The sequence below is a fragment of the Simochromis diagramma genome, unplaced genomic scaffold (assembly GCF_900408965.1).
Source record: "Simochromis diagramma unplaced genomic scaffold, fSimDia1.1 OVJJ01000333.1, whole genome shotgun sequence".
Classification (NCBI taxonomy): Eukaryota; Metazoa; Chordata; class Actinopteri; order Cichliformes; family Cichlidae; genus Simochromis; species Simochromis diagramma.
In genome coordinates this window covers 2,369,188-2,657,545 of record NW_024386765.1, presented here as the reverse complement: position 1 = coordinate 2,657,545, position 288,358 = coordinate 2,369,188, and the positions used below count along the sequence as shown (strand labels likewise).

At 40.3% G+C, this 288,358-nt stretch overlaps 5 protein-coding genes across 14 annotated transcripts; 1 reads left to right on the top strand and 4 right to left on the bottom strand.

Annotated features, from left to right (window-relative positions):
- Nucleotides 1–61,331: 61,331 nt before the first annotated feature.
- kiaa1549la (KIAA1549-like a) lies at nt 61,332–182,049 on the bottom strand. 6 transcript variants are annotated; one of them, XM_040035869.1, is made up of 25 exons: nt 181,796–182,049; nt 178,292–178,653; nt 137,385–138,104; nt 133,891–134,706; nt 133,155–133,270; nt 129,329–129,551; nt 126,142–126,275; nt 125,077–125,245; nt 117,040–117,099; nt 115,924–116,084; nt 114,058–114,229; nt 110,753–110,913; nt 108,975–109,010; nt 102,525–102,718; nt 94,151–94,296; nt 87,544–87,668; nt 86,634–86,854; nt 76,392–76,524; nt 71,938–72,179; nt 71,505–71,670; nt 69,500–69,597; nt 67,145–67,290; nt 66,912–67,066; nt 66,739–66,811; nt 61,332–64,363 (listed from the first exon to the last, which is right to left on the bottom strand). In XM_040035869.1, exons 2-24 carry the CDS (start codon nt 178,530–178,532, stop codon nt 66,782–66,784), a joined length of 4,665 nt encoding a protein of 1,554 aa, XP_039891803.1. In that variant the 5' UTR covers nt 178,533–178,653; nt 181,796–182,049; the 3' UTR covers nt 61,332–64,363; nt 66,739–66,781. The 6 variants fall into 6 exon arrangements, with proteins under 6 accessions (XP_039891803.1, XP_039891821.1, XP_039891787.1 ...); XM_040035887.1 differs by lacking the exon at nt 181,796–182,049 and having other exon boundaries at nt 66,912–67,051; nt 178,292–178,881; XM_040035853.1 differs by lacking the exon at nt 181,796–182,049 and having other exon boundaries at nt 178,292–178,880.
- Nucleotides 182,050–200,333: 18,284 nt separating this feature from the next.
- LOC120735949 (homeodomain-interacting protein kinase 3-like) lies at nt 200,334–228,231 on the bottom strand. Its single transcript, XM_040035785.1, has 18 exons — nt 227,862–228,231; nt 223,325–224,361; nt 222,931–223,122; nt 222,634–222,815; nt 213,064–213,187; nt 211,070–211,189; nt 210,419–210,505; nt 210,091–210,275; nt 209,778–209,940; nt 209,304–209,427; nt 209,069–209,163; nt 208,715–208,872; nt 208,258–208,419; nt 207,801–208,169; nt 207,472–207,633; nt 207,070–207,344; nt 205,733–205,881; nt 200,334–204,650 (listed from the first exon to the last, which is right to left on the bottom strand). The coding sequence occupies exons 2-18, from the start codon at nt 224,357–224,359 to the stop codon at nt 204,120–204,122; spliced, it is 4,113 nt and encodes a 1,370-aa protein (XP_039891719.1). The 5' UTR covers nt 224,360–224,361; nt 227,862–228,231; the 3' UTR covers nt 200,334–204,119.
- Nucleotides 228,232–230,615: 2,384 nt separating this feature from the next.
- tcp11l1 (t-complex 11, testis-specific-like 1) lies at nt 230,616–243,508 on the bottom strand. Its single transcript, XM_040035838.1, is given in 11 exon segments — nt 230,616–232,607; nt 232,710–232,882; nt 234,095–234,276; nt 234,381–234,550; nt 235,869–236,005; nt 236,279–236,499; nt 236,594–236,714; nt 236,792–236,814; nt 236,816–236,925; nt 242,686–242,835; nt 243,202–243,508. Coding segments are annotated over 10 exon segments (1,503 nt in total). The 5' UTR covers nt 242,828–242,835; nt 243,202–243,508; the 3' UTR covers nt 230,616–232,383.
- A 7,123-nt stretch (nt 243,509–250,631) lies between these two features.
- Nucleotides 250,632–256,916, bottom strand: LOC120735952 (DEP domain-containing protein 7-like). Of its 4 annotated transcripts, none has more exons than XM_040035797.1 (12): nt 256,788–256,916; nt 254,949–255,134; nt 254,707–254,848; nt 254,518–254,613; nt 254,081–254,262; nt 253,419–253,704; nt 253,176–253,327; nt 252,887–253,063; nt 252,611–252,753; nt 252,394–252,519; nt 251,702–251,777; nt 250,632–250,909 (listed from the first exon to the last, which is right to left on the bottom strand). In XM_040035797.1, the coding sequence occupies exons 1-12, from the start codon at nt 256,852–256,854 to the stop codon at nt 250,698–250,700; spliced, it is 1,845 nt and encodes a 614-aa protein (XP_039891731.1). In that variant the 5' UTR covers nt 256,855–256,916; the 3' UTR covers nt 250,632–250,697. The 4 variants fall into 4 exon arrangements, with proteins under 4 accessions (XP_039891731.1, XP_039891741.1, XP_039891748.1 ...); XM_040035807.1 differs by having other exon boundaries at nt 252,887–253,048; XM_040035814.1 differs by having other exon boundaries at nt 253,419–253,617; nt 256,788–256,915.
- A 539-nt stretch (nt 256,917–257,455) lies between these two features.
- Nucleotides 257,456–283,259, top strand: LOC120735944 (myosin-3-like). 2 transcript variants are annotated; one of them, XM_040035769.1, is made up of 21 exons: nt 257,456–257,543; nt 260,882–260,971; nt 261,123–261,263; nt 263,369–263,440; nt 263,522–263,593; nt 263,691–263,720; nt 263,905–263,979; nt 265,444–265,482; nt 266,742–266,877; nt 267,868–267,947; nt 268,172–268,294; nt 268,557–268,616; nt 268,815–268,919; nt 272,892–273,002; nt 273,178–273,318; nt 274,771–274,984; nt 275,088–276,724; nt 276,953–277,049; nt 277,214–277,353; nt 279,066–279,145; nt 279,669–283,259. In XM_040035769.1, exons 2-21 carry the CDS (start codon nt 260,927–260,929, stop codon nt 279,850–279,852), a joined length of 3,582 nt encoding a protein of 1,193 aa, XP_039891703.1. In that variant the 5' UTR covers nt 257,456–257,543; nt 260,882–260,926; the 3' UTR covers nt 279,853–283,259. The 2 variants fall into 2 exon arrangements, with proteins under 2 accessions (XP_039891703.1, XP_039891693.1); XM_040035759.1 differs by having other exon boundaries at nt 263,685–263,720.
- The last annotated feature ends 5,099 nt before the right edge of the window (nt 283,260–288,358 follow it).

Below are 288,358 nucleotides of genomic sequence, written 5' to 3'. Positions count from 1 at the left end.
ATAGCGCCAAATCACAACAAAAGTCGCCTCAAGGCGCTTCATAGATACAGAGAAAAACCCAACAATCATATGACCCCCTATGAGCAAGCACTTTGGCGACAGTGGGAAGGAAAAACTCCCTTTTAACAGGAAGAAACCTCCAGCAGAACCAGGCTCAGGGAGGGGCGGGGCCATCTGCTGCGACCGGTTGGGGTGAGAGAAGGAAGACAGGATAAAAGACATGCTGTGGAAGAGAGACAGAGGTTAATAACAGATATGATTCAATGCAGAGAGGTCTATTAACACATAGTGAGTGAGAAAGGTGACTGGAAAGGAAAAACTCAATGCATCATGGGAATCCCCCGGCAGCCTACGTCTATTGCAGCATAACTAAGGGAGGATTCAGGGTCACCTGGTCCAGCCCTAACTATATGCTTTAGCAAAAAGGAACGTTTGAAGCCTAATCTTAAAAGTAGAGATAGTGTCTGTCTCCCGAATCCAAACTGGAAGCTGGTTCCACAGAAGAGGGGCCTGAAAACTGAAGGCTCTGCCTCCCATTCTACTTTTAAATACTCTAGGAACAACAAGTAGGCCTGCAGAGCGAGCAAGTGCTCTAATAGGGTGATATGGTACTACAAGGTCATTAAGATAAGATGGGGCCTGATTATTTAAGACCTTGTATGTGAGGAGCAGGATTTTGAATTCAATTCTGGATTCAACAGGAAGCCAATGAAGGGAAGCCAAAACAGGAGAAATCTGCTCTCTCTTTCTAGTCCCTGTTAGCACTCTTGCTGCAGCATTTTGGATTAGTTGAAGGCTTTTCAGTGAGTTTTTTGGACATCCTGATAATAATGAATTACAGTAGTCCAGCCTGGAAGTAATAAAAGCATGAAGTAGTTTTTCAGCGTCACTCTGAGACAGGATATTTCTAATTTTAGAGATGTTGCGCAAATGGAAGAACGCAGTCTTACATATTTGTTTAATTTGTGCGTTGAAGGACATATCCTTCAAAGCGCTATATAAATACAGGCCATTTACCATATCCTGGTCAAAAATGACCAGGATATGATTCAGAGCATGCCCCAGTGTTGCAAGGCATAGATAGTAGAATGTGGAAGCCATACAAACTACAGAGTAACATCCTGAGATAATGCAATGAAATTTCAGCAAAATGGACAAGCCAGCATCCTTTCTTTCCTAACATAGTACCCAGTCCTTATTTAATGTCAAACATGAGGCCCAGGGGTCATAATTGTCCCGCTAAAGACTCCAGTCCAGCCCACTGGACCACTTGGAAAATGTCAAGGAAGGCATACATTTTAGACTTCTAACTGTATTTTAATAAGTTTTACAGTTTTTTTCTATAAATGAAGACCTTTTCTATTACCATTCATACGACAGAAAGTTGCTGTTTTTTACCATCTGCTTTTATTTTACAGTGAGTTCACAGTAAAAAAAAAAAAGTCTGTACGATGAGCCAATGGAATTTTTTTTTCGTCTAATTTTACAATTTAGTACAATTTATGCCCAAAGAGATGTGCTGACATACCTCGTTCTTTTTCTACAGCAAAGTTTCAGATTCTGATTTATTTTTGCCACTGCACTTCTTTTTCCTATATTTAAATATATTAGGGTTAAAATGCATAGTTAACCTTCTTTACAATGAAAGAAAAGGGAGTGTTACTCGCTCGGCCCACTTAAGATCAAAGTGGGATGGATTTTTTCCCCTGTTAAAATATGTGTTTTCAAAGTGCTATTTAGTTTATATTGGACTGTGTATTTTTACTTGTTTTTACTATCAACTGATGGTATTTAATATGCTACTACTGCCAGAAGGCAATGATATTGCACCTAAAGCTGTTTGCATCTTGTTCATATCACCTCTACCAGAGCCTACCAGATTTAGAAGGGAGTATTCAAAGATAGGATAGTGAAAATTGAAAATTTGAAAGCAACAATAAATCCTAAATGATGATAACAGTGCACTGACAACAGCAATGTTGTAGTAGTATATTATTCACCCACAGAAGTATTAGATGAGTAAAAGGGCAATATTTAATAGAGATTTATTTATTTTTTGGTCTTAATGGTGCTAAACACTGCATGATGTCACCAAGATATTGACGGGTGAGTTTGGCAATGTGTTAAGAGTTGAGTTCACAGCCTTTCAGTACTCGTGGCCATAACCTCTGTACAGCAACAAAATAAAATGTAAATGTAAAAATTCTACAGATGGTGCCAAATTGCTTGGTTGTGTATTGTAGTGTCACAGAGGATTGACAAGAAGAAAGTCAGTATTAACTCTGAGCCTTTCAAGCAAAGAATTTTCCTGTATCTGTGGGTCAACAAGCTTCACACTAATCAATCGACAGCCCTGCTCTGTGAAGACAATAAATCTGGTGGCAGCAGAGTTATCTGTGGTAGAAGTAACATCATCAAAGGAAGGAGCTGAAGCGATCAGAGGAGACAGATGGTGGGGAAGCCAAATGATAGAGATATAGAAAGTCGAGATGATGATCAAAACTTCCGAAGGTACCTGCTGGAATTGATAAGATCTTGCTAACAGAGACTCTTGCCAGATATAAATTACTGCAGGTGGAAATAATATTCTTTTAAGATGAATATAATTAGCATTATGGTCATCTAACTGCCACCTTTTGATATTATTTATTCCTGAAGAAGTTAATCATGCTAATTCTCAAATGTAAAATATCAAGTTGAATTTATACTCCAAAGGTTTATGTCAAATTGAGCGCTATATTGAATTTTCTAATGTGTTCTGTGGCATGTAAACAAAACAGTTTGACCTTTTTGTTACCTGCAGCCAGTTAATCAGGAAGATGAGGCTCACTGCTGTGTTCCATCCCTGCACTGACGACACGATATTTCCAAAATGTAGATGTGAAAGTAAACATTTTACTTTAAACACAACGGGAGTCTGTTACACAGGAAGAAGTTATTTGCATTTCACTGAGGAAGTGCAATCTGATTACATGGCTGATGCTGGTGATGCATGCCAATGCAAGGTGTTGGTGTAAATTATGGCTGATTGTTATGTGGAATAAATATGGACACAGGGCACATGTCAGTGCAACACATTCCTTGACAAACGCTTCACGTTTCAAATTGGAAACTTCAGCGATCCGTATTTTATTTGCTAGTAGATTGTCGTAAGTTAGCAATGTGCTGCTTTTCTAACTCAACAAGCTGCTATAGAAAAAGTTACCTTATTATTATCAAGATTTTTTAAAGTGACTTGATTTTTCATTTCATCATGCAGTCTTCTACCTTCACTAGTGCATTACAACACTGAAACGTGTCCTCGTGTTTCAGTCCAACGGTGGCTTATCTTTGCACCAGTGTAATCCTACATTCGTTTATTAAAATCAGATACAAAGGCTGCCTGAGAACGACCTTCATAACTCCCTAAATGAGATCTCTTAGCCATTTTCCAGAAAATGCTGAATAATTACATGAACAGTTAGGTCCATACAAATGTTTGTAATTTTGCCTCTGTATACTAAGACTGTAGATTTTAAGTCAAACAGTCAAGCTAAAATATATGTGCAGATCTTGAGCTTTAATTCAAGCAACAAAAGTTTCACATTAACTGTTAAGGAAGCACAGCCATGTTTATACAGACATAGGTTCCTATTTTCGGAGGCTCAAACGCATTGTGAACAGTAACATAATCTTAAATATCAGGACAGCACTTGGATGAAAACCCTCTGAAGTCAAAGACTGTCTGAATTCTTGAACACATGGACAGCACCATCTTTCCTCCCTTAAGATGTCTTCCAGCTTTCAGTTTTGAAAAGCATGCTCCATTGAGGTAAGATCGGCTGACTGAGCCAGTGAAGGACATCTCATTTCTTCGCCGTGAAAATCTCGGGTTACTTTTGCAGTATGATTTGATTTGATATACCTTTGCTGTGAGGGTGGGGTGGCTGTAGCTCAGGTAGCAAAGCAGATCAGCCCCTAACCAGAAGGTCGGTGGTTCGATCCCAGGCTGCTCCAGTCCAAATATCCTTGGGCAAGATACTAACCCCATGTTGCTCTCCGATGCATCCATCGGAGTGTGAATGTGTATGAATGTTAGATACTTAGTACTTAAGCTTAGAAGTGCTTGTATTGAATGGGTGTGATTGGGTGAATGAATTAGTTGTATAAAGCGCTTTGAGTGCTCAGACAGAGTAGAAAAGCGCTATATAAGAACCAGTCCATTTACCATGATGAATTTTGCATCATTTGGCTGAATCTGAGCAGAGAGAATAGTTCTGTACACTTCAGAATTCATCCTGCTATTTCTATCAGCAGTCACATGATCAATAAACATTAGTGACCTGGTTCCACTGGAAACCGTTCATACTTGTGCCATACCATTGTCTGAACCGTGGTTGACAGAAAATGTGGTATGCTTTAGATAATGAGCAGCTCCTTTCAAAGAATTCTTCCACTAAGACAAGCACTCCATCTGAACAACCCCCCCAGAAGCAACAAGGAGTAGGTTTGAGCTGCAGAGAAGATCTGATGGGAGAGCACACATCTACTGATTGAATGGTATGTACTCCCTCTTGCGTTGCATCAGTGCGAAACTGAGAATGGAGGCAGTTATCAAAGTAATCTGCTACAGGAGTAGATTGTATTGTGTATCTGAAGAACCTTAAGGAATCTGCTTTAGGAGTGACATTAGATTTTGTGGATAATGACTGGATAAGCAAACATGGCTGATAGTATGAAAACAAGTGAAGAGGAAGAGGAGGTCAGGCCTGGCATCTCAAACACAGGTGCTGAAGTAAAAAAAAGAGTGAGCGTGCATTCAACTTAAAAGCTGTCAGAAAAGAAAATATTAAACAATTTACTAACTTATGAAGCTAACTGTATGCAGTTTTGGAAGGTATTAATAAAATAATGGCAATATTAATTATGTTATGTTAATACATATTCATGGAGGACTTTTTAATGAAAAAAACTAATTAAAAACTCCGCCTCCTAATAGTGGCATAAAAATTAATCAAAGAGGTATTAAATGAATAAATAAATAAATTATCAAGTAACAACTTAGTATTAAAAGTGTTATATCTAAGTAATATTAACAAGGTAGTCATGTAAAAGAGCAGTAAGAGTACAGAAGAACAATGTTTGGTAACAGTACAATAACATTTTAACACTAAAATAGTAATATCAATGCAATTTTGGACATCTGTCTCCGGATTTATGCAAAAGTAAAACTTTAGCAGTTTTTGAGGATTTGTAATTCTTTCAGTTACTACCACATCCATCCATCCTTCATCCGCTCATTTGTGGCAGTTGGCCGCCCCTCCCTGAGTCTGGTTCTGCTGGACGTTTCTTCCTGTTAAAAGGGAGTTTTTCCTTCCACCTGTTGCCAAAACATTTGCTCAGAGAGGTCATATGATTGTTGGAGTTTCCGCTGTTTTCTTTGTATTATCGTAGGGTTCTTGCCTTACAATATGAAGTGCCTTGAGGCAACTGTTGTTATGATTTCACCCTATATAAATAAAATTGAATAAAACAGAAAATTGAGCCTCATGCTGATAAACTCCTATGGGCTAATTTTTTACGTCTGATCTAAAATAAAGTCTCCACAGATGAAAATGACTGGTTAGTTTTTTTGACTGGTTAGTTCTCAGATGGAACTATATGTATTGGAATCTGTTCTTTCCTTGATTCATGCAAAGATTCTTGCTGCTAGCTGCAACAGAAGCTCATAGAAGACTATTTTCAGTCATATGCTTATTAACTGACAAGGTGCGTGGTGATTTTGGCCACAGAGCTCAATTTAAACTTCATAGCACTTCTTTGTGAAATGACTACCGCTGATCCAGATGTTGCTTTGCATACTTAATGGGTTGACTTTTGTAATGCGGTTTCCTTCTGACAATTCTTTCATGTACGCCCTGGTTGTGAGCACCTACACCTTCCTGAATCTTTAGGGGTTACTTTGCCTTACTTGTAGGTGAGCACCAGACAGGCTTCCAGAGCTGTCCTTAAATACCATTTCTTAATAGCATTTCACTCGGTAGAAATTGCGAGCTGGAAGCACTTACACATCTTTTTATAGCCTTCCCCTGCCTTGTAAACATCAATTAGCTTCATTTTCAGATCTTTGGTCTGCTGCATAGAAGAGACCATAGCTGAGTATTACCACAGACTTTGAAAAGTCAGAGAGTTTAGCAGCTCTAAAGACGCCTCGCAAGTTAGTTGAAATGTAAAAAATGTAGAAAGTTTACATTTTTCAACTTCACTGCCTGGGTATCATTAATTAATTAATTAATGATTGCCCAATTTATATCCCTTTTGAAGGTTTATATTAGCAGTACTGATATTAAATATTGGCTTATATAGACCAATTAGAAATAATTCTTGAGTCATTGCATTGTGTTCACCAAAGGTTGGTTGTGCGCCTGCTCTGAGCACGGCTTCAGGGCTGCTTTTATGTCTTTCTCTGGTGAAAAGTATAATGAAAATACCAGCTGCCTCTAGCCTTACGTGGCATCTGTTTTAATCAGGGGCACATTAACAGCTGATTTAACACTAGCCGCCTGCAATCAAGGTGTTACAGTGGCAGTAATGTATGTTAGGGGAAAGTTTTCCAAAGAATTACCTCTTCATTAAAAAGATTTAAAACAGAAAGATTACTTTACTGAAACACCACACAGATGCAGACACAATATGTTCGTCAAGCCTCATAAGGGATAATTGTACCAGTGATTAATTGCATTCATTTAAATATAATTATTTTGTTTTTTAAGAGAGGTGACTAGAGAACATCAATTTATGTTTTTGCTGTGACAGGAAAAAAACAGAATAGAAGCTTTTGAGTCAGACTACAGCAAAAGATGGTGTTTGAAAAGAAAAAAAAAAGCTTTTTCAGACAATGCGAGAGTGATTATAGTGATTAAAGTTATCAGAGGCAGGAGTGGATACTTTCTCTACAATTACGAGAAAAAGCTGCCTCACTCTCCAAAGCCTGTGGCATGAATACAGATAAAAATAAATGCTGTGCGAATTCAATTTGTGTGCCAAAGTTTTGTGTTCAGACAGAAAAAAGGAATGTACATGGAGGTATTTGTGAACATAAAATTTGCTTTGTGTTTAACACTAATCCGAGACAGTGGGCTTCTTAAGCTCAGAAACCAATAGGCCAATTAAACTTTTTTTCTATATCAAAAGCCTTTCTCTAAGCCGAGGATCAATGGCATGAAAAATTCCCTTGCTTCAAAACAAGTCACATCCTAAATGTTAAACCAAATCCTTCTGGCTGCATTCATGCAGGAGGATTTGGTTAAACACAAACGCACACACACTCACTTTCTCTCTGTGGCTCCACACAAAAAAGGACTAAGCCTCAACAGATAATGAATATCAAGCTACTTGGATGCATTATGTCCCGGATTTGGAAGCAGGCTGTGACTAGTTGACAGAACATGTCTTGTTCCTAATCTATCAATCATTTGTCTCCTTCTGATTTCCCTGTGGAGCATATGCTGATTGATTTAAATCTCTTGCAACCCGCATCCAAAATGTCCTCTCCGAACAGCTTTAACTCACCTTCTCCTCTCCCCGTCTGCCTATGTTCCTTAAACATGCATGGAAATGCATTCAATCTATCTACAAATTACTCCCATGCTTCAATACGATGCCAGGTATAGAGCAGCTATTCCTAATGTCAAGCAATGATCTCAGCTGATGTACAATGCTTCCCTAAAAGCCTCATAAGCTCTAGAAACTAGAAATGAACTGATTCATATGTATGATGCTACCTTTTCTGTAGCATCTATTCTTCATCTTTCTAGCTAGAGAAATAAAAAAGATGTCATTATAAATGTGATTTCCATACAAGAGAGGAATGTCATCCTGTAGATGTAATATCAGGGTTATACGCCGTGTTCAGTTGCGTCCCGCAGATATTGGAATGCCAAGCTAGTTGTTTTAATGTCTAGATGTTGGGTGTCGAAGAATCCTCAGGTCTCACACGCCCTTCACGTAAGCACTTTCATTTTCCTGTTCCCATCTCTTGTCCACTTACACCTCCTCAGTCCAGTAGCCCATTTCAAGTCAATATGTCCTGGTGCTTCAACACCTGAGACAGATGTTGTTAATCCAGGCAACATCCAAGCTTTGGTAGCAGGAGACAACCTTCTTATTCTTGCTGAGAAGCAGCAGTTCACCAAAGCTCACCTCTGTATGAGTCTGGTTTTTATCTGGTAGTAAATCAAGGCAAAATTCAAATCACTTCCAGAAATAGCAAGGCTTTAAACTGTCATCAGTGACATGCCCTACACCATAAAAAACAGTAATATTCTGGCAGCTGGGGCGCCAAAATAATACCAGAAAATAACAGAAAATAACTTTCTCATAAAAATACGATTATTTTCAGTAATGACACAGTTTGTTGCCCTAATTTTACATGGGATTTTGCCTTTTTCAAGTGCTTTTAAACATTAAATTAGGAACAATTTAATGTGATTAAACAATGAAATTACCTATAAACAAGGTCAATGAATGCATGAATAAAAATACTTAAATGTACAGAAATATACAGTTAACAGTTGGTTTAAATAATAATGGATTGCATTCATATAGCGCTTTTTGAGACCCTCAAAGCGCTTTACAATTCCCCTCTGGCCATCACCAGTAGGCGGTAGGTGAAGTGTCTTGCCCAAGGACACAACGACCGAGACTGTCCGAGCCGGGGCTCGAACCGGCAACCTTCTGATTACAAGTTTATAAGAATCATTTTATATATTTTTCCATAGCATTACATTTGAATTTAACAGTTCAATCTTTCAAATAACGGATTATGATACATTTGTGAATGTATTTAAACAATCTAAATATGCATATGTACAGATAAATACATTTAAAAAACAAGAAAATTATGTTTTATTACATTTACAATGAGTTTACGTTAATTTACATTTGAAATGTAAAATCACAGTCTATTTATGTAAATTTAATGATATTCTAGAAGAACAGTACGGTGGGTTTAATTATAAGCAGTAACCTACCTGACTAAACCTCAGCTCACCTGTGAACTGGAGACTGCCGGCCTGACAGCAACTCTCTGCTCCACCCTGGAATCTGTGGATTTCCACCTGCAAGGCCTGCAACCCCTCCTAGCTCTTGCTTGCTCTTTCTCAACTAAGGCCACCCAAATAAACCAAGACTCAGTATCATGTTTTTATTCATCTTGAAGCCTTCTTTAATAATCTCTCTCGTCTGGCAGAACTGCCGCATGATCCCCTGACCTGAAGCTGCTCACTTGCTTCCCTCCTCGGTTGCCACATCACATTATCAGCACTTTCAATAAACCATTTAAATATGCCAAATGCTATCTGAATCCAGTCTTTCAGTCCCGTTTAGTTCGTACTTTGACAAACCCAGCTATTATTGGGTGAGACAGTGAAAAGTCACATTGGAGCCCTGGATGCAAATGCACCACAGTTTAGGTTGTTTGTGCTGAATGTTTTCCCTCCCACTCATCAGGATGTTACAGCAGATTTTAAATGAATTTATAGCAAATGTCGGAGAATATCAAAGCCAGGTAATAAGCATGCCTCTGAATTTCTCTTTGTTTGGTTTGTGGATTATAGCCAGACATGATGGTCCTCAACATGAAGGCTAAAGTATCACATGTCACAAAAACACAGGTGAGCACTAGCAACACAGGTACTGTACACCATACAGAATGCCGATTCCTGGACCTGCTGCCACACATGACTTCTTTGCTCTTCATTCCTATGCAACAGGAAATCTTGAGAGGATTTGATTTCACCTCCTACATTAACAGCTTGTTCTGCTGCCCCCAAATGGCAGAAATACATTCACACAGCTTTAAGATTTCAGGTTATTTCTCTGTGTGCTTACTGGTAGTAAAGGCCAGTGATTGACTAGTCCAGGTCCAAAGTGTTATATCTCTGTCTATATGAAAATGCAAAAAATAATGTAACGAGCTGGCAAGAACATTGCAAAGCAGAACTGCTGATGTAACCCTAATGATGTAGAAATGTTGGTCAGTCAGACGCCTAAACGACAGTCTAACATCAAAAAAGGAGATAAAGGTGCACAGCTTTCATGCTGCAAGACAAAATCTACTTTTGTGTCTGAGAAACTGAGTTTCTGAAAATCTTCAACTCGGAAAGACTTTTTGTCAAGATCAGTTTCCATTGACCTAAGATGCATAGAAAAAACTCCAGGTTTAAAATACCACACAAAATATGTATGTGTGTGTGTAACTGAGCAAACCAAACCCCCTCCATCCACTCATGTGGAGGGAAAACAATCTTTTTGGTAAAGCGTATATAAGCTCATTGTGGCCAATCGATACAAATTGTAGTGCAGACCGTTGACTTCGACTAGTTCTTACTTTAAGAACCTAATTAAATGGCCACGGTGCTGTGAGGAGTTTACAGGAAACAGTAAGCAAACTTTTACAGGACTGATTAGTTGCTCAGAATCCATTTTTGATATTAGTTTCCCAATTCAACTTTCTACGTATATCATTAGCAATCTGACTTAATGCTGGATGTATATCACACACACACACACACACACACACACACGTGCAGTGCACATGGAGAGGCATCAGCACATACAGACTGAATGCACTTACACATTCACACACTCAGGGGTCGATTTATAATCTCCAAGATGACTTGCGTACAGTCCAGTGCGCTGGTTATTGCCCTTCCATGTAATTTGATTTCAGGGAAATTAAAAACTGATTGCACTGGGGTTTGATCCAGCCTACCAATGCTGCAGCACGCACAAGAAGTAGCGCACACACGCAAATGTGCTAACAGTGAAATGGAATCAGTTCAGGAGAAGATATGAATATTTCTGTTCCCAACTCATCACTTGACAGTGTCATGCTTTATATTAAAAGCTGCCATGTCAAAAAGAAGCACTTTAAGAAATCAGTATGTGACTTGAAGGGCCAATGAGATACAAATTCTTACAAGCAGCAGTTGTGCAGCAGTTGAAACGGAGTGATCACAGAAGGTAAAAATTAAAATGTGAGAATTAGCTAATAGATGCTGATCCATTCCAGAATTAGAACATCTCACCTTCAAACACAAAGGGAAAATCAGTTGTTTACTGATGTTTGTTAACTAGACTGTCAGTTTTTCCCTTCTTCTTTCTCCAAAGCGGATGTGCTGCAGACTTCAAAAGCCTTATCGTTCCAAACAAGGTGTGTAAATGTTTGTGTGTTCTGTTCCTGCATAACTGTGCATGGGATTTCAAACTTTTACAAAATCCACCCAGCAAATTGTTCATCTTGTAAAAAGGTGTTTATTTCTTCTACGACTTACATTTCCACACATTTCACACTTGGCCGTTATGTGGAGAAGAATCATTTCCCAATAATTCTTGGGTCATCTATTTAAATGATGAATGCAGTGCTTTTAGATATTTAATTGGTAATATGTTTCTTACGATACTAGTTAAAGTTATTCATTGCGATCGAACTGTGCTATAAAGGAAACTTATTATTTATCTCCAGCATAAACTAAAGCAAATTTAAAGCTGATGATTCTGACTCCTTCTCTCTCTATTTCGCTGACAGAAAGATAAACATGTACTACACTGCGTATTTATTCAACAGACGACAACTTGTATTTATGATGTCATTATTTTCTTATTGTAGAATCGCACACACATATAGACTAGAGGTGAAATGTATTATTATTATCAATAAAAGATCATCTGCATTCTAACCGATGCCCACTGATGCACACAGTTTTAAAGAACTGACAGAATTATACTCTCTGTAAATACCAACAGCTCAATCTGGTGATCAGTTTGATATTTACGTGTCACAATAACTGCCTGCTTCAGTCACTGCACGCAATATAACCATCCACAGATACAAATTATGTATAAATATATGGTCTTATGCTTGAATATGAAATATCTTATGTGTTGTTATGACCTGCATACCCGACTGTTTTTATGCGTGCTGCTAACACACACTTTAATACCCACCATCACTGAATAAGGAAAAGCCAGTCTAAGATTTACTATTATCAAGCAGATTTGTGTGTATGTAATATTTCATACACATTAATTTGCCAATAAACAGCTCCGCAGTCTTATTTTGAAAGTTCAAGTTAACATTCACTATTTCTTTCTCTTTTCTTCCTCTATACATCTGGTGATCATATCCATGTTGCGGGTGGTTTAAAATTCATACCGTCTTGCACCATACCTAGTGACGGTAGTCCTCTAGAGGTCCACTCTAAACAGAACATGCTGCAAGTAGAGGACTGGTTCATGTGCCGCTACAAAGAACTCACCAAGATCTCATCACAAAGGACTTGAAAAGTACTTTGATTTGATTTTCCTTGGGTGACAACTACATATAAAATAGCAAAGGATATCAGTGTCTTGCTCTTCATGTTAGCTGTGAATAGATTCCATACACTCAGATAAAGTTCTTCTTCCTACACCGGCCTACGCTGCACAAAAGTCTATTTAATTGAATCTTCGTATTTCATTCTTTTCATATCCAAACTTTCGTTATTTCTGATTCAGCTTTTCTCTGACCTTTTTGGCAAGCTCTGTGCTGAAAGCTGAGTTGTGGTATCTGCCTGAATGCTATTCTTAGATAAAATCAGTCTGATGGCCCAAAGAAAAGAGCGATAGCAGTAAAATGTCAGCTGTCTCTGATCTTCTTTTGTTGTTGTTTACTTCCCTTACCAAATGTAATAATGGTGAACCTTATCTTTCTGTTGCAGCCCAAGGAACAGGTTTATCACATAATGAAGAGATCACATTAGTTAGATAAGAGAAATACATCTTTTGTATCTATAATATTGTGTATCCCTGCACAATAACAAGTACATGAGCAGGTTGTTGTTTGGACTGACTTTTGGACAAGACTCCTGAGTGCAGGTGAGCACCTTGCCTCATTATAGAGCCACTTTGGTTAAAAGATACAAACCATTTACACCACAGGGACCTGAGACCAAGGTACATCTGAAGATGGCCTGATGTATTGTATTGTATTTCATTGTATTTTAAGTGCCTATAACTAACCAAGTTATTTATAATGCCTAAACTCACTTATCCTCTGCGTATATAAGTCTTCTGTCTTTCTCTGCTTGGTGTCACGTTGTCCGGTGTAGCTGTGTCTCCCTATGCTCCTCAGTTCTCAATTTTGCCCCTAGTTCCCAGTTTCTAGTGATGGCCAAATTAAACTTTCTGAAGCTTGTATTGAAAAGGGCTCATTACTCGAAGCTTTTCAACACAGTCCTCTTTAGTGCCATCTTGTGGCGAAAAGCAGAAGCAGTGTGAAGAGCAGCTTGAATCTATAACTTGAAATGAACGGCTTCGTTACGTTTGCCCAATCTACCGAGCGGAGTTGACAGCTTCTGTTTAATATCATGTGACATTTCTGTGTGATATCGGGCTACCACTGTGGGGCTTTCTTTTTCTTGTTTGTACTGTTTGGGTATTTTGTTCAGCAATATAAAGCACCTTCCTTAGTTAATCCCTTTGTGTTCAAGTCCTGTGTTTGGGTCCAACCTCTGTGACACCTGTGACAGTCCTCTCTTGTCTGTTTTTTGGTTATTCCTTTTTTTATTTTGAAGATTGGCTTTCCTTGGGGTTTTGTTTCCTGTCTGTCTCCTTGTGTTTTTCTTGATTATTTTCACCTGCGTCTTGCTTTTTGTCACTGGATATAAATAGTCTTGTCTTTTTTTTCCCCTTTTGCTTTCTTCCCCTTATATACTCATGTATTTGTAAATACATGAGTTTGCACTGTAGGAAACACATGTGCATGCTTTTCTATTTGCCTCAACTCCTTCAACTCTTTAGAGAGAAAAAAGTGTGCTTCCACTTTCTACTAGTCTGCACTAAGATGGTGTGCAGCAGGCTGTCTGTTGGCTGCCCACTCAGTCAGACATTAAAAATGTTTCCTTGTATTTTTAGTGCTATTTTTTCTTAACAAATGCACAAAACCTTTCTTAACTTTTGATTGTCAATTTCATCCCCTCTTTGAAGATAAAAGTGATGCAGCTCTAAGCACTCAAATCTTATAAATTAAGCCTCATTGAGGACACACATTGTAACCATCACGATGGAAGGCAACATCATTAAATGCAAATAACAGGGCTAATTTGGGAAGATCCCCTTTCAATGCTCTTCTCCTGGTGTTCATTTGTGTGAATTTCCCCACTAATTTACACTGTAATTAAATCTATTTTCTCAGCATAGAAGGGTAAATCAAAACTAGTTTCCAAGGGTGCACCAAATCACACTCGTCAGTTTTTCCTATTTAGTTTTATTTCCACTAGTATGACGTCATATGAGGCTGAAATAGTTCTCCATCCATTTTAAAGGCTTCTTTAAATATCATGATAGCAGTTTTATTTTTTCTGAGAATATTATTTGGAAAGTTTATTACACCTGTTTATTGGATCATGTTGTGTTGGGCTGCAGCCGTGACCAGTTATCCTGAAAATAATATAACACAGGATCTACTTTACTGTCTTAGAAAACAAATAGCATCAACTAGTTTTGTTTATTATAAAACTATTTCTCATTTAATGTGACACTTAATGATATAAATTTAATGTGATATTGACGAGCCATCTATACACTAAAAAAGTTGAATGAATAAATCTTCATTACTGTAAATAGACAGTAGCACTGACATCATTAACACAAGATACACTACATTCACCAAGCTCTCATTACAAGCAGTGAGAAATAAATGTGAGAGCCTTAATTGGGTTTAATGCACAAACTCACGGTTAACGTAATCCCATAGAACTGCAATAAAAATACAACCGCATGAGCACAAAACATGTACATAAAACAAAGCTGATTGCCTTCCCATAAGAATAAATTGTTTCACTCTTTTGCAATTGAAAGCAATATTTAGACTATTTTGAAGTTACTGAATTACAGTTTTAAACCCCCCCCCCCAGTTCAGCATGACAATTTGTAACAAGCCCAACTTATCACATCCGCAGCTTGGAAATTACAATAGACCATCCAGCTGGATTTAATTGGTTTCACATTGCACAAACAGACACGAGCATAACAGACCTTTCTCACGGCAGATATTGACATGTCATGGCAGGGAAACGCACATCTGTAAGCACTCATGGTGAACGTGGCTCTGCTCCACTTAGGTGTGCCAGTAAGCTATGCCATCATGGACCCTGGTCCACAGCACCTGAATGGAATTCAGTCATAATTCACACGATTATTCATACTGATGTGTCTGAAAACTAAAATGAGTTAAGCAGGAAGTTGTGAAACTTACACATGCTCAGTTACATGCCCACAAACAATATGAATGTACTGTAGATAAAACCCACAGTGTAACTCAGCTGTTGCAACTTCTGGGACATAAGACCGAAATTATGAACACATGTGATCGTTCTGTGGGAAAGACAGTTTTGAGTCTTGAGGGGACAGATTCATGTTTGCACCCTCAAATACTGTATATAGGACAGCAATGCCTGTGGACACAGACAATTTAGAGCAGGGGTGGGCAATCTCAGTCCACGAGGGCCGGTGTCCCTGCAGGTTTTAAATGTGTCCTCGAACCAGCACAGCTGATTTAAATGGCTAAATTAGCTCCTCAACATGTCCTGGAGTTCTCCAGAGGCCTGGTAACAAACTAATCATGTGATTCAGGTGTGTTGACCCAAGGTGAGATCTAAAACCTGCAGGGACACCGGCCCTCGTGGACTGAGATTGCCCACCCCTGATTTAGAGGCTCAGTTTTTGCTAAACTGCAGTGTTGCCTTAAATCTTTGTGTGAACTGCAGAGGAGAGCATTGGATCTTAAACCCAGCCAGGCTATGCTCTATATATCGCCTTTTTACTGTCACGAGTGCTAAATCATTTAAGTTCAGCTGTGTTCAGATGTTTTCTCTGGGTTGCTTTGTTACTTTAGCTCCATGCAATTGAATGTTAGTAAGTGAACAAGTAAAGCATTGGTATAGGTTTACACTTTTTCTGCTGCCTCTTCTGCCCTGTTTTCCTCTCATCACATCAATAAAGTATCAGGGGAAATGATTTGTTACATAAAGTTGCTTACAAGAGGGAAAAACTTTCTGGATGCAATCTAAGAGGCAAAAAAATGCTTCCCAAGGCCTTTTGGGAAAACGGCAGAACATCTCCAAAAAGGTAGTCAGCTACAGTGTGAATCATTACGCATAAATATAACCCACTCGTGTGAAAGTTTGAGACTGTCATAGTGGTGCATTTCATGGCCTTTTGGGAGATGTTGGAACTTCTCCAAACGCAGTCAGGGTGCAGAATCGTGAGGTATAAAATATAACTTGTGAGCATATATATCCTGCAAATAGAAGGAAGATGGGGGCAGGCATTTAAGAGAGAATGGAGGGATACAGGAGCAAGGATTTGTGAGATGAGAATAAGCATTTCATACTACAGTCTCTGACTTACAGTGTAATCTCTAAGACTTCTTTCTGAATTTAGAATGTAACTTTCAGTCCCTAAAAATACTTACCCCTTTGTTCTACTGTATACCCTCTGGTGATTTTGGAGGTTTTACAGGAAAGAAGAGAAGTTTTCATAATTTTAAGGAGAGAGTAGCTCAGGGTATTTTAGAGGACAGAACAATGTTTCTCTCTTCTTACATTACAAAATGTTAGGTGTTGTGTTGTGCTGCTGTTTGTCATCTAAAATAATTTAAAATACATCAAAACACTACTTATATTCTCAGAGTATACTTGATATACAATTTCTTTAAAGAAAACTTAATTCATATTGAGTTGTTGTATTTTTAGGTACTGGAAATTAGACTCCAAATTTAGAAAAATTAGTCAAGTCAAGTCAAGTGCCTTTATTGTCATTCCAAACATGTGCAGTGGTAAAGTGAAATGAGACAGCGTTCCTCCGAGTCCATGGTGCTACATATGACATATAACAGACAATCAACACAGGACTACATAAAGTGCAATGTGCGAAAAAACCCAAAGCAGAGGCAGCGCGACAGAAGACAGAAGACAGAACGATATAGACACAAGACAGTGCAGACACAACAGTGCAATAGAAATGTGCAAAAAGTCACTTGGTGTATGAAGGTGTGCATATCTGTGTGTGTGTATGAGACAGATGCAGGTAAGTGTTTGATTACACAGTCTGTTTGGGGAAAATACACTTTTTGTTATCTCATGAAAGGAAAGTAGATCACTACAGGAACGAGCATCCATGACATGTGTGATTTGGAAGCTATCAAGCTCTGCGTGTTGGATTTATTTAGCGTTCTGCCCGGGCTGCCTTTCTCATAACAACAAGGCTGGTTTCTTCTCAGCAGTGGTCCACATGTCAGAGAGTAATGGTTCTTTAATTTCATTCCTTCAGTTTCAGCTCAAGTGTTTCAGCAGCTATTATTAATTTCAAATGCTGGCATCCTGACAGAGAATGCACTCTTTATAGAAAGTAGCACCTGTTCTGTTATTAATTACAACTCTGTGGATGTTTTTGACTATAGAGCAATTGGTTGTGTTGTTTTGTTTCACAATCTTTAGGGAATTTATCATCCTAATCTGGTTCATGGGAAATTATTTTCGCACAGAGTCTTGCTTCACTCAAAGAACATCATCACTTGCATCACATCACAGTGCTCACTGTAAGTACTGCTTGTGATTCAGTTCCACCTCTAAAGAGAAGTTTGACACAAAAATAGCCCAAAGGGGAAATTTAAAAAGGGTTTAAACTACATGAGATGCAGCCAGATGGACACACAAAGATGTTAAATGCACACAGCTGAGTAAAAATCCATGAAAATTGTTGTTAAACTGCAGGGATGCATAGAGCGATGAAGCAGCATTTGAAGTCATAAAAGCTCTCTTTAGTCTATTTTGACTAATATTGTACAGATTTAAACCCTGGGGTTTAAAGTGACTGTTTTCCTTTTTAACTTCATGTTTTATTTTGAAAATTAGATCCTCGTGTATTTTCTGTTTTTACACACCCGCCCCCCTCTTTTTTCCCAACCCATGTCAGTGTCAGATGAAGTTCAGCTGTTACCTAATACCCTTCTTCCTGGCATTTAGTTTGGCCCTCTTTCACATTTCCCACATTGCACATCCTCGATTTCTATCCTTTCAGTCCCTCCCACCAAATATGTGAGCAAAACATGTGAGAATGAGACTCAAGGAATCGGGGCACAGGTTTACGAAAATAAAATCCTGTCTGCATGTTCAATGCAAAGGCTTAAGTTAATTTGTTTTAATCTGTTTTAATTCAAGTTTTGAATCTTTTTTTAATTGGGCAAATGGTATAAAATGGCATTCATTAAGGAAGCCACTGTGGGGTTTTCAAATGAAATCAAAAATGATTCGTGCACAATCTGTAATGCTTCATTAACTTAATCTCATTTACAGTTTAGATTTCTCATCTTAACTTAAAGTCTTTGCTCCTATTTTTGGTGTAGCTTTTCAATATAGCAGCTCTCTGAAAGGCTGTTCTGATTTGCAAGCACCTTGACACTGTTGTGTCAATAAAATTAAATTGAACTGGGCAGCACAATAGTTCAATGAAAAGCATTCGGTGGGGTTAGGTTAACTGGTGATTCTAAATTGGTCACAAGTGTCTCTGTGTTGGTCGTGCGACACACTGGCAACCTGTCCAGGGTGTACCCCGCCTTACGACCCTTAATTGGAATAGTGGAAGAAGATGGATGTATTTAAGGAGTGATTCTTAGAAAAGTTTTTCTCTTTTTAAGTAGCCAGACTTATATAAAGCATCAATTTTTCCAGTCACATTATTGTAATTCTATTTCATAATTTACATTTTATTATTAAGTGGGTGGCATTGTGTGTCTAGAGAGACAATTTGTTCTTCTTTCAGCGAGAGGAGACGGCAGCATGGACAGAAAGAGATGATAAGCTCACAGTCTGAGAGCCGGAGGATTTAACCAGCTGACTATCTCAGAACATAAAAACAAATCAGTTTCTAATCAGTATGTCGGGGCAGCTCTACACCAAGTTTGAATATCTCATCTCAGATCTTAATCTTATCTCTGATAGGGAAAGAAATTGATTGTCTTTCTCATGCAGTGGGGGGTTGCCCTTTTTAAACTTTTGAACTGTAGTGATTCAGATAAGGCCCACTCGGTGGGAGAGTGTTATCATCTGCTGACATATTGGATGCTAGAAAAAGCAGACTGATCAAACATGCTCTGAATCAACATTGGCAGCTTGGGACAAACAGACTGATTAAAATGCCAGGGCACTGACACATAAAGGCACGCATATGATTCTACATAATCACTGAAGGTTTTTCTTTTTTTGTGGCTTCATCTGTGTCTCTGTACAACTGATTAAAACTTTGAAAGTCTAGAGGTGCCAGAGGTTCACATTTGGTTTTAAGTGATGGTTTTATTAATAATTTGCTGATTTACAACCCTGTTTTGATACTTATTGTAAGCCTTCTTGTCTCCATCTTTAGTGTCTTATGGTTATAAAGGGGTATTATTATGTGTTTTTAATGTGTATATTTTTTGTTGTGTTTTATGTGTTGTTATATCTCCTCCTTGTCATTGAACTCATTATTCTCGCCTTTATTAAACAAGTTCAGCTATATCTAACTCCCCACCTGTCTGCAATTCCCTATCAGCCTGTAGTGTGTGCATATAATATACATCCTCTTAAATCATCTTACTGTCAGTTCATGTTCATCTTTTGGTTTCCTCTATTATTTTCAGCCCTGCCTAGATGGCTCCTGTGATTTTTTTGTGACATGCTGTGGTGCACTTACAGAAGGGTGGCTCGGACAGTTGGAAAAAGCATCTGGTGTGATTGCTAACCATGCTCATTCACAGACCTCAAATTCTTTCGCCACAACAGTTGCCTCTAAAAATCACAAATGACTAATAAATCTACACGGTGCGAGGACAATGAGTCACCATGGATGTGAAAAAAAGAAAAATTGATCTAAATAAGGAATAAATTACACAGAATGATGAATTCGCCTGCAGAGCACTTTCGTGTACACAAACTGTCACATCTTAATGAGGTGGTTGAGATGAGTCTTTCAGTTTGGGGTAAATGAAAGGTGGAGAAAAAAAGATGTGGGATGAAATATTTTGAGCAAAAGAGAAAAAGTGAAACATGCTTCAGGGCTTGGGATGCAACTGTGGTGTGAGTGTGGGCTAACAAGGAAATGGGGAGAGGGAACAATCATGCCTCCCACATAGCAACATCGGTATGGCCCCGATCTGGCCCACAGAATGTGCTTACACATGGCCCACATACTGCAAAGAATGACGGCCCTTTGGTGGCCCAGATCTGGTTTGCCAGAGGCCAGTTGCAGACACACTGGTGGTCCTGTGCTGGCCCATGTGTGGATTACCTCTGGCAAACCTGATCTGGGCCACCAAAGGGCCATCATTCTTTGCAGTATGTGGGCCATGTGTAAGTTGTGTGCAGCCACGGGCCAGTTGCAGACACACTGCTGGCCCTGTGCTGGCCCAGATGTCAGCCTAATGTGTACCTTAATCAAGCCATGTAATAACAACATGTTAGTTAGAACATATTAACATATTAGTGCAAAAGTAACATGATGAAACTCTGATCAGAGAGTGAATGGACTGATTCTTATATAGCACTTTTCTACTCCTCCGGATTACTCAACACAACATGCCACATTTACACACCTTCTCTAGACTGAGTGTGTCCTAACTACATTTATGCTCTTGCAGACTGGAGGAACCAGGGATCGAACTACTAACCTTCCGATCAGTATGTGACCCGCTCTACCTCCTGAGCTACAGCCACTCAGTGGCAAAGATGAGTAAATTGTCACTAGGTTTTGGATATAGTGTACACTCACAAACCTGTCAAACCTGCATTTGGAACATTGGCTACTATAGCAGTATAGTATTGCAACATGGCATTTAGGTCTTCTAACTAAAATAGGAACATAAATAGTGCCATCATTGCCAAACCTGGCCCACATCTGGTTGATATACACCCTGCCATGACACCGGTCAGTCAGAAGTTCCAGCTTGATGCAAGATCCAGGCCAGACCTGTTTTCTATGAGCCTGAGCCACATAACCCAAACCACAATCGGGCCAGATGTGGCATGCCATCACATAGACAGTGCCATCTATGTCATGCCTGGCCCATATCTGGATGACATACGTCTTATCATGCCAGAAGTCAACCAGCAGTGCCGGCTTGATACCAGATCCGGGTCAGACCTGCTTGCTATGTGGACCTAGTGTGAAAGCAACCCAGTGTTTAAACATATTTTAAAAAGAGAACCATTAAGACAGCCTCTCTTGACACTTTGTGTCTCATGGTTTTAAGTGTAGTATGCACTTCTGCTAAAGTCTCACCTCAGGTATTAACTTTCTTTCACAGTGGTTATAATTGTAATTTTCTCCCTGACACCTTGAGATGAAAATGATTCATCTGAACTTTTATTTGCCTTTAAATCTTTGGGGATTTACTTGGTCAAAACCGTATGCCATGGAACCCTTATTTTGTGCAGAATATTATACGTATCCAAAATTCACTTACTTCTACCCGTCACAAAGGAAAAGCATTTTATTATGAAGATTTAACAATGTCTTTTATTCACTTATGCAAATGTAGTTAGAGCAAAAGTATTTTCAGGCACTCTTTGACTACATATAATTTTCGCATTCACTGCAAATTCCTGTCATCCTGTTATCCGATCTACAAACGGAGACAACTCAGTTAAATCATTTCTTGCTTTCGGCAAAACTCTTCTTTGAGTCGAAGCTGCAAAAAAAAAAAAAAAAAAAGAGAGAGAGAGAGAGAGAGAGAGCGCGACAGCAAATAGACTCCCAGTTCTGATGAAAGGCACACAGGCACTGCATTTATCAGCACGCAGCAGACAGGAGTTCTACATTGACATGTTCATACAGATATACACACATACATCTATTCCAACTCGGTCCACATTCAAAATGCATAAAACACACACACATATAGACACGCTGCCATGTTTCCATAATTCCAGAGGATGCCGAGGATGCCGAGGGTGCTGGCGCTTTACTCTAACCTGAAAAGGAGGATATTACTTTTACTCTTAGACTATACCAGCCCCTTAGTTTATTCAGTATCTGAACATATAGGTGTTTAGTCCGTTTTTGTCATGGTTTAGTGCCATCCATTAACTGAACCTATTGGCCGAATTTGAAGAATGAAAAAATGTTTCTGACTTCACGTCAAAAACTTATTGTGCTAAATAGTTATTGACCAAAGTTGAGCTAGGGCCTGGCTGTAAAGGCCTACACATGTGGATACATTTTGCAGATGTATCATGGTCTCCTTGTCCTCTCAGGTTCTGATCTTCCTTCTTTGTGTTCTCCTCTACTGGCTCTATCTCTCCTTTCTCTATCGTGCACATGTGGATGTGAGTATTACCTCTGCTTACCCTCCCAGAAGGAGACACGTCTACCCCAGTTTCCACCAACCCACCCAAATTTCATCAACTATCTACAGATATCCCATCCATTTCTATGATTGTTATTCTGGCAGTAGAGTAATTTAGGCTTCTTTGCTTGCTGCTTTTGTATATACCGATCCTCCGTTGTTGCAGATTCTGTCCTGGTGTGTCTGCCTGACACACTCACACTCTCAACGAAATATTCCCCTGTGGATTTGAAGAGACCTTACCTGCACCGGAGCCTGTGGAAGGGAATCATTCCCACCAAATACAGCAGTTTTAACTGAAATTCACCTGAGAAAGTACCCACAACCAACTTGGGAGAAAGGTGAACATTTACTTCCATCTGCCTGAAGATGTTAAATAATCTATTAGCACTTCTTTTTAACTTAAAGAGTCCTTAGGTGTTGTTATTTTGGGTTATTAACATAAAAGTTTAAATAAATAATGAAGTGGCAAGCTAATAAAACTTTTACATTCAATATAGTCCCAGCTGTGACAATTTTCAGTTTTATGGTTAGTTCTTTACAAAACCCAAACAGAAATAAAAACAGAAAACCACGTCAGTCCACTTTCATTTTTTATTTAAAAACAACATGGATGTAACACTTTACTAAGCATTTGGCTTAGTAAAGTGTAAAGTGTTAGTAAAGTGGCTAGCAGTAAAGCTTTTAAGCATTGTTTTCTGTAGATTAGATGGCAGAAAATTGATAATCCCACTGTTATTCTTTACATTAATACACTTTGTATAAAGGACATCATTTAAGTGATATGATGGATGCAGCTCCAAAATCCAATTTGGTTTTGATTCTGGGTTGGTTCATCCTGCCTCCTAGGCTTGCTAAATTTTATTTTGACCATTCCCATGTGTTTTTTCTTTTGTTTATTGTAATATTGCAGGGTAAGGAACCTCACATGTAAACTACCTTGAGACTACAGTTGTTGTGATTTGGATTAAATAAATAAACCTGTACTAAATTGGATTGGACTGAATTAGAATCAATTCAATTCAATTCAATTTTATTTATACAGCGCCAAATCACAACAACAGTCACCTCAATCCTCGATCCTACAATAATACATACAGAGAAAAACCCAACAATCATATGACCTTCTATGAGCAAGCACTTTGGGGAGAGTGGGAAGGGAAAACTCCCTTTTAACAGGAAGAAACCTCCGGCAGAACCAGGGTCAGGGAGGGGCGGGGCCATCTGCTGCGACCAGTTTGGGTGAGAGAAGGAAGACAGGATAAACGACATGCTGCGGAAAAGAGCCAGAAATTAATAACACATATGATTCAGTGCAGAGAGGTCTATTAACACGTAGTGAGTGAACAAGGTGACTGAAGAAGAAACACCCAGTGCATCATGGGAATCCTCCAGCAGCCTACACCTATTGCAGCATAACTAAGGAAGGATTTGGGGTCACCTGGTCCAGCCCTAACTATATGCTTTAGCAAAAAGGAAAGTTTGAAGCCTAATCTTAAAAGTAGAGATAGTGTCTGTCTCCCGAATCCAAACTGGAAGCTGGTTCCATAGAAAAGGGGCCTGAAAACTGAAGGCTCTGCCTCCCATGCTCTAATGGAAATAAGTACATAATGTGCACCATGTTATGTCCTATATGATTTTGCAACTATAAGAACTGAGCCTGTAAAGAGTTCTTCTTTTGGAGCCAGAGGATTTGCTCCCTACAGGCCATTAGAAAGGATGCAGGTTTAAGGCACTTGTTGCATATAAAACCTATTCATCTTTTATACACAGCCTGTGTGATGGGCAGAGACACATGGTGGACAACCAAATGGAAAAGGTTACCTAATCTTGGGTTGTTATGTGTATTGTTACTGTTGTGTTGTAAATGGACAAAACTGAATTTGACAGATTTACAGATCATATGAACACATTTATACTTATTTGTAGCATCTGCTGGACAAGAAGACTGTTTGGGCTTAATAGTGGTTACTTGTACTTCCAAAGAGTAACTCTGGGTTTTAAAAATACATTGACTTAGTATATACTAAAATTGCACTGCCACCTTAATCAGCGATATTTGCCATGGCTTGCTTTGTAGGAATCATCTGGATGTGCTATAATTTTGGCTGCCAGTTATTTCCACCCCTCCAGACGCCCCCAAGAAAATGTCTGTCTTGCTATTTTGCAAGAAAAGTGTCATTGTGATCCACAACTCAACCCCAAGCAAAACTCTAACTGACAAGACTAAATAAATTTGTATTGAACCAGCCCTGTGGGTAGTGAGGACTGGCTAAAAAGCTGCTTATTTCTTAGCTAATACAAAGCCCACACAGCAAAAAGTAATAGTCAAACTCACACACTGAGGTAAATGAGTAAACACATCAGCACCTGCCCCAGGGGTTAGAAGATTGGTCCCTTTGCAGTCTCCAAGTTTTCTCTTTTGCTTTTAAAGAAAATTATACAGATTGCAACTGTTCACATACACAAAACCTATTTTAGTCCAAAAGTCCCCAATACAAAGAAAGTCTCGTTTAAAAAATATAATTTTATTGGGTCAAACTGTATCTTTTAATTTTTCCTTTGCTTAATAGCACTAAATCTCTGAATTCCCAGAATAACAAACACTATAAATTATTCACAATTGCTCCACTGGGATGTGGTTATGACCGTTTTTCAAAATTCCACTGCCTGCAGCCATTAACGCCTGGCTCTCTATTATTATGTAAAGTATGAACACTTTGCCGCAGTCACTGAACAATTCAAATAATTATTGTGGTTATTATGGAGGCCTCAGCCACTTGCCAGGTCCCTTTTCATTTGAAACACTACTGAGTAAGTAGAGCCAGACAGAGACCAAGTGCTCATACCAGCCACCATTACTAATAGTGCTTAGTTCCTGTGTGAGCATGAGCCCACTGAGATAAGGCTGTGCTGACAAAAAGAATGGATGCTCTGAACACTCAAAGCTTCTTTGACAAGACTGAAACATAACTGATATCATAGCTGTTAAATTGCATTGATGAGAAAAAGCAATGGGGAAACCTTTTGACGTGATGCTGGCAAAAGACACTGATGTCACCCATTCATTTCAAGTCTGGTTATACTGGCCTAAGCTGAGCATTTTCACCAGCAAGCTCTCGGTATTTTGAGACGTTTTTCTCTCCCTGGGAAATGCACCAAGTGTACATTTAGCTCACAATTACATTTTGTGGAAAAATGTGCAGAAACAGCTTGTGTTTGATGATTTTTGTTGAACTGTAGCTAGCTACATGCTTAAGTTTCAGCAAGCAATCCTAGGTGACAGCAAATAAAACATTTCTCAATTGTAATATGCATTAACCTGATTGCCAGATTCAATTACACATTAACTGATGGTGGTAAAATGCCCTTCCAGGTCCTTCAGGTCAGCTAGTAAGACTGACTGTCTCTTCTTCCCTCTATTTACCTTATACTTGTCTCCTTGCTTCATGTCCCTGATTACCTGCGTTTCCCTGCTAGTTATTAGAATGCAGAGCTTGGGATTAGGTCTATGGAGCCATACGTCCTTGCCCACCCTCCACCATTTCACCTGGAGAAACCTAATGCTAGATTACCTTACAACTCACCAGCTGCTTCCTCAGATAGTTGCATACATCATTACCTCAATTTTTTGTGTGGGACATTGTCTGTATTTGAGTCCACCACCACCTAATCTCTGTTAAACGTCAGCTTTTTGGGGGGCTATTTGATTTTTAGAAAATGAATATTTTACTCATAAGTATCCATTGATTCGTGTGTGATTAAATCTTCCTCCAATTCATGCATTCTCAGAAACTTCGAATAAATCCACTAAAAATAAATCGATGTGGACTCTTGCTCATAAAAGCTCTCTGATAAACAGTTTGACATTCTCAAATTCTTTGAGAGAGTCAACTTTTAACTACGTTTCACTGATTCCAGCTAACAGCCTCTAACAGAGGCTACCAGTAGCAAAAATAGCAACCTGTACCAACAGAAAAGTTTGGGATTTTCTCAACAACTAACCTCAGTATTTGTCATCGGAAAGAAGTGAGCTTTACTGACTCATAAACTTGTATTGGACTCCTTTCACAAAGTTTTACAGCCTCTTCTCAGAGTAAATAGACACAAGCACCTGGTTTGACAGCTGAGGTAAACAGTATGTTGACAGCCTACACTCACTACAGATGAATGGCAGCCAGAGCTGTTTGTCCTACAGTGGCCACTGTAGCCAGGGTTATGAACTTGAATTGGGATGTGTAAGAACACAAAACTCAGTTGACTCCAATTTGCAGTCTAGTGGTGATATTTTATACACTTTACCTTTAAAATATGTTATTGGTGTTATTGTCATGATCCGGAGTTTGTGACTCCGTGTAGTTATTATTATTCTGGGTTTTGTTTTCATGTTCCTATGTGTTCCCCAGTCTGTGTGAAGTTTTTGCGTTGTGTCATTGCGTGTATGTGTTTCCTGTTTTATTTTGAAGGTCTGCGTCTTATGTGAGTGTTTTCAGTTTGCCTCCCTAGTCTCGTCACGTTAATCACTCCCAGCTGTGTCCCCCACCTGTGTGTGATCTCCCTGTGTTCTCTGAGTGTTTTTAAGTCTTGTCTTCTGTCTTAGTCGTTGCTGGTTCGTCTGTGTTGTTTCCCCTCGGTCTCCCTGCGTCTCTCCGTATGTATTTCCCCGGACCTCCTTGCATCTTCGTTTCTGGTTTGTTTTGTTAGTTTTACCCAGTTTAGGTTTTCCTGTTTCACCTTCACCCACGCCATTGCTGTTTGTATTTTCTTTTGTTAAATAAATACTCATCTGCACCAGAGCTGCCGCATTTTGGGTCCTATCTCCAATTCCACATGTCTGCCACCGCGGTCGTGACAGTTATGCTATTAGCCATTACATGATCTTTAGGCTTTGATGTTGTTCAAGTCTATATATAGTCATTTCATTTTGGAAATATATTATACTGGCGCTAATAGTTTCTAATGCACTTCGAAGGACAAAACTTGAATTTTTAGCCACGGTGCTAGCTGAGCAGGATGAAATGTTTCAGCGACTATTGGCGGGATTTAATGGCTTTATGAACATTTCACAAATCATCATTCTTTGAACAGAAATAGTGCCATTTTCAGGGGCATTATGGGTAAGGGGAAACTCATTGCCGTCGATAATCTGTTCTGAGACGTCCACAACAGAGAACATGTCTCTGCCCATCATTATCTGTATGCATATATGAAAAGGCAGAGGTAGGAAAGGCAGCAGCAAGAGCCTAGACTTGAGTTTTATTTAAGTCAGAAACTACACAATAGGTAGAACTGGAGTCGAGGTGGGCTGCAAAGCAGCTTGCAGATTTGTAGCAACTTTACGCAGCGTAAAGTAGCTAAACACTCTACCTGACATTTGCCAGTTGAATGTATAGAAGTGTATCGGATGAGCCATTAGGTGAGGTAAGCTTGGAACTAAATTCAGCTGATGTCCTTGGATGAACTGAGACTGAGTTTGTAACCCATCTGAACTAATGCTGTGCTTATCTGGCAAAATGGTTAACATGGAAAACAAACCCTCAAGTCCAGCCTAAAGAGTTGATAGTTGCCTTCCATCATATTTGACATACTTGACATACTGTTTGATGGTTACTCACAGTATGAGTAGTGCATTGTTGAGTATATTATTTTTTTCAGACATTTTTAAGTCCTTGAGCTTTATTAAAAACCACTTCCATCTTTATGCTTGTGTTATTTTCAAAGTTAAATAAAAGTGGGAGTTATAAAATCACTCATATGCAGAAAAGATAATGAAATATATCAAACTACTTGTCATAAAGTAAAATGGGCAAGTTCCTCAATATGTGCCAGCATGACTGTTTGTATTACCTTGCTGAATGAAGTAACGCTAATGCAAGTTATTACCTGCATCCCAGCACTGGAGACTATCTGCCGTCATCCATCATCGTCCCTGACAACCACAATTATAACCTGGACTATGCAGAGAGCAGGTTCTTACAGAAACATGACAGCAGGCTACTGATATAATTGCATCCTTGCTCATAGTCATGTCTAGCTCTGCTTTGTTAATGGTCTTCATTTCCCCTCTCTTCCACAATACTCCAGGTGGTATCTGATATGCACAGTCACTGCAGGTGGAGGCTGAAACTCATCACCAAGAGCCATGTTAACTCTGTCAATTATTTAGATTTGACTTTGGCAATACATGCTTTATAATACAAAGAACATTTTAGGACTGTTTCAACAACAAATTATGTATGATCATTTGGGAGAAGAATGGCTTGCTGCACTGTACAAAAACATGACACACATGCTCTTACAAATTACTAATGCTGTCAGGACCTAATTTGATTGTTTCCCCATTAAACTAAAAATTCTTTATAATAAAAAATTTTTTTTCTTTGTTTAATTTCATGCATGAGGTTGAAAAGTTGCAGATCAGAAAATGAAAAGCTACACTAAAGTATTCGGATGAAGTGGTTTCTTCTTCTACTTCATTTGATTTTTCTCCTTCTTTAATTCTTATACTTCTTATTATTATTCACCTTTTTCTGCTGCTGCCGTTACTGCTGCTTCTGAAAAAACAGAGCAGTTTCTTTCATACTGCCATACAGTGACTATTTCTACAGAGAGTCAAAAAAAGGAAAGTGAAGCTTGGTTTTACAGCTACTTTCCAGGAATCTTTTAAATTGAAGTGTGCTATTTAGCACTAATAACAGTAATAGTCATCCAAATCTAGTCCAATGAGGACCAAGATAATCAAAAGAAGATATTTCCACCTTCAGTAATTTAAACTGCTGCACCAAACTGACATTTATGTCAAGATGTCCAGTCTAGCTGGGTTGCAAAAAAATTTGCAGGTCTTCAGCACCTGTGGGCAGGCTAAAACATTAATTTAGCCTGCCCACATTACTTTGAACTTGGAAACTATTTAATTAATGCCAAATTATGTACAGTACTATGTAAAATTCGGATTCTCCAGAGTCCACACCCTCATTTCTTCATATTTGGCTACCAAAAAGCTTCACCAGAAGTGTATGGAGGCCGTAAGGAGAGCGCTAAAACAGTGAGTGTTTGTAAAATATGGTAGAGACTCTCTCATGGTTTGGGGTTAAATCCCCAACTAGTGCCATTGGGGATTTTTGAGAACTGATGAACTTGTGAAAACACAAAAGTACAGTCAGATTTTCATCTACCATGCAATAACATCATGTCAGTGATCCCAAACACACTTGTCAATGCAATATAAGCATACCTGGTTAGAGAAATACACACAGGAACATCATTAGTCATGGACTGGTCTTCCCAGAACCTGGAACTCAGCTTGTAATGGTCAAAAAAAGAAGTAAAGAATTGAAAAGTGTTTGTTTATTTTTAGCAATTCTCATATTTATTCACATTATGAGCAGTGATGGGAATAACGGCGTTACAAGTAACGGCGTTACTATCTAACTAATTACTATTCCTATCGTTACAGTTACTAACAAGAAAATGCGGTACGTTACTATTTTTCAACAAACAGGCGGTTGAAGCTGTGTTCAGCTTACCGCATCTTATATCAGTTGCACAGAAGTAGGTGTAAGTAATCTGGGCGCTACAGCTTTAAGCAGCTGCGCGCTCCCGCGGGCGGTAATCACGATCACTGTCTAGCACAACACCTGGAGCTAAGGGGGCAAAACAATTGCATGAGTCAAAGCTGTTATGATGATGTTTCACCCCAATTTAACATCGCCACTGTAGGAATTAGAATCAAACTTATAAGAAAGGAGACCCCTTGGACATCAATCAGCGTGATGAGAACTATTGAAAACAAAAGAAAGAATCTTTGGAAAAAAGCCAGCAGCCAGACACCAGGGAACGATAGAGACTATTTGGCTTCATTTTTGGGGAGCTGTCGCGTCATCCATTTTTTCTACAGTCATTGGTCAGAACAATGAGGCGACTGCTGTCTCCAGGTAGAAAAAGGAGTGATACACCTGCTGCTGTCAGACCTGCAGGTATCAGGCTGTGATGTTCTCCTTTATAGTGGACAGAAATTATTGTTTTGGAGTGGCACAAATAATTTCTGTTGCATCTTATTGAATGCAGAACAGCTGATTGTTATGTAAATAGTTTGAAATGGTTATTGGTAAAAGGTTAATGGATGCAAATAACTTTGTTGTTTGCAAAACTTGTGCATAGGATTTTAAAATTGACAATTTATATTTGCATTCAAAGTTATGGAATATGATTCATTAAACATGTTTGTGGTTGTTACAGTAAAAAATATAACTTTTTCTACTCTGATTTTATGTTTTTTGTCTGATTGTAAATCAATTGTGTTAATACAGTATGTCAAAATGAAAACATAACTGTAAATTCAGACACGTGAGGTTGTGCTGAAAAGGATGATACCAAACAAGGCAAAGTAAATCATTTTTAAAGGTAAAATGTGGAGGGAAAATCAAAAGTAGTTAAAAATGGTCAATTATACCCTGGACCCCAGAGGGTTAAACGTTTTTTTAAAAGTAACGCAATAGTTACTTTTCAAGTAATTAATTACTTTTAGAATATTGTAACTCAGTTACTAACTCAGTTACTTTTTTGAAGAAGTAACTACTAACTATAATTAATTACTTTTTCAAAGTAACTTGCCCAAAACTGATTATGAGACCAGGGATGCCAGTTTTATATATAATTTAAATACTGGGTCTATTTTAAATAAATCAATTACTGAACCCATATTTGCTTATAACCCAACCTCCCACCAGCCCTTCATTTAGCTGTTTGAAAAGCTATTTAGCCTAGCCCAAGCAGATTTTTAACATGGATAGTGGTGATCTTTAAAAATCCAATATATTGATCAATATTGAGCTGATGTGAAATCATTTATGACAGTAACTTATTATCACTGGCTCTCCTGTCTCCCTCCCCTCAGCCCCTAACTGTCACATCAGATGGTGCTCCTCCCTGAGCCTGGTTCTGCCAGAGGTCTTCCTGTTAAAAAGGAGTTTTTCCTTCCCACTGTTTCCAAGTGCTTGCTCATAGGGGGTCATTTAATTTTTGGGGTTCTCTCTGTATTATTGTAGGGTCTTTACCTTACAATACAGAAAGAGCTGTTGTTTTGATTTGCACTATATAAATACAATTATATTGAACTGAACGATGCACGTTTTAAAAAAAAAAAAATTATTGTAAGAAGTTGTGGATTACTGATTTACACCCTGCCTGACTCTGCACAGATTTGTCATGTACTGATGGAAATACGAAAATGGCACCCAAGAGCAGACTCAATACCCAAGTTGAATGTTTTGCAAGGTTTCTTTTTTTGTTTTTTTTGTTTTTTTTAACAAAATGTGACTTTAAACAAGAACATAGCTAGAAAGTGAAACTGGGGAACTAGAGCTGAGGAAGGTCGAGGGCGGAGAAATGCTTAAACACAGGGAGCACAGGGAGAGCCAAGAGGTGAGTGTGTATGGCCTTGGGGTGTGCTTACCTGCAGACTGGGGGGAGGTGTCCATAAAAGTGTCCAGTGGGGTGAGCAAGGTGAAGGAGGATATCTAGTCCCAGAGGAGTGACGACAGGCAGGAGGGCAGCTGGGTGAACAAGGTGACTATGGAAGTCCTTAGTCTGAGATCTGACTGTAGTAGCTGAAGCAGTTCAGACCAACACTGAAGCATGAACATGGCAGTAGGCAAATCTGGTAGGAACTGAGGACAGAGAGCAGCATTAGATACAGGACAGAAGGACCATGGAACTGACCACTAGGAAGTCAAGTTACCACCAGAGGTCTGGACACCTCTTGCACACCCTGGAAAATCCCCAGACACTCCCACGGAACAAGACAGGATTAGTCGGTGCCTTTGTGTTAGTTAGTGGACTAACTATGCAACATCAACACTTATGAAATGATTGAAGGGTTTTTATCAACAGATAAATGAAAATTACTCAGCCATATCAATAACAGATAAATAGCTAATATAAGCTGATAAGATCAGCTGGCCAATATATCAGCTGGGTTCTACTATTTACACAGAATTTACATTACTCACAATATCTAATCTGATTTAAAGTGTACCTCCCCAGTTCAAGCTATTCAGGATATTATCAGAATTCATGCTTGTCAAACATGCTGATAAGAATGGGAAGATCGTCTCCAAAGAAACTCAGCCATTCTGGATATACATTTCCATCTCCTGGAAGACTTTGGAAGCACATTTCATCAGCTGAACAGCCAACAATAGCACGCCTCCAATATTCTACTCATATCATGTGGGTGTTATGGGTTCACGCTAAAGCTTCACAGTGCATTTCATCTGGCTCTTTGTTGTGTTTTTGCAAGGAGTAATGGCCGAAAACCACATGCTCAAAATTTCAAAACCCTGAATATTTTTGAGATGCAGGAGACAGACTGTAGTACTTTTTATAGTTGCCACACAAGGGAAATGTTAAGTTACTCCATTGTTTGGAGCTTGGCAGGTTTGGGTGTCAGGTTGATGCCAACACACATTAAGGAATTTGAGTCACTGAACTGGACCTTTCTGACATATTTCGGTGCTGAATTATGCTCACCTGATAGAGTTAGTTACTGCAATTCTTCAAGTTAATTTTCATGTTTGCACTTCTGTATGTGGCAGTTGTCTAGATCTGTCCGGATACAATTTATGGATGATTATTGCAAAGCATGTCAGCTTTGGCACTCAACCCCTGCAAATATTGTCACTTTTTTTTTTGTCAAAGAATAAAAATGCCCAAAATTCCGAACTCAAAGAAGTTATGGCCATCTTTTATAAACAGTTTATGGTACAACCTTGCCTATTTTTCAAACCACAGTATGTCTGAGAGCTGCACTGCACTCTGAGTAACGAGGCTGCTGGTGGAAAAAATAGTTTTTCTTTCTTCTATGATGGATTTGAGTCCAGTGAGACATTAAACAAGCTGTTACTCTTTGAATCTGAGCAACTGACACCAAAACCTGGCATTTACATCAGTATCTGTCGCTTTTCCTCCACTGCCTTTCTGCTATTTAATGTTGTTAAAATGTTTAAGAACATTCTACCTTTAAAAATTGTCAACAACAGATAACCCCCCGAGCAAGAAAACACAACGCTCACATCAACACAGAGAAGCCTTTATTTCATCTTTATTTCATCTTTTGACATGAAGAGCTAAAGGCATCCTCTATGAAGTTGTTTACTGAGTCACTCACACAGACTCACACAGACACACACACCTAAAAAAGGACTCAAGCATGTGGAAAAACCCAAGGCATTACTTGTGATTTATTCATTTAATAACCACAATCATTTTTCTCTATTTGGGTGCATTAGCCCGAAGAGAAAAATTGTTACAAATGCAAGTAAACAAGAAATGGTGAACAGAGGGTAAAAAAAAGAGAAGGACATTGTAGAACTACATTTGTGGGTCTGACCTTCTACCAGTCGATGACATGACTGCCAGGATGGTAAAATCTGCAGTACACATAAATCATGGCAGGTGAGAAGATGTACTGGATTATGGAAATGAGGCATAAAAGGTTTGAGTGAACCGATGAGCATGATGTAGCTGAGTACATGTCACCTTTCCGTGTCCATTTCCTTTTTTCTGGAATTGAATGTGAGCAAAAGATGGATATTTTGTCTGGCTTCTGTTCATTTGTTTGTTCCTTTTTCCCTTCTAGCCACTTCTGTCCCAGCCTTATATTCAAGCTATCTTCAGTACTTCACTTATTCACAGCTGTTAGTAGAAAAAAAATGACTCCTCATTCTCTTGCCCAGAAGCAGCTCCATGCTCTGACTTGCATGCACTAGTGAAATACGTATCATTTCTGAAGTCTCCAGGTCATAACACTGTGAGACAGTAAGTGTAATGGTCCATGTGTCACTGATGCAGGGTTTTGAAGGAGATGTGTAAGGGTTTTCTAGTTTCGTATTTATTATGATAATTTTCTGTTTTGCTTTCAAATTCTTTATTTATTAGTCTTCTGGTGTTATTTTTATATTTCTGGGGCTTATGATGATCCTGTTTTCTGTTACTTTAGTTTATTTATCCCCTTTTGTGTTCCCATCCTTCATCTTCTGTCTCTGTGTCAAGTATGTGTATCCATATATCAGTTATTTCCTGTTTTATTTTGATAGCCTCTTGTCACGTGTGCTTTGCATGTGGCCCTACTTCCCTGTCTCATAATTATATTCAGCTGTCCTCACACTTGTTGCCTGTTCCCTCATTAACCTTTGCATTTATATATTTTCTCAATGATCCCTTGTCCTTTCTTATGTTCTCCATCATGACCGTGTCCTTCCTTCTGTGTTTACAGGGGAATTGCAGAACATTTGTTCCTGACGAGTCTGGCAATAAAGCAGCTTTTGAGATTAATTTTCTTCATTTCTGATTCCTACATCTGGGTCCCAACTCCTGTTTGCTACACAGCCCATGTTGACTATAATTTTCATGCTTTCCTGAAAATGTTTAAGTCCAAAAACTAGCAAGGGGATGAGGAATGAATCAAGAACTATATTAAATGAATTATTCAGAAGGTCACAGTTAACGGTTCATGTAATGAAAATTAGAAAATTAATCCAAAATTTGAGCTAGAGCTGCTAAATGTCCCTATGCATAGGAGTGGAAAGAGTCACAACGTGTCACGGTACTGGGTCTGCAACTCAGTGTTTTGTGTATTTTAGTTTTATTCTTTGATTATTACATGTTTTCAGTGTTTCCTGTTTTATTTTGAAAGAGTCTTGTGTCTTTATCATTGTGTTTAGGTTCACTTCACCTGTACCATAGTTCAGGTTCTTTTGTGTCAGCTGCTTCCTTATGTGTTTCCACTTCCACTGATTACCCCAAGTGTGTGTTTAGTCTGTGTTTCCGTTCACTCATTCTCAGGTCATCTGTTATTTCACTCTGTAATCGTCATAGTGTTCACAGTTTTTCAGTTTCATAGTTGTTCATTGCCTGTACTAAGTTTTAGTTGTCGTTTTCTGTTTTTCTCCTTATCATTCTTGTTGCCTTTATTCATCCCTAATAAACCTCGCTTTTGTTTTGCAAACCAGCTCCATCTCCTGCAGTGTCCGCCACGACACATCGTCAACGGTTTGGTTTGTACTGGTTTGGTTTTTGGTTTGGTCCAGTGTACTTTTTTTAAATATTTTGTATTTTATGCTATAAATTGATAATCCACCATTCACAGTTTTTAAAATATCAAGAACATGCCATTACTCTCAAGGACGTGTCATGTAGTCACACAAAACCTGAACGAATGAGGCACTTTGGTGTAAAGCGCATCATTCTGACAGGGTTAGGTTAAAGCTAGGTGAGACTTTTGCGCAGTAAACGTGGACATTTTAGAATGTGTTAAAACAGTTTACCTTAAATTCACTTTGACAGTGAATGATCAATTATTCACCCTCCAATCCTAACGAAAGAATGTTTCCTTGATGCTAAACTACACTGTGACTGCTGTCTTTAAGATGTTTTGTGCAAGTTCAGCACAGAAAGACTGAACTGACTGATATTTACAGGATATATTTATCAAAAGGAAATGGCTGTGATCTCTCAATTAGTGCAAACAAAAGACCTTTATTGCTATTTTCAGGCCATCAGTATAAGGTAAACAATAAGATCAAGCAGCACTATACTTTCCTGTCTTTAAAATAAACTTTTTTTTTCCAGTTTTCTTTCTTTCAGAGAATAGTGTACTCATAAATATTATATATACAATAATAATTATGTGTTTTATTAGATCTTGCAGCAAATTGATGCATTCTCATAAATTATAAGATTCTCAAATTCAACAACTCTCCACATGACTCTGCCTTTACAGATCTGCTTTGAGAAGGAACAGATCTGCCTCTGGCTCTACAGCTGAGAATGAACTGGCCACCTAGGCTTCACTGGGATTATGCTGTGGAATAAAGACAAATAGTAATTTTGAAATTATCATGTTTTTTAATTAATTAATTAAATAAATAAATAATTAAATAATTTTTTTTTAATTATTATTATTATTATTATTATTATTATTATAAACATAAGTTCATGGCAGATGAGATAATACAGTTGTTCTCTGTTGCATAGAATGAAAAGGTAAATGTTGCAGAAGTATTCTGTTTAGTTTTAAAAAAAAAATAGAGGTAAGGTATGGCAGAGACTTGTATCTAGTATCCAGGACACTAAATCTGTGCAGATAGTCCTGAACATCTTTGTATCTGCTGTCCAGGTTGTTAGTGATGACTTTCTTAGCATTTATGATGGTATAACTGTCCTCTTTATAGTTTCCATGTCATCTTTTGAAAATCATCACTGAAAATTAGGGGTATGTTTCTGTGCTCATGAGATCCATCAGTCTTCAGAGGATGGTTGGTTTTCTAAATGATATTCCCAAAAGGAACATAAATAGCAGCTGTAAATGAGACTAATGAGAACTGCAACAGTGAAGAAGTGAAGCATTGCAGACCATAAAACCAAATATCATGAAAGATAATAAAATGGTCCACTGAGCTTTGTAACTACAAGGAACACCTTTGAAATTACAACATATTAGGTAACCCACTGTCGATGTAAAATTTGTACAGCTGTCAGTCTAATCAACCAAACAAATCTAAGCACAGTTAATAATTTCAATTATTTTTTTATTTATTATTTAAGTGTGAAATGTAACATCAGTGTTAATAGATTATTCACTTAATAGAATATTTTAAAAAGTGAGTCAATTCAATCCAATTCAGTTTTATTTGTACAGCGCCAAATCACAACATCAGTCGCCACAAGGTGCTTTATATTGTAAGGTAGACCCTACAATAATACATAGAGAGAAAAACAATCATGTGACCCCCTATGAGCAAGTACTTTGGTAACAGTGGGAAGGAAAAACTCCCTTTTAACAGGAAGAAACCTCCAGCAGAACCAGACTTAGGGAGGAGCGGCCATCTGCCAAGACCGGTTGAGGAGAGAGAGGAAGACAGAATAAAGGACATGCTGTGGAAGAAAGCCAGAGATTAATAACAAGGATGATTCAATGCAGAGAGGTCTATTAACACATAGAGAGTGAGAAAGGTGACTGAAGAAGAAATACTCAATGCATCATGGGACATGGTCATCGCTCTGTTTATAAATGATGTGCACCTATAAGCAGAAGTTTGGAGCATGAGTATTCCCTTCATGAATACGTATATCAACACATGAGGTCATATATAATAAACTGTAGCACATCATGCTCACTTTCAACATATATGTGAAGTTTACATTTTCTCCTTGTGCCTGCATCAGTTCCCTCCAGTTATTCCAGCTTCCTCCCATAGTCCAGAATGTGCATGCCATGTGCGTGTTGAGTTATTTTGTGATAAAGTGAGGTATATAAAATACTTCCAGTGTTGAGAATAAAGTAAAACTATGATTAAATATAACATGTAGTATAAAGTACTTTGAGTACAGTGCAAATAGGAAAGTTCTATACAAATGTGAGTCTATTGTAAGCTGCAGAGCTCAGCCTATATATATATGAATATAATTGGACAGATGCTGAGTAAATGTGAAATGCATGCTGTAATTGTAAACTGTTGCTACTGTGTAACCAAACTGCCCAGGGTCTAAGGAGCTTGCAAATAAAAGCGTCTGGACTTCTTTAAGTTGCTTTCAGCTCCTTAGACTATGATGACCTGGATGACTGAGAACCTTCACAGACAAACTGCCCATGGCACACTAGGAGGCCCTGGACTAAGGCTTGCATGGCTGCCTAGCAAACAAGGCAGAAGGAACAGGAGATAATCTGCAGAGGTAGGTAGACTAGAAGAAGATATACTGCAGACTAAAACCTTAATACCATGTATGTGGTGACATTACACCTGCTAATGAGGGAATTCAATAAATATTGATTGAATTAAAAAAAGAGCTGATTTCTTTCCATTCTACCCACTGGATTTACAAATCATACATTTCAGTGTTAGCAGAAAATATGACAGCAAAAGGAGCCTATGTATATTAGTACTGGGATAATGTTGTTTTTGAAGAGACCACATGCTTAGCTGCAGAGAAAGAGTGTGCACATTACTCTTAGCACATGGTGTACCGCATCATATTTATAAAGAGATTCTTTTGAAAAGCAGAACACAAAACAATTCTTACACCCTTAAAAAATAAAAAAGCAGGTTTCTGCTGTGTTTTCTTTTTTTGTATCCTCTCATCTTCTACTTTTCTGTTCTGTTTTTCTCCTTTGTAAGTCGTGGCTGTGTTGTGATAGAAATGGAGCCTACCTCTCTAACCACTGCCACCCTTTCATTTTTCACTAGCTCTTTTATTCTATTAAGGGTCTACTATCCTGTGAACATTTTCATGCTTTTCTTAGAAATAATTACCTGTTCACAGCTTTTATTCAGTGCAGTCATCTTGTCACCTAATTTCTGTGTTTCTTTGCCCAACTTCCAGCTGACCTCCAGCAGCGGCAAGGTCCCTGCATACAAATGAAAGGCAGGGGCCTGTATTCCCACCCATTATAAACTTAAACAATAGTGAGGTAATGTTCTGTACCTGTTTTCTTAAAAAAAAAAAAGAAATGTCACTCAAGCTTTTAATTACATTTAAATGAGTGCAAAAACGAGATATTTAGAAAGTAGAGCAAGAAGTTTGCAAAGAAATTAATTAGAATAAGCAATTGATACATTAATTATGGAATGAACTGCAGGGTCATTCTGTAAGAAATAAGCAGATCAATAAGTTAATGCTAATGTTGACCCATTAGACTGGTACTTGTTATGGTCTTAGTTGTTGCTGCTGCTGTTGTTGTTATTCTTCTCAAACGCCTCTTACAGTTTCTCTTTGTTTTTGAATACTAATTCTTGGATTTTTATTTGAATTCTCAGTTACTGTTTCTGTAGATGTTCTCTTTCATGTGTCCCATGTTCGCCTGGGTAGTGCAAAGCCAGTCCTCAGGCAGTCATGGTCAGCTCGACTATCTGCAGTATCCCTTGTGATTTCATGCCATTAGTGTTCCCATTCTGTTCCCTCAGTCTCGTCTCTGTTTTTGTCTTTTGTCTCTGTCAGGTCTACATGTTGTGACTTCCTGTTTTACTTTGGTGGTCTTGAAAGCTCTTGTGCTTTGTCTAGTTCTACTTCCTCTCTCACCATCTGTAGTTAGTTTCAGCTGTGTTCCCACCTGTTGCCTCCTCATCCTGTAAGGATCAGTTGTCTTAGCCTCCATCAGCTCTGTGTTTTCTCTCACTTATAGCTGTGTTCCTCCCTGAGGTACAGTTTTGGTTTCCTTCTTTCTGTTCTGCTGTCATTTTGTGCTTTTGTAAAAGCTCGGCAATAAGGCTGCTTTTTAGTTTGTTTACCCCTCATTTCCAAATCCCGCATTTTTGGTCTGCCTGCTACGCAGTCATTTGACAGTTTGCTTTTTTCTTTTAAATTTTGTCATTGTTTTGGGACAGAGGGATTGTAAACCTAGAATATTTATAGAGACAAGTGTTCTATCTGCCGGGGTCACAGAACACAGTCAGAACATTGTGTACAAACAAGAACTCATATCAAGAACTGGCAGTTACATGGAAACAGATTAATATGATGCAGAGCCCTTTCTTCTGTAAGGTCAGCTTGATACAGGAAAGTAGCAGCGTCTCCAAAACTTTCATTACATTCCTTACTTTTGACGGTTCATTGATCACACAAGTATTTTGCAATTATGACATAAACATCAGACCCAACAGTCCAGACAGGTTAAAAGTAGGTTATCGTCGTGTTTTACAGAAAGCTTGATGTTGTTTTTGCATGCTTTCGGCACTCTTGGGCTACGTCCACACGTACACGGATATTTTTGAAAACGGAGATTTTGCATTTTTGTTTTAAAAAATAATCCCGTCCACACGTAAACGCAAAAATGAAGGAAAACACTGCTAGGAACATGCCAAAGCAACAGGTGGCGATATATTCCTAACCATGTAGAAATGTTGGCCAATCAGAAGTCTAGAAGCCTCGTGGGAAATAGTAAACAAAGATGGGGCATAGAAGCAGAACCGAGTCCTATGTGTGGAGGGACAGTAACTGTGTGTGTATGTGTAAGCATTTAAACACTGCAGAGAGTACAATTATTATTATTTTTTTTTAAATCTCCGTTTTCAGTGACCGAAAACGGCGTTTACGTGTGGACAAAAGGTGCAAACGCATAGAAAAATCTGCGTTTTCAAAAATACCCGGGTACGTGTGGACGTAGCCTTGGTGTGTAGCAATGACTACAAGAGACAGAGTCCATCTTACACTGAAACATCATTTTCCCAAAGGGCCGAATTAGAAAATGGGACTGCTGTCAAGAGACAAACCAGTAAACTGGATTTAGTTCTGCTCAGTATGAATTTTATCCTTTCATGAAACTGCTACTGGTAAAAGTAGATGTTAGAGTGACTGTAGGTAATCTTTTTCTTCTTTTGGCTGCTAACTTTGGGATTCACCACAACCACAACAATCTGCTTCCATTTCACCCCAATCCTCTCCATGTCCTCCTTCAGTATATCAATGAATCATCTCTCTGGTCTTTTTCCTCCTGCCTGACAGCTCCGTTTTCAGCTCCATCCTTCCTCTGCACATGCCCAAACCATTTCAGCCTTGCCTCTCTTTGTCTCCAAACCATTCAAACTGAGCTGTCCTCCTATTATATTAATTTCTAATCATGTTTACTTTCTCCAACCCATAAATCATACCAGGTCTCACTACCAACTTGCAAATCTTTACTTACAAAATTGAATTATAGCACTAAAAAAGTGAAATGGGTGGAGTAAAAATGCTAACATTTTATCACTATTTAATCAGCTTTCCCGAAAACTGTTGTGAACAAAACACTTCAAACATACAAAATACAAAAGTCTTATTACTATCTATTACTATTTTGCTTGTAGTTTAATTACTTCATCTGCAGTTTTTCAGTTCTTACTTCCTAGTTGAGTCAGAGAAATCGAGTCTATTTTGGTCTTGAGCAAGTGCGTTAAAGTAAGGTTCAGTGTTAAGGACAGCAGACAGCTGACTATCACTGAGACAGTATCTGTATCTGTATTTGTTAAACTGAAAATGTTTGTTCACATGTGAAGGTAGATCCAACGAGAAACTTCTGAGCATGTTTCCTTATGTGTACAAAGTTCTCCTCTTTCAGAGAATAAAGAAAATCTGGCAGTGATACTGACTCCGCCTGTAGTGAATCAGACTCCAGGTCAATGAGTTCAAGCAGAACATGACTGGATGCATTAACCACATTGCAAGTGGAGGGAGGTGAATCATGTGCATTTCACTCTTAGCTGTTTTGAAGTCTTCAGACTAATGATGCAGGGCTCCTGACATGGATCAGTACCAGCTGAGGCATTCAGCTGATTATTTGGCTTTTTTCACTGTTGGCCAGTGAGTACGAATGTTACTGAAATACTGAAATAAGCTTTCTCATCAAAACCTTCACTATGCTGTACATTTCAGATTTAAAGATGAACTATTACGTCATAGACTTTAAAGTTACCATCTGATGGATGAGAAAGTTTAAACATTTCTACAACTTTAGGAGATACTTTTTTTAGTTTAAACTTCATTGTTATTGTAACATACCTAGCAAATGGTGTTATGAAGAGTACCCTACACACAACATATTCATCAGTAACTATCAAACCTTGGGTTTCCATGACTACAGAAAGTTTTCACTTTACAGTAACAATCTTCCCAAACTTCTTTCTGGAGATATCATTGGCTGTGCTTGGTGATATGTGCCACATTAGGTATCTCTCTAGACTACACCCACATTGCACATTTTGACTGTTAGATTACAATGTTTCTGCTCTGTGTACAGTAGCTGATCTTTGGGACCGAGCTAACACGAGATGTAAATTGGTTGTAAATTGAGAAACGTGACAGGTTTCAGGATGAAGTGGGTGTAAATTAGAATGTAGATTCCTGAGACAGTCACACAGTTTCTGTGGTAATCAAGGATAACCTATTTGCAGTATGTGAAAGTGGCAAGTGCTGAATCCTGGAAATGGACCCCAAAATTGATCCTTTTTACCTTACCTGCCAGGGGCCCCCAAAATGGAAAAGTGTATGTAAAATATAAACATGGTGCTGCACTCATCCTTAGTGAACTCTGGATCCGTCCTTCCCATTCCTCACCTCACTGTACATGACTGACTTCTGACCAGATTAAGAGGGAGTTGGATAAAACTACACCAGGGAAAAGGCTTCTTCAAGTTTCCGAGGATCTGTAATAACCAGCTGTGTGTGATCATGAGGCACATTTATAACCCAAGTAAGAAACAGGAGAAGATACCGGTGTTACAGAATATCTGGTCTGCAAACTTCAGATTCAACTTGTTCCTACATTAGCCCACACCCAATTTGTTCCTGGGTCTGTCAATAGGCAGGGTCACTCAGATCTTGCTGGGCCATTCCTATTCTTGATCCTTAAGTCCAGGTAAGCCAACAGGACTGCTATGGCTCTCCTTCAGGAACCTTAGCCAGTGCTTCCTAATTCCGCCTTTCAAACTGTATTTTCCATTTACAACATTACATCCTCTAATTACTCTTGACTTGACATTTCACATTATCTACCTCTCTCTCACTGTGTGGTGCTGTCCAGCATTTTATTCTGCCTCCTGAAACAACCAAGACCCAATGCGATAATGTCACTGATATTGATGTGCTGTCACCAGGAAAGCTGCAGAGATGAGAGGAACAGAGAGGAAGAGGAAAAGACATAGAAGGAGGTGGTGAAGGAGGCATAAAGTAAATTACCAACAGCCACCCAGACTGAGAACCACATAAAGGAAAAAAAACAAACAAACAAACCCCAGAGGGGACAGAAAAGGAAAGGGAGGGACAGAGATAGAGTTCATGTGGTTTAGAAGGGAGCTGTGGCACTTGGATGTAATTCACTTTACTCTCTCCAGAGGAATCCATTTACCCCCTTCCTGCAATTATGGGGTCTTGTTTCCTCTGTTAATCCATCTGAATGTTTGTTTGAGTTTGTTTCTGGTGACTATTAGGGCACACTCGTATAGATGTACACACACCACAAAGCCACCCTCCTCTGTAATAAATCCCTCATTACTGGCAGTAGTTGTTTTTCTTTCTCTTCTCTGCTGTGTTCTGGCAGTTGCAGCTGTTTTCTCTTGCTCTGCATTATTAGCTTTGTGATGTGGAAACGCACTGTGGAGCCTCCTTCAATCCACAACTCTGGGACACAGAGAGAAAGAAAGGAATAGAGACTCTAATTAGACTCTAATTCTACAATCCTCCTACTATTGCCACTCATTATTTAAATAAAGTAATCCCGACTGCTGATGTGTTTTCCTGTTGTGTGTCACAGGATAGGATGAAGATAGCATTGAGGCTAAAAAAAAAAAAAAGCTAGGAAAGCTGCAATCACCAAGTACCTGCAGAGGGTCAGGCAAGTCCTGAGGAGTCAGCTGAACGGTAAGAACAAAATCCGGGCTATCAACACTTACACCCTGCCCGTGATCAGGTACTCTGCTGGGATAATAAACTGGCCAAAGGAGGAGATAGAAGCCACTGACATCAAGACAAGGAAGCTCCTTACCATGCATGGAGGGTTTTACTCCAAGTCCAGCACCTTGAGACTGTACACTATGCAGAAGGAAGGAGGCCGGGGACCAATGTTGTCTGTCCAGGATGAGACAACGAACATTCACTAATACATCAGGAAGCTGGCCACGACCGACAGTGAATACCTGAGGCAGCAGAAACCTGAGCAAGAGGAGGACCCTTGTTATCTAACAAGAGGAGGCAGGGCATACATGGAACGCCATAACCAAGTGGCCGGCATAGTATAGAGAAACATCCGTGCCAAGTATGGCCTGGAAGTCCCAAGGTCAAAATGGGAGATGCCCCCAAGGGTGGTTGAGAATTACCTAGCTAATATCCTGTGGGACTTCCAGATACAGACGGACAAACTTGTAATGGCTAACCAACCGGACATAGTAGGGGTGGACAAGCAGAGGAAAACAGCCGTAATGATAGACGTAGCGATACCGAATTGCCAGCAACATCAGGAAGAAGGAACACAAGAAGTTGGAGAAGTACCAAGGGCTCAGAGAATAGCTCGAGAAGATGTGGAGTGTGAAGGTAACAGTGGTCCCAGTGGTAATCAGAGCACTCCGATCAGTGACTCCCAAGCTAGGCGATCCAAGGAACAACATCCGAGATCTCTGTCCATAAGAGCGCAGTCCTAGTGGACCAGAAGCTGCCGCTGGCCTTCTACCTCTCCTCAGTGGAGAGCGTGCTCTCCTCCTGCCTTGGTGTTTGGTACGCAAAAGCTACAACTGAGAACAGAAAGGCTGCACAGAGGATAATTAAAACTGCAAATAATTGTCTGCCCTCTTCCACCCCTGGAGGCCATCGCCAGATCCTCCTGAATCAGAAATACCAGGGCCAGCATAGGTGACTCCTCACACCCCCACCCATCACCTGTTTGACTCAATGCCGTCTGGTTGGTGCCTCAGGTCAATCCGGTTCCACACCTGTAGACTCACAAACAGCTTCTTCCCCTGGGTCATTCCGACTGTTAATGAACACCCCACCCCTGCCCACCCACCTCACCATGTAACCCTCATCACTCAGCCAATCACACATGGACTTTAAACTCATACCAAGTCTTTTCTTTGCACTACTTTCAGGCACTTTGCAACTATTTTGCTGTCTAACGTGTGCTTTTCCCCTTTTTGTATATATTTTCCTGTTTGCTACTTACTCCTGCTGTCTACTATTTATACTTTATTCAGCACAGTTGATGTGGAGCACCTACAATTTTGTTGTAAATGTACAATGACAATGCCAAAGTGCTTGTTCATAGGAAGTCATATGATTGTTGGGGTTTTTTGTTTTCTTTGTTTTATTGTAGGGTCTTTACCTTTCAATATTAAGCCTCTTGAGGCAACTGTTGTTGTGATTTGGAACTATATAAATAAAACTGAATTGGTGTATTTGTCACTTAATTTTTAGCTTTAGCTATGATAGATCGCACCGCTGTCTTTCACTACACATGCAAATTAGCAGCGATTCTTCTGCTGTTCACTCCAAGCTAACTGCTGCTGTTCGCCTTCGATCAGCTGTAAGTTTACTAAATTGACTTTGTTTGATGTTGCACAGATGCTTCCTGCATTTCCTTCTGATAAGATAAACCAGGTGTTTCTTGTGATGTGTACTCAGTGCATTTCTTTCTTTCCACAATGCCAACACGTGCAGCACACATGGATTGTATCAGTGGATGTGCGTGTATGTGTGTGTTAGCTCTATGGTGACCTTCTGAGCATTTCCTCAAGACAATGCCTTCTGGAATATATTATATAACCTGGAAAATGATTAAGTGGGTAATGAACATCAATGCTTGCTTTTAAAATATATTCAATTGTTTCATAATTAGCCTTTTAATTGACCATATGGCAAATGTTATACACGGTTACAGCCACTGATCTACAGCTAATTCAACACTCTCTTTTACGTGTGTGTGTGTCAGTGTGTGTGCGTGTGAAGTCATGTCCAGTCAAGCAGGTAATGATTTGACACCAATTAACACGATCACACCTCCATCTTGTTGTCAGAACACCAGCTGTGGAAACAGATACAAAAATAGAGGAGAGGAAAATGAAGTGTAATGCTGATAGACTGATAAATGGAGAAAGGTGAAAGAGTAGAGGAGTGCCAAATGAAAAGATAATATGTGTGCGTTGTTAGAAGAGAGAGGTGGTGATGTGAGATGGAGTGGAGGGAACCCCTCAGGGAGATCATGGGAAAATTGGGCTGCTTTATATGGTGCTGTCACAGGAATGGAAAGACTGGCCGCAGCACATTGTCAGTCAGGGTGTGCTGTATGATGTCAGGGAAGTAAATCATCCTTCATTGCTTCTGTCCTGCTGTCCTTCATAGTTTCCACAGAATTCGGTGCTCTAAAGGGCTTAAAGTTCACAATTTTAGCTTAAGAGTGCCACCCCTCTCATGCCTTTTATAAAGTCCCGGCTTGCATTATGCCACTGTCTGCAGCCGCTAATCTGATTCTGGAGAATTTTACACCCACTCAGAATAACTAGAAAAACATGATAACCTATTTCCTGAGAAGTAGAACTTTAAGAGCTGCACGTCTCCAGTGTTATGTAACAGGTGGACCGTATATTCCTCTTTTTAACAAAACATTGATGTGAAAAATGAAAAAATGTGATAGAATCTAATCTTCTGTAAACCCCTACATGTGTTATATAAGATTGTAAACAAGAGTTTTGAGAACATTTCTGAATGTTTTTGATGGTACTGAGATCTGTCATCTCTCCAAGTGTATCACACAGTGCCATCTTCTGGTAATCTCCTGTATCTTGTTATTTCTCCACTGTTGAGCCTACTACCACATACTCTGGTTAGGAATTTCAAGCACCACCCCTGACTTAGAGGGTTAATGGAGCAGGTGCCATGGGGAGCCCAAAAGTCACAGCTTGTATGCAGGTTTAATTATAATCGAAAATTAGCAATCAAAATGAAAAAGGGCCTCAAGGCCAAAATCCACCGGGGGTCTGGCTAAAGTAATATTGGTCCTGTTGTATTACCCAGTACAGCGTGTTTAATTATATCTATATATGAATAGAGAGGGGTTAGAGGGGTTCACAGTTCCTTTGTAAAGAAGTTACCTGAAGCTTTTTTTGTTTTTAATGTTTTTAATTTTAGGTGAGTTCTTAAAGGGCAGCTCCAGTTTTTAGTGCTAAATAAGTTTTTTAAACACAGTAAAAAGTGCTTCACAGTTTGGGTGTTACTTTAACTCAGTGGGTGAGCAGGTGACCACGTGCAACAGGAGAGCAACGCCTCAGGTTTGAGTCCATCTTCCCCCATCAACAGACACTCTTCGAACCTCGTAAACAGATTAAAAACTATGACCCAAACAATGGGAGAAATATTAAGGGGAAGCTCACCTATAAAGATGACTATAGAGCAAATTACAGGTTGAGCTTACCTGATAGGTTAAGGATGACTGTTCCAAAGATTTGGGCACTACAGCCTCAAAAGTTTGATCATCTCTGGTTTTAAAGTAAGAGCATTGAAAAGTTAGATCATAACCAGATGATCTGAGAAGTCAGTTGTGGTGATAAGGTCTCAGTAGCTCTGATATGTAATTAGGGGCCTGTCCAGGTAGAGCTATATATGTTGACAATAGGATTTTGAATTTCACTGTGAGCCAGTAAAGGGCTCTCTGATTTGTTCCTTTCTTTTACAGACGAGCTACAGAGACCGTGACTCTGAGTCTGTATGACTAAAGTTAGGTAGAAAATAACAAAGGAGAAATCACTTCCTTAAATTTAGTTTCAGCAATTGGAGACATATCTGCTGTAATGACATTTATTTCTCGATGCAATCCATTATTGTAAATTTAAAAGTTATCAGGACATGGTCAGATAAAATAAAGGTTTTCGGGAAAAACTATGTAATGTTCAGTTTCTGCTCGATAACTCAGGACAAAACCGAGAGTGTGGTTAAGATGCTGAGTCTGCTCATTTTCATTTTAAGAGAAGTCTAACAATGAATTAAAGTAGCATTCAGGATGCTATTTTCTTATAGTTGCGCCTATTTAATATTTTATCTAAACTAGGCACTAAAAACTCAGGAAGGAACTCTGAGTAAGAGCCAGGTGAGTGATAAAGAACAACAAATAAAACTGTGGGTGTACAAGGCAAAGATTAAGGCTTTTAAATAAATCATAAGGTCTTTGGTTAACTGATGAACTCGAGTCAATGATTACTGGCACTCCTCCTCCTCCTTCAGGGATTCTGACAGTGTAACTCAAGGGCACTGATTCACTTAAACCAGCATATTCATCCTGTTGCAACTCAGTTTCTCTGAGGTAAAAGAAATCAATATTTTGATCAATTACATAATTTACTAATGGGGACCTGAAAGAAAGAGACCTAATGTTTAATAAACTAACATATACTATTATGTAACCGTGTTTCCCTTTTGGTGCCGTTGAAACTGTTACATTATTATTTTTTGTGAGTATTTACTACTATTTTTGTGAGTATTACTACTTTTTGTAGTTATTTGCAATTTAAAATAACTACTGGAATCTAGATAACCAAGCTGAAGAGAATGGGTGGATACAGGAATCTAGTGGTGTAACCCAAAGCAAAATAAAGCCGAATAAATGCCACGGCTGTGGTGGCAGACATGTGAAGTGGTGAGAGAAGGACCCGAGTGCAGGCACTGATTTTACTGTGAGTGAGCTTTATTTACAAGTGATGACAAAATTAACAAAAGTACAGATGGCAGGGACCTAAACTAACAAAAACCTAAACTGGGAAAACAAACTAACAAACCTGAAACCATGAAATGCAGATGGAACACAGGGGATGACAGGCAGAATGATACGCAAACAGACCGACAAGGAGCAAAGGAGAACACACACTATATATACAGGAAGGGAAACAAGGAATGACAAACATGAGGGAGACACAGCTGAACCTAATTAAATATGATGAGACAGGGAGGAAGCAAAACAGAATACACTGAGATAGGACCCGGACCTTCAAAGTAAAACAGGAAACAGAAACACAGAGGCAAGAGTGACAAGGAAGACACAGAGAACAGAGACCTGAAATGTGAGACAGGAAGGCACATAACAAAACCTGAACACTAGAAATCAGGAAATACTAAAGAACTATGGAGCTAGAAATCAAAAAGCAATGAAATGAAATGAAAGTTCAATAACAGAACAAAACTCAAAACACTGCCTCAACGACCCAGAACTGTGACAATAAATACACATTTGTCAACCACAATCTCCATCCTGCTAAAACTGAGGCACAATTTAATGGTACGTGACTAAATTGACTACACATCAAGTATTAGTTATTTTTGGGTAACTGTATTAATAAAACTTTGATTTTAGGACCTTTCTTCCCCCTTTGTTTACTACTTTGTCTACAATAATATCTTTTCGTCAGACCTCCGGTTGTGGGTAAAATGCACATCCCTAGGCTGTGATGCAGATGGGATACATAACATTACTTGTCATATAGTGCATAGAGTAAAATGTCATGTGAATATGTCAAAAGGCATAAAGTGCTTTGAGTGTCCAGTAATAGCAAAAAATGTCAGTCTACGCAATTATAAATATCCATCTGTCCATTCTGTTGCGCTTATTCTTATGAGGGTCATGGGGAGGCTGGAGGCTATCCCAGCTACCATATGGCGAGAGGCGATGTATACCCTGGACAGGATGCCAATCAGACGCAGGCCATTCTTTTAAAATACAACTTCCCCATGCACAAGGTCAGCTCCAAATAGGTTTTCTGGGGTGGTGTAGAAGAATGTGACCAAGCCTGCACAGAACTCCGACCTCACTTCAACCAACACCTTTGGGATGAATTGCAACACTGACTGCAAGCCAGATTTCTTGTTGACAGCCTTCCCAGGAAGATTGGAGGCTCTTACAGCAGCAGATTGATACCCATTGTTTTTGGAATCACCAGAATGTCATTAAGAAGACTGTAGCTTGTGTCCTCTGTGGGAATTTTGCTTTGCAATTTTAGTTTTAATTAGCTGTTTAATTTAGTCTTTATCTCTTATTTTCTTTCACTTTCACTCACTGTTTGGTTAGATTAAGAACTGAAGAAAAGACCATAAGTCAGCTTAAAACTGGCCTGTTCATAACTGAAAACAGGTGCCCACTATGTTCAATGTGATGCCATAGGGGTCTTCAACAAGCTGGCATAGGCACTGAAGAAAAAAGACGACTCGTGTTACATTCACTAACAAACTGAAGAAGCAATTCTGTACAGACTAGCAGTACAGAGCCACGATGTCAGTCATAAAAAGAGAGGAGCCTCTAGATCTACAGAAAAACTGTGGCGAGTTCACCAAGATTTTCCTGACAAGTACCTTGAAAGGGGAAGTTAAGTGATAACAACCAGTGAATAGAGCAGTTTCACCTCACTGTGTCTGTGCCACTCATAGATAACTGAAGAGAAAACCTCCTTCCAACCAGCCATGTTGCACACACTGAGGGGTAGCAGGCTGGAACCTACCTCTAAGGATAACAGCAGGTATGTTCTCTTTGTTACGACATCGGGTTTATTGATGAGGGATGTGGAACAGGCTGACTGAAGGCTCTGACAGAGAGACAACAGAGAAGTCTGCTGTTTGGGAGGTCATAACTCACAGAGGCTTCAATTTTCATTTGTGCAGGGGAAAAAAACCTGCAGGGGAGTTCACCTGGAGAGGGAGGGGAGGAAGGTGGATGTGGGGTTGCAAGGTTAACTGCACAGCAGGGAGGTGGACGTGTCAGTATGTGACAGGTTAGGAGTGAGAATGTATTGCAGGAAGACACTGAAGGTCAAACTGTTGACAGAGCAGCCTACGGAAGCTCAGAATGAGGAGGAGGGAGGAAGCTTGGAGAAGGTCAGACACGGAGGACTTCTGAGCTTATAGAACTAAGAGGTGGCGGAAATGGATTGAGACTTTAATTTCAGGAGCTACAGAGAAACCATACATCTATATTGTCTACTGTAATGATTAACTGTGGGTTCTCCATCTGCAGGAAATAAGTCATTTAACAATTTACAGTTGAGCAATCATTTTTGTACCTTTCCGCTGTGATCTGTAAATTGTAATGAAAGCAGGTTCTTATTACAACTAATGCGAGTAGCACAAAATTGAAACATATTGTTGAAATTGCCTGCAGTTTGCTCAGACTGTTCATCATGTTCTGTAAATGGATCATATATTATACAAGAAGATTTATTTAACAAGAAATAAGATCTTCTGTTGCCTGGCAACTTATAGTACTTATAGTAGGGAGCATCTGACAACATTTGGAATACCTGAATTTGTCCAAAGAAATACAGCGAGCATCACATCTGCATCTTCCCCAGGGATTTTTGTAAATAATGTAGAGCAGGCAAGCTTGCGCGATATGTGGCCAGAGGCTTGATGATTTGAGTGGCCGGGTGCTCTACCAAAGCCAAATGGTTGTACATTATTAATTTGATCTTATTATCTTAAAATGTATCTTTTAAGATCAAAATTCTGTCAGACAATAACACAGTTTTGTACTCAGCAATATTTGTTTTCTGTCTCAAATCCCAATCTGTCCGATGCTTATGTTGCATGGTCAATAATGTTATTTTTCAAAAAAGTCACAAGCTATTTTTCTTTCTAGGCACATAAAAAGTATCAATCTTCTATAAAAGTAATATCAATCTTCTTACCTAATTTATATTGAACCATAATGGGGATTTTTTTCTTTCTATAGTTTTCAATAACTGGCCTAAATGCATGACACAAAGTCACATAAATGTAGACTGCAAAGTCTTGCATACGATAGGCATGAAGACAAGTAAAAACAAGCTCCAAGACTATGGACCAGTCTTAATGTCCACTCAAGTGATTGTGGTAGCTTTCAAAAGCTTATATAGAAATGTAAGTGCACCTTATTTTGGGGCGACCGTGGCGCTGGGGGTTGGGAAGTGCATCTGTAACCGGAAGGTCGCCGGTTTGATTCCCGGGATCTCTGTCCTGGTCGTTGTGTCCTTGGGCAAGACACTTTACCCTACTGGTGTTGGCCAGAGGGGCCGATGGCGCAATATGGCAGCCTCGCTTCTGTCAGTCTGCCCCAGGGCAGCTGTGACTACAACTGTAGCTCCCTCCACCAGTGTGTGAATGCGAGAGTGAATGAATAGTGGCATTGTAAAGTGCTTTGGATGCCTTGAAAAGCGCTATATAAATCCAATCCATTATTATTTTGATGATCCAAAACTAGCTTTGCACTCTTTTTCTTTTCTTTCTAGTTTTGTATAGCAGGCTTGTTTTGTACCTGGGAGTTTTGTAAGACGCGTTTGACTCCCATCGACTCCCACAAGCATTAGATTCCTTGGTTCATTTGGAGCATTTGGAGCCTCAACCTGACCGTTGCCTTTTGGGTGGAGTTGTACAGTGGCTTGCATAAGTATTCAGCCCCCTTGAACTTTCCCACACTTTGTCACATTACAGCCACAAACATGAATCAATTTTATTGGAATTCCACGTGAAAGACCAATACAAAGTGGTGCACACGTGAGAAGTGGAACGAAAATCATACATGATTCCAAACATTTTTACAAATAAATAACTGCAAAGTGGGGTGTGCGTAATTATTCAGCCTCCTTTGGTCTGAGTGCAGTCAGTTGCCCATAGACATTGGCCCTTTCTCAATATGCGTACTTGCGTTCTCGGGTACTCGTGATACGTCATCAGTCGGAGACCAAGTACTGTTCCAATCCGAAGTACGCATCAAGCCGAGAATGCAAAAAAGTCCCGGATGTGTTCTTGCTCCGCCTGTTTTATCGAGCATGCATCGGTGGTGACTTGTGTGTACTTGGTACAGCTAAATATCCCAGAATTCATTTCGTCCAAAACTCAAACGCGGCAATGGCGGACGAGCGGGGCTAAAAACTTTTAAATATTACTCTTTCTGGATCACAAAATAAACTTTTAAGTTATTTTCAAGCGAGAATGTAGCTGGGTAAACTTCAAATATCTGCTCGATTTATCAAGATATCATATATTTCCAAACGTGCTCCGACGTTTTCGGAGACGTCTGTGACCCGCCAGCGCCATAGCAGACAGCGAGGTCGAGGATCACTAGAGCCGGCGAGAACAGCGGACTCCCGGCACGTCGTTTTCAACCCCACCGCGGTCTTTTCGCTACTCAGGTTAAACAAACCCCAAACCCCAGCAGCTGTCTATTGTACTAAAATAAAAATAAAGGCGTTCTAACATCTCACCTGCTTGTTTTTATTAGGACATACATGTACACTATTTTTATTAATAGAGATTTCGCTACTGAGGTTAAACATGATCTATAAGTCACTTAGATCACTTCTAAATGTTAATGTTTGGTTTATTTCAGTGTTTTATTTGTTCCTGAGTAAATTGGTTTGGCTGTGATTAAAGTTAAGCTTCATAACATATTACTCACAGTTAAATTAGGAGGGGACGGCAGTAAAAACTCCGGACCTGTGACATCATCAAGTACGCTGGTGTTCCAATTGTACAAATCGCGAGTCCATGCTCGCGTTCTCGGCAAGTCCGTACTCCCGTGCAGTCTCGGCAAGTCCAGTCTCGCCGAGAACGTGAGTGCGTACTTGTGTACTTAGAACTGAGAAAGGGCCATTGCCTGATGAGTGCTAATGACTAAATAGAGTGCACCTGTGTGTAATCTAATGTCAGTACAAATACAGCTGCTCTGTGACGGCCTCAGAGGTTGTCTAAGAGAATATTGGGAGCAACAACACCATGAAGTCCAAAGAACACACCAGACAGGTCAGGGATAAAGTTATTGAGAAATTTAAAGCAGGCTTATGCTTTCCCAAGACTGGAACATCCCACGGAGCACTGTTCAAGCGATCATTCAGAAATGGAAGGAGTATGGCACAACTGTAAACCTACCAAGACAAGGCCGTCCACCTAAACTCACAGGCCGAACAAGGAGAGCGCTGATCAGAAATGCAGCCAAGAGGCCCAAGGTGACTCTGGACGAGCTGCAGAGATCTACAGCTCAGGTGGGGGAATCTGTCCATAGGACAACTATTAGTCGTGCACTGCACAAAGTTGGCCTTTATGGAAGAGTGGCAAGAAGAAAGCCATTGTTAACAGAAAACCATAAGAAGTCCCGTTTGCAGTTTGCCACAAGCCATGTGGGGGACACAGCAAACATGTGGAAGAAGGTGCTCTGGTCAGATGAGACCAAAATGCAAAACGCTATGTGTGGCGGAAAACTAACACTGCACATCACTCTGAACACACCATCCCCACTGTCAGATATGGTGGTGGCAGCATCATGCTCTGGGGGTGCTTCTATTCAGCAGGGACAGGGAAGCTGGTCAGAGTTGATGGGAAGATGCATGGAGCCAAATACAGGGCAATCTTGGAAGAAAACCTCTTGGAGTCTGCAAAAGACTCGAGACTGGGGCGGAGGTTCACCTTCCAGCAGGACAACGACCCTAAACATAAAGCCAGGGCAACAATGGAATGGTTTAAAACATATCCATGTGTTAGAACGGCCCAGTCAAAGTCCAGATCTAAGTCCAATCGAGAATTTGTGGCAAGATCTGAAAACTGCTGTTCACAAACGCTGTCCATCTAATCTGACTGAGCTGGAGCTGTTTTGCAAAGAAGAATGGGCAAGAGTTTCAGTCTGTAGATGTGCAAAGCTGGTAGAGATAGACCCTAAAAGACTGGCAGCTGTAATTGCAGCAAAAGGTGGTTCTACAAAGTATTGACTCAGGGGGCTGAATAATTACGCACACCTCACTTCGCAGTTATTTATAGGGTTCAGCCCCCGTCACCCTGAATTGGATAAGACGAAGAGAATGGATAAATAGAGGCGTGCTTTGCATCAATTGATCTGAAAAAGTGAGAAAATGGGTACCAAAGAAAGCTGATAGGCTTTGTAGTTTGTTTGTTCGTTTTAGAGCCAGAAGTCACTGTATTTAAATGAGAAGATGGAGTGCTAAGTAATCAGCTAACACTAGCAGGCATGGTGAGCAATGAGCATCCATAGACTGCAAAACACACGGACACAGATAACTGGTCATTAGTGCTAAGAAACACACAAGAAAAGTACTGAAATCTCACACATCAGAAACAGAGCAGAGACTTATTGGATGGAGGTAAAACAAGGCCACATTATTTTAATATTTACAATTAAAAGACGCCAACAGCACAAATATGGTTGAGAGGTCCAAATCAGTGCTTCCAGTAAGTGGGCTAGCTGCCCGTAAGCATCCAGCTGTCAGTCATAGTTGTCAGAATAATGTATAACTTAAAGCCTTGGTAACACAGTTCAATTAATAGGAAAATTACAAAAAATAAATAAGTCACCCACTATGAATGGCTTTAATGGATGTTAGAGGAACTGTATTATCTTAATTTGTAACAGAGGTTGGTGGAAGTCACAAAGTTTTTACTACTTTACTGTAAATAGCTCAGTTCACAGCCACTGATAGAATGATATAGGTTTGCATATATCATTCATTCGCTTCATTATGAGTTGGTTGTAAAGAATCGATTCAAGAAGGAACAGCACTGAATATTCAAAAAAAAAAAAATTAGCAGCTTGAGTTACCATGGAGATTCCTGTCACATTCATAGAGCCACTTTTGTGACTCTGATAACTGCAGCTTTAGGTTCAGCATACGTTAGTAACACATTAATCTTGCATCCCTGTGATATGATGAAAACACCTTTTAAATTTATGCCGTAAGACAAACGGTTAAGTGGTGATAAGTGTGTTCATATGTGTATTTGAACTTCTTCGTTCTTGGGATTGGACCAAAAGAACAGCACAAAGTCAATGAGTGTAGACAGTGCAAGTTATCCAGTCTTATGAACCATTATTCTATTAATTCTGGAAAGATGGTGCAAGTGAGATGACCAGGTGATAATTCTGGAAGTTGTGACACAAAAGAAGAAAATCAGAGGCAAATCGATGAATGAGGGTTTGCCGGATATCAAACAAGAAGAACTTGTCTTCTCACCGCTGCACTGAAATATCTAACTTTTATCACCTCGTTGAAACAAGAACAAAACACATCAACTTTTAATTTAGTTCATTCCTAAATATTTTATAATTAATTTCCGCAAAGTTTCTTGTAAGGAAGGACATCATTTGGGATTTATTATAAAGAGAAAATTGAAGCCGTCTTCAGTTGATGTATTACTAGTGAACTGCTGCTTTAATGAAGTCTTTTAATCAGTGCACAGCAGGTCAGCTACACATTCCAACATTTATATAGAATACCAATAATGAATGAATAATGAATTCATGTTTTCTTGAGTTTAAATTGATTTCTTCGGGACACCATCATTTTAACCTACAATTAACATCCAATTATGTAGTTATTTTCAGCAAAGAACCCCAATCCCGCAGTGCAAAAAAACCTACACAGTTGAATATTTAATTTTGTTTTTTTATGATGTAATGACTCACTGAAATACCTCCAATAGTCCTTATGTATTACTTTTAAACCACCGTCCATTTCGGCCCCTTAGTCGTAGCTAAAGAAAGGACTGCTCAGCAAGAACCAAAAGCTTAATGTATGAGCAATATTTCACTCGTGGCTGCACTTTCCTTCCCTCTCACCATCCTTTCCTCTCCTGTATATAGAACTATAATTACAGTGTCTTCTTTTTCTTATTAGCAGATAAGACTTTCATAATGGTTCCCTGGAGAGCCTGTCCAAACTTAATTAACACTGGCTAAACAGTCCCCTCTCTCCCTCCGTCTTCTTCTCTGTCCTCACCTCTGTCTCTCTCTATTTGTCTCCCTGCCTCTCATTAGACAATGACAGCAGCAGAGAGAAGGAGCCAACCAGTCAGTGATAAATACTAGAAAGCCCTGCACAGGAAAATGAAAGCTGGACTTGACACATGCTTGACTCAGACAACACTCAACAACCACTGGGGACTTCCTGGTGTAGCTGCGTAAATTAGCACACACTGGTCTGAACAAGTTGTGAGTATGTCTATGTGTATGTGAGAGAGGATCTAATTCCACTGAGCGGTATAAGCCCTGAAATCATGTTCTGATCTTCAGCTGAGTAGCCTGCTCTTTTAATTTCCGTTTGTTTGACTTAGAGAGATTAGCCATTAATTACCGACTAGAGAAATCCCCCCCCCCCCCCCCCCCCACACACACACACACAACACACACAACACACACATACGTGCACATGTGTAGCGTAGCATAGAGCTGTTAAATAGAGCTCATTACACCGGCCCTACCAAAGGTAGAGAAAGCTGAGACAGCATTGTCTAACAGAGCTTACACACACAGAGCTGGCAGGGGTAACAATCAGCTAAACGCTGCTGTTCCAGGGGAAATCTGGCAGGTTTTAGCTGACTGTAACATTAACCTCCCATATGGGAATGCAGGGGATTAGCACCTGAAAGAGACAAGTTTACTGAAGCCAAGACAGGATGAATGATATTACAAATGCAAGACGCCTGAGCTGGCACAAAGGCAGGCTGCTTGTATTTTCACAGAGTCCATCATTGGTTTCAAAAGGCCTTTATATCATGTCTAACTCTGTATTACTCTAAATGTGCCCCTTGATGTCTGGAGGATATGGCACAAAAATACTGGAATAAATGAGTGACGAGGTTTCTCATAGAAAAGTATACTTAGAGGCTCATATGCAGTTACATTTAAATGCCTTTATCAAAACATTGTATGCAAACAATGGATGTAACGTCTAGTTATGAAAAATGATATTTCCTCTGGTTGCAGAAAGAAGTCAGATTTGATAGGTAAGTACAGGTAAATGCATCCTTACTTTCCTAGTTCATGGTCTAATGACTAATTAAAACGCTAATTTGATGTCTTACTGAATACAACATCCTGATCACTATGCAAAGTATGGTTTCAATCAGTATCCAGAAGGTCGAGATGGGACTCATTCGAGTTCATCTTCGCATTTCAAACAGCTGGGGACCTTGAAGTTTTAAAGAACATGACTTGATGTCACAGTTGTGATGTCTGTCTTTTATATAAAGTCTGGGCTCTAAGGAAAAACAGGAAAACACCTTAGCCTGATGGCCAATAACTTAAAATGCATGCAGAATTTGATAAATCTGTTGGAAATGCAGTTATTATAATACATGTTGCGTTTTTACAGCTTCTTGCTCTTCCCCAAAGTAAAAAAAACAACATTTTTAACGTGGCGCTAATCACTATTTTTGTTAGAAATGAATTAAAATACAATGCGTAATGCAAAAGGCATTGCTTATGGTGGATTTTTAAAATATTTTTTTTAGATTTCTTGGTTTTAATTTGCACCACAACTGCTCAAATCTAAAGATCCTTCATTAATCATATATTTTTCTCACACACTAGATTTCTATTTAAAGCTCTAATGAGCTGCATGTACACTAGCTGCAACAAGCAGCACACAGAAGTTTGGCACTACTCTGTAAAACATTGGTGGAGTATTGAGGAGCTAATGAGCTACATATTTCTCTCAAACATTGGTGGAAACCAAAACCAAGCTAAAAGCGGGGGAGATGTTGCACTTAATTCATCAGATGAATAGAAAAAATGTATCTTATGTCAGTTTGATCATAAGTTTCTGACGATCAAAGCGTAAATACATAAGTTTCCTCTTAGATAACTTTGTTAGATTATGCTGCTCAAGCTTCTCAGCTTAAACTTTATAATTCTTCTCAAACAGACATTTTCATGCATGTATATGCAAATAAAAATTTTTTTATGCATTTATGTGAAAAAGAATTCTAAGGATTTATTGTCAGGATATAGTGAAAAGCTATCTGGTCCTTGTCAGGTCTTAAAATTAGGCAAATATGACCTCAGCAACATATGCTCTCCATCCATCCATTTTGTTCCTATCCGTGTGGGGTTGGGGGGTCAGCAGCCTAAGAAAAGAAGCCTTGACCTCCCTCTCCCCAGATCCCTCCTCCAGCTTATCTGGGGGAACACCAAGGTGTTCTCAGACCAGTCAAAAGATATAATCACTCCAGTGTGTCCAGGATTTGCCCCGGGCCTCCTCCCTGTGGGACGTGCCCAGGACACCTTGCCCAGGAGGTGCCCTGGAGACATCCTCATCAGATACCTCACCTCAACTGCGTCCTTTTCACAATACCCAGGATAGGGTTACTGGTGCCCCGCCTGGAAGCCACAAGTCCAATGAAGGGACATGTGTGAAGTGTTCTGGCCATGCCCCACCACCCGCAGGAGGCGTCGTAGGAGTCGGGTGCAGCATGAGCTGGGCAGCAACCAAGGGTGAAAAAGCTGGCAGCCCAAGCCCAGGCTACCAAGGCTGGAGATGGGAACATGGAAACGTATGACATATTACAATATATCATTATTTAACAAAGACTAACCTAAAATGGAAAAGCAGTGTGTGAGGAACTATGTACATTTTTTGTGCAACTATAGTAATTGAGAGGAAAAACATACAGCAGGCTGCTGATATTAAAATGCACATAACTGATCATCAGCAAGTGTAGGCACCTCTGAAAAAGGTTTTGCCCATCAATAAGGGTTATACACCTATTTACAAACAATTTAAAGTTATTCTCCATATTCATCAGTAATGAGTGGGAAAACATAACAGTTACCAATCTCACCATGGTCAGACAGTCCTCAGAGAAACTACAAAAAATCCAAGCTACATCTATGACTCTACAGGCCTCAGTTAGCATGTTAATTGTTAAAGTTCACAACAGTACAATTAGAAAAGGGTTGAACATGTATAAATGATTTGGAAGCATTGGCTGAAGAAAATCGCTTCTCTTTCAAAAGTAGATGACGGCTCAGTTTAGGTTTGCCAAGTTGCATCTGACCACATGAGTTCTGCACAGCTGACACCAAAGTGGAGATATTAGGCCAATGCTCAGTTAAAATAAAAAAGCTTAGAAATGTCAAAGGACATTGCAAAATGTAAAAAATGTAACCAGGAAAGATACAGATGAACAAAACTTGTATTTTTATAGCGAATGTTTGAAGCATAAAGTTGATTGTTGGAAGTCTGGGCCCTCTGTGCAAGCTTTTGTTCTTAGGTTGTATCCCGAGTGTAAGAGACTAGAAGATGAAAGGCAGGATTTGCAATCAAAGTATTCAAAGCTTTCTGAGGGATTAATGATATTTTAAATTGGATTAAATTAGTTAAAGTACAACTGCTGCATTTAGGAGCAACTTAAAGTCATTAATGCTTTCTTTTTACTGGCTACACAGATATATTCAATAAACCAGACAGGATGGGAGAAAAAAAGCATCGATTACTTCTTCCAAGTGAGCTAGTAAAAGAAATGCCATTGATATCTGAGAATGTCCTGAAGTGATCAAAGATAGATACATTAACTTCTTGGGTAAAACTGGCCTGTCAGAAATATGTCGAGCCCAGAAAATATCTTGTTTAGACACAAGAAAGAAGACTTTTCCACTGAGTTATTCTTTTGATTCTTTTTTTGAACATCCCAAATCCAAATCAAAAGATTATTCCTTCAGGCTACAGTCAGGTAAGACAACAGGGGAGTTTGAACTGTGATCCAGGGCTGTGTGTTTTTTGCAGTTTACAAGCTGAAGTCTGCCGCAGAGACATCTCGTTCTAACTGAAAGCATGTGAAGGTCACTGACAGGCAGCTGTTTCGGTAACGCATCTTTCATCTCAAAATCCCCGTGCATGTTTTATTCATTACCTAACTGCCTTACCTTAAAACACAAATAATTTCCTTATCTTTTGCAGGTATCTGCCAGCGGTAACAACACAAACACTATCTGGCAGCTGACAACTTTTTCATAAGCTGGATAAAGACCTGTAACGTGTGTCTGCCTCCCTCTAGTGGTTTATACTGTTCATACACGGCAGCCCTGTTTCACTGCACACAAATACAAACAAAACACACAGGCTGAGAATTGTAATTTGTATTTATTGTTTAAATTCACCAAAAAGTTTTCTGCATAACTACATCCAACAGCATTCATGGTTGTCGTCACTGTGACCTCCTCAACACCCGAGTGACGATAGTATGACATCATCAGCGCCGCCAAGATGTCACAGCTTCATGACATGCCCTAAACGGCAGAAAAATACTACTGATAGTTAAGTCCGTCCCGGAGTCCGTCATCAATCAAAGCGTCTCGCCACTACCCGTGTAAAACACAAACATTGCACATCAACTTAGAGCATCGCATCAAGCCTCGCTTTTTACCCACCCACCCCTTTCTTTTGCATGGAGTCAAATGAAATGATAAAAGTGCGTCTGTACAGTGAGGATGGATTAAAATGTGATGGTTCCTGCTGTCATCCAGTAATGATACTGACAATTCAAAGTATTCCGAAACACACCGTGTGCTCCCACAATGCATCAGGACTTTCTTCTCACACCTTTGCTTTCCTATCGCTAAATATACACAACTAATATTCATCATGTGCAGGCCTGGATTTATGAAGCGGAGAGCTGTTAATAATCGTCTGTACTGGGAAAAAAACAGTCTGTTCTGCTTGCTGCACACATGGGTTTCATTTAGCAGATCGAGGCAAGACAGTACAGGACGAAACTGACGATTTTGGGATTGTGGGGTTATTTTTCTCTCATAGTAAAATCTTCAGATTATTGCAAAGAAAATGTCCAAAAACTTTGTTGCTTATTTTACAGGACAGTTAACTGATCCCTGTCTGTTACCTAAACTTTTAACAAAACATTTTCATGTTTTCAAGTTTTTTAAAGAGGCGTTTGTACACAAACTACTCACAGCTATATTGGGGGTTTTTTTTAGCTGTCGACAAGGTTTAATGTTTTTTCTCTTTTGTGATAAAGAAATATCCAAATCCAAATTTCCTTCTGGAAGAACAAAATGAAAGTGAAAAAGTTTTTTGTTTTTTTAATTCTGACTTCTCAGTAATCAACTTGGAAAGTTAATCCATCCACTTATTTGCCTGTAATGTCTTGCTTGAAGTCATAAATGTAAAGGAAGAGTTGTCTACATATCTGCAGACTACAAATGTCCCTTTTTAGACATTTGTGAAAATTCCCTAAAATCTATCTCACTCCATGACCATTTCAGTGGCTGAGATGTTGCTTTAAAGCCAGTCTATTTGTTTTTAGCCATGACTGTCAAAATGTAAGAATTCTAACTTTAAAAAAATATCAAAATCCTGCTATAAAGTGTTAATTTGTAAGACGTGTGTATTACCGTGTAATATAAACTTCCTAAAGGTCCTGGGTTAGGAGCCTTCACTGTTAGTTACTGCTGAGCAAAAGTATTTCAAACTTCGTGTTAATTGTGCAGTTACACATTTGACATTTTTGCATTGATTCTGCTCTTTTCTTGTCACAAAAGTGCTTTCATCTTTAACTACCTACTATCCTGTCTTTACATTATTATATCTATACTATATCTCTCTGTCCTCTGTCTCCGACCCCCAACCATACCTCTCCCACTCACCCACCCATGTCTAATATATTCTCATTTGGTATCATTTACTTTTTTGACATATCATTTATCTTTTATATCCACTCGATAAAGTTAATATATGGCTATAATCTCCTTTAATACCATCTAAATGATAAGGAGCTTTACGTACAGTGTGGTCACAGAATTCCAGTTTTCCTCAGTAAAAATGAGGCTAAATATATTCTAGACATTCCCCATAATAAAAAAAAAATGCATTATTTCTATTATTATGGCTATCAACTTTTCTACTTAATGAATACTGCAATTACAGCGGTAAATTATCTTGCTGCACATCACTATAAACTCTCTTCTTCTTTCTTAATGTAATGATTTATGCATTGTGTTATGACATAATATGATACTGAAATGTGCGCCACCTTCAGAAAGTCGAGAAGTTACAACCTTCTTTCATCTGAAACCCAAACAGACTAAAACAAAGAAAAGAATGGCATCGTGATAATGTCAAGTTTCCCTCCCACACTACTTGCATAAATCTCTTCATTAAATCATCTGCTATATACAGTAATACATGTAATCGTTACATATACGGCTCGTCTGAGCCCGGCGAGTCTCTTGAACAGTACTAAACCATAGTCCGGCGACCAAATAATAATCCCTCGGCCTCAAAAGAACCAAAAGTCAAAGTTACAGTAGAATACAGTAGACACCTTTCAAGTAAAAGAACTGTTTTTTTTCTAAGAATACTGGTGTGTTCACATAACTGTAAGAGACCTGAGTCAAACCACAACTGAAACCCCTTCAAAAGCAGCTCATACTAAGTATGTTTTTATCCAAGGTGCCTTTTGTGCCTTTCAAGAAACGGCATGTGACCAAAATCATGCTGAGCAGGATTTCGGTGAGTGTCTCTGACTCAGGTCTGTCTAATGTTTAGCAGACAAAAACGTCATAATCAGATGACTGACAGAACATAGTGACATACAGTAATTCTTGTTTTCATTGCTGAGTCGGATGAAGGAAAAAGGTAAACGAAGTAATTCTTTTTAAAAAGTACAGAAATGCCGTCATAACCACAGACAACTAAGCCACCGATTTCTCTGCTTCAAAGAATGTCATATTTTTTTTGCCTCGGAGTAACATTTTTTGTACAATAATCCATTGATAATAATCAATGCACAAAAGTAAAAGACAAAAGCACACAAATATCCAAAAACTGAAATAGAGACAGCTCAAGACAAGAGTTTTTTTTTTTGTTCCTTTTTCCTTAGTTATTTTTTTTTTCACTCAAGTTTAAAATACACATATTAACCAGCTGTTGAGTTTTTACATAGGAATTTGGATTGATCAAAAAAACAAAACAAAACACAGTTTTAAGTCAGTCCAGCTTTCCTGGCTTTACGGTGGACCTTAGGGGCAAGTCCACGATGGCCCAGTCCAGTCCAGTTCAGAAGAGGACTACTGGCAACGGCTGGGGCGCTACAGTACTGATAACGCAGCGCTGCCTGCCATCGTGTGCTGGGCAGATGGCAGTTACTCTACAATGATTGCTGGGCCACAGAACTTGTCACGCTGTACTGTAATCACCCTGTTCATCCACTCTGCATCTGTGTTGTTAGGCAGGGAGGCACAGCACAGCAGCTCAGCTCAGCAGTGTGAGGGGCCTCGGACTGTACAGTGGTGGTCACCACAGAAGAGGCAGTCTACATGGAGATAGTGACTATAGGCCCAGAGGGGCCAGCACAGGCCTGTGAGGCCGGGGGCTCAGAATACAGAAAGAGAAAATTATGGCTGAGCTTTTCATTGGCATAAGATCGAAGACGAGGTGAAGAGGGATTAGGGGGCAGAGGAGCTCTGGAGGATGTGAAATGCTTTGAGCTGCAGATGAAGTGGGCTGACAGAGGACAGACAGAGGGCAGGCAGAGGAGAGCTGTGGGAAAAGGTGAGGGCAGGGGGGGGGGGGGGGGGGTTCCACTGGTGATGAATGAATCATACAGGAGGAGCGCTGTGCCGGAGCCAAGGAGGGGTGATGAAGCTCCAAAGAGTTTTGAGTGTGAAGGAGGTCCTCTGCCCATCTGAAGAGACACCTGCACAAAACACAAAGACAGTGGCCACGCATGACAGACCTGCTACCACAGCACAAGTTACTGTATGTGATTATCTCTTTGTACATCAGGATGAAAGTCCAGAAACACCAGCAAAATCAGAGCAAAGCTTGATGTTAAAGCTATAAAAAAAGAGTTAGATTTTAACTTTTTTCTTTGTTTAGTAATTAACAGCAACATTAAAATCCCATCAGCCTTTTACTGCTGAAGAACAAAAACATAATAAAATAATAAAATGGAAAATCTCTAACTCTCAAACTTTAACAACTCCATTCGCTCATTCATCTGTTTCACTTTACAGTGCAGTAAAGTGCTGCTTGATCTCATAATCACATCTACAGGCTTTTTCTACTCAAAAGAAAAGGCTGTAACTTTTAATTTTAAAGACTTGCTTTCTTTTAGGACAGCTTTACTCAAAACTGGATTATTATTTTATTATTTTAGTCATTTGGCACTATGTCTGTGTTCTGGGACATACTGAGCCTTCCACATGCATAAGTGGAAAGCCTGAAGGCAGGAGGAGCAGCAACAGGACCCCCTCGTGGAACAGGAGTTATAAATAGGTTGAATAGCTATTACAGTAGCTGGAGGTGGGTGGCAGAGCAGGCTGGAGTGGCAGCAGCAACTTTATCCAGTTTGAAGCAACTAAAAAGTCTCATTCAACATGAGTCTTGCCAAGAAGTTGCACAGTTGCTCAGCTGAATAAGATCAGCTGCCAGTGTTACTGACTGAGCTGCACTAGGAGGAGTCACAGGAGTCACCAACCCTATGCTCAATTTGTGGATCATCAAATAGCTATTTATCATTTAACTTGAAAGTATTTGCTAGCTATTTCTCTCAAATGTGTGTATTTTGAACTTAATAGTGTCACAGATAAAGTCTAACTATTTCCATATCAGCTTCATATATTTTACCCTGCACAAATTAAAAAACAAACAAACCCTGAAACGGTATCGGTCCAGGTACAGCACTGCATTGCTTTCTGAACACTGCAGCAAACATTTGATCCTGTCAGCTTTTCGCCTGCAGGCTGGCATGCAGTCTGAACTCTGAAGCAGATAATGGTTTTGCTATCAAAGTAGAATTACCTGCCCAAGGCTGTTTGGCCAGGAAAACAACAGTCAACAAAGCAAAGCTTTTTTTTTTTTAAACAGTATTTTGAAGGATTCACATGTTTTTTCATGAGATTTCTACTTTTTGTATATCTGGTAAGTGGACTTGATTTATACAGTGCCTTTCCTGTATTACTCATCTATTCAAAGCTCTTTGTCATGACACACTGAGATTCAGTCTATGAATATCTGCTTTGTCTACACACATACTAACACACCAATGACTCTATCTGGGGAATCTGCCGTTTAGTATTTTCCCCAAGTAAATTTCACCGCATAGACCAAGGAAACCATGGATTATCCAATTAGTGGAAGACCTGCCAGGCAACATATGCCCCTATTTACACACAAATCAAATAGTTAATCCTGATCACCATCTCTGGAGGTCTGCAACCTCAGGATCATCCTGAATTCTGCTCTCTCAAACTCATCACATACCAAATCCATTAAATCTCTTCTACCACCTAAAGAACGATTCCAGACTCTGACTTCTACTCTCAGACCCAGCAAGTAAAACCCTCATTCATGCCTTCATCACCTCCCGCCTGGTCTACTGCAGTGGTCTCTGCTTTCGTCTGCCTAACAAGCTGCAGTATGTTCAGAACTCAGCTGCCCGAGTTCTCACCTAAACTAAGTACGGGCAACATATCACCCCCAACCCTTATACACCTCCACTGGCTCCCAGTCAAGTCCCATATGTCCTATAAAATCCTTCTCCTCCCCTACACCCCATCTGGGTTCCTCAGTTAAAGGCCTACTCTCCATTTCCCACATCAGACCGTAGTCCTTCAGGGACAGAGCCTTCAGCGCTGCAGTGCTGCTCCCTGGAACAAGCTCCCCTGAGAGATTTGCAAAGCTCTGTCTCTGGAAATCTTCAAAAGCCAGTTGAAATGTCAACTCTTCAGTCAAATTTTGGCCTTCGACTCATTTTATGTCCTGTGGCCAAATTAGTATGAGGTCTACAGTGAGACACTAAGTAATTCCATAATGCCACAATTATACTCTTATATTTAATTTTTTTTACCTTTAAGACATCAACAAAATAGTAACTAAATACAAAATATTTTCACTACAGATGCCAAAAATCCAAAATAAAATGGAAATATACGTTGAACTATAGATGGAATACAACATTTAACTTGTACAATAAACTAAAATCAGCTAAATCAAAGATGAAAAGGTAAACAAAATTCGCCAAAGAACCACGACAGCATAAGACTGCAGTGCAGAGAAAAAGTGACCCACCGAGCTACTGACCGTTTCCACTCAGTGTCACAGTCGGACGACTTCAGCAGATGGTCTCGAGGTGACGTGAGTTCTGCGGGAAGAAGTGGGGGAAGTGCTTCACACACACTGAAACTTCCTGCAAAGTGTTCACAGCACATTGTGTACTTAAAAAAAGGAAAACAGTGTCTCACAGGTGTGTCGTTCCATTGCCGCGGCAGGTCTTCTGGTTCAGGTGGATAAGACATCCATGATGGACTCCGGTATGAGGATGGCGGTGACATGACGAAGTAGTCTGAGTAACCTGGGCGGTTGGCCGATATAGCGTAGACTGCTGTTATTGGGTTTCCTGTGAGATGTAAATAGATTTAGATTGAACGGAAATAACGTATCAATAGAAATTTAGTGTCCTGTCAGTGTGTCGTACCTGAGTAGGTGCTGATGGACTGGTCAACAGTGACAGCAGGGAAGGGGGTCCTGGAGAGTGGCAGGTAGGGGGCACCATTGTGCTGCTGGGCCTGCAGCTCTGAGGCTTCTGACACGCGAGGCTTCAGACTAACATCAGGGGTGGAACTGTCAGTGGAGAGGAGAGGCAGAAATCAACCCGATGTACAGCAAACAGACACCTGCAAATAACAACTATAGCTTTTTTGTGCCCACAGGACACAATTCAATAAAGCAGTTAAGAGAATCTGAAAACATTTGAAACCTGAGTTTAAAAGCTGTTGGCAGAAGAGCAAAAATAATAGCAACTGGAATCTGTTCAAGAGTTCAAGAGTGAGCAATAAAAGCAGTTTAAATTCAGTTGGAGTTAACAAATCAGAGACATCACTGACGCGTAACCACCAACAATATAACATAATAAACTGAGTATTAAAACTGAATATTATAATATGACAAAACCTTAAATAACATAATTTGGTCAAATCTCCCTTCCTTACTTTCTAACTATTTACCATTATTTATCAGATGCTGCATTTAGACTTAGCTGTCCGATACTTTAAATAATAAAAAAAACAGAGTTGGCTGTGAGGCTTCAAAATGCAGTCATAAACCAATGGGTGATATGATGGCAGTTATGTCTCTCTTTTATATACAGTCCGAATTTCATCTGTATCAGTTTAAAGGTCAAATCTGCACCATTTGGAGAAAAAAAACAACCAAACAAATATTGATCTTTGTTAAACACGGTTTAACAAAGATACAGGAAACATGTTTGTAGAAATGGCTTGCAACTTTAATTAAATATTATGGGAAAAGACATAGTTACACAACATAAAAAGATATAAAATCTTTAGTAATCTATAAAACAAGAATAAAGTCCATCAGACATCTTTTCATCTTAAGTCACATCAGACTGTGGTACTGATAGCAAGTTCAGAAAGTCCTGGTTTAAGTATACACTTTGAATGTTCTTCCCTGTGTCTGCATGGGAACTCTGGGCTTCCAAAGACTTCCGTGGGTTAGCCCTGCAACAGAACTAGTGACCTGTTTGGGGTATAACCTGCCTCTTGCCCTATGACAGCTTCTGGGGTGATTTTCATGCACAGTACAGAGGTTCCCAGACTTGTTTTCAACATCTGGCTGAAATTTCCAGGCATTCTGGGTCACTGCAGTGAAGGACACATGACCTCACAGATCATAAATCCCATCCTGTCACCTTGAGCCTTATTAGAGCTCTCCATGCAGTCATATTCTTTCTCCACCTCTGCACTGAAGCACCATCCTCTTCATCGTACAGACACGTGTTATAGTGCATGTTAACTACAGTAAAGAACCGGAGGACAGATGATGTCACTGGCACATCTCAGGACCATGATGCACTGTGCGCACTAATGCCTCACAGTGCATAGCAAAGAGGGATTAACATGCTGCACTCTTTCTCCCTGGGAGCACAGTGGAGCTGATGTGTGACGAGCTGACTGATTAACCGCCATAATATGACCGTTTCTGGTTGTAATAAGCAAGAATAATGGTCACATACCCGTGGCCATATCTGAAAATTTAATTAGCAGTAATTAGAGAAGTCCAACTAAAAGCTGTCTCTGTCAAGCAGAACATTTTAAAAATATATATATAAATACATCTATATTTATATATAGAATTAATATATTTTTATTAGTAGATTGATTGTAAATTATAGTTTGTCTTTTTTTATTTTATTGCATAATTTTTTTTCCTGCCACTCTGCAACACCTTCTTTTCCCACAAGTGTTAATTATTTATTTTGCCCACTAGATGGCGAGAGTGCTCCTCACTGCTAACCAACAGACTCAATCACTCTCTGCAGTGCTAAAGTGCCCAGCAACACAGTGCACACAGCAGCAGCATTCAAATGAAGAAGAATGTTCAGTTCAAATGATGCAGACTAGCATATGGGCCTAAGAGAGAGAAGTGAGTGGCACAAACCGAGGGTGCACGTGGAGGGCACTCTTGAAATGACGCTGATTAAAATTCTGATACATTTTGTGTATTCTCCAGTGTACTCTCCACTATCTGTCTGATCCAGTGATTAGCCCCAGTGCTGCCATGTGACTGGCTGAGAACCGATCTCAGAGTACTTTTAAATGCCATATGTGAGCATTTCCTTCAAGTTTGATGTCTAAATATATTTATGGGCCACATGTTCAACACTGTGCATGTTTTTATCTTTCACTGAAGGGACTGAGTGTTTCTTGCTTTTATGTTTTTTTCTCCTTATTTTAGGCTTTAAAAATGTTTTCCCTTCCATATATGAAGTGCAATGTGTTTGACTGTTTGATTATATAAATGTGCGTAGTACCGTCGCAGTGAGGTCGCAGGTGGCGGTCCTGGTCTTGAGGGGATCAGTGGAGGTGGAGAACCGATGCCCATATCAGGAAGCTGGGTGAACCGGAAACCCTGCAGGAGCCACAAATGCAATTTAGAGAGCTGTTCAGCTCAGTATGAACACAAAACAACCTTAATCCAAAGTGAAAAAGAAGAAATAAATAGGGTAAGGAAACCAGGGGATATCTGATCAGAGCGGAACAGAAAGATCAAACACAGATTCAGATTCAAGCAGCAACTTTATTTGTTGGAAGGCGTTCAGTCCTCAGTTTCTTTAATCATTCTCAAGGTTCTCCTTGCAGAGCAGCTGGTGACAGCAAGCAGTTTGACTGTCCAAATTCTCGGTGTCGGTTTCTTGGTGCCAACATTTTAACTTTTGCATGCAGCCAGTTTAGCTGTTTAGTCATCTGGCAGATAATGCAATGTGACTTACACGAGTATAGATAATTACCCCACATGAGCAAATATTTACTACACATGCATGACCTTATCAAGCTCTTTGGGGATTTACGTATCTATTTGCTGGCATAATAAAGCTAAATATTAAACATTCTCATCCATTATGCAGAGTTTCTTTTTTATACTTCAAGTAGTTTAATGCATGTCGGAGAAAAATTACTGGAAGAAATTACTGTGTGTAAGGTGTCATCATTATCTTTGTAATGTAATCACTATCCATGTCTCCACTTTTCTGTTTGAGCATCTTTTGTGTGTAAACATTTCTTTCATTCATTTGTAGCTTTCAATTATTTCTTTTGGGTTTTCAGACAGCATGTTTCTATGTTTTGGTTCAGTCTCATAGCTGAAGGCAGTGGACTTCACATTACTAACACATATTAGGCCTAATAAGCCTATAACCAGAGGTTATTCAGGAAATAGTCACTTTAAGCTATTTGGGTGAATTGACCACTTAAGCACTCAAGAGGAAAGGTGCTACAGTGTACCTAAAGCCTGAGGTCCAGACAGGCACCCTGTTTACTCGTTTTATTCTAAATTATTCATTAATGTTGAGCCTAAATCTTTTTATTAATTTATTTATAATTGCCTGACTGGTGAAAATTCTTAACAACTTCTGCAATATGTTAAGTTGCTAGGTTGCCTGTGGCTGCATTTTGGTGGGTAATGGTTAGAAAAAAGTGAAGAATCTACTATATAAAGCTATGGGATCCAAAAATCAATACTCCAAATACTGTGAGCCTTCAAATTCTAACAGAAAAATACAAAAAATAAAACAAAAAATTCTGGCTTTCCAGGAATCAGACTTACTGAAGACTTTCTTACTTACTAAAATCAGAATATATTGATACCTGTCACAGAGGTAAGCAATCAACTCAAGCACTGTAGCTGCTAAACTATGACCATGTTTGTGATGAGTCACCTGCCTGAATTGGACAAAAGTACAGATATAGATTTTCCATAATATCCGATCCACCTATTTTGCTGCTGTTTGCCTTGTGCATGAATGTGTTCAACTCTTCTTGCTTTGGAGATGCTCGTATGGATCCTGCTGCTGTTTGATGCTACTGGTACTTAATAAACTCAGGGGACAGACAGACAGTTTGAAGCAACAAAAACATCCCTAGGTCCTCTAATTGAAGTCAACACACATGAAAGGCCAGGTTAATTGCCACATGAAAGCTGAAATGTTCAGAGAGACTTGATCTTGTTTATGAGATCAAGTCACTGAGGATTGGTCATCCTTGGCGTGAGATTAGTTTGAGCTCTGTGAGAGTGTCAGAGTATTATCAAAAGGTAAAGTTCCTGAAATGCAAATTTCTTTAAAACTATTACACCCTGTTATTACCAGACCTTGATTCCAATTTTAGACAGTGCTATAAATGTGTTGGTTTTTATTGGAACTACTTTCTACTCAAAAATAGAACCTATTAAAAACAGATGGTAACAGTGAAGTTATTGGAAAGGCTGTTGGTAGCTTTAATTTTATTTTTCTAAGCCTTAATCTTCCTTTAAGTGCTTACTGGTTTGGGCAGGCTACACTGGTGCATGTCCTCATAGCCTATGCTTCTCTGCCTGCCTCCACAGGGGTGGTTCATGGTTCCGGGGGCACTGGTCACTCCGTCACTGTAGTGGCTGGTACTGGAAGGGTTGTAGGCGCTGTGAGCGTGGTGATGATGATGGCGATGGCTGAGAGAGGAAGAAAAAAAATGAAATCGAGTCAATTCACACACACCTACTGTCTCTTTATTTTTCTAGTCTTGCTCCAGCGCACACTGCATAGGCAAGCAGACATCAGATAAAACTGCTGTGATTTTGAGAAACAGCTTGGGAGTGGGATGTATGTGCTTTCAAAGTGCGTATCAGGGGACCTCTCTCTTTTCTTTCCCACACAGTACTGTAAATTATGCAGATGTTATAAAAGAAAAGAGTTTTCAGTGAAAAATAAAAACTTACTTGGTTGGAGGAGAAGGAGGGTCATGGTCCGGAGGTGCCAGGCTAAAAGCGTTGCCTAGCAACATATGCATCTGCGTACGGACCTCATCAATGGACGGCTGGGAGCTGAGTGTGGAGGAGTCGGAGCCACGGTGAGCCTTCACCCCCAAGCTGCCGTTCCCAGTGCCAGTAGATCCACCTCCATAACCCAGAGAGCTCATCAGACGGTCCACGTTGGTCTCCTCAAAGGGTTCTGGTTCACCCTGTGGAGTGAACACACAAACATTTAGCAACCAGTACAAAAGCAGTTTATCAGCTTTTCCAATAAGTTTCGAGGACACAAACACCAAGGTCATGTGTCCACAGTTTAAAGCTCATAACATTCCTCCTTTCACTCCTGGCTTCCTTATAAACAAACCCGAAGTGATAAACATTCTGGTGCCGATGTTTTCATCAGTTATTGCAGAAGCAGTAAAACGAGCCACACTCACACACATTCGTTTTTCGTGTTTTTCTCCTCTTATGTTGAGTGCTTTCATCAATCCTTGAGAAATGTAACTGTATAGTTATAACTGTATAGCACTAACTGTACAACTGGATGTTTTCAACTCAATCACATGGACATAGATATCGTTTTCTTGTTTTTGTTTTCTATCTTTTTATTTTTAGTCCTTTTTATTCCTGTCCCTATCCTATTTTCATAAAACATTTAAAACTAAAAAAAATATGACAGGAATTTCCATTATTCTGCTGTCTACAAAGCATAAAACAAGCATGAAATGAGTTTTCATGAGTCACGTGCAGTCAATGAACTGCTCCAGGTGGGTTATTCAGGGCAAACATTTTGATGCAGGAAAAGCACAGGTGGAATTTTTTACATTAAAGACCATTTTTACATGTGGACTCAACTCTTATTTAGGTTTCCGAAATCTTATTTTAAGAAACATCTGCTGTGAATAAAGGTCTAGATTCTGATGTGGTGTTAGAGCTGGTTTACCTTTTGCTCTCAATGCTGTTCTGGCACGTGCCAACAAGAACACAGGGTGCTTCTGTTGGTACGTGCCAATGCCCAGGAGGTAGATCCCTGGCTCCTTCAGTCTACATGTTGAAAATACTGCACCTGATTTATCCATCACAGTGTGTGCATAAGTGGGTATAGAGGAATATCAATGGGTATTATGTTGCTTGTAGTAAAAAGTGCTTTGAGTACTTAGAATAGAAAAACAGTCTGTCAGTAAAAGTCAGTGCATCTTGTGTGTAAATACTGTATGTGCAACTTCATCGCTTTGGAAATGCTGGTATGGATCCTGCTGATCTACCGCAGGTATTCAAACGGAGGAGTGAATGCATGAAATAGGTCCACATGTGCCACAAAATGGCCAAAAAAATGCACATGAAAGCACAAATTAGCTGTAATAGTGACAAAAACATTGTTTTGACTTTGTCCCCTTTGTGGAAAAAAGCTTGTTTAATATAGATATGTAACAAGTGGAATTATTTTTGGTATTTTGAGAACTTAAGACAGGCTTTAATTGAGAATTCAAGACAAACCAATACCTGTTCCATTTCCTGCTCTAATTAGCTTCATACTGATAAGATTTCTTGCCCCTTCTTTGTGTTGCACCAGGGTCTAACTCTCCTTCCCCTGTGTACATTTGGTCTTTCTTTCCTCCTCTCTATCCAAGATTGTCTGTCTGCCACTAATCAAGTGTTCTGGTAATCTTTCCTTCTATTGGACCTCAATTTTCCTCTAAATTTTTACCTTTTTTTACCCTTTAGTTTTGTTACCTCCACTGAAGTCAGCCTTCTTGATCTTTAGCCGTGTCTTGGGAGTCTTCTCATTCAGTCATATATATACAGGGACTGCACTAAATGTTTCATGCTGTAGTCAAAACCAGCGTAAGACTCGTTGCATTTAGAAGAGTGAGTTTCAGAAACGGCACCATCTTCAGTATCATAATAATGCTAACAAGCAGGGATTGCATTTCGCTCTTAACAAGTACTGTAACATACATCTGGAAAATTTAGTTATATTTAAAAAGAATCAGTCCAGCACTGTTACCACATATCTCTGCTCTTTTCTGTTGTAACAAAAAGAAAAAAGAGAAAATCCTGATGCAGTTTCATCGTTTGTCTCTTCTCGACTCCTTGCAATGGAGTCGTGTATTAGTCAACAAAAAAGTCTCACAGCTGTCATCTATTGTTCTTTTTTTCTTTCTAGAATTTTACTATTTTTCTTGTCCCTGGACACAGATTTCCTAGCGTTATTTTTGCGTTCCTAAACACAAACCTGTCCAGTCTCATATGGACGGATTTGCATCCATGTATATTGAATTAATATTTTGTGCTTTTAGAGCGAAAGATGCTCCACAATTACAGGAATGAATGGAGGAGTTGGTGGTGAAATGGATCCTCTCATTGCTTACACCAGAGACTACCAGGTATCCAAAGACCGTTTATTTGCTTGCTCATGTCCCCGTGCTGCAAGCACAAAATATAGTTCCCAACAAAGATAATCAGTTTCTTAGTCTTGATATAATGACAAAAAAAAAAAAAAAGGAGAATATTTCTCTGATAACACAAGCAAATAAGTTATACTTTTATTTTAGTAATTCATTTGTGCTGTAGCAAAATCTTACAGTTGTGTCATTGTGCATTTAAAGGTTGTCATGGGAGACGAGATGGTTATTATATTGGGAAGGTATTCACACTTCATTTCATGCAAGGGTGATAATAATTATTATAATTTTGAAGAAGCATCTTGAGGCTAATTACCCACATTATTGTGGAGCTGTAAAGTCCGTTGAGAAGAAGAAAGATGGCGGTGCTGCAGCTCTAAAATTCGATTTTAGCCCAAACTCTCCAAGGAACATCAGGAGCAGCAAGACTGTTGCTGGTTTTGTGGTGAAGGAAATACTACAAGTATCACCTCACTATGCAGTAATGTAAGTCAGTAACTGCTACGGACATATGCAAAGATAAATGGAAACAGTTGTTTTCTGGGAGCACAAAAATGTGGTTAAATGTAACAAATTAGTTTTTAATAGCAGTAAATGTTTTTCTGTGACATTTAACAGGGTAGAGATCAGTATCAAATCTATATTTAATATTCTTTGCCTTTTTCCCAAATAGAACTGTATATCTAAATATATTTATTACCTTATAAAAATTGGCATTTTTTTTTAGATTTTCAGATTAGCTAAACTACTGCAGCTATTTATGACTATGCTGTGTTAAAACGTCACATAGGAAAAAAGACTTTCATCAGATTAATGTAAGACGTGTGTAACAAAAACTAAAATAACCCACTGTATCAGTTTTTGATTAAATTTTGCATTAATTAATTAGACTAACAGATGAATGAATGAATAACAAGACATTAAAACATAATCACATCACCACATCAGGATTCCATTAAAAGTTGGATAAAGAATATTATTAAATTATGACCTAACCATTGTACAAAACCACAGGAATAAATTCCACAAACCACATAAAAGCCACTCATAAATCCAAACATTGCTAATACAGCTTTAATATGTCTCAACCGTTCTAAAGCATGAAAACAAAAGTGATAAGGGATTCTGATCACATTGCTTTTCTGTCCTATCTGCACACACACACGCTCGTGCACAAACACACCATGTTCTCCTTCCAAACCGTTTGGTGCATCCGAGGCTATTAACTGCTATCAAGTCTCCCATCTGAATCCATGAATAGGCTATAATCATATTCAGAGTCATTGACATTCAGGTAGGTAGCACGGTCGCTGCTGTTACTATGGTGCGTCAGAGGAGCGGCATAAAGAGACTTCACTCACGATGCTCTACCTGTCCCCGTTTTATCTCCTCCTCTCTGCCTTTTCACCCCTGTTGGCTACTGTAAAAATGAAGGAATTGTGCTCTAATCTTTTTGTCATTTTCTTCTTTTCTATCTAATTTATTTTTCTTCATCTCTGTGTCTGTGTAGGTTTATAAGGTTCATCAAAAGGTAATTTGTTAATCCACTGGGTCAGAGCTAAAAGCATCGGAGAGGAAAGGAAGGGAAGGATTAAAGTTAGAACGCTCTCAAGAGATTATTTTATTAGTGTGACGAAGTGGCAGCGCTTTACTTTCCTACAACTATCAAGTGACCCATTTCGTCATCGCTCTATGGCACTCAGTTGTTCTGAGATTGGACCTGAGCTGCTATATTACAGCTCGTTACAGAATCAGACTTAAAAGCTTTGCTTTTTCTTACTACTCAGTAAGTTTATCTGAGTCCAGAGATTCAAAAAGATCTATCGGAAATCCTCCATCCTCAAGTCACAGACCTTGGTTAAGTCTGAACTCTTGGTTATAATACACAGGTTATATAGACCTATACTCACATATTACAATTTGGGTCAAGCTATAGTTTCTGGCTTTATTCTGGATCTGCTCTACTGACCCCATTCCTGGTTTACTGTTTCAGAAGGTTGTTGTCCAGTCACTTACATCATAGCCATTGTTGCGGATGCCCCTCCTGGATCTCTCCCTGAGCACCAGCAGGTCCATCTCCGTCTCTACTGGACTGGGGCTGCTCAGAGACTGCCGGCTCCAATATGTAGGCTCTCGTGGGTGAGAGTACCTGGTGGAAAGAAATACAACACCAGCTTAGTGTCATTACTACAATTACTCCTGATGGCACTGAGGTCCTTTTCCAGTCCTTTGACATCTATGTTTAGGGTAGTGTTACGACTGTTGTCGTAATTTTAATATTGGTGCATCCAGGGTGGACGGATCGTACCGATTGGCTAATGATCGGGAGGCAGCGCATAAGAAGACACCGCCAGGGACTGCCAGGTCATTCATCCTCAGCCCAACCCAACCAGCAGACCGTGTGTTCACGGTTTAACTATGTTGGTTTAATGTAGGAGCATGTAGGGGTGGACCGCCTTTTTGTTTGATTGGTTTTCTCCTGTTTTTGTTAGGTAGGGAGGAAAGTAATTGTCTTACAGTGCTCACAAGGCAGAGTTGAAGGAAACCCTGGCTGAAAAGCTAGTGGAGAAAGGTGTGCTTCTACCACGGGGGGATGTTGAAAACAAGCCAGCGAAAGAGGCAGATGGCACTGCATCTGAAGCGGATGCTAATGCAGCTGATGCGTCTGCTGCTGGCACGGAGGCTGATCGGATTTCTGAATCCAGTGAAGGTACGTCAACTGAGGATCTGCGCCTCACGCTCCGCATAAGAGAGGTGGAGACCCGCAACAAGGAGCTGGAGGTGCAAGCTATGCAACTCCGTATCAGAGCTCTTGAGCTTAAAAAAGGCTCAGCTAAAGGTTCCCCAACGTCATCAAGCACAAGTGCTTCTTCTTCTGCTAGTTTTGATATAAGTGAGCACATCACATTGGTTCCCCCGTTTCGCGAGTCTGAGGTAGACTCCTATTTCAGTGCATTGGAGCGCATAGCCGCTGCTTTGAAGTGGCCGAAAGAGTTTTGGTCCGTCTTACTCCAATGTAAGCTTGTGGGAAAAGCCCAAGAAGTGTGTTCAAGCCTGTCTATTGAGCAGAGTTTAAATTATGAAACTCTTGAGAAAACTGTGCTAGTTTACTATACGCTATACAATACATAGATAAATAGGTTCTCTCATGAATGCTCTTTATAGCGAGGCCTAAACCATCGAGAGCCTCCCTTGAGAGACCGATGAGGAAGCTGCCTCTCGAGGTGAAGCAGGGTCCAGTTCAGGGACCTCTACCTTGGAAGTTAAGATTTTATTTTGATTTTTGCTTTTTTCTGATGAAACCTTTTTTTATAAGTTGTATGTTTAGTTATTATAAGGGTGTACAGGCAGCAAACCAAACTGTATAATAGTCATAGAAAATACAATCTAGATGAGTGGCAGGTAATAAAAATTTTGTCAGTTAATATCAATGGCTTACATAGTCCTGTGAAAAGGTGGAAAGCCTTATCTAAGTTTAAAAGGGACAAAGCCCAAATTGTTCTGATGCAGGAAACACATCTAGCTGACAAAGATCATGCAAAACTTAAACTAGGTTTCAAACATGTCTTCTATTCCTCCCATAGTTCTGGGAGGCAAAAGAGGGTGGCGATTTTGATATCCTCAGCTTTGAACTATGAACATATTTCGGAATATAAAGATAAGGAAGGCAGATATATATTGGTAACGGGTAAAATTCAGGGTATTATGATTACTCTCTTAAATGTGTATATTCCCCCAGGCAGTGATTGGTCCTTATATGGGCAGATTTTGAATTTGGCAACAACAAGGAGTCAGGGAATTTTCATTTGCGGGGGTGACTTTAACGTCACATTAAATGCCAAACTAGACTCTTCAAATGGAAAAGGCGATCAGAGGAGTATTGGAAGAAGAATGGTGCACTTTATGGACGATTTTGGACTACTAGATGTGTGGAGAGATTTTCACCCAAATGATAGAAAGTATACCCACTTCTCAATTCCACACAATGTATATTCTAGGCTAGATTATATTGTCATGTTTAAGAATGATCTATTTAGAATTAAAAGCTGTGAAATAGGCGCTTGTACCATCTCAGATCATAACGCGGTTTATCTCAGATCTGCCTCAATAGCAAAAATAGATCAACCTTATGGAGGCTGAATACAAACATTTTAAATTATCCAAATATTAAAGAGAGTTTGAAAGAGGAAATAGAAACTTATTTAGAGTATAATGAAAATGAGGAGGTATCTCCAGGAATATTATGGGATGCATTGAAGGCAGTGATTAGAGGAAAAATAATTAGTATATCCTCTTATCTGAAAAAATCAAGGTGGGAAAACCGTTGTCAATTAGAAGAGAAATTGTTAGAGCTACAACATCTACATTCTGTGACGCTGGATGATGATATCAAATCTGACATAATAAAACTTAAGAAAGAAATAGATGATCTAAATACGATGGATATACAGAAGAAACTCATTTTTATTAAACAACAGCAATGCGAGGTAGGGAGGAAACCACTAAGACTTCTGTCTCTTAAACTTAGGAAGCAACCAGCAGAGAGGACTATACATAGAATAAAGAATCCTCTTAATGGACAAATAGAAACTGAACTGGGGAAAATTAAACTATGCTTCCAGAATTACTACAGAAAACTTTACTCCCAACCCTTTGTAGATAACAACTCTATTGTCAATACCTTCCTGTCAGGTCTAAAGTTGCAAGGTGTGACAGAGGAACAAAATAAAATGCTGTTGTCCACAATAACTAAAGAAGAAATTTACTTGGCAATTAAAAGACTAAAGGGAGGGAAAATGGCAGGGCCAGATGGGTTCGACCCAGAATGGTATAAAATAATGCAGGATTATTTGACTCCCACCATGATAAAGACATTTAATTGGGTAATGGAAAAGAAAACTATCCCTTCTTCATGGAGGGAAGCAATAATTTCCATTATACCAAAAGAAGGAAAAGATAAATTAGAATGTAGTAACTATCGCCCAATCAGTGTATTGAATATTGACCATAAGTTGTTTACATCTATTATCTCTAAGAGACTAGAAATGATATTACCTAAGTTAATACATAATGACCAAACGGGTTTCATTAAACGGAGACAGGCCCAGGACGACATCAGAAAGGTTTTGCACATATTGAGGCAAGCTGACAAACAAAAATTAAAGACCTTAGTGTTAAGTTTAGACGCCGAGAAGGCATTCGATTCAGTGAGATGGTCCGTTTTATACAAAGTGCTTAAGAAGTTTAATTTTGATAAATCTATAATTGATATTATTTCAGGGCTATACAACAAACCAACAGCTAAAATCAAAATCAATGGAGACCTCAGCGAACCATTTATATTGGAACGAGGGACACGGCAGGGTTGCTGCATTTCACTGCTGCTTTTTGCTTTTTTTATAGAACAGGTCAGTGGATCAGGCAGAGACAGGATATAACAGGAGTAAGAACGCCAGGAGGGCAACAGAAACTAGCATTATTTGCTGACGACTTACTTTTAACATTATCCTATCCCTCACAGGCACTCCCCCAAATCATGGAAGCGCTATCAGAGTATGGTTCTTTATCGGGATATAAGGTCAATGTAAATAAAACGCAGGTATTAACTTTAAACTATGAACCACCAGTCGAAATTAAGAATCGTTACAAATGGAAATGGGATGCAGACAGCATTAGGTATCTAGGGGTGGTAATACATCGTGACTTCACCAAAGTCACAAAGAAACTATTCCGTTTCTGGACCTACACTCCAGGATTGAATCAATCAAGACAGCATTAGGTATCTAGGGGTGGTAATACATCGCGACTGTGGCTCAGGGGGTTGGGAATCGCATCTGTAACCGGAAGGTCGCCGGTTCGATCCCTGGGCTCTCTGTCCTGGTCGTTGTGTCCCTGGGCAAGACACTTTACCCTACTTGCCTACTGGTGTTGGCCAGAGGGGCCGATGGCGCGATATGGCAGCCTCGCTTCTGTCAGTCTGCCCCAGGGCAGCTGTGGCTACAACTGTAGCTGCCTCCACCAGTGTGTGAATGTCAGAGTGAATGAATAGTGGCGTTGTAAAGCGCTTTGGGTGCCTTGAAAAGCGCTATATAAATCCAATCCATTATTATTATTATTAAATATTCTTCCCCGACTGCTGTATTTGTTTCAGTCTTTACCGATTGCCATACCACAAAAACAGTTTGCAGCATGGGATAGAACATTGTCAAAATATATCTGGAACGGGAAAAAAGCTAGAGTTAAATATAAAACGCTCCGCCCCCTCTGGCTTCTGCTCCGTGGCTACTGGGTGACCCCTCATCTGGGGCTCTCCTCAGCTCTTCCCAGGAGGGTGGCACAGATGCCCCTCCGGTGGTCCTCCTTGGGCTCTCGCACTCTGGGGCCTCTGGATGTCTGGAGCCTGGATCTCCTCCATGCCTGCTTCATGCCCTGGGTGACGGGGCTATGGCTCTCTACATCCTCTAGCAGACCGTTACACGGGGAAACCTTTTGAATACAAGCTCGCTGATCCACACAGGTGCACACGGGTGTTCACTGTTCATAGACATAAACTACACCTTTATTGGCTGCTATTTCCAAGCACATTGTGCGCTGTCGGTCCTACGTGCTGCACAACAACATTCAATATTTAGTATTTACTGCTGTTTACACTTAGCTAGATTAACGTGATGGTGTGGTGTTTAGTATGTTGCTCTGTTTTTTTTTGCTTGTTTTCTCTTCTTTTTCTCTCTCAACAGGTGATCCAGGAGATTTTTTTTTCTCTTCTTTCTCTTTTTAAGTGCCCTTTCTCACTGTCCCTCTTCCCTTCTGCTTTTCTTTTCCTTCATCTTTCTTTCTCCCTTTCCTATCCCCCAGTCATGTCTGTCCCTGAAAATAAAATAAAATAAATAATAACAACAAAGGTTGATCAAATGGACTACCAGTTTCAGCTTTAATATCGGACATAAAATTGCAGAATAAAATACATATGACAGATAAACCTATGCTACAAATAATGATATCTGCTTGGAAAGAAGTAATAAAAATTGGCGGCTTGGAAAATGCCTCTAAGGTTTTAAGATGGCGTGCATATGATTCAGATTTTACTCCAAATCAATATGATAATAGATTCAAAAACTGGATTTCAAAAGGTATAACTAATTATTATTCATTTGTCCATAAGGGAGCATTTCAAAGCTTTGAATCTTTAAGGAGTAAACACGACTTAGGGTCAGATGACTTTTTTAGATATCTACAGGTCAGAAATTATTTTAATCAAAACTTAAAAGTGAACCTAAACGAATTACAATTTGTAAAAACTTTCTTATTATCAACCAAATCTGGAGCGCAAAGTAAAATTATTTCCAAATTATATAACAGCATCCTGCGGTGTAAAAACGACAGCACTGTGTATATTAAAGCGAAGTGGGAAAAGGAGGGTAACTTGTCAATTACAGAGAAGTGTTGGGCTCAGCATTCAAGATACAGTGGGCTACCACTGGGTCTAATTAATCGTGCGCAGGCTCATAAAATGGGTGAGATTGTGGATTTGTCGGGGTCATTTATGGCTACGCTTGATGAAGACGACTCTTTCGTGTCACCCATTGATTCTGTAAAAATCTCAACATGTGACGTTCCTGAAATGATTCCTGAAGACATTAATCAGAGCTTGAACATGACCAGAGTAATGCTGATCAAAGCACAGCAGGGTGATCCTTCACTGGTGCCTTGTTTTTCCTCTGTTGTGGACAGAGAGGGATCTAAAGCTCCAGTAAAATATTTCCTTGAGAACGGTGTGCTGTTGCGGTCTTGGCCTCCTGACTCAACTGATTTACATAGGGTAAATCAGGTTCTGGTGCCAAAGGAATGTAGACTCCAGATTCTCAGTCTCGCGCATGATGCCAGCTTTATCATCCAGAGAGTCAAGGTGCACTGGAACGATTTCATCAAACCCTAAAAACTATGTTGCGCAAATACTGCCTCAAATTAGGTAAAGACTGGGACAAGGGACTTCCACTTTTGCTTTTTGCTGTTAGAGAAACCACTCAGGAATCGCTTGGATTTAGTCCGGCTGACTTAGTTTTTGGACACACTGTGCGGGGTCCCTTGCAACTGTTTAAAGAAAAGTGGTTATCAAAGTCGCATCAAGCCGAACATAATGTGTTAGATTATGTTTGCAGTTTTAGAGAGCGTCTTTTCCGTGCATGTCAGCTGGCCCGTGAAAATTTGGAACAAACTCAAGGCAACATGAAAGCCCGGTATGACAAAAAGACGGTGGTCCGACATTTTGCTCCTGGTGAAAAAGTTCTGGTGTTGCTTCCTTTAGTTGGGTCTAGCCTCCATGCTCAGTTTTCCGGTCCCTACGAGGTGGACAAAAAGATAAGTGACACTAGCTATGCAATAAAAACTCCTGATCGAAAGAGAAAACTGAGCCACGTTAACACGCTTAAACGCCATGTTTCCAGAGAGGATGCAGTAGCTGAAAAAACCTCTTCCATTGCGCCTGTCTCTGTGTGTTCGGCACCACCGCTGTATGATCTGCAAGATGATGACTTGATTGAGAAGAGCGGTTGTATGCCTGTGGCCCGTTTGCGAAACTCAGAAGTGTTAGAAAATCTTTTCTGTCACATCTGTTAGATTCCACCCGCAAAGATATCATTGATCTGATTGAAGCTAATTTGCTGCTTTTCTCTGAGCATCCTCGGCAGACGTCTGTGCTGTTTCATGATATCGTTGTGGAAGTTGATAAGCCAATAAAACAACATGCTTATAGAGTAAATCCAACCAAGCGGATTTTAATGCAACAGGAAGTTGAATACCTGGTTAAACATGGGTTAGCTGAGCCCAGTAACAGTGCGTGGAGTTCGCCCTGTATTTTGGTGTCTAAACCAGATAACACCCCATGTTTCTGTACTGATTTCAGAAAGGTTAATGCAGTCACAAAACCTGATTCTTCTCCTCTCCCCAGAATGGAGGACTGCATTGATCGTGTCGGTTCAGCTACATTCGTCACTAAATTAGACCTGTTAAAAAGGTATTGGCAAGTCCCGTTAAACCCCCAGAGCTTCTGAGGTCTCTGCTTTTGTAACACCAGATCATTTCCTCCAATACACTGTAATGCCCTTCGGGTTGAAAAACGCACCTGCAACGTTTCAACGTCTGATGCAGAAGGTATTGTTTGGAGTGAAAAACTGTGAGGCATGCTTGGATGACATTGTCATTTATTCTCCGACGTGGTCAGAACATCTGGAAACGCTCTCTGAGGTGTTCAGACGTTTTCGTGAATCTTCTCTCACATTAAACCCCTCTAAGTGTGAGTTTGGTAAAGCCACCATTACTTATTTAGGGAAACAGGTCGGACAGGGGCAAGTGCGCCCTGTTGCTGCGAAAGTACAGGCCATTGTTGATTGTTCCTGTCACGCAGACAAAATGAGCTCTGCGTCGTTTCTTAGGAATCGCCGGTTTTTAATCGAGGGTTTTGCAAAAAATTTTCTGATGTGGTTAGTCCCCTAACTGATCTTTTATTTGGTCTCCAGCGTGTCAGGTGGCATTCGAGTCTGCCAAAGCATTGTTGTGCAGTGCACCAGTGCTAGCTGTGCCGAATTTTGAGCGCCCTTTTTAACTAGAAGTTGATGCCAGCTCGTGTGGCGCAGGCGCTGTTCTTTAACAGGAAGATGGTCACGGCGTAGATCATCCCGTCTGTTCAAAGTTTAACAGACACCAGACCCATTATACTACCATTGAAAAAGAGGCTCTTGCCTTACTCTTTGCTTTACAGCACTTTGAGGTCTATGTCGGGTCAAGTGTGCTGCCTGTGCAGGTGTTTACCGATCACAACCCACTAGTGTTTCTTTCCCAAATGCGCAACTCCAACCAAAGACTTATGCGCTGGTCCTTGTTGCTGCAAGATTTTAACTTGGAGATCAGTTACAGGAAAGGGAAAGAGAATGTGTTGGCTGATACTTTGTCTAGAGAACTTTCTCCTTGAATTAAACATTTTGGGGGTAATGTTAATTCTTGGGAAAGGGGTTGTTACGACTGTTGTCGTAATTTTAATATGTAAATTTGAGTGTGCAGGTGCTCCTCCATGATTGGTGCATCCAGGGTGGACGGATCGTACCGATTGGCCAATGACCGTGAGGAAGCGCATAAGAAGACACCGCCAGGGACTGCCAGGTCATTCATCCTCGGCCCAACCCAACCAGCAGACCGTGTGTTCACTGTTTAACTATGTTGGTTTAATATAGGAGCATGTAGGGGTGGACCGCCTTTTTGTTTGATTCGTTTTCTCCTGTTTTTGTTAGGTAGGGAGGAAAGTAATTGTCGTTTGGTTTAGTTCTTTTGACTAGGTAAGTTTTATTTACTCCTGAGATAGGCTACCTTTTGTTTGTTGTTTTGGCCTTGGGTTCACCCCGAAGTTATAATTCGCTCCCTTCCTCTGTTTTTAAATTCACTCATTGTAAATAAATCACTGTCACAAAGTGTTAATTGTGTGACGTGCTGCTTGGGGTTGGACGGGGATGGATCACCCTTTATGTTGTGGTCTAGCCGCGCCTAGATGGGCTATAACAGTAGTTTGATGCAGTGTGAAATGAGAGCTTGATCTTCCATCATGAGGACTTTGTCACACTGCCCTGTATTGCTCTACTCTTATCTGAGTAAGAGGTCCTTGATAATCAGCATTGGTAAATACTCTTAAAATGGCCTGGTGTACCTCAAGGTTCCGTTCTGGTTCCAATTGTTTTTTTTATTGTATTTGCTATCACTAGGACATGAAGCTTCTCAATACTTGGGACCACGTTTTTGCACCTTGGCATCATGTTTAAAACTCAGCTAAACAACTTCTGTGTTATTTTTTATTCTTTGTACACAGTTAGTTGCAAATCCTAAACTCTGGAACTGCCTCCCTCTCCCAATAAGGTCGTCAACTTCTACTAACAGTATTCAAATACCAGTACTTACCGTACTATTAGTAAAGAGCTAGTTAGTTACTAGAAGCTAGTGGTTATAGCGATTAAGCTAAAAATGTTAGCTTGCCAGTATGGACGTTTTTTACCTGATACACATACTCTGAAAAAGGAAAAGGCCTAAAATGAAGATAAATAAATTCACAAAAGTAAATAAGATCAACTCTTTTCAGTCTTGGTAACCCTTTTGTGACATGATGGTCAACATAAGATTAATAGCTGCATGTACAGAGTCACCAGTTAAATCTAATAAAAACTGCTGTACAGGTATGTTGGCATTGAAAAAAAAAGTTAAAATTTTAAAAGTTTTAAAAGCTTTTTTTCCCCCTCCTCCATAAGTCAATAAGTTATACTGTTTCCAGCATGTTTGCAGTTATGGAATTCACCCATATATTTTAATTAAACTATTTGAGTGTCATTTGTTTTTCTGGTAAGATTCACTGAAAGGAGTTAACGAAAAATATTATAGAAGTGTTTTTGTCATATTCAAAACAATTCTTTTGTATTCTTTTGATTTGCTTAAAATGACCTAAATTCTTCTAAATCTGAATGTTTTTTGGTAGAGTCATGCAAATTACCCAAATTTACAAATCCACATCTGTTTATTGCTTAAATGAGTTATAGTAATAGTTTCAGTGTTTAATGTATAATGTTTGTTTATTTTATTTCATCACTTTGACCAAAAACAAATTTGATGTAGGAATTACCTTCTATCAGCACTCAGGTGCTTCTTGATGCTGTAATTTTTTAGTATTTTGAGTGAATCTCTTGAAAACTGTCACAGTTTGGATTCTGCGTTGCTGAAGTTTAAGTTTCAGAAGGCAATAAAAGCTTTTCTTTGTCTGATGTCAAAGGATTTGTGAAGTGTCCTCAGGCTGAATGTATTAAACTTAGTGACAAAAACAAGCAAAACCGACACTCTGTCACAGTGTGACCTGTGAAATATTAATATGCTGACCTAATCTCACCCCTCTCTATTCACTCACTTGTTACGTGTTGCTTAGCAACTATGCTTTACAGCCACAGCATCACATTAAGTTTATATTTCCAGATGGAAAAAAATGGATTTAGCCTTTATTGTTCATCATTGTAGTAGTTTAACACTTGAACATTCATTATTTAAATGGCATGAAACAAAAATTTCATGTGTAAGAACTGTAATTTCATAATAAGGTCTAATCCTCGTAATACATATTTTGTGATTGGTCATTGAGATTTATTTCACTTTCTGCAGCAAATCAAGTCAGTGATAAGACAAACATTTAATTATATTCCAAAATATCCATATTTAATTATATTTATATTACAATACCTCTTGTGACACCCTGCAAAGGACGCCCTCTTTTCCTCGGCAGTCATTGGCTCTTTCACCGCGCTGTCGTGCCGGCTGTGCCTCGTGTCACGGTGGCTATAACCGTGGCTTCCAGTCTCGGAGAGCGAGAATTCTCCGTAGCCTTTCCTCCGGGCCTTCTGACGCAGTTTGTTCCTGTAGTGCTCAATGTCGGACTTCTGTTTAAGCCCACTATGGTTAGCCTGCAAATTCAAGTAATCAAATTATTATTATTTTATATATATATATAAAAATGTATATATACACACAATTGTTATTTTTACTTTTTTGGCCTTTCTTTTTAGTACTCACATCCAGATATTCAGACTATGAAACACACTCTAATCATGGGGTTTTCTAGTCTTATGTTAATAGACTGAGGGTGGATTTATCATGAGCCTGTGTGTTGCTGTTTGAGCTGCAGCAAGGTGCAGACAGGTTGAGGCAGAATAAGAATGAGATGTGATGGGCTGACTGAGAGATTAGAGAGACACAGAGGAATAGTGTTTGTAGCAACAACAGCTATATTCAGTAACAGTACAATTTGTCCCAGAGGAGATGTTATGTTACTACTACTATGGTGGAGGAGGGGTAGTGTAACAGAATGGAAAAGCACCTTTCTGAGTTGATGCACTTAAAGAGCTTGATGAACTACTTCTTCAATACCATCCATTAATATTTGTTCAATCAATTGAGTTGATTGATTTCAATTTGGATGCAGTCCAACATCATCAATCGTTTAAACAATGGTAGACGAAACGTGGTTACCAAATGCTGCACTTGTCTGTGTGACTCATGGTGTCCTACTTTTTACTCTGCCCTATTCTGTCACCACTTCCGAGTCCGGGAAAGCTTTGCAGACATGCGTGTAAATGTTTGTTTTCCAACTCACGTCCCCATTGACAACCACAGAATCTTGGCTGTGAGAAGAGGAAGAGGGATACGAGTAGGTTGGCTGGGCTGTCATGGGCTTGATAGTGATGAGACGCAGAGAGCCTGTATGGTCTTCATAGGGATCTGGAAAGACAAGAAAGCACACAACTTGCTAATAAGCAAGAGTAGATCAGCTCAGTTCTCAAGGTAGAATAAATCAAAAATCAGTATTAACAGATGGATACAGAGGTTTACTAATGGAGCCACTTTTCATTTCTCGCATACTGTAAGCTTTATATTAAGCTTGGGTGGACTATTTTTGAACCAATGAATGATATGCCTGTTTTTTGCCTTACATCCACTTGCAATCTTATAGTTTACTGTGACGTACAGACCAAGGAAGAAGTTTGTGTTTCAGGTTTGGTGAGGGAAATTTCTGTATTTATTACTCTGTCATGTAGCACTAATAAGCTGGTGTGTGTGTCTACATTGCACCCACAGAGTTTTTGAACTTACTAATGAAGCAAGCTATTGTTAGCTAACACATTAGCACTCTAGGATTTAATTTGTATGATTTTGCTTGTGCTATGTTGGGTTTTTTTGGAGCCATAAGATGAATTTGATCAGTAATGGGTTATCAGCTTTTCAATTTCCTACCTTCCGTTGTCTCATTGCTCACATGTACTTTCCTCCACTGTTTTCCACTCCAAAATAATTGCTTTTATCCTCTAATGTGAGATTTACTTGTTGTCATGGAAACTACAACTTTAATAAACACTAAATCCAATAAAAATTGAGTTTTGTCTCATGAAAAACATCCGCTGTATGTGACTGGTCCTCTGCTTCGCACAGTAACACAATCTCAGTATTTATGTGACTGTATGTTACAGCAGCGAGCAGCAGATGGATAGTGCTATGTTGCTTCACAGTGACTCACTGACTGACTGACATCATATGGCAGACTGCTTCTTTGTAGGGCTACGACAGTATGCCATTAACTCTGCTCCAAACCCACAATGTTACATTCGTCCCGGCACCAGCTTGGTCTGCTCTCATTTGCTGGTGAAACTGTTCAGCCTATCAGAGTGTGACAGCTCAGGTCAGGACAGGTGGCATCACAAGCAGCAGAGGGCTGTGAACCTGAATGGACACAGGTAACAATGTGTTGTAGCTAACGTGAACCCTGAACCATTTCACAGCAAATGGCAAACACTGTACTGGTGTTTGAATTGAACATGTACTTTCTGCCACAAAGGTTGTTACATCTGGTGAGTGCCATGGAGAGTGTGTGTGTGTGCATGTTTAGACATCTTTGTGAGGACCAAAAATTGGCATGCTATAGTTTTGGGAACCAACAGTCACTTATGAGGACAAAATGCCCGTCCCCAAGTTTGAAGGCATTTTTGAGGCTCAAAATGTGGTTTTAGTGTCAGGGTTACAATTAGGTTATGGTTAGGCTGAGGGTTAGGATTAGGCATTCATATTTGATGGTTAGGGTTAAGGTAAGTGGCTAGGGAAAGCATTATATCAATGAGATATCCTCACTAAGACATGAAAACGAGTGTGTGTGTGTGTGTATGTGTGGCTGTGGGTGGGTGGCTGGTTGGCTGCATATGTGCACTCCTGCACTCAGGGAAGACAGAGGCCAAAACGAGGGTGAAATTCAACAAAGGCTATTTTATATTATATTATTTTATTTTACAATAACTTATCTTGCCTAAGTTTCACTATGAAGAAAAAGTAGCAACTGAATCATATTTATTTTCATACAGCACTGACTGGTTTGGTCTACGTAAATGGGAACATTACAAACATTACAAATATAACGTTTGTAGGCTTTGCTTTTTAATTTTTTCCTTATTAGGAAAAATTTCTACTTTCCTGTTGTGTCTGTTCCTTCATTTAATTTAGCGGCAGCATGATGGCTGTGTTGTTGTTTTGCTTCCTCACAGCTACACATTTCAGATCAACAAAGAAGGGTCCTTCTTCTCTTCTTCTTTTGTGGTTAAATACATTTTAAAACATGTGGCTTCATTGACTGAATGTAGAAACTACATGTTGCATAATTTGAATAAACTACATTTTAGAGCCCCCATTACTCAGTGTGTCTTCTGGTAAACAGTATGAGTCAGTCAACAATCTGCTGGTACTTTTGCTGTTTACTCCTTTATGTTTGCAGCAATATTGGTTACTATTATGGAGATGATTTAACAGATGAACAATAAAGTTAGTATATCCATAGACTACATATAAAACCACCATCATGTTATCCATTAGTTTTGGGATTTGAACCCTGAACATCTGAGGAACATTAAAACGTTCATTTAGCTATACTAAGGTCAGTGTTAGATGTAGTCTGTTTCTCTTGAACAGTTGCTCTAAAATCATTCTAAAATGTAAAAAACTAAAACACTGTTTTTAGTCTCTTGTTGTGGAAGTTTAGCGTGCGAAATAAAAGAAGTCCCACTGTCTTTTGAGTGGTTTACTCTTGTAAGAAGGAATTCAGTCAGCACAAGGCACTGATGGCACTGCCCTGAAGGATTCACCTGAACAATGGAACCAGGCCGTACTTATATGGAAAGCTGTATCTTCATATATAAGAAACTAATCTTCTACATGTCTCACATCTGACAGGTTCATTTTGGCTCACACTTCTTTACAACATAGCTTCAGTTTATTGAAGTTTGCATGTATTTGTTCATCACAGCTCTCTTGACTGAAACACTGGAACACCTCAATTGTTTGTTTGTTTTTTTGGCCATTCTGTTGCAGATTTGCTGCTGCACTTGGGGTCATTGTTTTGTTACGCGACACAATCTGGACTAAGCTTTATCTTGAATATACAGAGGAGTTCACAGTCGACTCAACTACAGCTCAACAGGCCCAAATCATCACCCCTCCACCACTGTGCTCAACAGTAGCTATGAGGCATTTGTGCTGGAATGCTGTTATGTTTCTCAAACTGTGGCACTGTGCATTATGGCCAAACATCTCCACTTTGTATCCCATCTGTACAAAGGACATTGCTCCAGAAGTCTTGTGGTTTGTTCAAAATCAACTTTGCAATTCTAAGCTGTGTTGTTCTGTTGAGAAAGAAGATGCTTTTCCTGATAATGCTTCGAAACGAGCCACACTTGTTCAGTCTTTTTCTAGTTTTTTGCAAGGAACTTTAACTTTTAACATGTTAACTGAGGTCTGTGGAGTCTGAGATGTAGTTCTTGAGTGTTTGCATTTTCATTTCACTTTCGCTGACTCTCGCAAGTAAAATTACGGATGTAGTACAAAATTCGCTTTAGCCAATGCTTTGACACCTGTAAAACTTCCTGAAGATGTGTGACCCACTGCAGCAAGCAGGTGTTTTTATCATTTCTGTAGCATACCGGCATTATTCTCTCCCTTTTTTTCTGAAAACTCTATTCCTGTCCATCTCCAGCTCTCTGCAATCTCTAGTGAGAAAATGAAACAATTACTCATTTTCTTCTTGTCTCCTCTGGGTAAGCATTCATTCGCTCGCATAAACACTATTAATCACTTAAATTGCTGTGAACATTAGTTTGCTGATGCAAAAGAGATCTGAAAATCACAGTGTCCCAGAATGCCACTGAACAGCAGCAACGTGGCAGGGTTACCAGTGATCAGAGCAATGTTTAGGCAATCAATTCTGAAACTGCAGAGCTGGAAAAAAAAACTGGGCTGATAATCTGTTGAACAGTTCAAAGATGCAGTGCATTCACTGCCACTACTGATTACAGGTGATGTAGATCAAAAGGCACAGTCTATTATCTCATGTCTGACAAAATGTTTGTTTTTAATCCTGTGATGTCTGCTAATTTAACGCTAGTGAGGAATCTGTGCAGACAGTGAATAATGTTATCATGTTATCACATTCTACAAACTATGTAATTTATATAATATTTTATAAATATGTTTTAGGTTTACAGGTTGCCAAATATTGCAAGGGCTGACAAAAGCATTCATGCTTGCATCTTTGGACCTCTAAGTTAGCTTAGCAGGTTCAACCCACAGACTGTATATAAAAGATGGACTGACCACCAAGATGGCAACCATTAGTTATGAAATCTGCATGTGGCGGGGCGTGGTCTGCAATGCCGCTGCAGGAGCGATGGACGCACCTGCAAGGCATCTGCAATCATGCCTCGTTGGCTTGAAAATCTGCACTGGGTCCTGAGGGTCGTGTTGTTGTTGTTGTTGTTGTCGACGCAGTCAGGCTTTGAGCTGGAAAGTTGCAGCCGACTGAGTGTGTTTGCAGCAGCTTAGTAAAAAGATGCGCAAAAGCATGTTCATGGAAACATCATCGAGTCTGCCGTGCAATGTTTACACTGCATTTGGAAACTTCAACATTTGCCTTGCTTGTCCCATGTTGAAGTTTTTGGACCATAAGTGAAACTAGTTGGATGGACGGGTGAAGTCCTAAACCATACAAGGCTATTTAGCTTCATCAAGATGCATCCATTAGCAATATGCTACAGCACATATATATTTATTAATTAATAGTAAGTAACAGACTAATAAAATAGATAATTCCATTAAAATGCTAAAAAGGGACTAAAGGGGCAAACATAGTTGAGAAGTCCATTGCAGTGGAGTGGTCCAAATTACCAGAAGTGAGCCTATCTATGGAAAACTACAACATTTTTTATTGTCACAACCTGCTAACATGCTTTTTTAAGCTTTATTAGGAGAACTGTCATTTACTTCAGCAGCGGAGATTGTCATATGGCTGAAAACAAGAACCTTCTTCTTTAAAATGACACAGCACCTGCCAGCTACTTTGTTGAATTAATGATGGAGAACATTTCAAAAGGCTCAAAGATGATGCAGTAGAAAACAGACATTGTCTTTTTTCATTTCACATGTTCTGTTTAAACTTGGCACCACCATTACTCATAACAGGAGTTCACTTGAAGTTGCGCCATCATGCTAGAACCGGCTATTGTAGCCTCAGGCAATGACGAGAAGACCACAGAAGATGGTAAGCTCATTTTTTTATGACCCCTCAGTTTTTGTCATTTCTAGATTTGACTTGAGTCCTAACTGACACTGACTCAAGAGTCTGGATAGATTTAGCCAAAGAGTGATTATAAAGAAAAATGTTAGTAGCTTCCTGGTCCGAAAAGGGGAAGGGGAAGTGAAATAGCTATTGGAGGACATCGTAGTGGCTGGATTCATTTTTCATAGATGTACCCAAATGTAAATGTGTGTGTATGACAGATTTAGCACAGCTCCCACAGAATAACAGGGGCTTTGTGTATAGTTTTGCTCACATATACCATGTTTACTCCCAACACAAGCACACCAATGCTAATTTTGTTTTGTGTTGTTTTGCTCTTATATCAACTTTAAAGTTGCTTAATTTTTTTCTTGAATTCAATTCAGTTCAATTCAATTTTTCTTATGAAGCACCAAACCACAACAACAGTTGCCTCAAGCTGCTTAAAGTGAACTTAACAATGTGAAGTACGTGTTTGTCATCATCATGGACCAGTCTCCTCTTTTTATGACCTTTTTTAACAAATGCTTTTAAATTAATAATGCATTCTTCATAATTAGTCATCAACCGTCTGTCTAATTGATGTAGTAGTGTGAAAAATATCAGAATCGGCATAAAAAGGTAGAACACAACATGGAAATAAAGATGTCCTTATAACCAAGAAGTGTCGATAAAACATCAATAAACTAAGCTACAGCATGTCATCGCAGATTTTAGACTACATCAGGTCCCTTCTTTAACAAAAAAAAAAAAAAAGAAATGTGACTCTTGGTTACAAGTAACCTTCTCATTTTAATAGTAATTCAATTATAACTTGGCATTTAAGTAGTCATACCCTCTGTGTGTGTGTGTGTGTTTTTAATATTGCACTCTGTGTGAGTGCAATATCTAAAAGCTCATTTAAAATGATGGAGAGGACAGGCATCAAGGATTAACAAGTAACTTTCCTACAGCATAGAACATATGCAGTGAGTTGTACGGACTTGAATAACACCTAAGGTGACACTACGCTGTCAGAACTGTTTCCTCCCACTTCCTTGTCTTTCTCTGTGGTTCTGCTCCAAAGTAAGTTGATGCAACGCTTAAGGAATATGTACTCGCTTTTATCTCCATGCAGCATTTGGAATGAGGTAAGCCGATTGAAAACAGCCTAAATAGCAACACGTGAATGCTTCATGTGTCTTCTAACTGATCTAATATCCCAGTTTGCATATGAGCGGACGTGTGACAATATCTGATGAGTACATGTGTCGTCCCTGATAGTTACATGATGCTGTAGCAGGCTGACTCATTGTAAGCATGAGTGTGTTTGCGCTTCATTAGCTCACAATAATTATCCTTGGGTAAAAACATCATAGCATGAGTGTGTGTGTGGAGGGGCGGGGGGGTGGTCAGTTTTTTGGTGATCTGCACTTGTTTATTAGCAATGAAAGACTTTCTGATGGGCACAAACATAAGGAGAGGCAGATTTTTTTCCATCTATCCATCCATCTGTCTTTGTATGTGTCCTTCTCCTAATACCTTCCCTTCTTCCTCCTTCACTGGAATCATCTCATTCTTTGTCTACCTTCTTAACCCCCTCCCTCCTCATCTCTCTTTCCTTCCTCCTCCTCACCATTGGTGCCCCTCTTGTGTAGCTCCTCTTTGCCGTTCTTGCTGCTGCTGCCAGTCGCAGTCCTCCGGGCCGAGGAGCTCTTGCTGGTGTTCAGCTTCCCGGAGCCGTTACTCGACACCGAGCCATCCTCATCACTTGGCAACCTCCTGTAGTAGCCATGGCAACAGAAAGGAGGCGAAGGGAGAGAGGAAAAGGGAGGGGCGGAGAGGGTTGTGAGTGTGTACACAAACAGGGCATCATCTCACAGTTATTACTGCCAAGACACTATTTAAAAAAATGTTAATGGCTCATTACAAAAAAGAAAAAAACCCAAAAGTGCTTTACAAGCCAAAAACATGTGGTGTGGTGTTTGTATGTGAGTGTGCGCATTTTATGACAATCCTGTAGGTAAACCAGCAGATTTGGAAGTTTATATGCAATTTAATTTGTCCTGGAAATGCCAAAAAAAGAGAAAAAAGGTAAAAGCTTGGCTGTAAGGACTGTATAGTCTACGGGAACTGAAGGTGAACAAACTTTGTAAAATCTAAGCTACTTTTCAAGTGGCATTGTTTAACTATAAGTGACATCATTAGTCACAAAGACAGAGATTTCTGAAACATTAAAATCTGTAGCAGCAACTTGATCTGAAAGGTGAAGATTAGCATTGTCACACATCGTGCTACCTGCCAATTGTCAACACCACTGACTCAACTTTTGTCTCATCTTGAGCTAATCACTTGTCATCACCAAATTATATAATTGTCAGTCATAAAAGTTTGAGTCCCCAACTTTTTCTTTGTGCTTCATATTGTCCCTCCTGACAGGGTCAAAGGGGACTGGAGCTACAGGATACTCCCTGGGCAGAACACCAGAATGTCACAGACAACCATTCACATCTACAGATAACTAAGAACTAATGAACCTAACATGCATGTCTTTGGAATGTGACACCAGGAGAAGACATGAATTCCACACAGAAAGGCTCCGGCCTGCTGGCGGATTCGAACCCACTGTGCTGCCCGGATAAGCCATTAAGTGAAAGGATGACTGATGGCATATGACATCACATCAGCAAATAAGATAACATTATAGATATACAAGCCTGATCATTTAGAGTCAAATTAATGTCATAGCATTTTTTTTAAATGATAAATGACTTATTTCTTATCTTATCTTGTGCACCTAAACTAATAACACTCCTGACTCCTGGCATTTTCATGCCAGCTTCCACACCTGATAATCAGCAGTTACAGTAGCTTGACCTATGTGATGTTAGCAGCTAACTAGACAAATTACATCACCTTTTACTGTTGTACTGTGTCATACGGTGTTTGTGCTTTTAGAGATGGTGATTAGACTTGTGCTGAATGCACCTTGTAAAAAAAACGTGAAATGAAGAAATGCAGGGCAAATGTGAAGGACAAGCAGAACAATGGCATGCTGATTTTTTGGGATAGCCTGGCTTCCGGCCAGGGACCTTGATGGAAAACAGCCCAGCATGCATATATTTCCCACTCAAAGAGTCATTTCCCTTTACTTCAGAGGAAATTATATTGATGACATTTATTTCCTGTTATAGCAGCAACCTCCAGGCTTTATCATAACCTTAAACCAAATAGTGATCTACATTATAGCGACTTGCTTTTGTCCCCAAAAGGTAACATCAAGTCAGTGTATTAAACACTTTTATGTCCTTTATGTCCAGTGTGTGTGTGTGAAAAAAAACTCATGCATAAACATGTACGAATTCAAAAATAGCACTTAGTCAGTTCAATCTATATACCGAGCACACACATAGGCACACACACATGCAGGGTACACAAACACACATGCGCACAGCCTTGAGGCATGTAAGACACAGCAGCTACACAATGTGACAGGCCGGTCTACAGGTGGTGTGAGATGCACAAATCAGCCGGAGCCGACATTACAGAACCACAGGCGAGGCTAACACTGTGAACACACACACACACACACACACACACAATGCAGCCAGTGCTGTGTCCGGTGACTGGCCAAGTCAAAGTAAAAGTCATGTGGAATCAGGCAAAGAGCCGCTGGGATGGAAGGAGAAATACAGTGTGTGTTCCACATAAATCTGTGAAGGCCAGAGGGAGGAGCAGCTGAATCAATAATCACACTACTGGAGACTAGCGTTCATCTCCCTGCCGCTCTTTGTGCCTCACAAACTGCAGCTCTCTGGAGGCTGAAGTGAGCAGAATAAATGCTGCCCCTGTGAACCCATCCTACAGTGTTGCCCCATGGTTAGCATGCAGACTGCGTCTTCCTCCTTCCTCACACCAGAGCATGTTCAGCGGGTAAAATAATCACCGCCGTTGTTTCTCACATTGTTTCAATTTTTTATGGTTTAAACAAAGAACCATTTTGAAATGAAGCAGAAAATGATCACATCACTCTGCTCGTGTCAAGACAATGACGCAATCACACACAAAAAGCTGACTGCAATTTAGTCACTGTTGAAGACAAACGGTTATATTACAAAGCTGCTGGAGTAAAATATATATTCTTAAAACACAAACATGTGGCACCTGTTCCACTGCTCATTAGCACAAATAACTATAATATACAGCAAACAATAATATTAAGGGAACTGTTGAATTCAAATACAAGACAAATACTATTATTTACTCTCAGAGACATGATACAGAGCCAAGAAAAAAAGAAAAAAAAACCCTCTGACATGGCCTGTTTTGTATTTAACAAAAATTCTTAATTATTTAAAAAAAAATAGGCATCCATAGATGGTAGTCTATCTGTCAATCTGCTGTTTTGTGATGGGTGGGAACAACATCATCTACCCAAATCTACCCACTTGTGATACCACAACCAGTTAGGGCCGAGGGCAGCGTCAATGAATTTGAAATGCACGCACAAAATAAAAAGCCCAAACTGGAACGCAGTGCAAAGTGATTTCAATAACATGTATACTGCTTAGCAATGCAAAGTCATTTGAAAATGACAATCGTGCAACTTTTCATCTAATGCAAGTCGGAAACTTTTCCTTTATGATAAAGCACAGCACCTGGTTCTGCCTGCACACAGACCACAAAGCACAACAATAAATGCATTCTTGGTTGTTGTTTGGGTTTGAAATCCATTGCACCCCACATTGCATCGGTTCGACAGTGAGATATGTACGTACCCAGGTGGTAGAATAATGTGAATAGTGTTACCTTCTTTGAGAATGTGTGTGCCGGTTGGTAAAGCTGATTATCAAACTATGCCAGCGCTTCCAGTCCTTTACACTGTCATCACCGTCACACAGAACGGCTGCCTCTCGCTTGGCTACAGCCAGGGTTATAAATATACATGTGTTTATCATCCTCGAGAGGCAAAGCACAACTAATCCCACCTCCATTCATTTTCATCTAGTGGTGTATAAATGTGAGGCTCTGTCTTATGTGCATTTCTGCATTTGCATTAATGTGAGAGGAGGCATGATGCATCTCATTTATGACTCCCGAACTTCCTCAAGGGAAAGCTGTCGCAATTGACTGTGGGCGCGGGTGTGGGTGTCGCTCGTAGTAGAGAAATGTTTGGGGACGGAAACGTTTACAAAAAGAACAGTTTTCATATTTTGTTCTAAATCTTTTCAGTGTTTATGCATAGAACAGATTATGTCATAAGTCTAGTGAAATCTACCAGGAATAAGACCTTTTGGTACATTTTGGGAAATGTGTTTAAATGGCAGGATTCCGGCAGATGTTTGCAAATCACATTCATCGCTCATGCGTGAAAAGCAGGGACAATAACAAGGAAGATTAGAAACAAAAAAAGACAGAAAATATATGGGGAAGAGACTTCATTTATTACCAAATAAAGACAAGCTGCATAAAACATGAAGATTAGCAGCAGATAGATGCAACTTTCATTTTCTAACATTATTCATTCTGATTTGAAATCACAGAAATACAATCAAACACTCAAATGTCTAATCCTCAGTAGTAGCCCAGTGGCTGTGGGGACAAATGACCATCTGTTTAGCCATGTGTTTGGGTCATTACATGGATTTCATTAGTTTTTCACTGAGAGTAGATTGTGTCTGATCAGTTTGTCTCTTCCCATGAGCTCACATTTCCAAAATCACCATAAATCTAATACACAGTATTTCGCTCAACTTTTAAAAAATGTAGAAATAACATTTTACTAGAGCCAAGCTTCAGAGCTTTAATCCAAAATAGTGCCCAACTTTTCAAAACGGGCTCGTTCCGGCTTGCTTGTGATGGTTTTGGTGACGTCTTTGAGTTTTGGTTCTTGTTTTCATTGTTATTCTAGTGGTGTTGACTTTTTGTCTGCCCAGCGCTTCCCGTGTTCCTTCTGTCTCGTCTGTCTGCTTTCTGTGTGGCATGTTTACCGTGAGTCTTGTCGCCTCCATGTTAAACATGGTTTTTGTTTGTTTCCTGTTTGACTTTGATAGGTTTCTTCTGGCTGCTTTGTTTTATCTTGTGTCCTGATGTGATTTTTCTATCTGATTATTGCTGTAGCTTGCATATTCTCCAGTTTTTAATTATATTCTTTGTGTTTGTATGGTCACGTTTGTCCTCTGCTGTGATTTGTTAGTCAAACAGGCATGCACTCAAAACATTTTTTAGGGTGTGGAGACCAGTCAGTGAGCTAATGGCAAATTTCTGATCTCTAATTAATAGTGTGTATTTCCAGACTGGTTGGGGAGGTTTAGATATGTTGATGCAGCAAAAGCATGCTTGCAAATGTAGCAGGTTGCTGTTGTTCCCCATAGTTTATATGGAAAACGCTGAATGTCAGAAAAAATACTCAACAAGTAGTTGTGAAAAGTGCGATCAAAACTGGCAATTTATACCACTTACCTTCAAAGACAAAGTTTCACCTTTTGAAATGTATTGTTTGAAGTGGTAAGATAGAACTTTTATTGTGAAGGTGCATGCTATCTGTTTCCATTTTGTGTGAACTTTTTTCATGTTTTATCTACAGCTTGAAGAGTAAAAAGGCTAAAAAGTCTGCAGCTTTCATGCAAACTACAGGTGACTGCAGCAATTTGCAAGGGATCTCATGGGGAGCTTTTTGGTGCAGAACCCAACTTGCAAATAATTTCGCTGGGCAGTGAGCTGACCTGTGAGAAGGTGTGAGGAGGTCGCTAACTGGTCTCTAGGCCTGTGTGACTGAGGCCTTATGCTTTTGCGATGTTTTTATCCATGTTCTTTTACAGACGTGGATCATAGTGACAGGTTTCAGCTGCAGTTTCTGAGACTTTTTAATCAACAGTGAACTTCCTCCTGATCTCACTGGGTACAGATGCATTTTTTTTTTTTACTTTATTGCTCCCCAACTTTGAAATCAGTCTATGATTCATGCCACATGCCGAAACATGATCCAAATCTTTCAAACCTGACACTACGCTTTAAGCAATACACTCCCCAGTGTGTAGAAGACTGGAGGAAATGCGCTTAAGCTTGCACGGATTCTATTTTTTTAATATTAGTAGTATTTTTGGAGACATTTAGTTGCAGATAATTATCTGTGAAAGACCTAATGAACCCACATTAGTGCAGCAGGAAGCCATCGGACTCATGTCATCAGCGTATTGAAAAATATGAGAAGAGACTTGACATTCATTAGTGTAGAGTTTGTATAAAATCCAGTACTGGCCATTTTTGCTAATGAGAGGACACGGTGTCTCTGCTCACTAAAACGACAATGAAATTATTCATCCAAAAAATGTTATTTAAATGTTACTTAAACAGATGACTTTGGGTTTGTACTCTCTCCAGTGTCGACACCAATCCCAACACAAAAAGAGCCTCAGTAACTATAAAAAAATTAAAATTGTTCGCCTCTGCTGCGAAGCCATCTCTGATATCTATAAAGAAATGTATATGATATTCGTATGTTTCAGTGAGACTAGCTGTGCGTAAGACACCTCCACCCCCACCACCTGTACGGTTGGCGATCCGATCCCAGGCTGGAAACAGTCCCAAAGTATCCTTGGGAATACACTGAACCCCAGATTGCTCCTAGTGTGTGCATCATGTGAATGTTAGATAGAAAAACTGTAGAAAAAAGTGCGTTTATGAATGTTTGTGTCGATAGATAGTTTTGTTTTTTTTTTACTAATGAAATATCTGAAGGAATTATGAATTCATACCACCACTCAGTACTCGTAGGAAACTTAATTATCTTTGCGCCTCAAACAAACACAGTGGTGAAATCTCAGGCAGCAGATTCCCCTTTGATGCCATGAGCTTGATGGCAAACTGATAACCAGACAAATCAAAGACAAATGAAAACTTTCTAGTTTTCAGACTCAGTAACATGTAGAAACTCCTAAAAATCATCATAAAACACTGATTTGTGTAACAAGTTATAACTATGCACAACATTTTAAATTTGAAGATAATCAAAAATCTCTTTGAAACACATTTGAGCTTTGAAAAAAAATACTAAAATGAAGCCTGTTTGTTTTTTGACTCAGCAGGGATGATTTTAAATACGAGAAGCTGAGAATATTTTATATTGAAAGCCATATGGAATCCTAGAGTGCCGTATTGCGTTATATTGCATTATATGTTGACATTTCCCCATAAACTGACATAGAAAAGGTACAAAATGGTGCGTAACATTTGACAAGAATGCAGGAAATGAAACGTCTGATGCTTGAAATAATCAGGGGGAGGGGTGTCTGGTCCTCTACCTTTCCTAAACACATGTTATCTATATTCTTACATATAAAGTATAATGAGAGAGATATTGATTTTGTGGATTATCTGTATTTTTTATTTTAAACTCGTTTATTAATTTCTGACTTTGAGACACACCGGTGTGTCTACTGGCCAATTTGTTTTTTCACAGGTCCAGCAGCCCCATAATGAGTCATTTAAACAGGTAATGCTCGTCGTTGCCAGTGATACCCCGTCCCACGCTGTTTACAGTAGATCTTGCTCATCAGTAGATGAAAGGCACAGTCGTTTAAATGTATTTCCTGTTAATTTACACAAATCTTTTGTGTCACATCATGTGTCAGATAGGTGTTAAGCTGTTAACAGTTGAAAATTACTGGAGCAATTATTTATTCACACTTAAATGGGATCATCTGTATTTGTATAGCAACACACCTAACACCACTATTAGACTCAGCGCTCTCAACTTCAGCCTAGTACATCACTCCATCCGTTGTTTTGGCTGCAAACAGAAGCAGCTTCCCTTCTTTTGTCTACAAACAGCCTTTCGTTAACATTGGACTTATCTTAAAATCATGTCAATCTGTCAGACTGTGCACTGCTTACTCTGGGCTTCTCTCTGGCTTAACTGTGATGCACAAACAAGCACTGATGTCTGGACTTGCCGAAAAGCTCTGGTTTTGTCACCGCCTTGTTCACTGACTGAAACAGATGCTCGAGAACTTTGTTCTTCCCCTTCACAAGGCTTCCAGCTGGGAACAGCATGTCGGATCAGCTCGCTATCTCAGCACTGTACCTGTGTTCAATCACAGCTTATAGTGATGTATGAACAAGGGAGAGCTTTCCTTTACATCCACATCTATAATGAATTACGCACAATGATGGCAGCAGTGTGACATAAGACACCTCCTCTACTGGGTTTTGGTCCGTGAAAGGGTCAGACTACACTTTTGTGTTAACGACATGCTTTGCTTAAACACCCAAAAGCAAACCGTCAAGCTCAAGTTTCTCTGAGCCAACTGCTGCTGTTGTTGGACATAAAACAATGTTTTAAAACAGACAGTACAGCTGAGGGTGTGTTACCCTCTCTGCATCACAGCTGATCGAGCCTAATTCATACCTAGTAGATGCATATCAGCTGAATGGGTAACACAATATTACGTGACAAAAATTGTATTCTTAAAACTTCTTTATGTAAATTTAAGTCAACAGGACTTTTGAAGTTTCATGTGTGTTTATGTTTTCCAGATTCTTCTGTGGGGACGAGTGGCCCTGGCAACCAGCCAGCAGACATTTAAACCCAAACCATGATCAATACCTAACCCTAATCAAATCAATTTTATTGTCTAAATATATCAAAAATAACACAAATGAAGTCCGTGAGGTCTATTTGGGTGAACATTTTTCATTTAATACTTGAAATTTTGCCATTAGAACTTGAGTTCAGTCCACATAAAAAAAATAATGATATATAATTAATGTTTTATCCAAATTGTAGCATATGTCTGTGCATGTCTCTGTTTCGGTTTGGTAGGTAACACCTGACTAAATGATCACACCAAAATAAAGATTTTTGTGCTACTTGTCTTCATGATTTAAAAAAAAACAAACTAAAAAAAAACAGATGCAATGATAAAGCACAATAATGCTAACATCCAAATCATTTATGTAAGGTCAGTTTTCCCAGTACATTAAAGCAGATGAGTCAGTAACTTTCTTACCCTCCTTTGTGTATGTCAGCAGACGGAGGCCTCTTATTGGCAGTCCCATCCTGGTGCACCTTCTTATCCAGTGACAGCGACAATGGAGCGTCTCGCACAGGCAGCCCCAACACCAGCGTCTCCTTAGTAACTGAGACTGCCTCATCGCCAGTTCGACCCATGTGCTTCTTGGCATAGTCGAAGCCCTGGACAGGCTGTTGGGGGGGGAAAAGGACAACACATAATGTTTGAATTTGCACAGTCAAAGCTAATCCAGCTTTTAGCACAATCCAGTCAGGAGTTTTTGGATTGATGGACCAAAAGCAACTTGAGACATGAAAACAAACATCGACTGTAGAGCACATGCAAAGACATCAAAAAAGACAATGCAACCGTTTCTGATATGCTGTACATGGCAGACGCTGATGAGAGTAATATTGTAAGTCAGTTTACTTTAAAACTCACAAAAAATGAACAATGAACAATATATCAGCCCCAGAATGTGCAGATCTAGCATGAATGAAAAGAGCACTTGACACCAAAAGAATAACTGAAGAATCAAAAGCGCGAGGCAGGATTTAACATCAGCGTTTTCCCATTTACATTATTGGTAAGCTAGTTTTCAGTTTAATCATATATGTTATACTGATGCATTTCAACAAGCAAACAAATAGAGCCAATAGCCAGCTGAAGCATGCATACAGCTAATGTTCATGACAGTTTCAGCTGTGTGGTGGCAGATGTCTTTTCTGCCTGTTGCCATAGTAAAGACGTAAATACATCTGCACTTTTTATTGTCTTTGCCTACTGTTTTGTGACATCAGTTGCCCATTGTTGCATTGTTCAGTGCACAACACCTTTTATCCTGATATAAGCACTCTGGATTGAGAGGTAATTGAAGCCATAATGTTGGGTAACACACTTACAGCAGAAGCAAAAGCTTAAAGTTTAATTTGGTGAGAAGTCACCACACTTTAGAAAAGCTCGCTGGATTTGACAGGCAATACCATACGTGCAGTTTTTATGGCATGCCACAGAAATTAAAGTTAAGGCTCCTTCTTTTACTGATAAGAGCTACTTAAGTGACACATATAGAATTTTACTTTGTAAACGTTTGCCAACTATTTGCAAAGCCTAACACTTGGATAGACTTGCTGTGCATGTTCTATGTAGGGGTCTGGCTATGACAGCAAAATTTTTTAATTTTTCCTTGTTGTCGTTTGCCTTCAGTTTCTGAGCCTTGCACAGGATTCAAAAACTCCCTGTGCATGGGGTTTTAATTTTAAATTTTGAATTCCCACTCAATACTGCTGCTCTGAGAATGTAACCTTAAGCTTTGATCCATGAGTTTGGGGGTTTTTTTGGTTGTTTTTTTTATAGACTGCTCATCATGTAATAAGCCCAATAGCAGTACCAGCTGGAGTTGATCTCTGTGGCACATACACACTTATCACATGCCTGGTGTAGCCATTTCCAGTGATTAAAGCAGAAGCATAATGCTGCAGCTTCAACTCTATTATTGATACAGTCTATTCACTGGGTTTGTGTGTTTCTATACTTTTTTTTATCTGTTTAAAACCTTCTGTTTCACAAGCTGGGCTACTGCAGCTTAAATGTAAATGTGTGTTTATTATGTTTTTCTTTTCAGATTTAACCTCTGTGTGAATAGTTATGTCAGTAAACACCATGAACGCCAGCGATGGGACTGCCTTTGTTTGACTGGACTGATAGATGAAAGACTTCAACTCACTTTTCAATTCATAAAACATTTTGAGTCCGTTGTCACCCTGAGCTTTTCACGCTAGCTGCAGCACTGAACAACCTGATGTGGGTGAACAGCGCTCAGAGTTCTACCAGCTGACACGACATGGTCTCCTGAATACTAAAGAAACATTTCCAGATAAGTGTTGCTTCTATTTCAGATAAAAGTAATTGAATGGACATCCCTCCCTGAACCTTTTTTTTTTTAAATCTTTATCAGTCTCCAAACACCAGAGCTGGCATAATGAAAAGTTGAAAAATAAATAAATAAAAAAAGATTAACAGCACCTTTGAAGTCAGGGGTTTTGGCATAAAGAGACAGAACATAAAAAGAGGCGGCAGCAAAAGCAGTCTGAAAAGCCTCCGAGGCCTGGACACAATCTTTGTATTCAAATTAAGAAAAAGTGTTTAGCGCGCAGGAGTGAAAAAAATAAAGCGTGGGGGGGAAAGAAAATTTCAATTTAGGTTACACAACCACGTAGATGAAACCCAGATTGAAAAAAATAATAAAAATTGCCGCCTCTTTTCTATTTCGAGCAGCTCTAAAATGGGACGTCTAATGCATTTGATGATGCATGCTAAATTCTGAGTGCGTGTGAGGTTAGGCAATGCGTGCATCCAGCTGACGGCGTTGTTAATAATTCATCAGTCATACACACCGCTGTACCATCAGCGAGCTCCAACACACGTGGCTGCAGACGTGGATGAGTGCCGGGGAAAGTGATAGGAGCTCAGATAGAGACGGAAAGAGAGCGCTACACCGTAGGCCCTCTCACCATGCCATAAATATATATGGATTGAGTCCATCTTTACACGCATATTCTACCAACTGAATTGATGTATGTTGACAGTTGCTGACTCTTTCATGTGAAAGACCTATGGAGAGTGCAAACACTCATTTGCCTATAAACTATGAGGAGAAAAGAAAGGGCAACGTGCAAGGTAGGAGCACAAGATGTGCTGTTGCAAATATGTCCTTCCACCAGTATGCATGTGGATTATCACACAGGTTTCGTGCCACGGGTGCTGAAATGGCACTGAACTGCAGGTGATGGGTAAAGTCATGCATGGAGACAGTATGAATTCTCAGAAATGACAAAGCCGAGGGGATGTAACCTTGAAAAGCAGGCTGACATTTCACCGCTCACATTTGATTCATGATCGTTCTTTCTCTCTGTTCTTTTCACTTCCACACATCTGTCTATTCAAATTGTCTCTGCCCTTTCTTCCTTTCCAGACTTTCTCTTTTCCCATTCTCCCTGCCTTGTCATCTCGCTCCCTCGTTTCCTACGTCCACTGACAGTGTGTTGACTTAACAAATGGCCGTCTTTCATCTTACGCGAGCGGCCCGGTTTAATGAAGACTTGAAGCCCGTGCTATGGGGTGATCCTCTGATCTCTCTGTCGGAGATGGATGGTGTTTTTCTCCACATCCATTTAGAACAGCACCAGAAGAAAGAAGGCGAGGAGAGAGAGGAGGACAGCAGCAAGAAGTCCGGGATTTCTTCCACTTGAGGATGTCATGTGAAGTCACTCTGAGCACGACTCTGTGGCACCACCAGATTATCCTCCCTTTTTTCCCTTCAGTATCACACAGATGCTTCTCCTCTTGTCTAATTTTAACTCAGAGCAATACCCAACAGCAGCTTGATGAGGTGCAGCAGATGGATGAGATATGCTCTTTTCCCCCTGTGGCCATATTGATTTAAATTCAGCTCCAGCAGGGCTGATGGCGGAATGCGCTTAAAAAATAAAAAATAAATAAAAAAGACTAGATGCATAATAAAAAAAAATAAAGTAAGGCTTGATTGCACATCAACAAGGTGCTGCAGCGGTTAGATAAACTCCTTCAGGGGGCCAGTCGAGGCATGATGCAGCAAAATGCAAAATACCTTCAGTCCTTTAAATGGCAGCCACTGCATTGTGCACTCACTGAACACCTTACAAATGAAAAATGGATTTCTTCTACTTTCGCTGATTCCACCTCTATTGTACTCCACATGGAGGCCAGCTAGCTGAGGCTTTCATGCGTATACAAGGCGGCACAGAGGGAGGAAAAGCCATTTTGAAGAATGTTCCGGCTGCACAGCAGAGTGATAAAGTGAGGAGGAAGCAGCAGAATCCCTCTTTAATGCTTAAACACACATGCAGACCTAATATAAGTCACAGTATTGATCAGCAGCTTTAGCTTGTCCTGCACAGCGTGGGAATAGTTCACGCACACATGCGCACGCGGGCACAGTTGCACACAGGAGGTCAACTTGATGGAGTCTGCTTGGTATTCAGATGACTTAACAGAACACACACGCAAGCTAGCTTAAGACACAGACTCCGTTTACACCTGAAATTTGTATGGGATTTATATCTGCATGTCCCGTGGAGGAAAATTCAAGATGTATACACAAGCACTAAAATTAGAAAAAAATGAAATGACAACATTGGATCTTTGCCGGGTGTAAATGTGATCTGCAAGGTGTGACCACAAATCCAGCCAGTAACTTCTAATCAGCTCTTCTGCTTCTTTCTCCTTGAAAATTGAGAATTAGACATTTTCAAGCTAAATTAATCAAATTAAGCAGTCGTCTTCTAGCATTTCAGTCTTTTTACTTTATAACTGCCTTTTGTGTTTTTCTTTTTCCCCACTGTAGCTCAGCAAGAAAACACTTCCTATGAGGAAACACACTGAGGGAATTTGGTGCTACAATAACTCACTCTGCAGGACTGGCTAGGCTGTTAATCTCAGTAATGCGTACCGTGCTTTATGCTCCTTTTGGACTCTAATGGGGACTATAATTTTCAAAATGAACATCTTATTGTATTCAGTAAGACTTGAAACTAGCGACTGAGATCATGAAGTCATTACAAAAGGGCTCACTGAGGTAAACAAGGGAGACTTAAGACTTTCATACAAGTGGGGGTCTGTCGTTGCAACCAGAATCCTCACCCTTTCCAGGCCATTAGACAGAATGCAGGGTTAGGGCACAGGTATAACATCTGGGATGTTAGCTTTGGGTGGTGAGAAACAAATCAAAATGTATATACCAGAGAAACTAAACAGCTGACTCCTCAAAGTGCAATAAAATTATGAACAAGGCACCCGACTAATGAAATAACTGATGAGTTAAAATATTCCACCTTGAGTACATCTCATTAAAGTAAGTTATTGAAATCACATCTGTTTTTTGGAACAGTCTATATAAGCGTGTATTTTTGCTGTAAAGCTGGGCAGATTGTGGACCCTCGAGTTGCCATTTAAAGACCTTCAGTTTTTGGCAACCCGGAGGTTGCTGCTTGATTGCACAGAACAAGAACTGCACGCCATTCCCACTCTCTTTTTTATCGTTTCTTCTAACATCTGGCCCTTCTTATGTAAGCAACAAAAAAAAAAAAAAGATTTAAAAAAAAAAAACACCAGCCAGTACTGAATGTAGACTGGTCAGTATACATGCCGCCATGAGAATAATTTAAAAAGACCAAAATTAACTGAAAGTCTCTAACTTTAGTTTTCAGCTCCCAAACCTAACTCCTGTTAAATATTTATCTGATTTATTGAATGCACATCTTGCTCGGGTTTGGGAGAGAGTAAATACAGTGGTTGTAGCTTCACGGCGCCACTTATAAAACCTCATATTTTGGGCCTCTTTAATATTTCATGCGCTCTCTTGTGAAACAGCCCATTAAATGTTTACAAACAGTTACGAAAGCAAACAAACCTTGAAGCTGGAAAATTTGAATGTTAATATATAATACTAAAAGAAGTGGAAAACACTCAAACCCAACACGTACATGTATTTTCCGAGGAGTCTACACATACTAGCTCCGTGTCCAACCAAAGACATCCCGCCTACCCCTGCATGCATCGTTCCCTCGGCTCGCTTTGCATCTTGAGGGATGAGGATGAGAAAGGCTGGACCAAAATAACCCTGATATGTTCCACCGCAGTAACACTAACCACACTGATGGCCTCTGCACAGTTCTTTGTCATTTAAGGCATTTTTAAGCATCTTTATCTGTTGGCTCTGTTGCTGCTCTGCTTTGAGTTCATGATCATATCATTTAGTGGAAAAACCACATATAAAAAAGGGAATGGGTTGGAGGTCTGTGTGCAGGGATCCTGCTGTGCCACTGCAGAATGTGAGCAGGATAAAACAACCGGTCTGAAAGGGAATGGCAATAGCAAATAAGCCAAGGCTGATGACACAAGCTTGTGTCACTCTTTATGGATGCTACAAAAATAAAAATAGATCGATTTGGTTCGCAGATGTTGAGCTTCATATTTGCAATTCAAATTTATGGGCCCCGGTTAAAAATGGATTCTTCTTCAGGCCAATAGTATTGATAGTATTAACATTTGGCTGTTTTTATGAGCCAGCATTTTATCAGCCTATCAACTCAAACCTAAACATTTTAAATCTCACCGAGCATGCTTTAGATATTTCTTCACCTGCTCTCAATGCTCCCCCTTCCAATTTCCTATTGATCTCTCGTAGCCAATGAGAATGGTGGAAAAAGTGATGTCCACAGAACAGCAGCCGCATGCAAGAATTTACCCGGCAACAAGGACACACAGAACACAGAGTGATAAGCAGCCAACAAAGCAGTTCAAGCAACTGTTCAAACCCTATTAATTAATGAGAATAACAGCAACTCATTCATTCATCCACTGACTCTATCAGTCAGCTATACACCTTTCAGGCGTCTTAGTGAATACCTGGTGGTGGTAACTGCCCTCCCTTCGATATGAAGTCTAAACAGGGAAGAGAGGGAAATGGTCAGGAAAGGGTTATTATAGAATAGAATAGAATAGAATAGAAAACAGGTGGATAGGGGAGGAAGGAATGCATCAAATGTTCCGGTTTTGGCCATCACTCTAATCTGGGTTAATAAGGCTGTATTCACCGAGTTCAGAATGAAACAAGAGTAGCAAAACAATCAAAGTAGGATACTTCTGACATGCCTACCATGTCGAGCTATAAAAAAAAATGTGTATTTCAATTTAAGAAAATATGTTGGACACTTTTTTAAGTGAAAGATCACTAAACACCTCATGCTATGGTGAGTTTTACCCACGGCAAGAACATTCAATGTGTGAAAAAAGGAATTTTAGCTCATCTCCCTTTAACATGGCAGTCTGCTTTATTATGGACTGTCCATGGAAAGTAGCTGGGTGGGGCTTTGCACTTACACCCAGATATGTGTGCCTGAGATGACCATTGTAGGGATATCAGCTCCCTTTGATATCATAAAGAGCAAAGAGTAGGAAAAATTATAAACCAAGGTTATTCAAACCTATTTGGTTGGAAAAGCAACAATAAAAGGCAAACTTTTACACTTTCCCTCCACCTAACACAGTCTACAAACCCCTGGAAACTGTACTTATGTGCCACTTTATAACAACATTATAGGCAAATGAAGCTTTAGTTTTATCCAATAAAGTGTTTTTTCTCATTTCTTACTATTTGGTGGGTACAGAAGTTTTAGAATTGAATTTATGGCCAACGCTATATGATGAAATATCTGTAATCAGTCAGCGTTATCCTTTAATGTGCACATCCGTAGCCTACTGTGGTGCAAACAGGCTGCAATCAATTCAAATAATGGAAATTATCTGCAGGCTTTTCCAGTAACTCAGTGAGTCACTTCGCTTTGTTTTGGGCTGTGAAATGTGAACATGGTTCACATGGATTTACAACCAGCCACATCCCATAAGTCAAGTCACTGCATGTGCTGGAGTGGAGACCTAATGATGATATCGAATTTGAACTTAAAGGCGATCAAATTCTGAACACCCCTGCAAGAATTTTCTGAAGAAATAAGGCTGGCGGGCTCGCTGCTTGTTTAGCACTTAACTGACTGCAGTGACACCAGCAGCTGTTGTTCTGGCATCATGTGCTGCACGGTGTCAACCTGACCCGATCAAACCCAGCTGGTAGCAATCCATAACAAACATGCCCATTGCAAATGATTGACTTTTACTTAACCTCACACTGGCTCATGTTGGCTGAATGCTATTATTGTGAAAGGGCCAACATTACCCTAAGGTCCACTTCCAGCACAACAGGGCCTGCCCATTTCCTTTTGGTCATTTGGTCTTTGCAGCATGCATGATTAGCAGTAACCATGGGCTATTGGGCAGTGAGAAAACAAATGAGTAATTCCGGGACAGATGGGATTCATTTTTCTGACCTGAAGGAACGGCTTAACACACTCGTTACTCTGCGCAGTTTGTCACTCATAACAGGGTTATGTAATATTTTAGAAGATCCAATTTCTAGTATTGGGATTTGTTAAAGTGAAGCAATGACATTTAGATATTTTAGGTTAATTATTTTTTTCCTCTTCTGCTATAAATACTGCAACAGTTGAGCTGCAGTATTTATAGCAGGAGGGGAGAAAGGAGCAGAAAAAGCAGCAAAGGGAGAGAAAAAGTGGACAGACACAAACACAAAGGGCAATAAATAAAGGCAGGAGAAAGGGATAAAATCTTACCTTGGATCGAGTTTTAAAGGTCCTGAAGGCGCCCGTTTTAAAAAGGACCCTGTTTCTCTTACACAGAATGAAGGCCACCATCCCAATCACCACCATCAATAAGAAGAGAGGCGTCAGAACGGCCATGATCCAAAGGTTGCTGGGCGGTGTCTTTACCACAGCTGCACACGAACACAAATGGGTTTAGTCGTTAAAAACAATACGCTGTATAACAAGTTAATTAAATATCTTTACAAGAGCTTATTAGGTAAACTGATTCAGGCGGTTTTCCCAGATGCCTCATTAACAATCTCTTTTCCACCTCCATGTTTTTCTTCTTGGACTTCACTAGCAAGGCTATGCATGATTCACAGCTCAAAATATGCTGGACATTGATGCTAAGCCACTGCCTGAAACAAGGCAACATCTCATTGGCTCCTCAGCACAAGTAAAACAATTTAAACAGCAGGTGGGTGTGGCTTCTGCATAAGACCCAGAGGTTTTAAGAGAGAGAGACGTGGCACTGAATTAAAATCACACAGTCAATGCTGTCTGCCAGAGATGAGCATGTTAAAGACATCACTACTCTATGACGTCATAAAAAGCCAGGAGCATAAAAAGCTGTGGGAAAATAAAGCGTGTAGAGAGTCTGAAGCCTGAGCTTTTAGATGACAGGGATTGCTTGTTTTGAATGTATATCCAATATCAAAATCAGGCAACAACTTGAAGTTCACCGGAGTTTTGAACTAATAACGTATTTCTCTGAGTTTCTCTTCAACACAGCAGTTTACCAAATGGATGCATCTCCTTTACAAGAATTAATGTAGATGGTTTCCACTGAGGCCATGAAAGCAAAGCAAATGAATTTTACAGGAACACTGTGTTCAGCTCCCTGCCCAAACACTGTGTGGAGGAGCTGTGAAGGGCACACGTGGTTGTTGGTGTCTTTCCAGTTTCTGTATAACTCAGAGGGAGAAAAGGTAAGGGGGAACATTTTGTCCTCTCCAGCACATACAATACGAACAGTAGTTACTCAAAGAAAACTGACCTGAAAAGCATATCTAACTACAGCGTCTTCTTAATTTAGAAAATCCTGTTATGTGTTATTTTATTTCATTCAAAGCTCTTTTAGATGCACTGAGTATAACTGAAAGTTAATTTAAACCCAAATGTCACAGTAAGCCAACACTGCTGTGCCCAAGTTTAGCAGATCTCTCCTAAAGAGGAATGTTTTAGCAGTGTGGGGTCTCTACAACTGCTACTGAATGAGAAATGTGCTCTGTGAGTTGATTCTGCATCTATAATATCTCACACTGACAAGATTTGTGTTAATATTCAAAGAAAAAAAAAAGGTCCACGTACTTCATTGCTCCTATTTTTATGCTAATTAATTCTAAATTCTAGACTAAAATCTGCAAGTGTTAGAACAAATGGGAACAGATCTTTTTTACACCAGACATTTTGACTTGTCACAGCAGGAAAAGCACTTAATGAAACATTAATAACTTAATGGAGTCATCTTTCACTCTCTGCCATAAAGTGATCCCGTAAGCCGTGACAGTGAACCAGCATGCATGACAGTAGAGCCGCTCCAAAGTGAAATGCAGCCGTCATTAATCCGTCTACTGTGCAAAAACATCAATAGTTGATCAATGTGTACTTGGATTACACATTTCAACTTTGACAAATTATGCATTCATTTAGGACCTTTACATCAAGGATTTAAAACAACAGATCAAAATTTACTATAGCAGCTGCAATTCCTAAGCAGGTAACTACAGAGAGCTAAAATCACTGCTTGTAAAACTAGATTTTCAGCCTGATGAACACCCCGAAATATTTTAACAGCTGCTTTTTAACAGGCTGTGAAGCTTGTGTTTGTCCCAAAAACTGCATTTCCACCTCAATAAGCTGTGACAAAACCAAAAAATGGAACAAACAACCAGCAAACCTGTTTTGAAACTCCTTACATTATCTTTCTTGTCAAAACTTACTAAATACAATTATTACATTGTGTATTTAATTCTTTTAAAAAATACCTTTTATTATAGTCAAAGGAGCTTGCAAAGAAAAGCGTCTGGACTTCTTTAAGTTGCTTGAAGACGTTTCACCTCTCATCCGAGAAGCTTCTTCAGTTCTAAGGTCAAATGGTGGGGAGTCCCAGATTTAAACCTAGTGGGAGTTTCCCCCCCACAGAGGGACAAAAGGACCCCCTGATGATCCTCTAATCGCCTGAGCCAAGGTGTGAAACTGGGTGTGGGTCCCAATCAGCCAGGGTTTCGGGTGAGCTCGTTGTGAAACCTGGCCCCACCTTATCATGCGAATTCCTGAGTCAGATGGCCCAGGATGTGAGTGGGCGTTAAGGCGTCTGGGGAGGAAACTCATTTGACCTTAGAACTGAAGAAGCTTCTCGGATGAGAGGTGAAACGTCTTCAAGCAACTTAAAGAAGTCCAGACACTTTTCTTTGCAAGCTCCTTTGACTACGATGACCTGGATGACTGAGAACCTTCACAGACACCTTTTATTATATAAATATTCTTGTAAACACTGGTTATATATTTAGGTTCTGAACCTGTTTGTTGGAAGCTCATAATTATGCTATAAATATACAGTTAGTATTAAGGAAAAAAAATAGCCCGCTTGTTATTTCCCAAATTGCACCCCACTATGGTTTAAGTTGATAACAATACTATACTACTAATTTAGCATATATTTTGCGAGCATACTTAGTAGTTAGCAACTGTAAGAGGAGAGGTAACAAGAAAAGCAATTGTATCAACTCTAGTTCACAAATTTACAAATAAAGTCCTTCTACATTTTGTTTTGTTTTTTATCACAAAGATACACACAACTTAAAGCTAATGTTAGTGTTATACTGCAGGCATGAAAAACTAAGCCAAAGTCCTAAAAACTGCAGTTTCTGAAGTGGCCACTTGAGCCTGGCTTCAAAAATGAGTCTCCACAAAAATGCCCGTATTTACAGCAATGCATGTTTACAGCCTGATCCAAACAACAGCTTTGATCTTTATAGCCAATATGTCATAACTAGTCTATGCTGGGTGAATTTATAACTTACCAGTTTTGGTAGTTTTTGACTGTAAAGCCTGCTCGGCCTAGCTTGCACCCTAGCTAGCTTTCTGGCTACAACAATCAACATGGTCATAGCCAAAAAACTGACACTTACATTTTGTTACATTAAAATAGCTTTTATGCATAGTGACACTGGGATAAATAAAGCCCTCTTTTGTGTGACTTGCCTGGTCCCTGATATTCATGATATATGACAATGTAACTGAATACTGGAGGAGTATAATGAGAAGCTTACGTTCAGCCTGGACTTGTACAAAGTATCCCAGGGTCAGAGCCATGGTCTGGGAGTCCAGACTGCTCAGTGTCTTAGCAGCTGTGGTTCCAGAGATGGGTGCTCCATTCAGCTGGGCATAGTAGGTCATCTCTGCTGGGTTCTTGGGACCGGGAAGTCTACGCATGCTCACCATCTGCAAGAGAATGGGGATGTCATAAAACCTTGAGTAATATGAGAAAAAAATCTTTTACCGCAGTTCATACTCATAAAACATATTATATGGCAAGATTTAACACAAAATCCAAACTCTCTTTCTCTCTACCGAGCAAAGGATTAAAAATTCTTGCTGGTGGCCCAATCAAAACTCTGAATCAGCTCAGTTGCTTTAATCAAGTCGAGCATTTGGTGGAAGATAACTACACTTGGGGAAGACACTTGAGGATAACTGAGTCACTTGAAATCTCAATTTCCTTTCATCATACATCAAACACCATTTTTAATTTGACAAACATTACACGGTTTAATAAAGTCCGGTAATTTGATTTTGTCATAAGAAGAAGGGATGTGTGTTATTAAATGGCTGGATGATTTCTCCACTGGCTACACCCCGCACCACCCTTTCTGTCTCTCTCTGCCAGCCTCTCCCTCCTCCACTTTGCAGGCATAAAACCGGTCATCCATGGCAACCATAAAACCTTACGGGTGTGTAAGGCATAAGGCCCAGGAAGAGTCAAACATTGTCTTAATTTGCACAATATGGAGCACTGGAGCCAGGAGGTGACAAATACACAAAATGTCATGCGCACACACACACACAGGGTTTTATTAGAAAAACACAATGAAAATTAACTTACTGGCACTTGAGACCTATTTATGACAAATTTAAGACTTTATTTAAATATTTGGGTACTGCTTTTGACATTGTAGTGTGTCTCAGTTTTCATAAAGTTTGCCCTTTCCATGTCAGTTTTCTGGCAGCGTACTTCATGCTCCCCTGCAGCTTATGCGCTCAGAATATCAGCATTCTTGAACGCAACAACAGTTTTGAAACCTGTCCCCGCTGACTACTGTCAGTAGCGCTGTCCAGGGTGCTAAATCTGGAGCTGTCCAGGGACACGCAGACTTTCACAAATAGTAAGTTTGCCATTTCCCAAAGCCCTGCCAGAAGGGGGTTCAGGGAATGATACTGACACTATGTTCATTGATAGTTCTTCCAGGGCAAATGTGAATGTTATTTATTACATTGAAATTTTGCATGGCTTAGAGGGAGGGGAAACAGAAACTTAAAACTCAGGATGAACAGAGGAACCAAGATTTTTGATTATTATGAACTGTGAGTTGTGCAAAGCTACCAAAGTGTAATATAAGAACAAAATTATGTTGCTTGAAATTATCATAGTAGGTCCCCTATATCACCACTTTGAGCATCGTTAGTACAGCAAAGACATGTGTAATGTGAATTACAGTAAATTACAGATTGTATAAGCAGAGTGAAGGCATATCAAAGACAACCATGACTATAATTATTGTTATATTTTTCCAGTAAATATACATATTAATTTGTTTTTGAAGCACAGAAAGGAGTTTAGAAACCAGATTCTACTGTGAGCTTCTGAGACTCTGTCCCACATTTTCTGGAAAAAGGTAGATGTCTACAGACTGAATGTGAAGTCCCAATACCTAGAGCTATCTTAATAAAAGATTAAAGCTAAACCTGAATCTCTAAAAAAATAAACCTGAGTAGGTGAACACTGTGTACCAGTTTCTAAATACAAAAGGTGATGAAACTTATAGAGGTGCAAAGTGTTTTTCTTCCCGTATGGAGGAAGCAGAAGACGCCATCATCACAGCCACACACTGAGATCCACAAATCCCATTTCCACCTACCTGTACAGTGTAGCCCCCCACAGTGGTGGCCCGCCGGGATCTCGCCGTCCGAGGGCCCTGCCTGCCAGCCACCAGGAAGAGCTCAGCTAGCCGTTGCTCCATAAGACTGGCAAAGCTTTGGTAGTTGACCTCCAGGGAGGAGCTGTCTACATCCTGGATCACTGTGAGTCGAGACAAGAGAGGACAGAGGAGGGATTTTGAAGGGGGGGGGGGGGTTCAGGCAGTCAAAGAGAAGAGAAACCGGAGACAAGTGAAGAGATGGAGGACAGGAAGGAAAATACAAACAGGACAAGAGCAAAGGGAGGAAAAGAGAAAATAGGTGTGAGGAGGTGATAAAGAGAGAGAGTGAGAGTGTAAAGAGAAATTAGCTGAAGACAGTATTAATACTTGAGAAAAAAGAAGGAAAATAGATAAGAGAAACAAGCAGACAGGAGATGAGTGGGCTATCAGAGAGGACTGGGTGATTGTCCCTTCAATTTAATAGCTGATCATCTTGAAACTTCTATCAGGGCTACAGCGGCACACAGATCAAACAGTCTGTCTGTATCACACACACACAAACATATAAACAAACACACACGCACAAACAGATGAAGGTGCTTGCATCAATCTTGATCTTGAGTGTGCGTCTCTTACTAGAGGCCATAAGTGAGAAGAATCCGTGGACAGACACACAGACACACACACACTTCAGAATCATTCACACCCGGCCATGATGTGATGTGAAGTGATCTCTCCCTCTGCCCCGGTCAGGAAGCTGTGAATTATACATCAATAGGTTTTCCCGGGAACAGAGCAGCTAAAGGCACTCTGACACGGAGAGCTTAAGCGGGCGAGGGGGGGGGTGCAAAGGGAGGTGGGAATGGGGAGGGGGGGGCTCAAGAGGAGAGGAAAGGAAAATGTAAAGATCCAATACCATTGTGCTGAATTGCACAACAGCATGCGGCAGGCATTTAACTAACTGCTGTTTTGTCCAATCGATGCAGCTCTTGATTACCACTGATCACCAAGAAGCACCTCAGTCCGTGTGTGTGTGTGTGTGTGTGTGTGTGTGTGTGTGTGTGTGTGTGTGTGTGTGTGTGTGTGTGTGTGTGTGTGTGTGTGCGCGCAATTTACCCGTTATGACCCAGTAGTTCTTGGTTGCTGCAGATGTGTTGAGATTATGGTACTCAAGAGCTGGAGACAGAGTGAGACAGAAATAGGGGGTTAGATTAGATTAGATTAGATTCAATTTATTGTCTTTGATAAAGTATCTAACACAAACAATGAAATGCAGTTTGGCACCTAATCTGAAGTAAAAACAATAACAAAATTCATAGAAATATGAGAAAGTCTCATTTGAGTCTTTTTACCATCTAAAATTTACTTTGGGATATTTTTAATATTTTCTAAAGATACACACATGCAGACCAGAACTTCTGATTTTGGATGGAGCTCCTTTCTATAAATAATAACACTGACAGTTTCCTAAGATCGTATTTTAATTTATTTATCTATTTCTGGTGTACACTTTTATGGCGTGAGTTGCAGTTTTTTGTTTTTAAACTCAGGCTGTTGAACCCATGTGGAACAGAAATAGAGAAAAAATTATTTGTTAAAGGTAACGTTTGAAAACGTTCACCCCTGGATGTCAGTAGATTGTATACTGCAGTCAACTGAATTGTTTTTTCTTAGCCCTCCCAATTCAAATGCATAACCCTAGCAATGATAGCCACTGTAGTAAAAACATGTTTTAGTCTTCCAAGAGAGATTCAATTTGCAGTATTTTTACTTTTTCACCCCTGAGTCACCTCAAAAACCCTGGACACCATTCATCGGTAGAGAGTGTAGGCTGTCAGCCTGCTGTTTACCTCAGCAGTAAACGTCTATTTACTCTGGAGGAGGCTGTAAAACCTTTTGAAAAGAGTCTAATATGAATTAATGAGTCAGTGAAGCTCACTGCTGTCTGATGAAAGCAATACTAAGATGAGTTTTTGAGGATATCCCGAACTGTTTTTTGCCATTATTAGTTAGCCAGCCTTACTGAATCTTAGCTCTAAGATTGTGGGCTCAGCGAATACGATGTGAGAATGTAATCAACCTATTTATCAGAGAGAAACTCTGATTTTTAGGACACCAGAGCCTAACATCAGCTGCTACAATGTTAGCATATAACCAGCTGTTATTGTTGTTTTGCAAGCTCTTGTCACCTGGCAGGAGACCGGAGGGTCACATGGCTAATCTGTTGACGCTAAATGATTGTGACAATACTGATAATAAATTTATGGACATTTTCGTGTGTTAGAGCCCTTCAGAAGAGGTTTGAAATGAGCAAGGATAGAGAGCAGTGGAGGAGAAAGACATAATGAGAAAGATGATATAAATATATATGTATAAATGTCATATAGCCATATATAGTTTGAACGAGATATATTATGATCTTTTAAAAGTTACTTATAAGGCGTACTGCATATGTGGCCCGCTTCTCGTGAGGTCTGTCTTGGCTACTTTATTAAACATAGCGGGGAAGCAGGTAGTTTCCACGATCCGGTGCCCAATCCTATGTATTTTAATAGATTATTAAATCTATTGGTGATGACCAGAGGGGCCGATGGCGCGATATGGCAGCCTCGCTTCTGTCAGTCTGCCCCAGGGCAGCTGTAGCTACAACTGTAGCTGCCTCCACCAGTGTGTGAATGTGAGAGTGAATGAATAGTGGAATTGTAAAGCGCTTTGAGGGCCCCGAAAAGCGCTATATAAATGCAATCCATTATTATTATTATTATTATTATTACTTCCAAGTTTATTTTCCCGGGTAACAATTAAATCATAATTAATAAATAATTGAGCTACACATCTCCTCTGCTGATGTACTATAATTATTACACAGCAGTGTGCGTGCCAGTCAGGTTTCATTATCTGCTTTGATTTCCTTTACCTCTCACGTCTACACTAGCCTTCAGTCTTCCTTCCCGCTCGCGTGCTTCTGTTAGCATCTCACTCTCTGCTTGTTTACCTGTCAGTGTATTCATTTCCTAAAACGCCGGCTCCTTTCTGTCCACCCGGCCGTCTCCTTCTGCTTTTATACACACACATCATCACTCCCTCAGCCTGTCGACCTCTTTCTGTGTCCTGTTCATCCGTCAAGCTCTCCCTCCTTATTTCCCATCTGCCTGTTTCACCATCTGTCTCCACCTAACTCCTCTGAGCTGGCTGCTTGCCGAGCATTGAGTGTTTAGCCTGAGTCAGTGGCATTACATGATGCAGTAGCTGTTATCAGCCCGCGTCCTGTCTGCCTGACGTCTCTGTATCTGAACGAGTTCATATTCACTGCGCTGTCCTCTCGAGTTAAACAAGTTCGCGTAAACACATAAGACAATCCGCACCGAAGTGTGAAAGTTTAGACTCATTCACTTTGAGAACCTGCTCAATGTGCAGATGACTCCAGCGCTCTGATTTCATCAACACAACAGCTGGAAAAAAAGAGGAAGAAACTTGAAGAGGAATCAGATGAAAAAATAAAAGCAAAAAGCTACTTCTACTATCTAGAAAAATGCCATTTCTCAACAAGTGTAATATTATTGCCTGTGGACTATTTTCACCTGTAGATTGACATATTATCGAGTGAGCATTTTCCATAGGCTATATATAAAAGACAGATGCAGCCATCCTCACATTAACACTGTCACTTTAAAATGTGACAAAGAGCTTTATGACAGTAATCATTTTGCTTCTCTGAAGCCAGATGCTACGAGTGAGTGGTGAAAGTAACTGAGGAATTGAGGGCGCTGTGTTGTTATCAGCAACCACAGTAAGGGTTTAGACACAGAGGATAGTGAGCAGATTGGCGTCTATTGGATTGTTTTAATTGAACTAGTTTCTGCATTCATGGTAATACATGGACATGTGTATACTTTTTTAGCCTCAGTTTCATCTGTTTACCTTATGAACACAGACATAAAATTCTTAATATGAAACCTAAAATCTTTTGTTTCTCTGTTTTATTTCTATCAATCGCTCAAGCCACACCTGCTCCGATTGAATCCAGGGGATGAAGTGCTTTATATTCTGAACAGCAAGTTTGTTTGAGGGAAAACAAGGATTCACAAAGAATTGCATCATTTGTTTGACTGACAGCTAAAGCAGCACGATATAATAACCACGTGAGATCAAAGCTCCCTCAGATGTACGCTGCCAAAATTCAGTCACGCTAACCTATAGTTAGCACAGAAAGGTGTTGGTTTTTTTGTTTTTTTTTCCAAATTAATCTCAGTTTAGACAACATTATAATGAGAATAATTTAGACATCTCACTGACCTGAAGGTAAGGATACACACCAAAGCAAATGCAGACACTCTATAAGGAGACAGGCTCAAACACGCACAGTCATTCCCTATGGCAGCTAATTAAATTCACATTACACATGCCTTCACTGCTTTACAGGCACGCAGCATACTTTAGCCTGTACTGTGAAGAATAATTAAATACACCCGGTGAAAGATTAAAAAATATAATTATACTATAAGGTTGCCCTTTAATCCTCAAAAATGCAAACACTTAAATGACTATATGCTCCTCTGTATGCAAACAGACTGTTCATATGAATCTCAGTATAACTATAGTTAATTTTTCTGACCAATACAGTGACCTGCATATGATCATTTCCACCCATTTGTTCATTTAATTATGTTTTTAGATTATTATATACAAAACCATTCGCTCACTGTTTCCCTAGAAAAGCGTGCTGCTTTTAAGAGAACAGACACTGTTTCCGTGGTGATGCCAAGTGGGTTTGCATGTGACTAGGTGAAGTGTGATGTTTGAGCCCTTTGGGTGTTGAGAGCATGCACAAATAGATACTAATCTAATCTCACCGGGCTAAAATTAGCTCATTCGGGAGACATGGTCAACAGACTGCCGATGGCACGATTGAGATGATCGGAGCTGTACAGCTGTTTGCCCTTTCAAAATCTCACAGATGGCAGTAGAGACAAGACCGGAATACAAACAGAGCTCCTGTGGCTCATCTTTGGGGTCTATGGTCATTTACATATGTTTGTAGAGTCTGCGTCAGCTACTGCAATAATTAATGTTTACCGTAAAGATCTTCAGGAGTTGCACTGTTTTTTGGGGGGTTTTTTTAACTGAATGAAACACTTGAAGTGACAGAGGTGACTGCAGGTTATTCATTTGAGTAAAGAACACAAATTACTCTATAGTACCCTAAAGTGGCCTTTGTCAAGGTAATGCTTGATATAGTCAGGTAACTTAATCATTTCTTTAACTTGTTAGCACCTTCCTGTAGTCTTCAGGTATTTGTAGCTAAATATATAAATACATAAATACAAATAAAATACATTTAAATTCAATTTATTTACAGGGGAATTACCTTACCCTCCGTCATGGGCTGTATTAATAATAATGACAAGCTGAAATAATTATTTCCTATATGACTTTATCAGTCCATCACATTTCTTTTGGCCCACTCCTTCCAATGTTGCTTCACTTCATTAAGTCCTGCAGGCATTAGTTTATGCATGCCTCTCTTAGGGCCAGCCTTTCATTCAGGCTGAAGTCTGGGCTTTGGCTGGGCCACTGCAGCACCTTGATTCTTTTCTTTTTCACACACTCTGTTGTATATCTGCTGCTGTTCCTGAGATTTTTGTTCTGCTGAATGACCCATTTTTTCCTTAGCTTTAGCTGTCAGCCAGATGGCTTCACACTGAACACTTTGGTATACAGAGGAGTTCATCATCAGCTCAATAACTGCAAGATTCCCAGGTTGTGTGGCTGCAAAACAAGCCCAAATCATCAAACGAAGATTGACAACAGCCCTAAATGTTTCCCACTTGTGAATAATCTTTCTCACTCAACTTCAAATTGTTTTGAAATTACTTTATAAGCCTTCCCAGATTATTACTGATGTTTTTCCTCCTTGGCATTAAAACAGACCTGAATGCTCCAGATGAGCAAGCTGCCAAAACCTGCACTTTTATAGAGGTGGGCACATTTGCTCATGATCAGTTAATCAAGCGCATTTCATTAGCAGAACCTGTCTGCTACTTACCCTCTTAATGCGTGGATGCACTTTCACAGAGTCCTATGCAAACATTGTTTTGGGTGTTTCTGTTTTATTCTTCTCTCTAACTAAACAGTTTGACCTCTTTCTGTTAACATATATGTGATAAAAGACCATCACTCTTCTTGAATTAGAAAAAATATAAATATTGCAAGGAAAGCCTTAGGTGAGAGCTCTTTGAAGTGTGTGGGGGAAAAAATGAGTAGCACCTTGCATTTTGTAGGAGTACCTAAAATAATCTTACTGTTTATGCAGAATGCTGCTAATGTCACATTATAGCAACCATAAAAACCATAACAAATAATGAGAGTTTTTAGTTAATTTAACTGCAAAATAATAAGTAAAAGAAAGCATAAAATATAGCATGACATAGGAATAGTTATGGAATAAATAAATAACATTAAAACTCTACTGCATTAAAGTAGTTAGTTACATTTCTACTGCTCCTATCCATGCTTTCATTCACTCGTCTCATTTTTGCTGCAGGACACGCGTCACAACACCAGATGCTAAAGGAAAAATGAAACCCCAGCAGGTTTGATTAAACAGCAGAATCGGATGTTCTGATAATGAGAATGGAATAACTGCATCACTCATGATATTTTAGAAAATGCCTCTTATCAGTGTTACCCAATCCTTAATTCCCCCGTAGGGAAGCAGGTCAGACATTTGTTATGTCACGAAACATGCAACGCCCTGCAGTGAACTCACTGGTTCTCAGTAGTCAGTGTTCATGAAGGTACCCTACATATGCCATGTCAGTTTCAGGCCAGCAGCACAAAGCAGCACAGATTAAGTAAAAGAACAATGGTTATGTAAAGACTAAAGGAATTAGCGTGAAGAAACTCACAACTGCTTTATGGGAAGAAAACAAACAGGAGCATCATCTTCTGACGCCTCTTTCTGCTCTGCATGTGTTCGATCGTCTTGAGTCAATACTGATATCCGACACGGGCAGTCCTCCACTCTGCCTCCAACCTTTGTCTAAGTCATGTTCTGCACCCATGTTCCCTTCCTGCTGCTTAAAACCTGACAAAAAATACACATGGATGTGGGAACCATCTCTGTTCTTGTTGTGTTTTCATTCCAGCCTTGCCAGCATGAGTGTAACACTCTAGCAAGTCATAAAAAATAAATAAATGAAAACATTCCCTGATATTTTCTTGGTTTCGGATCTTTGAGGCAGATATACAACATGTTCAAACCTACCTCAAATTTACCTCGGGGTGATATATTGATTAAAGTGGAACAGAGCAGGGTAAATAAAAAATGTAACGTATTTATTTATTTGAAGTTCTTCTCAGTAGGTGATGAAGATACCAGCAAAACAAAAAACTACAAAGTCACCTTTTCAGCTATAAACTATCCCTGACAACGCAGAGGAGGCTCCTTCTGATTTGTCAGAATGACCAAAAAAACAAACAAAAAAACAACAACAACAAAAACCACACCCATTAGGGTAATATAACGTCAAGTCAGTATAATGTCAAAAGCAATCTTGCCAAATCGGGCCAAACTCTGAAATGTCACTCCTAAGTCTCCGACAATGGCAGCTGTGGATGAGGTTGATTTTGATAGTGTTATAATAAGCTCTGGTACAGTGCATTGACATATACAGCTAAAGTGTTGCTGCGACATTTAACTAAACATTGCAAAGCGTGAATGTAATATTTCTTAATATTTTCTAAATTGTCAGAGCAACATGCCTCACCCGATGATGAATTTCTCATTTTAATTTCCCCTTGCAGCCCTTTATAAAAGATTAGAAATGCATCATAATCATCCAGCCGCGACTCTAAGATGGCTTGAAGGTAGATCTAGTGAATGAGTACTGAGCACCCTAACTGAACTCTAATTTACTGGTTATACATCATTTATTCTGAATTAGACTGTTGAAGTCTTTGTGTGCTGCACAAAGTGACAATCTCAGTGATTAATAATGAAATACTAAAAACCGCAATTCCTCCAATGGCCACTTGAGGCTGGCTCCAAAAGTGAGTCAATTTGCTTGTTAAATGCAAAACTAACACCATTAACATCATGTTTCTAGCCTGATATGCTACAATAGAGAGTTTAACCCTTCATAACAACTTTGAGTGGCGTAACTGATTTCATTGGTCGATGGCGCCAATCAGCATCACCTTCACTAACTGGAGTGATTCTAAAAGACCTCTCGACATCATTTGTGCTGTTGGTGGCTTCCAACACATTCTCACTCCCAAAGCGTAACATTTTACGCTAGGTGACAAATAGTCTGTATATTACGCTTCCGGGCACCCAACACGTCCATATATCACGAGATCAGAAAAATGAGGAAACATGAGAACTGTTTGGAATGAATCTACACATGTACATTTGTTTTACTTAAATCGCTTTGAAAAACACTATCTAACGTCATTAAAGTGCTGGGTAAGGTTAGGGATAAGGTAAGGGTTAGGGCTGGAATACATGGCTGGAACGTGTATTACCGCGGGAGCGTCATTCTACTGGATTTCATCCATAACCCGGCGCGTAGCATAAAGAACGCTGAAGGTCACCTTTCACATTCCTCAGGAAGGCCTCTGGACTTGACAGGTCGTCACTGCATTACGCCTCGGGAGTGAGAACGGGCTCTGACTTTTGGAGCATTTTTAAAGGATTATCTTAATACATGTATGGCTTTTTTGTAGTGCAGATCAGCCACAAAGTTTAACTTCACCTGTGGTGATCATTACAGTGGCTACAACCATCTTTTATATACAGTCTATGGGTACCATAAACTGTTAATGCGGTTGCTCAAAAATGGGATTCCTACCTGCAGCAAACCACACTGGAAGCGATGTAAAGCATGCTTTAATGCTCACAAAATCTGTTTCTGCTAATCAACAGGACAGATGCACTAATTAAATTTCATTACTATTTGTTCTGGGTGCCATAAACCTAAAACTTTCAATAAACATAAATGGGGAAAAATAAAACCAAAAGCATCTGTATGGCTATCTTACAATGAATAATCGATTACTGTGTGTCAGTATGTATGTACAGCACTTTAGCTGTAAGTGCAAAACATAACTAAATGGATAAAGGTGTATTGAGTGTATTATGGATGCACTTACGCTCAGCGATGACCAGCGGTGGGTAGAACAGAAAGTACCCCACCAGCTCAGCAGTGAGCTGGTTGAGAAGACTGCTGGAAATTGTCCCGTTAAGTATTGAATCCTGATTTTTCACCACATACACCAGAGTGACTGAGGGGGAGTCAGGCTCCTGGGAGACACTCTGGATCTGAGGATAAACACACAAGCACAAAATACATTTTATTATTTTTATTTGAATCCGCCTGTCAAATATGGTACACTATGTGCCCCATAGTCATTCTAATATTTGTCATATTAGAATGACTTCAATACTTTATAGCGGGCACACAAACAGCCAGCTACGGCTGCATGTATAATTCAAATATTCCTGCTGAAATATCTAAGCGTATCATGCCAAATGTCAAAAATCCACATAAAGAATGCATACCAGAGCTTCAGACACAGTATTACACTTTGAGTGAGCACAATATAATAAGACCTAGGTGGTGCTGTGAACCTTATGTGAATGAGTCACCGTAAACGAGTGGATGGCAATACAAGGTACGAGGGATTCCCATCACATTCCTCCATGAGTGTTAATATTTCAGAGGATAAATTATGAATGGAGCCTATATATCTGTCTCTTCATGCTGAGACCTATTTCTGATTATAATGGTGTGTGCATGTGCAGTATATCCTGCATTCATGAGGGTACATTGACAGATGGAGAGAAAGAGACAGGAAATAAGAAAGAGGAAAGAAGAGCTTCAAAAAATAAAAATAAAACAGCATTGCACACAAATGAGCTTTGATTGTGTCTCCAGTTGTTTAACAAAACAGCTATTTTCTTCTTTATTTTTATAAATTGCTGCAAAACTGTCTGACCTTTTATACCAGGCAATTACCACAGAAAACACAAGAAACACACGCCTGAAATAAGGTATTCTGACTAGTTATAGAGTGGATACAATCAAGAAAGCTTGTTTTCTGGTAAGTGACGAGAATTTGACTTTATTATTCATGTAAACCTTCTCAGCATGCAGCATGCAAATACTGCTTATTTGTCCGTCTGTTTTTTCTAATAAAAAACGCCCCACACAGCACCTCAACAGTGAGTGTGTTGTAGGTCTCCAGCACTTTGTCCTGAGCTTCATCAAAGGCGTTCTCCAGCCTCTGCTCCAACATCTGAACAAAACTGCAGGAGTAGATGTTGTCTGTCGGGCCAACAAACCTCAACACTGGAAAACAAACCATAAAAAACAACAACATTATTTATAGACTGCAGTTTTAAAAACCTACAAAGTTTGACAATGTTCCCTTTTTTTTTTTTTTTTTTTTTTTTTCCATGAACCGGTGGTAAGATGCTTTAAAATGTTTCACTTTATGGGCAGTTAGCTCAGCAGGATGAGACAGAGAAATGGCCCGGGAGCCTGGGAGCCTCTTCCAGTGCAGATAGCTTTTTTACTCCTCTATCAATCAAGTGTATTTCATTTTGCTCTGGTCATTAAAAGGATAAAATAAACCAATTATTGAACAAAAACTCTTTAGTTTGAAAGTCAGACACATTCATATTTATTATAACTGATTTATGGGTGGCAACCTTGTGTCCAGTGCCTCTAATGCCATACTCTGGTGATTTCTTTAGCAGAAACCTACGTATTCAGGTACCAGCTCCAAAATCTGGCTCTTCAGATAACAGACTTTCCATTTAGAGTTTAATCTGTTGTCATGGCAATGTTGTAGCTACAAATTGAATTGCTGCACCACAAGAATCATGGAAAGAGAAATTATTTAAAAACTCTTCAGCAATCCACTTCATCACGCTGCATCTAGAATCTGTATCTGGGGCTGTGGTTTAGGCATTAGTGCCCTATATAAATGTCGGTGTGATCAATAAACCTAAGCAGTGAGACACAGAAAGAGGATTATCGTCACTATCTAGAATTAGAACAACTGAAAATAGTATTTCTATGTTAGCGTCACACAGTCCTGCACCGAGGAGGCACAGGGTAAGCAATATTGAGTCTATCAGATTACAGCAGATGTTATTAATGTTGTCGCCCTCTGTCCTCGCCTTGCACTCTTGTCTTTCTTTGCTGTTTTTAAAAAAAAAAAAAGCTCTGTAGCGACTGGGATAGGAGAGGTGGAAAAATATTCTGACCTAAATTCAAATGCTGTGATGCTTATGAGTGCGGGCTACATCTCTCAAAAAAAGAAAAAAAAAACACTACATCATTCACTGGTGTCTTAGCCTGCAACACTGTGCAGGCGCAAACACTGCTGACCCAGTTGGTAATCTTATGTAAATGGATCTGTGGCTGCTAAATTGGCATATACTATACATTTATGGATTAAAGCTGTACAACACAGAAATGGGTTTTAATTTCTGCTTCAAGTGCCTACTTCACATCCAGGAGTTGATACAACAAACACAGCAAATATCACACTACAAGTGCTAAAGTGTGGGAATTGGCAGAGAGTTGTTTTTACAGAAAACGTGAAAGCCAAAAAATAGATGTTCTCAGTCGCTTAAAGCCACTATGTAGGGTTCATGAACACACACTAAATACACTGAATAGTCATAATGGTTTTCATAAAGACACTCATCTTTGCATATAAAAGAAATCATATCTTAAATGAATAATTCTTACAAAGCGGGCCAGTTTGCCCATTTACAGTCATGAAATACAGAACAAGTAGCTTTAATTGAAACTGTGTGTCTGATGAGACTGCTGAGAAAATGTTTTACATCTAATTAGTTGCTAATGCAAAAGTGTACATTAGATAAACAGCAGTCAAAGTTGTAATTAACACTAAAAACATTTTTAAAGCAAAACCATAACTAAAAGGCATTCTACGGACATTCAGTGGGAGCTTGTTTCCAAGGATTTTTGCACATTTTTGCAAATAATTTTATTAATTAGAAAGGAACAAAAAGATGTGGCATACATACCAAAAAATGTATGCACAGATAAAAATGCACAGAGATTTGTATAAAATGTACAGAGATATGTATCACTGTACACAAAGGTTAGGAAAAAACTGCAATAACATGATTGGTATTTTTTAGTTTCTACGGCAGGGGGGATGGATTAAACCACTATTTTACATGGAAAAATGCCTTCTCTGCCCATTAACAACTACCACTTTCAGCCCGTGAAACAATATTACTTCAGCGAAATGAAGAGAATTTCAGAGGTGATCATTATTCTTATCCTCCCCGTTATTAATATGTTTCTTTTTCATGAATGCAAGTTTAAGAAAAGGATTAATTATAGACAGTAAATTGTCTTTCCTTCTTTTCTTGGGAGAAATAAATCTCTCTCTTATTAGCTTCTCTTCATTAGTTCCATAAAACCGGAGCTGAATTTAAAATGCTTCTTGATGATCGGGCCCCATCTTTTCTTAAAGACCTCATAATATCACGTCATCCCAATAGAGCACTTTGCTCTCTTACTTGTGATTCTTAGGGTTTCCAGTGGAACCAGCTCCCAGTTTGGATTCGGGAGACAGACACTCCTTCTGCTTTTAAAATGAGGCTACAAAGCTTACAGTTAGGCTGGATTCAGTGACCCTGTACAGTTCCTTAATTATCCTCGGGTTGCTGGGATACTTTCCACGATGCACTGAGAGTTCTTCTTCACCACTTTTGCCATATACTTGCTAATACGAAATCATCTGACTGTGGAGGGTCTTAACTTTACAACATAAAGTGGCTAAAGGTGCCTGCTGTTATGCAGTGCTGCTATATAAATACAACTGAACCGAAATTAATAATATAATTAGTGATACCAATACAAAAGTACCAAATTCTACAGATTTAAAAAGTACAATACTTATTTTTTAAGGAAATCTAATCTGTGCATGTATATTTTAACTAACAATTCAATAATTGCATTCATTGTCCTACTTTTGCTCCCATGAGGTTTCGATGTGTGTCTGGGTGGGCATGCTGAAATGTGTTTTTTTTAAGAGGCTTACCAGGCTGTCTAAATGAATGGAGCAATTTGCCTTTGCTCTGCAGTCGTGGAAGTTTGTATGGGATTTAGGGTATCAGAGAAGAGTAAAGGAGAGCAGACATGTAATCAAAAGTTTCTAATTTTGACTCAGCTCTACTCTTCCTCTGTGTCCTCCTCCCTGCGTTCTCTCTCCCCCCCTTTCTCTATACATCTTTAACTTCTGCTTCCTCTCATACTCCACCTCCATCACCATCCTAATCAAGCTGGTGCTGTGAGAGCCGCTTGAGTAAAACTGCTCCATCATATCTCATTTTTTTGTTTGCTTTCATCACCTGTTTTCAGCTGCAGGTGAATATTTGGAGCAGGCACCCAGGTTGCCACGGGAACCAGAACAGCCTTAACCAATGGCGTGTGCTGCCTGATGTCCGACAGCAGCTTGTCAAAACCGTAAACATTCAGGGCTCTGACAACCATGGCGGAAATGTAGACAGTTTTCCCGTTGGTCACGTAGTATCCCAGCGTCACGTTGTGGGGGCTGCAGTCATCGTGTTCCACCTGTGACAGAGATGCAGAGGAGAACAATACAGGTTGGAGTTTGTTTTTTAAAACTACATTTATATCTGTATTTCAAGGCAGACTGTCTTTAAAGCATTGTTTACCTAGTGGATTTGTGTGCTCATTTTAAAGCATACACACTGCAAAGAACTGCAGAAACCATATCAGAGCAGAAATCAACTCTACCAGGTGACACAAGCTTAGAAAACTACACTGTACACCAAGCATCTTTGTCTGATACATGTTGTTCTCAAGCGATGGGCTTCAAATATAAATGTATCAGACTATGAATACTTATAATCCTGGCATTTTTTTTTTAAGTCAAATCTGACTCAAGGGAATTTTATAGCTTGAGCCCTCACCAGTCATGAATCTGACTAACCGTGTCCCGGAAAAACACACACAGACAACAATCGGCGGTGAGTCAAGGCTTGTATTTCTGGAACTATACACCTCCCACTTTCCTCTACCTTCAACCACACTGAGCTGCTGTAGCTTGTGTTACTATGGCGTCTTCCTCTTTCTTCATCCTTCTTTTTCCTCTCCTCTCCTCCCTGGCTTCCCCGGCTAGTCCATTTCTCGAAAATAACACATCCTTCTTAGTGAAACTGTATCTCATTAACCTTCTCTCCTACTCTTATCCCCTCTACTTTCCATGCAAACAGAAACGAAAGAAAGTTCACACAGTTTTTCAAACTATAGCTACCTGCCATCTTTGTTTAAGCCCTTTTCTGTTTTAAGTTCTCGTCAAAGCTTTAGCCCCAGTTTCTTCTTTAGTTTTTAATTATACTCAGCGACACATTCCTTTATTCCAGCACCCTACCTTTGGGTTTTGCATATCATTAGAAAACAAAAAAGAGCTTTTGAAGCTCTCATTTTAAGGGCTAAAATGAAGAAGAGTGGGAAAGTCAAAGTATTTCTTGCAGATATTATGTGCGGTTGCAGGAACAGACTGGTTGTCCTCATGTCCTCCCGTGTTACGGCTGGTTTCCTGGCTACAAGGAAAACAAGTGAAAGTCAACTCGATCCTGTGACGCAATCTTCTAACCATAAGCACTCTGTAACTGTCAGCTTGTTAGCTTGTATTCTTTGTTTTGTCCACCTATTTACTAAAGAAGCACACAAACTATTAATGACTCATTTATGGAGATTCCAGTACAGTAGCTGAAAAAGCAATTATGTTAAAAGACATGGTTCAATGACACAACATATTAAATGTAACCTGCAAGTTAATTTCATGCTGTTTGACAATCCCTGCCCACGCTGAAGCAATATTTCGCCTGCGTATCACTGCTTTTAAAGATCTGTTTCCTTCCTCTTGTTGTTGCTATTGTCAAAGGACTGATCCTGACTGCCAAATAATAGCTTACGTTATCTGATGGATAGGATGAAAACTCAGGAGATTGAGGTTGTGTGTATGTGTTGCAGGAGGGTTAGATGAAAGTGGACTGCAGCTTTGAGATACTGAGTCACTCCAGCGTGAGCTCACAAACAACTGGATAAAAATAGAAAGAAAAAAAAAAAAGATGAAGACAGACAGACAGCAAGATGAAGGGAGGCAGGTGGACAGACAGAGCCGGGCAGGCCCAACAGGCGTACAAACAGACAAGTGAGACAGACAGGTTGGCAGAAAATCAATCGACTTAAACCCAGGGAACAATCAGATTGGAGGGAGACGGAGAAAGGGAGCAATATGAGAAATGTAAACACTGAGAAATATGCAAAGGAAACAAAAGTCAGAACAGAGACATGATACAGAAAAAAAACAGCAGAATGGGAAAATTATGTGAATGAAAAAAACGTAATAGCTCATTCTTAATTTGTTTTACATTGTAGCGCATGTGAGAGAGAGAGACAGTACAAGGGTGCGTAATAACCTCTGAGTAAACTGCCTCGCTATTCAGCAGGTCATAACAATTCAGACTCAACCACAGTCTGCATTAGTCACCTCTCTAGCACCCTTCATGTGAGTCCTTATGAAGTGAATGAGGAGGAGCATGTGATGAAAAGTATTGTAAACTGATGACACACTCACATATAGAATATCTGAGCACACATGAAGAGCAAAAATCATGGCAAAACAGAAACACAACAAAAAGATTTGACTGCAGCATTGCGGCGTGGTCCTTTTAAATATAATTTATAGATCTACAAAATTTCTTCTGCAGTATTAAATGCACTAGAAGATTAATAAGGTGTATGCAAAAAACTTGTATTAGCCTTAATAGCCATTTTATTTGCTTCTGACATACGTCTTCTAGCCACTTATCCATTGCTGCTGTGGTCTGATCTTTCTGATCTAATTAGCAACAATTAATTATTGTGAATTGCTCGAAATACAAATTATTAGTTGAGCATACTAGTGTTAGCTGCTAGCTTAGCACCCTCTGATCACTACTGGCTCCAAAAAAAAGATGTTTGATGCTTCAAAATGTCCAGAAAACAATGGGTGATCTTACGCTAGATATGTCCATCTTTTATGTACAGTGTTTGGTAGTTATGGGCTGGTCAGCTGTGTTAGTATGAGGGGGCGGAGCTCTGAGCACAGGTTCGTCATAGAGAGACATGATGTCATTGGAGCTTCCGTAGTTGGCCACACCACGACGATTCCCACAGTGAAACCCTTTACTTTGCTATCAGAGAACCAGGGATTACAGGAAGTAACCCAACATCATTGTTTTTATGATTTTTATTATGTTTTTGATCTTTACCAGTAATAATTTAACAAATGCCTTGCCATTATTGACCTTTTCTTTTAGACCCTTATTACACAAACAGATGTCTGTGGTTACAGTAATGGCAAAAAGAAAAAAAAAGTGCAGCCTCTTCGGTCACCTTGAATGAAGCTGAACTAAACTTCAAGGGAGTTTGAGCTTTTAGGAGGGGGCTGAAAGCACACAGTTGGTTCTTTTCAGAGTCCCTTTAGGAAACACCACGGCAGATCGTCCCCCTCCATCTCACCTTATCCTTCACTACATCCATTAATTTTGTCTGTGCTCTTTCTCTTCTCGTGTCAGGCCGGACACCCTTTCAACATCCTTTGCCCAGAATATCCACTTTCTCTCCTCTGCACACCTCCAAACGATCTCATCTCCAGTTTGAACTCCTGTCTTTTCGTTCATGCCACAGTCTCCGTAGCATACATCATAGCATGTATCACCAGCATCTTGTCAAGCTTCTCCTTCACTCTTCTGCTGACACTCATCTTCATCGACTCCGCCCTGCCTCCACTCTCTTCTTCACTTCATATATTCATTGTAACATCCATCTTCCTCTCATTCACACATATGTATTCTGTCTTGCTTCTAATGACTTTCACTCCTCTTCCTCTGCCACCTGATTCCTACTTTCACTGCAGATCATAATGTCATCTGCAAACATTATAGAGCTCTCTGTCCTCCTCTATCAACCTGTCCATTACCACTGCAGACAAGAGGGGGCTCGGAACAGATCCCTGATGTAATCCCACCCCACCTTGAACCAATTTCTCACTCCTTCCACATACCTCCCCACCGTGTTGCTACCCTCAGACATGTCATACATGAAAAACCAGTGAGCGGAGCTTATAGAAAAAGAAGAAGACGATGATGAAGAAACACTGACCTGTGCATAAACAGTGGAGTCATTCAGGGCTCTCTGCAAGGCATGACTCAGACCTTTGGAGAGGTGATGTTTCAGTATGATGTCTAAGCGGTTCCTGCGCAGCTCAATAGATAACACTGTGAAGATGAAAAAATGTAATTAGTTCTCAATCACCGTGCACTATGTCTTCATATGTGCACATTTACATAATTTTTATGCTTTAATAAATCTATCAGCACTGCTTCTGCTGTAAACTTAAAGTATACTTACTTATATATCATGAACAAGCTCAAGTACTATTAAAAGCTTTAAAAAACCACAGCATCGCTGCTATGTGCAATCAAAGGCTCACTAATGTGTGATGTGTGGCTTTTTATATTTGTTAATGGGGAAAGGCTGTACTTACTTTTATCCAAGTTTTAATTAATTTGTGCACCTCTACTGACATGTTGGCCACATAATAGGCACTTTCTGCCTGACTCTCAAATGCGGCATTTCATGTGCATTCATTATTACTTTGTAATCGTTTTTTTCCTGGAAGATTGGTAAAGTCTGCCTGTACTTAACACTGAGTGTACTTTATGTAATTTAAAGGACATGCAGTACCTAGATTATTTTTATGAGAGCTCTCTGATGTCCTAGCCATTCATCTTACTAGCTTTACTTATTCTTCCTCATCTTTCACACAGTTTCTATAAATGTTAAGAAATTCATCATTATCTCATTATCGCTTACCGGTGATGTTTTGGTTTCTTACCTGTTCTAACCCAAAACTTTTCAGTAATGTTGCATGGCAGAGGACTTTCCTCTGCACTGGTACTAGATGGAGGAGGAGATGGAGTAGTCTGGATGAACACAGTGGTAGCAGGCGCCTTTGTTGTTGTTGTGGTAGAAGTAGTAGTAGTGGGAGCTGTAGTAGTCGTGGTAGCCATGGTGGTAGTAGTAGTGGGCTCAGGGGTGGTAGTGGTAGTAGTTGTGGTGGTGGTGGTGGTGCTGGTGGTAGTAGTCGGGGGAAGAGTAGTAGTAGAAGCAGTAGTCGGGGCAGGTGTGGTTGTTGTAGTGGTTGCAGGTTGAGTTGTTGTGGTAAGTCTGATGCTTGTTGTTTGCTGCGTAGTGGTTGCAGCACTGGTATTTGGCGATAACGTTGCATCGTTCCCAGTGGTTGCTGCCTGATTCGTCACATCATCGGTGGTCACAGTAAGAGTGGTCGTTAAGGGTGTTGTTGTAGTTACTGTTGTCAGCTGAAGACTGTCATTGGTCACAGTGTCCTGGCTTGTGATGTGTGTAGCCGTGCTGGATTCTGGTGGTGTTTGTGCTCTTGCAGTTGTGGGGAATGGTAAAGTTGAGCTGGTAGTGGGAGACAGAGGCATCTTTATGGTGGTGGTGGTTGTTGTGGTGGTCGGACGCCGTGAGGCGTTTCTGGTGCGCACAGGTGCGGTGGTGTTCCACTGGTGGGTGGAGAAAGGGCTGGTGACATTGGCAGGAAGTGTGACATCATGGTCACCCACTGTGGACAGGAGTGATTCGGGAACTGTAGGGAGATCCCAGGCCGGCAGGCTGCTCACTGAGTCCTCTGTAGGGCAGAAAACATGAAAATCAGTCATAATAAAGGATTTCCAGAGACTCTGAATATAAAAACTACTCAGCCTTTTTTCGGATTTAAATGGAGCACAGCATTAGTTCAGCTAGTTCATCTCAAACAGGGTACACAATTCAAGCTGCAACAATTGCTACAGATCTGCAAGCCACTTTGTGACCCACCACTTCAGCACTTCCTTTCACGGTATTTCTAACTTAAATGAATGCTGCGTCTGACGTCAGTGATGCCTGCTTTGTTCTGTTTGGGGGTCTTGCTTTTTCCCACCCCCACTACAGTTTTCCCATGTGTGCACAGCAAAGGATGGAGAGGTCCATAAACAATGCCAGTGTGCTGCATACAGAAGTATCGCTCATCTGTTGATTATAGTGGTCCTGAATGAACCATACATCTTATATTAGGTCAAACATGAACTGCAGAAAGATAAGACACTTGAAAGTATTGGTGCTATTTTTGGTATTTTATATCATCTGCTGACCTACATACAGCGTATGCAATATACAACATAAGAGACTACAGGCTGATAGCAAACACTAATGCAGCTACACTTGTCTTTGACCTGAATCTGTTATATTTGACTCTTAAAAAGTGTAAACACAGTTTTAACCTACTCATACTACACCTATATGTATACATGCAAAGACCCCTGAGCAACCAAGTTTAGAGCAATGTCTCTTAAATCCTCATTAAAGCACTGCCATAGGGGTATTTAAACCTAAATAAAGTGATGCAAAGGAACCAGTTGCCTGATAATAGCAACCCAGCAAGACTCAGTTTTCACTTTTGTCATGAATGAAGAAGATGAGGAGGTTTTTGTCCAATTGAAAGCACTTAGATGGACTGCATGATAGTTTCAATTTTGAATGGGAAATAGAAATCCAATTATAAAATGTGAACCAGAGAGGCATTTTAATGAAAGGGGTTTGTTTAATCCATCTACATACTGATGCGAGACGCATATTGATGAGTGTAGAGGAAGCTAAAGTAAACAAGAGCCAGGCGATCAATGAACCTTTTCAGACCAAGCTGCGGATTCATTCTTATCAACACCTGACGACTTCAAATATTGTGCTTGTTATGTGACACAAAACTCTGAGCAACAGGATATTAGCTTTCTGCTCACTCGTTGATCAGAAGCTAAAATATATGTGAAGGATTTACCTTGCTGATGTCAGCGCTATAGATGATGATGGCATGACAGGAAGCAGGGGAGATACGAAGGTGATGAAATGGGACAGGACATGAAGGATGCTGATGATGATAAAGTTGCTGACAAAATAGTGAGGGCGATGATGGGATGATGAAGATGATGCGCCTAAGTGGCTGTGATGACAGCAATGCTGAAAATTACAATTTGATGAAAGTAGTTAAGAATGACGATTCATAAAAGATGACATCAAAGCCGATTTCGCTGTGTGAAAGTGTGCTGTAGGCTTAAAAAAAACAAAAGCTGAGCAAAATTAGCTGACTGTTTGCTATTCACTTATTATTGCCACAATAGGCCTCTGTGCAATGACGTAAGCAGAGTTAATGCATGCCATTATTCAATTAGGGGGAGCAATTAAATTCCACAGTCCCTGCAATCAGGTGATCACATTAAAGCAGTCTCTTTATGATTACTTTTCACGGGATGCCAAATACAATACTACATTGTTGTGCATGATCGTTCAGTGGCACATAATCCTCAGAGGAGTCTTGCTATTCAGAAAGGTGAGAAACTGCTGAGACAATTTGCAAGTCACACACACAGCTCCACACACATTTAGCTCCAGTAGCTAAATGTTGGTGGGTGGGTAACAGTGTGATCCTATTTTATGCTAGTTTAAAGTTTGGCCGGAGTCAGAGGGTCAAACAGCTTTGTTGTGCTAGTATAAATAGCATGCTTCCTGCCTCTCTAAGCAGACTATATAGACTGCATGGGTTGTTTCATTTCATTCTTTTAACTACACTTAAGTGATACCAGAGTCCTGAGGGTCAGGCTATAGTATGAAACATCCACCCAAACTAGCATTTTTCATTATGTAGCATGAACCACTGCAGATGAATTATACTTTGTATACAGGACACTGTTGCATTGCATGTAACCCATGAACCAGTGTTTGGAGCAAAAACAGGCCCAGATTTCTTGTTAACAGCAGTGGATCTTAGATGAAAGCTAAGCTAGCAGGCTAATTAGCTATAACTAGTTAGCTGCTTAATGCTAATTCAAAAATCTTAGAACCGATTAGTTTAATGAAAAAAAAAAAACTAAATGTATTTTAGCTTATATCTTGATGTGTATGCAAATCAATGCTTACTGAAAAAAAACATTTTTTTTATATTTAAACTAAAGTTATTTTTTAACTGTATGTATTATATTTGTAGGAGAAATGACTAAAGCGAAGATGAAGACAGTACACTTCATCTCAGTTATATTTCCTCAAAATTGCATTGCTCCCTGTTGTACATGAAGTCTAACCACTACTTACCAAGATAATTAGTGAAAAATACTCATGCTGATGAGCACACAATTTCATCAACTCCTTGCAGTGTTTCTCTTGTTTTTCCTTTTTAGGAAAAAACTATTTTTTAGTCAGCAGTGTCTAGTTATGGTTGCTAACACGTAATGATTGTAAAAATGTGAAACATATTCAAATGGCAGAAATATTACATACCAATGGTGGGGCTACTGTTGCTGTTGGAGTAGTTAGTGTTGACAACAAGCACAGATATATTCTGTGATCCTGCTGTGTGACTGTCTTGTAGTGTACTAGCTGGAGAGGAGGAGGATGTGGAGGAAGAAGGCAAAGAGGATGCTTTTGTCGTAGAGGAGGAGGTGGCTTTGGCCGATGATGAAGAGGAGCTTTTGGTCCAAGCAGCTTTAGACAGCAGCCCTAAAGGTTTTCCAACCACTGGAGCCTGCAGCTCTGCTGTCTCTGCCAGCATGGTTAGGACAGATGAGAAAGCTGCCTGCTCTCTTCTTTCCTCTCCATCTGTCTGTAGCCTCCGCTGCCCCAGCCAGGGAGCTGTGTCCCCAGGCATGCTCGGCAGGTCTTCCCCTTCTGTGTCTACGGGCCTCCATTCTGCTCCGACTTCAGCCCAAGCACCAGTTCCTGTCATAATCCCAGTCTCGGTAAAGACTTTGCCACCTGCTTCAGCACGCACTCCTGCTTCTGTTTCTGTCCAAACTGCTGTTCTGGCTTCAGCAAACACTTTTGCCTCAGGCCAAGCTTCAGACCCAGCATCAGGACCAGTGTGAGGCCCATCCATTGTATCCTTGTTGTTAGCCCCAGCTTTGTCTCCAATCCCAGGGGTGGCCGAGAGGTTGGAAGTCACTGCGGGATCCAGAAGCAAGTCAGCCTGCCTCATTGACTCATGATGACCTCCCTCAGCTTCTGGAAACAGAGTGATGGAGAGGGAAATGGGGAAAGAAAAAGAAAGAATAGAGTTTAATTAGGAGTTCTGGACAACAGCACAATAGTGAGCAGTCTTTGACTCATCAGTCCCACAAGCCAGACAATTACTTTTATGGTAACACGTTCCCGTCCATGCACAAACACACACTTGTGAGCACACACAGCTGGAATCCTCAGATCATTAGTCCTCATAATGCCATCACAACTTTCCAGATGCCAGGAGATTTTAACTGCTTTGCTCATCACTGGGGAAAAAATAAAAGTTCCTCCCTCACTCTCTGCAAAACACACACACACACACACACCTTCTCTTTTTTACCCCTCTGTCTCTCACACATTTATCCAAAGGGATTAAAACTGCAACTGTGGAAAATAGTAATAATGTCTAAAGTAGGTCACTTATGTTTTTAGAGGATAAAGCATAGGGAATTAATTTAGATGTTCCAGAGTGCATTAAGACACACACACGCACACACACACGCAAATCCTAATCAGCTGTGATTTCACAGATACTAATCTGATCTGTTAGGTTAGCTGTGCTACGCGTGGCGTTATTATTCCTAGAACATACACAAGCGCTCAGCTCACAAGTCAAATGATGAGAATGATCTGTTTTCCAGGCAAAGTTTGGTGTGGCTTATTTTTAAGTAATCACAGTTTTATGGTGTCATTTTTCATTTGGTAAACATCAGATGATACGTGGAAATGGAGCAACAAAGATAACATTCAGTCAAAGCATTTAGCTCCGGCCTTTATCTCCATTCTGTAAACTGTCTTCATCTTCTCAACAAAGCCTGAAGGTTTGGCAGAGAAAGGTGATCATCCTGCCTAATACATTCAGGCTCAAAGGCACCTTTGCCTTAGTGGAAATGAACAAGGAAGAAATACAAGACTGACCGTCTGATTGGCTTGCTGGACGTCTCAGTGGGTGATACGGTTTACTGCATTTGCTCATTTGTTCTGAAGTCAAAAGGTTTGGTTTTGGCCTCAATCCAGGTAGATGCTGCATGTTTTTGGAGTTTTTTTTTCTTTTTCTTTTTTTTTGGTTTCCAGCCAAAAGATTATAACAGAAGTAAATCTGGATAGGGTTTTTTTTTCAGCACACTCATTTTAGCCTGTGTGTTAAGTGTGCATGTGTGACGCACACTTCCCACGCTCCCCATGTCTCTAAGGAGGATTGGTTAATTAAAAGACAGTGATTCTGAGCAAGAGAAGCTTTATAGAACTAGCTCTGAGCTTAGCTGCTGTATATCCTCTGGACACCTGCTAGAAAGCCTTTCAACCACCGCACTATTAACTACCACCAATCTGTTCCTCATTAAAGGATGTCATACTATAAATATCATTTAAAGTGGAAGTTAAGCTACTGCAATTTATATTGCAGCTGCTTTATGTTATAGCAAGCTAAGCTCCAATAGCGATCTTTGCTTTTAATTAAGTTTAGTTTCTAATGTCCTTTCTTGTTTCAGTTTAGTTTTTGTTTTTTTTTAATATTTCATTTTAGCTTAGTCTTTTGTGGTAGCTTTATTGTTTTCAGTAAATGGGAGAATTTGAAAAATTCGTACAGGTATTACAATAAAAAAAGGAAACTATTAAAAGCAGTGGTGTCTCAGTCTTGTAGACCTCCAAAGTCTGAATAAACATGTCCATCAAAAACTCATCAGGCAAGTTTTGATACAATTTCGATACAAACTAACAATTCAATTCAGTTTTATTTATTCAGCACCAAATCACAACAACAGTCGTCTCAAGGGGCTTTATATTATACAGTAGATCCTACAATAATAGATACAGAGAAAAATCCAACAATCATATGACCCCCTATGAGCAAGCACTTTGGCGATAGTGGGAAGGAAAAACTCCCTTTTAACAGGAAGAAACCTCCAGCAGAACCAGGCTCAGGGAGGGGCGGGGCCATCTGCTGCGACCGGTTGGGCTGAGAGAAGGAAGACAGGATAAAAGACACGCTGATACTTAAACAATGGATATTTCTGCTCTGATTTTTATTCTATTTTAATCTGTTTTATAGGTTTACAAAATCGTTTGAGTTCCTTTAAATTTGTATTTTATTTAACTAAAATGTTTTGGTTTTTTTTGGTTTTTTACATCTAGCATTAGCTATTAGTTTCGTTTTAGTTAACTATAATAACCTTGAGAGGAATGTGATTAGTAAATCTACCCTAAAAGTTGACATTTAGCACATAGTTCTTGATAATGTTTAAAAGTAAAAGTGGTACAGAGCATATTAATTTACTGTAATTTGTACAAACACAAGTACACAATACTTATTGAGGAGTCTTTTCTTTCCATAGTCAACTTTTTGTTTCTTTAAGTATCTAACAGGAATCTGTTTATTTGAATGGATGAATGAATGGTCATGGAATGAATGAATGATGGACGGTGTCGAGGATGGAAGGCCTTTACCATATGCATAACTGTTAGCAGTGATTTGAGTGTTTTCTCCGCCAACAGTTGGCCACCTGCTCAGGCTGAGAGCAACATATGCGACTCTACCATCAGACCTCTGACAAAACACTAGGATAGAAGAACCTCTACTGAGAACAAATATGGACAGGATGGATGGATAGATGGTAGGTGGATGGCGGAACAGAAAATATGGATTAAAGATGGATAAATGTAGATCTGTCCAGACATGACATGCTTTCTCTATTTGGAAAAGACACACTGAACATGTCCATGTGAGAACATTCGGCTTTTAGCAGATTATGAGAATCATCACATGAAAACGATGCACAAAGCAGGCCGTTTAGGTCGTACTACGTATTGACGATAGCGAGTTTCCAGCTGGCATTGTTTCTGCTGATGTCCCACTGCATCTCTGCAGATGCCAACACAAACCTGTAAAACCTTGCCAGGTCACTGCAAGCTTTCTGACCACTCCAGCTTGCTATTTTCAGGTGCCTGTGATAATATCCGGGTATAATCTCTTTGGTCAGGGCTTTGCCTTCCTCACTCCTGTATTCCATGCTCAAAGCTTCCGGCCAACAAAAGTTGATCCATGCTGCCGCTCTGACTGAGCAGGACAGGTGGTTAGGAAGTGTGAGAACAGAACTGAGCCAATTGGTCGTCAACATGGAGAGAAAAACTGAGGAGGGGGAGTGTGGCAGCTCAGTCTGCCAACCAGCCAACTGGTGGCTGGTTTTCATTCAGGTAATTATCACACATGCTGGATAAAAAAAATCTAAATGTCTTGATCTCCACCTCAGAGCTGCAGGCAAGATTTGTCTATGTGACTAAACTACATAGTACATCATCACCCTGCAGTACAGAAGAGTGTCACATTATGCGCACTAATGAAGACACTGCAGTTTCAACTCATTAGGCCAAATAAAATAGCATTGTTAGTAACAGGCAGAGCGTTTTTCACATACACAATGCAATCAGTGGATGCGCTCACAATGCCGGGACCTTCAGCAAAACATGTCATCATGTCACATTCAGCCTGGTGTTCTATAAAGACATTAAATTCATTTATCAACAATGACTGCACAAAAGCTGCTCAGGATGGTTACAAGTCTTATCTCAAAGCGAGGCACACTGAGCACTGCTGTGAGGGACAATTTTCCATTTCACTTTCACAAATTAAAATATTTACTTGAAACTTTGTTGTAATTATCAAAGTTTCCAAGGAATGAATTACTGGTGATCTAGTGTATATTTTAGTTGGTCTACCTGAGCTAATACTAATGCATTTAATGTAATTAAAAACTAGCTTGCAAATTGCATCTTTATTTCTTAAATTAGCCGTGGTGAAAGGCTAAATGTTAACATGTTACCATTTTTATTGCAAAATTTTAAGAATTGGTTGGCATGACCTTTACCCTTGCGGTTATAGCTTTTTTTTTTGTTTAGTCTATTTTATTTTAATCTGGTATTCCCAGCATGTACAGTTGTGCATTTACATATCTAGCTAACACAGAGCAAAAACAGCATTTAAATGACCTGAATATTTACTTTAAGTGTTTAGTGAACTCTATCATATAAATGCATTTAATGAAAACCATCCGTCTTTACCTTACTTACTGTTGTTCCAGACTGGGTAGCTACTGTAGGGTACACATTATTTTAGCTCGTTCGCTGGAAATCAAGCTTGGACTGAATAATATGGTCAATTTATTTTGTTAACAGCTTATCCACTTATCCCAGCTGTCAAAGGGTAAGAGGCAGGGTACACACTGGACAGTTTGCCAGAGAATTACAGGTATATGCTGAATACGCAAAACAAATTTGCAACTGCCCTCAGAGCATGTGTATGTACAACTGATTCAGCTGAATTTAATCCAGATCATTGGCAGGGGTATTTTTACATTCATTTGTTGTCTAAAGCTTCAAAGCTCACCAGTTGGTGGTGATTTTTCAGTTAAAGTAATTTCTAAAATGTAAGACAAATAGAGGTCACACTCACAACCAACATGCTAAGGGGCCAAATTCACTAATATGTGTGCAAAAGTGTTTGTCATTTGCAAACAATACGAGTGTGCATGTTGTTCTTAAAGTTTTGTTTAGGATAATGAAACAGATTTATTCTGGACTGCCTTCTGTGGTCCTTCATTCTGCTGGAGGTTTCTTCCTGCTAAAAGGAAGTTCTTCCTTCTCACCGTCACAATGTGCTTGTTCATAGGGGGTTATTTGATTGTTGAACACTCTAGGATCTTTACCTTACAGTAAAAACTGCCTTGAGGCAACTTTTTTTTTTCCCTCGTTTGGCACTATATGAATTACTATTTGTACAAAGCATATGTGTTTACATTTTGATCATTTGCACATACACAAACCATTGGGAGTTGCACATTTCTGTGCAGAGTAAGAACAACTTCATGGGACAAAATTTAATTTTTTTTGTGGACTGGTGTTTAAAGCATTTGCATGGTTTAAGCACCTATCTACATATTTGTCTCTACACAGTGCTGTGAATGAGGTCCAAGGTCTCTGTGTAAAGCGAGACTGTGAGGATCATGGAAATTTTTTTTCTCAATGCTATTGTTTTTCCTTTTAAAAAATAAAGTGTTTGACTTGCTACCAGGACTCCCACTCTAACCACAAAGCACTCATGTACTCGATGTGGTACGAGACTCAGTGGGCGTAATGGTAGTCTCAAGCCAATAAATTCTATCCAACACAGTGAGGCCGTCCAACAGGATGGACATGTAACCATTTCCTGGGACTATTCAGGACATCCATCTGTCTGTGTGGAGGCAAGAACAGAAAGCAGTTTGGATAGATTGTTGAAAAAAAAAAATAGATAAAAAAAATTAAATCAGTCAGTGATAACAAAAAGAGGCGTACTAATCAAATCGTACTCAAAAGGTGGCTTTTATGTTAATATTTGAGTTGCTGTCTTTAGTTTAATTCTTTAGTGATGTCTGCCAGCATATTAGTATGACCAGGACTGTTGCTTTGACAGGATCTGACAGCACTGAAGCAACCCAGACACTCCATCTGTTTGTGTGAGAAACAGCCCAAAATGTCCACCAGGATGCAAAAAACGCTCATGTGATATAATGCAATTATTTAGGTTCTTGAGCGTTTAAAACAATCTGTCTCTCATAATGTGTATGTGCAAAACAAAAGTAATGCAGCAGCAGTTCTGAGAAGTTTATTATTCTCTGAAGGGGAGAAAGCAGCATTTGGAAAGTGTGCCGTGTTCTCAGTAATACTGCTAAGAGCTGCCAAAGTGTAAGAAAACTGCCTGACAACAACAGCTACCCATTGTGTGAGCTGAGTGCAGCACAATATCACACCGACTAAAGAGTGTGATAACAGGGAAGTAGGCCTACTTTTCTCAGGATTTATAGTTAAATTAATGTAAATATGTACTGTTTGTGTTTTTTTCCTCATTTACACCTTTAAGCCAAACCAAATTGTGGAAACCTCCAGAATACAGCTGATCCTTAAACATTTGATTTGATGTGGTGATCATATGCAAGGAACCATTTAAGGCATCTAAGTTCACAGACAATTTTCTGCACATCTGCAACCTACTTTGCAACCCAGCATCACGTCAGCTCCAGTTAGCATCGGATCTGTTGCCACTGCCTCACTGCTCTTTCCAACTCTGGTTGTCTATTTCTGGCTGAACTGAAACAGCAGTTACATGCACACACAGTACAGTGATGGATTTAATGCACACAATAAAAAAAATTGTGGCTAATGGTGAAGCTTTTTGGTTTCTGAAAGTTGCATCACTAAACAGTTAGAAGAGGACACGCATATCTACACACACACACACACACACACACACACACACAATGCAGCTTATCAGTGAGTATTAATGCAACGGCTGCTATTTCAGCTGTTGTCAATATCTGAATGGGTTACATTTATTCAGGTCTATTTTCATGGGGGAATGGACTTGCTACACATATATAGTTGCACTGTAGTAGTGGCATCCATGTCCATGTGATCAATTCTAAAAATCAGGAGATTTGTGCACACAGGACAAATAAGAGGAAACTGTGCCTGTAGCTTAGACATTTTTCCCTTTTATATTTGTTTCATAAATATTCTAAATTCATACATTATTAGTGCTGCCTACTATCCTTGCCCAAACAGTAGTATGGGCTAGGGATGGGTATCGTTTAGGTTTTATCCGATACCGGTGCCAAATCGGTACTTCTGAAACGGTGCCGGTGCTCAAACGGTGCTCAAACCGGTGCTTAAAGAATGGAGAACACAAAATTGGTCCAAAAACCTCTCATGTTCAGCTGGTTTTTTGTAAAAAGATAACAATGTTAGCCTTTTCTGCAGCTGTGGGGCATATATGGTATCACTCTTGGCTGGAAGCAGTGCTTAAACAATGGAAAAAACACAAACTTTGTCCAAAAACCTCTCATGTTTAACTGTTTCCCTCTTTTTCTTTGGTCATTTTAGCCTTTTTGGCCAGGGTGAAGGGAGCATCTGCCATCAAACAAGAAGACAGCCACATGTAGCTATGATGGTGTTTGCTAGTTCACCTTACATGCATTAATTTAATAACGTGGTTAGCCTACTCAACATAAATTGCACCCGAACAACATTAAGCTACTCATGCAGAGAAGAACGACTGCTGCTGCCGTCATCATCCGTCATCACTACATCACTACACTGGCAGGGCTAGGAGCCAGGACTCTCCTCTTCGTGTTTTTGGGGGATGTTGCTAACTCCGGGTCCGATAACAGGCAACCCACCCGCAGTAGATGTGCTCGGTGTGAGGTCTCGCAGCAAGCTATCAAATACGGCGCATTTCTCGGCTTTTTAAAAAAACGCTATGTGTCGCCAGGTGTTTCATCGAATTCGAGGTGTTACCTCCTTTGACAGTATCACAGTATCAGCTTAAAGCACTTGTTGCAGGCTGCTGAGTTTGCATATTTTGCTGTGAAGTACAGCCAGACTTTTGACCGCTTCGCCTTGGGCATTTTAATCTGTAGCTCTGCTCTAAAAGAACGTACGTACCTGGACCCGCCTACTATCCTCGGAAACGTAAAATGATTGGCTAGAAGTGTATCACAGCTCAGGAAAAAAAAGCACCGAAATAAAGCACCGAAATGTGCGCTGCTTTTCGGTCTGGTTACTATGTCAGAACACCGGTACCCATCCCTAGTATGGGCTATAACATAAATATCTCTATGTTTTTATGAAAAGCTGTAAGCAGTAAATATGCTGAAACCCTCTACATATAATACAATTCTTGTTTTCCTCAACTTATCACTTGCTTTCTGCTTGCAACTTGTGTAACGCCATGAGCTAGCTGCTTTGGACTCGCCAAGGCTGAAAGCCTGCCATTGGAGAATATGAGATTAAGTTTAAATTGATGTTTGATCACTGCTGAAATATCCTACACTAATAAACTTCACACAGAAAGTGAAAAATAGCACTATCGAAACTATCGAAAAACACAAGCACCGGCTCATTTAATCCCGCAGCACTCCAGACATATTTTACAGTCCTTGTGCCAGCATTCATTAATCTTTTCCCAGTAAGATTGCACTTCATTTCCAAATGAGGGCCAAGAGCTGTCAATCAGCAACACGAGGAATAAAATCTCAGAGAGATGCTCAAAGCCTGAACAATAATTCCACTTGTTTTTCTATTGCTTTTTATTTTTTGTAGCATTACTCATGATTACGATTATTTTATGTCCTCGGCATCCTCTCCACCAGTAAACTCTAAATGAAAATGCAAACCTTATATAACGTATATTACATATGGATTGGAACTACACACTCTAATTCCTACACCCCCCTGTGTTCAGCTCCATGCAGTCTCACTTACAGCTAGTTTAAATTAGGAGATCCAGCCTATTTCAGTTTCATTCAGATGTTTGTTTGGTCTCACTTCATTTTTTCTTTCTCGCTCTTTGCTGTTATACGAATAAAAATAACATGAGTTCTGAAGTGGCATGCAAAAAGACTACGTGCAAACATAATTGTGTTTATAAATGCAATATATCTGTAAATATGTGGCCCAAGTTTGGTTAGTTAGCCAGCAGCAGAGCAGAATCAGGGTATGAAAGCTTTATAGCCCACTTCCACTCAAGGCTATCTGCTCTGGAACATCACTTAATGTTGTGGACCCTCCATGTGAACATCAAACGGACTGAAAATGAGTAGGGACAGGGTTTAGGGGCCAGACTGGAACTGGCCAATATTCCACTTCAAAAGCCAAGAAAGTGTGATCACTTGGATTGTAGCTACAGACACTGACAGTCGGAGAGGTGCTTGGTTATTGGGTCATATTAATATGTGAAAAAGTAGAAAAACAACAACAACATAAAGTGTGGAGCCAAAGTGGAATTCAGTACATGCAAATAGACGGGGCTCCAGTATTTGTTGTTGGGGGTTTGTTCCAAATAATCATCTTATTATTATTATCATTATTAGGCCTACTTCCATAATTGTTATATATATACTTATATTTGCTCTGTGTGTGTGTGTGTGTGTGTGTGTGTGTGTGTGTGTGTGTGTGTGTGTGTGTGTGTGTGTGTGTGTGTGTAGTCTTATGATGAAAGAGCACAGAAAGTCACAAAATGTCAAGCTGAAATGTCATTTCCTCACAGCTGTTAAAGTCAAACATTTTGGGTGTTTGGGTCAGTTCAGACCGGTCAATACAAAAGACTTACCCTGTCAAGTTTCTCTGTGTCAGATGGTTTGAACTGAGAGGTAAAATGAAAGAAAAACGAAGGAATAACTTTTGTCACCTCTGCTTTCAGAACGATTTTTGAATCGTCCGTGTTCAGTTTCTGTATGAGAACACATTCAGCCTAACATGGCTTTGATAACCTGATATCCTCTAAATCAAAGACAAAGAGAAAACAACATGGAAGAAAATTTTTTTATGTTAATCTGCAGAGATTCCATCTTATACATTCACGCATTAAAAGAAACTTACTAGACTTCCTTTTGCTACAAGACGTCAACCTTGCACTTCAAAACAGCGCAACAAAGTGATACCAAAGTCAGTCGTTAGATGAAAAGAAGCAAAGCAGGAGCCCAAACCTATTTGAGGTAACAGTAAATCAACAGCCTCATTCAGCTTGACAACAAGCTTGGGCTTCCTCTGCTGCTGGGTCTCCACAGCAACCACAGGGATGCTGTCACTGGGGTAACCATTAGAACGGATAAAGAAAGACACAGAGCGTTCTGGTTATTTGTGACGTCTGAGATGTCTGTTGTGTATCACCTTGAACGGCGGCTGTAACAATAAGAATGAGCGATAAGGAAGTATGATGTTATCACAACAAACACAATAACATATTTAACGCAACAACTTCACAAGTGAACAGAGCACAAAATGAACTTTTGTTGTTTCATAAAAACACAGAGAAAATTACACTGATAAGGAATTCATGCACCGCAAATATCTGCTGATAAATGAAGGCAAAAGCGAGCATGTTTGTGATGTTCTGCATTTTTTTTTGCTTGACAGACAGCCTCTAGCTTCTAGTCAGAGTTACACTATGTGATCACAGTCACCCACAATGTTTTACAGAAATGAAATCGAGTCCCACCTGCGTGTCACAGTGGTGCCCTGCAGTTTCACGGCTTGGCGTAAGAGGCAACATTAGACATTATTTTTGTTGGCAGGATGAAAATGCATATGAGGGCTTATCGTACTGTGCCAACAGTTTACAGATAAAAAGAACCTTGAATTATCTATAATACAATTATGATCACTGGGGAATTACATGCACTAGTTGGCTGCATGAACAGACCCCTCAACAGAGAAAATAATATGGCTGCTTTGTTTGAAGTTATTTACTATTTATTAGTTCTGATTGAAAATCAGACTAATCGGATGACATGTGGATTAAATTTAGACCTCCAGCGGTTTGGCTGGTGTTTGATGTGAGAGGCCTGTGGGCTTGTCTCCCTGCTGTGTGGCCTATATTAAAATACCTAACCCACCATATAGGAAGCCATTACAAACTTGATATTATTAGACATTACTGATGTGAAATATGCAGTAGCATTGGTATGTCTCTGCCAAGTGATATTTAAAGCCAGAGCTGGATGGAAGATTTTGTAGTTTTGCACATCAAATATGATTTGAAAGACATCTGTAATGTGACTAAAAGAAAAAAGGGGGTGTTTAAAGGAGATTAATGAGTAAATTGTGGTAGGATGCTGACAAATTTAAAATGTGTAATTTTGTGTGTGTGTGTGTGTGTGTGTGTGTGTGTGTGTGTGTGTGTGTGTGTGTGTGTGTGTGTGTGTGTGTGTGTGTGTGTGTGTGTGTTTTTAAAGAATGGTTTATACAAAGATATATATTTTTGGTGTTTTGATGTTGTCATTTATCGGTTTCTTTATTGTTTTTTTGAGGGTCGGGTACCTTACAGAAAAGAATATAGGTGCTCTTGCCGCCTCAGCCTGTATGTACTGCACTAAGAAATAGAAAAACTGAATTATGCTATATTTTCACACAGTGTTTTTACAAAATAAAATGTAGATAAAATAAATATTAAAAAGGATAAGACTGGAAAAATGCTATATAAAGGAAGAAAGGCTGCAGATAGCCTCAGCCCCATAAAACACAGGAAGACTCGACTGGTTTAACAACTGTGTATTTTGCTAAGTTAATGTGCTGCTTTAATAATTTTGAGGTGTGTCAGACAATATCAGTCATATTTGTTCAGCAGAAATCTCGGCTTGTAGAACAATAAAGAAAAATGTTTGTAGCAGGGGGGGAAAAACAAATAGAAATCTATATTTTTTGTCCTCTTAAAAATACATACCGTCTTACTTTCTGCACACTGAGGACCAAATTTGAAGCTATTTTGCAGAACTGATTAGTTTTGCACATTTTGATTTTTTGCTCATAACCTGGTCTGGCGCCTGCTGGGTCTGCAGCTTAAATTACCTCTGCAATGTTTTCTAGTAAGAACTGAACCACCATCATTACTAATATGAAGTTGCAAATCCTGTTGCATGGACACGCTTCTGGTTTCAGAACACAGCTGAATGGGGAGAATGTGGAGGTCACTGCATCTTTCTATCCCTGCATTGGCCTCTATTTCCATATTCTCTTGGCATATTTGGTAATCCGTGCCCGCTTTTGACTGATCCAATCATATCTAAAGGATTTCATGTGGAAATATGCTGCATTACTGAAGATAAAGGCGCTTTAAGTTCCGTTTCACTGTGGGGTTTAGCACATATTTGATTGGACAAATTGTTCTTCTGCGGTGAAGAGGATCAACAATACAACAACACTCAACAGTCCCCGACTACACCACATCAACTCGTATCAAATTGGATTTCTGGGTTCAAAGGTTCAAAGTGCTTTGGAGATACAGTTAAAATGTTACACAAACTCAAATGTGCTAAAATCATAGCAACACATAATCCATAGCACAGTCACCCATAACCATTGATTGCATTTATCACATTATGCAATATCACAGTTTTGATGTAGTCTTAGCCTTGGAAAATTAGCGCAGGTTTAAAGATATTTGGGGGGCTCTCTATATGCTGGTGCATACATGCATGCAGGATCTCTTTCATGTAGACATTCCCGTGTGCTCTAACAAGGTGTCCTGTGGGATTTGTACCATATGCAAATCAACAACATTTGACACCCTAAAGTGAGAATCAATCACCTCGTCACATCCTAAAAACTACTAAAAGTCCTCTCTCCAGCATGTCCTGGGTCTGTCCCGGGACCTCCTCCCGGTGGGACATGCCCGGAACAACTCTTCCTGGAGGCGCCCAGGAGGAATCCTAGTCAGATGCCCGAACCACCTGAACTGGCTCCTTTGGATGTGGAGGAGCAGCGGCTCTACTCTGAGCCCCTCCAAGATGGCTGAACTTCTCACCCTGTCTCACCACAATGGACCGGTACAGCGTCTGCATCACTGCAGCCGTCTGTCAATCTCCCGTTCCCTCCTGTCACTCGTGAACAAGATCCCGAGATACTCCACTTGGGGCAGGAACTTGTCCCTGACCCGGAGTGGGCACTTCACTCTTTTCCGACTACCAAAAGTCATTAAAGATAACGTTGCAAGAAAGGGTGACTAGATGTCCTGATTTTGCTACACAGTAAGTGTTTTTATCAAACACATTACAAAAAGGATGTAAGCATCAGGATGACAAGAGCCAAAAAAGGTCAAAAGTGAAAGAGGTGTCAGAAGGAATGCAGGAAGAAAGCCAAAGTGCAGTTTTGCAGTTTTACTTAAGGTAACGACATGCTGTTGTTGGTCAGTGTAAATACAAGTGTAAAACAGCTCATGGCGAGTCATTACTGCACGGTATTCAAGAAATGTCAGAAACTTGGCAGAAAAGTATTCTTAACGTTGCTTTGTAGATCGTTAGAAGATGCCAGGTGACTAACAGGAAGCAAAATAATCCAGGGCACTCAGTTGGGAAATCTAATTGCTTGATTCATATTGTAGCTGCCTGGCAGACTGCCTCTGTGTTGCTTTGCTTCTCATCAGGAATTTGGCATTGTCTTGCAATATTTAGGCTGCCTGGCTGCTACCTACACCTACTGCTTCCCTCCATGGGAATTGTTATTAGCCTGTTAGAATGAATGGATTGTTCACAGAAGGAGCCTCAATCTCAAAGAAACTGGTACTTTTATTTTTAACTTGCATTTAATAATAAATTCACACTCATACCTGAAGAAAGACATCCACACTTTTATTTTCCCGAGGCTCGGCTATCGCTGCTACCTCCTCTCTGGCATAAATGAAAAATGTCTTTCTCAGCTCAAATAGTTCAGATTTCACAGCTCAGATTCTCACTTTTGCACAGCATGTGTCGATCCCCAGACTACAAGCAGAAGTTTTGACCCTTTATTAGCCCGCCTCAGATGCTCGGGTGAGTCCCTTCTGGCTATGCCAAAGTCCAAACTAAAAGCTAACTATGCTTTTTGTAAGGCTTGACTTTGGAACAACTTGCCTGGAGAGATACAACTCTAAGGATCAGTAAGTTTCTTTAAAATCACTTCTTAGAAGACATTTTATAGACTTGCTATACACAGACATGTATTTAAGTGTTTTTATCTGTATCCACAGTAAAGATATTATTATAATTATACCAATTATTCTTAGTATTACCAGCAAAAATGCACAAGGGGGTTTTACCAGGCCTTCAGTACTTGTTTGCTTTTACTCATGTATGAAAACACAGACATTAATCACATTATTCCTTTCCTTTAACTACAGCATTGTGTACAGTGAGATGGCAAAATTAATTAATAATAAACACACATTTATTGTTCTTTTTTACAATATTCTAAAAATTACAGGCTCATTACTTTTTGATGAACATTGACACGTGATGTCAACAATGTACACGTAATACAGAGGTAACCTCACCCTTGGCTTTGGGAGCAGCTACTACACGTAGTAATTTGTCCGAATTTTAGTTTTATAAAAAGAATTTCTAAAGCTTATGTAGCAAATTTCATCGAGATTCCATCCATTCTCTGACTCTTATACTTTTCAGGGTTGCGAGGGGGCTGGAACCTAACCCTAAGTCTTAGGGTGAGAGGCAGGGTACACCCTGGACAGGTTGCCAGTCTTAGGCAGGCAACCAGTCGCACTCGCATTCTTATGGGCAATTTAGAGTTTCCAATTAACCTATCCGCACTAACTGCATGTCTTCGGACTGTGGGAGGAAGCCAGAGTACCTGGAGTGAGTCCATACAAACAGGGGGAGAACATGCAAACTCCACACAGAAAGACCACAGCCTGATGCTGGAACTGAACTCAGGACCTTCTTGCTGTGAGACAATAGTGCTAACCACCATTATTACGTGTCTGTGAGTTGCACCTATACAGCCTGCTCACTGATCCTGCTCACCTTAGCTGATAATGTAGCACTCCACAATCTCATCTCTGCTGGTGTGAAAAAAAACAACAACAACAAAGCAGTGACCAAAATATTAAAGACAAGATCTGAAAAACAAGTGTCCACAACCATCGTAGCTATACCCATGCAATCTGTGATCTAAAGCAGTGGTTCCCAAACATTTTTTGCTAGGCCCCCTTTGTTTTACAAGAAAAATGGGGCCAGAATTGGCCCGATAAAGACCCAGCAATCTGGAGAGGATTGGATTGTGAAGCAAGGCACACATTTTAGACTTTTAACTGTTTTTTTGTAAGTTCCACAGTTCCTTCACAGCCATTCATACGACACAAGTTAAAGAGATGTATATAAGCCATTAAATGACAGAACATTCCTGTTTTTTTCACTTACATCGACTATTCAAATGTATGATTTTTACAGTGGGTTAAAAAAAATTAAAATGAATATCAAATAAATAAAACAAATGAATAAATCATGAATAAACAACAAATTAACAACAATTTTTCATTTAAAACTATGGGCCAGTCAGCACAACAAGCTAAACAAACTTTTTCTGTAAATTTCCATACTTATTTCTTACAGTTTAAGCCCAAAGCACTTATTTTTTTACATTAAAAATATATTTTCTATATTAAAATATCTGACCTAAAGCCAAACTAGTTGTTTCACCAAACTGAGCAAGTGTATGTGTGAAAAATTCAGCTTGTCATTTCTTAAAGTTCATTTTGTAGTCTCACTGTAAAACTCATTCTCTGGAAATTGATTTTGCTGTCTGCTCGGGTGACATCACTTCACTGCAACACTTAAGCGCACGCACAGCAATGTTAGAGTCTGATGGCCCGCAGTTTTTCATTCTCAGCGACACATTGAATTTTAAGGAACTAATTGCATCACTGTGAGAAAGAACAAACTATATTCAATTATGTCAGCCTAGAGGGATGTAAGATATATCGCCATCAGTAAAACATTAGAGCACATTTTTTTACCCTTCAGCTTGTATTATGTTGTGTATTAACACATCTGCTCGATCATGAGAAATGATGCGCACCACTAAACTAAACTAAGAACCAAAGTAGCTGTAAGCAACCTAAATGTCTGCAAACACAAGCGCTCAGTCTCACACATCTTTAGAGTCAGGGAGAGGTTGGGTGAAGGCAATAAGTATGCACTCACGCAATAATTAAGAAACAACCGCATTTGGAAGGCAGCATGGCGCCTCATCTGTGCTGCTCTGTCGCAGAGTCCCTTGTGACTGGCTTACGCAGTCATGTGATTAGCTCTGGGGCTCTCAGTAGGTCAGTCAGTCTGGCATAAACAGAACTTGGGAGACATCCTGGGCTGCTGCATTGTGCATGTGCACACACAGGCTTTAACTCAAGTGTACACACACACACACACACACACACACACACACCAGGAGACATGTTATTCTGAGACACACAGGAAGAGTCAAGCACTCACAAGCACTAAAATTTTCAGTGGCAAAAGTAGAGGCACTATTCATACACCAATATAGCCAGACACATACATAAAACATCACTTTTTCTTCCTTCCTGTTCACAACACAAACCAACTGTGCTCATAGACAACCATGGCACCGACAAGCTTAAAGCAGGCTTCAATCAGTGTGATAACTCGAAAATACTTTTCGGTATTTGGATTACATTAAAATCTTTCAGACTACAGGAATAAAAATGCACGTGACAAAGATCACGAAGCACATCAACATGCTAATGAGAACTACCATGAAAACATGAAAGTCAGGAAGGTTGGCTTGAGCGTATTTCAAAGTAACATCAGTCTCCAGCAGAGAGAGGAGATGAGGCCGCGGAGTGAAGAAACAGGTTCTGCATACATTCCTAAACAGTTGGCGGCACCAACAGCTAAAGCTAACGCTGTAGCTGTGTGTGACAAGGACCCATCTGGCCCCAGTTTTTGCTTTGTTTTTTTCAGCTGCTATGCTGTAACCATCGTGTCTGATGACCACCTGAAATACTTCCCCAAGATAGACTGACAGCATGTCACAGATGAGACAGAAAAGGAAAATATTTGAGAGTTTTTTGTTTCTCATTCTGGGTTTAAGTTCTGGTTTATTATAGCATGCTCCACTGCAGATGTTGCATTTATCTTATCATTAACCTCCTAAGACCTGAACTCTTTCATGGCATGCATTTTTATCTTCTCTTTGCTATTTGGGCTGATTGGGACCTGATGAATGTAAAACCAAAGACTTATCTTTTCACCTGATTTTGCTCTACAAGGGCCTGATATCCACACACACGAGGACATTAGTTTTAAATTTCGATAGAAAATTGGCAGTATAATCTCCTCATAAGTGGATATCAATTCAGTATGGTCTAGACAACCCAAATTATGATGTCCACATGTATTTGGATGCCAGGTCCTAGGAGGTTAAGGGGAAATGAACTGTCTGTCTCTGTCTTCATGTTTCTGTAATTTGTGGTCTTTTTATTTTTATTTTGAATGTTAGTTTTCCTCTTACCCACTGCCTTTTCCCCTCCTTTCTGATCACCTACCCCATCCTGATTAGAGCCACTTATTTTTAATTAGCTGTCTGTGCATTTACAGACCTCCCTTTTCGGTTTTGTCAGTAATAAAACCCCAAGTTTTCACTATTTGCTACATTAGTTTGAGCATAAAGGCTGTTACAAACCAAACACACTGCGATTTTGCAGCAAATTCAACCATCAACAGATGCTCTGTGAAAAAAAGTTGACTGCAAGCAATGACGAGCTGGTCCTGATGTTTCTAAACAAGACAATTAAGAAACTTCTCGGTCCATCCAGTTCCCACGAAAAGGCAACAGCAGTGAAAGTTTCCATGTTTGATCCAGGAGCTGAAACTGCGTTATGGCCGCTTTCATCCATATTTCAGGATGTCAGTGGCAGAGTTCGGACCTGTTACAGCTGCCGTCATGGGCTGGGGTTCTGAAATGTAAATTTGAGTGTGCAGGTGCACCTCCAGGAGGGGTGGATCCCGAAGATTGTGTGCTCGGATTGGATGATGACCTGGAGGCGGAGTATATGACAGCACAGTTGACGACGGCAATCCATCCATCCTCGTTTTTACCCCAACCAGCTGGGGCTGCAACATGCCCTGTGTTGTTTTGTGAATCCAGGAGGAAGCAGGGGTGGATCGCCTTTTCAATTGGTCACAGTTTTCTCATGTTGTGTTAGTCAGGGAGGTAAGTGATTGTTGTTTGGTTATGTTTCTTTTGGAGCAGTCGCTCCTCTGAGTTAGTTTCCTTTTGTTTGTTATTTTGGCGTGGGTCCGCCCTGAAGCCTGAGCATCTCCTGTGAATTCCATTTTGTTCCGTTCCTGTAAATAAACCACTTCCTATTTTTAACTTATGGTGTGATGTGCTGCTTGGGGTCGAACGGGGGGTGGATCATCCCTCTTGTTGCGGGTGTCGGGTCACCCCTAGACCGTCCGTAACAGACTAGATCTGAGAATGCAGAGAAATCCTTTCAGAGAGCCGGAAGAGTATCTGTGTGCCTAAAGTAAGACAGGATTATTTCACTATTTCCATCTCACTGTGCACACAGTACCGGTGTGCATTTTGAGCAACAAGCCTAGTCTTTGCTAAATGCAGTGATCTGATTGGTTAGATTTGGTTATTCCGAATTCAAAAATCGAGATTGGGTTGAAAGAATAAATTATAAAAGAAAAAAAAAGACTTGTTTGCCAAACTGGCCTCTTGGTACTCCCACAGCTGCTGGTTCTCAGCAGGACATTAAACATGCACGATTCAGTCAAGTCGGGCTGCAAAATTCACTAAATACCTGCAGCATTTATTCTGTCTGATACAGCAGCTGAAAAGTTTTTCTGCACTTAAAGTTATCTGAGCTCACTGACTTGTTCTGGAGCATTTCATTTGCATGTGACGGCGCTTGAGATTGTGATTTTTTTTTTAACAAAGCGAGACCCTCTGGGACTGTGTGCCAACCCCAACCAAGAGGGCTAAAGCTTATTTTCACCAGGTGACAAAAGTAGAGATCAATACGCTTTTAGCATTGTACATTTCTACAGGTATTTGTTCCTACAGCAGAATCATTGTCACCACAGTGAAGCGCTCAATCGCTTTCAAAAGCTGACTTTGCTGTCGGCTTTGTCGTACTGCTTAAATAGGCTACTGAAGAAAGGAGAAAGGAACTTTCAGGATTTGTACAAATTATTGTAATTTATTTGTGCTCTATATAATTAGCTTAGCTGTATATAAAACAAAACGTGACGTAAAAGATGAGGTAAGATCAACTGAAGAAATAGCAGCTGATTCAAGACGGACACTGAATTACAACTTTCTTCCTTCACTGACTCCTTTATGCTGAAGCTGACCTAAATAGTGTATGGAATATGACACAGTCCCAATCTCCACACCCGCAGACTTTGAAGCGCCTTCCCGCTAAGTCCCACTGTCAAATCCTCAAGTGCATGTGGACTCCATCGCACACATTTTGAGCCCCTTATGCACAGTTAACATAAGTCTGCCAACATTCTGCAGACATTGATGGAATTACCCAGTGTGCAGTGTTGTGGCATTTAATGTGGAAATGTTTTTTAACACATAAAGAGGTTCATACAGACTTTTAAGCCACCGACATCATTAAATTATACCGCAAACTACCCAGCACTACCCTTTACATGTGGTCACATCCAGTTTTAAAGAAAACCAAAACAGTGACGATCATAATGTCGGACTTAAAGCTTCAAATCAGCCGACGCTAATGTCTCAGAGCAAAGTTAGTGGCGAGCTTGATGACATATTGTGTTTAGCAGTTGTTGAAAATCAAAACTGAGCTTAAAACAGACCGAATGTTGCACTCAAATTCTTCATGCATTACAATAAGTTCCTATTCTGTGTAAGGATGGAGTAGCATTCAATATTCTCAGGTTGGGTACATGTGGATAGCTTGTGTAGTATGATGTCATTTCTACTACCAAATATATTACTACGACCTTTATGTTAAGTCAGTGGAGAGTGGGCATAAAGCTAAATCCATCCTATTCTGGACACTTAAAGGTCTAGGCTTATTTATTGTAGTTGTTTTTGGTTAATATTTCATTATAAAGCTGAATTTTTCCATTTTCACATCTACAGACAAAAACCCCCCACAAACTTTTACTTGTTGCTATTCATTGGTTTCTGGAGACGGGCATTACCACCATCTCAGGCATGCACAGAGGCCCACAAATCACTGTCTACCAGTGTGATCGTCTTTGTGTACATATGGTAATCCTGGACACAGTGGGGGCCTTCATACTTGCATTGAGCATATTTGGATTTTGAAGAACCAAACATTGCATCCTATTCAAATGTGATTCTGACCATGAAGCAGGGAGATTATGGCACTGTGATTCTGGACACAAGCCCCGAGAAGGCCAGGGCAAATTTTAAAAAGCGGAACACGTTTGACTTTACTATTATAAGCACCATATCAGAGTACACCTGATATTTTCAGCACAATTAAAGAATGGATTCAAGATCATTTTCTTATCTACCCATATTCAGTTTCAGGTGTGGATTTTAAGAGAATTTCTATGGAACAAGCCAATCCCACGCATACAAATACGCTATAACCCCCTTAAAAGATGAGACCTTGGTTATCTCACTGCTATCTGTTATCTCAATCAGGGAATCATGGGGACGCTGTCATTCAGGTTTACCACTAACAAGAAGGTTACTGGTGGAACCCAGGCTCCTCCAGTCTGCGTTTCCTTAGCAAGATAAAAGACCCCAAATATGTCCCTACTGCAATGTTAATTTGTTATAGAATAATTCATAGAAGACGTAAATGTCTGTTTACTACCAAATAAAAGTCACATTTAAAAAGTTTTTACATAATTTTTTATCAAGACTATTTAAAATAAAAACAAGAAATGAATTAACATAAAAATAAAACAGAATTTAATAATATAACTAAGAAAATAGTGCATTTTTGATTCATTGGTATGAATGCTGTTATTACAACCATGAAAAATCAGTGGTTTCATTTAATTTTTTTCCCCATTTTGCAACCGATTGCAAGTAGTAGAAGACCTGAGTTGTGATTTTAAAGCAACCATTTCATAGACAAAGTTTGCAAGTTCACTGCCCTTGGTTGCAATAATTTTGATGTTGCCATGGTTCCCAGACTTAAAGTCAGAGGAAAAAATGCATCAGGGAAAGATAAATCAGATAAATTCTTTAGTCGTTAAGGTGTGGGAAAAGGAAGAGGTGGTGTTTGAAATCACTCATGCATGCAGCATAAGAGCAAATAGGTTCTTGTTTGTTTTGCAGGATTTTACAACCAAAAGATGGAAAAACATGCCATCGGCCAATGGAGATAAGAATACTGCTGCTCACCGAAGATCAGCTCCTGCTTGTGTCAGGTTACCCATACTCGTTACTCACACTGGGAATAAACGCAGAATCCGCGCCACCACATGCACAAACGCACAGAAACAAGGCTGGCTGATCCGCCAAAGCTTCCCACTGTTATTGTTCCAATATTTTTTCATCATAAGAGACAGGTTCATTTTAAATTTCATGTTCTCACAGTTAAAAAGCTCTCGTGTTTTACAATACCGTACTGCGGCATCAAGGAAATGTTGCTCATATTGCCTTAGAAAATGGGAGCAGCAGAGGTCAATTGATTCTTTGTTATCCAATGTGCTCTAAACCACTCCATAAATTCATATTTCTATTTGACATGTGGGAATGCTACACTGCACTGTATGCATTAGAGACACAGAAAGAAAAAAAAAGCTAAAAGGGATTCGGAATTTTTTTTTTTCTATATTTTCAGAAAAAACACTTTGACACCAGAAATGATCAAACATGGTAAAATCCATCTTTACAATACAGTGTCCCACCGAGTCCAGTTGTGTAAGAATAAACCAGAAACATTGTCCTACACCGATTCTTTGCTTCGGTGCTGCACTTTAAACAATTAAGGATTATGGTTTTAGTAAGCTGAGCACCTTCCTGTCTTTGACAAGATGCATCCAATGAAATTCCCCCACAGAAACACACACACAACACACACACACACACACACACACACACACACACACACTCTTTGAACTCCAAAGCCATTAGCTTATGTGAAGTGACACACAAGGGGACAAAAAGTATTACATCATCTGCCTAAGTCCATTTACCCTTTCACAAACACACACAGAGCTACGCAAACAGTGACAGAAACAATAACACACCCAGACAAACACACCCAAAGCTGAACCACAGACAAGCGCACAGAAACCTTGATGTCACCGCACGACACACAAACAAGCTGTGACACACAACGCTGCAGACAAACTTGGAAAATAGGTCCACTGAGTCCCGACAGGAGTGCAGATAGAAGAGTCCGAACATACCCAAATTACACAAACACACACACACACACACACACACACACACACACACACACGCCAGTTCAGATCCCATCTCTCGCTTCATTTCCCGCAGCCAACCTGCTGCTGCTGCTGCTGAGGCCTCGCTGGCGTGACAGCAAGTCTGTGATGACGGATCACCGTGGAAACGTGCATATGAGTGCGCGTTTGTGTAGTGGGAGTGTGTATAAGATGGATAGATGTCTTCACCTTGTCGCAGAAACACTAAAGATACAAATTTTTCTTACTTTTTGAAGAGATTAAATCAACCTCAACTCAAAAGGAAGGAGTTTTAATAAATCGAAAGTCTGTGCAAAAATTTATGGTCCCTTTTAAAACAAACAGGGAGCCAATAAAATGCCAGGACAGATATGAGGCGCACATTTGGATCTAGCCAACGATCTCGCAGTAGAACTGTAAAGCATGTGAAGCCAATCTACTGCTGGGTAACAATAAATCTGTCAGGCAACAAGGCATTGCAGACAAATTTATCTCAGCAGGCCATGATTTAGATTTTTTTAATGGATTAAAGCAAATGCAACTTAACAACCAAAGTGTAAACAGCCATAATTAAAGCAGAAGGCTAGAGCTGCGTGAAAAGGTCTTAGAAATGTAACTTGGTTTAGAACACGGGGGAGAATTTTTAATGAGCACATTTTTTGACATAAAAGACACCAGAATAAAATAACTGGTTTAAAAGCAGAGCACCAAAATAAGCATTAACTAAGAAGAAAAGAGAAGTCCAGTGCATCATGGGTCAGCCCCATGACGTCTGTGCATCCTCTGAAGGTGTATTTTTAGGCAGACAAATACCTTGGGGTCAGAAAAGCAACTGTAGACCATTTCAAAACATAATCTCACTTGATATCATAACTTTAGGCATAGATCTTGCTAACTAAGCTAGTCAATAGTGCAAGCGTTAGCTAATGGCAGCTAGTGTACCTTGTTGTGTATATATGTTCATAGAGTTTTGTTGTTTTTTTAAATGAAAGCACTAAAATGCCAAACTATCATTGTGACTATGTCCATCTAATGTATATGGTTTTAACAAAAGATGATCTACAGTTTGCACAGATTCACCAAAATTAGATGCAGACAAGTGTTTTTAATTTTTTGCAGCAACATTCAGATTGTAGGCACTCAGACGAGCTCCACAGTCATCCGATCTCAATCCAATAGAGCAACTTTGGTATGTGGTGGAATAGAAAATTTGCATCATGGACGAGCAGTCGAAAAATCTACAACAACTGCGTGATGCCATCATGTCAATATGGACCAAAATCTCTGGCGAATGCTTCCACCGCCTCGATGAATCAATGCCATGAAAAATTAAGGCGGTTCTGAAGGTAAAAGAGGGCGAGTGTAATGTTGAGTTTAAAAAAAGTCACAATTTTATCAAATGTTTGTGGAGATCAAAATTGAGTTAAAACAAAACTAAATGTTAGACTTAAAGGAAGAAACAGCCTCGATTGAATGCTCCATAACCGCTGGATTAAGCTGCTTTTTGACAACAAGCATAATTTATCAGTTTATTATATGTGAAGCTTCTAACTAATGAAGCTTTTACCAGCCAGCACTTGAGAGGTTTTATGGAACCATTCCTGCCCAGCTGACAGAGCAAAGCAGTGCCTACTTTACTTAGATTTAAATCTGGTGCTAGGAATGGTCACTGGTGGGAAATCATCTCCACCCACACAAAGTGCCAGCTCTAGTGCTTCTACTGAACCGCAGTGGGAAGTGATCTAGATGAGACAAAAGCAGACTTCACTGGTATTTATTATTGAACAAAAAATATAAATAGATTCTGCTTTATGCAGCCACAGGCAGAACATCCAAACGTTACACAGAAACACCCCAGGCAGGTTTGAACCCGCAACCTTCATGTCGTCAAGCAACAGTGCTCAACTGTCACTGTTATTTATGGCCTCTCACTTTTCGTGAAGTTATCATTGGCTGTATTTATGAATTTTGCACAAAGTACATCAGCTGTGCTTTTTAAAAATGTTCAAGTCGAACTGAAAAATTGCAGCGGCACATCTCCAAGCTACGACTGACAGTATCTGATGAATCCAGGAGAACAGCAGGGCATGAGTCCCAGTAGTACACTCGGGTCATTGGCCACCCCAAAATACCTCTTAGAGGCTTTTAGTGCTCTGCACCCACACACACTCACTGCAATTATTTTTATTTTTAGATTTCAATTTTAAACCCTGGTGAAGGTAAAATGGAGAGCCACAGACTGATAGATTAGGTAGCGTCTGTTTTTTGGAGCAGAGAACTGTCACTAGGGAAATATACAATCTACTTTTATTGAATCAGAACGACAACATAAAAGCCACACAGCAATAAAAGAGTCTGAGAGTTTGATTTTGCCTGATAAATACAGAGACTCAAACAATGGAACTTGAAATTTGACTGAAAACTTGTTTTGTGACGGTGTGGTGTTAATTGGAAATTCATGTACATAACTGGGGATGTTGTTCTGGGATATATTTGGAAAAACTGAGGTATTTAAAATGGAATATCAAAATCGTGTCACTTTTACATATATATCAATAATAATAACATTATGTTATATTGATATTACTGAGATTTTGTATCAGTTTACAGAAGATGTTTCCTAATTAATAAGACAATAAATCGCTACAAAAGCTGGAAGTGAATTATAAGAGATCATAACAACATGGCTCCACTTAGATTACATACTCAAATATCCACACTGCAGTGTGTGCTTCTGTGTGAACGACACAAAAACAGTGCATCACATAAAACTTACAAACAACATATTACTGTAAGCTCATCTCACTTTTACACAACTTTGCTTTCATTTTTGTTCCAGTTTCTGGCTAAAAATCTCATCAGGTTGTGTTTTCACACAGCTGTCAAGCCTTCGACAACTAAGCACACAAAGTCAAATTGTTAAAGACAACCATTTCCTCTGAGGAATGTCAGAAAAAGGACAGGCCTCTTTGTAGTGTGACACGCACACACTCGATGAGGGAGCTCTAATTCGCTTATAAATTCCTATTAGCTGAAGTATACTCAAAACAGAACACATGACGCACTCCTGTCGCCACACAAGTGCACACTCGTACATACTCACACGCGCGCACTTACACAAACACGTAATCATAGTGGATTGTTGTGGTACTTTGATGCTTTTTAAACATTGTGTGCCTGTGTGTGAGTCTGTACACAGTGTGGGTGTTTGTGTGTAAAGCTGTATTGATTTTTTACTGTTTTTTAAAAAAAAAAAAAAAAAAAGAAAGAAAGAAATGAAAACAAGCCAAAGCTGCTGCAAGATGTACCATGTGACTTTGAGCAAGCCAATGAGTGAGCTGAGTGCTTTCGATTGGCCTGGAGCACCTGATGTGCGTTTGCCCTTATTGTGTCCCCTGTGGTGGCACACTATTATCCGTGTGAGTGCATAAAACACATATGGTGTGAGCAAAGAGTGCCATTTCATCACCGGCTGTGGAAATAAGACATTAATCTGATTAAGTGTCCTCATCATTATCTTTAACCTAACTCCTATCAGTCAGTGCTTCCACCCAGCGATGACGAGACGATGACGGCATTGATGAAATTAAAATCTTGTGCCGTTTAAGGAACTGCAGAAAGAGAATAATTGTGCGCCAATTAGTCATCATTTGTTATGTAACGGTCTGAACCATATTACACAGACACCCAGAGCAGAGTTCAACATCATCGCTAACAGTTTGCCAGTTAAAAAGACCGAACAGACTTCTGAAGTCCCTAAAAAGTGATTAGAGCACTAGTCTGAGTGACGGCACTTTACTTTAATCCTAAAGTGCAAAACACACAAACCAAAGATACGGTGCTGCACTGGTTTCTCCTTTAATCACAAGTATCTCAGTGCTCACAGCGAGGTGCTGGTTTCATAATGCCTGCTGCTAAATAACCTCTGATCTTCATAAAGCCATCCGAACCAGCGGGAGCACTGGTTTTTAAATATTCCTTGCTCACGAACCCGGAATCTAAACTAGGTTGTTGAGACCTTACAGCTCGCTAACACCTAAACTAGGTCTTGAACAGCATGTCTGATTATGCACAGTTATGAATATTTTATGTAGATTTTTTTTCTTGAGGCTGGTAAACAGAGTGTGTGTGCTGGGGTCAGAGCCGTGCGGTTTGACTTTGATTTACCCAGGGGCAACAATTACCTTTGCCATCGAAAGCAATTGTTCCGTTTACACAGCAATCTAAGTTCGGTTCACCAGGCACACATAATGAAGAAAAGGAGCTGCCGTGTGGAAATGGATTCCCCTAATTGCAGCCAATTGTTGAAATTAAGTTGCTTTTGATGCATGCGGAGGAATGTCTTGTATTTTTTTTAAAATCCTTTATCTAATGTCCAAACAGTTTTGATCCCTGTGTTGAAGGCACTTAAATTTAGCTATTTACATAAGAGATAACACACCAGAGGCTCAGGTCAACTTCAGGATACGGTTTATGTGCATCTTCGCATTCTCATCACATACGACCAAAGAGAATGTTTCAAACATTGCTATGGAAACAGAAAAAAAATGTAATCCTATAAATATGAGATTATGTAACAAGAAACTTAAGGTACATTCGGGCTAAGCCCACCACGCTGAATATCATATACTGCTTTTTAATGTTGTTTAAAATAAAAAAAAAAGTGTTCATTCAAAGAAGATTCCAAATATCATTGATATGCCAAAAGAAATGGATTTAAAGGGAACCTATATTTTGTGTTATGATAGGGGAAATGGCTTTTTTATCAAGTTTAGATCATTTCACACTATATTTGCAAGATAATGTCTGTTGCTGGTGTATTGCAGGAGTCTGCAGTGGATGTATTTGATCTTTAATCTCCAGATAAAAACGCAGTACAAAGTGGAGGGAAATTTTCATTCTTGGCTGCTCCTCACTGAGCCTGTTTCTGCCAGAGGTTTGTTCCTGTTAAAAGGGAGTTTTTCGTTCCCACTGTCACCAAGTGCTTCCTCAAATGGGCTCATTTGGTTGTTGGGATTTTCCCTGTATTATTGTAGGGTCTTTACTTTACAGTATTAACTGTCTTTAGACAGCTATGCGTTTACATTTTCATAATTTGTACATACACATGGTCTGAGGGCAGTTACAAATTTACATGAACAGTTTTGGGGAAGTTGCCTTGAGGTAGGGCTGTGCGATATGACCAAAATCTCTTTTCCCGATATAAGACATTTATCGTCCCGACAACGATATATATCACAAAAATTTTACATTTTCTGTGAATCTCAGGCAACTCGACTTGCGTGAAATGTTTTCAGCTGGGTGTCATGTACCTGGAGTCGAGTGTTGCATAAGTTGAAACAGCTGCAATTTTCTCTGTAAGTATTTATTACACGGAAAAGCCTGTTCCAAGCTTTATTCTTTTAGCTCCTGACAGCTCTTTTTTTGGCTTGTCGTCCGTAACGTGCATACTACGTGATTCATTTTATTTGGAAAAAATTCTCAACAGGATCTTCAGCTTTATTGTGGAAGGTTTATGTGGAACGACGGAGCCACACGATGGTTTTAACATCTTGTTGCTAATGACAACGCATAAAAACCGTCGCTTGTCCGTCAGTAGTGTGGTTATATTAACCTCCTAAGACCCGAACTCCTCCACGGCATACATTTTTAACTTCTCTTTGATATTTGGGCATATTGGGGCCCGACGAATGTAAAAACAAAGAATTACCTGATTTTTTTTTTTTTTTTAACTTATATTTGTTTTTAAGAAAAATAAGAGCCACATATGAGGATATTCGTTTAAAATTTTGATAGGACAGTATAATGTAAGTGGATATCAGGCCCTTGTAGAGCAAAATTCACTGTTTTGGTCTAAATAACCCAAAATGTGATCATAGGAGGTTAAATATAAGAGAAAGAGAGAACTTTAATTCTACAGTGACCATCAAAACGATGAAAAATAATATTGCTGTAAACAGTTTATTTTGCGACACAATGAAACAATCCATAGCGCAAAATGAAACGATAGACGTTTTCATATCATCATCATCCGATCGAGATATCTCTCTCTATATCTATCTATCTCATTATATCGAACAGCCCTGCCTTGAGGCGACTGTTGTTGGGATTTGATGCTATGTAAATAAAACTGGATTGAACTGATAACTTACCTGATCAAAAAATGAAATAAAATCATTCATGCGACTGTGTCATATCGACCTAAATTCACAAAAGCATCAGTTTGTAAACTTTGTAAACCCCCTTCCTGATTCTTGTCCAGATTGTAAAAGGGGGTTCTTTCTCTCCACTGTTGCCAAATGCTTGTTTACAGGGCATCAAATGGGGTTCTTTGTTCTCTACCGTACAATATAAAGCGCACTGAAATGACTGTTGTTATATAAAGAAAACTGAACTGCATTAAACTGTGATGGATGTTTGCAATATAAAAGTTTGGGTAAGCATTGTGCGCTCAATTTATCTTCTAAACAGGTCTGGCGAACTGCGAGGTTTGCTTTACATCTGTCAGCTGACCACCCTTTTCTTTTGGCTGGAAACTCCAGATCTCAACGATTAACACCGTGAATATCTTTGCCAGATGGACTTTGGCCACAAATACAAAAGTAGGTTATTGTTCTGTACGGCCACTTTTCCAGGATTGCTCAGACAACAGCTGAAGTGAATGAAGCTTACTAAAGAGCAGAACAGCATCCTTAGACGTGAACAAAATGTGGCTGTTACATACACATCATAGGCTTCAAGGCCAAATGACACATCAGAAACACAAATGGAAAGGCCCTTGCATGCACACACAAACACACACACAGAAGTGAGGGAGTGATAGGAGGGAGGTGAGCAGCTGGAGTGATACATGGTGAGTTGAAAGAGGGAAGGCCAAGCAGCTATAAATCCAACCCTCTCCCAGTCAATCCTTAAGAAGCACAGACTGATTAAATTTTCATTCTTTCACCTGCTTTGTTTCCTCTCTCCCCATTTTTTTCCTTTTTCAGTTGCTACAGCAGAAATAAATCCCTGCCTGTCTGCCGGTTTGGAGCCTGAAACAACCTCCTGCAGTACAAGCAGCTCATCAACAACTTGCTAAAAAATAAATAAATACTGTACTAGTTCATCTGAACAAATTGATTTCTCACGGATATCACAAGCTGGATTGCATTTTCTGCACAGTTGATTTTAAACAGAAAAGCAAACGAACATGAAGACGATGGAGTGGGTAACGGCGGAAAAACACAGAGGCCTTTGAAGGCACACTCCACAATCGGTCTGGTTGCATAATATCCTTACAGGAACAGCAGGGAGCGTGGACAAAAGCAAAGTAGTTTGTACATTTCATTTTATTTTAGTGACAGAAAATAAATCTTCTTGTTAACAAGCCCCGAGGCTGACTCTAAAAGTAGATGCCAGATAGATTGTTTCTTCCCTTTCTACCGTTTTGCACACGAGTTAAATCTTTTGCTTTTCATTCTTATTTTCATTAGATGATCATTACAGTCCTAATGATGACAGTGCTGCTAATGACAAGCTAAATCAAGTGAGGCCATCAGCCGGCGTCATCCCCTCTCTGTCTGCCCAGATTTTATGTTTTCTCTACCATCACTTGATATTTAAAAAAAAAAAAAAAACCTGTTTCCATACTTGTCTGCTGCCAAGTCCGGGGGGAAATTTCCAATCTCAGGATTTACCTTTCATCTCTTCAGCAGGGTGCGCTCTCCATCGAGAGGCAGTTTTATCTATTTGTTGCATGTACAAGGCTTCGAGAGCTCATGAAACTCGGCGGTTGATGTGGTCACGCTACATGCTTTTTATTTTGATCAGTTCAATCATGCTGCCATACAAAACCCCTAAAAAAGTAAACCTCCACCAGCACTCAATATTTCTCTCTAGCTACCTTTACTGAATTAATTTCCTGACCTTGGAAATCAGAAATGGGATCTGGGGACAAAAGAATCCATTCATTTCATTTGAGGTATGAAATAATGACTGACATTTCATATTTGGATCATTTACTAAATTTACTCAGTTGTGAACCGTGTCCAGACTGCTTGCAAATGTTTGTTATACTCACCTCATGCTCTGCCCTTTAATGTTCAAGGACATTTCAACAACTGAGTGTGCAGGACGCTACAAGTTCATCTAATAGTTTATAAGCAGTGTTAACTCTCAGCCCAGTTTCCACAGAGAAGCAAGTGTTTTAAAAAAAAAAAATGTAATAGGTGTTGGACCCAAAAATCTAACAAGCACCACATAACAAGAAGGTGAGGTATGATTAGCATACAAGCATGTTACCTCCAATAAGGGAGGTAATATTTTTAGTAGTGTTTGCATGCAAGTCATCATTCTGTCTGCAAACATGAAAAGTTTTGACTTAATTCTGTACAACACTGTAGGGGTGATTTATTGGTTGAAACCTGACACAAAGCCTTCCAACTTAGAAACTGTGATTCTCACAAATGTGGTGTGTATTTTCAGCATGTAGAAAGGTATCTAAAGGTCAGTGATAATGCTATATAGAGCCATTTAAAACTGTTTCTTACTGTCTTTGTTTGTATTGACAACAGACAGGCACATAGGGGATGATATATTTTACAACTGCCTTTGTTTCAAATTGACCCTAAAATGTGTCTTTAAAGAGGCTATTGTCAAAAGAAAGAGCTGCTAGTTAAAGATATACTGTAAGCTCAAGTTAATCATGTCTCCTTATCAACAAATCAGTTCTTATAATCCATTACATACTCCTTGATAGTGTTTGTGTAATCCACCTGATTTTTAAGTTTCATTTTTCACCACAAACGTCTCCGTACGTCTCCGTACCGCACCGTACTGTGCGGTACAGTACGGACTACTGGCTCATTTTTTGAGTTGGCTTCATTTTTTTAGCCCTCAGGTGGCATCTTGGTCTCTTAAAGTTACAGACACACACATGTTGGATGTATGTGTAATTTGGGGAAACTAACCAGCTAACAGTTGTCGTCTCATACTACAGACGCTGCAGAGATGCTTTACGCAGCACAAAGTAATCGATATGCAGAACCTGTCCCACATCACATGACCACAGTGAGGAAGCATGATAAGCACGCTGCATGATCACACAGATGTCTCTATTGTAAAGAGGTAAAATCTAGAGAAGATGAAATAACTTAAATCAGTGCAAAAAGGCTCGTTTTTAGCAACAAGGCATTTCTTCTTCTGATCCAGCTTTTCAGTTTTTTTCTATATATTCTATTGTTAAAAGATATAAGTTGATGATCTTTTATTACTAGTTTTGATTACTGTTTGAAATTTGATTTAAGTAAATTATAAAGCTGTTTTAGCTTCCTTTTCACAGGAACAAACAAAAGCCGGCAGAACGAGGCTCAGGCAACCGTGTGAGGTAACCAGTTGGGGCTGCAAATAGTCTCGGAGACAGATGCTCAGGCTTCAGGCAATTTTTACTCTTAGCTTTGCATGGTGTTAGTGACTGCTGCTATCCCTAATATAAAGGGCTGCACGAAGGTCCAGTATAAACTAAGTTCATTAGTGCAGATGTGAACACAGTCACATTTGTGTTCGGACCAAAACAATTGCACCGAGACCCTTGCGGGACGTGGTCTCAGTCTGGTTCCTAACAAACTCTAATGGGGTTTTGGTAATGGTGTATGTTGCAAGTTTGAACTAAGCATCTCCCCGTTAGCACATATACTTTGCAGTCTGGGATGCAGGAGAGTACCACAGATGTGAAAAGGTCAGTAAATTCTCCAGAGTCTCTAACAGTCCAGAACACAGCACCTTCTTCCTGTGTTTACTTTTCTGGCCACTAAGCGGTCTGATCATTTTCACATGGTTTGTAATGACACATTTTGGTTCCCTCTGAGATTGCTTGGATGTTTCCCCCTGAGTGGGGGGGGGGGGGGGATAGGAAAAAGCTTCTGCAAAACAAACCAACGGAGAAACATGCAACCTCCCACAAGATTAGAAAAATACAAAGTGTGGCTAATTGGGATTATAAAATCAATTTATCCAAACAGAGCTTCTGCCTACCCGTAAGATTTCAGAGAGAGTCCTTCCATGCATAATGTGTTTAATATACAAGCTGAGGCAATATTTATGGTCGGCCTATGAAGCCCCTCTCTCTCATGTCAAGTCACTCTTCCTCCCTCAAACATACACACACTCGCGCTCTTTCCTGAAATAGATTATTAACTTCAGAGTGCTGCAGAAAGGAGCTGTCTGGTACACTGATGCTCTGCACTGAATGTGACTTTGTGCCACTGCATGTGTGTGTGTGTGTGTGTGTGTGTGTGTGTGTGTGTGTGTGTGTGTGTGTGTGTGTGCGTGTGTGTGTGTGCGTGCGTCAAAGAAGGACAGATCAGATAAGGACTCTCTGTGAGAGATGTTTGGCCTGGTTAGCTTGCTCACAGTCACAAAAACACTCGCCAGAGCACAGCTAAAATAGAGCTGTGTCAGTCATATCATTAGAGTTCATCAGCACTTCCTTGAAGCTGCGCTGCGTTTCTGCCTGGCAACAGTAAGAGGTATGACAGCGCAGCCAGAGGAGACGTTTAACATGACAGCACGCATCACTACAAACTCTATCTGCACTAAAAAGAAGCCTCAGTGGTACAAAATAATCGTGAATGACAAAAAACTCTAAAAGGACTCACAAGAAAATATTTGGCAAATCCATAATAAGCATTTTACTTTGAAAAATAATGCTATCAGTTTTTAAAACTCTGCTGGCTTTTTAATCTCATGATTTAGTGACCATGGTGCTGGTTTAAATCTGTGTTGTGTGGAAAGCCAAACTTACTCCTGTGAGGGTTTTTTTTTTCTCCTTGTCGGTGTGAAAAGCTCCAGCAGTGCATAATCAGAGAAGCACAGAATGGAGTGCAGCCAAGCAGAGCGATGCAAAATGAGCCACTGCTGCTTTAATGCTGAGAACATGTGCTCGGATGATGCAGTGACCCCACTCCCTCACCCCACCTCCACTCCCACACCGCTCCAGCCTCTGGGACCAAATGCAGGATCTTTGGCCTTGGATCCATTGCAGGCAGAATCCTCTTCTTAGATCACCTGTGCCCTTTAAATACGGGGGGGGGGGGCAGAGCAAAGAAAAGCTACCGTCTCATTATGATGCAAAGACAGCCAGCTAGGGTCTGAGCATGAGCAGCAGCAGTGTTAATTTAAGCTACAACTCAAAACTTTAATCCTTGAGGCCAGAGCAGTCTTGATGGCCCTGTCCTCCATGCTGTGAGTCGGGTTTCTGCTCCAACTGTTGTCACTCGTCTTGATGAAATATCTGCTAATACCTCCCAAAGGGCTGAAGTAACTATTAAAATCGAAGCCTCTGCTAATAAGGTCATCTCGGGCATACAGCTCTGACAGTGAGCCGAGAAGCCCCACCAGCCTTTACAATAAAGTTGGCTCAAAGGGAGGATGTCCTTTACATTTACATACTTTTCATATTTCATGCCTTCACAAGTGTGGTCAAGGTCAGCTATGACCTGGGCTAAGAAAACCTTCATATGTTATTGAAGGTTAAGTTGGCAAGAACAATCTGGGACTGTTGGGATTTCATTTACAACTATGCAGACCCGATGCAAGCATCTTTAAATGACCTAATAATGGGCGTTTTCATACTTGTCATTGTGTCTCATCCACTGCAGTGGTTTTCTATCCCTGTTTGGAAGCAGGGAACATTTTTGGTACTTAATGATGGAAATTCATTTTACTCATGAGCTAATTTCAGAGCTTTTACACAAAAAAGAAGGAAGCTCCTTTTGCAGAATTACCTGTCAACTACAACAGCGGTCCCCAACCTCCGGGCCACGGACCGGTCATTTTGTACCGGGCCGCAAGAGTTGAGGCTCAGGTGTGGAATTCATGGTTTCCAGGGTTTTTATCAGTTTTTAGCGTTTTTTTAATCATTATCTCTGTTTCCCTGGGTCTTTTCCCTTGTGTTATGAATAAATCTTTTTTGGGGGGGTACCGGTACTGGTTTTGTTTTGTTGTATTTATCCGCAACACCTTAAAGGCCGGTCTGTGAAAATATTGTCGGACATAAACCGGTCTGTGGTGCAAAAAAGGTTGGGGATCGCTGAACTAAAAGGCAAAAATTCTATTCAGATTTGGTTTTAAGGGCTTTGCTGAGTTTCTTTATATTTTGTTGATGATTATCTTTCACGTCAAAAGTCCATCTTTTAAAACCAAGCGGCAACCGTCCAGGAAGAATGAAGCCAACAGGAAGCGTAAAAAGCTTGAGTCCCATGTAAAACTGCAACTTCATGCTGTCTACATCCATCTTTTTTTATACAGTTTAGGAATAATCTGAGTGTAAGGCTATCTAAAACATTCCCTCTGACCTCCTTACATCCCTATCTATAGATTATGGCTTTTGTTATAACTACAGGATTCAAAACCCTTGGAGCAAAGCTGCTGAAGCACCGGTTTTCATTTCCCCAATGTTTGATTACATCCACTTTTTTAATACTTCTTATGAGACATGCTTTGACACCAAATAAATTGAGCAGAAGTGAACTGTGGCTTTGCAAACCTCTTTGGATTGAATCTTGGAAATGTTATTTACTTGAGAGCTGAAGAGGACACATTGGAGCGTGCAGCGCTGCCGTTCATTTGATTTGTCAGGGTTTCTAAACGGATGAACCGAGCGATCGTGTGTGAGCAGGAATCCTTATGAAGCCAAGTAACTGGCATCAAATAGAGCAGGTTGTAGCGCAGCAAGCCTTCTCATCTGTCAGCCGTCATCAGAGTTTTCAGAGGTATCGCGGCTGACATTCCCCGTGCATTAAACACGAGCTCGGAGCTTAAGTGCTCTGTGAAGCGGGCGGAATTCACCGCAATTATGAGTAAAATGTACTAAAAATTGACATATGCAGAAGAAGAATATACGGTAAAGTCGTTCTCCTTTCACATTTGATAAAGCTACAGATAAATATTTATAGATTTTTTCTTATTTATTATTCAGTGCCACCACAGATTTAGTATGTGTCATTGTTACACAGTGGGTAACGGGGCTGCAAAGCTCTGTCAGAGTTCACTGACGTAAGTGAAGCAACAGTATTAATAAAAGCAGTCTCTCCATCTGAACGCTATTCTTTGCTTTGAGCTGAAATTGCACTGAGCCTAAAGTCACATTTAAATCAGCCTCACTAAGTGACCGACTGATTACCTCCTCCTCCTCGTTCTGTCTCGTCTTTCCTTTGCAGCACCACAAACTTTTAATCTGATTGTGAGGGCTCTGATGCTCAGCCAGCTCCTCTTCCTCCTCCTCCTCCTCCTCCTCTCTCTCTGAAGCCACAGGAGGTGGGGAGGAGCCTAGTTTCCCTCTATGTAATCAGCACAATCGATTGCTTTAATTGATGACAGCAGATACATGATCGGTAGCATCAGAATTTATCAATGACTCTGTGGCCAGACATTCAATTCCTCACAGTCCGGCTCCTGGTTATTAGATTCCCGGACTTTATCTGATTCAGCTATTTATAGACCAAAAAATATAAGCATGCCATCTAATGCCCAAGTCACCAAGATACGGCGTTTTACTAAAGATCCGAAATGACCAAGCAGCTTTTGGTTTTCTGAATATTTGTATCTGAGCGAGCAAAATGAAATTAAAACTCCTGACATGCAAAGTTAATAACACCGATCTTTTTGTTGTTGCTATGTAATATTCTTATGGGAAACCTCTGATCCTGATCACATCTGTTACTTTGACACATGCTATGAATTATAACTCTGCTACAGACCAATCAACCCATATTATAACAACAGCACTCCCCGATGGCAGCTGTCTCTCTCAGCAGGACAATCCCCAACACAATGAGTGTCTGACCTTCTTAGGCCCCACCCTGCAACTCACTAAAACCTAAGGATCTGGTGCCAGGCACCACAGGACATCACAGAGCTACAGCTGTTTCTGCAGAATGTGGTAGATCTGCAGAACATCAAGCAGGTGTGTGATTTTAATGTTCATAAGAAGATGTCACACTTTACAAGAGCTGGCTTGGATCCATTTAAAGTTGAAAGGAACAGCCATGAAAATTCACCAAGCCCTCCCGTGAAAAAGGTTAGGAACATATATCATGATGCCACAACGAACAAATGAAGCCCAATCTCTTAAGCTGCCTTCAGTCCATGAAACTGTGTTGTGTTTAAAAGGCACAGCTAACTGACATCAGCTGTCACGTTGCTGTTTGTGAAGCATCCTGAAGTGAAAGAGATTCAGTCGCATATGATGTTAAACACTAAGAAAACAACAGCAGCAGGATGCAGTGACTCAGACGACCAGAAAACCGGATGTTTAGCAGCTGGAAGCAGAAGGTTTGAGTTGATTTTGAAACAGTGCAGCACGGAGAGCGTTTCATCTCCGCTGGTGTGTCATCAGACGCCGATCATTAGGCAACAGACTCTAACCTGGCACTTACTCAGATGTTATTTTCAATCCCTGACTGACACAAACAGACACACAGTGAGAAAAAGTACTAGCTGCAGATCTGTTCCCATGGTAACGTGGACCAATAGATCTCAGCTATTGACTGAGGATGAAGATCTCTGTAGACCTATTAAAGAAAACGCCTACATTCACATACTGTATGAGCCTGCAGACACACACACATACACACACCAGCTGGGCATCAGCCTTCAAAGCATCTTTTTTCTGTTCTAAATGCAGAAAACAAAAATACAATGGGAACATTTTCTCTCTGGGAAAAAAAAAAAAAAAAAAAATGAAAACAGCCAAAGGCTTGAGTAACCAGGTACGAGAGAGAAAGTCAAATCTCCCTGAGCCATTCTATGGAACAGCTCACTCTTAAGTGGCACAGCAGCATGACATAAAAGAGGATATATCATCCAGAGCGAGTGGGCGATTTGCTCTGATTTAACCGGGGAGGCTGGGCAGATAAACTCTCTTTTGCTAAATACTTTGGCAATCGTCTCCATTTTCTCAAATCTTTACCCAACAACAGGTTTATGCATCTAATGAAGATGTTCCTATCACAGGGGTGCAGTCTCTCTTTATTACCCTCTAATCACACCCTGAGTAGTGGCGGCATTTGTTATTAAGATGAGCCCGAATTTCATTATTTTCCAGTTTGATCGGGAAGTGAGGTTGGTAAAGTGGCACTGAGACAGAAAGAGAGAGAGAGACAATCTTCCTTTAACTACATGGCACTGAGTGTGCAAGTCAGTCAGATAATCGCTTAAATTATTATGCAAATATAAACCAGCAGCAAGCCAACAGAGCTGCTACTAAACTATTCCATTAATTCACACCTGTCCTTTAATTACTCGTTTTAGGGAAAAATGAGGGAGAGGAGTGTGCCGGGGAATGTGCTGCGTCTGATCTCCCATAACATCACCATATATGTATGAACACGTATGAAGTTATCTTTTCTGATGCACTACTTAGACCAGAACAGGTCACTCCTTTAGAGCAACATTGTCAGCTGCAGGTGTGGCAACATCGTGGAAGTGAGACAAAACCATTCACTGTATATAAAAGATGGCAGTAAATCCTATAGTCCTATAATTTAAGTTTGATTGTTTGATTTGTGTGGTTTGTTTGAGGCCTTTGTCGAACACAGGCTGTCAATATAGTCTAACTTGTTGAAACTATGTGAAGTAGAAGCTGAAAGCAATTTTCACTGCCGTGATTCCCATGATGGCGAGGCTGAAACACCTTCTGCACAAAATACACTGGGGCTTGAATACATTTGCAGTACTTTAAATCAAATTTACACTTCACACTATTTCTTCATGCTCACAGACGGAGCAACCTGGTCACCATTTTCTCTCCAAAAGAAACTAGAGATTTTTAGGGTTTTGCTGGTTTTAATAATACAAATTGTTGATTTTTTGATCAGAGATTTAAATGCAATTATATCTAACAATCGTTGCTGCATTTTGAAATTTCATTGTTAACAATTTGGCTGCTGCCGTCAGGGGTTTTTGGAGCTAGAAACGACTGTATATCTGGAAAACAGGGTAGAGTGCTAAGTTATCGGCTAATGTTTGTGAGTTTTTTAGCAAGCCATGTCCATAAACTATAGATCTGTAATTCATACACAGACAAAAACACATGGGTAACAGATTATTATAATATTATAATTTCACTCACCAATATTGAAGAACAAAAATATGTGAAAAACCCCAAACTAACTGCAGGTGCTTCTCCTGACACACCTGTCAAAGTACCCCTAACTTTATGTGTTTTATATCTAAATGTACGAGTTTTATTTGTAAAAGAATTTCTGTCTTGTGTTTTTGTAGCGTGCTGTAAAACACGCGTTTTAATGATAGCATTTAATATTTTCCCACAGGAGTTTTTTTTCCCCACTCACTTTTGGAGCCACCCTCAAGTGGCCATTAGAGGAACTGCAGTTTTTGGTGCTTCAGTGCTACCTTTGCTTTTTAGACCTGGAGGTTGTCATTTGTACAAAATACAGAAACAGAGGTGCACTCTGTCGTTACCCACGCATTGCACCAGTGACATCTGATTCATTAGGTCCTGAGCCATGTAAATGAAAATTAGGGTTTATATACACATGTTGGCACTAATTGTGTAGCACTTCCTACGTAGCCACTAAAGCAGAGAAATATCAACTACATGCCTGTTGCCCGCTGTTGCGCAACATTTCAGGGAAACCTGCAAATCAAACACAGAAACCGCACCAAAACGTTACATTGAATGTTCACATTATTACACCACTGCACTGTATTTTGGGGCTTTTACATTGACATCGTGTCCAGTAGGCTTACTTTATATTGTAATTTTCATGGGACGTTATTTGCTTTCGATAAAGGCAAATATGAACAGATGAATAATACAGTTCAAATAAATTTGCAGCTGCATTTAATTATAACAAGAAGCATATTCTCTTTGTATTTGTCTGATGTAATATGGTTGGCACCTCAGAAGAATGAGTTTATCTAAGCTGAAGCTCATTTATTCCTTATCTTTTTTTTTTAAACTGTCTTTTCCCAGATACTGCTACAGTGTACATGCCATCTTGGCAGAGGGCCGACATATTTATTATAATTATTCGTGTGTCACTTTAATTGAAAGTTTGAAAAGATATTTTTAATACTGTTCTCACTGGGGCTGGCCACACTGACTCATTATTCCTGGAAAGCGACAGGACATTTGACATTTTTGCAAATGTCACCCTCGGAGCTGTGAGCACCACCAATAAACTGCGGTTCAGACGGGCTGTGTGTTGGCACATTTGTGTTTTATTTTAACAATATTTATTGTGTACAGGCATTCACATCTCAGCTGTAGCTAATACACGTGTTGTGGATTATTTCAGCTGAACAGACTTGACTTAAAGATTTAAAAGCTCAAAAAAAAAGTCCGATTAAATGAGAAAATATGTTTTGCAAATTGGATGAAATGGCCGTTTATTTCTCATCTCCACTGGATCTGACTGAAGCAAATAAATTCTAATTGTGTTGTTTGTGACTTTTTAGCACAGCTTTGCAGATTTCTCCCTTTATCAGACGAGGTTTACTGTTGCTATGCGTCCAAAGTCAGTTTCGGTGTATTTAATTCTCTTCTTTTATAAGATTTTATCAAACCTGTAATCAGTGTAAACATGACTAACAGATGAGCAGTGATGCCTGCGCGGTCGTTCCAGCCAAAGCCCAGGAACATGTCAGTGTATGAAGGCATTCTGACACAATATGACCCAACTTAAGGCCTGAATTATTTCCTTAAGAAAAAGAAACAGCATCTTCTTAAGGGACTGAAACAGTAATTTCCAGTATATGCATATCCCAAAGGATTACACGGAGGCTTTGCTGTCAGTATTAAAGAAACAGCTTCCTGCATTAATTATTGCTTCTCTGAATGAGGACTGGTGCTGTTATTTTTTGCTTTTTATCCTCGGATGTCTGTGAGCACATAGAGATCCTAAATTATTAATTTGTGCCGACTACGAAACGTCCCCTATGGATCTTAATCGAGGCTGAAGACCTCGGGGCCCAATTTTCCATGAATGAATAAAAAGTTTCCTCCTTAACGCAAAGAAGCGGCCGCGGTGAGCGCAGCGCTGCGGTCCACAGTGCGCTCCGGCTGCCTGTTTGGGGCCGTGACATCGGTTAGGGCCTCTGTGACACTACACCGACGGTTCAAACGCATAATAAAGAGATTTAAAATCAGTCAGACAAATAAATCAATACGGTAAATGTATAAACAACAACAACAGGAACCCCTTCAGAAATCGCCACAACACCTCCGGGTGCATTAACATAGCTGCTGCTTTTGCAGCTCGTCTCCTGTCTAACAGAGTTTCATTAGGTCTTCCTCTCCACTGGCTCTTCATCGCTGTTTTCATGGAGCCAGCTCGAGAGTGGATTCAAAACATTAGCGCGACTCAGGCGGCTGATCGCGAGGTTTATGCTTTATTTACGTGATTAAAATAAGAATACAGGGCTCCTCTCAGTGACAGGAAAAAGAGAGCATCGGGGTCCTACCGTCAGCGGCCAGGGAGCTCTGCATCATCAGCATCAGCACCGCGCCGATGGTCACAAACCACCGGGCCACCATTCCATTCAGCACGCGCGTCCTCTTCCCGATCCTCGGCGAGTAGACGGCCACCATCCCCGCATCCAGGATCCATAGCGACGAGGAGGAAGAGCAGGGGTCTTCTTTCTTATTTACCCCTCCGACCCCGGGGCCACCGCTGCTGGAGAGGCGCGCATGTTTGGGAGCCATTGGTCAACCAATTAATCCTGAATGGGAAACATCTAACGGCGCTGCTGGGATGAAAGGCATCCGATCAACCTGCCCCCGGTTCGGACAAGCAGGGCTCCGCTCTCCATGAGCCTGCTGGAGGCTGTGAAGGTCGACGAGGAAACAAAGAAGCGTTAGTTTTCTCCTTTTGCGCGTCTGGCTGTGTCAGTTTCTGTGTGCGTGCGTGAAGTCTGATGTCCCTACTGCGTCCGCAAGGCGCTCTCCATATCTGCTGGCAGCTGTGTCAATGCACAGATACATACCCGGAAATCAACCGAAGTTCTCTTCAAAATAAAACCGCGTGCACTTTGTATACACGAGCTATTCTTCAGGCTGTGAACCAGATTAATGCAAGAATTACAGTGGGGCAAAAAAGTATTTAGTCAGCCACCGATTGTGCAAGTTCCCCCACTTAAAATGATGACAGAGGTCAGTAATTTGCACCAGAGGTACACTTCAACTGTGAGAGACAGAATGTGAAAAAAAAATCCATGAATCCACATGGTAGGATTTGTAAAGAATTTATTCGTAAATCAGGGTGGAAAATAAGTATTTGGTCACCTCAAACAAGGAAAATCTCTGGCTCTCACAGACCTGTAACGTCTTCTGTAAGAAGCTTTTCTGTCCCCCACTCGTTACCTGTATGAATGGCACCTGTTTGAACTCATCATCTGTATAAAAGACACCTGTCCACAGCCTCAAACAGTCAGACTCCAAACTCCGCCATGGCCAAGACCAAAGAGCTTTCGAAGGACACCAGGAAAAGTATTGTAGATCTGCACCAGACTGGGAAGAGTGAATCTACAATAGGCAAGCAGCTTGGTGTGAAAAAATCAACTGTGGGAGCAATCATCAGAAAATGGAAGACATACAAGACCACTGATAATCTCCCTCGATCTGGGGCTCCACGCAAGATCTCATCCCGTGGGGTCAAAATGATCATGAGAACGGTGAGCAAAGATCCCAGAACCACACGGGGGGACCTGGTGAATGACCTGCAGAGAGCTGGGACCAAAGTAACAAAGGTCACCATCAGTAACACACTACAACGGCAGGGAATCAAATCCCGCAGTGCCAGACGTGTTCCGCTGCTGAAGCCAGTGCATGTCCAGGCCCGTCTGAAGTTTGCCAGAGAGCACATGGATGATACAGCAGAGGATTGGGAGAATGTCATGTGGTCAGATGAAACCAAAGTAGAACTTTTTGGTATAAACTCAACTCGTCGTGTTTGGAGGAAGACGAATACTGAGTTGCATCCCAAGAACACCATACCTACTGTGAAGCATGGGGGTGGAAACATCATGCTATGGGGCTGTTTTTTCTGCCAAGGGGACAGGACGACTGATCCGTGTTAAGGACAGAATGAATGGGGCCATGTATCGTGAGATTTTGAGGCAAAACCTCCTTCCATCAGTGAGAACTTTGAAGATGAAACGAGGCTGGGTCTTCCAACATGACAATGATCCAAAACACACCGCCCGGGCAACAAAGGAGTGGCTCCGTAAGAAGCATTTGAAAGTCCTGGAGTGGCCTAGCCAGTCTCCAGACCTCAACCCCATAGAAAATCTGTGGCAGGAGTTGAAAGTCTGTGTTGCTCGGCGACAGCCCCAAAACATCACTGCTCTCGAGAAGATCTGCATGGAGGAATGGGCCAAAATACCAGCTACTGTATGTGCAAACCTGGTAAAGACCTACAGTAAACGTTTGACCTCTGTTATTGCCAACAAAGGTTATGTTACAAAGTATTGAGTTGTATTTTTGTTATTGACCAAATGAATTATATGCTGCCAAAGTTAGGAGAACAATATTTTCCGTCAGCCGCAATGCTGATTCAGTAAAAAGACTAGAGGATAATTCTGATAATGCATTACTTCAAATGAACATAAGTAAATAAGTAAGAAGTAAATATGAAATAAATTTGAGAATTGATTTTCCAATCCATGTCTTGCAGGTCTGTAAAAGTCTCCGGTTTCTGCCCTGTTTCTGTTTTCCTGTGCATTGCTACTCTCAGTTTTTGGCCCTGAAAGTTTTGACATCTTCGATGTTTGCCGATGTTTTTCTTTGTACTTACCTCACATAACGCTTTCTTCTAGCTCCCTGGCTGTCGCATCTATTCGCAATTAACTCATCACCATCTTCCTGCATTTTCATCAACCACTCCTCGCCAGATTAGTCCCCTAGTTGCTCTTTCTTTAAATTGTTTCTTTTTTCTTTTAGTGCGAGATTTACTTACATTAAACAGTTCAGAATGTCTGGATTTAATTTTAAATCTTAAATGTCTGTATTATTTAGAAGCAGGATCTAATGATGGCATTAGCATATAACAAGTGTAACTGTGTAATGTTACTACCTTTTCAGATTTTTTTTTTTTTAAAAGTCAATTTCTGAAATTTTAAATTGAGAAGAAGAAGAAGAAGTCTTTTTTTTATGCAACTAATTTTGGTTACCAGCATATTACCACTATATAGCCCACTGCACCACAAGTGCAGTGGGCTATATAGTGATTTTTCTATGATACTTGAGCGTTTCAGATGCTGTATACAGAACGCCTCATTCACACATATTTACATTCATACAAACACCTTTTTTCTACGTCTAACTGATTGCTATCGCTATTGAATTGGGAGCAACTGGGGTTTTAATATCTTGCCCAAAGATACTTTGGCATACAGACTGGAGCCGCCAGGAATCAAATCACCAACCTTCCAGTTGGTAAATAACCTGCTCCAAGACATCCCAACTGCAGGTATGTCCTATTGCCCAGATTTAAGAAGGTTTCGATTAAAAGCAATGCGTTTATAGTATATATTCGTTTGCTGCTCAGTTAAGATTCAGCAGAATACTTGGTCACATTTTGCTATTTCCCTCTGCAGGTCAGAATATACTTGATGCTGCAGCCTGCTGAGCCAGCCTACTCCATACAGGATAGAGGGTATACTGGGGGTTTTCAGTGCACTAGAGTGTAGCGCAGTTCGCAATGGACCAAGTGTTCTGTCCCTGTAGCAAATAAGACACCAGGCTGTTTCCCCCCTTAACTTTTGTGCATATTTTGATTTGGGTGTTCTGTCTATTAAATTTTAAAAATTTCCCTTTTATGTATACGGTCTATTTTAAAAATTGCATATTTTGCCTAATGCTCAGAGTAATGGTCAACAATCTGTGGTATTAACATACCTCAAATGCATTAGATCCAAATAATTGAAAAGAAGTCTGCATTCCTGGGAGATTCCACACATTAAACCTACCTTTATTAGGCGGTTGCACCCTGAGGTTAAAATGGGTCACAGGCCAGACCTTCAGAGACCTTTTAGGAGAGCAATGACACTCAAAGAATCCTGAATTGAAATGTTTTGGGAAAGAATTTCCAGAGTAAAGAAAAATGTCATTTTACAAACTTATTTATGGGGGAAATCAAGAAACTTTTAAAGAGGTTTATCAGATTTTATGCGTATCTATATATAATTCCCTCGAAGCACAGACAGACGCAAATGGGTTTCCGGTGTTCCAGATTAACTGGATTTGGTCGAACAGACGTGTGGCAGATTTGCGTTTCACGAGCTGCTATCGACAAACCAGCAAAAAAACAAACAAAACGCCAAATGTGTCATCTAAAACAAACAACAAAACACGATAAATCAATAAAGACCTCGTTGGTCGCATGCTCCAAAAAGGGAATTAGCCGCCGTTCTTCTGAGCTTTCCTTTAACCGTGTGTATCTAAAGTCCATCCCACGTAACATGACTTTCAATAAAGACCATTCTTGCTGCGTGTTTACAGGTGTTTTCTCCTTTTTTTTCTCCCCAAAAAGGAAAACCAGCGCCACTTTTAACAAACTTGACCTTCAAAATAAAAGCACAAAAAACTTTAACATAAAATAAAATAACATAAAATAATGTACAGCTTAAACAATTTATAATGATGACATGGACCTTGACAAGATAAAGAAATAATCTAAATTATATAAACAATGTCATCATGCCAACAGCTACACTATACATGTGTTTTTGTCATATGCCAGATAATTTATACACTTCTTGAAAATAACGGATTTGTTTATTTTCATTATATTTCCAAATAATGACACATAATGAAATAAATAAGCTATAGCCACTTTAAGTCAATAGTATGACAGTGACAAATTAAATATAATATGTATGTAACAAAAAGAGAGTTCCGGAGGTGAAACGTGGTTCTAGGATGATAAAGCTACAATTTCCTTAAGGCTTGCCTGGTCCAGCTGCTCATTTAACACTTTTTGTTCTTGTAAAACCAATTTATACAAGTTTAGATTTTCCGAGACGCTCACTTCCGGTCGTGTTCTGCTAACTGCGGCCACCTTGACGCATCTTCCTGCAGGTAGAAACAGCCTGTGTGTTTGGTGTAATTACGCTGGAAATGACAGGAACACACTGGATCTAACAGACTAATTATCCCCCCGTCTAAAAACTGAGATGAGACATGAAACTTTTGTATTAGTAGTAGATTAACTCCCGCATTATTCCGAAAGAGGACCGAAACCCCGGGCGGGCAGTGTTTGTGGCTGAGTTCAGCTGGAAGCAGGCGACCCCTGGTGGCAGCCGGAGGAACGGCCTCAAAGTGAACTCTATCGTTACAGTTCCCTCTGTGCCCAATTCGCTGTAATAGAAATACAAATTTCAGTATTTTCAAAAGGAATATATGTAAAAAGATCAAGAAAATTAGGCACAACAATTCTAATTTTCAGATATCAGTTTTTCACAACATAAAGCTTTTTTCACCAATACCTACAGTAAATAATATAAATATATAAACAGTGCAAACAACTTCCAGTGACAAGATGCTGTAAACTTTATATTCATTATTTCTATTATAGAAATAATAGTGAAGTTTTACTTTAGTGAAAGAGCTCCCGCCAGTCATACTCCAGGACCATGCATTTGTATATATCATCATCTAACCCGCACAGATTGAGGCCTGCAGAGAAGCTACCTGGTAGGCCTGTTTGCACACAGCTCAAATCACACAAATAAATAAATTAAAAGTGCAACTGCTGGCTTTTTTCTGACAGAGAAAAATCTGATGTTTTGTTCATTCTGTTTGCACACTTTTGCACCTTTATTAGAAAAGCAATGGAGTAACTGTGGCACTTAAACTACAAGGAGTAGGGGAAGGAGATATCCAGAAGATGCAAACACTGGTATAAACTGCTAAGTTCTATGGTTTAAGAGACATCATCAGTTTAGAAGTGAGTGATAACTCAGTGCAAAACTAGCTGCATTTACAGAAACCTACAGAAATACAGCAGCCATTATGGGTGATGTGCAGAGCTGTAGAAACTACAGAAGGCTGATGCTGATGAAGTTATGGGAACTTAAGGTAACACGACAGGTGATGATCAGTGACCAGTAGTATGTCTTCGTTTCATGATAAAGGCACTACACAAATGATGTTTGCTTTAAGAGTATTAATGCAGAAGTACAGAGAAGGTCAGTAGGAGTTGCGCTCTGTCTTTGTGGATCTAGAGAAATCATGTGATAGGGTCCCAAGAGTCGATCTGTGGTGCTGTATGAAGAAGTCAAGTGTGACAAGGAAGAACAGTATGTGAGGATGGTGCAGTACATGTTTGAGGGCAGTGAAACACCAATGAGGTGTAGAAGTGACAGATGTGACAGCCCCTTCTTGTGATGGTGATAGGCAATGTAGCTGCTGAGGTCATACAGGAGTCGCTGATGTTTGCAGACGACATTGTGATCTGTAGTAAGAGTAGGGAGTAGGTGGAAGAGAGACTGGAGAGGTGGTGGCATGCTCTGGAGGGAAGAGGAAGCAACCCAAAATAGATGTGTTTGAATGAGTGTGACAGGCTGAAAGGTGAAGAAGCAGAAGCAGTGAATGTAGATGAGTTTAAATGCCTGGGGTGAACAATTTAAATCAATGGACAATGCACAAGAGGCAATGTGGAGTAGGTGGCGAAGAGTGTCGGGGGTGCTTTGTGACAGAAGGATATCAGCAAGTGTGAAAGGGAAGGTTTACAAGATGGTAGTGAGAGCAGCTAGGAGGCGGAGCTGAGTGACCAGAATGGTCAGGATCAGAAACTCAAACATTCATTCAAACATATTAACTAACAGGTCGAGCAGTTAGTTAATAAAAGTTAATCAAGAGGCGATGCGGAGATGATGTTGAATATGGACTTTCCAGGCAGGAAGAAAAGTGGAAGACTGCTAAGAAGATTCATGGACGTAGTGTGACAGAGAGGACACTAAGGATAGGGTGAGATGAGGCAGATGATCCGCTCTGGTGAGAAGCCGAAGATGAAGATCTAATTGGGTTCAGTGATAAAATATTTTCACTAATGACGGCTTTTGTGGTCCAGGTGACAAGTTGAGTTGTTGTAGCGAAAGTGCACCATTGTTAGTAATGACAACCTTTCCACAAATAATTCTTTACAGCAGTTAATCATATTTTTAATCACATTTTTTCATTGGTAATAAAAATCCAAAGGGAAGGGGATATTCGTGTGTTTGTTTGTTCTATCTAAATTTTTGCCTAATAAAGTCAGGAGGTTTGGTTTGGCACAGGGAGCAGGCTCCGTGGTGGGCTGAGATCTGATGCTCTAACAAATACCTGCAGAGTTGCATCACATAAAAAAGTTCTGTTTTAGGCCAGCGAGTGTTCTTCTGCTTGATAGATGGAATCCTTGTTGTGTTGTCTGCACAGTATCCAAATGTCAGCATGCACTTTGCTTTTCCGGATCAAAGAAAGAGGCAGAGCAACCAACGAATTAAAGATTTAACTTGTATGTTCATCTGTAGGGTGTAGCTGTAGGAACCCCAGAGTGCACCAAGACGCTCCAGTCCTCCAGGTGAGATTAACCTGGTGGCAGCTGATGCTTTATATTGTCTGTCTCTGCAAATCCATGTTCAGAGTGCGAAAACTATTACTACAATGTTATATTTCCACTGTAAACATGTTGGCTGTTCTCTGTGCCTGCACATATCACTCTGGTACAGCTCAGTTTATTTACAGTTCATGGTACTTGATTGCCCTGATAGTCATAAATATTTTTCTCTGAAATGGTCAGAACATTCTTGCCATTTAGCAAGTGCACACAGTACGTGATACTAAACTGCGTAGGTGCTACGTCTGACGGTAATCTCTGTGTTCATTTCATCACTCTTCGGTACCAGAGTATGTTTCTAGGTCTTATTAACAAAGGTAAGATGATTTGCCACTTATTTATAGCTGTTAAAGTATGCTTGTAGGTCACATTCAGAAAGGTAGCATGGTTTGGCACGTAATTTTAACATTTTATTTTCTACCATTGTTGTATTATTTTAGAAGATCGTGTCACTATAAGATATGTTGGTTAATCTTTTGTAGGTGCAAAGAGTAGTGGAATATCTGGTGAACCTGAGCCTGCTGCTCAACCACAGAGACCCATACCTCCAGGTGGACCAACCACCAACATATTTGGGCCTGCAGTCTCTGTACCTGCACAAAGTCCAAGCTGAAGCCCCCCAAATAAGCCAAAGGTAGGCTGTAACATTACCTTCCTTTCACTCTTTGACTTGTATTTTATGAGTTGCAGAACATTTTTATTCAAAGCCTGTGCAACAAAAGGACTCTTCAGTGAGGAATACATAGCTTTGCGACAGGCAGCACTTCAATAATAATCTCTAATAAACAGACACTAACTAAGCCCCACCCCCACCTGTCTGCCTCCAGTGAGGCCGGTGGTATAGTAACCTCAGAGGTGATCTCTCATTTGCATAGATAGTGACTGCAAACCTGGCTGATGTAAATGGTAAATGGACTGGTTCTTATATAGCGCTTTTCTACTCTGAGCACTCAAAGCGCTTTATACAACTAATTCATTCACCCAATCACACAAGCATGTTTTTTTCTAAGTTGTTAAGTGCTCACTGTCTAACATTCATACACATTCACACTGATGTGAATGCTATATACAATATGAGTATAATACAACAATGCCAGAAAGAGTATTGCACTTAGTGTTATTGCTATTGCACATGTGTGGATGTGTGTGTTTGATCAGTTGAAGTCTTTGTTGTGGAGTCTGACAGCATTGGGGAGGAAAGACCTGCGAAATCTCCCCGTCCCACATCGTGGGTGCCGCAGCCTGCCACTGAAGGAGCTGCTCAGTGGGAGATGTTGTCTAACAGGGATGACAGCTTAGCCACCATTCTCCTGTCACTCACCACCTCCACTGGGTCCAGAGGGCATCCTAGAACAGAGCTATTGTAGATGTCTGTGATTACTAATCAGCAAAGGTGTGTTTAAGTCAGCACGAAAGCCTGAAGTCACCTCTAGCTTTAGCTCATTGTTTAATGAATCAACAAAGGTCCTGATGTTGGTAACCTGTCAGTTGTAGGTACTGAGGGTCGTTCAGATTATTTGCAAAAGTAAACAAAACATGTGGCAAATATAATCATCATGACCTTTAAAACGAAAGAAATGTACACAATAATGTAGAATAATTTCTTGTCCTGTTCTCATGTCCATCTGATATGCATTTTTATGCCCATTTACTCATCTGTCATTTCAATAAACACACCATCTAGAGATGTTTTAAAGGACAAGCTGACATTAAAAAGAAATGATGAGTTTGTGCTTGCAGGTCACTGTCTTTGTGTTGATTTCTTTCTTTCTTTTTTTTTGCAGACTGATTTACCTTTATAACATTATTAATTTCCATTTTAAGTGTATGCAGTAAAACAAGAACACCTGTGCATTTTATTTTCTTCCTTAACTTTACCTTCTTTGTTTTAAATACAGGACAATCTAAGTGTGGGACCTGACCCTGAATCACCAGGTGGGTACTGTACATGTTTTTTGTCTATAACTTTTTTCATTGTACTATTAAACTATGTGTGTTAAGCCTTGCTGTTCAGACAGATCAGATTTAATCATATTGTACTGTTTTCTGAACTTTAGTTTTGCAACCTAAACTTTTAATCAGTCTTTGTTAATGAGTGAGAAAAATACATTTTGAGTCTATTTGCATATAACTGCATATAGCTCCATGCAAACAATGAAATCATGTGATATCTATCACCCCCGGTCTTGCTGATTTGCATTGGTTACCCATAAAATATCGTATTGAATTTAAAATATTGTTGCTCACCTTTAAAATTATAAATAAATTAGCCCTTAGCTATCTTGTTGATCTCCTTAGTCCATATGTCCCTGGGCAGCCCTCAGGTCTTCAGCCCAATTACTCTTGGCTCAGCCTAGATCTAGACTTAAATCTAGGGGTGACCGTGCTTTTGTCCTGGTTGCACCTAACCTGTGGAACAACTTTCCCATCGCTATCCATGCGTCAGACTCCATTTTATCTTTTAAATCCTGTTTAAAAACTCACTTATTTAACCTAGCTTTCCATCTGGTTAGTGTCCCTATTTTATATTGGGCTCAATTTTTTATCTGTGTACTTTATCTTTTAGCTATATCTGTTCTTATATTCCCTTTTAGCTTTTCAGCTCACAGCCAGAGAGAGAGAGAGAGAGAGAGAGCTTCATTTTAGATGTCAAAAAGTATGACGTCACAACATTCTGATTGGTCACTTGCAATGTTGATCCTGGAACAACATTTAATATGGTGATCTGGGAACAACACCAACACGACGGTATCAGATCACCGGCAGCCAGCTGTGCCAGAGTGACCGAGCCCCAGGCCGAGGGCACCCCACCCCCGAAGTGGCCCGAGCGAGCCCCAGGCTCCAGGCCCCGACAAGCCTACTTAATCATGTCTTAATTTTCCTGTTTCTATTGTAAAGCACTTTGGTGTACCGCAGGTTCTTTAAATGTGTTATATAAATAAAGTTGTATTGTATTGTATAGTCTCATACATGTCCTCCATCTCTGCATTTTTTTTTTACATTTATTAGCTTCACTTAGAATCAGAATGAGAATACTTTATTGATCCCTTTGGGGAAATTATTTTGGTTACAGTGCTCCAGTACAAACAGTAACAAAGACAGAACAATACACTAAGTAAGAAATAGCACAATATATATACACACACATACATATACATATATACACATATACATTGACATGTCTCACTGACAGTGATGTTGATTTCACTGTAGACCTGATGATCCTGATGTTTCAGAAGATGTCTGAAGCGATCAGTCCGATCACCCCGCTTTAAGTCGCTTTCTCATCTGCATATTCAATGCACTTCTAAAGAAAGTGGAAAAACAATCAACAACCCCAAAGTTGGTTAATAGAGTGGGTTTTTCTGTACCATGAGATAACAGGAAGTTTCAGGGACTCATTATCAGTTTGCTTATCTGATAACACAAGCTCAAACAAAACGCCCATTGTTCAACAAAGTTCTTACATTGCATGCATTGTCTTTATATCACAAAGTTAGTAGGTCAAGTTGCAAATGTCAAGATGTAGTTTGATGATAAACTCTTCTTTTTGTGGTTCGTTCATTCATCCTGTTTCCTTGATTAAACATTTCCTGTCATTTCATAATTCTCACCGATAGTCCCAAATCATCACTTTCTAAAAACCTTCGCTTTATCCAGGCTGCAGTGAAGGTCTGTGTGAGAATAAACAGGCGGCAGGTAGTTATTCAAAACATCAGTACTGAGTTACCGAACATTTTTATGTTACTAATCAGATTTTCATACAGCAACATGTCTGATGAGTGTATATTCGCATGTTTCTGGACGTCTGGAGCGCCACATTTCCGAGCTACATTGGAGTCACCGTTACACCAGAGTCCCACTAGAATGCCTTTGTTGCTGAAACTCCATGCATCTCAGAAATGTTATTACGTCACTGTACAAAAAACTGCTTAGTAATAAAAAAAACATATTTTTAAAATACATTTCGTGTGCAGATGCTTGTATGCGTTGCCTGATGATTCTCGCACAGACCATCACTGTAACCTGCACACTGCAAGGCTCAGAAAGTGATGATTAAGGACTGTTGGTGACAGTTATGAAACAACATTAGAGGTTTAATGGTGGAAACATTATGACTATGTATGATTGTTGGGTCTGTGTTTCCACATGCCCCGCTAGTTTAGAGACTTATTCCTCATGAAGAGCGGAAAACAAGACAGAACATCTTCAACCGGCTTTTTAACTCGCTGACGAGGGAAGTTTGGGTCAGAACCAGCTCTTGGAGCTCACGCTCCTCACCTGACTCCAAACCCAAATCCTTCAAAGAGCAGCTGTCCTCGTAGCCTTTTTATATTTTTACCCTACTGCCTACTGGTGTTGGCCAGAGGCGAGGCCAGAGGCGAGGCCAGAGGCGTTGACAGTGTTGACAGAAGCGAGGGGCAGCCTCAGGGCAGCTGTGGCTACAACCGTAGCTTGCCTCCACCAGTGTGTGAATGCGAGAGTGAATGAATAGTGGCATTGTAAAGCGCTTTGGGTGCCTTGAAAAGCGCTATATAAATCCAATCCATTATTATTATTAATGTTAACATTCAACAATTAGACTTAAGGCAGAAGCCAGTCTAAATTATTCACCCCGCTGTTAGTAGCTACACAAGCCAACTGTCAAGCACAGTGGTGGAGATATGATGATGAAAATGTCACATTTTCAGCAGGGATTTGAATTTTTTTCATTCGAAGCCAGACTTTACTGAACAGCCGTTTGGCAATGGCATCGGCTTTTTCAGAAGAGCAGGGTGAGTCGGCATTTTCGACGACATGCTTCACCAAGTCCTCGATACAGATTTCCACAGAAGACCTGTATTTTTGAACCTCTTCAGCTGCACTAAGGGCTGGATTCTCCATCGACTCGATCAAGTACTTTTTAATTATCTGGATCGTCAAGTTTTGCAATACCGGGTCACTGTCATTTAGTAACATTATCAAATGTTTGTCTTCACAGAATGTTTTGTCGCGGAGCTCTCTGTAAATGGCCTCATCAAGACCTATTAAATTTTTATATTAAAGATATGAAGAGTTGCTGTTGCTTCTCATTAGACGGCGGCACCTTTGCCTCTCTTGAGGCGCGTATAATCACAGCGTTTATGAGCTCTTTAACGAGCCGCTGTTGTTCCAACAGTGGAGGTTCCACAGTCGCATCACCAGAAGGGGCAGTGGGCTCAGCCTCACACACCTCACACTCCAGAGAGGAGTCACTCTTTTTTTGAGTCCTCGTTGGGCTCAGCCACTGGTCCACTTTTTGGCCCCTCTGCTACTTCTGAAACTGATTCCAGACCAGCTGACTGTGGATCCTCCTGATTCAGTTGCTGGGTGCACGAATGGGGCCAGCACGCACAGTGCTTCCATTTTCCCCCGACTCCCTGTAAAATTGTCTCCCCTTGGTAGACACCACCCTCACAGTGCCTAATCATTGGCATGACTTCAGTTATGGTGATGTGAAACAACTCTGATGTAAACCTGCCAAGTGCCTGCTTGGCGTTTTCATCTGAGCGCACCCTGTTTTCAGTGCACGCCACTGGTCTTCTGTTATTTTCATAAAGAAGTCCCTAATTTTGGATTTTATAGTTTTCCTAGTTTCACTCAAACGATTCATGTCAAAGGAATCATTGTTTTGGAGTCCTTGGTAGGCTCAGTCACTGGTCCACATCATGTAAAGCCAGAAAGCTTGAGTTCATTGAAGACACCACAAGCCCTGCCATTTTCAAGTCCAGTTCACTAACTAACAGAGGAGGGTTAAATCGCATATTTGTTACATTTGACATCTCAATAAACTGATCGATAAGGCCAGTAATGTTGTGGGGATGGAGCTGGACTCCCTTAAGGTGGTGTCGGAGAGGCGGATGTTGTCCAAGATAAAGACAGTGTTGGATAATCCCTCCCACCCACTCCATGACATGCTGGTCAGTCACAGGAGCACGTTCAGCGAGAGACTGAGATTACCAAAAAGCGCCACTGAACGACACAGGAAATCATTCCTGCCTGTGGCCATCTCCTGAAGGATTAAAAAAAAAACAACAACATGCAATAGAATAATATTAAACACAAAGTGAACCCGTCTTCCTTCATTAAATAGGTTCTTTTAGATGTTAAGGAGGAATTGACTTAACCAGGCTGGCGGAGAATGAAGACAACCGGACACCTGCGGCAGATGGGGAATCAGTGAACTTTTATTGTGACAGAGACAACCTCTCAACACAGCTCACATCAGGAGATTCCGAAGATTTGCTGTGAGGATGGGTATATATTCTCTAAAACTTACAGGAGGGGGGAAAGTGCTGCACTAGCAGAAAAACAACTCCATAAAAGGAAATCGGCCTTGGGTGTTCTAGCCTCTTCGCTTGCAGATATCTTGCACCTGCAGGATGAGGCGATCGCTTCTTATCGCTCTCAAGGCCAAAGTCGTGAGCACATTTTTATTACACAGTTGCACAGTAACTTTAAAGCTGAACAATGTTTAAAGCTGAATAATGTTTAATCAGATTATATTTTCTTCACTCCCTCTACAACTCCTCCATCTAAGACACTGTATACTGCAATAGCTACACCCTTTTTGCAATGTATATGTGTATATATGTATATGTATGTGTGTGTGTATATATATTGTGCTATTTCTTACTTAGTGTCTTTGTTACTGTTTGTACTGGAGCACTGTAACCAAAATAATTTCCCCAAAGGGATCAATAAAGTATTCTCATTCTGATTCTAAGTGAAACTAATAAATGTAAAAAAAAAAAATGCAGAGATGGAGGACAATTTATTGAGACTATACAATACAATACAACTTTATTTATATAACACGTTTAAAGAACCAGTGGTACACCAAAGTGCTTTACAATGGAAACAGGAAAATTAAGACATGATTAAATAGGCCTAAATACAAACCCTGAAGCACGTACAAACTCCAAAACACGTACAAACTCCAAAACACGTAAAAACACGTACAAACTCCAAAACACGTAAAAACTCCAAAACACCTACAAACTCCGAAGCACGTACAAACTCCGAAGCACGTACAAACTCCAAAACACCTACAAACTCCAAAACACGTAAAAACACGTACAAACTCCAAAACACCTACAAACTCCGAAGCACGTACAAACTCCAAAACACGTAAAAACTCAAAACACGTACAAAAGACAACAGAAGTGCTCCAGGATGCTAGGGTCAGTGTTGAGCTTTTGTTTCAATTGTGTAATTTAAGTGATCTAGGTAGCTCTGTTTTGGAAGTTCAGTTCATGCTAGAAATGTGTTTTGGAATTTGTATGTGCTTTTTGGAGTTTGTACGTGGTTTGTCTCTAGGGGCCACCGCATATATTTATATATAGACATATATAAATAAAACCACTTTTTTTTTTTTACATTAGTAATTCCTTTTGTGCATAATTTTATATTATTGTTAATAATAAATTAATTAAAGCAACAAAACAACCTGAAGAGCCGGTTTGGAGCCGAAAGATCTGGCTCTTTTTAGTGAGCCGAACCGAAAGAGCCGGTTCTCTAAAAAGAGCCGTAAATCCCATCACTACGACCCATCCTTCAAATTCGGGGAAATGAAGAACGCATTTGTCGGTCGCATTTGAAGGAGTCGACGGATTGGGACAGCCTTCGTCGCCTAGCTGTGACGTAATCGGCCTTCAAATGCGGCCTCCGAAGGATGCAGCCGACGTTTTGGGACACAGCTACTGTATATATTGTTTTTTACCTTTATGCTTTGTGTGAACAACTAAGGTGTGTTGAAATCCATGTGTTGAATGAAATCCATGAAGTGCTACAGAGAAAGTTACATTTTATTTATGTAATTAACACATTTTGAACTCTTAAAGAAACATAACAAAAGGAAAGACACCCAGCTGAACTAAAATGATCCATATAGCAAACAAAAACTGTTGTGAGCCGCCACCCTTATATCGCCTTTGGGCTTTTTTCCCTCAGCATTGGAAATGTATTAGCCTCAAACTCTTGTTAATAATGACCTCATGAACGTATCTGTGGTCTAATGACATGAATGTCAGAATTACATCTGGGTCTTTCCATTTCTCTATGAGAGACTTGTAGACCATGTTACTGAGGAATGTCACATTTTCAGCAGGGATTTGAATTTTTTTCATTCGAAGCCAGACTTTACTGAACAGCTGTTTGGCAATGGCATCGGCTTTTTCAGAAGAGCAGGGTAAGTCGGCATTTTCGACGACATGCTTCACCAAGTCCTCAACACAGATTTCCAGAGAAGACCTGTATTTCTGAACCTCTTCAGCTGCACTAAGGGCTGGATTCTCCATCGACTCGATCAAGTACTTTTTAATTATCCGGATCGTCCAGTTTTTTAATATAGGGTCCCTGTCATTCAGCAACATTATCAAATGTTTTGTCTTCACATAAAAAAAAAAAAAACATAACTATGATAAACTATGATGAACCCATGACTGACTATGATAACTAAAGGTAAAACTATGACTGTGACTAGATGACATGAGGGAAATTGGCAGACATCCTGACAATGAACAGTAAGAGACAAAGCACTTAAATACACAGGAGGTGAGGAAACAGCTGACTAGGATGAACGTAATGATGCACAGGAAATGTAAATTAAAACACAACCACATGAAAACTGGACTTTCAAAATAAACATTAAAACATGACAAGACACAGGCATGACAGCATTAACCAGGCAGACCAGAAACATGACACATAAGACACAATAAATAACAATGGGAACTTTAACACATGGGAACACAGCTGACACACATGAAGGGGAAACTAAATACAATAAACAAAGAAGATACTGGACACTTTCAAAGTAAAACACGAAACATGGAGACGTAGACATGACACAAAGGTGAACCTGATAAACCATGAACTAAACGGCAAATTAAACATGGCTGAATAACTAGATAACTGAAAAGAAACTGGAATTCAGATGAAATAACAAAACAACATGAAACTCAGAAACACGGGGTCGCATGACCCAGGACCATGGCAGGTAAATGGCCTCCATGAGACCTTTTAACTTCTTTTTGTCTATATACAGGTGTTTGATGCAGCCATCAGACACCACGTTGTCGAAGGGTAGCTTGTGGAGTTTAACTGAAGGTTTGTAGTGGGACGTTTTTGCAGCATGTGAGAGCACATCATGAATAAGTGTGCTCACGCACTCTTTAACGTCAGCATCATGAGATCTGCTACTAACACCAGATTGTGATTTTTCCTCCGGTATTGGAGATATATTATCCTCACACTCACACTCCAGAGAGTGTGAGGTGTGTGATACATATGCAAACAAAGTTTTTTTGCAGCTGTTTACCTAAAAATGCAGCCAAGGCGTTTTTTATTAAATAAACATTTAAACTATTTACAGAACAATCAGCTGTTCTGCATCAAATTTGATGGCACACAAGTTCTGTCCACTATGAGATAAAGGAGAACAACAGCCTGATACCTGCAGGCCTGACAACAGGAGATGTATCACTCCAGTTACACCTGTAACATTCAGTAGTCGCAATGTTCCCTCTAAGCTGCGCGCGTGCGCAATTGCGCACTGCTGGCACGGTCTCTGCGCACAGAAAATTTGTGTTGCGCACAAAAAAAATCAAACCTGAATTGAAATTAAAATTAATACTTTAACAATTCTGTTTTGCAGTGTTAGTCAGTGAGTGACTGGCTGCTCCCATATGGGATTAGAACGATGCCACCTTATCCCATAGTCCAGCCAATGATGCGATTTACATTCGTATATATGCAGCTAATCAACGTGGTTGACAGGCTATGACAGCGTTCTTATGTCACGACACCGGTGTTTTAGCGAGCAAAGCGGCGTGGCTGATGTGGAGTGAAGCCACGTTAATGACAACGTGTACAACCATTGGAGATGTGAGCAGGACAAACGGAACAATTAACGGAAAAAGTGGGGACTTTATAGCAGTTTTTAAATTGTGATGATAGGCCACGTAAAACCAGAGTTGTGATAAAAAAAAAATGCAATGTTTGGTTCTCTTCCTGAATACTATCGTTGTTTATGTTTACTGCGGGAATAAACGGTAAAAACGGCGTTTTATAAGAAAAAAGGCTCGAAAGCCTGTGAGCAAAAACAAACTCCACCCCCTCTCCCTTTCCTATTCGTCCAAAAAAGTACCAAGTCGACCAATCAAAAAATGATATGGCAACGTGGCATCTAGTTGTTAAGAAACGGGGGGAAGTTTTAGGAGGGACGGCGGTGCTTTGAGATGTGAGAGATTTGCGACGTTTAGCGCAAATCTTGTGTAGTTAGTGTGTAGTGTAGTCAAAATTTTTGTTGTGTGTGTCAGAACAATGAGGCGACTGCTGAATGTTACAGGTGTTACAGGAGTGATACATCTCCTGTTGTCAGGCCTGCAGGTACCAGGCTGTTGTTCTCCTTTATCTCATAGTGGACAGAAATTATGTTTTTGGACTGACACAAATAATTTGTGTGGCATCAGATTTGATGCAGAACAGCTGATTGTTCTGTAAATAGTTTGAAATGTTTATTTAAAAACGCCTTGGCTGCATTAAAAAAAAGCTGCAAAAAACTTTGTTGTTTGCCAAACTGAGTTACTTTTTTAAAGAAGTAACTATATAATTAATTGCCCAGCATTGGTCATTATATACTGTATTTGCAGACACAGAGTTACAGAACTCTCTCCCAGACCACAGACTCATAATACAAGACAGAGCTTTTTTTAAAAAAAAAAAGAAAGAAAGAAAGTTGTGTTTTCAAAATTGGAGTTCAAGTTATTTTTACTTCCAATAGTGTTAGCATACTACACAGGTCAATGACTAGATTTTTTTTTTAACATTTTAATTCGAAGTGGGGTAAAGCAGTTAATTAAAAGTAGTCTAACATAAATGTAAATGCTGTAATTTGATTATTTTAATAAACCATGTAACTTGGATGGATTCGATGCTGGCGTGACCACAGTGCACACATCTGCTGTTGCTCACAGTGGTCCAAGGGATTGCTCAGGGAGTTTGTGTGTTTGCTCAGACACGTGAAAAATTAGAGGGAACGTCGCCTCATTATTCTGAAACACACAACAAAACTATTGACTACACTACAAACTAACTACACAAGATGTGCGCTAAACCTCGCAAATCTCTCACATCTCAAAACACTGCCGTCACTCCTAAAACTTCCCCCCTTCATAAACAACTAAATTCCATATTGCCATTTCATTTTTTGTTTGGTCCACATGGTACATTTTTCCACCAATAGGAAAGGGTGGGGGTTTTTGGTGTTGTTTTTGCTCACAGGCTTTCAAGCGTTTTCCTTATAAAACGCCGTTTTTACCGTTTCTTCCCGCAGTAAATATAAACAACGACAGTATTCAGGAAGAAAACCAAACATTGCATATATTTGTTTTTATCATAACTCTGGTTTTACGTGGCCTATCAACACAAAATTTAAAACTGATATAAAGTCCACACTTTTTCCGTCTGTCCTGCTCACATCTCCAGTGGTTGTACACGTTGTCATTAACGTGGCTTCACTCCACATCAGCCACGCCGCTTTGCTAGCTAAAACACCGGTGTCGGCACATAAGGACGCTGCCTGTCATAGCCTGTAAACCACGTTGATTAGCTGAATATATACTAATGTGAATCGCATTATTGGCCGGACAATGGGATAAGGAGGCATCGTGCTAATCCCATAAGGGAGCAGCCAGTCACTTACCGACTAACACTGCTAAACAGAATTGTTAACATATTAATTTTAATTTCAATTCAGGTTAGATTTTTTTTTGTGCGCAACGCAGATTTTCTGTGCGCAGAGATCGTGCCAGCAGTGCGCAATTGCGCACGCGCGCAGCTTAGAGGGAACACTCCGTCAGTCTTGTTGCTCTTGAACAACAAAATGTTTAAAAATGTCGCGAGTTTACCTGGTGATATTGTCATGCAGGAGGCGATCGCGAAAACGGCAAACAATTAACACCACGCCGATGGTGCTCACGGGGCAGCAAGAGTAAACGATCGGGAGAATCTTGTCTTCGTTATCGTTCCCCTCGTATTACTCCTATTTCAGCGTTTTCCCTGCACAACTAAAGCGTGCAGTTTACTTTGTGTGCATTCAAATGGAGTCGAGTCATCTAGCTCCACCTGTGGCCATGTGCCATAGCCTACAGCCAGATTAACTTGTGACGCACATCTGCACCTGGCTCTAGCGCCACGTTTGAATTCATGCACAATACATTTGGAACTTTCTGTTTTGTCTGTTTTTGTGTCTTGCAAATAAACCTTTAAAATAAATGAAATGGTACTATCTATTTAGTTTTGGCCTACATCAGTAAGAAATGCCAAATTATATACACAAAGTTATAGAAATCACCACCCATTCATGATGATTTCAATAACATCAAATAATAACATGTAACATCACATCCTGTAAGCATAGTCTGTCTGTGTCTGATGTATATGGGTAATACATCAACATGGCTGGAGAGAGTTGGTAGTCATATACAGTCTGTATACGTGTGGTTAATCCAATAAACATTTGTAAGGACATGGCAGTTACTGTCAATTTACAGCAGTTACACAGTGATTAGTAATAAACAGAGCCAGTGAGACTGAGTGCATTTAAGAAAGTCAGTGACTCAGGTGTGTCGGTTGGTTTGTCATCAGCCACTGGTTCAACTTGATGGAAATCCTTTGGTGCAACCGTAAGAGAGAGATGTGCATAAACAAATACACCCAAACTTCAATAAACTGAAGAAACACTGTAAAGAAGAGTGGGCCGAAATTCCTCCACAGTGATGTGAAACAGTAATGAAATCATACAAAAAACCACTGCTTCAACTTACTGCTGCTAAAGGTGCTGAAAGTTTCTCTGTGCTGCTGTTTTTCAGGACCAAAGATCGTGACTTTCAGCCATGTTATCTATGATAGAGATGCAAAATCTATAGATTTTGCTGGCTAAACCTGAACAATCAAATCAAATGTTCAAAATGTAAATTTGGTGACAGGTTAACAGAAAGCTTGAAACATTTATTCTGACAGGGAATCCGTGTCTGAGATTTGAATGTTTAACCTTAAAGGGCTGTTTTCATATGGAGGCAACTGGACTGTGAAGCATTGAGTTTCATTTTTGGTTAGTGCATCATCATAATTATTCTGGCACCAAGCAGTGATGTGATTTGTGGACTACTGCAGGCAAAAAATAAAACTTCCGGGCCTTCTTTCAAAGTAAAAGTAGTTGTGGGAACCTGCCAAATGTTTTGTTTCCATCAGCATTTTAAAAAGCTAAAATAAATAAATGAATAAAAAGAGTGGGTGGTGGGCTGAATGAATGATAAAACCACTCTGTGAAGACAAAACAAAGCTATAATAAATGACCACGTGCACAGACATGCACACAAAAACTGCGTGACTCCTTATTGGCTGTAACTCACCGCGCGTGATCACCTGTAATGTTCTTTAAAGCAAGAGGTTCAGGTGCTATTCTTTTTATTTTAATCTTGAAAGCACCAGTTTCTGGATCAGCACCCTAAGTAGAATGATCAGACTTTCAATAACGAAAGAAAGTATCTGTCTGATATAATCTATAGCAGACAATGGTTCCCATGCGTATATGGTGCAATTCCTGGGCCTGCAGTCACTGCACCAGCCCAAAGTCCAAGCCGAAGCCCCCCAAAAAAGCCAAAGGTAGGCTGTAACATTACCTTCCTTTAACTCTTTGACTTGTATTTTATGAGTTGCTGAACATTTTTATTCCATGTCTGTGAAAAAAGGACTCTTCAGTGAGGAACACATAGCTTTGCAACAGGCAGCAGGTTTACTAAAAAACAATGATATGGTCTTTTTTTACCTTAAGGCATGAGTCACCATTTTTGTAACTCATGTAATGCCAATGAAAGCTGATGGGCTGCATCATCAGCAGTTTTGGCTTGTGTAAAAACTACCGTATCATCAGCATACATATGAAGTGCCAGATCTTTATTGGATGACCACTTAATTTCAGAATTTAAGAAACAATGCATGTGAATTTGGCCTGATATAAGCTTGGCATCCTTTCATCTCTCTAGCCTTTTTGTTAATTATGCCTTACTAAAAATGCGTACAACAGAGAAACAGCAGGGTTAAATGTAGTGTTAGGCACTTTGTTTCAGAGGGAGGTGGGCGGATCAAGACAAATATTGATAGCATCAATACCAACATTGGCATTGTATCAGATTGATACAAGTGTGAGAGGATCAGTACTTTGATTACTTTCACTAGAGAGAGGCACATTTACAGTCCAACTATCCATCTTCTTCCACTTATCCGGAGCTGGGTTGCGGGGGAGAGGTCTAAGCAGAGAAGCCCAGGCCTCCCTATCCCCAGGCACCTCCTCCAGCTTGTCTGCGGGAACACCAAGACATTCACAGGCCAGCCGAGAGATATAATCTCTCCAGCGTGTCCTGGGTCTGCCCCATTTGCATCCCTGTCTCCAAAATACCCATTTTTAAGATACATGAAAATCTGTGATTTAATCAAATGTGTTCAGAATTTGCAAACTAATGATGATCTGATAAATCACAACACACTGCTCTCCCCTACATAATCGGTGTAAAGTATCAGAATCAGCACTGGAAATACTGGCCCTGTGTTGAATTGGTATCGGATCAATGCTGCAGTATTGCTCTGCACTAATTTCAGACACTGGATGAGCCAAGAGGGAGCACAAAGGCCAGTATAGGAGAAATGAGGAATATTGTCAGTCAGGCCAAGCCTTTGTAGTACAGTTCAGGGATAAAAATATGGAACTAGAAATGAACACAATGGGTCCACTTTAATATGATCCCAACAAACACATTTCATGTTTTAATCCCTTTTTTAAATAAACTTTCACGAATCATCATGTACAATCAGAGGCAGACACAGACTGAAGCAAAAGATTTTTTTTTTTTTAATTCCAAGTGAATCTTGACATGGTACACCATCATTTCATAATTTGACACTCACCAATAAGAGTCACCAAGAAGGAACCCGCTTTTTGTGACAAAGTATATACGGCTTGGTCACACTGAAACTCACTGAGAACTAGAGGAGGGGCGAGGGGCAGGAAAACGACTGCAAACTGGTAAGACACACATAATTACAACCAAACAATTATCATTTCCCCAGTCCTCAAATTGATGTATATTGCACAGTGCAGTTGCTACATGTCACACAAGTGTAGCATTTAAGATAAAAAATAAAACCAAAATGAAAAATCAAAGCCACACAAATCTACACATTTAGAACAGTAACAGATTCAATTTAGCAATCATGTCTACATAATTGTGTCCAAGTACAACAAATGTTTACCCGATAATTTCATAGGTGCCATACAAAAATTCATGTGTTCACACTGCTTATTTTTCAGTCCATATGAGACATTGAGAGGATGTTTGGTAGCTTTGATATAGCGCCAATAACGGCAGGCCTGGGGGTCCAAATTTTAGTGTTAAGAGTGGAGCCATTTTTGGATTATTGCTTTTTTGGTTTTGTTTTTTTATAAGAGGGACTCGTTAGTTACAATGCCTATAGGAGGAGCTCTGTCACAGAAAGTTCAGCTTTCCCCTTGTGTTTTATTGGTGTCCGAGCAGTCCTCAGGCCTGCTCGAGGATGCTGAGCACCAAGTGCTTTTGGATCCTGGGCTGTGCAACCCCTCTAGTGCCTTTGAGATTGTTAACCTCAAATGGAGAAGGGGGGGGGGGGCGGGTGTTGTGGCATGCGATGTTGCTGAATTTGGTACATCTCATCACCTGTGCGTGGCTGACAAAGAATACACACAGGGGCTGCACGCCGCAGGATTTAAAAACTGATTTTCCTTGGAGTGGAGTACATGTTACGGTGCAGTTGCACTCCAAGCCAAACTGCGCACCATCGCGCATCACTTAAAATTCATCAACGCGGTAGAATAGTAGACAAAAAAACCAAACAGGATACACCCATTAATTAAGCAACATAGCAAAAACCAATATGATGTAATACAATAAGCAGATCAGGGTGGGATAACTTTGGAGCTAAACCTTTGAATATTAATTGATAGATAAAGCCTTTTGAAGGAGCCCCTGACTGAAACACATGATGTCTGCCTATGGTAATAGCTGCATATCAACATCCCAATCACAAAAAAAAAGCAAGAAAAAAAAAAAAAAAAAAAAGCTGTGCAGCCAACAGAAACGCAACAACATTTGAAAACCACAAACAGATGTCGAGTTCCACAAATACATTCACTGTTTGAGAGTAAAGCTTTGCATTTGTGTATGTTCAGGCCCTATGTTCTGGAGTACTGCACAAGTACGGTGAGCACGATGAAACATTCCCTGACTTCAACCTTCTTAGGATTCTGTGAAAAGAGGGATTGTTTTTAGACGTCATGTCGGTCTAACAAACAAACTTTGGATTTTTTTCTTTTCTTCTTTTTTTGTGAAAACAGGATCTGATCCCGTTAGAAAGAAAACTAGTCTTAACGCGTGACTGCTTTGATATTGATGCGAGACATCATCTCTCAGCCACTTGTATGAAGAAAGGCACTAGTTGTACAGTACGAAGAATTGCGAATACAGTCCGATAACGCAAATAAGAAGAAAACGATAATACGTCAACAGCACACAGAATCAAAGAGTGAATCCAGCCTACGTTTGAAATACTGATGCTAAATACATACGCACAAAACACACACACACACACACACACACACACACACACACACACACACACACACACACACACCAAAAAGCACTGAATTTAAAAAAAAAAAAAAAAAAAGAAGGGGGGGGGGGGGGGGGGGGGGGGAGAAAAGGAAAACTCATAACTTCCATTACAGCAGTTTACAATCACTTCAAAACAACAAAGCCAATATACAGAGGCACTAGCATATAGAGTAGCATTCAATATACTCTAGGATCAAAATAAACCCCACTTCTATTGTATCTAGCTGTCAGAACTACAATACAAGAGCGAGAATGCAGGCTAGAATGAGATTAATCCTCGAAATTCACAGCTACGAAGTGGCAGATAATCAGTACATAGCAGCTTATTATCTAATACATTCCAAAAAACAATTTGCCAAACACAGCTCAGAAAATAATAATAATAATAATAATAATAAAACCTCAACCGAAACACTCAAAATAGAGATCTCACAATATATTCCAATGTTGACAACCGCAACAAGTATGCTGGAGGTGAAAAAGAGAGAAATATCGTCGACCATGCTTCAGTAATTATTAAAAACAAACAGTCTTTGGTGCTGATTGGAGTAAAATACCAGCTGATATGACGGGTAAAGACACAGCTCTACTACACGGTGGGGGGAAAAGAAAGTCGAAAAACACTAGAAACACACAAATCAAGGCTATGCATCCACCCTGAAGGAATGTATCAAAACTGACAACAGGCTTCAATACACGGACCAAAAAAAAAAAAAAGTTTGCCTCACATGAATAATTTCAAACGATTATAACTCTAATACTCGATAGCCCAGCACTGATACTGTAAGTTGATAGGTTATTTCAAACACTGAAAAGCAGTTTAAAGTAAAAACATAAAAATTCATGTTTTTTTAAAGTCTATGCCACTCCCAAAATCTAGAATGTAATATGCATTAATGCAAGTCTAGCCTAAATGCCAAATAATAAAAACACAGCAACCCAGAGTCTATCTAGATTGTATTGCAGTTACAGTAAACAGTGACAATACTGTTGTGAATTAAGTATTATAGTGAATAGAAAACGATTATCAAAATATCAAATCACTCTTTATGTACATAAAAAGCTCATTCAGTCAAAGCCCTATGTGTGCAGCCTCTAGCTAAAAGAAATCCATACTCTGACTTAGAAAGCACACCCAAGTCTAACGTTTGCCAATATTATAACATAAAAACAAGGATTAACCTCATATGTATCCAATAAGCCCATCTTATTTAAACTCTGTAGGTTAAGTGCTGCAAGACTATTTAAATGTACAATCTACTGTATAAGCTCCTGAAGTAACGTCAGAGACACTCGTTTTAAGGCACTAAGAGAGGGCAGCAGTACAGTCTGCCCGAAACAAAGAGGGGGTGGGGGGCTATCAGCGGTCGTCGATACACACTGGGATGGCTTAACAAACACAATCTGACCGGCTTGTACATGCTACAAGGCAATAAGGATAAAGGGGGAGAGAGGCTGGGCCGCCTGACAGCAACAACTACTGATTTCCAGCCGTGAATTAGATCATACTCTCTGAAAAACAACCACTGATGGGAGGTAACATGCAAAGGACACATTCTTAATTAAAATTTCCTTATTGTCATATGAATTCATTCACTCCCGTTGCACTCTCTTTAGAGCTTTGCGGTTCTAATCTATTATTACCTCCGTTAATCGATTTCACGGAGAGTCTTTCAGAGCTCAAGATGCTCCGACAATCAAAACATAATCAATGAATCGGGATTACAGGCTGGGAATTTCTTTGTCCTCCGAACTTTAACGTCATCTTCGGCATTGTTACTTTTTTTCTTACTCTGTCCGCTATGATACGTTGTTTTCCATCTTCCCATCTTCTTCTTGCTCATCTTCATCATTACATGCGTCCATTTTGTGCTCTGCTGCTAGCTCTCCCGGCCCAGGTTGATGCCCCTGTCCACTTTCCGTGGCCCTTCCTGACCAGAAGGTACTGCTGTGGCCCCGCCCTGCTCCTCAGATATAAGAGAACTGGGGGTGGTGGCTGAGCTTGGTGGGGCTCAGAGGGAAGCCTGTGTAGGCGGCTGGGGAGGCCATGTAAGGGTGAGGAGGGGGCGGTGGAGGAGGGAAGGGAGGCTTGAACTGGTGGGGGTGGGCGGCGTATCCAGGCTGGTGGTGCGGGTGGATGGTTGGGGAAGGGAGGAGCCTGTGAGGGTGGGGAGCGGGGTGTCCAGGGTGGTGAGGGTGGGCGCTGATGCTCAGGGTCACCTGGTGAACTATAGCGCCTCCTTGGGGGTGGGAAAGACCGTAGCCATGCTGGAGGAGAGGGGGAGGAGGTGGGCGAGAAGGCAGGATGGGGTGGGGATGGTGGGCGGTGGTGAGTGGGCCGCTGGGAGGGTAGGACAGCAGAGTGTGGGGGGCGGCTGAGGTGTGTGTGGGGCTGAAGGTGTGCGTGTGGACAGTAGGGGGAATGTAGGCGTGCGGCCGCAGAGGCCCATAGTTGCCGTTCCATTCTTTGCTGCTCTGGTTTGAAGCGTACGGCTGCACCTGAGGGAGAGGACAGACAAAGAAGACTCATTTAACACCAGGCGCAACTCACACAGGAGCAGTCTGAGACCTCTGATATATGCGCATGCTCTTCTCTCTCAGAGTAAGACCAGAACACTGACATTACTCGTGTCTGTTGCTGTGAACATGAGCTCATAGATACACAGCCTAACGCTGCTGAGTTTTCCACTCCACTAAAAAAAACCCTCTTGTTTTACTTTCAACTGGCAACAACAAAAAACAATATTAGAGATTACTGATTTAGCTTTTTGATTCACAGGTGAACTCTGGGTGATATCTGGACATGTTGGAAACCATTACTGGCCTGAACGGACCAGCAGCCAGTCAACTGGCTCAACAAGTTTTTTTTGTTGGTCCTAAGCCACTGGTTAAGTCATTTCATGAACAGAGATAGGAAGAGCTCAGAAAAGGGAAACAAAAACTTTCAGCACCTCTGTAAGTAATCCATCGCAGACAAAGTGTATAAACAGCACATTGTCTTTCCATGTAATCTATGCTGTGAACCATTTCTTGACTGAAAGCAGAAACTTTCAAGTTTTTGCCAGTACGCGACCACACACACACACACACACACACACACACACACACACACACACACACACAGATTTACCGCCACTCAGAAACAGCAGTTTCCTGGTAAACAGTGGCAGCATAAAAGACAGATTCTTGAGTATAAACATACAGCTGACTGCACAAGCTGACAATATCAGAATCAGTATATGCCATTAATCCTTGGGGTAGGTTGTTTAACTTTGTAACATGCACTCAATTCAAATCGGGAAGAAAAATGAAATTTACAATTGACTTAGTAGTCGATTAAAATCTGCCTCACTATTACTTTGAAAGTTCACTGGCTTCTTACAAGTTAGTCCTGATCCCTGGTTTTCCCTTCCAGCTGTTCACTGTTGTTACAGTCAGCCTCATAGACAAACACACAGTACCACATACAGAGTGTGGGAAACACAGAGTCTTCCTGGAATGATCTCCTCTAAGTAGAAGCAAACCTTAGTTCAAACCTGTTAACGGCCTATATATTAACAAGAGAAAGGACACAAACTGACCTGTCCAAAGCCCAGAGGGTGCTGCTGCCCAGTCACCTTTTGCTGTCGGGACAGCAGGGGGGCAGATGGGAGGAGGGGGATGGAGGAGGGAGTGCTCTGTTGTCCTATGAAGCTGCATCGCCCTTTGGACCGGGACCAGGACTCTAAGACTGGAAGAGACAGAAGACACATTATTCAAACAAAAGCATATACAAAACCAAAAATAGACTCCAGGTTTAGTCTGTGTGACTAAAAAGTAACAGCAACAACCACAATGACTTCAAACAAGAATGCACACCAGAGTGACAGTAGGTTTACTCTGTTTAAAGAACATGAAACTTTTGGCATCTCAAAATGTGACCATTACTAATTTAAGTTAACATGACATATTTTAACCTGTCATGACTCAAAATGTTAAAAAAAACAAAACAAACCCAAACAAACAAACAAAAAAAAGCCTTACTCCTGAATATATGTAAACAGCTGGGAATCTTCACATACAACACAGAACCATTAAACAGATAAGAAAATCCATAAAATCAGGCAAAGGGGAAAAAAATACAATGGACACTCAGAAAATGGCATCTGAGCAAAGTTGATCCTCAGACTCTGATCTGTATCAGTTTTAAACTCACTGCACAATTAACACATTTATAATACAGAATTATATTCTGGGTATAGAAACTGATCTCACGTCAGTGTCTTAGGATAACTTTTGCTGCACAGCAAGAACCAACGGCAAAAACTCAAGCTCTGGTCCAGTACCAAACCAAATGCATCCTCGTTTCCCCCTCCGTACGTAGGATCCAACAGAGTATCCTGTCCTGTCTTTATGTAAACCTTTAGAAACTACTGTAATATAATGTGGATCACTGATGGAAGACTATGCAGATTTAAAGAAGAAAAACTTTGGAGGAACGTTTCAACTCAAATGGAGGGAAAGCCATAACAGAGGCAATGTTAGCATTGCCTACAATGGATGCATCTTTTGAGGTCTTAGACTAGAAGAAAGTCTTCTGCTGTTGTCTCTTGATCACCTGTTAAAGCCTCTATGACCCACTAGGGGGCGGTAAGCCCCTACTGCTTCCAAATGACCTGTAAAGCAAACACCACCAAAGCACAGGTGACAGACCACACAACTGGGCCAAAAACATGACCACCCCCACCCCAACACTATTTCAGGTGGGTTGTTTAAAAACTCCACTTTTATACATTTTTTAAAGAAAAACAAAAACAGCGCAAAGCTCTCTGTACGTGTAACAAAAAACAAACAAAAAGATACAATAAAACAAAAACAACCTCAGATTATAATTCTACACATAGACAAACTTTGCATTGAAGAATCAGTTTTCACTGACCGTTTCTCTGGACACGCTCCTCTATCCCCTGAGTGTTGTTATTCTGCACTCTCATTGGTGGAACTACCATTGTCCTGATGCCACGTGGGCTCCTGCCCTGCACAGTAGGCGAAGGTAGTGGCGCTACTACGGCAGCCAAAGACGGGTGGTTGTTGTGGTTACTGTTGTCAAGGTAACGATAGGAACTGTTGCCGCGAGGGGAAGTCGACGTGTCGGATGAGGGGGAGCCTTCCACTGTGTCACAGCCGCTCTCGTGACCATCATCCTCAGACATGCTGAACAGGAGGGGAGGGACAAACAAACATAAAGAAGATTCAAGCAACCGCTACTTAAAAGTGTTTTCAGTGTTTTTCTGTTGAGCAACTTTTTTTTTTTTAGTTACTGAAGGATGTAAACTGCTACCTGTTGGCTCTCTTGCATGGTGAGACTGAAGGGCTGGACTGAAGAGAGTTGGAGGCAAACGAACTGGTGCTGAGGCTGCTGTCGGGGCTGCTCAGCGAGCACACCCTCTCCATAGACAAACTGGTGTTTCCGCAAGCCTCACACACACACTTCTCTTTGCACCTGAGGAGACGTTTTTAGATTTTTTTTTTTAGTCTGAAACAGCCGAATTTAGAGGTAGTCTCTTGTATAATGCAGGGACTTTCACAGAATGTTGTACGTGAAGCTGACATGTTTTCCCTCATAAGCAGGGTGAGCTTGAACGAGTTCATTTTCCTGATTATACTCACTCATTCAGACGGCACCTCAGTGGTTGCTCCTCCCCACCCTCATCCTCTGCATCTGTCAGATCACTGCGGATGCTGATAACGCTGGGCGTGGGGCTCCCGTCAGTGTCGGCCATCAGAACCGCCACATCTCGCTGCCTGAGCAAGTCCGACTCTCTATTAGCGTTCGTCGCCACCTCTTTGAAGCAGCTCACTTCCTCCTCTGCATCATCATCATCCTCATCTGTGTTTTGAACTTCTGGTTGCCTGGTTTCCACTAAAGGCACCTCCCTTTGAGGCTGCTCCCTTCCTGCCACTGCCTGTTCAACAGCATCAGCCATTTTGGGGGTCCGACATCCAGTGATGTGGACGTTGGTGGAGTGAGACAGGTTCCTTTAAACAGAATTATTTCATAAATGTTTAATATATCAGTGAAAGAGAATTTAAAATCCAAAGACGTGCACAAGGAGCAGAAGCCAACCTGTTGTGACTGTGCCTGTTCCTTTTATTGGTTGGCTGTGGCCACACAACGTGAGCTATGCCGATGTTGATCGGCTGATGGGCCGAGAGCGCTGGCATCTGATTAGTCAGAAGAGGTTGTTTGATCACTGCGTTATAGTGGCTGTTGTGTGGACGCACTTTCCTGTTACAGATTTTAAGAGTAAAGGGTGAAAGAGAAACATGAAGCTCCATATTTTGGGTAAAAGCATAAAGAGAATAGAAAACATGCTGTGACATAATAAGAAAAACAGTTACAACTCATGACAAGAACTCCAGTAATGATATTTCAACTCTGCTTTGCACATAATTTGGTAATTCCCAAAATGAATCTTATCATTTTTGCACACATGCCAATAAAGAATTTGACAGAAAAATGTTGACCAGTGCAAGTCTTGCAAGCAGGGACTTTCCCCAGACTTTAAGTCTTTGTGACTCACCCCCAGTCGCTGATCCGCTGAGGTCCAGCTGTGGTGTCCTTGGTTAGGGAGGATGGTGGTGGTGGTGGTGGTGGGTGAGAGGGAGGAGGCCCTACTGGAGTCATCTGCTGCCAGGCTGCTGGGACAAGGAGCTGCTGCCCCCGGTTAGACCAGGCCTGCTACAGGGACAAAGGAGTCAAATCATAGATGTTATGTAATCTTCTTTTGATCTCCATTGGCGTCAGAAGTGGTTTTTGAGGAACTTTTACTCAGTGACGCATCAGCAGTAGGGCGACGGGAGCTGAGAGTTACTCAGGGTGTGTCTGCCACTGCTTCTTTAACAGTTCAACTTATTGTTGCATGTACAGAGCTTACCTGAGCTATTACACCAGGCCTCACAGGTAAGGGTTGTATAGGAGGTGCCTGAGTTGCCATGGGGACAGAATAACCTGCTGGCTGATTAAGGTTGCCTTAAAAAACAGAAAAATTAAATTAAATTAAACTGTTACACAATAACTAAATTTTATGCCATTTTGGTAAAGTTACTTCTTAGAAAATATAAAATGAATGTTGTGTAACTGCCAAAAGAAGCTATGAACAGTCGATATACCTTGCATGGTTGGAGGACAAAGAAGGAGGGCAGGTGGGAATGAGTCACTGCACCCAAACTGACCATTTCCGGTTGTCAGAGCTATCCCCGGATGCAACACTGATGGAGCCGACTGGGTGATAGCCTGCTTCAGGTACGTGTACACAGAGACACCGGCAGAGCAGAGAGCAGTGAGTGATAGACAGAAATCAGGTGAGAAGGTCGAGGAGAAGAGAGGAAATGAAAAGGAGCGGTGACAAAGAGACACAACAAAGGTTAGCCATGAAAAGAAGATAACGACAGCGGTGCCAGTGAAGTCAATGTGACAGAAATATTTAATCCAGTTTACTACAGTGATGCATTACAGCAACTTCAGGTCAACATTAAAGAATATGCTAACAGAAACAATATGTTAATTAATTGTACATGTTTAGAGGCATTTATGCACTTGCTGTGCTGAATGACAGACTAAACCTATTCCTAGCACATTCTCACCTGAGTGTGGATTGGTATGTTGCTGTAGCCCAGGAGGCCAGAGGAGGCAGTGGGAGCTAGAGGTGGCCTTGAGAAATGAATGGTGTTCTGGTTGAGAGCGTCAAAAACTGCATTGCTGGACCGAGTGTGGCACATGTCCATGATGCGGAAAGATGACTGCACACTGGTAAGGGTGACAAGGGAAGCTGTATGTTTGTGGTTCACGAGTACATACTGTATTTTTACCATGCCAGTGTGCTCTAAGTTAGACAGGAGAAAGGAAGCACACAGGAATGTGAAAATCAACACATCTTGTGAGCTGTCGTAGCCTTACTGGTTGCTGTGAGGGTAGTCCAGAAGATGAGTCATAGTGAGGAAGGGGTGACTGAGGACACTGGTGGGAACAGTCCTGTCTTCGGCATCGACCAACAGCATGCTCTTAAGCAAAGACACAAACTCCCGCCTGTCTGCCTTCTCTGCTTGCATGTCAGCGTTATCAGGACTCAGCACCAAGTTCACCTAATTGACAGAGCAAGTCACAGTCAAACTTAGGTTTAAATATATATTTTGTGAAGGTAAGACTTGTATTGTATTGTAAGGTGTTTTATTTGTGTCTGGTGTGGTTTGATTTGATGCAAGTGATTTGGTTTATAAAGACTCACGTGGGCTATGTCATCCAGACAGCTGAAGATGTACTTTCTGGCCTCTTTGGATTTAAGTCCTGTCTCTTTCTCATGCTCCTCTGTTGTCTGGAGGATGAACAGGAACATGAAGATAAATATTTCAGACACATAAATGTAATATGTTAAGACTTTTGTATAAGCAGTGGTTTGCATCTCTGTGTTTTGGAAATTACTACTGGATTTGTTTCAGAGATGAGGGATGAAAGGTTAGAGTATTACATAGCAGGGAGAGCAAACTATACACGTCAGCATGCAAATCTGGACGCGCAACTTGTTCCAACTGAGTTTTGCTGGAAAGTACACGTACAGATAAACACTCAGCTTACATTCATTTAAACTGTATTTAAAGTCAGCTCAGCAGGTAGTCTAAACACAGTTTCACATTTCCTTCGGCTTTCCTCCGGGTTTGCCGGCTTTGTTCTGTTTGGAAAAGATCATGCAGCTGTTTCCTATTGGGAATGTACTGCCACTTCTTATTTTTCCCTGACTGCAAGGATCTTTCACTTGACTTTTTTCTAAAATTTTAATGAACAATTACTGACTTTTAATGACGTGTAGTTGGCAGGAAGAGGCAGACATTGTGTTTGTGTCATATATGTGTCTATTTTTGTAGGATCTGAATGCACATACTTTTAGTCTCCACGATGCATAGGGAGAATCTGATTCTTTGGAGAAGAAACGAGAGGTCTTGGTCCCCTTGTTGAGCAGCTGCTCGGGAGGCAGGCCTTGAGTCTGAGAGATGTACCGGATCTGAGCGGTGCAAGAAAGCAGACAGGACGCAGTGAGGAAGAGGCAGAGGAAGGGAGAGGAAGAAAATAACAGGAAAGTCACAATCAGTCACAACAACTTACATAATCACTGCATAAAACCACACCAACATGATCATCATGAATGTAATGAATTTTACCCAGTTTCTATATTAGTTTAAATCAGCTGATGCACTCTGCTTGTGTAAATATGTATATGACTATTCTTTAAAAAGAACATAAGGTAGACTGAAACACTTTCTCCAACATGTACCCCATAGTGCATGTTGGAGAAACCACTCTATTAATAACAATCTTCACCCACAAAATGTAATCAAAGGCTCAAATGTTAAGTGACAGATTGATATGTTCTCAGTCCATATGTAAGCAAGGATGGCCACCTTTTACCCTTTCCCCCTCTCACTAACAAGTCCAAACTTTTTGCAGTTGACTGCAAGAAATCACAAAGTTTAACACAGCTGAATCATGTAATTTCACAATGTTTTTATTGGGATGTGTAGGCCTCTGATGTTTATTTAATGAGCATGAAAATCCATTTCTATTTATCAGCCCGTGCTTAATTTTACTAATTTGTGAGACATTTTAAAATGCCACTGAAGGTGGGATTACCTTCACAGTGTGATAACACAGAAGTAAACCATCTTGCCCAGATGTAGGCTGTCTTTTACCAAGATTGGTTGAGCTGACCCCCCAGGCTTGATTAAACATCTTAAATACTACGATACTCCAGAAATTCCATGAAAAACACAAATCCTACAGTAACAATTTTACAGTGTGTATGTGTGTACATGTCATGTCTATGGCCTAGAACAAATACACTGACTTGCCAGAGAGCACTGGACTGAGAACCTGCTGATGGTGCACTGAACGCCAACCACACTGTCTATGTGTGCACAAGTGTGTGTTATGTGTGCACGTGTGAGTGTGCGCACTTGTCTACCATCAGGCTTATGTTTATAAATACATTTTGCTGTGTAGAGTGGAACTGCAGTGAGCCTTGGCATAGGACAGCATGCTTTTGGGGACTCGATGTGCACGCGTGAGTGTGTGTCCTGGCATGGCCCTGTGATACAGAGCTGTCAAAGCTCAGCGGATGACTATCAGCTACTCTCTGACTGATGACAGTTCAAAGCATTAGCTGCTTCTAGAGGAACAAGGACCTCCAAAAACACTGAGGAACACACAATAAAGCAGGGACGATTTTAAAGAATCAATTCTTTAAAAAAAAAAAACAACAAAAAAAACAACTACGTTTGATTATTTGATGTTTGAAATTCATGTCAAAACACACAACGGTGTCCAACTTTTTTCCCTTCAAATTTCTAAACTCATGATGGCCTTCATTCTGGACCTCGATGAGTTGACTATGGTCAAATGCTGGATAATCCTGCACTAGTCTGTGAATGTGTTATGGGTCTGTTCCCATGCTCCCTCTCCCTTGCCGGGGGACTCCGTTTAGGGTCCCTGTTGTATAGTTTAGATCGCCCAACCCTGTGGGAAGATAATCACACACTGCCAGGAACAATTTCCTGATTCACTTAGTCCAGATTAGTATTAGGTGGATTTCATCAAGGATTTGTTGGACCACAGTCATAAAGCAGGAGAGAGATTGGGAAGCAACAACAAATGAAGGTTTAACTGTGTAATAAAAATACTATCGTTAGGCTCCTGGGAAAACACAGCCAAGAATGAATTATACACACTAAATTTATTTTCTGCAAAAATGAGGTTTAATTTTATTTTCTCCACCTTATTCCGCCTTCATTTATGAAAAGTCTCCCTCTTCAGGCTTTCTGTCCTTGAGAATGTGCATGTGTGTGCGCGTTTGTGTGCGTGTGTGCGGGAGGGGAAAGTCACCTGGTCGTACTCCAGCGCTCCAGGGTAGAGAGGCCAACCCAAGAAGAGCTCAGCTATCACACATCCCAGCGACCACATGTCTATGGCCTCACAAAATGGCAGGCCCAAAATAATCTCTGGAGCCCTGCGGAGAGAAAAGAGAAAGAAAAGGTTACGCCTGGGAGTTGTTCACCAAGTATAATCACAAACAGGTCATACTGACACAACCCAGAGAACAACAAAATAAGTATGGATTGACAAGAGTGGAAAGGCTGGGACCGCTGCAGCTTTTGTTGGATGGAGCTCAAAAGAGGTTGAACAGGAATGTTTATGAGAACAAAAAGGTAAAACAGCTCAGCAGACACCAAGCATACACCCAGGGCATTAAAGACAGCCCAGGGACTAGTGGATGAGAAACTTGCACTTCTGGACTTGTCTGTTTAGTTGCATAATTAACCGTTACATTTAGAACACAATGAAATTTTCTGAAACTAAGACCGTTGTGGCAATGTGGGAAGACAGAACCATGAAAACCATTCAAGAAAAACAGATTATTGTAAGAACTTGGCGCATAATTGTTATTTGTTTGGAACAATTTTCTGGTATTTCAGCAAAAATGGCATGTTTAACTAAGACATGGTTAAAAACTTTGTTTCAACAATGAATCTTTCTGTATTATACATAAGGAACATTATGAATACCACCATGCTGCCTGGCATATGACTGTCAAAAAGGAACCAGTTACCATGTTGTCAGCAGGATATTCTAAGAACTTAAACCAAATACTACATCCATATGACGTGCATTCATTCCGGCAACAAAAGAACTAAATCTCTTTCAAAGAATGGACTTCGCCACTTGCGCAATTTACTGGGTCTCGTAATCTTGCAGTAGTTTCTTGAGCCGGTGGATGAAAACAATGCTCTATCAGGCCTGGACACAGCAGCTGAGAAACACTGCTGCAAACAGCAACCACTGCTGTGACGACCACAGGGAAAATGACTGTTGCCAAGCAACAACTGGACGCAGGACGATAATGTAACCGCATTACTGGGTGATAAATGGGGCCATCGGTCATCGCACTGTGTGTACATGTCTGTGAGAGTGTCTGCTTGTGTGTAGACACACAAACGCATATGTCAAGTTCATTTTTACAGAGCCCAGGCTTTCTGCCCTCCTTGGCTTGCAGGAAATTACACTTTGCCATTTCCCATTGCTCATTCAGGAGGAAGAAGTTCAGTTATGCAACACCAAAAAGAGCCTTGGGGTAGATGGCCTCAAACATTTACAGAACAGTCCTGTAGCAGGGACTAAGACGGTGATTGTGGGTTTCCTTGTTCTAAACATTCTTGAAGTGGTTGATTTTATCTGACAAACCAAAAACCAACCATTTTTCAAACAAACAGAAAGGCTAATAAAATACTTTTAAAATCGTTATTAAAATAATGAATTAAAAAAATGATTCATACTTATTAAAACAACAAATAAAAATAAATACATAATGTCCCTTGTTGACAAACTGCAGTCATAAAATAAGACAATGATGCTGGAGATTACAACCAGTGTATTATTCTGATGTAGGAAGAGGAAACAGTGGTTCTTGTTTTAACTGTCATCACACCCATGTGCTTCTGCTGTTTCCTTAAAGTCAAGAACAGATCACACGGCAGCAACTCCATGCATTTGGACACGTACACACAGTCAAGTTTAAACTGAGCACCAGAAAGGGGAAGAAAGCAGAGTTTAGTGACACTGAACGTAGCAGTGTCCCACAGCTGGTCTACTGGGATTTCCCCCAACACAGCCATCTCTAAGTTTTACAGAGAATGGTCTGAAAAGGACAAAGTACCCAAAAAATGCTTTGTTAATACCAACAGAGAAAAACTTCCAGACGGTTTCATGCTGATAGGAAGACAACAGTAACTTAAATAATCACTTGTGAAAATGTTGAATCAGATGGGCTACAATTTGTATGAACTCACCAAAAACATTGCTTGGTCTCCTGAAATCTTAATTTTTGCTGCAACATCTGCACAAGCAACATGAGAGTGCGGTGCCATCCTGCTTTGTATCAACAGGTCAGTCCAGTGGTGGTGTAATGCTGTGAAGGTTATTTTCTTAGCACACTTTAGGCCCTTTAGTACCAACTGAGCATGTGCAAATGTGTAAATGTCTACTTGGGTATTGTTGGAAACTATGTTAACAACATAACCATCTTCTGATGGCTACTTCCAGCAGGATAATATGCCACGTCACACAGTTCAAATTGGTTTCTTGAACATAACAATGAGTTCACTGTACTCTAATGGCATCCACAGTCACCAGATCTCAATCCAATAGAGCACCTTTGGGATGTGGCGGAACAGGAGGTTCTCATTATAAATGTGCAACACACAAATCGTCACCAACAACAGCTTGTTCAAACCATGCCACAAAAAAACAAAACAAAACAAAAAAAATAAAATCAAGGCAGTCCTGAAGGTAAAAGGGCATCTGTAAAGGTACCAGTAAGTAACTGAAAAGTCTTCGGTGACTGTGTCTATTCTTAGCTGCTGTTAAATCTAGAGTCAGTAGTAATGATTTACAGTAATTATAAACTACCCAAGTGTTGATGCTTAAATGGTATGGTAAATGGGAAAGACTCCACTACACCTGAAAGTGATTCCTCGAGGCTGACATTTTGAAACGGAAGAGTCAATCTCTCTAGTTTAGACAGTACAGCCCATGTTGGTAAGCTTCAACTGCACTTAAATTTTAGTCAGTATTAAGACCACTCATTCTGTCACTTTATCTAAGGAAAATACAGGATGCTATTCTCCACCAACTACACAAGCAAAAACTCAGTTCAGCTGTGCATTACAGGCCTATAGCAAAAATAAACAGTCCACATGCATATGGTCAAGGGAGAGATGGACACACACAAAAATAAACCTGAAGAGAGGAGTGTGTATGTGCGCGTGCATGTGTTGTTGTTGCCCCCCAGAGCAATAGCGGCAGCCTTCCAGATCTATAAAAGCTCATCACACAACACACAGCTGACACTCCCGCACACACACACACGCACACACCCACAGGTGTTTGGCAGGCAAACCAGGTTCCAGAACTAACTAGTCTCACTAGAGAGCAGCAGCTACGACACGAAAAAACAGTGCATACAGTATGGCAACACACTGCTGCGGTGTTCAGAGAACAGAAATAACTATGGACACACACACACACACACACTCTCTCTGGACACGTGTTTAATTGATGTTGATGTGATGGGACTTGGTACAGGACACGTGAACCCTGTGCTTGAACAAACTGCAAGCAGAGCTGATTCATCATGATTACATATCAAACAACGGCAGCATCTCATGTTGCAGGAAACACGTCAACCAGAGCAGCAACATTTGAAGCATGTCTTTGCTTTCTGTTGCATTTTCAAAATGTTTGTAACAATTCCTTAAGACTAACTGATCTTTGCTTCTAATTTGTAAAAAAACAAAAAAAAAACAAAAAAAACAAAAAAACCCCAAACAAACAAACTTGTAAGTAATATGAAGGCGACTCAATGAGTTCTCAGGCCACACCTTTACAAACATGGATGCATGCCTGTCATTCATTTGTGACAACAACTAACACATGCTAACAGATTATTGCTACTTCCTCCTTCCATCAAGCATCTACGAGGCCATATTTGTGATACAATACACACGCACACTTAAGGCCATACTACTCACACAGTTGCTTTATCCTACCTAGTGACAATATGTACACAATTTCTGCACAAATGTGTGGATTGGTGGGGAGGAAATTACCCGACGCTGGTCAGATCTTGGACTAAAAAAAAAGTTGGCTCAAACAAAACTGACAATGAGGTGATCTGTGGCCAATCCAGTACACCGTGTACTACACCAAATGTCAGCAGCACAGAGGTTGCTAGAGGGAAAGCTAATGCAGTGTAACATAAGCAAATGAGCAAAGTGACAGCAGCTTTGAGGCATTTCACTTTAGCTACACCAAGTTTTTATTTGTATTTTGTAGGAGTTTTTTAAACTGCGGCCAAATAAGTTGACATGACTGACTGGTACTCGACATAAGCAGATATCATCAGCCATGGTAAAGGTGTGGTGACTTTATGGCAGACTACATTACAGGATTAGTAAGGAGGAACAACTAACAAATAAAATGACAATTATATTATTTAGTCATCCAGATCAGCCTCAGATATATTGAATATCGTCTCAATGGCAGCTACCTGACATTTATTCACCTGTTCACATGATTACATTTCACTGCTTTGTAGAATGTAACCACTATCATTGTTTTACTTCATTAGCATTTAAACACCACAATAATTTTCACTTAGATTTTGTTTATTATCTACACAAACTGCATTTGTATGCGGCTGATTATTATAACATTCACACTAACACAGTAGCCAGTGTTTATAATAATATCAATAGCCATAACAACAAAACAGATCTTATTAGCTTATTAGAAATATAGTGTAACAGTTTAATTGTGTTTAAGTGTATCTCTGGACACACCAGTTTCAGATTTTTGTACAAACAGCTGCTTCACCACACAATAGCATAAATAATCCATCTGGAGTCCCCAGAAAAATCAATAAGCTTGCCACACAGACACACAGCTACGCAGATTAGGTGTGTGTACTATCATATCATATAATACAATACAGGTGTACAATTTTACGTGATAAAAAACTGACATATCATGAAATCAGTGTTATAGAAATGCCGTGTGTTTACATTCCCTAGTATCCACAGAATGTGATAAGCCCAGGCATGTCAAAACGATGATTTAATACTGAAAAAGGCAGCTACTTAAACAACCTCTAACAAAGCACAGTACGTTGCAAAATATGCAAGAAAGCAGTTACTGCTAAAGGAAGACACAACAAATTAGTTTCAACGAGGACTAGAGATGCTGGCACCTGGTGATGCGAAACCCAAAAGTAAAGAAATCACTTAACCAAGCATTGCTGGAGTTGGCAGTCCATATAACAGGAAGTGGAAACGGTGGACGGAAATGACTGGTTATGTGGTGGCAAAGGTAGGGCTTTAAGCAGCTAGTTAAAAATCCCACCTCAAGATTCCCAGGTACAAAATGTTTTTTAGGTTCAGTTTTATTATGTGACAATATTGAGCAGGCTGCATAAGAGCTACAAAGTTAAGTTAGTTACTTAACAGTAACTAAGTCAGTTAAGTACGTTTGTTTTTATTTCTATAGCATCAGAAGTATCATCACAAAATTCCTTCAAATATCTTAATACAACTTTGAGTCTATGCTACACAACCCTAACGCAGATGTGTGTACACATAAGAACATACACACAAAAACAAGCGCACACAGGTGAAAAAGGGGTCAGTATATAAAAAGAAAAGTGCAGGTAAATTAGGAACCAGCAAACAAGAGACAGGGAATGTATCTAATGTTTTATCATATACATACACTTAATGTGAGTATCATATATTATTCACTCAAAGTACAAGAAACGTATCATGGAATCAGGTATGGACTTCACTGGCAGGTTTCCCTGCAGACTAAATGTCAGTTAGGAAACATGATACCAAACATGGTTACAACTGATTTCCACAGTTTTACTTCCACAGAGAACGGCAAATAAAAAAAAAAACCCAACAACAACAACAAAAAAGTCATCTTCTAGCCCTACTTTGTGAAACTGTGCCAACGTTGGTGAGGCAGCAACTTAACTCAACATATGGATACTGCATTTTGAAAAGAAGCTCAAGATCTGGCCAGGACTCTGTCAAATTAGACCTCGACGAAGACACATCTGAATATCTACATGTACAAGATGTACGACACTAGGCGCCAAAGTAAAACATCACTTCAGTGGCAAAGACATCACACCTAGCTTAAGGAAGGCTACACACCCTGCCCCGATCTGTAACTGTGTTAAGATGATAGCCGTCTTTACTTCTACCTGAGCTGCTTAGCTGAATTATTCACATAGCCCAATGCTCCATTTTCACTGTGGGAGGTGGTTTTACGTCAACAACCCCCACAGCACAGAACAGTCACCTCACCAGGCCCTGCTGTGTCATGCTACTATGGCAACACCACATAAGCACATGATGATCACAAAGGTTTCAGCTACAACTTTCTAGTTACAGAGCAAGGCTTAGGGGAAATCAAAGTTCAAGTTCATACCATCACCCTCTCAACTCAAGCACGGTGCTCACTACCAGATAAACCCAAACTATGTTGACATATTGCGCCTTTGACGCCGACAGTGAAAGATGAAATAAAATGTACACACTCACAAATTATGTAAAATGGATGTGATAATCTTTATAAGAATATAATTTCCGATCCTATAAAGTCTATCCAACTTGAATGCATATTCCTTTACAGGCTTTTGAACATGCAAACAGGAGGATCAAAAAACCCAACCTTTAATTACTGGACATGCTACCACTTGAACCACAGATTACCCAGTGAGTCATAAGTTTTTGTTTAATTACCAACACAATTAGCAGCAGCATCCAAAAGGAAGTTCAACGTAAATTTACACAAACATTGCTAATAACGGCCCAATATAATATCTCAAATCACAATAATCTTATTACATAAGCTAGTCACAAAAGGCCCTAACTTTACATTTAAGCAAATGTACTTATACAAGCAGTTATGGCTATGCTATTTGTCTGCCCTCACTTTGACATTAGGTGATATGTGAATGCCTTGAAACTGTAAGTTCTTTTCAGTGAGTGTCTAATGTGATTTATGGTCAGTGCTCTCAAGACTAGAACTAGACAAAACACCAATCTTCATTTTTTTTGTGGATAAATATAGACTCTGTCATGCCAGTAAACACCAGGAACAAAACATTCATACTGGGCCTCATTAAAATGACCTCAGTTTTACTGCCATTTTCAGGGTTTCTTTGTGTTTTAAAAATCTGAATTCTCATCAAAGCCACACTGTTGGCAATGCCATTATCCATGGTGCTGGAAAAACCAGGGAAAACCCAAAAACATTAAGCAAAAAAGCAGAAAAAAGAAAAATCCACCCAACCACTGTGGTGAGGCTGTATCTATTAAGAGCTTCGCTATGGTAACAATACAGCAAAGGCATTATGTAACATGAGCATGGGAGATGATACACTATATCCTTCAAACCACTCTCCACATAACCTCACTTACAAACAACGTAACACTCGCACAGAGTGAGCTGACTCATTGAACTGGGTCTTGTATAACAGCAATAAGAAGCAACAGCTACTTTCATCTGCTCCACTATTAACACGTATAGGAAACAAAATGCACTGCAAAATATTATTATGACATCTCAGTTTGAATATAGACAATTCCCCCAACCAAGCTTACATACATGCTTACCAGTGCACACTGCACGTGCAGTACCAGCTATCATCATGGCTAAGCCAACTCCTCCTCACACAAACCCACAATGGAAAGCAGGTGGGATATACAGCAAGAAAAGAAAGCCATGAAGTACTGGTTTATTTAAAAATGAGACTTCTGTGTCTGGAGTCAGCATATTCTTCCAGCCATACACCACCAGCTAAGATAAAGGTCAAGTTAAAAGGTACAAATCTCAACATACAAACGTTGAATACTCAGCAAAGCCCCTCTGTGACATTCATGTGGCATTATTGTCAGGCATGTTAGGGCACATTTTATATCCAGGCTCAACAGCTGTTCTATAGACAGGGGCACCACATAGGAACACACCCAGACACACACAGGAATGTCTGAATGTTTTTTCCTGGATCTAAATGTGGGTTTTCACATACCACATTCTTCACTGGCCTGAGTGACCTCTCTGAAATCCACCAGCAGCCCATTTTAACTGCACTATGATCTCACTTTTGCTGCTTCGAGACGAAACACACACACACACACACACACACACACACTCTCCACAGTTAAACAGGTCAAATGAGGAGCAAATCATTTATGTTATGTAACAGCTGTAGCTCCACACTAAACCTCAGCTCTGGTAGAGGAGGGGGCTGGGGAGTGGCTAGATTTCTCTAAAATAGAGAAGTTGCACAAAGCTATTGGTGGAATGTTTGTGCTCTAAGGCTCAGTTTTACATTTACACAAGTTTCTTCACCTCAGGAAACCCAGACTTATGTATCCCCATTTCAACACCACTACCAGAAACGCTTTTGAAATAACTGATAATGTGCTACGTTCCTTACAGGGCAATAAAATCAGAACTGCAGAGAGTGTACTGTTGGGTGTGTGTGCTCCATTAGCTGCTGGCATACCTCTTATCCCAGCAGCCTCTGAAGAATTGCACAATGAAGAGTTTGCAACAGTTCACCCGACCCAAATGACCTGCTTGCTGAAACTTGCTAGCCAGAGCTGTGATGAATAAAATTGCCAGCGTTCTGTCCCGTGATTAGCAAAAAGCAAATACTTTTGCTTTGGAAACAAGCTTGGATATCATTATACATGTCACAAACAAGCCTACGAGTCCACAATGAGACGGCTATATACCAAAGAGAGAGAAGGTTGTTTTTTTTAGTTGACCTTGTGGTCTACTTTGTTTTTAAGTACAGAAAGTCCTAAATTTATTGTGTCATAATGGGAGCATATAAGCTTACAGCTTAACAATTTAATTAAGTTCTACATTTCAGTTCAACAATGCGTCCTGAGGTTGGGAAAGCTGTTTCATAAGCACGTTCTTGCTTTCACAGAGGCCAGAAAGACAAGCCAAATTTTTCATGACGCTGTTCCTCATATAAACATTTCAGTTCCTCTGCACATTATGCAAGATCAGCCAAGTTAAGGGCGTGATGCACTGAGAACTACTCAGATGTACATCCAGGCATGTACATAAAAAATGCATACAAATACAGAAGGGGGAAAAAACAGCTCCCAAGACATGTCAATGAACTCCCAATGAGAGTGTGCAGGTTGTTACAGACCACGTCATATTACATAACAGAAAAGGCCTAAACACACAATGCTCAGGCAAGACCTCACTAAGCCCTGTGAGAAACAGGGAGAAACACACAAACAACCATTACCCATGGGAATAAGTCAAATCACTGTGCTAGCATGTTATGAAGACAAATACCATGACATTTCACCTCACGACATATCTGATCTTCCTAAAAATATTCTACCATGTGAAGCTTATTCTGAACACTTTGTACTACTGGAAACCAGCTGGGTTCAGTCTGATGCATGCACTGATTGATTTTTTAAACATATTTAGGGGCCTTTTTGACAAATGTGAGTCCTATTCAAATTTTTTAAAAGCCCATAATTACAGTAAAACTAAAACTTTAATTGTCACATTACAGGAAATAAAAATGTTTACCATAAACATTTATCTCAAAATTAAACATCATGCTTCTCTTATGATATGGTAACTGATAATGCTGCATTAAAACTACAGGGAGTAGTGAAGGCTGCATTCTGATCTACAATAACAAAGCAAGTTTACACAGCAAATTATTTTAGAACAGCTTCAAAATGTCTTTCAAAGTATGAACAGGAATGCTTATCATATCACGCCACACCCACTGGTGAATGACTCCCATGAGTCTTGATGAATGATTCAGAATTGAGTGAAAGCACTCACCTGTAGTATCTGGACTGCAGATAAGTGGAGCAGACAGCCTTGGAGACATGGCTGGCTGAGCCAAAATCAATGACTTTGACTCTGTAGGGCTGTCTGGAGGGGTCAACCAGCATGATGTTCTCTGGCTTCAGGTCAGCGTGAATCAAACCCAAAGACTTGAGCTTCTTTAGGGCTGTTGCCACCTGCAGGAATTAACACAAATACAAAATATGATTCAAAATGGTGCTCTGCATTTTTTTAGCCCATTAAAAACTAGGTGTTCCAGCTCTAAAAGCAGAAAAGAAAAGTTTGTTTTACCTGTTGCAGAATAGGCCTGATGATTTTGAGTGGCAGTGGGCTGAACTTGTTCTGTTTAAGAAAGTCATACAGATTTTGCTCCAACATCTCAAACACCAGGCAGGTGTGGCTGCGGTGCTGGAAGCACTCCAAAGCACGCACCACATTGTGCTCCTCTGCATTCTCACTGCTCAACCGTGCCAATATCTCAACCTGGAACAAAAGGAAATAACATAGGCTCAGACTATCAGCTGTTAAAAGATTATGGGAGAGAGAGAAAAAAAGCCAAATTGAACCGTTTCTGTTGTTCGGTTTTGGTGTGATGCTGCAACAAAACTGTGGGCATGCACAGAGTAACACACCAGCAGATTTCAGCTAACACACTAACAACAGACAGTAATTCACAGTTCCTCACCTCAATCTGTCCCTGACGTGCATAAGACGGATGGTTCTTCAGTATTTTAACAGCCACCACTTCACTCGTTCCCCTCTTCCAACACTTTACCACCTGGCCAAAGGTGCCACGACCCAGAAACTCCAAAACCTCGTAGCTGTTCTTCTGGGAACACAGAACCTCATGCTGAACTAACTGGTAGTCACCATCTCCTGACCCAGCTCTAGTCACTGTAGCTCCAGCCACTGCCTCGTTACTGCCATTTGGCCTGATTTCAGTTCCATCCACCCTGATTCCAATGTCTGTCACACCTTCCACCCTGTTGTGTTGAGCAGGCATCCCTCCACCTCCTAATCTGACAGTGTCTGCAAAGTTCCCAGTGTTGGTTTGCAACATGGCCACCGGAGGAGGAAGTGAAGGCAGAGCAGATACCTCCTCCACTATCTGCATGGTTCCGACACAGTTGTTTCCCTGCAGTTGTTCTCCACTTTCACCTGTCTTCTTTTCACATTTCTGGATGGCAGCTGTGTCTAAAAGTTTGGTGTATCCTCCTGGCCTCGGTACTCTTCTGTTTCTACCACCGTCCTCTTGCGTTCTGATACAGGCCCTACTCAGCAGCCCACAGTCCAGGCCTCCTCCTGCTGGAGTACCACCACTGTCCCTATAAAGCCTCACTTCCTGTGGGCCTCTGCCTCTGCTCTGGCAAAGAGACTGCTGATCCTGGGTCCGAGTTGGACCTTCTCCTAGGTTCTCTTCACTCTGTATTCCTGCAGTCTGCAATGGCCACAGCCCCCCTTCTCCGAGCTGTATTCCTGCGTGCAGTCTCCCTGAATCAGCCCCGACTGAGGATGGGACAACGTTGTTGGGATATGCAATACCGTAGTTGACTCCGATCACATAGGTTTTGGGTGGTGGTCGGTGCTGAAAGGCTCTGCTGGTGTTATTACTGCGGTGGGCTTCACCTATATGTCTGCTGGTACCACTACTGCTGGTTCCTAAGGCACTTGTTTGAGCTGAGTGCATCTGTGATGGGTAGACCAAGACTTGTGAGGCCATACCTAAAGAACAGAAACACAAGCCACATTAATCATTTAAAGCATGGCAAAACAAACTCACACCAAAATGCTACATTCAAAAAAAGTAAAGAGTAAAGTGTAGAACCAAAGTTTTTTCTTCTCCTTCACCATTCTCTCGAGCCAAGATTTTAAACAGAAAAACAAAAAATACCAAAGGACACCAGAGCAAATACACATTAACTCATCATTTCACCATTACAGGAAAGGGGAACTGGCCTCCTGAAATGAGAGACGGGGGAAGCCCGCTGCATCTCTGGCCTGTCTCTGCATGCTATACTCAAGGGTCAGTTTCACACAAGCAGAACCACACTGCAAGCAGTACTGGAGGGGAAAATAATCCACCATAAAGGCACGATGAGTTATCAACCAGTGACATTTTACAAATATGGCAATGATACTGAAGTAACAGTGCTTATTTAGATTAGCATCAAAACCAAAATCAGAAGTAAAACCATCTGTAAGAGAGGACGCTGAACTGTAGTAGCTTCTGCTTTACTTTATGGCCTTTGCAATGCTGTAGTCCAAATGATCTAACAACGATTCTTTGATTAAGGCACACCTCATTCCCAAATCCTAGAAGCATATTAGACCAAAACATGCATTAAAGAAACTTACACAATCTTCATGTCAAGCACTCACTTTTCTATTCAGTGCTTTCTACTTTAGGTAGTTGTCTATTACTGATGTTCATGTATTAATGGAAACATTTGTTCAGCATACAATGTGATCTATGCTGTAAAAATGTAAGAGTTCACGTTTCTAAAGTCAGAACACTGTGGTAGTACACCAGGCGTATACTAGCTAAAGTGTGATAACATGGTTAGAAACCAATGTGACACAGCGTGGGGGTCATGATAACTGTGTATTGATAGTATTAAAGTATTAAATATTCATGTCATGCCTATAGCACAAATAGGCTATCTCAAACTGTTTTTATGCTTTGGTAGAGTTACAGTTAGACTCATCACCTCCATCCACTCGGATTTCAATTTTAATTTCCCAAAAAAAATGACAACAAACACATTCAGTTATAGAGCCGCCTAAAAGAATACTGACTTTTTTTCTTAAAGATTTTGTACAGATATCTTTTTTGGTGAGTTTCTTTTTTACCAAAATAATTGTGGAGTGAAAATTTAATACTGTGATAGCCCTGGAGCACAATCTACAATGTTTATTAATGTTAGATGCTTTGTTGAGTTGGATTACATGTTTTAAATCACAAATAACACTGACGTTATAGACCAAGGTTTAGGCCAGTTTTCTCAGCTGACAGTTCAAATCAAATTCAAATTAGATCTAGGCCTATTCAAACAACATGGATGTGTACTCAATGTTCACAAAAAGACAGAAAGGCAGTATAATTTTATGGAAATCTAAAGCATAAATTTCACTGATGGTTTTTATTGGGTAACTGAATTTATAAGAGATGGGGTATGGGCAGGAGGCTTTTTTTGGGGGGGGAAAAAAAAAAAAAAAAAAAAAAAAACTTTCAGCAAAGTGTAATTCAAGTTGTCTTGATAGGATTAGGACTGTTCCATGACCACTGGGCTCTGACCAGCCAGTATCAGGTTTCTTTTAGACTAGATCAGGTGAGCAAGGACTGACTGGTGGAGAAGTGGAATAAGAAGAGGGTCTCACCACACTGAGTGGGGTTGAAATCAACCAGGTAAGACTACTGTGGCTTGATCAGTTTTTATATCTGAAAACAAACAGCAATCTTTTAATTAATCCTTTATTTTCTCTTCCAAACTGAAAAAGTACCTAATGCCCCCAAAGCTGAACAAGGACTTTTGTTAACCCTTAAACTCTTTTAAGTGAGCAATGTCCATCTGTCCCACAAAACAGTTAAATCATTGACTAGAGTGGACACATTAGGCCGAATTATTAATTATTCAGACCTTAATGAAGCACTGCTGGCATTACTCACATCTCCCTGGAAGTTAGGAATATACAAACAAAGGAAACTGATTATGCAGCCAAAGAACAAACATGCTTGATTTAGTTTTACACCAAATAGGATATGATTAGAGAACAGTGTTAGCCATTGTGTAACATACATATTTTAACATCCCATTGTCTAATGCTACACACTACTATAAAATATTTGCCTTCATTTATTCTTTTCCTGCAACTTTCCTTTCATTGCAGCAAGTCTGTACACCGCGATAACAGGCATAGGCTGCAGCCATACTTCCTGAATGCCCGTGTTTGGCTGGGTTACATTGGGACTCAGGTGATTCCAGTTTGACGCTCATGAAGCCGGCTGCGTTAAGCACAAAATTTCATTCCAAGTGCCAATGCAGGTTGAGACAAGCAGAGGGGTGTGCCTCAAAGTCAACATTAAAATAAAACACACCTCTTATTACCAGCAGGGCTGATGTGTTTCACTAGACAAACTGCTGATGGACAGTAACACTTGCAACCACACTTTTCTCTCTCAATATAGATCTGTATTCAGACTCTGGTTAACAACAATATTACTCAGAGCAGAAATGAGCTGGCAAATAGCTGTGGAGTGTGGCTGTAATTAAAATTCTTGCTGACATCATTGTAGTCTAAAACCAAACCCATATTTTTCCACTGCCTCCCTCACCGCTACCTTTCTTCATTCAACAACTACAGCAGCAAATTTAGCAAACACTAAAAATAATCTGATGGTGCTACAGGAAAAAAAAAGGCGACACCACCATATGGTTGATGCCAACATCTCCACCTTCCTACGCTTGCCAATATGTCATTCCAGGCTCTGGGGGCCACCGACACAGCCAGTGCTGCTCTGCCTTCTCACTGCCAGGCTTAGGTAGCCTGATATCCCCACAGGATGACGAGACCCAAGCCTGAAATAGAGAGCCACGACACACACAAGTGTTTGCGTGTTTGTATGTGCTCACGGGTCCAGCTAGCGTCCTTTTACAACACCCCACAGTTTGTTACTGATCAATCTAGAGAGGCATGTTAGCACACGGGGAGGGTGATGTGTGCCTGGCTGTGTGTGTGTGTGTGTACGTGTTTGGGGGATGGGCAACACCAGCCGAGACACCTGTTGGAACTTATAAACTGACAGGCAGCAAAGTAATTTACTCAAACTCACTCAAAAATACAAGTGCGAACTTTTACAGGTGTTATATCTTTACTAAGGGACAAAAATGTGTCAAATAAAGTCGTTTTTTCGTACATAACTTTTTCAAGTTAGCATAAGTTAACAAAATGCATAGCTAAAGTTACTTAAAAATGAACACACATGAAAGGGCACACTAAAACCACACACCTGAATAGCTACCGTGTGCCCTAGCTCTAATTAAGCACGTTTTTTTATCGCCAACAGTTTCCAGCTACAGGGGACAAATCGAAGTTAGCAGCTGTTAGCAAACAAGCTAGCCATGAGCGAAGTACTGTCAACGTTAAAGGGACATATGAAACAAACACCAGCGCAGCACACAAAGTCCATTTGACGCCCAGCCTTGCCAGATAAGGTGACATACCTTCAACAAAACCAGTAAATCGTATCGCCCAGGGTGTGAAAGAGCTGGCTAGCAACGAGGACCCGCACCACAGTCGATTCCTGCAACGGTGCTGCTCCTGCTGCTGCTGCCATCTTGTTCAACGACGAGGACACACCGAGCGACTTTTCGCACATTTGAAGCACTAAATAACGCAAATAACTATCTATTACGAGAGCCCGACGTGACCCATGGTTTCCACAGCCGTCTCGGGTTGCGCCGAACGTCACTCTTGTGCCTGCTTAGGACAAGGAATCCGTGTTTCTAAACTTTTGCATGTTAATACGCCTCGTCCCCCACGGAGATAGCTGCTGGCGGGCGGCTAGCTGTTGCTGCTGGTTCGGTAGCTTGTTGCTTCTCCGCATGTGTGGAATGTTGGGGAGGGCAGAGGGAGGGGACAGTAAAATAATAACAGTGCTGTCTCCACGAAACACTGACTGAGCTGCAACGTTTGATTTCTGTTTAGATATGCCAGAATTAAAACTTGTTTTTAACAATCTGTTCATTTCATCATCTTTTTAACTTTATTACAGTACTATAAATTTGTATCCACTCAAAACAAAGATGCTTTGTTTTTACACGCATGGCTTCATCAGCCCCCATGTTCACCACAAGTCAGTTGATAATGTTTATACTTCTTTTAGCTCATTCTAGCTCACTGTGCTGGCATGATCCCCATGTTTAAATAAAACACTCTCTAGCTGAGCTGTGACAAAGAAAATGGCACAAAGGACAGTCGGTGGCATGTAATAATACACCAACACAGGAGTACTGGTTGCTTCTGGTTCTCTGGTCCTAAATTAAAGTTGCCTTTTGTGTTAGCGGTGATCAGCTGAAGCTTCTGTGTGCTGCTATTTTTGAGTCTTTTTAGGGAATCAAACAGAATCACTCATCGGTAATAACTGGATTGCACACCAAAGTGATAAACACAACACTCAAAGATGTTTAATTGTTGTTTAATTCTTAAATAAAATGTAAATCCAAATGTTTTGTTTTCTTCTCCATCACATCCACAGTTAGTATGCATACAGCTGGGGGAATCAGATCACATGTATATTGATGCAGAATAATTGAAAGCAATAATTGCAAGTGTCATTTTGCACATTACTTCATAATACTTTGCAGAATGTAGCTGCTAATATGTGGTATTAATATATTCTTGGATTTCAGCTGCTTTGTTCAGTGTGGTCATGGAGTCCAGTGAGTGTAACCATCATATTAGGTACACCTGTTCAACTGCAAATATATAAGCCAAATAGCATTGCATTGTAGCAACCTGCTTTTCAAGCTGAGCATCTGAATGGTGAAGAAAGGTGATTTATTAAGTGACTTATTAAGAGTGTGACATGGATGTGGGTGCCAGAGGGGCTGGTCTCAGTATTTCAAAAACTGCTGATCTACTGAGATTTTCCCACACAGCCATCTCTAGGGTTTTTGGAGAACGGTCCAAAAAAGGGAAAATATCCACTAAGCAGGAGTTCTGTGAGCAAAAATACCTTGTTGATGTCAGAGGTTAGAGGAGAATGGCCAGAGTGCTTCAAGCTGATAGGATGGCAACAGGAACTCAAATAACCAAGCCATACAGAACAGCGTCTCTGAATGCACAACAGTCCAGCCTTGAGACAGATGTGCCACAACAGCAGAAGTCCACACTGGGTGCCACATCTATCAGATAGGAGCAAGAAACAAAGGCTACAATTTGCACAAGCTCAACAAAATTGTAGTTTCAATTTATGCTGTGACGTTCAGATGGTAGGGTCTGGATTTGGCGTAAACAGTATGAAAACAAATGTTTTTGACTAACTTTTAGAATATTTGAATTTAATTCAAATATTGCATGAACTCTTTGGGAATGTCAGCCTTTTTCTTTCGTTATTCCTTCCTCTTGAAAGGTTTAAAAGCAACTGTAAAATCTAAAATCATAGTGTATAATTTTAGATATGAAGATTGTTTTTAATACATGGCTGAAAATCCTTTGCAGTCAATGACTGCTTGAAAGTGCACCACCTCGCCGCACCACCTCTCTTGATATGTTCTGCCAGGCCTGCACTTCTGTTAAAACCCTTAAATTAAAGCTGAAATTTAAAAAAAAATTATAATTATCCAATAACGTTCAGAGCTTACTCTATGTAGATTTAGTAGTAATTAAGATTACGGACAAAATGGCAGCCAGGCAGTCATAATATAAGTGAAACAAGTTAGCTATTGGATTAGCCAAAACACACCCCAGTGCAGTTCAGGACAAGACAATGCATGTTAGCGTTACAACAGTGCGAACTTAGTCAGCTCTAAAGCATTCAAAGTGCATGCTCCCATCATGCTGTTGCACTTATTTCTTGGTTTCTTTGTAGGCATGTTCAAAAACATTAAAATAGTGGTCATAATTGCCAACAAAACTTAATTCAAACACACGCTGTTTTGAAGAATAAGTACAAGTCTCCCTCTGGTTATAAATTGCTCTTATGCAAGTATTTGATCGCACGCTTTTTATTGCACAAACGCAACGCCCTGTACTGGTTTTTAAATTTGAGATCTGGCGCCACCTACCGCTATATAAGTGTATTGCATGCAAGCAGCGTAGCGATACAAAGAAGAATGCACCAAATCTTATTGGAGTTAATAATGAGAGCTCTATTATAAAATCTTTAAACGTTTTATTTCCCTCACAGTGTTTTTGATGAACGCAATCAAGCTCTTTGATGTGAAGATGGATTCAAAAATAAACACACAGACTGCTGTGTGGGACGTAACGCTTTATTGTCATGTTCAACGAACATTCAAAGTGTAGTCAGTGTGATCAGTCAGAGTGTTATTCATTTGGGGAATGGCTGACGTCATTCTGCCTGGAGGAGTGAAACAGTGTTACAACCAGCTGTGTGGTAAGTTGTAAAATATGCACGAGAAAAGCCAAACCCCAACGAGAAGTGCTTGTTAAAATGAAATGTTCCAGCTTCTTAAAAACAATCAAAAAAATCAATACGTAAACATCAGTTAAATTAAAATAGTTCGAGTTGGTCAACAACACAAGTCCCTTAGTAAAAATTACAGTACAACATATAATGCAGGTTATTTTCATTTTATCTAATATGCTGGAAACTATCTCACTTACTGCGGGTACAAAAAGTCTGCACACCGTTATTTCCAACAGATAAACGGATCCTTTTCTTTTTCTGTGAGCAGGTATAGAAGAGATTCAGATCATCTTTTTGTTTGTTGGTTTTTTAAGTCCAACCTTCATCATTAAAGGAAACTAATTTACTTTATAGTGAAGAATTTGTTTAGCAGGGTTATTGTACATATTTCTGAAGCTACTGCAAGGAGTCCCCTGTCTGTTTAAAAAAAATCCACTAGTACTTACAGATGCATGAACTAAATGCTACAAAAAGATTAAGGTGTATAGTTTTTGTACCCTCTGTATTCTCTTTCAGTTCCAGTGTAAAAGACAGCATGCAGGCATTTGCTGTCTTGCTCATTCTTTTACTTGTGTGAGCTACACAACTGCTTAGAGTGCCAGTTAAACGGTGCCACGAGCAGTAAGTTTAAAAAAACGTAACGTACTGATGCTTTCTAAATACTTTAAGGCTTTTACCCATCACATATCTCACTGAAGGGGTCAGCTTTGTCAACTCATCAAGGAGCTCTCTGCCAGTGTTTTAGAAGAGCTCCACCTCACCTGTCAGGAGCTAACAGGAAGGAGCATTCAGGCAGATTCACTAAAACACTTTATTTCCCCCCACAAATTCGTTTTAAAAATACTCGGTGACTTGTTTATCCTGAGTAAACAGATTCCCTTTCAAATATACTTAAATGACCCTTTCTAAGTAGAGATTGTGGCTCTTTTTTGATAAATGTAATAAAGCAAACACATCTGTGAAATACCATAACATCTCCTGGCAGCTCCTGACAGGTGGGGGCAGCACTGGAGCTTGTTGGATGTTGGCGGGAATTTCCTAAATTAGGAAAAAGGATTGTGTAAGAACAGGAGACCTGGGGGTTCAATTGTAAAGTCAGCAGTTTAATTTGCTGGTAATGACAGCAGCTAACTTCTTTCAGATCCTATATCTTCCTACTTTGGGACACTTTTATGATACATACGCTGACACTTTATCTTCCTGAATTCTTTCTTTAATTGAATATTGCGCAAACTAAGTCATAAGGACTCTACCACGTATGGTAAAGATGCAGAATACCCCAAAGTATTAGTTCTGGGTATTAAACTGTTCCGAATGATACCCTGCCGTGCTATAATACTGAATACAGGCTCATCCAAGACAGCTGCTAATAGGTCACAAATATGAGGTTTGACATTTTTCCAAGCTAACAACTTTGTGGATTAATGTAACTGAGATGTGAGTCTATTTTCTAATCGACTTGGTTTAAGGTGCATACTTCTCTGGGCACCTCCCGTGACTGTTTTCTTTAAATCTTAACCGTTACTAGTGAGAGGAAACTGCAAAAAATCACAGACCGTTCTCCACATTTCTCTTCTCCCTCCCTGCAGAGTTTATGTGTCTGTGCCGGGACTCTCCCCTGGTGCCAGTATTTTCTGCAGGGTCTTTTGATAGAATGGGGAGAAGACCAGCTTGTTGTAGTTGACAAGGCGACTGAAGTGAACAGCAAGCTCTTTTAGCTCCTTGCTGACTGGAGCCAGACCTCCTGGCAGAGGAGGAGGGGTCTTATGTTGGCTGGACTCCAGGGAAGCCAGAAGGTAGTTGTGAACCCGAGATTCTGAGAGGAGAGAAGAGAGTTTAACTGTCGCTGACAAACACCTTCACTGAGCTGTGCACCGCTGGTGTTGCCTCTAAGGAAGTAAGAAGTAAGTGCTCTTACCCATCAGCATGCGGACTGTGTTGTCTGGTTGGATGGCGGCGGAAATTTGCCCCTTCAGAGCGCTCTTTCGGTCAGCTGAGAATGGAGAGTAGCCATGCTGGCTTAGACACTGACTCAGCTCAACACACAGTTTCTCCCCAATGGTCGCCAAGACCTCCTGTGCACTAAATGACCTTAGGACAGACCAAAAAAAAGCTTTAGTTTTATAACAATACAAGTTGTTAAGTTAATAAGCTTCACAACAAAAGCCAAGTTTTATGCATCTTCTATCCATAGTTTTCAGTCATGTAACTAACTCGCTACCCTAGTGTGCAAAACCTTACTCCATTATAATGGCTAACAGTGGACAGTCGGTAGTATTGTGGGACAAAAGTGCTTTTTTACCCATCTGTCTTGAGCCAAAACTTCTTGGATTTTTTTTCCATTGGAGAAAAGCTACAACCTTTAATATATAATAAACTTATTTTACTGATACAATTAACTTCACAAAAAAAAGCTGTATGTAATCAGTACTTCATAGCCATCTATCAAACACTGTCTCAAAAAATTGTAACTGCTTTGGCCTCTTGCTCTCATGTTCACAAATTAAGCCAATTTAGAATAAATGGCGTGGCTGTAGCTCAGGTTAGGGTAACTAACCCCATGTTTGCCTACTGGTGGTGGTCAGAGGACCCGGTGGCGCCAGTGTCCGGCAGCCTCGCCTCTGTCAGTGTGCCCCAGGGCAGCTGTGGCTACAATGTAGCTTGCCATCACCAGTGTGTGAATGGGTGTGTGGCTGAAAGTAGTATAAAGCGCTTTGGGGTCCTTAGGGACTAAGTAAAGCGCTATTCAAATACAGGCCATTTACCATTTAAATAGTTAGTACAAAGCACATCTTTTAAAACTGTTGGAAAACACACAAACTCCACAGAAAGGTTCCAGTTGACCAGAAAAAAATAAACAAAAAACCCCTTAACATAGTGACAGCAAAGTCCAAGAAAGTTGTCCAGAAATTAGTGGTCCATCTTTCATATACAATTCGCGGAAACAACACTACTCTTGTCTAAATGAGGCTAAACTAGTCACATCACCACATCTATGAAACTGATGGAATCTACAGTGTCTCTTTTTATTTTTGCTGAATTCAAATCAGGCACATTGCAGAATATGTCAGCATGGGACCTTTCCAGAGAAAGTTACCTTGAAATTCAAACTAATCCTAAGTCGTTCAATTTACGCATTAATGCAAGTCAAATTAAATCCACTCTGGCTCAGTCATATTTGTCCACCTTTGTTTATTCACATAGAGAATAATTAGTGCTTGAGGAAGTGAACTGAAAGAAATGAAGGCAAATTTGGCCACTGTAGCTTTAAATATTAAAAAAAAAATAAATCTTTGTGCTTACGGTGTATGCATGTCTGCAAGCAAGACGTTAACAGTGTTTTTGAGGGTCTCCATCAGTCCTGGCAGGCCTGAGATGGCCTCCCCAGTTGTAGTGTAGACAATGAGCAGCACAGAGGAGAGAAGAACCAGCTGTTCAGCCTCCTGCTGCATCTCCTGGAATCGAACCTGATCCATCAACACCGTCTGTAGATAAAAGCAGAGGAGAATTTAAGGATGAAGCGTAGAACACAAGAAGTGAAATCTAAACAAGCACTGAGATACAATGAACCAGGATTTATTGGGTTTACCTCCGGGAAGGGGTCTGAGTCGTGGTCCCACCTGAGCAGGCGAAGATAGGCATGATTATGAACACTGAGGGGGTGGAGTGAAGAATCAGATGCAGCACCACCTGTTGCTGCTGAGTCTTGCAGGCTTTTTACTGTATCCTCAAGCCATTTCTCAGTGAAGTCTAAGGCATCTGAAGGAGAAACGATCATTGTTATTATTCAGTATAATAATAGCAGTACTAGTCAGCGGTATTACATCATTATAGAATATAATACAGGAGTCTATAACCAAGATGTTTTCAGTTTTCTGTATTGTTAAATGTAAAAGGTTCAGACTACACTAGACAGAAGGGCTAACATACAAATATTTTGAGTAGATAATGGAATGCAGAGATGCACAGTGGTATAAGATGAATTATTCAGTCTATGTGTAAACACTGCATCAAATCAAAGCTGTTGCGTGCTGCTGAAATTCACCTGATTTTCAAAAAGTAAAACAAAGAAGTGGCATTCACACAGGACTGACTACATCCCTGTACATCACGTGCTTTTTAAAAGCATTCAATCATTGTGTAACTTATAACTGCAGTATTCGTAGGTTGACAGATTGAGTATTTCCCTTTTGTAAAAAATAAAAAATAAATACGTTAATAAAGCAAACAGTCAAATTTGAAGATGTTTGGTTACAGAAAAATACAATTTTGTATCCTTTCTGATCTTTGGATATCTCACAAACAGCAATGAGCAATTAGAAAACAATGGACGCCACAAACTGCATATATAAAACACGCATGTAGCTGTCACAATGTTGGCTTGTGAAGTCAGATTGCAAAGCCTCAAGCATTTGTTCAGGTTTTGGCATCCAGATGTCAAGACCCCCGCTGCCTGATTCTGATGAGGAGCATAATTAATAAAATAAAGATTATGTTGTATTTGATATGACTGGAACCTGGATGTTGAGCTGATACAGTCCTGAGTCACAGAGCAAGAAAACTGAGGGCCATACTCCAACAGAAATCCACATAACCAGTCTTTTTGAGTCACCCATTGCTGGCCAATAAAAAGAATACAACCTCAGTGGAAAGTCTGACTTTGCTTCACTTTTCACATCTGGAAGCTACATCCATGTTTTATACAGTCTGTAGTACATCTTATTAGAGCTGCAGCTCCTACAGTCATGTTCTGAATGACAAATGGGCAACTGTTTCAGTCTTGCTACAGAGGTAATCAGTGGGTATCACAGTACTCAAGATGGTGCAAAGGACATTGCACAATGTTAACGTCTATGGAGGTGTCCAAGAAAAAAAAGTAATTTATAGTTAACAACAATAATACAAATCTACCAGCTAATGAGAGATATGTTTTGGGGTTCTGTATTTCATATTGCAGGTGATTAGTCTGAATACAGTAGAATTAGACACTGCGGGATTTGTGCTATTTAAATAATCATATGTAATGTTTAAAGCTAATAATGCTCATAACAGTAAATATGAAAGTTATATCCCTTACTTGGTTGTTTCTCCAAAAACTCCTGGAACTTGTTCCTCTCATATTCAACAGACTGTTGCATCAGATGTGGTCTGATGCTGCTCAGGGCAAAGTTAGCCATGTCCACCTTCATCAGGTCCAGCACTGAAAATATGGCCCTAAAACATGACAGATGGAAAAAATGGGCAAACTCTAAGCATTGATGATGAAATATACACATTTCATGACAAGCCAAACTTTTAATTCAGTCTTGGTAAGTCTAGATCTGTACTAAGAAGTTGTTAATAGCGCTTTGAGCTATAATCAAAGAACAGTCGCTCTTATACAAGCTGAGAGCTGCATGGTCTGATGGGAATGAAATTACACAATCTAAAAATAAACCACAGCCTGGAACATGCAGAGCTAATGATGACCTGTCTTCCATGGCTTACTTGAGCAGAGGCACAACTTCGGTGATCTGCTTCAGCTTCTGGATGTCCTCGTCTCTGCTGGGGGCGCAAAGTGAGCCCATCATCCACACAATGAACTGGGACAGACGACCGATGTCAAGAGCTCCATTTTCAGCTTGCTGCTGGATCAGGGGCAAGTCCAAAACCTCCTCAATCTGAGAGCGCAGACGACCGTGGCCTGGTAGCAAGAAAGACAGCAGTGTCTAAAAGAGGGGAGACGAGAGGTTAAAAGAGGTTGGTTAAATCTAGAGAAGGATGATTGAAGAATACGAATGAATGCAGGCTTCAGCATCTCACCTCTTTGATCTCAGCCAGAAGTTTGATGGCATGTTCGTATGACGGTGGATCCTCCTTCAGCTGGGCTTCCAAACAATCCCAGAATGCTTTGTGCATGATCTCCTTCACTCTGCGCTCCAAACTGTTCCAGAACAACACACATGCTTTTATATCTGCAGCAAGAAAGAACTCACACTGAGGAAAAGATCCAGTCCTCACCTTCCTTCAGGAAGCTCCGCAGGGTTTGATTTGAAAAGCCTGGTTCACCATTATTTCATGAGCCAAAGCCATGTTGGTGACTCCTTTAGCTGTCTCCATCAGTTCCTCCACAGAGACAAACCTGGGTGGGCTGGCTAGAAAGAGAAAATGTATATATTTGTACACAATTACACGTCATTCTTTCAAAAGATAAAGTTTCCTTCATCTGGAGAACACACTGGATATAAACTCATTTACTGAGCGCATTATCTCTCACTTCCAAATGGATTTAGTGTGAATGTTTTACAAGCAGGCAACACTAAGTGCAATAAGCGTTGATCTCCTCAATTCAGTCAGAGTCTAAACAAAGCTCTCTGTTCAGCAGCACACCTGCCTTTAAGCAAAGCCTCTGTTGTTGTGGCTCACGGCCATGAGCAAAAACAAAAAGTCACAATGTTCCACTCTCGTGAAGTCATCATCTGGACAAATCTAAATCTGGGAATAAACACATGAGAACATTTTCTACATCAGAACTGACAAAGTTAATCTTTTTCCGTCTTATACAAGTCCAAGCTGTTTTTAAGTGGACAACACTGTGTCACATATTTAGTAGTACTCATGTGGATATATGGCTTTGGAGGAGTATTTTGTTTTGAGGTTTTTTTTACATTTTCGAGGGCTAGCGTCCTCCACAGCTGGAGCTAGAATTGATGTTTGGACTTTCCAGACCCCTTTGCAAGGTTTTTAATGTACACCGTGTCACAGTTTACTGTGTTCAGCACACAAACCAAATAATATTACCTGCCAAGCATCTTAGAAAACATGGCATTTTAACACAGAACGCACAACAACGAGGCAAAGTAGTCTGTCAAATTTGGTGTGTCCAGGTTTAGTAAACCTACCAATCAATTCATAACCAATTAGTTGTCATTACTGAGAAGGTACAGCTGAATCTTCAGAGGTGGATGATGTATATACTGCATGGACAGTGTAACCGATAACTGCGAATTGCAAATGCTTGTATACATGTATCGTTCTACTTCTTTTTGCAACCTACATTTGGCTAGCTCTAGATAAAAATCAGTCAATCAGTAATAAACCCATCACACAGCCTCACTGACATGAAGCGTCTCTGTACACAGTTCTCACAATTCTACATATTGACTCACTGGCAGTGACTGCAAGAGTCAAGTTGGTCAAAACAAGCAAGCACCACAGACAAGAAGATTTTATCTGCCAACGCTTGAAGGCATGTGCCTGTGAACTGAAGCATTCATGGTCTGACTCCTGTGGTGAAAAACAGGGCGAAGATCACATGTTTGAACAGAAGAACTGAGCTGTTCTCACAGCATGCAAGAAGAAGGGGTCAGAGCCCAACTCCAGCCAGACTGCTAAACCATCTGTGCTGCCTCTTTCAGGACATATTCTCACATGTATGTAGAAGGTCTCACAGCCAACATGTTTATGGATGACCTACCCTCAGAAACACAGGCCTGCAGGGGAAGCAAAGGCCTGAAATGACAGTGAGCAGCAGGAACCAGTAAATCTTTTTTGAAAACGTACTTTTAGGTAGAGGTGGGCGGATCGATCCAAATATCAATAGTATCGACACCAACGCTGGTATCGGTATCAGAGCAATACTAGAGTGACAGGGTCGATAAATGTATGTATATATACTTTTTTAATGAAAGAATACACCTCAAACATGCACTATGAACAATGTCTGAACCTCTGTGTGTTGATTGTCACATCTATTTATTAGGGGTGCAACGATACACAAAATTCATGGTTCGGTTCGATACTTTGGTGTCACGGTTCGATATTTTTTCGATACAAAAAAAAATGTTCATGCCTTTTTAATGTGTCATTTATTAAAATTATAAATATATATTTTAACTCAAAAGTACAGTTTTTAAATTTAATGTTGCTGAAACAAAAGTAATTAAAAAAATAAATATATCTCAGGGCTCTCAAAATTTCAAAATCCCTGGTAGCCCTTCGGGCAGGGACTCTTCAGTTTTTGGTAGCCCAAAATAAATTTAAGTAGCCCGAATAAAAAAGAGAGCAATTTTTTGATTGATGTTTTGTTTCCTTTACAATATAATACTTTAATGTATAATATTGTAAAGGAAACAAAACACTAATCAAAAAATTGTTGAAAAACAAATTACAACATTGTATAAAAATTACAATCATCAACTCAAATACTTGGTTCTAATTGAACAGAAATTTCTATGAACTTGTAAGAACTGTGTAGGACATGAATCAGTCTGTGTCAGATCCTGAATTTGAAATTTCCACTGAAGTCACGGGTAAGAGACAAGTGGAACCAAGATCTAGGCCATTTGCTTTTTGAAGTTTGCAAAGACTGCTAAATTTTGCCAGTGGTAGTTCACTCTTTGCAACATAGTACGCTGTTCTAAACAGATTTTTCAGGTTTATTTTTAGTATGTTATTTGCAATTGGTGTTTGTTCTGGGAAAGATATTGCAGACTGAGCAATAATGCATTTCTTGCATTTCTCATGGGTTCTAATGGGGGCCTTTCTTAAAATGACTGGTCCCAGTAACAAAGGCGCTTGTCGACTCAGAAATCGAGAGAAAACCAACAACACACCCGGCAGAACATTATGTTATTTACACGGGTGCACATAAGTGGTCCGCATGTGCGCATTCGCTGTCAAAATAAAAGACGCGCACCAGATAAGAAGTTGCAACGCGCGTTTGCGTCCATATAAAAAGCACTGTTTTTGTCCGCTAGAGTGGGATTTTCACGGCACATTCCGCACCACATCTCTGTGCGTTCATCATTTGTTTGAAGCCAGCTCACCTCCTGCAACCACTTTTCCGAGAATACGCGCTTCTTTTGTGGTTCGGACTCCTTCTGACATTTGTTTGGAGGTGGAGGAACACCAAAGTAATTGCTTAAAGGAGCTTGCTTTTTCGACATCTTTAAGAGTTTTAAACAAATGTCTGTCCTCCTCCAGAAAATCTTATGTATGCAAACACGCGTTGCAGCTTCATATCTTGTGCGCGTTGTTTTTTTTTGACAGCGAATTCGCACCTGCGAACAGTTATGTGCAGCCCTGGTTATTTAGCTCGTCATATTGCAGCCACAGAAATTCTTTTGTCCATGAAACCATAAAGCTGCACTTTCTTTTTGCCTTATAGTCTGATTTGTCATAGCTTTTCCGTTTTGTGGTAAGCTTTTCTTTGGCTGTCACTTCTTCACCCTGACCTGTCTTATTTGGCTCAACAGAACTAAAATATATATCATGCTGCTTTTACACACACACATAACGCTCAGTGATTCTCTGCGTGATCAACCTCTCATATGTTTAAGCTTGCTGCGGGAGATTTCACTTGTCATGTTTGCATAGTAAGCTAACGATTGATAAGACGATGTCAGAGGAATTGGTGCGCAAATTATCATCACTCACAGATCAGTGCTGTCGCTCTCTATACACAGTTCACGCGATTGCAAAGTGAAAGCAAAAAACAAGCGCAAATTCAAACGCGATTTCAATATGTCACATATTGACAGTGGCTCACCGATGCCAATGACATAATTACCCAGCTACATTTCCGAAAGAATGCAAAAGCATTGACATATATTTTTCCTTCCTACAATAGCCCGACGGGCAGGGAAGAGATAGATTTTGGTAGCCCGACTGGAAAAATCGCTAACCCCGGGACGTCGGGCTAGCGATTTTGCAAGCCCTGTATCTGATTGAGGAATCACTCATCTTTGGAAAAGAGAGTTTATTACAGAGAAATGGCTCTTTCCAAAATAAAAGCTATACTATACGCTTCTTCTGGGCTATATTCTCAGCAGCATATTGTAGCGGGTTAGGGCTGTTCGGGGTTCTGTTTGTACAGTTATGTTTTGTTTATGTTGCCATAGTGACGAGTGACGCCCTCTCGCTGCGACGGTGTGTCCTTCCGGGGTCAGAGGGCGCCCTGTGTGGTGTTGTTGTTGTTGTTGCTGTGCGGTTGCTGCGCTGAGCAGTTAGCTAGCGGCAGTGTTCTTCTGCAGATGTCAATAAACGGCTGTGCTCCCTGGCTAGCTCACGGGAAGCAAGACCAAACAACACCTCCGTCTCCTCCTTGTCTGTGCTCGCCACATTGGTGTCAGAAGTGGGATGATGGTGGCACCCCATGTTCTGACCCGAGTGACTTTTCCCCCGCCGGTCGTGACCGGCCGGTGCGCCAAAAGAAGGCACCTGGACATTTGCAGGACTTTTTGTGGGGTAATGGGGTCGTCGGGGACGACTGACCCCTTAAGTGGGGGCTATGTAGCGGGTCAGGGCTGTTCGGGGTTCTGTTTGTACAGTTATGTTTTGTTTATGTTGCCATAGTGACGGGTGACGCCCTCTCGCTGCGACGGTGTGTCCTTCCGGGGTCAGAGGGCGCCCTGTGTGTTGTTGTTTTTGTTGTTGCTGTGCGGTTGCTGCGCTGAGCAGTTAGCTAGCGGCAGTGTTCTTCTGCAGATGTCAATAAACGGCTGTGCTCCCTGGCTAGCTCACGGGAAGCAAGACCAAACGACACCTCCGTCTCCTCCTTGTCTGAGCTCGCCACAATATTAAACATATCAGGTCCCCATAAGGAGAATCATGTGCTAACGGCTGTCTAAATGACTCGGGTAAAGTTTGTAGCATGCTGCTTGTTGTTTTTGTCTGCTTCCACTTGTCTTTGCACTAGGATGATGTCAGCGTAAATGTGCAGTCATATTCGTTGTGTTCCCACTAGTGCTGTCAGCGTTAATCTCGTTGAAATGACGTTAACGCCACAACACGGCAAATCTCCGTTAAGGAGCTACCCCTGAAATCCCCGTGCGTGGGGCTAGACAGCCAACACGTTAACGAGCTAACTGTGCTAACACACTAGTTCCCACCCATGTAATTGAGCATTGCGTGGCACATCCAACATACTGTTTTACTTTAGTCCATGACGCGCTTACCTTCAGGGTCATACATCACATGAAAACCAAAATAATTCCAAACGCCAGATCTGATTGAGGGTGGGGGAGGTTCAATTTGCCATGTTGCAAGGGGAGCTTAACTTCTGTCTCGCTAGCTTGCCCTGCGCTCTTCCTTCTGATGATGCTGTCTGTGTTGAGCGCTCAGTGGATCTGCGCTCGACAGTGCAGCCTAGGCGGAGTAGTCGAACGCAGATTCACTGAGCGCTCAACACAGACAGCATCGTCAGAAGGAAAGTTGATAAAATAAATTACAAATTTTGTATTGTTCATACATATGCGTACCAAACCGAAAGCACTGTATCAAACGGTTCAATATCGATACGAATATCGTTGCACCCCTACTATTTATAGCCTATAGCACATTCAACCAACAGAAGCTGACCCAAAGTGCTTTACGGGTGGGCACATTTATATTCCAGGTTTCAAAGTACATGAAAAGCTGAATAGTGTTTTTTGTTGTAATTACTAATTATTGCAGTATGTAATCACAATCACAGTAAATCACAGTGATTTAGTGGTCAACAAATGTGTTCAAAATGAGTAAATTAATGATGATACATCTCATAAATCACGACACACTGCTCGTCCCTAAATAAGGTGCCTTTACAGGTTTAAAAGTATCGGCATTGGTATCAGCATTTACTTGGTATCAGATGGATACCAAAATATGCAGTATGACACAGCACTACTTTCAAGGCTGTGCTATTGTTCAGTTTTCATTTCAGTCACATGACAGGCTGTGACACATTTAATCCAGATCACATTCATGTGTTTAGCCAGTTTATTCAGTTGAATTAAAACAAAGTTTCACAGAAACTAACCAGGAAGTTTAACAAATCTGATGCTTTTACAAAGTCTCTGTTATACGATCATGATCTCATTAGTTAATGAGCAAGCCTGCAGACAGTACTGAACAGTTAAAATAAGCCTGATCACCTTGTGGAGTGTTGCCTCTGTGAGGACTCGGAGTATTCGCCCGGACCCTCTTCCTAACCGTCTCCCCAGAAGCCCCCTGCCTCTGCTCCTCCTTCGACTCCTTGTCTCCCCCATCCTCCATGTGGTCTGCCTCCTTTGGCATTCTGGAGTCTGCAGGAAAACAGGTGACATGGAGATATAAATGTGCAGGGATTTGAAATCTGAGAGTCTGCTTTTAAGAGCCCAATCACTATGATACAGCCAGGTCTTTGTAGAAGGGTGTATAGCAGGGCTACACCAGGAAGCAGTGGCTGTCACGTGAAAGGACCTCACTTAAGAGCACAAAGAAAAAGAGATGTGCAGATTTGTTTCTGTGGTGCTCAAATGATGACATCATCTGGACTGGTAGAGGATGAGAGGAGAGGAGGGGGGGGATCCGTGTGGCAGTGCGATGCTAAGACTGAGGAGGTGAAGTAAACAGAACAAAGCCTCATGGGTACTGTGGCTGTCCTCGCAGGCTTCGGTAACGGTACTAACCTTGTCCTCGGCAGCCCCGGGGGGAAGAGACGCGTCTGATGTGGAGCTCAACTTATCTAACGTTAGCTTTATAGTCAGCGTGAACGCCGCTTTCTGTTCAACAATAACAACACAACAACAAAGCTTTATGACACCGCTACTCCTTCATAACCCAGACACACGTTTATTCACAACTTCACCGCCGCCGGGCACCGCGCTCAGGAGAAGAAAGGCTTTGGTTTATCCTCGGAAACTCCAGCTTTTTTATTTACGTCGCAGCCCTCCTCTGACGGGTTGCCGCTAATCAAGAGACGCTTCCTGGATTGGGTGGGGCTAGCGTGACGTAACAGCCGAGCCCCCCTCCCAAACGCACACACACACGGACACAGTGGCAGAAACGTTACATTTATTAGGGTACGAGCACTGGGAGTGATGGGTGACATCTGCAACTCAAATTTCTCTAGGAAAGCTTTAAGGAGTTGGTCTTTGGTTACAGTGTGAGTTTTTGTTAAGGGTGTGACCCCAGCAGTATTGATGAAGAAAAAAATTAGTATAAGTCAAAGAAATCCAGTCTGATCAGTACCAGACTTTTCAGGCGTGATGACAGACCTGCCCTGAACAGATTGTCATGTCTTTCACTTTGATATACTGATTATCAGAGGTTCATCGGGTCCACCTCAAAAGCGGTGAATATTAACCTCAGTCCCTCATGATGCTTCAGTGAGAAAGTTCAAACTGAACGGCGCACCCTGGTGGGAAGGCGGTTCACCATGAAAGATGAAGTGGCTGTTGAGGAGCTTGGAAAGATTAAAAAACACTCTTGAAATTTGGCCCACTCCTCTAATGTCATGAAGGCTTTCTTGTTATGTGATCATTTTCATGGAATATTGCAAAATGGCTCAACAGCGCCCCCTACAACATGATTTTGAAACCTGGTAAGTTTATGTAAGCTATCAAGATGTACAAAAATGTCTCTTGGAGCAATATCCCAAATCCAACAGGAAGTCAGCCATTTCAAAATTAAAGTGTCATTTTGGCGACACCTTCCCTTCTTTTCAGACCTCGTACAGGGATTTCATTAGATTGACTCGATCTCCAGTGCAGGGGATCTAAAGACCTTAATGATGTTAAATTGCGAAGCTTTTGACGTTCAGGGAAACGGGGTGGTCATGGCGGCACGTGGAGTTTCAATCACTCGCCAAAAAGCATTAATCTGCTGTCACTCAGAAACCAAGTTCAGTCTCTCCCAAACTTCGTATGTATGAGTCGAGAGTCAAGCTCAGAAATATTTGATATGCCATTTGTCAGTAATAGTTAGAGCGCCACCTAGTGGGACGACTATAATCATCATTGAATGAGATGAAATTTTAGCTGGTGGTTCTACGCATGAATTCCATCCATGTGACATAAGATCGGACATGCTGGGTGTAGGTGTTGGGCGTGTCTCGATGCCCTGGGGTGCGAGGACCCTCAAAACGCTGCTCGCAGCTTTAATTTGATTGTAATTGTCTAGCTGCTCAGATGTGAAGAAGAAGAAGAGTTTCCTTCTCAGACATTTCCAAATAGATTTGATTTCAAAAGAACAAAAGTAAATTTTACTGGATTTCTTCTTTGATAGACAATAACTGGCCTTCCTATACATTCCTATATATGGATGGTAGAAATACACAAGAATGTTACAAAATATCAGCGAAAGGAAGTGATAAGGTACAAATATTTTGTTACTGTACTTAAGAGGAATTTACAGGTATCTGTACTTTACTTAAGTATTTTTTTTCAACCATCTTTTTTACTTTTACTCCCTACATTTTTAAACAAATAGCTGAACTTTTTACTTAAAATTTCAGAACAGGCTCGCTACTTTAGGTTCAAAGGTCAAACTGGTTTGAGCCTAAATGGGGGGTGGGGGGTGGGGGTTGTCTCACACAAAGGGATGAAAGAGCAAAAACATAAATTATGCATAATTTATAACGCTATATAAGACCTATGTTTTACTTTCTTACTTTGAATACATTTCAGAGCTTGTACTTTTTCACTTGAGTAAAGAAGTTGAATCAGTATTTTAACTTTCACTGGAGTTTTTTAACACAAGTATCAGTATTTCTATCCAAGTAAAGAATGTATGTACTTTTGCCACATTTGCAAAAGATACACTTCTCACCTCATTGTTTGAAACACCTGTTCAGCTGATATATTTAACTAGCCAGCACTATGGCAGCAACTTAATGCTTTTAAGTATGCAGACACAGGGAGGAGATGCTGCTAAAGTTCAAACTGAGCATCAGAGGAAGAATGGTGATTTAAGTGACTTTGAATGTGACATGGTTGTAAGAGCCAAAAGGACTGGTCTGGGTATTTGATAAACTGTTGATCTATTTAAATGTTTCCCCACATTACCATCCATTATATCTAATATTATATCCAATTTGCTGTACAATGAGGTTGAATGCCTTTTGGAAAACAAAAACATACATGCTGATTGATATCAGACGTGTTATGTTATGTGTAACAGATTTACAGAAAGTGAACATTGTTTTTGAGCAGGTTATTTTAATGCAAACTCACTCCATTGTTATGAAAGCTTGAAACCATCCCCTCAGGTTTTCAGTCAGAAAACTATCTACAGAGAACTCAGGAGTGTGAATGAGTGGTTTCGTTTTTTTTGTTTTGTTTTGTTTTAAACTCTATAACTGTTAAAGATTAATAAAAAAAAAAAAAAAAACTCTTAAATTATCTAAACAGCTTAGAGTCTAACAAATATAATGCTTTCCCTTACAGTAGAAGTTCCCAACGTGGCCACCTCAGGCTCTCTTCCAGAAACCAGTTCATTGGCAGAATATACTTGCAAAGAGCTGAATGTTTCACATTTTACAGAGATGCATTTTGAGAGATTTTGTAAACAATTGACATTTTATTCAGTAGTAAATACACATACATGCTTTAGTATTCTTCAATATTTATACATTTGATATACAGTGTTACGTTCCCCTGGGGGGGGGGGGTCTAGGCGGTGAGGGGGAAGTAACAAAAGTGACCAGGTCAGAAAAAGGAGTCAAGGAGGCGAAACAGTTAAATAAAACAGTTTTATTGAAGTAATTCAACTAAAAGAGACGGACAAGCCGCTATCACCATCAAACACAAACAAAACACAAACAAAAACTCAGGCGTTGGTCAAATAAAGCAAAAAGTCAAAAGGAAAGCGCAGCTCACTAGCTGGAAACCACACTACACAGCTCACTAGCTGGAAATCACCGCAAACACTCAGCTCACTAGCTGTACCCACACAAAATGGCACTCTGGCCCAGAGCTCACCCTGCACGGGGCTTAAATACCCTTAATTGCTGATGGGAGTCAGCTGCGCCGGAGGGAAAGGTGGCATCTCAGGCAGGAGGTAGTGGGACACGCCCACACAGGCACCCTCAGGAGGAGGCCCTGCTAGGGCCGTAACACCCCCTCCCATAAATGCAAACCCCTGGTTTGTCAAATCACAATAACAAAAAGTGAGTCCATAGCCGTGTCAGGACGAAATGCAGGCTTTCCACCTACCAAACCGCATAGCAACGGTTAGGCATTGCCCGCAGAAGCTGCCAACCCCATCTCAATGGGTTCAAAATACTTACTGAGGGTGGCCGCAGACCCTCAAAACAATGTCTCATGTGATAGCCAGGGCTTTTTTGAGCCATCACATGTGGAGAACACAGCAGGCAGTCAGAAAACCTTACTGCAACAGTTTTCAGACGATTGCTCAGGTCACGGGTACTGGCATGTTTGTTAGTCAGGGGTGCAGGTCTGAGTGGTGGTGTTATACATGATCTGTCCACCTGCAGGTCATTTTGAGGAACTGGGACATTGTCAACCAGCAGCAGCTCAGGGTTAGGTGACCTCTCACACTGACTACATGACACGATTGAGCAATTATGCTCCAAGTGTAGCCTTTTACTAGGCCTGGCAACCTGGTCAGTTTGAGAACCACGACTAGCTTTTCTCAAAGCAGGCACTTTTTGCTTTGAGTCGGCTTTCCGTTTGAGTTTCAATTTCGAACAGTCAGCAATGAGGTGTCCAGGGTTGTGGCAGAAGAAACAAAGCTTCGTTTTGGGTCTCGAAACCACAACCTTTTCAGCCTTGTTAGCTGGCTCCCTCCTAGCTCTCCAAGATGTGTTACCGTGAGAAGGGATGTCACATTCCACCGTGTTTGCTTTATGAGTTAGGGTAAACTCATCTGCCAGTATGGCAGCCCGCTGTAAAGTGGAAACCCTTTGCTCACTTAAATAACAAGAAATAGACTCAGGAACTGAGTTTTTAAAATCTTCCACCAGCATAAGCTCACGTATGGACCCCACGTCGTTAACCTGGCTCGCAGAACACCACCTATCAAAGAGCTTTGCCTTCTCCCTAGCAAAGTCAAGGTAGGACTGACCCTATGCCAACCCCAAACCTCGAAAGTTCTGCCTATAGGCTTCAGGTAGGAGTTCATGGGCTTGGAGGACAGCACTTTTAAGCTTTTCATAAACTAAGCAGTCCTCCATTGACAAAGCAGAACAAACCTCCTGAGCCTTACCTGTCAACTTACATAGTAACATCACGCACCCAGTGCCGTAGCTCCGCAAACGCACATAACGCACACTGCGTAGGGCACCAAATGGCCGGTAGGGCACCAAAAAAATCAGGGTCGTAAAAAAAAAAAAGTAAACCATATTAATACTATAAATATCATATGCATTAATATGGTTAAACAATACAAAAGCAACATAAAACAATTTTCCCGAGAAAAGGGGTGAATCTGCTTTGTGCCCTGTCTCCAGTCTCCTCCTGGTGCCCCCCCACTCCCAGTGGTCTGTTCTATAATTGGTAAACACCTGTTTGAACATGGCCTCGAAACGGCAACAGGAGTCGGGAGCGGAGAAAAGAAAGAAGAAGAGGAAGCGTGATGAAACTCAGGCGTCGCTTGCCGGTAAGGCAATGTTTAAATAATAATAATAAAAAAAGTTCATTATTGTAGCCCTTGCTTGCACGCTCATGTCCGTCAACTCTGTGATAGCTCCTGTTAGCAGTGTTCATACTGTGTTAACAAATGTTGCAAATGATTGATGTTGGGTAGTTTGTTTACGTTGTGGATATGAATATAGAATGGACTACTAAAAGCAACTCATCATGGTCACTCAATTGACGGTTTTCAGATAACGTTAGCAATCGTGACTCACGATTGCTAACGTTATCGTGATTCGTGAGACTAGCATTTCCCTCCTCAGGTTGCTAGCTGGCTAACGTCATGCATGCTACTGATTAACCTTAACTTTGGGATAGGTCAGTGATGCAGTCAAGTATTATTATCAGATTAGACAAGATTACTTTGTATGTTGCTGCATTTCAGGATATCTATAAAGACGCATATCTTATTTATGCCATTGACGTCTGAACACATAAATAGTTCTCGTCTTTCTTTAGGTTCATAGATCAAGGGCGACATCTGTTGGTGAAACTGTAATATGAAACCTATATCTTCCAGTAATATAGATTTCCTACTTGCGCATTTATATCAAATTATGTACAGCATGTTTATATTGCCATTTGCCATTATGAAAATCTATACAAAAACTCATTAAAACGTACCTGCGTTCATCAATGGGGCAGGAACGTTTAAGTGGTCTGGCTGTTATCAGCATCAATGGTGACGTGGCTCAGAAGCTATCATATGATGACCTTATAGCTGATTTTGCAACCAGAAAATGCAGGCGTGTGCCTCTCTAGGCCCTAGAGAGGCACACGCCTGCATTTTCTGGTTGTCAGAGTATGCCCTAGAGTCTAGGGCATACTCTGACAACGAATTGTAAAAATGTTTAACATAGTTACTTAAGGAATGTGGCTTTTGTGTTCAAATTCTTATTTTTCTTATTTAAGTTTCTTATTTAAATTCTATTGTGAAACTATTTGTAAATATATTAATAATAATACTATTATATTATATATATTATTTTTTTATAAAAAAAATTACACATTATTGCCAGGCTCTTTGTTCTTGTTCCAATGTTCAATTTTTGTTTCAGTATTTATTTGTAACAGTATTTTTAACCTCCTTTAACCTTATTTATTTGTTTAACTGTCATGTTTGTTGTTATTTAATTAAACAAATTCCACTGAGAAATTCAAAAGTATTAATGTTTTTGGTTTTTTTTTTCAGTGGCGGGGGGGGGGGGGGCACCATAAAGCATTTGTGCTTAGGGCACCCAAATGGCTAGCAACGGCCCTGCACGCACCACATGTCCTGAGGCCATTGCAGTGCGGTCGCTATGCGTTCAAAGGCAATAAAGAAGCTATGAACATTGGACTCACAGAAAACGGGAACCAGGTGGATGTTATTGCTCATAAACGAGCCTCTGGACACCTGTTCACCAACAGATGTAGGCCCAGTGCTCGTCAGCTCCAGCTGATTCAACTGGAACGCCATTCCAGCCTGAAAAAAACCCCACCACCACACACGCACCTGTGCCAATTCTCACAGGCTAGCCAACAATTAATGGTAACCGAACAACTTTTTCTCCTTGACCAACTTACCTTCTGCTACACACACACCCATACAACACACGACCTACCCAGTTCCTGAGCACAACAAACTTGCCTACCCATCTTCTGGAGCGTGCTGGGCTCGAGGCAACTTGAAAGGCAGAACTTCAGCGACCGGGGCCCTGAATTGCCTACCCCCAACAGGGAACTAATCCCCGCCCAGGATTACTCCGAAAATAAAAAAGGCAAAACAACAAAAGAGTGCCCGAAGGAAGAACTTAAAACAAAGCTCAGCTGGACACTCACCTAACTAAACTGGGAAGTTGTGAATCTCTAAAAGGTGACAAAGTGAGATAATCAAAAAAAACAAAAAACAAATCCAACACAGAATTCCCTTTTCAAAGATCCCGGACGAGCCCCCACTTGTGTTACGTTCCCCTGGGGGGGTCTAGGCGGTGAGGGGGAAGTAACAAAAGTGACCGGGTCAGAAAAAGGAGTCAAGGAGGCGAAACAGTTAAATAAAACAGTTTTATTGAAGTAATTCAATTAAAAGAGACGGACAAGCCGCTATCACCATCAAACACAAACAAAACACAAACAAAAACTCAGGCGTTGGTCAAATAAAGCAAAAAGTCAAAAGGAAAGCGCAGCTCACTAGCTGGAAACCACACTACACAGCTCACTAGCTGGAAATCACTGCAAACACTCAGCTCACTAGCTGTACCCACACAAAATGGCACTCTGGCCCAGAGCTCACCCTGCACGGGGCTTAAATACCCTTAATTGCTGATGGGAGTCAGCTGCACCGGAGGGAAAGGTGGCATCTCAGGCAGGAGGTAGTGGGACACGCCCACACAGGCACCCTCAGGAGGAGGCCCTGCTAGGGCCGTAACAACAGACACAAACTTACTGTCAGTCAAAAATGCATCTGTGGAGATGGTTCACTTTTCTATAACAAGCAAGTAAAAAGGCAAAAAACACTTTAAAGAAAACAGCAGAGATAAATCTGCACAGATCTACAGCACACTGATGGCAGAGTCACCAAAGTACTGGTTAAATATTTCTGGGTGGGAAAGGTGAAACTGTCTAAGAAGACGCTTTTTCTCCTTGGCTGAGATCTTGGCATCCAGGTGGATGTTGTTTAAGAGGACCCACAGCGCTTGGTTGGTGGTGGTTTTTGTAGAGCTTTGTAAAGTGTTCCTGTCGACCTGCTGACAGAATGTAGAACCTGAAGAAGAGAGAGAGAGAAAAAAACAAAAGAAAAAAAACAAAACAAAAAACGTTAAAGGAAATGAACATTGCATAATTGCCAATTTAATGTAACTACAGACTTCCAGTCTCAGCTGGGAATAAAGTGATCTGGAGATTCTGCCACCACTAGGGGGCAGTGAAACATCAATAACCTACACATGATGTAGACCAATTTATGAATCACAACGGACGAGGAGAACAACAATAAAGAGGAAAATTTAATTAAAATTGATTTGAATAGAAATGTCTGGATATTATTTAGTTTTTTTTCCTGCAGATTATGGTCTCCACCAGGGAGCATCTGCTCTTTAGCTGCATGACCTCTTAGCTGTTCTGGCCAGTTAGTCTATGGCAGATCCAACAGTGCTCATTTTTCTTAGAAGAGAGCCTCACTCTGTGGAGATGAGGGAAATCTGCTGTTGCAGATATTCAGGATGCCACGCCAAGAAAATTACTGCATGTTGAAGAAACTGTTTCACTCCATCAGTAATTAAAGATTTTTGGAAAGACTGTCATAGTAATACACAGTCATAGTGAGAGAATTTTAAGAATTTAGAGCATTGAAAGATCGCTTATGTGCGACCTGTTTGAGTTAAAGAAAGACTTCATGTTAATGTTAAAAGATAAAAGTATTTTACTGAATTACAGATACCATTCCTTTTGTGTTTTGCAGTGAGATGGAATTGTGCGATCTGTTCTGGAGTTTCTCCGTCTTAAAAGGAAACTGATGTTTTGTGTCATTTACCAAAAGTAATCAAAAGCCATTTACCCGTCACATCCGGCTGTTTCTCCTGTACGAGGCAAGCCAGCTTGTCACTCACTACTTTGTGCAGAGCCCCAGGTATCTGGAGCAGAGAAAAAAAAAAAAAAAAAGAAAAAAAAAAAAAAAAATTTACAGAACAAAGCTGCACATAATCCATGAACACCCCCCCCAAAAAAAAACCCCAAACCACAGTTGGAAGAACAAGAACTGTGTAGCTTTACATTTGTATTTAACCCATTCATATTTTCCCCCCATTGTCTTCCTTTGTAATATCTACTGCTTCACAGCACCCCAAGCGAACCTTCGAGACACATTCCCATTTACATCGGTGTCTGCTGTGTGGCCACTTGTGTACAGCTTTTTTATAATTGCCATCTCTTCTACTACAAGTCAAAAGGGCCCCATGAAAACACATTTTAAGTTGTTGGACAAGCCGCAGATTTACTTAGCAGAGGTTACCAAAGAAAATATTCTAGATAAAGTAACTGATTACATTAAGGATGGCCAACTACAGTAGGTCATCCTTAGCGGTGGTTTGAGTGACCAGATCACAATGGGTTTAGTTCGTATGTACAAACATTTCTTGCACAAATCTTTGATCATTTTTTCCTCCCTGCTTTCTTGCTGCACTGGGGCAAGAAATCAGGCAAAAAAAATTCATCATCACTTTCTCACACAGACCAAAAGCATTCTATTACCTTGAAGATTTCTTTAACATTGCTTAGCATAAAGACCAATATAAGATCTTCTTTCTCTTTGGAGAGAGCCTTGCTGTGTAGGATCGCCCTGGAGAAAGACCTCTTCACTGCCAGCCTGTTCTCAATCTACAGATGACAGAGCACATTCTTTGATGTCAGACCCCCCCAAAATAAATAAATAAATAAATAAATAAATAAATACACCACTTGCTCTCACCTCCTTGTCCACTTTAATCCCATGTGGGTCAGCTGCCAGAGACGCGAAGATAAGCAGCCTACGGAGCTCATCTCTGCAGCTGTGCGGCAGCAGCTTCAGACACAGTTGCAGAGCCTCGAGAGCCTTATCCAATTTAGCATGTACTGAAAAGGTGAGAGAATGAAAGAGACAGTTGTGCTGCAAGTGGTGAGGTTATTAAAAATCTTTGGAGGAGAAGCGAGCATGGTTGGAGACGCCGTAAAAATCTCACCATCACGTCTGAACCAGTGTTCTTACCGAGCAGCTCGGTGATGGCTGTGTAGACGTCAGTCATGTGCTGCGGCAGAAGTGGAAGCCTGTTTGTGATGCTGTAGTGTTTGACCAGAGTCCCATATAGAAGCAGCTTACACTGGGCCAAGCCACTTGGGGAGAGATGTGTGTGCTCTGCACTGTTGTCACCTGAGTATTTTGAAGCTATTGTTAAACATGCCATCATTTGCAACATAAGCTATACATGTCTCTCACCATAGTTCACCAGTGGCGTTTACATGCTTTACCCGATTCTGATACTCATCATACCACTTGCCTCTTTCTTGGACGCTGAGACCAGCTGGTTCTGGGTCACAGCTCTCATTATCTTGAGGGAAACAATGAGGCAGTTCCCTGCTGAGCTCCACTACCGGCTGGTCAGGCAGGAAGTCCAAACAGTCCAAAGCTGCACAGAGCCACTCATCTTCCCTGAAAAAATGAGGAGGAAACAGTGCAAGTGAGATCAACAAAACATCAAATTTATAAAAAAAAATAAAGATTTTTAAAAATCCAAACTTACTGAGAGTCTCGGAAGGCCTTGAGGATCTGTCGGTCCAGGTGGTTGCTGCTGTAGATCAGATCTGGGTTATTGTGTGCCAGGTTGGCTGGAGATGGAGAGGATGGGCTCTGCCTGCACTGAAGCACGCCTTCCAGCACAGGGACCTCCACCAGGCTTAACAGCCTGAGCAGGGTCTGCTCCTGCCACACCTCATCCACCACTGCAGGAAAGAGCCAGAGGAACCAAGCTCTAATTGAGTTGCAGCCTGTGCAGGTGTATTGCTGCCTTTTGTCCCCCTGAATGCAGCCTATGATAGGATCCATGCTGTTAAACTACATGTGTAATGTTATTTGACATCAAACATTGCCTGATAGATGCATATATTGCTCAAAACCTGAATAGATCATTCAGCATTAATGTCAAATTAACAGATGTGCAAGTTACTCAAACCATGTGAATGAATGTACTCCGATTATCCTCAGAGATGCCGGATTGTGGCTGATCCAGTACCATCTGCTACATGTCTCTTTGAATGCAGTTTGCCTGATGATCACAGCTATGTAGTACAGATTTCCTGCTTGTCCTTTGTATACCACAGCATTATGTATTGCAGAAACATTTGCTTTAGTTTAGTTGTTCAGGATTGCTTTAGTGATGCATACGAAAGAAAGATTTGTGCTCACATGATTGTGTTAAACCCGTGGCTGTCTGTACCCTGCACGGACTCAGACTCAGACTGTTCATCGGCAGCTCCAATGATTGGCTGCTAGTGGCGGGAGCATCTAGCTGGCTGGAAGTATGAGTGAAGAGGACTGGGGTGGACATCTCAACAAGCGATGCAGGGGGACAGGTCTGCTCTTCCTGCCTGAAATGCAAGAGACACGGATTTCAGGCACAGTAAATTCAGACCTTGATGGATCTACGCTACAAAAGAATTCAGCCAGTCCAAAGGTAAAAGCAAGGTGTACCTAATAATATGGACAGTGAGTATACAGTAATATTTATTATTCAATTCATAAAATATTCATACATGAGATACATTTTGACTTGATGCTACCTTTGGTTAGATGTTTTATATGCAGTGTGCCTGTAATACAGATAAATATTTTAGAGGCGATACCTGTCTGAAGGAGCGCAGGTGAAGAACTTTTGGATCCCATTCACAAGCACACCTTTTTCCAACTCATCTACTGAAGGAGTAGATGTGTCTACAAACCTGCATGTTTATATGAAATGTTTAAGGAATGCCATCACAGGTAGAAATTTTTTTTTTTTTTTTTAATTAAACAGTTTGTTTCATGTATCCAACCTGTAAAGAGCGCTCTTGCTGTCATGAAACGCATCCTGTTTCTTGTCTTTTCCCAGCACTTTGGTTCCCACCGCCTCAAACACGCCGCACTCCAACAGCGCCTGGCACACACACACCACTTTGTCCCGAGACACGACGGCACCTTAAATTTAATCAAATAGAAGGGCCGAATATCATAAATAAAATGATCTCTAGAAGGTGAAGCTATGGGAATAAAACAGCATCTACAAACCAACACACACCCTCAAAGCCCTTCGCTTTAACAATGTATTCTGCCAGTACTTCCACACCCTCTGAGCCAAGGAAACAGTCACTGTGGGATTTCAAGAGGACTCGTCTGCGCTTCACAGTCACAGTAGACTTCAGGTGGGAGATAAGGCTGCTCCACATGGTGCAAGACTGGACTGGCTTGGAGGCCACACAAGGAGCTTTTTTAAAAAAAAAGAAAAAGAAAAAAAAAAGGCACATTCAGAACAAACTCTAAACATATTTTACAGGCAATTTGTGCAGGGCACGATTAGATATATGCAAAAGGACAGAAGAGCCCTCTTAAACACCTTTATAGGAATATATATCTCTAAGAGAATGAGGGAAAGGAGCAATTCCACCTTGTAGTGCAGTTTGCACAAATTGTTTTAAAAATGCACTCACGCTACAAACATTACTGATGAGTCAAGATCTGCATTGACAGAAACACTGAAGCAGCTACACATTTTATTCTTATTGTCATGTATGTCCTATTTGTCAGGTGACAGAAGAACCAACACAAAGCTCAGAGAGCAATGGTGATACAAGATCACAGGTGAAGTTGGATGATGACTTGTTGGTTCATTACTGTATTTGAAGCACATGTGTGACTGCATGCATTTGGAATGTCTCACTGTTATTTATCAGGTGACAGAGGCAGCTCTGCCATGTTGTAGCTCGGACAGAGGTGAAGAGGCGAGGTCACAGGTGACTGACTGATGTTTTGGTGCTATAGATTAACTAGTATTTATTATCATGATAGTTGTTAGGCTGCTGATGTAAATTGATTCATTAGTGTATATTTGACAAAGAATCTGAATTGACATGTCTCACTTTTTATATGGCACGAATCAATGTGTTATTTTATCAGGTGGCAATATGTCCTAGTGCAGACAGAGGGGAAGAGCCGGGCCAAAGGTGAGGTAAAGCAAGCACATAATAATAATAATTTTAATCTGAGGATAAAACGCATGTACTGAGGCTGAAAGAAGCTTCAGTGCTCTCAGAAGACTAAAAAGATGGCTAAGGTTAACAATGACTCAAATGAGATTAAACAATGCTGCTGTGTGTCCACCAGGAGAAACTGGACAGTACAGATGTAAAACAAACATGCCAGCAGTTTATCTCAGTTAACGAGAGGCGCAGGCATGTGTTTGGCTCCTTCACATAGTGGACATTGAGTTGTGTGGGACACCAGTAGTCCATGTCTGTTGCTGTAACAGTAGTTCATGTTTAGAATAGAAAATCTCAGCTCACTGATTTGATCGGGGCAATAGTGCCTAAACTGTTGCATAATTTTGCTGAGAGATCTTTTACTTTGTGGTAATCTTAGATGAGTAGTTTTATGGACAACAACCACCAGGTCATTCAGTGTTCCCTTGGTGCTAATGTATAAGAGATGTTGGTGTACTATAACTGAAATAATGCCCTAAATAAAGTCCTTAAAGTCATATTATTTTATTGTCATGACTGTATTCGAAGCCATTTTTATTTTTGTATGATACCTGATTTATATGGAATATGGCTGAAGTAAACTAAAGCCTAAAATACTTAGTCATTTGTTTAATAGTAATTTAACATTATATAATTCACATATAAAATTATGAATCATCCGTCCCCACCAATGCCAAAACCAAATCTACGCCCTTGGAAAGGAGAGAAATCAAGGGTTGAGGAGGAAGGTTAGACTAAGCACAATAACGGAAACCTTAAAATGACCACTGCCAAATCCTTTGCCACAGCTGTTTGTAAGTGTAGCTTTGCAACGCTTGCTTAACATGAGAGAAAAACAATCAGATCTCAGTTCAGGCCTCCGCCAGGTGCAAACAACTCACCTTGATTACGCACGCACAATTTCTCCGCAAGGTTCAGCGCCGCGGCTCTTTCTTTTATTGAAGCCATGCTTCTGACAGATTACAAAAGCTGAGAATGGGCGGGTATAAAAGCAGGAGGAAGCAATCAATGAAAGCGCCTCCAATCAAACAAGCGCCCTCTCTGGCGTTTGTGTGCAGCTCTGTAATAAAACCGCTAGAGGGCGCTAGTCGCTCAGTCACACAGAGACCTCTGGCTATGGAAGTCTTCAACTATGTGAACTTTGTGTTTTACTGACTTGCTTTCATAGATTCAACTAATGAATGATCGGAACAGATCTTCTGATCCTCTGCGGAGTCATTAGCCATAGCTTTATCAACACTTTATTAAAAAATAATTTATATAAAAGCACTAAATGATGGAGTGATCATTTATTTTAAATATCAAATTAATTTAAATATTTAAACAAATGTTATGCATTTTTTTCTTCTCCGTTTGAGTGCCTGCAGGTGGTGTAAGTAAATCTTGACCATCTGCCTGTGTCACATTACTATTGTGCAAAAATAGGACATCTCTATTAAAACTCTATTCTATTAATTTATGCATACATGCGTTTTATTTGTGCATTATATATTTTATAGAAAACTACTGTCATATTTAAATTTGTATTTATATATCTTAAAGTTTTTGAACATTTCACATTTTTGAGAATCTTCTCAGCATCTGTCCAGTGAGCTTCCTGTAGTTCGCCATCTTGCTTGCTGTGCTAATTACTAAAGGTAAGCTACAACAACAAGCAAACATTTTATTTGAAGTACTTACTTATGGCAGTGCCTATTTTATTTCTCTGCTAAATTAGTGTACAAATATGTATTTCAGCATTAATATGGAAATGTATGTTTAAACGGCAGAGTCATGTTAGCTACAACTAGGTGGCTTTAGCTTTAGCAATCATTTTTGCTAGGCTAAACAGTTTGTGCTTATTCTGTTAGCATGGGAGTTTGATAACACTGGAAATACCTTTAGAACAACAGTACAGTCACAGTAAAAACTAATGCTCTGCATTTATTGTGTTGTTTATCAACATATCTGGGCCTTAGTGTTTTGTTAATACCCAGATTATTAGTTATCATCAGGATAATGATAACTGATTTTGGTACAGTTGAACCTAGAGCAACATTAGTTATCATAATCCAGGAACACCACCAATATGGGCACATCAGATACACCTGATATTGACGAGTCTTACACTGTCAGCTTTCTTCTCTGGCTTCAAACATACTAAACTTTATTATTATAGTAGCTCTCTTCTAGTCTTACTGATTAAAGTGCCAAAAGTGCTTATCACATTCATACAGTACCTTTACTTACACATAACCAGATTTGTGTATCCTGATTGCCAGTATTAGGGTAACTGGATCCAGAAAACAGAAAGTTATCCTGGGTTCTCTGAACTTTCGTAGTGCAGGGCCAAGGTCTTAAAATTAGATCAATACAAACTCAGATGAACTACAGAACAATAACACATTTTTGAGTGCCATTATTGATTTAACAAAATTAAGCCAAAATGCGCAAGTGGTGTCTAAAAATTTAAGTACAGCCTTACTGCCAATCAGATGTACTTTATTAATTGATCATCAACAACTGATGATCAATTAACATCTGGAGTATTCAGGTGTTGACCCAAGGAAGAAAGACATTAGCAATGATCTTAGAGAAGCAATTATATCTTCCCACCAGTGTAGGAAGGGTTATCAAGCCATTTTAAAATATTTTAATAATCCTTTTTTTCTACAGTGATAAAGTGTAAAACATTCAGGACAGTTGAAATCTTCTTAGGAGTGGATGTCCTAGCAAATTCACCCCAAGATCAGATCAGTGTTCAGAGAAACTGCATAAAACGTTAGAGCTTCATATCAGACCCTACGGGCCGACCTTGGCATGCTAAGTGTTAAAGTTCATGACAGTGCAATTAGAAAAAGACTGAACAACTATGGCTTTGTCTGTTGGACAATGTGCTTTTGTCTTGTCCTTTGGACAAACAAGAGCAAAGTGGAGGTGTTTATCCATAATGTACAGCCTCATTATGGCAGTTCAGGAGATAGAGCCGGTCATGTACAAGTTGAGAGATTGGTGGCCTATTGCCCAAGGATGCCAAATATCCTTGGGCAAGATACTAACCCCAAGTTGCTTTCTGATGCATCCATTGGAATATGAATGAGTGTGAATGTTAGATAGAAAGCAATTGCCTAGAAAAGGCATTTCATTTCATTTAGTCAACCATGAAATCCTCTGTATACCTAAAATATTCTAGAGTCACAGGTGAGGTCATCTGTCGGTCCAAATTGGGTCATGTAGCAAAACAATGATCCCAAGCACAGCAGCAACTCTACAACAGAATGAGTGAAAAAGAAAAGAATCAAGGTGCGTCAGTGGGTTTAAGTGTAGAACTCAGTCTGATTGAAATGGTGTGCTGGGACCTTAAGAGAACTGTATAAATCAATCCCACAAAATCCAGTTAACTAACATTTCAAAGAAAGAGCACACCAAAATTCCTCCACAATGATGCGAGAGACTGATAAAGTCATACAGGAGGCCTTTACTTTTAAGCCACTGCTGCTAAAGGAGGTTTGACAAGTGCTTGAATCACGGGGGGTACGTCGTTTTTCACACACATAAATAAGCCCACAGTATATTACAGCATATGTTGATGTTCATTTGATGTTGATTTAATAATAAGGTATGATTATTGATACATTCTTTTAAATTCTATTTTATTGGAAGGAGGACAGCATACTTTGATAATGTTTAAATATATTTTTCTTATTAGTTTTCCAACTTAGAAAGAAAGACAAGCCGCTTCAGACTAAAAACACAACATCCCTTTTAAAGTCAGAAAGTTTGGTGTGCGTGACATTTTACTGGTCACACGAGGTGAAGCACAGGTCACTTACTTTATCATATCATTAACAATGTGACAGTAAGCCAGCATGAAAAGAAAATAAGTAGAGTTTATCAGTTTAACCCCTGCATTTCTTTTACTTGACGAGGTAAAATAAAGAAGCCAAATTGTTGTGTTGCAGTAGTTGGCAGTATCCACACTTGGATTGCATGTATTACAGATTCAGAGCTTCTTTAACTTTCTTTTATGGTTGTATTACAAAACAGTTACCAGCATAACTCATACAAAGATAATGCAAACTTCATGTTACTTGACAGAAATGTTCCATTTTAATGGCTACGCCACTTCTTTTAATTTGTCCCTTCATGGCTTGGAGGTGGTAGTTAATACCTGCTCAACTAAATCCCAGGGAAAAGCAAATAAAGACACTGCAGTTTCCTCCCCTCCTGCCACATTCACACATACACATTCAGGCTGTGCACATAGTGTGCCAGGAGAGCGACACACTAACGCACGCTTGCACAAATCCCCTCCCTGCTCAGCCGGGGGTCACAGTGTCAGTTTATGATAGTAGCCAATTCTAGCAGGGATCATTTAATTCTCCAACATGATTGATACTAGCGCAGGTTAAATGGGAGAAAAAAGGTCTGTTCTATTAAGAGATCATTGGCTAGTGGAGACCTCCCACTTAAATAGTTATATTTTCAGTAGGTGTGTGCTTGCAGTGTGTGTCTGTGTGTGTCACTCAGTTTCTTGGTTATGTTGAAGGGACAGTTGCAGAGGACTATCCACAGGTCAAATTAAATAACCTAAGTAATTTAAAAAGCATTGACAGTGCAATTTGTCCATTCAGTGTTATTGCTCTGACCCCTATTAGTGTCGATGGGCTGGTTCATTTGAACCTGGATGGCTTATCGAGGTGTTATCTTCTCATCGCAATGGAAGCGGTGTAAAACAAAGAAAGAAAAAAGCCCTAACAGTCATTTCAAAGCCATTAGGTCAGACTGCAGTGATTGAGAAGCATTACCAGGCCTTAATGTTCTTCTCTATTATTTCTACTAAAATCATTTAGGGGTAAAAATTGCAGATGAGGAAGTAATTATAAGCCTATAAGCTCATAAGTGGAAAGGCAGAGATGTTACTGCTTATTAAACCGTCTATTCTATTAACCTTTCCAACAAAATGTGCCCCACTCCCACCCCACCGGATTATCAGGCAGAAGAGGCCCAGTGGGACCTTTGGCTGCCCTGAAACGACTCGATGGATGTTAGCACAGAGTCTGAGACACTTCCCACCCACACCACTGTAAGTTACTAATTTTGACAGTGCAAGGCAAAGTAAATAACATCCATCAGCTGGTTTGTTTACTTGGTGAAAGATGAGATTAAAATACATTTTACATGAATGATATTGTTTCAATCTTAGCTTTGTTTGAGATTTCGATCTTCTTTTTCAGTTTGGAGAAGATGTGTTGGAACATGAGCTGAATCTTTCCAGCTCACACTGTCAGACGGAGAGTGGGGGGAACATCTTACTACAGCTGCTGGAATTCAAAACCAATCTGCTCGAAGCCGTACAGGAGCTGCATATTCGGAGGGTAAAGTTGAAGTTGTAACCATGTCACTGTGAAGGCATTAGGGTACCATCTCCTTGAAGTATACTTTATTTTAATTTCATAATCAAAATCACGTCCTGTGTCATGGCTCTGGTGGCATTTTTCTGTTTCTCCATGGTGGTAAAAGACGTAAGTACTTAAAAAAAAAACTGTAACAAGTATAATAGACCAGTGATCCAATGTAGCCCTTTCATGGGCAGTGGTAGTACTGCGTTGAGTGTCATGCCTTGATCCCTTTCTCCATCTTCTATTAGCAGTAATTAACAGCAGCTTAGCTACAGAGTTCACTGATTCCTAACTTTAAAAAATCTACCAGCTCCAAGCAAGGTTCATCCATACTTTAAATACTGAGCACATAAATTAGCAGAACATTTCATATCAATTTACCAAATTAGTGCAGTGAAGCTATTTTATTTAAATAATATCTGAGCTGGTTGGTACTAGAATGATACACGATACTGACTTACGCATAATTTCAAACAATACTAAAAACAAAGATTTATAAGCAGATGCGTGAGCACATGCTCTGTGTCAACACTGGTCATTATTAGCAGCGGCTTTCTGGGAATTACGCTGTGCTCGTTTAGGTTCGGAATTGGCTGACATGAGAGCTGTTTGAACTTTGAGGTGCCTTGTTATGTGTATTGTCTCTAGTATTGCTCACTTCCTCTATTCCTCTGTATTATATCACCATTTCCTGAGACACTAATGACTCTGTTTGGTTGAAGAGCAGTGTAATTTCACAAATATATTGGTTATGTTGGTATTAGAGCATCCATAGAGAAAGCCAAGTGCCCCTTTGGCTACGTGGATTTAACCCTGCTGGATATGATGCACATTATGTCAAGAAAGAGGGGAGGGGGTCATATAAGCCTATTAGCCCTTAACCAATGAGCACAAAGTCAATTTGTTTGTAAAGAACTAACAAAAAGAATAAAGCTTTCTCCCCTCCAGCAAGTACTTTAAATCCGAGTGTGCTTAAAGGTTAGAGGAGCAAAAATGGGATGTTGGTCGTTGAGCTTTTATTGTTATAGTCATGTTAACTCAGACACAGACATTAGATGATATATCAGTCTGTTCCTCCTCAGGCACTGCCGTTATCAAAGTAGCACTTTGTAGTTGTGTTGTTCACGGGGGTGGGAAGGTTAAGAGGCAAGAGGATGTCATGATGGAGCCGGACATTCCTGAGCAGGTCAAATTCCAGCACTTTCTTTTTTTTAAAGCGGTGTAACCAGCGGCTTTAGTTGGTGAAGATGAGTCATAAATGGGGAAGAACTGCGATTAAGATGAAATGTCACATTACATGAAATGCATGTGATATGAGATTTAGTGTGATCTGGAAACAGTGTCAAACTTTTTCCAACTCAAATTTTTTTCCCACAAACTTCCAAATGCCATTTTTTGTTTTTTAACGCCCAATAAAAGGTGACCATTCAGAACAGCAGTAAAAATGGTAAAAAGATGAAAAGCTATAGATGAGATTGTGCAACATGGCTTTTCGGCCTTCTCTTGATACACAGTTACCTGTTTTAATTTACATGGATTACTGATCTTAGAAAGGCTTTGCTGTGCATTTAACACATGCACTCACACATACACACAGCAATTATTCCCTGGTGGAAAAATAACAGCTTTATCTCCTGTGTACTCCTTTTTTCTTTTTTTTGTGCCACGCTGGTAGCATACTTTAATAGGAACTTATAAAATAAGCTCGCTGAGTTAACCAGCTCCCACGTGCACATAAAAAAGTCCCCTGGATATAGTGAGCACTTGACTTTTACCTGCCTTCTCCAAGAGAAGAGGGAGGATAGGGATGGTTTTCCACAAATATCACCTCCCTTCTAATGTTCCCCCGTCACTGACTGCTTCCACAAAAGATACGCAGGACTGAACCAAAGAAACTTAAAGCACTTTGCAGTTTTGGCTCAACTCCACTGGCCCACAGAGTGAAAAAGATGAAGATTTTCAGACTGAATCCCACCTTCTTAGTCACAGCTTTCCCGTTTAAATGTTCTTATCAGGTGTTTCCTGGTTGCTTGTCTAATTGTGAACTTACCGATGCCTGAGAGTCAGTTTTTTTGGTTTAGGATGCAGAAACCCGCTTTGAGGATCAGATCAGTAAGCTGGTGTTGGAGAAGCAGGAGATGGAATGGGAGAAGGTACAGCTTTATTTAACAAGTAATATCAAAGAATAGATGAGATCATCAGTAACTTTCTTCCGTCTTCCCTTTCATTTGCAGGAATCCCTACAGCATCGAATTGAATCTGTGACAAAGCAACACACTGAGTCACTCACAAATCTTAAGAAACAGGTGTGGTTTTTATTCCTCCATTTTCATTTCTAAACAAGACTTTTAACAATGTATTAAAACCTTTCCAAATAATTTATTATCTTTTCTCAAGTTTCAGGCCAAATTAAGAAACACAGAGGAGGAAAAGGTACAGAACTCTTATTCCCCCAAACATCCCCACGATAGAGCATTTTATTCAATAAATGTCTTTAGAGGAGAAGTAAATTTACTCATCTCAGTTGCACAGTTTTGGCCCTCGGAGTGAATTCTTTTGTGCTGTGCTTTGGGCTTTTATTGCTTTTTTGACACTCAAAATGAATTTAACATTTCAGGGGAAATATCAGGTCATTGCTGAGTTAAAAGACAAGGAGATTAACAACTTAAAGGAAGAGCTGAAGTCACTGCAGGTACTGAGTTGTTCAACATTCTTCTTTCTTCTCTATCTCTGTTTTATTGTAACATGCACACCATCAGCACCTTTTATCCCTTCTTTATTAAAAATAAGCAAGATAACACAGTTTAATCGTTAAACTGTTCAGAGAGACAAGTAAATAAAGAAAAGGCATGCTCGATCAGAGTCAAGGGTTCTGGTGCATGAGCCTGGCCCGCTCCGGCTCCCCTCTGCTCATCTTCAGACATGACACCACAGAGGTGATAAACGATCGTACTCACGGTCCAACGCACTTTAACAACCCAGGCGTGTTACAGAGACAATAGAGACCGTTTTTGATATTCTATCTGGGAGACTCTGACTGCTGTGTTTGGATAAAATGAAGCTCGTTTGTGTTCAATCTTGTGACACGGTCTGGTGGATTCTTTAATTTAACACATTATCACACAAGTGACAGGTGGCACTGAAGTGATTTAATTGCCATGTACCTTGACTTATCTGCACACCACTGGTGTTGTATAGTTCAAGTAATGTGAAATATAAAAAGATTCATACACCAGCTATTTTAATTCTAGTAGAATTTTTTTTTTCATATTCATAGTAATGTTTAAATTCATGCAAATGATAAATGGGGTATTATTGCCCCCAAACTTTACCTTTAGGACTATTTTTTTTCTGTATTTTGGGGCAAAATATTTTGTTGTTGTTTACATTTTATATGTTAAGAATAAAAAAGGAAACTGTATTTTCTCCTGGCCTAAGACGTAATTTGGACAAAGTCAGTGTTTTTTTTGTTTGATTTGTTGTTTGTAGGTGGAAGTAAGTATACAGTTTAAAGAAGCAAAAACAAAACAAAACACAACAATTTGGCAAAATGAGAAAACATCTGGTGGCCCTATCCAGGGTGTGACGGCCTCTTTGAGTCCTGTCAGTGAGGCGTTCATGGTGTAATAATCTATGCCAAAAGTCTATAAACGTGGAGGGACTTAATCACAGAGCCCATAAAGACAGTGTATTTGAAAGTGAGATGTCTGCATGACATGATGGCAAAACAAAACATTTGGACATGCAGATGCAGAGAGAGAGTTACAGTACTGAAACAAAAGCGTATGTTGAGATGGGGCTTTCTGTCACAGTACATGATCTTTATTTGGTAGAATTTTTGCATTTTTAAAAGACTGTAGATTTAAATTATTTCTTTTTAAATATGTTTTATGTTGCTTTTGTTTACCTGAACATGTTAAGGAAGTCTTTGCAACACAGGCTTCAAAGCTGAAATGTGAAGGTTTTTTTTTAAACTTTGGAAAAAGCAAGACTTGCTTTAAATTTCACTCAGTTACTGCTGTTATTAAAAATGTGCCATCTTGATTCCAGATGTGTTGAAAACTGTCATGTACGATTGCAACATCACTTATTTCTATTTTCTGGAAGCCGCTCTCAAAAACAGGCTCGCTAATTTTCTTTTACTTCTGTCACACAGTTGCTGAAGTACAACTTGGAGAAGAAATCAAGTGAGCTGGTAAGGAAGGATTTTTCCATTTATACAAACTGTTGACAGAAGGTTGGTGGGAGGGGAGTAAAATTAAAAGAGGAGGATAAGGGAATGGTGCTAAGGAGGGATGGGTTTAGAGGGGAGAGCTCATCAGGAGTAACGGATAGGGAGTGTGTGACACTTTGAACTGCCAGCACAGCAGAGAAAATATCTCTATTAAAATATTTTATAACTGGGCCTCGCTCAGTTTAACCTTCTTCGCATGACGGTGGCTCAGCAGAGTGAGAGGGAGTTGTAGAGATCTGGCGAAAAGGAGAGTCGGACAGATTGACTGAAGGGAGTGAGAATGAAAGAGAAGGGAGTGAGTGAGAAAACGGGAGAAGGAAAGAATCTGCTCAGCTTGATACACACAATCAAACTGTAATGGCAGTTTGAAGAGCGATAAAGCGCTCTGAAGCATGAGCCCACTTGATTCTTACATTTCACTGAAAGAGGCAGGCACTAACTCTGTCAAAGCGTGACCCTCACTTTACTTGACAGCTGTTTCCACTGTCGTATGTCTTTATTTTGCAAAATAAGCTAGCTCCTTTTGCTGAGCCACAGCCATCAATCTGCTACAAGCTGGTAATAAAGGGGCAGCGTGGTGGTGAATAGAGAGTCAGTTCTGGATTTGAACCTCCTGGTGACCTGTAGTCGTTCTGTGATGAGTTTGTTTGTTCTCCCTGTTTCATCCAGAAGCTCTAGTTTCCTCTCACAGTCCAAAGACCTGCATGCTATGTTAACTGGTGTTTCTTATTTGGCTGTAGGATGTGAAAGTGTGTCACCTGTGTCTGTATTGCCCTGTGATGAACTGGCGACTTGATAAGTCTTTCTCTTAAGCCCCCAAGGTGGATAAGTGGTTAAAAAATGGGCAAAGGAAGAACTGGAGTCAGGGTGAAATAGCTAGTCTGACCCCTACAAAAGTAAAACAGATCTGCATATGGGCATATCTGATCGACCAATTTACTTTTAAGGGGGAGGGGAGAGAAGCTGGGGACAGGCAGGTGGTGGTGGCTTTAAAGTCTAAGGAGTTTTGCTGTCACCATTTATCATTTGAAACCAGATATAACAAGTGAGGGGCGGATCAAACTGAGAAACCGAGGGCCCTCATAGGTTAGAGACATGTCAGTCACATGTAGAACCATCCTCAGTGATATACAAACAGTCCCAGGATCTGTGTCCATTAACGGGCCGGGTCCTCCTCAACATATTTCTTCTTGTCTGTTTTAACTGTGGCCCCTCCACAGGAACAGAAACTGGCCTTACAGAGCCGGACAAAGGACGGCCACCTGAGCCAACTGGGAGAGGTGGAGAAAAGATTCAGTGCCTTGTCCAGGCAGTGTGCCATGGTCAAGCAGGCCCATGACAACCTGGAGCAGAATGGTAATAGATACAGAAAGACAGATATATAAATTAATGTTCTGGATGTTGATCACTCTAGGCTTACTAATGATCCCATGCAAACAATTATATACACAAATCAGATCACACATTTCACATATGTGCCGCTTCAGTTTGTCATTACTGAGTGTTATTAGGTTGTTTTCAGCAGAAGAGGTTCTGGTTTGTTCCCAGTATAGCCTGAATTCTCTCGGTTATAAATATAATAAGGTGCTGGAAACAGTTCACAGGGATCCTGGTACATCGTGACGTGATACAGTAGTATGTCTCTGCTCATGCAGAATTTTCAACAGCACATTCATTCCTGAGAAAATCTTCCTTCACATCATTCATTTCACTTTATCCTCGTCTTTGTTTTGGGGTCAAGATCTGGGTAATGCGCAAAGGTCACTGTCATGTTTCTTTAAATGCTCCTCTAGGAACACTTTGATAAGAGTAAACTATGAAGACATCTCCCAGATCAGCAGTGAGGTTTAGTTTAGCACTGGGTTGCTATCTAGAGGCTTTATGTGAGCCAAGAAAATATTCCCACACCACCAACACCAGGCAGCCTGTCCTGCTGACACCAGGCAGGATTGATCCATCACATTATTTTCCTGCTCTTTAACTTTTTAACCTTGCTGTCTACTCATCTAACATACTTTCCTCTTTTTCCTGTCAGCTAAAGGTAGAGTTTTTGTCTATGAAGCCCAGATGTAGTCATGTTTAATGAGACGTGTGTTCTTAAACTGACCTTTTGCACAACACCAGCCTCAATTTTTAAGCCCAAGAGGCATTTTTTCGCCAAATATTGGGATTATTTTAGTGTCTGTTACAATTAGTGGTAAACCAACTGCAACGGGAAATCCATTTCTTCTTGTGTCCTGTTGTTTAGTTTTTTCATTTCATTTGTGATTTAGATGGGAATCCTTCCTGTTTGCCCTCATGTATAAGCTGTGTATGTTTCATGCTGCACTATGTGTCAATTTCCAGTTGATGAAGCCATGAGAATAAACAAGAAACTGACTTCTGCTAATGAAAAACAAGCAGCAACCATTGTGTCACTAAAGAAGGTATGGGGCCAAGTGGTCTAGCATTTAGATTGTTTGAGGCATTTTTGTGATTTTCCTTCTAAACTTTGTACCATTTGGCGTTATCAGTTAAATATCAGCCACTAAAATATATTGTTGTTTCAAACTAGAAGATATTGAGGGTATTATTTGAGTTGTCCAGTGGCCTGAGTAGTTTGTGAGGCATCAGCTTGACTAATCCTGTGATTCTTATGGTGTCCTGTCAGGAGTTGGATGAAGTCAGTAATGAGCTCAGCAAGGCCAAGATGACTTCAGTTAGACCGGCCAAACCCTACAGTCCCACAGGCAGAGAACAGCATATACAGCAGCTGCACCAGAAGCTAAAGCTGGTAAATGATGGTCATTAACAGAAATCGTGTTTTATTCTAGCAATTCACAGCCAAATGATCCCAGGTTCAAATCCCATTCTGTGTGAAGTTTGCATGTTAGCCCTGCAAAAGTGTTTGCCGCTGCATAGTACATGGGATAAGCTCCAGCCCCACTGCAACCCTTATTTAAATAAGCAGAAGAGGATAGATGGATCGATTGATTAATGCTGAAAAATCTAATCCAGTTCTGACACAGACAATATTTATTTTTTTGTATGGTTAGGAAACTGAAATGAACAAGAAGCTAAGGGAGGAAAATGCAACTGAACTAGCAGAAAAGCAGGTAAGGACCTGGAACATGACTAAACCTAGACAGCTTTAATGTTGAGTCTCTTCCTTCAGTGAAATTTTGTGAACGTGATTGTTTTGGAAACTCCTTTGAAGTATTTCCACTTTTTATGATGTCAAGGTTCAAATAAACCAAAATCAAGCCCGGTCAGTTTGTGCGCCATTATTGTGTTTGTGTCTGTGTGTGGTTTAGGAGGTGATACGGTCTCTGCAGCACACCCAGCAGCTGTTGCTGAGTCAGACGCAGACAGTGAGGAGAGTAGAGTTGGAGCTACAGACACAAAGACAGACGTACGAGGTCAGAGTATTTCATCCTGTACTATTTTGTGGATGTAACTCTTCACATGTATACATGTTAGCCAAGACTTCCCTCTTGCCATGCCTTGGTAGCCTTTTTCTGAATTGGCTTCACTTTTCAGACAAGGAGATTACATCTGTGTATTATGGGTTCACATGTAGTGCATTTTAAAAATAACTCAGTCCCCTTACAATTGCTGTCATTCAAAAAGTGGATCAGTCTAAAAAAAAAAAACTTGGTTCTTTTTGCATTCGCGTTATAATAATGAGCTCATTTGAAAAGTCACTTTACAGAATACAGGCAAGTGAAAAGTACTTCTCACTTACCTGTATTCTGCACTAAATTCCTACCAAAGTTCCTTATTTTCATGTGATGGTAAGATGGAGAAAAAGTTTCTAGGTGTTCTGGACAGTTCCAGTTTGATGTATTCTTCAGTTCCTCCTGCACACCAAACTCTCATTCAGCTTTATTATTATTTTCAAGGGCAACTGTTTTTTGTCTGTTTGCTTTGAGCATCTCATTGCAGTTGCGTGTGATCTGTCTGTAGTGTCTCTGCAGACCTAAATTACAATCCCCGATGATGAAACACATGTGAAGTTTGCTTTAACAGATCAAAAGAGAGAAAACAGCTAATATGCGTATCTGAGTGCCCGGCTTGAAATTACCTCCACCAAGGAGTTTCTGGTTTGAAGGCATTTGTGTGCATGTCATTCTGTCTGTAAATACAATAGCTTGAAAACTTTAGAATGAATTCTGGTGAAACTCTGTAGGGGTGTAGAGTGGAGTTTACACCCCATTCTGTCATGCTAATCTCCAAAAGTTGATTCTGTTCATCTGGACGTAGCGTTTTGTGGGAGAAACGTTTCGTCACTCATCCAAGTGACTTCTTCAGTCTCAGCTGACTGCAGGTTTCCCCAATCTTATAAACAGTACATTTGCATAATGACTGAAACCAGCCCACTGAAGGAACAATGGGCTGGGAGGTCAGTTCCTTAATCATAATTATGCAAATTCTCATGACCATTGATCAACACCCACTGACCAAAACCCACTGACCAAAACCCACTGATCAATGGCCATGAGTACCATTCACAGAGAGTTGGGGAATGGCTGCAATCACAGCATTGTAAGATGGTGACAGATGTACCCTTAGGCCCCCTCCTCGATTCAGAAATGGTCTTTCCCTTTTCACATAAATGGCCTCCTTGACTCCGCGCTCAAACCAGCGTTCCTCCCTGTCCAGGATGTGTACATCCTCATCCTTGAAAGAGTGTCCACTGGCCTGTAGGTGTAAACAGACTGCAGAGTCCTGACCAGACGAGGTGGCTCTTCTGTGTTGTGCCATCCGCTTCGCCAGAGGTTGTTTGGTTTCCCCGATGTATAAATCCCGGCAATCCTCCTGGCACTTAACAGCGTACACTATGTTACTCTGTTTGTGTCGGGGGAGCCGATCCTTGGGGTTGACCAGTTTTTGGCGCAGCGTGTTTTGGGGTTTAAAAGCCACAGAGACCCGGTGTTTAGAAAAAATGTGTCTCAGCTGCTCTGATACTCCTGACACATATGGGATCACTACAGGTTTTCGCTTGGGCAGTGGTTGCCCTTCTCTCCTGGATCGGCTGGAGCTTTCTTTAGGTGCCTTTCCCGCTTAAATAAAAGTCCAGCTGGGATAACCACATTTACTCAGGGCCTTCTTGATGTGCTGTTCTTCTGCCTCCCTGGCCGCTGTGTCAGTGGGGATGGTGTTCGCTCTGTGTTGTAGTGTCCTGATGACACCCAGTTTGTGCTCCAGTGGATGATGAGAGTCAAACCTTAGATACTGATCCGTATGTGTAAGTTTACGGTACACGTCAGCTTTTAGATGTCCCCCATTCCTGATGGAAATCTCACAGTCTAAGAAGGCTAACCTGCCACTTTTCATATCCTCCCTGGTGAATTTGATGTGTCGGTCCACTGAGTTAATGTGATCCGTGAAATGTGGTAGGTCCTGAGATTTGATTTTCACCCAGGTGTCAACCACATATCTGAACCAATGGCTTGGTGGTGTTCCAGGGTAGGATAGCAAAGCCCTCTTTTCCACTTCTTCCATGTACAAATTGGCCACGATGGGTGAAACTGGGGAGCCCATGGCACACCCATGTTTCTGCCTGTAGAACTGACCCTTGTATGTGAAGTAGGTGGAATGAAGACACAGTTCAAACACACTTGGTCAATGCTGAGAGTGGTCCTGTTGCTGAGGTTGGGGTCATCCTAATCTCTTACGGACTACCTCCAACGCTTCCGTGACTGGGATGCAAGTGGAGAGAGATGTAACGTCATACGAGACCATGGTTTCATCTGCCTCCATAATGACATCTCTCACCTTCTCAACAAAATCCAGGGTGTTCTGGATGTGGTGTTCAGAGCTGCCCACCAGCGGGTTGAGGATCGAAGCCAGAAACTTGGAGATGTTATAGGTGACAGAGTTGATCATGCAGACAATCGGTCTTAAAGGTGCACCCTGTTTATGTATTTTCGGTAATCCATACAGACTTGGTGTAGACTCCCCTGGGTACAGCCTGTGGTATGAGGTCCGGTCGATAGCCTTGTCTTGTTCTCACTGCTTCAGACAGTCTATCACCCTCTTCCTGTAGCCACTTCCTGGGTCTCGTTTCAGGGGCTCATAAGTATTTTCATCACTGAGTAGTGACAAAATCTTCTCATGATAGTCTTTCTGGTTTAGCAATACTGTGCACCGACCCTTGTCTGCTGGAAGGATGATAATGTTGTTGTCATCACTAAGTGATGTGAGTGTCTTCCTCTCCTCCATGGTGATGTTGGATGCTGGGGGCTTTGCATTGCTGAGACAGGCCGAAACTTTCGTCATGCTAAGTAAATAGTGCCCAGAGAGAGAGCTACATTTTGGAGTGCTTCTTGTTTATTAATGTGTTAGATTGGATAATTATGTCCAAATACACATTTCAACCTTGATCACACATTTAGAAAAGTGTTGCAAAGAAGAAAGGAATAGAAATGTAAAGTGTAAATCAGAAAAAATAGCACATCTTAATCTCCTGATTTATTTTTAACTGGTGTATTCATGTTAACTATCATATGCTGTATGTAGTACAAATATTGGTAAGCATCACTGGTAAGCAAAATTGATTTAATAATAACAAAGTTTTTTTTTGCCTACAGGAGAGAAAAAAATAGCTCCAGGTGTGTCTTTGTTTATCAATAATAAGGAAGAAATAGAAGAATTTATCTTGTTGATTCTTACAAATTACAGTCATACATTTAAGCCACATTTAACAAAAAATTTGGGGCGAATGAAATTTATCCTTACAGACTCTGGACTTTAAAGTTAGTGCGATTTCAGTCCTTTTATGTTAGAATACTTTAATTGGTTTTTGTGTGCAAAAACAAAAATAAATGCCAAACTTATAGTAATAACATGTCTGTTATCCCACTTCACCTTTGTAGAAACCTCCTTTTCATGCACTTTGGAGTTTTGGCTGATAGAAAATGTGATTTATGTCTCCAGATAAAACCCTGCACCACCCATTGGTCCCACACAGATCAGAAATTTTTCAGGGTCTCTTTAAATGATTATAGAGTAAATTTATGCAAAGACCAAAATGAATGACAACCATTGTTCCTTCCCATAAACTTGATGAATGGGATGTTGTATATCACAGCATGTACATATGTGAATATAGTCGGCTCCACAACTGAATGATAGTGTGTTTATTCTGCATTTATAGCTTTAAAGTTTATTGTTCTCTTTTCTTCTCTCTATACCACCCCCTCTCATTTTAATTCACCTATTCATTAATTTATTAAAATCATTATCAAAATGACACAAGCCAACTGATTTGTATTAGCAAGAAGTCCTTCTCTCTGCCTGCCCTGTTTAGAACCCCCTGTTCACATTAAATAAACACATAAAAATTTAGTATTGCACTAAAACCACATGGGCGATTAATTTTACTGCAGGCCCTTAAACAGGAACATGAGGTGATGGGAGAGCAAAGCAAGGCAATGGAAGACAAGGTGGCCCAACTGATGGAGAGCTATGCTGCTTCCAAGACCAGCTGGGACAAAGAGGTAGAAGAAAAACTGTGCTGTGGGAGAAGGCATTGTGATGATAGTAGCACATATTTACAGTGTCCGTCAGGCTGGACTCTTCTATAGCAGACTTAATGTGTATATGGGAAGATGCCAGAAAATCATACAAGCTCATTTAAAATCACATCTTTCATTTGTCTGTGTGGGTAAACAGAAGACGAAGTTTCTGGATCACCTCAAGACACAGCAAGAAGCCCTTCAAGCACTGAAAGAGGCTTATGATGATCTTCATCAGAAACATGCTGAGCTGTCCTTACAGGCCAAATCACATGAACAGCACATACATGAAATGGAGGTATGTATCCAAAAACACATGTAGGGGATTACACGTGTCATGTGAGGCAGGAGTGACAGATGGGTACGGGGGGCTACAAATGACAAATAACGACACTGTGATTTGTAGCGGAAGTAGTGAACAGATGAAAGAGAGCCTGGAGAGGTGGAGGTATGCTCTGGAGAGAAGAGAAATAAAAGTTCGTAAAAACAAGCAGATGTAACAGGGATGCTCCAAGGAGAAGAAGCAGTGATGGTGGATGAATTTAAATGCCTGGGGTTAACCATTCAAAGCAATGGGCAGTGCACAAGTAATGTGAAGAAGAGAGTGTAGGCAGGGTACAGTTGTTGGAGATGAGTGTCTTGGGTGATTTGTGAAAGCAAGAGTGAAAGGGAAGGTTTGCGAGATGGCGGTGAGACCTGCTGCTATAGAGACAGTGGTGCTGAAAAAGGACAAGAGGCCGAGCACCAGATTAAAGCACAAAGGGTCTGTGGAGCAAATTGTCCCTAACATCAGGACATCTCCAGTATTAGATGCTTTCAAACCCCGTATGTATTTTTTGGCTTTTAAATCAGAATGAGTTTGAAGTACTTTCATTTGGGCTGTTTTTACACAGCTTTATATTTCATTTAACTCTGTCATTTTTCTCCTGTGTTTTATTTGATTTGATCATTTTAGATATATAGCACTTTGTTCAACAGCTGTTGTTTTTAAATGTCCTGTAGAGACGAACTTTACTTGATTTGAGTACATCAGAGAGACAGCTCAGGTTCAGTGTTTCGGAGGCAGAGTTATAGCGGCAAGGCTGACGGTTGGACACGTACAGGGGAGAGATAGTGGATACACTGGGCAAAGGATGCTAAATATGGGGCTGCCAGGCAGGAGGAAAAGAGGAAAAGAAGATTCATGGATGTTGGTGTGACAGTAGAGGATGCTAGGGATAGGGTGAGATGAAGAAGAAGAAGAGAGTTTCTCTTAACAGAACACAATAAACACTTTTCTACAACTCTGTTTTTACATGGAAAAACTCATCACGCAGACTTTGTACTACTCAATTGATAAGTTTAAAGTATTTACAGGGGACCTTCACTTTTTTCTACCAATATCTGTACTGTTGCAGTGTTGGATGATTATATTAAAAATGAAAAATAACTAAAATGAAAAATTAACAGGTTGTGTTTTCAGCAGTTTTGACAGAAAGTGAAATACATGTGCTGAATTGCAGAACATTAAGTACTACAAAGCGGTCCTCTCGTTTATTAGACAAACCTTTCAAAACAGACCAGAGTCAGCACTTGAACATTCAGGGATAAAGAAACCAGGAACAGAGCTCACTATAATATTTTTCATAATATTCTGATTTACAGCTATGGGAATAATGTTAATAACAGCAGGTGTAGCTGATGTATAGTAGGTGAGTTTATAAGAGAAACTGTCATGTGAATGCATGCATGTTTATTTTTCTTTGCACAGGTAAGAGACAGCAGCCAGACACTCAGTGTTTCTACCCATCCCACCTCTGTGGAGGAAGTTAGAGGCGAGGAATCTGTGAGTGAACGCATCTCCAGATCTAAGCTTCCCGGCTTTGGCAGTCTGCAGCACTCTGTCTCCTCTCAGGCCAAAATTCCAGACCGTCTGGAGGACACAGCAACTGGGACTAAGATACTTGCCACTGCAGAAACTGAAGGTCAGCACACTAAATATAAACATACAGACGATAAATATGTTCTAAGACACTATGAGACAGTCATTTTCGTATTTTTTCTCATGCGCGTTTTATTCTCTTTCAGGTCAAAAAGTCCCAAAACAACAGTCACAAACAATAAAAGAGCCTTTAAGCCACCTAAAAATGTCCAGTTGTCCACTTACCATGAATTTCAGCTCGTGTACTTTTTCTGGGACAGGAGCCACAGAGGCCATAACATTGAACAAAGGGGTTAACAACTCGAAAAGTGAACACAACCCTGATGTGCTTTCAGATCTAACTAATACTGCTCTCTCTGTGTCTGATGATGATACCCACTTTATCAGAGGTTGCTGTGCGAGTAGTATAACTGCATCAAACTCCGATTACAGCTCTCTCGGTGAATCTGCAGATTTACCAACAAACATGAAAAATAAAGGAGACGACACAGGAATGAATGAGAAAGAACATGAGGAGAAGGACAGCGGGAAACAAGGAAATAGCCATAGAGAAGAAGAGGAGAAAAATACAGGACAGCTGAGGAATAGGGAAGACGATCAAGGAGAAGATGTGAAGGAGGGAGGACGTGCTGGAGAAAAGAGAGGAACAGCCATGGCACAAACAACAGATAGAAGAAACAGGCGAGAGGACAGTGAGGGGTCAGCAAAGGATGCTGAAACAGAAACAAAAGATAGAGCGGATGGAGCGAAGGAGAGAGAAAAGACAGCAGTGCAGACACCACAAACACAGATACGAGCCCAGACGATCACTGATATGACTGCTGAAAAGAGCCACACACTGCAGGTCATTGACTTCATGGGCGCTGAGCCGCCTGTGGATGTCTGTAAACCCTCAGACTTCACACAAAGTCTCTGTCAGAAAGTCAGTGAAAAGGATGCTGAATGCAAACATTTGAAGATCCATGGTGAGACTGGAAGAGATGGAGAACATCAAAGTGTTAGCTCTGAACAACAGGAAGTTTCAAATTTGTGTCAAAACGAGGTCCAAAGCTCAGACGGGGACACAGGATCACTAAATCAGCCTCCCACCAAAAAAGCAGGGGAGCTTTCTGCTGGACTTTCTGAACACCTGAAGCAGTCGAGTACCTCACAGACAGACGATGCCACATCAGCTGGTCACTCAAATGGTTTTCACAGCGCTGAAAACTTGGGATCATGTCAGACACATACAGAAACACGTACTCCTTCTGATGTTATTTCAGATATGACGCAAACAGATGAAAGCTTTGATGTACCTGTGAGTGAAAAACTGGCAGAACCTGAGCAGCTGCTGGAAAGCTTAGAGCAGAAAGATGGGCAGCTGAAGTCTGTGGTAACTGTTGAAGGAAAGGGTGATCCAAGTGTAGAGAACAGAAGAAAAGATGAATCAAGTGTAGATACGAATGTCTATCGAACACCTATGGAAGAATCCCACTTAAAAGATGGCAATGTTAATATTACGATGGGTGCCATAACCCTTGATTCTGAGGTGAAAAGTGAGCATATAAAGGACACAGAAGATACAAAGAAGACTAAAAGTGAAACAGATCCGAAGCTGCCACTCGTTACAAGTCTGGGTCACAAGCAGCCTGAGTTAGGAGAGAAGCTGCTGAGTGATTGTGGCGAGTCGTCTCTGCCCAGCAAAAAGACTTACAGGCCATTATTTGAGTGGGCCGCTGCCGAGAGAAGAAAGTCAAACTCCAGAACAAAGTCAGATGTCACCATAGCGCACCAGCCAATCCAGGTATTAGAATCAAAAGGTTGTAGCGTTTTCAAGCTGTGTGATGAAAATATGTACAACAGTTTCAAAAGTCATATGATGCTCATACAGGACTAACTAGCTACACTAACCTAGAGAAGTGCAGTTAATTTTAGTTTGTAATCGTAACAGTTTTTTGACATTCGGATGTAGAAATGCTTTAAAGCTGTGGTTAGTTTTATATCAGTTAAACTCTTGGTGTTTTTTTTCCAGGGATCTTCTCTGTCTGAGCAGAATACAACTGCTGGATTCCCAGGACATCCTGCCAGCACAATAATACTCAAGCCCCTCAAAAGCAAACACGACAATGGTGGTGGTTTATCATTTCACTAAGGAGCACAGAAACTGCTCTGATGCATGACTAGGAACATCTTACACAGTGAATTCATTGTCCGTCTGCGTTTCTTACCATTACTAATCATCATTCATTCTTGCTTTCTTGCTGTTCTTGCCATCTCACCTCATTCCTCTTAGTCCCCTTGGTGATTATGAGGGCGTCAGACCTGTTGAATGCCTCCAGTGTCTGTGGGACCGCACCTTCCCTGAGGAGAAAGCAGCAGGGACTCTGGGAAGCAGTGCAGGAGACCTGCAGTGAGAGAACAGCAGCAGATACGGTCAGTTGTTAAGAAGTAGGGAATTGCTGGTACGACACTTTAGAAGGTGGCTCATTTATAACTGTGAGAGTTAATAATCATATATGTATGTCACAGAAGTTATTTTAAAATAGCTTGTAAAACACTAGTCAAGTGATAAAGCACAGCTCATGATTTACATACCTTTACATTTGAGAGCTTTATTGATGAGTCCTCACTGTGCGAGCTGCACTTTGGAAAATTTAATTTCAGCTGCTGAAGCCCGTGTCCAAGTACATTTCATCACAGTGAAGCTTTAATCGTGTTCTCTAGTACAAGTTGATGTTGAGCAGCAGGAAATGGCCACAGTGTCGTGTTCACATAGAAATGCGTGCCCCCCCCCCCCTCAGAGGACATCAGAATGACCGTTATAAAAGGGTTTTCTCTGTCGAGGTCATTGCTGTTCCACAGATTCAGAGCTTCATCATTTTATAGAATGTGTCTGAGCGGAGCCCACGGGAAATTTGAGCTGGAGCTTGAATGAATATGCCCGTTACAACAGCCTGACATGTCCTCAGAGGAACTAGATATTAAAATGCTCTTTCAACATTTTTGTGGTCCTGGACTTTTAGAATGTAAGAGAACTTGTTTAACAGAGTACGCAGAATATCTGACAAAGATTTCAGAGGTTTCAAACTTTCCTGCTCTTTGATTAATGTTCGGTCAGGTGTTGACCGAATGGATGTGGCTTGATGTATGTTGAGCTCATAGACAGCCAGACAGACAGAGAACAAATGACCTGTGGAAGAAAAAGTACCTAATGATGCCTGGGTACCTCGCCTCTCTCACTCACTCAGTCTCTGGTCTCCACTCTCGCTCTGTCTTCCTCTCTCACTTCATCATTTGTCCCTCACTCACTTTCTCCACCCTCTTGCTGTTTCACTTTTTTTAATTCTGTTTCACTTTCTCTCTCTCACACGCTCCCAAACTCTTTTGTCACCATCACCGCACTGTCACTCTGTGTTTTATACAATCCAGGTGCTCGCAGTTGAGGGAGATGGGCTGCAGCATGACTCGAGTATGAGGGGAAAAAACAAACTCATCTGATAGTTTAACAAATTGTAAAGAAGACCAAAGTGAAGAGTTCTGGCTGCTCTCTCTGGGCTGGATACAGATACAAATATCAGTTGTTGCTGCTTATTGTCTGCCCTGAAATTGTTTATCTGTCTTTTCTTTTCTTATGAAGGAATTAAGCATTGAACTGACATTTTTGTACCAAAAAAAGACCAAATGGTGGTGATAGATTCCTGCCTTATAGGTGCTCCAGGTTGATCACAGTCTGTGGGCTTCTGCTTGTCCGCTTGATTTTCAGAATTGGCCATAGATTGCAGATCAGATTAAGATCTGGGGAGTTACTGGGTTGTGAATCCACATTGTTCATTTGATATTCCACTTTATCACTTTATCAGGACTAGATTGCGATCACTCAGGATTTGGCCTAGAAGCATGCCACAGAGAACTGAAGGAGAAGGTTGAACACTATGAATACTCACGCTTTTCATACATTTGGTTTATCTGCCAGTAATAGTCCAAATCCTATAGAAGAATCTTTGTGTTTCTTATTTACTGTATTATCTCAAACTATTATATTATAGAATAATAAATATGAAACACAAACTTTGTGTGACCACAATCACAGCTTTCTCACAGTGGATATTTGGTGATATCTACTGTTTGTTGTCATTTTTATGCAGGATGGCAGAGCTCCTCCGCCAAGCTGTTCTTTTCCAGCCTCCAGCACAGGCAGCAAACTGTCATGGCAAACCACTGCAGAGTGAGTATGTTTGTTCTTTAGAAAGAAGACACCAGCATTTGAACCAGAATAAATGTCAAAGTAAATAAATAATAATGGGCAAATTTCATAGCTCATATCTTTGTATCTACACACCTGAATGAAAATGTTCTTCACTAACGTTTTGGCCCATTCAGTAGTTAACAAAAGTATTGACAAAAAACAAGAGGTTTTATTTTGTTTGTTTTTCTTGGTTAAAAATTATATTTTAGAAGTTTTAGAAGTATTCTTATCATCTTATTCTATTCCAGCGTTTTTCTAATTTTTGCTATGTAACTTTGCACTGTCCACTTTCGGCTGTAACAAATCAAATTTCCCATGTGTGGGGCTAATAAAGGTTATTTTATCTTATTATCTTATCTTAAACATTTTCATTTAAGTGCATTACTTCAGTCTAATGGTAAGGAGAATTTGTATAGCTTCATTTGAAATGTGTATTATTACATGATTAATAATATGATTACTGACTACAAACAAGTTCATGCTAGTGTTTTCTTTGAATCAGGTGTAGCAGAGCTCCTACCTTAGCTGCAGGACCTAGTTCAGAGTCCAACTGGGAACTCTCCTGCTCCCAGGAGAGGGACGATCAACAGGAATCTTTCAGGGCGCAGATCTCAAAAATCGAACAGTTCCTCGAGACAGAGAGGCTCCGTCTGCCCAAAAGACAACGAACTGAACCAAATCTGTAGAAACTGCTGGTCGTCTTTATTCGCTGTCCTAGGTGAGACATTGTGTGGCACACGTTTGACAGTTATTGTTAGTGCAGGTCTAAATGTTCTGAAACATAATTGCTTTTTAATATATACATGTGTTACTGATTCCTTTGAACTGTATAGTTTCTTCTAACATTGCTGTTTGAAGTTTAAAGTTTTTTGGGTCAAATCATTAATTCTTCACTTTATTGTTATTTTAACATTTCTGTGCTTTAAATGGAAAACTGCAGAGTTTGTGTGTTTGTTTCACACGTGTGTATTTTTATGTTTTTAAGTGAAGAGATGAAAATAAGATAGCCTTTCAAAGTGACAAATATACAATACTACTACTGCTACGTTGGTAAGATTTTATTTTATCACACAGTTGCATGTGATTTAAGTAATTTTAAAAAGGCTCTGATGTCACCAGTGTAAAAATCCAACATTTCCAATCTCTTGTAATTTCATTAAATTACAGGGTTATCAGTTGTTTTCAAAATATTGTATACAAAGACTTTAGATACACTGCAAGTTTCTGCAGCCTCACTGACACAACACTGACTCATCAAACCACACAAACAGGACATCGGTATGTGTTGAATGTCTTTTACTGGAAACATTATTCACAGTAAATCATGCATTCACAGCAAACAGCTGGATAAATAAGGACCAAGAGCGCTGTTGCCCATTAAAAAGGCTGGGAACATGCTAATTAACATTAATTAGCATCATAGCCAATCAGTGTGGCATGTCTCAGAGGAGCTCTAATTGTGGAGGCACCTTTGGTCTACACCATGTTGTTTCTGCTGCTGCTGTTGTTGGAGGCAATTACAACTCGGGACACTCTGGTTTGACTGTGTTTACACCTATTAAATTAACAGAAATAACAGTTCAAATAACAATTAGCACTAAATACCCCAACCCTAATTAACCAAAAATCAATTAGTGAACACACAGTCCAATTAACACGTACTAACAAGCCTCTCGTTAACTTTATGTTCCCTGTGAGGATGATGGCGGAAAGAGCATATGGCCCCACAAGAGCATGAAGCAGCTGACCACACATGTTTGGATTCTCATTAGTCTGGTTGCTGCTTATGTACTGTAGACGTGTGGCATTTGGCTTCAGCTCACTCGCATCAGGTTAGTTTAAGTGGGTTTGAGAGTGTTGGACAAAGAGGTTTTTGTAGTATATAGACTGTCTAGATGCAAGTTTCTATTAGCAAACTGATCTATTAATACATCTGACTGACATCAGTGCAGTTTGTAGCCCTAATTTTCAGCTGTCACACAGATACACAATGCTTTTTTACAGTATCACCTTCAGAAGACGAGATAATTTCAACATTATAATGTGCTGTTACGCATTTTTGACTTGGTGATAATGTGAAGACATAAAAATATATTACTTCACTTTTTAAAAATTACTTTTTTATTACCTCACTTTTTGTAGGTCACCATATTGATGCAAAAAAATATCTTTTTTTTAATATAGCATAACAACATAGTATGTAAATATAATGCAAACATAATACATAATACCCATCTGTCAATTTTCCAGCACTCATCTAGGGCCAGGTCACTGGGGCAACGGTCTAAGCAGAGAAGCCCAGTCCTCATTATCTCACCTGCATAAACAGAATAACGCAAAGTTCAGTGTTGCAATGCTTCCCGTTTAACTTCTTACCTGTGCCTGATATGCAGCGAGTCAACAGAATTGCATGACACTGCCTGAGAGCATCACTCATATAGGGCTAATTGTTTTGGTTCATAACGTTAAATGGACTCATTCTTATATAACGCTTTTCTACTCTCCCAGAGTACTCAAAGCGCTGTATACAACATGCCACATTCACCCAATTACACCCATTCTCACAAGCACGGACTCTAAACTAAGTGATTTTCTAATGACATTCACACACATTCACACTCGGATGGATGCATCGGAGAGCAACTTGGGGTTAGTATCTTGCCCAAGGATACTTGGCATGCAGACTGGAGGAGCCAGGGATCGAACCACCCACCTTCCGATCAGCAGGGGACCTGCTCTACCTCCTGAGCTACAGCCACCCCACATTAGATTCTGTCTTTAGCTTTAAATCCGATACACGGGACTTTGAAGCACATAAAGATATAGTTTTGTTTTCATTACTGTACTTTGACACTATGCTGTGAAACATAGGTTAGCAAAAGTTAACCATTTGGCTGTGGTAATTGACCCTCATGACTCCCCCACGCCCCAGAGCACGCCTACCAACAGATCCACAGCAGACCTTGTTGAAGTTATAAGAAAAGACTCGAGCTTTCACCATATTTCTACTCGCACGCTAAAATTAACAGCTAACATTTCAGTGGTGGTAAAATGGCTCAGCTTGATCCATCTTACTACACTTACTGATAATGAATACGTCTGAACCTTAATGCACTCATAAAGAAACCTGGAGCATTTGAGTGGCTGTGCCCACCACTGCTGACCCTTATCCGTATTGGGAGGACGGGAGATGATGGGAGGAGAGGCGGGGGAGGTGTGGAATATAAAAGAGTTAATTTTAATGCACTCGTGGTCGCAAAAACTCATACACGATCTATATTTCTCACTCATACAGTTTTTGCCTCTCCTCTTTTACATAAGCATGCACATGGCCACATACACACATACAGTCTCTGTTATGAAGTGTTGGCACTTTGAAACAGTCAATTACCCTCTGGCTAGGGAGGATACCTGCTGTTAATTACTGCTCAGTGTTTTATATGGAGCGTAAATAAAGAGACCGCTGACATTCACATTCCATCAATGCGTCCCCCAGCTCACACTGCATTGTGTGTGTGTGTTATTTGAGTTTAAAATAACCCTTGTGAGGTAGGAACCATGGGGAAAAAAGCATTTTGGAAAGAACGGGTACAAATCCTCCAACCTGACCAAAAAGATGCTGTTTCCCAGTGAATTTGCCTCATAAGACTAAATCCTGAAATAGTACCCCTGCACAGATATGCAGTATAATATATGCAGTTAAGATTTTGGTTTATAGTAATGTTGAGCTGGGGTTGGCAATGGCAACCTTCCATTTTAAACACAATTTGTTTTTACCCTTCCATCTACCCCAGCCTCCTCCTTAGTCCTAAAACACAGTCAGTCTTCAGTCCCAAATGTGAATCTGATAAACTTCGATCATCAGTTTTTAATGCATGTTGACTGTACAGTGATAATAACTATAATGAATCAGGGCCGTGATACATGTCTATTATTGTTTTGTTATATCTCCCTGTCATTGTTATGAGTTATGAGTTGGTCCCCCTGAATTCATCCCAGGTTATCTTTAGTTGTAATTATACACTGTACATAGTGGGAAACATTGGACCACTACTTTGAAGCCACAAATAAAGGTATCATCATCTTTCTGTCATATTGGTAAATTTTTAATTTGTGTTTAGTAGAGTGAGGTTCTCAAGCCAAAAATGCCATTCATACATCTCCATATAGGGTTTTAATTATGAGCCATAATGTTGTAGCCATCTAAAGTTGACTTACTATATGCTTCAAAACTGGGAAACAATGATATGTGTCTTGTAGAAATTGCCATAAGATATCAACAACCAACCAATGTGATGTCAGACAAAACATCTACTATATCCATAATCCTAAAGGGAAGCAAATACATCTCTGATTAGTGGAGGTCACTGTTGCCATGGAAGATTTTAAACATGTGACAAAAACTTCAGAAACTGTAATAGCAGTGATTGCAATCAGTTGATGAAGCACTGTACTATATCGATGACGGGGCTATATATATTACTTTGCTACACACAAACAGCAAAATATATTTTAAAAATTCCAGTTTTATTTATATAGTGCCAAATCACAAAAACAGTTGCATCAAGGCGCTTTATATTGTAAAGACCCTACAATAATATAAAGACAACAGAGAAAAACCCTTATAATCATAAGACCCCTATGAGTAAGCGCTTTGGTGACAGCGGGAAGGAAAAAATCAATTTTAACAGGAAGAAACCTACAGCAGAACCAGGCTACGGGATGGACGGCAATATTCCTTGAGCAGTTGGGGTGAGGAGGGGAAGACGAGACAAAAACATGCTATGGAAGAGAGCCAAAGATTAATAACTAATAATTGATATTATTATCAAAAGTCCTATTATGCAGCGCTGCAATAATGAAAAGAATTTCATTTGAAAAAGTTGGAAATCATTATGGGATTTGCAAAAACTTTTGGGATGAGTAGCTCCTTCACTGTTAAAAGAAATTATTCACACAGTCCTGTGTCTTTTTATGGTCATGACTCAACTGGTAGCTGGCTGCTTTAGTTCAAGACAATCAACGGGTTTCTTTGCTCTCACTGGTAGTAGCTTCAATTACTCGCTTCAAAGTTGAGAAAAGTTTAACTTAGGACAACACTGGCGGTTATTTCATCACTTTCTGTGGTCTGTCGCCACCACATGTCTTCTAGTCACTTCCTATGTGGATGTCCATAAAGGCATTTGTATAACAGGCTAAAAAAGAGGCAGATAACCACTACTGTGGCACAGATATAGGCTTATTAGTGCATACAAATACATACAGGATACAAATTAAATTAGCATCTTATCGATACCAGATTAAAAACCAATCCAGTATTTGAGTTTCCACAGCAGTTATTGTTTTACTTGTTTACACTCTGCTTGAGTTCACTTGGATCAGCTGGTTGTCGTGTTTGTGACGTTTCAAATATGTGTTTCCAACAGCAAAGGTGTCTTTGGTGGACAAACTGCAATGTCAACGCTCGTAACATGATTGAAGAATGTTTATCTCATCTCTTTGTTACTTTTTCAACCTTAAATTATCAGCCGATATAAATGCTAATACAAAAAGATTAACATATAGCTAATATCAGTAATCTTGCTGGCGGTATTGGAGGTTGCCACTTGGTGCAAAGTAAAAAGTGACTTAATCACACACACCTCCACCTTTACCTCCCTGTACAGTTAAAAGAAAAAAAAAAAGACAGAAAATGTAGTCAAGTTTAAATTCAACCCTGATTTACAGTCCCATTTATTGAAATTCTGTACATGAGAAGGGAGGAAAGCTATATATTTGCCAATCCTCCAGCTAAATGGGTCTCACCACCACTAAACATTGCTGACTGTCCTGGGGTTACAGGGCCATGTTTTGTCATATTATACCTCTTTGCCTCAAAAGCCATCACAGTAAATCTAGCCGGGAAGTCGTATTAAACAGTGCAGTAGATGTCTGCAGAGACGGACGTTGAGTGCAATCCTGGCACTCTGAGTGTACTCTGCAGTCTTAAAGTGAAAAAGTGCAGCTGCTCCTTTGGCCCTGTAAAAATACTTAAATGAGCAGATTATTATAGAGAGAGAGAGTGGCTTCGGCTCCTCTTACCTCTTGTTACACTCTTGGTAGAATAGAGCTTCCTTTTTGTATTTTCTATAGATAGTAGCTCATTTTTAGTATACTTCTTACTTTAGTATAATTAATGTTAAATGTGGTTTGGCCCTGTTTTAAATAACCCTTTTGCCAATCAGAACATCTTATTGTTTTGCTTTCAATAAAATCTAATTGTATAGATGTATGGTGACCTACAGAGTGTAAATAGCCACAATTAAAACTGTTCCTCTGTTGTAAATGGCCCAAAACTCTACAGAGTGTTTCTTTAAGTTTCTTAAAGAGTTTGCTTTAATTCAATTACTGACTCAAAAATCTGATGATTTCTTTGATTTTAGGGACTTAAGTTTTTGATCTTGAGCTTAACTTCTTCAGAAGGCTATTACTGTGAAAAGCGACCTGTTAAAAGTCAGTATAGTAGTCAATCTACGCTCCTTTCCACACCTATGGTCACGAGCTCTGGTTTGTAACCTAAAGAATGAGGTCGGCTGGACTTAGTCATTCAAGAAGGACCCGAAGTAGAACAACTGGACCTCCACATTGAAAGGACCCAACTGACTAGGATTCCTCTGGACACTTCCCAGGTGAAGTATTCCGGGGACAACGGGGGATTCCCAGGACTCGTGTTGAGACTACATCTCTCATCTGACCTGGGAACATCTCAGTGTCCCCCCAGATAAGCTGGAATCTGGGAGGACACTGGGGTGAGGGAAATCTCAGAATGCTGCCCCCGTGACCCAAGCCATGGTAAGCGGTAGAAAATGGATGGCTAGATAGATACATGCAACTGTCCTTAAAGAATTTTCCAAATAATAAAGAATAAAGTAAATCTTTTCCAGTTTAGGGTCACAGGGGAGCTGAAACCTGTCCCAGCTGTCATAGAGCAGGTCGGCAGGCTGTCACATGCCTAATGGAGAAACACTCACATTCTCACCTGTGGGCGGAAGCTGGAGCACCTGGACTCATGTAAGCTCCACACAGAAAGGCCTCAGCCTACATTTGAGATGCTTAGAGGCATTAGTGCTAACCACTGTACCACCTTGCTTCTAGTTTAAAGCTATGAAAGTTTCCCTTGAGTATGGCCTATGAGTTTGTACACACACTAAATCAGTTAGGTACCCCCTTAAGCAGCTGGACACATCAGAGGAATCAGTCATCAGTACAAAAGAAAACAACCGACATTTAAACTAAAACCTCTCAAATGTTTTACTGTTTTCTTCACATAGTATTTCTTATTCTTAGGTTTGAAATATAGTTGTGCTGTTTGTCTTCTGTGGTTTCTATCTCTGTGCATTTTTACTGCAGTGAGACCTCGCGACACTGATAAATAACAGGCTTCACCTTTCCTTAGCGGGGCTTAGCATGACTGAATGCACTCCTAGTCTCTCTGAGAGTGTGTCCTAAGCTGTGAATCACTTGTCTTCAACATACATCTACGGTATACACACACACACACACACACACACACACACACACACACACACACACACACACACACACACACACACACACACACACACACACAGATGCTGCTCTCGGCTTTTACCGGCATGGAGAGAGCAAAGCAGAGAAGATAATCTCTGAAATGCTGACCTGCTGTCAAAGGTCAGAGGAGTTGAAAGGTCGCCCTGTGCATCATTTATAGGCTCTTAAATTAGACTGGCTCTTACACTCTGGCCTACTCTCCCTTTCAAACTGTTATCAGACTCTACAAGTTATGACTGTGAGATGTGCAAATCGGTTTAGTTGGCGATGAGTCTAATGGTAGAGAAGAAAGAATGCAAAGAGAACAAAATACAACAAAACAGAATATGAAAAGATAGATCAAGGCTTTGGGATCTACTAAACATCTTGATTGGGATCTTATTTTTACTTTTCAGATATAAATGATATATTTTGTAAATGAAATTCATGTAAAGTAATTAATTCTTTATCACATTTTCTAGAACTTTTCTTACAGATATCGCTAACACCTGCTGTTTTCACAACATTACATAAACACAACATTGTATTTGTGTTGCATTTCGCCTTTTTATTTATGTTTTTATATGTCGTTTATTGAATAAAATTCCATAAGGTCCTGTGGTGTGGTTTAACCATGTTTTAGACAGTAACTTATCAAGGCACTTTCTGATCCCTAAAAAAAAAAAATTTTTAAGGTTAAAAAAAGAGCTAGAGGCTACAGTTTGTCCCATAATCTTACCATTGAATGCAGCCCGATTTTATTTATGTAGCACCAAATCACACCACAGTTGCCTCAAGGCACATTATATTGTAAGGTAAACCCCATACAGTAATACAAAGAAAACAGGGAAATCCCCACAATAATATAAACCTCTATGCGCAAGTGCTTTGGTGACAGTGAGAAGGAAAAACTCCCTTTTAACGGGAAGAAACCTCCAGCAGAACCAGGCTCTGTGAGGGGCGGCCACCTGCCGGGACAGGTTGTGGGTGAGGGGAGGAAGATGGGACAAAGACACGCCTGTGAAAGAGAGCCAGAGATTAATAATATTGAATAATGTATTTTTCTCTTACTTACGAAGGAGTATTAATGCCACTTTAAGAAAAAAATAGGACATACATTTTTTTTTGTTATTATAGTTGATTTTGAGAATAAGATTGAAATTTATAGATTCAAGTTGTAGTTTCAAGTTGAACTATCTACCCTCTACAAAATTTCTTTTTTAGTTGACTTCAGAATCAGTTTAAGTAACAAGGAAATGATTTATCTTTTGTGATGTGATGAATGTGATGATAACTATGAGGACGTTTCAAAAGGAAAAAACACACAAAGTTGGAAGAGTTGGCTGGATTTGTGCAAACTTATTTAGCTTGCAATAGACAGAAGCTGAGATATTGATGGTTACAACCTTGTCCAGTAAAGAGGGAGTATGGTGCATCACAAGACAGCTGATCAAGTTGTTTCACTAACTCTTGCTCTACAGATTTTTCAGAGGGTATAGCAATCGTGGCTGTAGTTTGACAACTTAATCCCCTCTTTATTCTCAAAATAGTATTTTGACGTTGTCTAACATTGAAGCTTTGTGTCTGTAATACTCTGTTGTAGTCACTCACTGAACAGAGAAGAGTAGTAGTCGTGTGGCTAGG

What these genes read in the sequence shown, in the direction of transcription:
- LOC120735944 (XM_040035759.1), top strand. Translation starts at nt 260,927, where the DNA reads ATGGATGTTAGCACAGAGTCTGAGACACTTCCCACCCACACCACT. An exon ending in AGGAGATGGAATGGGAGAAG is followed by an intron (nt 263,441 to 263,521) that starts GTACAGCTTTAT and finishes TTTCATTTGCAG; the next exon opens with GAATCCCTACAGCATCGAAT. An exon ending in AGACCAGCTGGGACAAAGAG is followed by an intron (nt 273,003 to 273,177) that starts GTAGAAGAAAAA and finishes GTGGGTAAACAG; the next exon opens with AAGACGAAGTTTCTGGATCA.
- LOC120735952 (XM_040035797.1), bottom strand. Translation starts at nt 256,854, where the DNA reads ATGGCTTCAATAAAAGAAAGAGCCGCGGCGCTGAACCTTGCGGAGAAA. An exon ending in AAGGCCTTCCGAGACTCTCA is followed by an intron (nt 253,328 to 253,418) that starts GTAAGTTTGGAT and finishes TCATTTTTTCAG; the next exon opens with GGAAGATGAGTGGCTCTGTG. An exon ending in ATGTTAAAGAAATCTTCAAG is followed by an intron (nt 251,778 to 252,393) that starts GTAATAGAATGC and finishes TCTCTGCTCCAG; the next exon opens with ATACCTGGGGCTCTGCACAA.
- kiaa1549la (XM_040035869.1), bottom strand. Translation starts at nt 178,532, where the DNA reads ATGGCTCCCAAACATGCGCGCCTCTCCAGCAGCGGTGGCCCCGGGGTC. An exon ending in CAACAGTAGCCCCACCATTG is followed by an intron (nt 134,707 to 137,384) that starts GTATGTAATATT and finishes TCTGCCCTACAG; the next exon opens with AGGACTCAGTGAGCAGCCTG. An exon ending in ACTCCACTGTTTATGCACAG is followed by an intron (nt 129,552 to 133,154) that starts GTCAGTGTTTCT and finishes TCTCTGTCACAG; the next exon opens with GTGGAACACGATGACTGCAG.
- LOC120735949 (XM_040035785.1), bottom strand. Translation starts at nt 224,359, where the DNA reads ATGGCCTCACAAGTCTTGGTCTACCCATCACAGATGCACTCAGCTCAA. An exon ending in ATGCATCGTGGAGACTAAAA is followed by an intron (nt 210,506 to 211,069) that starts GTATGTGCATTC and finishes TTCATCCTCCAG; the next exon opens with ACAACAGAGGAGCATGAGAA. An exon ending in GGAGCGTGTCCAGAGAAACG is followed by an intron (nt 205,882 to 207,069) that starts GTCAGTGAAAAC and finishes TGTCTCTTCCAG; the next exon opens with TCTTAGAGTCCTGGTCCCGG.